The 288,358-nt window shown below is 39.1% G+C and overlaps 1 protein-coding gene across 1 annotated transcript; it reads right to left on the reverse strand.

Moving 5' to 3' along the window:
- Nucleotides 1–75,004: 75,004 nt before the first annotated feature.
- FAM135B (family with sequence similarity 135 member B) lies at nt 75,005–227,619 on the reverse strand (the record flags this gene model as incomplete). The annotated part of the gene is made up of 19 exons (XM_080939778.1): nt 75,005–75,210; nt 78,942–79,055; nt 80,675–80,785; nt 83,978–84,129; nt 85,479–85,576; nt 88,370–88,461; nt 90,892–91,058; nt 93,193–95,206; nt 102,229–102,383; nt 108,251–108,324; nt 109,022–109,177; nt 117,840–117,889; nt 120,841–120,994; nt 147,991–148,117; nt 151,899–152,072; nt 154,990–155,060; nt 160,764–160,903; nt 187,579–187,658; nt 227,543–227,619. 19 exons carry the CDS (start codon nt 227,617–227,619, stop codon nt 75,005–75,007), a joined length of 4,212 nt encoding a protein of 1,403 aa, XP_080795904.1.
- Nucleotides 227,620–288,358: the final 60,739 nt, after the last annotated feature.

Genomic DNA, 288,358 nt, shown 5'->3' on the forward strand with positions numbered 1-288,358 from the left:
CAAGTGCATGGCACATACCTCTTTGCCCCCCGGCTTCTCGGAGCACCTTCTTACCAGGCCTGTGTCCCTGGATCTCTCCTAGACCCTCGTCTAAATATCTTATTTTGAATCTGCTTCTCAAGAGCTAAGTGAAACCAAGAAGCCCAAAGCCATATTGTACAGATCCCCTGAGAATGATTGGACCCTCTACCTACAAATTCAATCTCTTCCAATCCAACTAATTACTTCTGAGGGGAGGGGAAAGGGCACGGCCTCTTTATTCTTTTCTTAAGGCAAAGTGGCATAGATGTGAGGTCTTGTGACTAAATTCTCATCCATCTTAAGTGAAGGAGAGACATAGCTGTGAAAGAGGTCCTAATTCTTCAGCACCTTTAGAAAGTATGTCCCCTTTCCTAATCAGTCTTTGGAGTGCACATAGCTCATTCACATTTTTCAGTTCTTTTTCTTGTTCACATTTTATTGGGGACAGAGACTGAAAAATGCAAAAGTAGTGGTCACATTTCCCACTCAGTACAGAGTAAAGTCTGAATAAATTAAGGATGGGGTTAGTTTGAAGAAAGACTTAATACTTGGTTTAGGTGAGTTGTGAAGGAAATGTGACATAATCTTAAATGTAATTATCACAGTCTCATTATAATGGCAGTGGATAGTTCCACTCCATATTCATCCAATTTTATTTAATTTTTGACACTTTTATATGACCACACAAATACACAAATATATACAGACTTAATTTGCTATGCATATTTAATGTTATTTCTACCTGTTTCTCGGACTGACTCATTGGTATTGGATATAACATCACAGGCTTAAGCCATAAAAAATTCTGTTTCACCTTCTCTCCTCAACCATAGACTAGACCTAGCTCTTTATCTAGAAGTGGCACTTTGAGAATTTCCTCCTCAATATTTATAAGCTAACTGTTGTTATCAGTAAGGACAACTTGTTAGGAGACCATATTGTTGAGATTTCATTGACAGGGTTTCCTTTTCATTCTGGAAAACACTTTCTCATAGCAGGTATCCTGGTCCTTTGACTCTGACAGTCTTTCTTCTCCCTCTCCTGGAATGTCCCCTGAGTTAGATTGTAGCTGTAGCAATTAGGACAGGGAACCCTAGAGATACATAATATTATTTATATCTGACCAGTCGTGGATCTCTGTAATATTTATCAATAGGAAAAAGAAGTGTCTCTGATGAAAAGCAAGAACTTCTCTGTAGGTAGAAGGAAAAGTATTTAAAATGCAATTAAAATTTTATATTGGTTTAGGAAAACATCAGTAGTAGCTTGTCCTCTTGTGTCCGTGAGCTTCCAGGCATAGGGACTTGGATTTCTTGTCTGAAAGTTAATGTTCTCTGCATTTCAATAAATACAAAAAGTATACTAAACTTTAGAATATCAACAAAACAATAAAACACCACTTCTCTTTAGTGTTTTAAAACTTAGAAGGGCATTAAGTTCTCGGAATACATAAGCTGTTTCCTTATCAAGTTATCTGTGGGTACTACTAATTGAATGAAGATTTGATGCCGCAAATCGTACAGTTTTTAAGGTTGTCCATTGCAAAATGAATGAATTCGCTGAAAATTGCCTTTTTTTGGAATCTTTAAACTTGCTTTACAAGCCCTGAGAAGGTAAAAGCAACTGCCATTCTTATTATAGTAGAATCTAATAAATAAGCAGGATTTATATAAAATGACATATAATTAAATAAATAGTAATGAAGGTAAAATGTTCCTGAAAATCCAAATGTGGGTTCCTCCTAGACACCCTGAAAATATATTCATGCATTCTCTGCTCTTTGTAACTTACAGCTGTGAGCTGTGAAAGGAAAAATCTTCTTTTACCATAATGGTGGGAAATGGGAAATATGAAAGTAATAATGAAATCTGGAAAGAACCGTGGCTGTTTCCAAGACAAATCAGTCTATAATAATTCCCCCTTTGTCAACCAAGATTTTTAAAGAAGAAAAGAAAAAAAAATTCCTGGAGAGTTCATATTCTTGTGAGATAGAGTCTTCTTTATGATTTTCACAGATACATTTCTGTTATTTTTCCGTTTACTTTTTGGTATTTCTCAAAAGGATCAGACTGTTGCAAATTTGAGTGAATTCATGCATTTTGCAAGGAACATCCTTGAAAACTGTAGAATCTGGGGACTATCCATTCCTGGATTCAATTAGTAACACCCACAGTTAATACAGTAAGGCAATAGCTTCTTGATTCTGAGAAAGTAATGCCCTTCAAGCTGCTTTTCTGTGTGTTTCAGAGATTTACATGTCTTAAGATTCTTACTGTGCACATTGTAATTCCTGTTGCTATCATGAGCAGAACCCTGTGTATTGTTTCTTCCTTTGTCTTTCTTGGTTTATCCTCTCTCACACCCGACCTGTCCCTCCTCCTTAATGTCTCCTTGTCCTCTTCCCCTCCTCCCTTTTATTTTACAACTTTGTTTTCACAAGAAAATTTTGTTTTCTCATATATGTCTTTGATTGTATGTATGTGTGTACATGTCTTTCTGAGTGTACACATGTGTATGCCCATGTGCCTCTGAAGGGCATGTATTCACTTCATTTATCTTTCTCTAACACTATCCACCTTACTTTTAGGAGAAAAACATTTTCATTCCACCTGGAGCTCACAGATATGCTGGACTGGCTGGCCTGTCGTATTTGGGGAGCCTCCTGTCATTACCTCCCATGCCCTAGTGCTGGGGTTACAGAAATATGCCACCATGCATAGCATTTATTGGTTGATGGTGATTCAAACTCACTTCTTCAGGCTTATAGAGCAAGCACTATACTCAATGAGCTATCCTCCAATTCCTCACTTGAATTTACAAGTGAAGTTTTACTAGAGAACTAAAGTTTTGTTTATTAAACTATATATTTAAAAAACCTACTGAATATTATTATTTTTCATCATCATTGTACACACACACACACACACACACACACACACACACACACACACACATATATATATATATATATATATATATATATATATATATATATATACACTCACACACACATATGTGTGTGTGTTTGTGTTTGCATAGGTCAGGGAGCTATTATGTCACTGCCATGAGAAAAAAGTTCAAAGACAAAAGGTATGTTTAGATAAGCGATTCAAAACTTCAGTCTATGGGTATTGTCTGCCTGTGGCTGTGCAAAAACACCTTAGACAGAAAGGCACAGTAGAGAAAATATGCCCACTCCATGGCAGCTGGGAAGCAGAAACAGTACCACCAAGGGGGTATAGACAACCATGATTTTATGAGTGACTTAATCCAAGGCTGAGGATGCCCCATTATTCATCCAGGCTCACATTAGCCACACCAGATAAAAAACAAGTCTTTTTACCAGAGCCTATGTGGGATATTTCCCATTCAAATCACACACTGCAAGAACAAAAGACCAGGTTTAAGCTGTTTTTCTTTTCTCTAATGATTGTCATTTTCCATTTCAATAGCCTGGACTTCTCAATGGCTTGGAGAAAAGAAAATGGTTAACAGAATTCTTCCAACTTTTTAGGCCTCCTCCTTTCCATCATAGATATGAATTCAACCTTCCCAAACCATGTTTCTGTAGCCTTTCAAATTGTGTTATGCAGATAAAATGAGTTCTATAGGAAGGAGAGTGATAAGCCACTGAGTTATCATAGATAACCTTAGTGCTGATAAAATAACCAGGAACGCAGCTGTTTGAACCAGATTATAAGAATCATGTTCTTTTCACTATGGTGTTTGTCTCAAAGGGAAGAACTTTAAAGAGTGGAAGAGATCTTAGAAGTTATGTGTCCTGGGGTCATCTAGACAGGAAGCAACACTACTAGGATCAGAGTCCAGCTCTCCCTTGAGGTGACTTCAGTGTAGCTGCTGCCCCAACAGAACTTCTCTCCCTGTGGGCACTGAGACTCTTTCAGAACCAAGGTCCCTAGACATGACTCATGCTCCCCTGCAAACTCATTAGAGCACTCAGGATGCTGACAACTCTCTTTGATTCCTGAAACCCAAGAACTACCAAATGAACTGCTTTGAGGTTTGGTTTCCACCTTCTTTTTAAAGACACGATTTAAGTGGAGTGACTTGGATCAAGGAGGTCAGAAGGGGGGCTGAAGCGCATTCTTTAGTGACAAGCATCTGGAGACAGAGAGAAGTGAGATTGCTTCTAATGGGAAAAGATGTGGGATGTGGGCCAGCATTTTCTGGAAGGCACTCACCAAAGAATGCTGCAACTTTAAAAATATTGCCTTTAGAGAAAAATAAAATAGAATTAAATCTCTTCCCTCCTTACCTGTCCAGTCTCCAAACTTTCCAGTGTCCCATCTCTATAATTATTGTTGTTGTTATTATTTGCTATTGTTAAATTATATATTTTAAATAACATTTAAATAAAAATTTATGTATTTTGCCTTATTGAAAAGAAAATACAGGAAAGAATGCCTCTTACTTAGGGAGATCATGGCACTTGAGTTCCAGTGTTGACTTCTTAACCATGAATCCCAGTATTGTTACAATAGAGTTCCGACAGGATGGAACTTAGTCTTGCCTTCCAAGTCTTGCCCCATCTTCACTCCTTCATTCTGCTTAGTCTAGAGCCTCTATGACATCCATTCCTGCTTCCTTAGTCTTCTCATATTTATTCCTTAAATATCTGCTCTTTAAAGCATAATTTTAGTAGACTCTTTCTATGGTTCATAAAATAACTGAAGCTAACAAATAATGAACTTTTGTTGCCCAGGGTGTCACATGTATCAGTTCATTCATGGTTCACACCACATCTAGAGAGGACCACTGTCAGTCATTTTACATGTGTAGAAATGGAGTCTCAGGAAAGCATTGAAAGGAGCTCCACATTAGAGTCGACAAGTAGCATTTCATAGGGAAGAAGACTGAACTCAGAGACATCAACAAGGGCTGTCCCAAATATGTATGATGGACAAATGGTCAAGCCAAGACTCAAGCCATACATGCTTTGCTCCTATGCTCCTGCTCCTTGGGATATTATGGAAACTCAAAAAGACCCAGGTATCCTGTGTTCATCTAGAATAAAATAAATTATAATTGTTTTCATAGGGAAAGTGATAGCCAAGGGGTGAACTACAAGGCAGAAGTGGGTTCATATCTGTGATAAGGAGCCAAAAGTCAGGCTCTGAAAGAAAAGAGATAGTTACAGAAAGCTCCAGGACAATTTTAGTGATTCATTTTGGTATGTTAACAATACCCATTCCCCATGCTTCAGCAGAAAACAGCTAGATCAGAGAATCTAAAGATAGAATATCAGGATAAACATTGTCATTAAGGATTCTTTAAAAACTAGATGGCAGACAAAGGCAGCAGCCTCACACTAGTAAGTGTAAAACAGAACATATTTTAAAACAAGGGTAGCTAATGCTGAACTCTGTGTTCACGTTTTGTGGCTTTCTTTCACTGGACAAGTGCCGCCTTGTTGATCATAATGGAAAGCAACAGAAATGCTTTGTCTGTTAGCTAGACACCAAAGGCTATGTGCTATTCCTGTGGACCTCCAGAGAAGCCCATGAAAGAAATCCCTGCAGGATGAACAATGAAAACCAAGAGGTTTTAGCAAGATGTGAGCAAGCTGGGTGTGAGGCTAGCACAATGGGCGTTGTATAACTCGGCACAGACATGCAGTGGTTTGGCTGGTAATCATAGCTGATGTAGGGCACACACTGTGAGGCAAGAAAGGAATATTCAGGGATTTTTCTTACAAACCTGAAAGAAAGTCGAAAGCAGACCCATTATCTCTCGTTAAAGAGTTGCAGAAGGAAAAAAATAGCAGGGCAAATGTGCCCAGGAATAGGAAGGATTCTATTGGCTGTCAGAGGAAGAGTAATTAGGTTGTCAGGATTGTTTCATATCTGGCAGCATCTGTAAGGAAGTAGAAAGCTGCGTGTCTTGATGACAGCCTCCAGACTGCTTCAAATGGACTCCTGCTCTTAAATGGGTTCCTTGTCTAACAGCTTTCTATGCTCAGTATGAAATACAACTCTTCCCAGGGAGTTGATGACCTGGGTATCAAGACTTTATAACATGTTAAAGTTGTATTCAAAGTTATACATGTATGTGAGTGTGTAGGAACAAACTTAGATGACTTTCTTCATTTCTTATAGGAGACTGAGCTCCTAAGGGTTTACAAACACTACATCTTACCAGGCACCAAGCATCAACAATTATCTTGTCTCCACTTCCCTGCTTGGGTTTTATTTATGCACCACAGCTTGTTAAAATTTACACTCACCCAGCAGTGTGCCAAAGGCTTTCAGCTCACAGCAGAGCCAGCAGGTTTCGCCTTACTGGATACTCTGTAGCACAGAGTTTCATGAATGCCTGAAGTTGGCTCTGTGACCTCTGATGTTCATTTTCCCTTCTCTTCCTGTCCTAAGCCTTTATATAAATAAGACTTCACAAGGGTATGTTCTGTGGAGTCTGGTGAGTTCTTTTAGACATCTAATAGGAAAAAATCTTTGGAGATTTTCTCTTGTAATTCCAAGCCTGGAATTAGCTTTGGACATGGAAAGTTAATAAGCAGGATACTGAGTCATGAAGTATTTAAAGAACAGATGTTGGTCATTTAGGAGTCAGGTATATGGCTTGTGAGGACATGCGTTGAGAGTATTAATAAAATAATGATTGTTCTAGGGTAGAAAAGGGGGTGGATATGATCTAATAATTAATTTAAAATGCCAACCCATATGGAGACTCCTGGGGAAAGTGCATGTGCGACACCATGCCTCAACAATTCTGCAGCAATGAAAAATTAAGTTGTTGAAGTCCCTGGGTAGGCAATGTTTTAATCAGGTTGCTTTGGCTTTTTTCTGAGCTTGCTCTTTTTGTGTGTTTGTTTGCTTGTGTGCTTGCTTGTTTTGTCCTCATTATTTTTTCAAAAAATAATATTTACTTTACATGGCAATCGAATCTCTCCCTCTCTCTTTTTCTCCTTGTCCTCAACCCTATTCCCCCAACCTCCTAGGCTCCTCAGAAAAGGAGAAGCCTCCCATTTATGTCACCCCACCTTGGTATATCAAGTTGCAGTAAGACTAGGTACATTTACTATTGTGGCTAGACAAGGCAGCCTAGTCAGAGGAATGGGATCTAAATGCAGGCAACAGAGTCAGAGACATCCCCTGTTTCTGCTGTTAAGAACTCCACATGAACACCAAAGTGCATAACTGTTACATATGTGCTGTGAGCCAATATCTGTCCACATGCAGGCTCTCTGATAGTTGTTCAATCTCTGTGGGTCTCTATGGGTCCAGGTTTCTCCATTTTCTTGTGTTGTCTTTGACCTCTCTGGCTCCTTCATTTCCTCCTTCCCACAAGCCTCTCCTTATGTTTGATTATGTTTCTATTAATCACTTTGCATCAGTTACTGGCTGAAGACTGTTGGGTAATGATTATGCTAGGTTCCTGTCTGCTAGTATAGCAGAACATGATTAACAGTGTCAGGGGTAGGTTCTCTCTTATGGTATGGGTCTTAGATTGGGCCAGTCACTGGTTGTTTATTCCCTCAGTCTCTTTTCCATCTTACACTTGCACAGTTGTAGGCAGGACAAATTGTGGTTCTAAGGTTTCGTGGCTGGATTGCTACCTCAACCCCTCCATCAGAACTCTATACTGGTTATAGGATATGGACCCTCCAAGTTCCACATGCCTCATTGCTAGGATTCTTATCTATGTGTCACACCCTCATAGATTACAGGGAGTTCTCATTGTTCTATGTTATAGCTTTTCCCAGAGATGCCCCCCATCTACAATGATTGGAGTTCTCTCTCCAAGAAACCTCTCTCTTCATCCTTCCACCTACTTGATTCTTCCTGCTTGTCTCACCCTCTTGTTCCCTGTCCTCCATCAAGTTTCCTCCCTCAATCCTCTTCTCAGAGATTCATCCCATATGACTCCTCTCCTTGTAACTTAGCTTCTTTAGATTTGTGTATTAAAATGCAACTTCCAAAGAATAGAAGTCAGTTTCTGTGGTTAAGGATCTTCTGAGTATATCCCTTGAACAAATAGGATCTATTTGATTATTTTCCAGTGTGTAGTGGTAAAAAACTGTTTAGCATTTGAGGCCTGCCTTTCATCTAGCCCTACTTCCTCCAAACTGCCCAGAAATCAGCCTCCCCAAGGGCTTTAATGTTCTCTCCTGGAAAAAGGTGAATCAATGGCAGAGTGCTTGATCCAACACAAGTTGCCCCTGATGACTGTTAAGGTGCTTTGCCGCAATGCACTCGAACTCCTCCCAACCTCTTCACCAGAATATTTGTGTTTTGGGTTCCTGCCTGAAACATGTCTGTGTATGACAATCTTAGGGTTGTATTTATCATAAGGACAAAAAAATCAGGACTTGTTCCTTATTCTTTTATGTATAGTAGTCTGCAGAGTATCTGGGAAACACTTTAAAATAAAAACTGAGATCTGACATAAATGGTGGATGCTTTGTATTGAGGAATAAGTGGAATTTCCCAAGTCCTTATCCTTGATTGAGACAGACAAAGTCTCTGTTATATTGTAAAGAAGAATCATCAGAAATCTAGAGACAATTTTTCCATTTTGTAACAATTTAAATTATCTATTTTTTATAGCAACAATGATATGAGAGGAAAAATCTGAACTAAAAACCTGCTTGGTCAGAGAGATACCTTTATTTTCTTTACTACATACAAAAGATATCTTTGTAAGTCTGACTCTCCAACTAAACTGCTAGCTCTTTAGAAATCTCTTGCTATCTCTGTCATTCCACCAAGCCTGGAACTTCTTTAAACCCTAGAGGCCTTAGGTCTCTATCCTAAAATAATGTCTCACCTGTGTTCTCCCAGCTGCTTCTTGAGGGCAAGGTAGAGGTCAGTAGGGCTGAAGTATTACACTTTTACCTTGAAGTAGCTGGAGGCTACTGGAATGACGTTTCCTAGGGTCATGGAACAAAGAACAGAAGAACTCTCCCAAGCCACTTTCCATACAATACGCAGGAACTTTCCATTTCTTAGCATTCTTATCTATTAAGGCATTTTGAGGCACACCCAAAATGCATCTCCTCAGGACACACCTCACTGCATTTAAGCTTTTATATTTTGCTAACAATTAGGTTTTCTAAGTCCACTAATCAAATATCCTGTAACACCATTTTATACAATGATATGTGCTGCCGGTTTAGTTATTCATGGAAAATTGTTATAAACATCTTTAGTCTCCACATGTAAACTGGGTTAGCTGAGTAAGAAAGTGTTATTCTTCTCTGGAACAAAAGAGACTTAACAGCTCACTCTCTGGATCTGTGTTATATAAGGCATACATGGCCCTTTATCTATCAACCACATCCCTCACAAATGCTCTCTAAAAACTATCAGCCCTCTCCCTTCAACTAACTTGCAATTTCTGTCTTTCCTTCCTTCCTTCCTTCTTTCCTTCCCTACTCTCCTTTCCTTTCATTTGTAAGGGTCTATGATTCCTTGAAAAACAAAACCTGGGACTCAAATAGTATGCAAAAGCAAAGAGTGTTTTTTTGTTGTTGTTGTTGTTTTTTTTGTTTTGTTTTGTTTTGTTTTGTTTTGTTTTTTTGGTTTTCTGCAGAAGTCCAGTATGCTGGGGTTTACCATTTACCAAGACGAGCTCCAGGTGAGCATGAAGGCTCAATTTAAAGAAATTTAGGGAAATTTCAGAGATGGAGTCAGTGCTTGGGTAAGATACAGAAAAATGATATATTCATTAACTCTAGGTCATATACCTCTCCACTCTCTGACCAATAAATAAGTTTTAATGTCACCTTCCTTTCCTCATGATCATGCAAACATCCTTGTACAGAAAGACATGATACTTTCAACAATGACGTAAATGTGAGCACAGACATGTATTGATACAAGGTGTAAGTTTACCATGGGACATTTATGAATCAGATCATTTGAATCTCATCTTCTTCAGAAGAATTTTGTTTTTAATGACTGTATTGGGTTGACCCAAATTGCTTTATGCTAATGCTCAGTGCAGGTCCCCAAGCGGGGTCTGCACATAGATATAAGTGATCCTACCCCAAATTATATCTGATTTGTAAGTAAATATGCCAGGGGCCTCTATCCTCTGATTCAAAGATGAGTATCCCCGTACAGTCCTCTCACTATCATCAGGATGTATGGGACAGAAGTCAATTAGCAATGATTGTCCATTTAGTTTGATTGGGAATCATCCAGATGTGTGAAGTATATTTCCATTTAAGTTTAACTAAATGAAAAAGACCCATACTGTAGGTGGCTACCAAGTGCATTAGGATAACCTGGTAGTTTGAATGAGAATTCCCTCATAAGCTAAGATGATTTAGTAGTTGGTTGCCAGTTTGTGTTCCTGTTTGTGCAAATTTTGGAGGTATGGTCTTGCTGGATGAAGTATGCTACTAGGGGAGAGCACTGAGGTTTCAAAGTGCTATTCTTTATTAACTGTCTCTCTGCTTGTGTGTTCAAATAACCGAGCACTCAGATGTAGTTCCTTCTTGTTGCCACATTTCCTCTTCTTATCCCCCTAAAACCATAAACCTAAATTAAATAGATTTATTTAATGTTTTCTTAGTCTTGGTGTTTTATCACAGCAGTCAAAAAGTAATTAATACAGATGGAGTCCCAGACTGAATAGAAATATTTTTTTTTTAATTTACCAGAGTGTTGGCATTGCCTTTAATCTGCTCCTTGATCTATTCAGCTGTGAAGCAACCCAGCTGCCATGAACCCCACACAAATTGTCCTACCTAGTGTTGCTTCTATAAGATTGTTGATTGCAGCAACAGAAAAGTGGCTCCTTTTTCACACATAGACATAAAGGGCTTCATTGAGAAGTTACCTAAGACAGGAGAAATGAAACTAACTTAGAATCTGTTTACTGTAGAACGTTGTTCTTCATTAGTGAAAGAAAGAACAAACTGATAATATGAAACAGATTTTAACTTCCAGGTAACATTGAAGCAAATTTTTATCCACCATGATGCACACTCTGGTGACAGTGACCCTGGGTCTCCACATCTGGGTGAGATATGACACCTAATCTTTGACATTCTTGATGTGAAATGTCACAGTCTTGGAATGATGCAGAATTTCTCCCTGACAGGAATAAAATGAATCCCAGAAACGGCTGCATAGGACTTTGGGCATGGAAATCAGTCTGCTTTGACATGAAAGGCATGATTGGCTAAATAAGGAGCACTTGGTGTGACTTCATGTTCTTTTATGTTGCCATTCTTTCTTCACTGATCTACCATTACCCATTCCCAGGTATCATGGCTCAGACTTCTACAGCTCATGCTGGGACACCAGACATGCTAAACCCCAACAAAGTCTACAAAACAAATCTCACAAATTTTCCAGAGCAAAGGAGAGCAGCCCATGAAAGACAACTGACTTTTGAAGTATGGAATACCAACATTGTTCCTTTCTTCTCTTTTTATATATGCTTCTTTAATTCCAGTAATAAACTCCAGATTACATGTGCATTTTTATCATCAAAACACACAGGAAAAGGTTTTTCTTTTTATACACATTTGCTAGACCTCCTAAGTGTATAGAATAAAATGTATACTGTTTTAAATATTTTTTTATCTGTAGCTCTTCACTTTTAACTGAAAGATGCATGTTTTTGAATTGTCTTTATTATTTTCAATTTCTATTGTATCACAAACATTGAAAATGAGAAATCCTTACCTTTCATTTTAAGTATTCTTCTCTGTAGAAACTACTATATTAAATGCATTAACCCTAATGACTTTTGGTAAATATTGATTGAATCTAATTAAAATGAAGTATAACCTTTCTTGCTGTGTGAATTCAGAATTAAAGGCAGTGACCTACACAGTGAAGTCACGGAGCTTAAAGAAATGTCTTGAGAACAGCAAATCCTACCCATAGTGAGATGACAATTGGGTGGTTTCCTTGCCCAGAGTACAAGAAGAGTAGGAATCAAAGGGGAATAACTCAGAATCATTAATCTCTGAGTTTTTGCATTTCCTGACTTTATAACACTACAGCAGTGAAATATTTGGATAAGCTATGCCTATGTTTTCCTGCTGTGTCTATTCCCCAAATGCTATTTCTCTCCTGAGTCTTATACAGGCTCCTAGTTCTTAACTGTTTCTTCTCATTTGCTTCCCTCCTGCATTCTTTATTCACAATGAAACCTAAAATTATTATTGGCATTACAAAAACAAGGTAAAAAACTGTTTTCCTACAGGACTCCCCATAAAGAGCAGCTCATCACCACTCATTTGAATTAATGCAACATGACACTCGGTGCCAGGCATTTCTATGGTTTATGCTGACCTCATATAGCAAAGTATATGTGCATGTTGATTCCACACACTGGGTTCTTTGGTCACGTCAATAAGGGAGAATAGCTTCCCTTCAGTATCCTATCTGCTATTTAAACAGGAAGCTCCAGGGAGGCAGCCTTTGTGAGTTCACCCAAGTTAAGGTGGGTGTTTTTATGACGTGGCTCTTTAAGATGTCTATTCTCCTGTTTGTAATCTCTACAAACTTGGATCACCAATTTAGACTTTAGTGAAATTGTTGCTTTGGTCTTCATCATTGCCTTATATCAGATGAGAAAACACTTGTCAACATGACCTTAATAATGTATTAAGTACCGTAATATTTATTAATCCCTTGTACACTATGTTGGCTTCCTGGCTGTCCTGCCTCCGGCTAACATTCGTACACAGTATTTTTTTTTTCTCATCTTCTCTATTCACCATTTGCCTTCAGAACAATATATTAGGATGGCTGTAAAATAAACACAACCAAAATGTTAGAAAGGACAATGCAAATGTCATAAGTAGAGAGTGTTCAGTAGTAACAGAATGCTTTCTCTTATTCTTTGATTTTAATTTTGCCATGCCAACACATCTTAACAAAGAATAGTTTTGACAAGCAGTACTATATTAGTTGTCATCACTTTCAATGCCAAAGCAAAGGATAAGAAAGTTCTAGCAAAAAAAAAAAAATCAAAGGAAAAATAGCTATAAAGCAAACAATTCTTTCTTCCTTCTCTTTCTTTTACTGGTCGTTGAGAACTGTTCCTTGACCATAGAGCTGTGTATAAAACTAATTGGAGGAAACAAAAGTTTATATGCAAAGATTTGTTGACAGACATTTGGGAAGTGATGGGTATCATGTATCATAATGTAAAGGACCTTTTATGTGAAGAATAGTGAATTGTTTGAATGTCCAGCAACACTCTATTGCTTGTGCAAACATGTGTGTGCTAGTCATGAGTTACATGCCATGCCTTCACCTCCTTCATTGAAGGTTTTGGGAAGCTATGGTAAGTCTTGAAAGAATGAGAGCAAGCTATAGAATGTTTGGAAGTAAATGATTCACGCAATTTGGAGAGCAAAAGGAGTCTAGGATGATTCTGAAGTATCTGTTTTGTGTGGTGGTTGGATAAGAGTGTTGTCATAAAGAATCTATTACACAGAGGAAAAGGTTTAGGAGGAAACAAAGTGAGTGTCTGGGGAGCAATCATATTGAAATATTTTGTTCCACAAACATCAAATGTGACTCCAAATCAGTGCTTCTCAGCTCTGAAGCAGGAGAAATTTCACCCTTGTGCAACACTGAACCATCTGTAATATTTTGATGGGACAGAGTAGTTCCAACATATAGTAGGGGGAAGTTAGAAAACAATGATAAACCAATGATGCTACAAAAAGCCTGGCTGTACTGACTGGTTTTTGTCAGATTCACACATAGCTCTATATAGTAGAGAAGATGGAAACCTTATTAAGAAAATACCTCAATCAGTTTGGCCTTAATACAAGCCTATGTGGTAATTTTTGATTAATAATTGATAACTGAAGGCCCAGCACACATCAGATGGAGTCACTTCTGGGCAAGAAATAATGGTTCCTGTACGGAAAAATTGATCATGCTAAGGCGAGCTGGGCAGTACGTAACATGTCTTCTATGGCTTCTTCATTATTTTCTGTCTCCAGGTTCCTGTCTTGAATTTCTGCACTTCCCTGACTTTTTAGATGATGGGCCAAAGTACAGAACTGTAAGGTGGATAAGTCTTTTCCTCCTCAAGCTGATTTTGGTCATTGTGCTTTATCATAGTAATAGAGACTTTAACTAAATTACTGTGTATGAAATTGAATAGTGAGAGAAGGAGAGTTTCAGCCATAGTTGAGTGAGACACCTGGAAGGATATTGACTTTGGGTAAATTAAACCTTATTCAAATCTCACTTCTCCAACCAATTGTTGTGTCACCATAAGAAAGAAATTTCTCTCATCAGAGACTAAAATTATATATTTGAAAAATTGGAAACAATTCCCATGTTGAAAATTCCCCCATGAAATGCTGCAAATTGCACCGGCAGGTGCAGAATGAACCGTGAACAAATGCCTTCTCTCTTCATCTATATTTATCATATATAATGGCATGAATAAAACGGGGCCACAAGATATAGAAAACAAAACAATTCTCATTATTTTATGTAGTGATGTCTATTTCAATAGCATTTTCTCTAGCATAAGAAATCTGTGAGGCTAGGAACAAATTTCTCCAATATCTGTCAAAACCCAAGCCTGCTTATGATGTTTCTAGGCCTGGTGACTCAAGTCCGTGCTTTTCTTCTTGATCAGACCTTGGGTGTGGTTGTATCTCTCATTTTGTATCTACAGCTCCATCTCACAAATCCTCAGTGTTTAATCATCCTTCACATTTATTTTGTAAGATATTTTAGAAACAGACTCACAGGGAGGTCAACTCCTGCTGCCATCTTCCAAGTCAGAGGCTGCAACAGTACACTACCACACCAAGTTCAAAGCTCATCTTAAGTGAAAAACACCTTTACATTATGCCTTCAATAAAGTAACTATCACTTTCTTTAACTTACAAATTCTTTACATATGTCTTATTAGTAGACTCTGTACTATTTGCTTTCCCACCTCATTGTATGCCTCTTCCTACTTTTCTGTCTTTTGTATCTCTATCTATAACAATGTAGGATTATGTAGGCAAAGTTGATGGACCTTTGCTACAACCTCATCTCCAGGGACAATTTTTGTTCCCCTTTCATAATGTTCTATAAAATACTATTGGATGGTTGAGATTTATTTTATGTTTTCTTATGAGGATGTCATTTAAATGTTCACATTTTTCTGGACTAAATTCATCCACTGTGATCCATTTACAGATTCTACATGTTTTGAGTCTTTACTTCTGGGATGATCATTTTTCTGGGAAGCCCCCTTTCCTTCTTTGCATAAGAGGCTCCATTTCTAGCAAAAGAACAGGGGTAGAAAAAGTAAGGATACTGTTGAACTTAATTTTTTTTCTTTCTTCAGCCATAAGACTCAGAGTGAATTATAATGAGAGTCTATGTTTAAAATAGAAAATGAGTCGTTGTGTTTTCAGAACTGAATTAATCAGTGCCATCTGCACCTGAAAGGGTGTCACCTTTTAGAGAGAGAAGTGGACTCAGGATCCACACTTGGACACACCTTATATATTCAGCACACTTGTTTGAAAAGATGAGGATATGTCCAAGTAATTATGATGAAAATACTAAGTGTGTCAAATGAGTTAGAAATTAAACTAAAGTTATTCTCATGAGCCAGCGTTCTGTGTCTGCCTGCTGAATATCCATTTTTAAGACTTTGAAGATAACCATGCATCTCTGTGTCTCATTACACCTTCCTTATCAACAATGTAACTGAAATTCTATTTTAGAGAATGCTACTAGACTTCTGCCTTCTTTCCAGTCTACACTATAACATCTTCATGATAGAAAAAAAATCTATTCTTCTTTCAGATACATCTATATCTTATGTCAATACTCAACAAGTAACTATATGTTAAAAAATGCATTGATACTTTTAATAGGATGCGCCTATGTAAGTGACTGCATGTATGCATGCATGAGCAGAAGTGTGAGTGTGTGTATGTGTGTGTATGTGTGTGTGTACACATGCATGCTTGTGGAGGCCAAAAGAGGTTATCAGATACCTGGGAGTTACAATTACAGCTGGTTGTGAGTTACTATATATAGGTTGATAATGGTTACCAAACTTGGGTCTTTTTGGAAGTGAAGCATGTGCTCTTAACTGCTGAGTCATCATTCCATTCCCAATAGATCACAATTCTATCTCTCCTTTTCTTCCCTAATCTGTACCTAATATACTTAAATTACGTGTGCTCATAGATTAATATGTGAGAGCCTGTCCTTCTAGACTGGACAAATATCTTCAGGTGTCACCTCATACTTAACTAGACAGTCATTGCCAATACCCATTTCCAGTTTGCCTGAGGACCTGGAACCACAACAATACTGAAAATAAGAAGCCACCTGATAAAATGTCTAATCATCTTAGCAACTTGCCTCCAAATTTACTTTCAATAGGCTCCAGTCCCAGTCATGTGAGATTTGCTCCTGTTTGTGCAAAGCTAGGAAATTAATATATAGTATCATTACCCATAAGCAATGGAGACCGAGGCCATGATAATCTCAGTTTTCCTGTTATGGCTAAAGAGATGGCTTAGCAGTTAATGGCATTGACTGTTCCCCCAGAGGACCTTGGTTCAGTTTCCCACAGGTTGGCCCACAATCATCTTTAACACTCCTGTCTCAGGACCTGATGCAATATTCTGACTTTTGGGGGACACCAGGCACATGTGTACACAGATGTATATGGAGGCTCAATATTCATGCACATGAAAGTATAAATAAAAAACTACTACTAATATTTACTTATTAAAATGAGAGGGGCATGAGTGTTACGCTGATTACTTAGCTACACCAACTGAGAAATCTGTCTTTTTCACTTTACATGAGAAAACGTCAAATTCAAGATGAATTTATTTATGAGGATGCAATTGTTACCACAAAGGTAGCAACTATTGTTTTCCATGGGTATCACTACCTTTTTCTTAGGACATTGTATCTATGTTGTATATACAAAGGTAACTTTGTATATTAGAAGGTATCTAATATTTTTATTATATTTAATCTTTTTTACTTTATCTAATATTTTTATTATATTTAATCTTTAAAATTCCTCATCCCATTCCCCCTCTCCAGTCTCCAAGAGGATGTTCTCACTCCCCACTCCTACCCCACCAGGCCTCTCCATTCCCTTGGACCTCAAGACCTTCGGGGGTTAAGCACAGCTTCTCTCACTGAGGCCAGACCAGGCAGTTCTCTGCTGTATATGTGTCAAGGGCCTCAGTACCATCTAGGGAATGCTACCTGATTGGTGGCGTAGTGTTTGAGATATCTCGGGGGACTAGGTTAGTAGAGACTGCTGATCTTCCCATGGGAACACCTTCCTCCACAACTTCTTCCAACCTTTGCCTTATTCAACCACAGGAGTCCCCAGCTTCTGTCCATTGATTGAGTCTGAGTATCTGCATCTGTCTTGGTAAACTTCTTGTTGGTTCCTACCTATAAGCACACCATAGCATCAGTAATAGTGGCAGACCTTGGAGCTTTCCCTTGAGCTGGATCCCAAGTTGGGCCTGTAACTGTAACTGTTTTCTCCACTTTTTTCCCTGCAGATCTTTAAGACAGGAATAATTTTGGTCAGTGTTTTTACCCCTGTTCTCCCCATCCCAATACCTGATTGCAATCCCCTTCCTGCCCCCCTTCCCCTGTAAGGAACTGAAAATTATAAGAGTGCCTGGAAGTATAAAAAACCATCATAAATATAATCACTGAGAGAGATGCAGGCCTGTTTTCTTTGAAGAGGAGATAGAAAACATGGCCTGGTTATGAAAGATACCTTTATAAGAAAAACCCAATCATCTTGCTTCCTCTAGAGCCTCTAGAAAAGGACTACACTTTGGCTCACACCATGAGTTTAGGTTCAGAAGATCGTGTCACATTTCTGACCTAATAAACATCTAGAAAGTATGCTATATTATTTTATAAACTACTGAGTGTGGCCTGTTGACATCAACAAATATAAACCCACTGTAGATACACAAAGGGCAGTTTAGGGGACTCAGTGGCACGAAGGATGCTTGGAAGAGAAAAAAGTCTTCGTCAGCACTTTTTTTTTAACTAGAAAATGATGGTCCACTTTATGAGAATGCTCACACTAAACAGGCAGAAGAACAGGATCTGAGTACATGGTTCCTATAGCAAACCAAGGAAAGTGACCCCTTGAGGTTCATAGTGAGATAGGAACTGAGCATTTTGTGAGGCTCAGGATCACAGAACGAAATCTACACCTCTTAGGTAAGATGGAAAGTGAGCTCTTGGGCCTCACAGTCATGGAGAGCAGTGACTCAGAGTGCTTAGGTAAGCAGAAAAGTGTGCTAACGTAGGTTGATACCATCTAGAGCAGCCTGTGACGGCAGAAAGAAGGAGCATGAGCTTCTGGGCTTCATTGCCATGGAGATCCAGCTTGTGCTTCCTGGAAAGTCTTGAGACTCAGTGCAATGGGGACAGCAGGCTCATTGGTCACTATATGTCTGCATCTTAGATCAAATCAGTTGACACATAGTAAATACTTTTCCTCATCTGATTTACATATTTGGGGGGGTTATAGTGCATTAATTTAACTTGTTCATGAATTGTTGTATCTCCACCCCTCCCACACACACACAAACACAGAATGCACTGGACCAATTGGTAAGACCATGACCGTTCTATGAGTCCTACTCTGCTACTGACTGTAAAAAGTTTGCACTGTACCAACAGGTCTGGGAGAGAAGTGAAGACATTTCTGTGCATACCACAGGAGAATGTTTAGACAACAAAGCAATGATTTGTATATAAAAGAAGCCATGTGCTCACAACCATACACCCAACTCAGGATGTATGACTCCATCCTCTAATCCCTTAGGAACAAGCCTCATTGCGGTGGATGTGGTACCTACAAACCTCTGTGGGTGATCAACCTATCTAAGGGCCCATTGCCATCCAAGGGAAAGTAGGCCTGGAGTTCAGTTAGTATCATATAGGAGTGAACAAAAATAGAAACTCAGAAGCTGACAAACAAGGTTTCTGTCTAGATTCAACAGAATTAAGGGTGATACCATTTTACAACAAAATGTAACCTCACGGATCTTTCAGATTCTCATTAAAAACCCACAAATAAGGTAGTAAGGGGGTGTTTTGAAAAGTTATTGTAGAGACTTATAAATTAAAGGACCAAATCATATTTCATAAACACAGAGGATTCTATAAAATCTATATCTATTTATTTCTCACCATTGCATAACTTTAAAAAAAATGGATGTTTCCTAAATAATATAAAGAACACTTGATTTTAAAAGTAATGTTTTACCAGAAATCAGTGATGCATTTAGACCCAAAAGAGTAGTTTCTCCTAACCCAAAAACAAGGGCTTCATGAAAACTAGAAGGATGTCTTAATATTCACTCAAACTGTCTCACCAGCAACTTATTTCAGGGTTGTTTTGCTTTATGTAGAGCCTAGTTCCTCAACACAGAACCCTCTTCCCTCGGATTGTGGGCACACAGCGCCACCTTATGGGAATCTGTAAACCTGATTTTTTTTTTTTCTCTGCAACTGGATACTGTATTATCCTTTTCTGCTAGGCACAGCAGTTAACCCACAATTAAAACAACTCCTAAATGGCTCTTCTTTTGTTCAAGCACTAAAACATCCTATTGGGGAGCTGCACACATCCATGATGTTCAAAAAGAGCAGTGTGGGCTCCTGCCTGCCAATTTAGCTCTCAAGACCTCCACTGAAAACACCCGAAATAAGGGAGAGGGGAGATAATCTGGTGAAGGCTTCCTGCAGGAGGAAAACAGCTGTCCTCCAATTCCAGGAAGACTAGATCCAAAATTTTAACTCTCAGCTGCTAGTCCTGAGACCACAATCTCATTTTAGATATATTAAAGCATGCTTGAGAAATGCTAAAATCCTAATCATCAAATGCCCTAGCAAGGAAGCTACTGTCCCTTAGTGAAATCATAGCTAACAGAAAGGATGTTTAAGGCAAGTTTATCCCAATTGGCAGGTAAAGCCCTGAGAATCTCAAGTGTGGTGTGCAACAAGAAAATTAAGGCTGTAAAAGTAAGTTAACAGAAATAGTGGCTATGGGGTTACTGTGTCTGAAGAGTCTACAGATAGAGATGGGGAGGATAGTGAGAAGCATCTTCTACAGAATGAACTTTAGACTACACAGGCAAGAGGAGACTGCCCACCCCAGGGGGATTCAGAAATGAATACTAGCTTTCAAACTTGACAATCTTTGTGACGTGACAGGTCACGTTCATAAATTGAGCATCCCACGTTAACCTCCGATGATGATATTCCGTCTTATTTCCATGGGCATGTTATGACAGATAAAATGTGGTGTAAGAGAGAAGAGGTCTAATCCCTGTGAGAGTCTGGGTGCACTGCCGCACCATAGTGAGGGAGCATGGCTTGACAGAGATAGAAGGTATCTTCAATGAAGTTTGGAGAACTGGGCATGCTTTCTACAGCTGTACATGGGAGGACACTGAAAGTCAGTGTCCCAGAGTGGAGGAGGGGATGAAGAACAGAGAGTAAGACAGAATTCCTGAGATTTCTGTTTAAACTGTTACCTGGTCTCAGAATAACTCACATGTTATTTTTGTGCATGTCAATGGCAAAAAAAGAAATGGTGCTGATAACTTTAGAACTATGGATGTCTTTCTGTCTTATTCACACTGGCGAAAAAAACTGACAGACACCTTAAAGTTAGTTCTGACCACTTTTATCATATTGTCAAGTAGGTGCATGATGGTGAAGCCACAGGAAGAGAAATGATATCTTTGTCCTTTACGAATGATGAGTTCAGAAAGCTGAGTGCCAGGCTAGATGACCGAGTGCTCATGAACCAAGACTAAGTCAGCTGCACACAATAGATGTCCTTTGAATGGCTTGTGCATCATCTGTAAAAGCAGAAGTGCCTAATTAGTCTCGGGCTCTTGACTAACAAAACCTTCTGGTTCTGAAGCCAGCACATTGGCTAATCTGTGACTATTGCAGAAGTATTAAATTAAGCGATGTTGAGCATTGTTATGCCCTGCTCACTGGCATATACTTTTACAGACAGTGGCCATACAGGGGATACTCCTCAATGAAATAAAATGAAGTACGCTGAGGTGATTAGTCAGAGGAGTGAGAAGGATGGCCATGCATTATACACCTGATGGCAGACATGCACTGAAGTAAATAAACATAAAATACCTGTCCAACAGTCTGCTTTAATGTCTTCTTTCAGGGATGCTATGAGCTAGTAAGCATATATATATATATATATATATATATATATATGTATATATATATATGAACCTGTTATGGATGTCTCCTCATAGTATCTGCCACAGGCATACTGATACAGAGGAGGATTCTTGCAGCTAACCATCAGACTGAATATGAGGACCCCAATGAAGGAGCTAGAGAAAGGACTGAAGGAGGTGAAAGGGTCTACAACCCCATGGGAAGAACAAAATGATCAACTAACCAAACCCAACACAGCTCCACCCAGGGACTAAAACACGAACCTGAGATTTTAATCTTAGTCATTCTAGCTGGCCATTGTAACTCAGAGTTGTTTTGACTTGCATTTCCTTGATGACTAGGGATGTTGAGCATTTTTTTAGGTGTTTCTCAGCCATTCAGTTTTCCTCAGCGGAGAATTCTTTGTTTAGCTCTGTACCCCATTTTTAAATGGGATTATTTAATTCTCTATAGTCTAGCTTTTTGAGTTCTTTGTATATATTGGATACTAGCCCTCTATCAAATGTAGAATTGGTAAAGGTCCGTTCTCAGTCTGTAGGCTGCCATTTTGTCTTCTTTACAGTGTCCTTAGCCTTACAAGAGCTTCGCAATCTCGTGAGGTTCCATTTGTCAATTATTGATCTTAGAGCATAAGCCATTGGTGTTCTGTTCAGGAAGTTTTCCCCTGTGCCTATGTGTTCTAAGACCTTCCCCACTTTCTCTTCTTATAGTTTTAGTGTACCTGATTTTATGTGGAGATCTTTGATCCACTTGAGTTGAGCTTGTACAAAGAGATAGGTAAGGATCGATTTGCATTCTTCTGCATGCTGACTGCCAGTTGAACCAACACTATTTGTTGAAGAGGCTATCCTTTTTTCCATTGAATGTTTTTAGCTCCTTTGTCAAAGATCAAGTGACTATAGGTGTGTGGGTTCATATCTGGGTCCTCAATTCTGTTCCATTGATCTACCTGCCTATCTCTGTACCAGTACCATGTAGTTGGTTTTTTTTTTGTTTGTTTGTTTTTGTTTTTTTGTTTTGTTTTTTGTTGTTGTTTTGTTTTGGTTGTTTTTTTGTTTTTTATCACAATTATAATAATTATAATTATAATATATTACTTTGTAATATAGCTTGAGATCAGGGATAGTGATTCCCCCTGAAACATGCAGAGCCATTTTGGCACCTCTGCTCAGCTGGTGGTGGAGAAATATTAATTTTTCAGGACACCTGGAAGGGGACCATAGGCAGGAAACTGGCTTTTGTGCTGTGCCCCAAAAGGGCTAGATTTAAGCACATATGCATCTGAAGTTCAGAACAAAACGCTTAGGACTGAAGCCCAGGGAAGTACATTGGCATTTGAAGCTCCAAGAATGTTGCTCTGGACAGGGAAGATTCAGCCAGGGCAGGTTCAGCAGTTTTTGTCTTTTGAGACCATCTTTTGTCCCTGATCTTCACACCTGGCCTCCAGAAAGATGTTTACAGGACCTTTGACTGATAACTTGCTTGTTTCCCTGTCTTAGAACTGATGTAATCTTTCTGCATGCAATTAAAGTGGTATATAAGACTAATATACAAAGGCTTCTCTTTGTCCATGAGGCTTGTTCCAGTTCTTGGGGAACCCAGGTTGTTTGCCCAAGCTGGTCTTGGACACTGAAGTGTTTTTATTCTTGAGAATAGATTTTGCTATCCTAGGTTTTTTGTTATTCCAGATGAATTTGCAAATTGCTTTTTCCAACTCTATGAAAAATTGATTTGGAATTTTGATGGGGATTTCATTGAATCTGTAGAATACTTTTGGCAAGATGGACATTTTTACAATGTTCATTCTGCCAATCCATAGCATGGGAGATCTTTTCATCTTCTGAGATCTTCTTCAATTTCTTTCTTCAGAGTCCTGAAGTTCTTGTCATACAGATCCTTCACTTGCTAGACCCAGTTATTCCACTTCTGGGCATATACCCCAAAGATGCTCCAACCATGTTCATAGCAGCCTTATTTATATTAAGCCAGATGCTGGGAAGAACCCAGATGTCCATCAACAAATTAATGGATACAGAAATTTTGTACATTTACACAACGGAGTACTACTTAGCTATTAGGAACAAAGACTTCATGAAACTCGTAGGCAAATGGATGGAACTAGAGATTATCATCCTGAGTGAGGTAACCCAGTCACAAAACACACACACACACACACACACACACACACATGGTATGCACTTGCTGATAAGCAGATACTAGCCCCAAAAAGCTCTGAATACCTAATACCCTAGAAACAATTTACAAACATTATGAAGATCCAAAAGAAGAAAGGTCAAATTGGGGATACCTCAGTCCTTCTTAGAAAAGAGAACAAAACTCTCATGGGAGAAAATGCAAGATCAAATAGAGGAACAGGGACTGAAGAAAAGATCATTCAAAAACCACCTCACCTGGGAATCCATCACATATGCAGTCACCAAATCCAAGCACTATAGCTGTTCCCCAAAAGTACTTACTGGCAGGAACCAGACAGATATACCCCCTCAGGGACTATGCTAGAGTCATGTAGATATAGCTGAGCATGCTTGCAGCTAACCATCCATATGAACTCAGAGATCCCAATGAAGTTGCTAAAAAAGGATCTAAGGAGCTGAAAGGGGTTGCAACCTCATGGGAAGATAACAACATTATCAACCAGCCAAACCCTCCAAAACTCCCATGAAGTAAAAAACCAAACTTTGTGTGCACTTTGAGAGACCTATTTATCCAATTGTGTATGTAGCCGAAGATACAGTGTCTGGCATCAATGTAAGAAGAGGCTTTTGTTCCAGGGAGGGCACGTATTCCCAACGTAAAGGAATGACAGGGCAATGGAGTGGAGAGGAGAATGAAAGGGAGTGCATCTTTGTGAAGGCAACTGGAAGGGGAGTAGGAATGGGAGCAGGGAGGGTAAAGTGATAACATCTCAAATGTAAATACAGAGAATCTAATAAAAAAGAGGAAGAAAAAGAAAATAAAGGGCTTTTTAATATACAAAAAAGTGAAAAAAAGAAATAAAAAGAAAAATGTTGCTATATTTTATTGAATCATGAACAAGAAAAAAAACACTTTGTTAAAGCAAATACGCAGAAAATTAAAATCTAATATCATGAACCACATATCTGAAATAAACTTTCATGGTTCTAAGATAATAAAAAAAGGAAAAAAGTAAGCAAATAGCAGACTAAATTCTAAATTATCAGTTTACATTATACATAATAATCAAATAAATAAATTATAAGAAGTACCGTGTAGAACCAATATAGCATTGGATCATTTTTATGCTTATTACATATATACTAAATATACATATACAATAATATATAATATTACATATTTATATCATATTATATTTTTAAAAACTCATTCAAATGTAATAATAGTTAAAAGGCAAATAGGAAAAATACATTGTACACATATAGTAATATAAATAAATAAGCAAGTTAATGTCAGATACAGTATACTTCAGAGCAAACATGATTACCAGGAACAAGGAAAACACATTTCATAAATGATTAAAAGACCAAAACATACTGTAAATAAGCATTTCTGAACACAAACATACCTAGCAAAATACACGAAACAAAAATAGAAGTTATGGAAAAAGAAACAGAAAAAAATCTGCCATGTTCAAAAGCTTTTCAAAATTCTGTTTTGTTCAGTAATTAAACATTTATTATCAATAACAACCACCCACAGTCAAATGGATTCTTTCACTATTTTAACGCTGTTGCTATGTATATTTGACAACCACCAAGACCAGCCTCTAGGTGTGCAATCCAGTGATCTTCAGTGTATGCAAGGCACCATGCAGTTATTATCACACTCTAATTTTAGAACAATAGTGTCATTTGAGACAAAGTATTAAAAAAATTACCAAGATCATTGAGCTACTTTGTGGTTACTACCATCACAACTGTGATTGAAATTCAGCAATTTCAGCTTCTGATTCCCTAGTAGTTTTGGTGATACTGAACACAGTCTAACTGTATCAAAGCACTGAGTCTTTACTATTTTGTTTCCAAGATGTATCACATGCTTGGATTTTACTTCTCTTCATATATAGTTTGCTAGTGTGTGAAGAAGACACATTCCAGTTATCTATCCTTTAGAGAGCAGTCATTTGTCTTTTCCTAAGTGTCTGGACATTAGAATAATGGTGTCATAGGCCTCTGTGTGCACATGATTTTATATCCCTGCCCTATTGTTTTGACTAAATGTCTGAGTAAGAGTTGAACTGATAGGTCATATGGTTATTTCTACACTTTTAAACTTGTTTGTTTGATTTAGTTGTTGATGTAGAGTTTTTCTTCATACATCTGCTCTTGTAACAAGATCAGAGAATCTTCTAAATGCATTCATCCAAATAACATTGACCATCTATACCCTAAAACAGCTATTAATGGAACACAACACAAAGCCATAAACTTATATAGCATTGAAATTTATTTGTTTTTGCATTTTTTCTAGCTGGACTGTGTGGTTGTAAACATGATACTGTAGAAAACATTATCAGGTTATAATTCCAGAAGGTTGAAATCCCTTCAAGACCCTAAAGGGGACCATTAACTCTGTAGTCTGTATAAGCCCCACAATTCTTTCATGAAGACATATCTCTGTACATTATATGAGGATAAAGCTTTCCATTCCTTGGCAACTCCATAAAGGACCAGTGGCAACATGAGAGCCACCAAATAAAACAAAAGAGGCAAAATAAAGTCTCTGAAAATTAAAATATACCATAAAGGAGAGTCCTACTTGTTAAACCTCACATGATAACGAGGTGCTACACACACACACACACACACACACACACACACACACACACACACACACAAAACACACAAATGAAGAGTATGTGGGGAAACACTCCATTTACCCATTCATTTTCAGTGAAACTAAAATAGTTAGGATGCCAATGTTGATAAGCACGTGAGCCAGTCTTTTACCTCCTTTGATTTACTGTCTGCAGATGCACTGGACATCTGATCTGATGTGCTCTAGCAGAGCAAGGAAACAATAGTCCTTGATGTGAACAAAAAGATGTATGTGGAAAATAAGTTAGAGCTAATGTCTACACCGCTGTGAGCAAAGATCAGTTTTGACAGCATTGTATCGGTGGATTCTGATAAAAGAGAAATGGAGAAAAAGTAAATTTAACAAAATTCATTGAGCAAGAAAGAAAAAAAACCTATGATCAGCACACTACATCTCTCACATACCCAAATTCAGTTCACAATCATAGGAAAAGAGATAGTGCACAGAAGCCACCTGCTTAGCTGGAATCAGCTTTACCATCAGATAGACATGACCTCATCAATGATTACCTACTGGTCAGTTGCCATGATTGTTTAAGGCTCGGCAAGTTTGCTAGGTTAGAAGAGCAGTATTTTTCCACTTAAGCTAGGATACAGTTCACTCTGTATCATCCAACTTAATCAAGAGAGTGCAAATATTTTTAGGATAATCTTTCCCTGAAAATGTAATTATTTACCTAATCTTCATCCCACACATTAACCTGAAGAGTAAATAACTTCCAAAGTGGTTACACGGGGTACACAGAATCACATTGTGTAATAACCAAAATGTAATAATCAAAATAAAAATAGCTTTTACACTAACAATCAGAAAAATCAAACTTGAATGAGACTAGCTCATTAGCAGAAGAAACACAGAATTAAATACGATGTTGAAATTATCTGACATATGTTTCAAAGCAGTTATTATAAAAAAATAAGCAGGCAATTCAAAAAAAAAAAAAAAAAAAAAAAAACTCCAGAACCATGGAAAACTGCAGAATCACCACAAAGATACAAAAAAAAATTTTTTTCCAAAGCTTACAATAGAAATTATAGGATTAAAGAACACAATGTACGAAGATAAAAATTTGTAGGCTGGGGTTTAAAATAGATGGAGATAAAGAGATAAACTTGGTGAACTTGGGGACAAATCAATGGATTTTACACACTATCAACAATGCAGAGAAAATAAAGCACAAGTCATTGGACAGAGGCGAAGGGATGCACTGAACAATTACAAAACCTACCATGTGTGTCATTCAAGTGTCAGGCAGAGAAAAAGAGAATAGGACTGAAGAGATATTTAGTAAACAATGACTTCACACTTCATAAACTTGGCAAAAAGTATAAAAAGATTCAGAAAGCTGATAAAAAATGAGATAAACACAAAGAAATCTGTGCCAAAGTATATCATAATTCTACTCCTGAACACTGAAACAAAGGAAAACACCTTAAGCCAAGTCAGAAAGTAATGAGTTTAGAGGGAAATTCAAAGTCAGGCAACATCCACTACAGTGACAAAACACTGAATAAGGACATCCTAAAGGATGGCTCATAGTGAAGGGGTCCTTACTTCCTTGTGGCAGAGGTGTCTTGGTGAGAGGAGCTTGCAGCAGCTGGATCCATTGTATCTGCTGTCAGGAAGCAGAAAACAAACAATACCTACACACAGCTGGATTTCTCTCTTTTATTCAGTGCATGATCCTTGGGGTCTAGTTGGCTTCCTGTATTCAGCAGGGATCTCTCACCTCAATTACACACACACACACACACACACACACACACACACACACCCTCACAGAGCTGCTAAAAGGAACATCTTTTAATTTTTAATTGACTCTTGATCTTTTCAAGTTGAATTCAAATGTTAATGATCACAACATCTTTCTAAACTAAATGATAGACCCTCAACTGTGGATCCTCCAAGCCAATGGCAGGAAGGGAAGACATTCTCAGATGAAAATAAACTGAGAATGAGTCTCTAGCCAGTAAGCCCTTAAGGAATGAGTAATGTGTGAAAGAATGCGTCCAGGAAAAGAATTTCAAACATCAGGAGGAATATATTTCAATGTAATTAGCCATACTTCACTTTATGCTTCCTAAATCTTAGTTCCCAAAGCAAGAAGTCATGCCATCATAAAATTTAATATCTGTGTTAACATAAATTCTTTTTTAAGTAAAAATACTAAAGCTTTTTAAGCAAAGTTTTCTATGCTCAAATGTTGAAATGCCAGCTTATCAGTAGTTTGGGTTAGCCATGGTAACTGTTCGAGACAGCATATTTATTCATTCGTCTACCATAATTTTATATGTGTGTGACAGCTTACTTTATTAAATATGCTGATTTATTATTAATAAACAGTCAGTGTTCTACAGTTCAGAGAAAGAATAGAGAAGGAAAGTATGTAGGAAAAAAGGAAAAACTTAGGAAAATTAAGAAAAAAAGGGTTAACTCCCACAAGTGAGTATGTGGAGCTGGCTCTACCACTTATCTGCCCTGAGGTATTGGGTTCGGGGATAAGTCCTCTACCCCCTTGGCCCTCACCATGTCACTTGCAGTAGTCTGGAGAGCTAGCCCCAAAGCCATGAGAACAGGAGAGTTACCCTGCCCCTCACTTGCTGTAGCACTTAGTAGAACAGCTTTCACACCTTGTCTGGGCAGCACAGTGAAGCTGGTCCTGATGGTATAAAAGCAAGAAAGCTGGCCCAATCTCTCATAGTCCACAGCATTTGGGACAGTGGCCCTGGACCTAAACAGGGTAGTACAGAGGAGCTGATGTGAAGGTGTGAGTGCATGTGAGCCACCAGAAGGCATGAGAATGGGGAAAATGATCTTCTGCCAAAGGCAGCACTGAGTTGCCTAGCATGGCAAGTCTTGGCCATGCAGATGAGGGAGATCCATAAGACTGACCAGATAAAGCACCATTAGACCCAGATCCAGGGCTTGGAGTTAGCCCATCCCCAAAGCTGTATCATCTGAGAACGGTGGAAGCATGTGAACTGGCCCACCCTAATGATCCAAAGTGGCAGGATCTCCCATTACACAAGGCAGCAAGAGGATAATGGGGAAGCATCCTTATGAGGATCCAACTGATGATGTCACAGAAGCCAGTGATCTCCAGATAGACCAATGACTCATTGCAATGAAGATTTAAGACAATGTGTGGACAGAAGGGTAAACTGTGAGATGTACAGAAACTTCCAGGGTGAGATGTTTTCTGTTTTCCGGTTATTTTTTTTTTTTGTCTGTGTTTTTTATTTTATTTTCAAAGAATGTGAATACTATATACTATCCTTCTTTATCCTTCTCTGAACATTTAAACTGTAGAATATTGCCTGCTTATTAATAATAAATCAGCATATTTAATTAGGTGAGCTGTCACACACATATAAAATGATGGTAGAAGAATGAATAGATATGCTGTCTCAGTTACCATGGCTAGCCCAAACTACAGATAAGCTGGCATTTCAACATTTAAGCATAGAATACGTTGTTTAAAAAGCTTTAGTGTCTTCACTTAAAAGAAAATTTATGTGCATAAGGAGTGTGGAGAGGACGGGGAGAAGAGTAGGAATGGGGTGCATGATGGAAAGCTCAAAGAATCAAAAAATTTATGGAGGGGTTAAGAAAGTAATAGGGAAGATAAATTGTAGATCTTGGGTGAAAAGGAATCTGAATCAGGATGGCTCAGAGACCTGAGGTAGAACTAAACATGGCTGATGAAAAAAGCCTATGAGATGATTTTTAATGATACTCTTCTATATGTAAATATCAGCACCTACCTGGCTAACCCAAAGGCCATCAGAGAGGCCTCCTCCAGCAGCTGCTACAGAGAGCTACTGACAAACATTAGGCAGAGATCAAGAAACCCCATGAAGGAAGTGGATAACTGTAGGAACCAGAGAGGTTGAGAACATCAGGAAAACATGGTACACAGAATCAACTAAGCAAGGTTCATAGGGTCTTGCAGAGACTAAAGTGTCTATCACAGAGCCTGTGTGGGTCTATATTAGGTCCTCTATAAATATTGCGGGTTAATTTGATGTATCTGTAGGACTCTTAACAGTGGCAGAGGGGGTGACTTTGACTCTTTCACCTGCTTCTTTGATCTTTTCCTCCTAATGTTTTGTCTCCTTCAGCCTGGATATTGAAAGGATAAAAAATAGAGCCTAACTCCTCCAAGGACCCCCAAGCTACCTAAAGTAGTTAAGGCTACTCTAAAGGAGCCTTAACCCCCGCGCCTAAGTAGCCCTAAATACCTCAAATTCCAGACCCTGCTCTCTGCCAATAAGTAGATATAAGGCCACACTCCTTGCTGTTCTGGAACCCGCTTTCTGTATAAAACTGGGTGAAAGGGCATAGGACAGGCCCTTGGATATGGGAGCCAGGCCTAGTAACTTAACAAGAGATAAGCTGACTTAACCGCTTACCTGGCTTCTGCAAACTGCTTGCACCATAGAAATCTCCCACCCTAGTGACTTCTTCTGACTGCCATTGTCACTCCCACCCAGGAGACCACACAAATACAGACCTCTGAGACTATAGGGAACTGATTGGTCCATGGAGCATAGGCTTAGATAGTTTAACATGACTGGTCCCTGGAGTGCGGGTTTAGATGGTTTACAATGATTGGCTTAGAAAGCATGGGCTTAGATAATTTAAAATTATTGGTTTGTGATTTGCAGGCTTTGCCATGATTGGTTTGTGATTTGCGAGCCTTGTGAACCCTATAAAAGCTATCCTGATCCTGCACTTGGCGTCCACAGTCCTCTACCCTTGCGTGGTGTATGACTGTGGGCCCCAGCATGCTTGGAATAAAAATCCTCTTACAATTTGCATCAAGATCGCTTCTCATGAGTGATTTGGGGTGTCGCCTCTCCTGGGATGAAGCGTAGGGGTCCTTGATTTGAGGATATAACAATATGAAGGTTTGTACCTAATCTTCTAGCTTGCTATGGAGTACTCAATTGATATCACTGAGAAGCCTGATCTTTTCTGAAGGGAGATATAAGAGGAGTGGATCTAAGGAGAGGGTGGCTGGAGAAGGAAACTAGAAAGAGTGGACGGGGAGAGGCTGTGGTTTGGATATACTCTATAAGAGAAGAATGGCTTAAAAAATAAAAGAAAGCAAAAAAAAATTAGGAGGATAAATCTTAGGTCAAAGGTGTTGTAGGTTGGTGTCCCAATCCCACCACTGAAAGTGCTATCTGGGTAGAAAAGATATCTGTATGTTCACACTCCATATCCCCCATTACTAGGAAACATCCTCATAGATTCAAGGCAGTTTGTACTGCACTAAGTTTCCACAAATATACCCCACAAATGAGCCTGAGTTCTAGTCTTCTCTTCCCATACTCTCTCCCTCCATCCCCACCCCACCTGAGCTCTCCTGTTCCCATTCCCACATGCCCAGAGTCCATCCAGAAGATCTATTCTATTTTCCCTTCTATGTACACACACACCCATGACCCTTCTTGTTATTTAGCCTCTCTGGCTCTGTGAATTGTAACCTAATTATCATTAATAGCTAATGTCCACTTATAAGTGAGTACCTATATCACATGTGTCTTTCTGAGACTGGATTACCTCACTCAGAATGACTTTTCTCTGGTCCTATCCATTCACTCGAAAAGTTTATAGTGTCTTTTTTTTAACAGATAAGTAATAGTCCATTGTGTAATTGCACTGCGTTTTGTATATCTATTATTTGGCTGAGGGGCGTCTAGGTTGTTTCCGGTCTCTGACTATTATGAGTAAAGCTGCTATGCCTGCATGAGTATGAACTAGGTTCTCTGCATATCTGTTATGGCTATGTAGTTTGGTGTTCTTGATGGACTTGTAACAGTGTGATTGGGGACATCACTGATTCTTCTGCGTGTTCCTGGGACCTCTTTCCTTATCCTGAGTTGCCTTCTCTAGCCTTGATATGAGAGTTTACACCTAGTCTGCCTCTTCCTATGTCATAGTCTGTTGATATCACTGGGAGGCCTGCTCTTTTCTGAAGGGAAATCAAGGGGAAAAATGGATCTATGGGAAAGGGGAGAGGTGTGTATTTGTGTGTGTGTGTGTGTGTGTGTGTGTGTGTTTTCGAGGACTTGGTGGAGTGGAGGGAGGTGAAACTGTGGTTGATATCTATTGAATAAGAGCAGAACTCATTTTAATAAGAAAGAAGGAAGGAGGATGGAAGAAAAAAAGGAAGCAAGGGAGGGAGGGAAGAAGGGAAGAAGGGAGAAAGAAAGGAGGGAAGGAAGAAGGGAAAGGAAAGTAAGACATGAGGAGGGATAGGAAATGACTGAGATAAAGGCAGAGGACTGGTTTAGTGAAGGATAAAGAGGAGAAAGAACCATGGCTGAAGGGTTGTGTGGGAGGCCAATGTGACTAGAGGACAATGGCGGCCACAGATAAACACTTCTCACCATCAGCCCTCGCTTTCTGAAAAACCAAGACCGTGGTAACTATTTTAACATGTTTAAAAATGGAAAAAGAAAACAAAGAAGTACAGCTTGTGCCTTTCATACTCTGGACAGCACCTCACAGAGGAGACTGACACAGGACTCCCAGTGTGATCTCTCCACCTTCAAAGCTTCTTTCCTCAGCATTCTGCCCCTACCCTGCCTCCGGTCCCATTCACATCAAAATTACCACCGGAATTTCCTGAAGCCAAGTCTCCTATGCAATTAATAGGAAAAAGATACAACAATAACAACCTTCCAGTGGGGAAATAAAGGGCAATAAAAGCAGAATCAGAGCTGCTTTTTTAGAAGAGGGATACAAACGGAGCTCAGGATTTGATAATCACCAGGAAACGTTTGCATAATGAGGAATCTATAAACTGAAACACAGGGGACACTCAGAGACCCAAGCATGCAGATGTATTCATTAAACAATGTTTGTGCTCCATGGGAAAAAATGCTAATTCCAGTATTTTCACTCAAAAAAAAAAAAAAAAAAAATGAGGGCAAAGCACTGCATATTAAGGATCTATACAGTGTGAATGTCTAGACAGGCCATACCTTTCCAGACAAAACTGACACCAACCATTTCCCCCATGGGGAACACGGTCCTGTATGATGCGCCTCATCCTCCAGCTCTTCTGGGCCTCAAATGCAGCTGAACCAGTAGAGTCTATGAGTGCTGAATGTAAGGTGTCGAATAATCAATAAAAGACCTGGCACCGACCTCTGGTCTGCACACATACATGTACATAGATGCACATGCACAAATGGACATGTACACACATATAAAAGGACATATATGATATTCCAGATTTGAGTTGATTTCAGAATTGAAAAGGTGTCTCAGAGGATAATGATGCCTGCCCCTAAACCTGATAGTCTCAGGGGATAAAGATGCCTGCCCCTAAGCTTGATAATCTGTTTCATCTTCAGAACCCAAATAGTAAAAGGAGAGAATCACCTCAGAGTAGTTGTTTTCTGGCCTCCTTATATGTACACTGACATGTTAGTGATTACACATACACAGGCAATAATGAAAATTGTAATATACATAAATTAAAAACATGAATCAATGCAAGCTGCTATTCTATCAAAAAATCCAAATCTTATGATAAATTGATTATGCAAAGAATTTGGTAATATTTTAATGCTGATAATAAAATCTTAAGCAAGTTAGGACTAAAGGTAAATTATCTAAATTTCATATTGGAAATATATAAAAATCTATATTTAACCTGATATGTAATGATTGCACACTGAATGCTTTGAGAATAAAACAATGGTAATTCCCAGATACTACAGTGCATCATGTGGGTAAGCCTGGCCAGTATAATGATCTTTGCAGGCAGGATTCTTGTGTGCAGTTCTACAGGGTATCCAGTGTGCAGTACTTCGTGCAGTTCAGAGTCTTCTGTTCTAGTTTCATCAGGGAGAGATCAAAACAGGAAGGTACTACTGTCTTCTTAAAAGCTTCCCTTGCTTCTCACCAGAAAGAAGAAGATTATTAGAGATGCATAATACCTATATTTATTGAAATTGAGATTTATGCTATTTTAGACATATGCAGATTATTTATTGTTTTAATGTCAAGTAGATGTGGGTTTTGTGGGAAACAAAATTATGACTGGCAGTGTGATCAGAACCTGGCAAATCACTTTATTAAATCTATTTGATTTAGAGGGCCTGCATTTATGTGTTCAATATAATAAGCTGTTACACACTAGAGATTCCAACCCAGCAGTGAAGAGCAGAAACAAAACAGATAATGTGATCTTCTGGGGGCTTCCCATGAAGGCTAAATCCAGGCTATATGTCTGAAGAATGTTGTCTAATTCCAGTTTGTTAACTACAGTCACTATTCTGCCAAATCATTGCATACTTACTTACTATGAATAGATTTACTTCTCTACAGAAGGAAGAAGGAGGCCCACAGAGATCATGACATTATTACAAAATGGTATAAGTCTCCTCTCTGGTTTTAAACTATTTTAGGGGGCAGGAGATTCTAGTGGCGTTGCCTGAAACTTATGCCGAGAGCTTGAGTCACAGGTTTTGAGTCATCACTAATGCTGGAGTAGACATTTTTATGATGCAGCTGTCCAAGTCCTCTAAGCTCAATAAAAATCTCTGGTGCATACAACTGGCAGTAAGTGGAGCTGACATTATGTCTGTTGTTGGACATCTTCTTGTGGTGAATAATATTGGTGACATCATCTTCATGAGCTGACATACAACACTTTCTTACTAATTCAGTAGCCACAACAAGAAGGGATATAAAAGTCTAGCAAGGGACAGTAAGGTAGCCCAGCCTGTAAAGCAGAGGTGACATTCATAAGCTGTCTTTAGACCTTTACCCATACACCATTGTGTATGCACATGTGATTACATGTGCGCACACACAAAATTGATAGATAAATAAATAGAATTAAACAATAATTAGTTTAAAACTTTAGTAAAATGTCTAATTTTAAATAAAGGATGAATTTGAAACTGCTTTGTTCAAGTTTTGAAACGTTTCACCTTATAACTGTGACTACCATAACTCTTGAATAAAGAAGCCCCTTTGTGTGTGGGGAGGGTGTACGTGTGTGCGTGTGTGTGTGTGTGTGTGTGTGTGGTGTTTTGTGTGTGTGTGTGCGTGTGTGTGTGTGTGTGTGTGTGTGTGTGTGTGTGTGTGTGTTAGGCAGAGGAAGGTGACTGTTGGATAAAGACATATTCACAGAGCTAAATGTTGTTTGCTAACGTGAGGCACAATATGCTTTAGAGAGTTTCCACTAATTGACTCTGATTTTGATCTACCAGCATATTTTAAACGAAAACCCAGATCTTACAAATAAGATCTGCCATTTTTGCATGAGTCTTGGTGTTTAAAGAAGAAAGTCCTCTAGTCTTTGCACCAAAGATTATTGACTGTAGACCATGTGATTCTCAACAAGGCATCTATTTCTCAAAAGCTGCCTGCTTTCTATGAAACCAACACCAACATGTACAAGAAAATCTCACTGACAACATGTTTCTGGAGGGAGTGCCACTGTACATCTCAAGAGCACGGTGAGTCACCACCATGCTTACACGGGCATAGAGAGTTCCCCAGCACCCACAGGTCACTGCAACATTTCAGACTCCCCCTCCTCCTTACCATGGAAAAAAAACTAAGCTATGTCTTTTCGATTCATTAACTAGTTTTAAGAAGTTTTCCTATTTCTTTCCTGGATTTATGTCAAGTAAAAGAGGACTCGACAACTGAAGATTGTTTTAGCAAACTATTTGGAGTGGCATGTCAGCAACAGAATCAGCATTTTCTGGGTTTATTCATACTGATCTCAGTGTGTGAACAGTAACCTATGTCCACACTGTTGCTAAGTGAATGGAGAGTCTGGACAGAGTTTATAAGAATGACTTTGAGATGAAAAAAAAAATCATAGATGCTGCCAGTAGGTCTCTAAAGCAGTGTTCTGTTTCAGAGTCATCTTTTCAGAAAATAGAATATCTTTCTGCCAGTTTAACTACAGTATATAAAGCAAAGTACTGGGGTGATGGGTTGTCAAAAAGTATACACTGTGATGACCTTCCAGAAATGACTCAATTTTCACCAGAGAACCAGGTCCTGGGTTTGTGAAGAAACAGGACTACAGAAGCAGACAGCTACTGCCAAATCAATGAAGCCAGCTGCCACCAGTAAGGACTAGACCATGGGAAGGTACATCTGCCTGAGTTCAGCTTTGAATATTGGTGAAACATGACATTGGGCTGATGTCAGTCATATCTGGAAAAGGAATATCAAGCACTGTAGGGGGTTGGTTAGGAGTTTCTGTGTATTCAAATGTCAAATACTGGTCCCTGAGATCTGGTTGTCCCTAGAGTGAAAATTATCACATACATCAGCTTTTGTTGTGGAAACCTTTATCCTCAAGTTAATTGGTCAATAAAAGGTTAACGCCTGTGCTTGGGCTATAGATAGTTGTAGGTGGGTTTTAAGTTACCTAGCTGGGGTGGCAGGTAGAGACAGATTGGGGGAAAAAGGAAGGAAGAAGAAAAAAGAGAGAGGAAGAAGCCGCCATGAGAAGAGACGGACCATGAGCATATGGCCAGGAAAAACAGAAAGTAACACAGAACACGAGGCAAGGATGCAGGTTAAAATAGCTCCAAACCCCGTCCAATCTAGGCTTGCAGCTTGGAAATAAGATGCCTGGATTGTGTGTCTTTTATACAGGCTAACTAGAATGTTTCTTTTTACAAAGCACTTGGTAGACTTGTCCAGAAATCCTGGCTTCTGTTTACCCCAGATACAGAAATGCACACCCAAAACAGTGGGTGGGAAGCAAATCAACAGAGCCAGACTGTACTGTTCACAGCAGACAGCTTCTGCTCTTTCCTCATATAACCCTTCCATTTACAAGGATGTGGAGAATTCACTGCTTCCTTCTCTCCGTTTTCATCCTCTTAACATCTTATTATGTGAAACATAACATGTAATCCCACATAAAGAATATAGAAACAAAAATCCACATCTCTTTCAAGGTACCAATATTTCAAAAATTCCCTCATATTTAATAATGCAAATTCACAAACACCAAATGTAAATTTCAATAACTCCAGTAAAGTTAGGGAATCCCTGTATGGGGTTAAGATGGGAAAGGAAGCATCCAGCTTCTGAATACTTTCCATATGGAAATGAGTACATCAAGGTCCAGTCTCATCCCAGACATCTCCTGGGAATGAAGGAAAGGCTGATGTTTTGAAACAGATGTTCTTTGGCACTCTGAGCTCCCACATCATTTTGAATGTGCTCCAAGATGGCCATTATGCACAAGTTTTAATTATAGTTATAAAGTACAAACTCTTAGAGCTTCTTCCCAAATCCCACACATCCATTATATTTTTCAAAAATGTACTATCAAGTGTCTCATTCATCAATTTTATTTTCCCTGCTATGGAATGATGCAACTCACTTCCCACTGATAGCAACCTGTCTATTTCCTAAGCATCGTGGCTCACATGACAATCATGCTCCTCACGGGGTCATTTGGAGATACTAGGCCCATAAGGGTGAAAGAAAGTATAATATCTAGGGGAAAATTACAATTTGGAACTGGAGTGTCAGAGAAACGAATAGATGTGAGTCACAGTGGAAAAAAATCTGTGCTAGCACACCTTCATTGTAATGTCTCTCGTCTTTGCTAATGAAAAACGTTTTGTCCCCATGCTTATGATTCCGTGTCAGGGACATTATTTATTGCATCACCCCTAATTACTGAGAAAAGTATTTCAATAATTACAGTGAGAACACCTCAGTAGTTAGCCGATAGTTTGAAATCCAAGGAAGGTCTTCAGATCTGGGTTAGCAGATACCTGGGATCTTTCACAAACAGCAGATCTAGGGTTTAGAGCAGTAAAAATATTTGAGACCTCACCCCCACTTCAAAATGTTTTAATAATCTGTAACCAGGGAAAGGGTAGCTCAGAACAAATGTTGATTAACCTTATATTGTGCAGGGCAGGCATTAAAGGGAGCGTGAGCCAGGTCTGGAGTTTGCCCATAGGATACGGTGACATTTTGCACAGTGAATCAATGGAACTCTGAGGGCTTGGGAAGGATAGGACACTTGCTGGCTCAGGTCTTGAGTCTACGTTTGGAGAACAAATATTTTTCTGAGCAGAAAGGGCCAGAGTAGACAGGCACTATGCATGGAAGTATCTTTATAGATGAAACATATACAAGCAGATTTGGGGTTCTTCATGCTGGAAATAGATTTTAATAAAATGTTTGGTAAATTTGATATGTAGAACAGAAAGGTGTGTTTGCTCAGCTTCACTGCTAATAAACCTGTCTTTGCTTCCCAGACTCTTATAAGAAAAGAATGCACCAGCATAATGAGAGTTTTAATTTTTAACAGTACCATTTTAAAAGGTAAAATGAAGTAGTACATTATAATTTACTCATCCTTTTACAACATCTTCAGTGAAGCCTAGTGATGGGTTTCTATCATCCCTGCAACTAGGGAAACTCAGATAGCAGGACCATGAGTTAAAGTATAGCCTGGGTCTATATAGTAAGACCCAACTCACAGAAGCAAGAACCAAAATAAAAGGTTATTTTAACTTATATTATAAATACAACATTATTGGAATATTCTATGTTCTCTTTTTCACACACTTTAAACACAGTAATCTTTTGCACAATAGAGCATCATAATATTAATTCTTCACAAGTACTGACTAACTACACACTCTAATGTATTTGCCAGTTTAGAATAATAGCAGGATATGTGCCACATCATATTATGTAGCCATCTACAGAGTGAGCAAAAAGTAGAAAAACCAAACGGAATCTTTCATGTCCAGAAAAGTATGGACATATTGCTTGAACACTACAGTGTCATTGTGATTTGTCCCACACAAGTTCTCACCACTTTCTTTGGGAGTCAGCTTCCTGGGCAGTCTTCCTGACCTGGACACATGTCCCATTCTGATACATCAACTCTAGACTGTGAAGACCCATCCCCAAACCCCAATCATGATCTTTATTAGCTCCTATTAGTTCCTAACTATCAGTCTAAAGAATCTCCATGTCATTCATTCATTACTTTCTCTCTTATGTATCCTTTGTCCAACCTCTGGAATATTGTCAATGAACTCTGTCTTTTCAGCAATTATTTTTAACGATTTGACACCAAACTATCCAAGTTCTTTCTGCTTTGAGTGGATAGTTTTACCGTTAACCTAAAACAATCCCACATTCCTGTTACCATTTAGCTAATGAGATACTGATGGAGAATTAACATGTTAAATATGTTTTTTCTAAACCATATCTCTGCTGCTGTCATATCTTAAATCCATTCCCATAACCCTAGAAACAGCTACCCCTCCATTATTAGTGGTCTTAACCCACTCTAGCTGTGCATGGGAATTAATTTCTGTGACAACCACTCTAACTATATATCATATATATTCTGCATGACCAATCATGTTCATACCATATAACTCTTCATTTTAGGGAAAATAGTGAGGATAGAAAAATGACCTCTTACTAATTTCTATTACTATTGGCTGATGAGTTTTATGACTTAGAATTTAAAAGTTCAGCAAAATTTTCAAATATGCCAAACTAACAACCTCTGAATGACAAATCAAATCTCAGGACAGTGTTAGTGAGAACTTCAGTGGTACATGTACCAGTGCCTTAGTACGTTCAAGGCTTCGGGTTTGTGTTCTAACATCATCAAAACAAACAAGCCACAAAACAAGCAAATAAAGAAACATTAGTACAAAGGTGGCCTCTTTCTCTTTGCTCTTTGCTTAAACTTGACCACACTGTCTCATTGAAATGTCTAATTAAAAAAAAAACTGAAGCAATAAGAAGTATTGTTTGCTATAGATGTTAATTCAATTTTTATCTACATTCGGGTGTGGGATAAAAGTGACCCTAGAATTTGTGCCTTTTCAAAAGTCTCAGTTGGCAAAAGCTGAGTCTCACTTCGCTGATTCATTTGGTGTTTGTTGAGAGTTGGGCCTCCCCAGTCTATTTAACATTCCTTACCACAATACTAGAATCCACAGTAGCTGCAACAGGGGCTGCTCTCCTTGGTACTTGTACTTCACACAAAATCCCAGCTCACTTTTAGTAGAATAACACAAGAAAATAAGAGACAGCATCTGAACAGAAGTATTTTTGTATTAGAGAATAAGATATTCCCATTTGCACCTTGAGATTCTGTATCCATTTTTTCCCTTCAGTGTTGGGGTTCTTTCTACTTTCAACAAGTATAATATCTACACTTTTAAAAACAATGATGTCCATGCCATGATCATCCATCCATCTATAGTGTGGAAGGCATCATTTTGAAGGGGAGGTAGGGGAAGCCCTCCAAGAGATTTAAGATATCTTTGTACATTATTAAATTCCTTTCCACTTAGTCACCAAGATGGCTGATGTAACTTACAGCACAGCCAGTAACAAAACTCAGATTTTATTGAATGGAAAGAAAAATAAATGTTTTCTTTAATGGATATTTTGAAGGATGCATGTAGGTACAGATACAAAAGAAGAAAATGGGCATTAAACTATGTATGTGTATGTGTGTGTGTGTTTTTATTTTCAACCTTCAACTCTAAAGTTTGGACACATAGATAAATTTAGGAATGTGGGTGATAAATCAAGGTTGCCAGAGATTTTGTGAAATAACAGTGTTATGAGGCAAGTTCTGAGCTTGAAGTTTTGCAAAGAGGACATAGTTTCTAAGGAGCAGTGGAAAAAACTTGCCGGCTTAGTTGTAGGGAGAAGAAGAAGGGCATGAAGCTCTCTGTGGGTTTCTTTGCTACTCATCCTTCTTTAGCAAAGGGAATTGTCCTTGAGCATGGTTTGAGGTCTTGTTCCTTCCCGTGAGATCTGTCCTGAAAGCTAAAAATGATCAGCAATGTAAAAACAAAAACAAAAACAAAAAAAAAGCTTAGTTTCAGCAGGTAAACATTTCTAATTCCTTTAGGATTTCCTAGGTACACGGACTTCAAAAACACTTTCCCAAACAGTTTCAGTCCTTGGTGGTTTTCCATGAATAATTAAATAAATTCTACAAAATTTCCGGGGACAAATTATATTATTCTCCTTAATCACTTTCAGTAGAACAAATTCTAACCTTGTTTCAAAATATGCTCTCCAGTCACCTTTCTCCACACATTCCTTCCCCAGGACCTCCAGGATTCTTAGAGAAAAATTGGCAAATCTTTTGAAGCGCCTGCTCTCAAAGACAAATGAGTACTCAGTTTAGCTTTGTTCTTAATGTCAGGTCCGTTTGCATAAACTTCTGATAGAATTGTTGGGTGAAGTTTAGAGGGCTATAACACCATCAAAACAGTGTGCTATGTCTTCACCTGAGGCTCATTATGAAGTCTGTGTTCTATCTGGAGTATTGGCAGAAAGAGTATATGATATTTCCTGGATTCTTTTCTTTGTTTTTTTTTTATTTAATCATTCATCTTTTTTTACAGTCCATATTTTATTTCCTTCCTGGTCCACCATCAGACTGTTTCACATCCCACTATCCTCCCCCCTTTGATCTCCTGTCTCCGAGAGGATGTCCCCATCTCTCCACCATTACCCTCTCCCAAAACCTCTCAACTCCTGTGAGCCTCAAGTCTCTTTTGGGTTAGGTGCATCTTCTTAGACCTGGCAGTCCTCTGCTGGATAAGTTTTGGGAGCCTCATAACAGCTGGCATATACTGCCTGGATAGTGGCTCAGTGTCTGAAAGACCTTGGGGGTCCAGGTTATTTGAGACTGCTGGTCTTCCTATGGGGTCACCTTCCTCCTCAGCTGTTCCCTAATTCAACCACAGGGATCAGCAGCTTCTGTCTATTGGTTGGGTGTAAATATCTGCCTCTGACTCAGGTGCTTGTTGGTCCTTTCAGAGAAAAGGCATGCTATACCCCTGTTTGTAATCTCATCATAGCACCAGTAATAATGTCAAACCTTCAGGCCTCCCTTGAGCTGAATCCCAATTTGGGCCTATCACCAGACAGCCTTTTCTTCAGGCTCTTCTCCATTTTTGTCCCTATTGGGTGTGAAGATGTGGCCACTGGTAGTTGTTTGTTTATGTTCCTGAGGATGGCTCTACATGTATGCCCATATGGACAGCACTAACTCATCTTAATGAATTATCAAAAAAATTAAAGATGTAAAGCAAGGATTATGTGTTTTGGAGATAATAGAGGGGGTTAAATCGGCTGACATTATACACATGTGTGGAATTGGCAAACATGAAGAAGAAAAAGCTTATAAACCAACTCTTTTAAAGAAGTTTGTTTTAGATATCACCCTGTGAGGACAGCATCTTGTGGCAGGGATGTATGGAAGTAGGGATGGGCTCTGCTGTCACAGGAGCAGGTCACCTGATGGAGCAAGGTGCATTTTCCACATGCCGAAGACAGAGAGTGGTGAATGCCAGGGTTCAGCCTTTGCCCTCATTGTTACATTCCTTTTCAATCCAGGACCCCCTAAACATGGCATGGTATCACTCACATTTAAGGAGAAATTTTCTCCAATAAGGCAAAGCTCCCTTTTTAAGAAAACTTTATCTGAGGGGAAAACACTCCCAAAGGTGTGCCATCTAGAACTTTCCAAATGCAATTCTCTTGACAATGAAACTTTAACAGCACATAGATGAACAGAATCACACACTTGATTTTTCCCCCCACATTTGACGCATGTGCTAACAAACAAGTGTTTATGAAAATGCTTAAACATTATGGCTTTATGGTGGAGGACAGGAAGGGAAAGTTTTGAAAGTTTTTGCTAGAAAGATAGGAAGTAGGGAAGGCTGTGAGACGGTCTGGTGTTACATGGGGGCTGCAAACAACCCCTTCAATTAGCTCTGAAGTACTGGTAAAAATGTCTCCTCCATACCCCGCAGAACAATCCATTTGTTAAGAAAAACCATGCTCTGTGAGTTTTTATTTCAGTACAATTGAAATTTATTGAGCAAACCATAGCCAGTAATTTTCAGTCCATTCAGCTATTTTCCTCTGAGCAATCCTGGTCTGTAGTACTTTATAAATTATCAACCCTGACAAGAGGTGAATCAAAGAAAATACGTTATCTACAGAAAGCCCAACTGGCCCTTTCAGAAAAGCTCTGTTAAAACAAAGGCATTGTATCTGAGCCTCAGTAACCATCCACAGAACACACCTCACGCTATTACATTCTTCTTATTAAAGGCAAGCTGGTACAACAAAAGCACCAAGAGAAGATTTGAAAATGAGTAATTTTACCCAGAGCATTTAAGAAGTGTGTTCCAATACCATCAAGGGTATAATTCCCTCACCCCCAAAAGACCTAAGAGTACATGATCCAAACTAATATTATATATATATAATAAGACAAAAACAAACTTACAATTTTGGTTGAAAGTTTGACACCTCCATTTCAGTCTTTAATGGAGCAAATAAAAGAAAAGTATTAGAAAGTAGAACATATGTTTCCACCATCCTTCTTTATAAGTGGTTCAGGGAACACATAGCCACAAGAATCTTTTTTTGTGGCATAACACAAGCTGGTCAGACAGGATATATTTTTGTAGATGAATTAGTAGATGAATTTAGCAAGGATACTGAATGCAGAACAATGAACAATTCAATTATATGTCAATATTTCATAAAGTTATTTCAATAAAAATCTTTACTTTTTTCTTGTTTACAATTGACCTACTTATTGTACAGAGTACTGTGTGTTGTTATAGCATGCCATAGTTATTTACAGAGGCTTAGATCATGTCTAGCTCCACTACCCACTCCCATCTTGTGTGATTCCTCCCATTAAATATCCTTAATAGCATTTCTTCACCTTCAAGTCTCCTTAATTTACATTTTTCATGTATCAGACAAGAACATGTTGCTTATCTTTTTAAGTCTGTCTTATTTTATCTGCCATCACAATCTCTTTCCCATTTACTTTCTCATGAAAGACCCCCAGACCAAGGAGATCCTCACTGAAGTCTAGGGATAACATAACCCCGAAAGAACTCATGAGAGACTGTAATTACTGCAATTACATGAGGTTTATTAACAGAAACCAGTGCACTGGGGTCGAGACCCATATCCCATGCAGGGGTAGAGAAGTTCTAACCCAAGTAGCTGGGAAGAGGGGTATTTAAAAGGAAAAAAGACACAACCCAAAGGGGGGTATGGAGGGTGTCACCAGTGAAGAATCACAAGGGAAACATCTGGTTTCTCAAGACTGCTGAACAGGCTATAAATTTTATGGTCAGCTAGTTCCTGGAATAGTCACTGAACCAGCTATTGTACATTTTTTGGCTCTACTTTACCTGCTAGGGGTCTTCTACTTTATCTGTTAGGGGATCAGGATTTATCTTTGTCTTTCATGTTCATAGAGCAAAATTCATTTTCTTTAATGCTGATAAAGATACATATATCCCATTGTGTGTTCATGACTTTTCCTTTTGCACTTGTCTGTTAGTGGGACTGAGTCTTTTATATTGTCAATGTGGTGATGACATGCACATGCAAATATTATAATTAGGTCATGATTTTGTAAACCAGTTAACTATAACACAAAAGTGGTATAACTTGGTCATTTGACAAACAGTAATGAGTTTTTTTTAATATTTCCATGCTGACAAAATAAATTTTCACTCCCAATATCAATATATGAATTTCCCTTTCTCCACATTCTATCCAACATTTAGAGTTACTTATTTAATAATAGCCAGTGACAAGAGAGAGATGAAACCTCAACATTATCATGTTGAACATTGTGTTTCATCACAGTAATCTTATAATCTCTTAATTTTGACTGTTGAAGACATTGAATTAACAAATTTATTGACAATTTACATCTCACTTAAGAGTGCCTCTTGATTTTTCCTCAATTAGTAAGATTATTTGCTCTTTGTATATAATTTATTATTTACTGAGCTCTGATTCAATTCTGGAAGCAAATCACATCATATAAAATCCTTGCAAAGATTTCATTTTGTAATCTATTTCTGTTTAATATTTTCTGTTTTCAAAAAGAATTAGTTTTAATTTTCCTTTGTATGTATACATGTGAGTAACTGCAGGCTCTTCTGAGATACTATTCCTACCAGAACTTTGTCCAGTTCCAGGCATTTGTAGCATTTAACCTGTATATCACTTGTAGTAATTTGACCCTTTTAAAAATAGTGCTACAAGTCTACTGACAATGACTTAAAGCTAAGAAGTCTTCCTTTGCACCTTCTCATGGCTTCTTCAATGTCTTTATTGAGATCTTTAGTGTTTTCATTGTTCAGGTACCTGATATAATTGCCTGAAAACATAACCAGCCTTTTCCTCCAACCCCTTTTTATTTTTGAGATACTTTCCTTGACTTTCTAGTGAATTTTTTATTGATATCTGATAGTTTATGCATTTTAATTTTGCACCATCTCTACTTTGATGAGTACTATTTATCATAGAGACCTTATGGCATCTAAACTATAGGATTGTACAATATGGAAACAGAATTTCTTTCCATTCCAGTCTGTATTAATTTTGCACCTTTTTCTTATTACTCTAGCTAATATTTCAAACATTATGTTGAATAAATTCGGCCAGTGTAATTCACCTTATCTCCTTTCTTGTTTGATATATAAAATTAAAGTTTCCTCATCTTTGTAATGTTAGGTAACAATGTGTCAGAATCATACTAACTTTGTAAATGATAATGGAAAATTCTTTTCCTTTCAGGTTTATGTTACAGTTTAAGGACCATGATATGTAATACCCAATATTACAGACTTTTAAAAATAAATCTAAAATTCAATTCTTCTGGAATTCACCTGGGATCTGCATTATGTTTTCTGTTGCACTTCTGGGTCCTTTCATATCACCCTCCTTGACTAGCAAGCACATGTTTTATTTCCAGCTTGTAAATAATTCATGAAAGTTTTATGTGTCTCTAATTTACCATAGTCTTTTTCTTTCAACTTATGATTTAAAAATTATATAAAAATAATTAACAGTGAGTATACTGAATGTCAAGAAATTCCATTGCAAAAAAAGGGGGGGGGGCGAGGGAAGAAGAAACATTTACTACAACCTAGGTGCAGAGCCAGCAGTGGACTTGAGACTCACTTGTGCAAAGGACCTAGTTTTCCCAAGTTGAATCATAGATTTATAGCAACTATGTTCAGGTTACCAAAGTTTGTTTTGCTTACTTTTCAATGTGAATTAATGAATAGATTCTAAACTGTACACTGAAGTGAAAAGTGAACATAAAACCTAGGCTTGTTCAGACAAGAAGAAAGCTAAGTGATTCATTACTGGATGGGAAATATTTATTCCAGAGCAAAGGACACTATGACATTGTAATGAGACCAGGAACTGGAAATTGCATTAAAAAAAGAGGGCTCAGAAAAAAACTAACACGTGTTAGTACTTGCCTCTTGGAGAAGGATACTTGAATTTGGGAAAGATTGAATTTTTCTATGAAATTATGCTGTCATAGAATGTTCTGATGAAGGAAAACTCAATTTAATTTATTTAATCTGACACAAAGTTTAAATTCTCTATAAAAGCAGTAGCATAATTTTGAAAGGAAACAGTGAAATGTCTTAATAATATTGGGGTAAGAAAAAGAATTACGAAATAGGGCATAATTGGTGGGTATGTGGTGATATATCTCTAAAACTACAAGAGTCTCGAAAAGTCTTGAGGCTGAAATAGGATAATGATGAGTTCCTGAGTTACAAAGAAGGACCCACCCAGTATCCAAAAAGACCAAAGAAAAATAAAGAAAGTCAGAGAAGGCTGGAAGGTTTCTCAGTGGTTAAGAACACACAGTGATCATTCAGAGAACCCTGGTTTAATTCCCAGCACCCATGACAGGGTATGAGAAATACAATGGTCCAAGTATAATTACTTATTTACTGTTATCTAAAACCATTCATATAAAACCTCATGCCATATGCAATGACTTGACATTAATAAATTACAAGGGTTTTTTTCCTTTCTTGGAAATTGTATACATGTGTACAATGTGTTGGGATTGCATTCACCTCCATTACTCTCTTTCTCTCCATCCCCTACCACTCCCAACTAGTTCCCATTCTACTTTCAATTCTTCCTTTTGTGTGTAGGCTGTGTGCAGGGGACCTCGACAGCTGAGTGTGCCTGGTTGCAAATGCTCCATCATAAAACAGAATGTCACCGACTCTGTGATAAGAGAGCTTTTTATACATATTTTAAGTATTATTAAAAGTTGCTTTGCGATAGTTCCCGTTAACTGTCATGTTGACACAACCTGGAATAATCCGAGAAAGGAGTCTCAATGTAGGCTTGTACAGAACAGGTTGTTGTTGTCTTGAATGCATAAATTAACATGGTGAGATCCAGCACACCATGAGTGGCATCATTTCCTTGGTTTGGGTGTTGGGATGTAAATGAGTAGAGAAGGTTAGTTGGGAAGGATCTGCTTGCATTTACGCTTTGTCCTTGGTTGTAGATGTGGTGTAACTAGTTGTGTCAAATTCCCACCTTGGTTTTCTGTAATGATGGACTTACACATTGTAAGCCAAATAAACATTTTCCCATTAAGGTTGGATTAGTCAGGGTACTTTATCTTAGCCCTAAAAATTAAAACAGGACATTGCTTCATGGCAGTGTGCAAAGTACAGTTGGCTTTCAACAGCTATTAGATCAAGGCTTAAATTTGAAATAGCAAACACTAAACTTTGATGTTTCAGATTTTCCTCTTCATACTTGTGATTTCGGGAAAGAAGTCACTTACCATCTTCAACCTGGTGTTTTATCTGTACATAGGATCTGAAAATAATGTCCATGTCAAACTATTATTCAAATAATTAAAAAGTAAACATATGCTACAGACTGGTTTTGAGCATCCAACTCGAGCTGGAGTTATCACAGAGAATGGAGCCTCCCTTGAGGAAATGCCTTTATGATATCCAGCTATAAGGCATTTTCTCAATTAGTGATCAAGGGGGGAGGACCCATTGTGAATGGTGTCATCCCTGGGTTTGTGGACCTGGGATCTATAACCAGGCAAGCTGAACAAGCCAGGGGAAACAATCCAATAAGCACAATTCTCCCAGGGCTTTTGCATCCAGTCCTGCCTCCAAGTTCCCACCCTGTATGACTTCCTCTAGTGATGAACAGCAAAGTGGGAGTGTAAGTTGAATAAACTCTTTCCTCCCTCAACTTGCTTCTTGGTCATATAAACCTTGACTTAGACAAATTGGTACAAGCATAGTGGGGAATTTCTGTGACAACCTGACCATGTTTTGGGGAAGACTGTGGAAGGACTTTGGAACATTGGACTAGAAGAGCCACTGGGTGTTAAGAGCTCTGTGGGATGTTCTGTATGAGCTTGGATGAAAATGTTGAGAACAGAGCAAATGATGGAGGCCTGGCACATGAAATTTCAGAGGGACGATTAAAGACTCTTACCAGGGTCATTTCCAGTTTGATTGTGAAGATTCCATGGTTTTGGTTTAGTTAGCTGTGATTAACAAAATAGCAGAACTACTAAATCTAAATCTTTACATTACTGGGACTATTAATGCTGGTTAGATGGAACTAAGAAATTAATGGCAATTAAGAGAAGATCAGCATCATTGAGGTAAAATCTTCTGGGAAGTGTTTTCTGAGAGCACAAAAAGGCTGTATTCCAGAGATGGCCAAAGTTGTACCTCTTGGTGCAGTTGGATTTGGTAATGTATAAGAGTCATTCAGATGTTACTTGTTTTGAAGGTATGGAGGGGTCATAAAGAGCAGCTGAGGCTCAGCACTGTGAGAGAATAGGAGAGGCCACTGGTGGAAGAACAGCTTCAGTAGCAGTTGAAGGTCCAGGATGAAGACGTCATGCAAAGGATTTGAGGCTGGACACCATGAAGAGAGCCTATGAGAGGCTACTGCTGAAGCCTAGTTGCAGAGGAAGACAGTAGATTTTAGAGATGCCAGTATCATGAGATGACCACCAAGAACAGCAGCAGCAGCGGAGAACAGGCAGTAAAATCTAGAAGACAAGGTGTGTGCTACAAAGGACAGAACTGGAGAAGTGACTCAAGCCCTTGGAGCAGCCCAGAGGATTGTGAGTGGATCCTAGACATTGGACAGTAAGAGTTTTATTTTGCTTTTGATTGTGACTGTACTCTTATATTTTTCCCTCTTAAAGTAAGAATTTTAGTGGAGTCCACATTTAAGAGACCTTCAATTATAAAAAGACTTTGATTTTAAAAGATATTAGATATTTGCAAAGGGATTTAAATGTTAATATTTCAAGACTGTGGGACTTTTAAAGTTATTTAGATCTTGGAAATGAATAAGAAAGTAAGGGTTGAGGCTAAATAGTGATGTGTTTGTGTGTCAAGTTGAAAAGAGGTCAATTGTACTGGCTTCTTTTGTGTGTCAACTTGACTCAAGACGAAGTTACCACAGAGAAAGAAGCCTTGAGAAAAATGCCTTCATGAGATCCAGCTTTTCTCAATTAATAATCAAGGGTGGCAGGGGGACTGTAGTGCCAAGGAAATGTTAGTGATCCCCCAAAAACCAGACAGGAGCCAATCTGATGTAACTCACAGCAGGGATTTTATTCTATTAGAGCTAGCTCAGGCCACCCCATCCCCTCAATGCACTGCTGTCACACAGGTCAGTTTCGGTGGTCAGGATGCCTTGAATGTCTATTGGCACAAGGCCTTTGAGTAAGCAGAAAGCAGGAAGTAAAGTGTGCAAGCATCTAATTGGAAAGCTACTGTGACCTTCAACATCATTTGCTGGTGCTAGGGGTCATATCATAAATTCAATTTCTGTTTCCTTCTGCATTGGTAGCTATTAGGCAAGAGGTGGGTTTGTATACTGGGTGTATAGCTTTGTTAGGGGAATAAAGTGGAGAAGCTGGACTTGTTGAGAGTGTAACCTGGAAATGCTGAACTTGTTGGAGAACTAGCATAGAGACTGGAGCTAGGCTCAGGTTTTGTTGGGGGGGGTGGCAACTTGGAAACTAATGCTAGGTACTAGCCTGTTAGTTTACCTGAATTCTAACTTAGGTCAGGTTCTCTAAAATGGAGTCTGAACTTAAAAGATTTGTCATCTCATTCCTCCCAATCTCTTATGATAGATGTTTCAAACATGGGATTTCATAAAGCTTTATGAAAACAGTAATAGGGCTATGTTTTTGTGGTATCCCTTGGGCATGGGTAGGAGTCCATCAGTGGCAGATAGGAGGAAGTCTTGAGGCTGAATTCTCCTCCTGATGGCCAGGGTCTTCTTCAACTGCAAACATATATGCTACGAATCCACACTGCAACTCTGTAGCACAGGGACCCTTTCAGTGAAGCTCTAGTGACCCTGGCAGTATCCCTTGATTAAGACCCAATCTCCGGACTAAAGTTGACGGCACTCTATAGGTGGACCTATTTTATGGAAAGCACAAATTTTAAGTCAAGCATGTTGTGTACCCATGAGACACCCTTAAAATTATGTAACAATTAAAAATCGTCAATTTCTACAATAACTTCTGTAAGTAGATGAACCAAACATAACTTTAAAAGAGGTGAGTCCCATCTTGTATGGGGAAATTTGTACTCTATAAAGGATGAAGGGGAGAAGAGTCACCCAGTCACCTTCAGTCTAAAGGCTCAATTTAATTAAGGTCTCCCTTTTGGTCCTGTTTATTTTCACTACCTGTTCTGAACTCTGGCTTCTATAAGCACAATGACGTTCCCAATCAATCCCCAGAATATTAGCTAACCTCTAACTCACATGGAAGACAAGTGTAGGTCCATTGACTAACCCTATGAATACAGAAAAAGCATACCTTGGAAGAATTTCTTTTAGTACTTTCTTTGTTACCGTCTCCACACTCTCCTGTTTAGTTGGGAAAGACTCAGTCCATCTTGAAAGAATATCTGTAAACTTCAGCAAACATTTATATCTGAATTTTCTTCATTTTATCTCTTTGAAATCTATTAGTCCATTTCCTGATAGAGTCCTGGCTTAGCACTCTTGTCCTGAGTACTGGGGTTCGTCTCATTGGCAATGGCATTTAGTCAATTAACAGGCCTTACAGTTTTTAACAAGAACAATTTTAGCTGTTTTCTAATTGGCATCCCTAATTTTGATGTGGGACTGGCAGACTGAGTCCTGCAGTCTCTGAGATTCCATGTGTGAAAAACAGTAGTTATTTTGCAGTATGCTTATACCCATTTTCTCTGGTACAATTAGTTTGTAGACAGCTGCCCTTAGTCATCTTTTATGACACTCAGACATGGGAAAAATTTTACCCAGATCATATCTTCTGTCTGAACTGAGAATGTGGGGTCTCCTGGGTCTAGGGGAATCAAGGATATGAGGGGCCTAATTTCTAAGGCCACCCAATGGATGTCTTGTTGCCCTCTGGGATGAAGTTTAGTTCTTCCTTCTGCCTTCAGGAGGCCACAATATATAAAAATAGCCCCCACAAAAGAAAATGAGTGGTAGTAAAGGCACACTGGCCATCTGTGTCTCTTGTCTTTTATCACCTCTAATGCCTTGGTCAGAACTGCCATTTCAACTTTCTGGGCTAACATGCCTGCCAGGAGTGTCTCTAACTGTATGATCTTGGTGTTTGAGACCACCACTGCCCCAACATGCCTCGTCCTGAATGAGGCTGTTGTCACTGATGAACCATGTTACCTCTGCATCCATCTGAGCAGTCATACAGAAGCCCATTGATCAAGGGTCAGGGTCAGTCAGCAGCACAGCTGAAAAGTTATCCTGGGAGCATTTAAGAAGAGAGGCTGATAATAAGTCATTCTGGCACCATCTTTAACCAAGAGGCTATTGGTGACACTAGGGTTTTGAGTCTGAGGATGCATCCCCTGAGTATAAGGAGGTCACCTGTAGTTGAAAGAGTAAGGCCTTTTTAGCAGTGGCTTGATAGTTTAAATATTTTAGGGCCTCTAAGAAGTCTTGAGTTTTTATTTTGTTTCTGTTGCCACTGGGAAATTGCCAACAAAAAACCTGGGAGGCTTCCCTTTTGCCTTTAGGGTTGTTACCCTGGGCTTTAAAAGAGGGAACTTTTGATCCTCAGAGGCCCCCTTACCTCCTTCTTCTGAGGGTTTTTTTTTTTTTTTTTTTTTTTTTGGTGTCTCCTAAATATTCTTTTGGTTTGGCCATGGCTGTCAATAGGATCTTTGCCAGGTCTCAAGTCTGTTGTTTTTGTCCTCTCATCTGCTTCTCCTCTGCAGTCTCTCTTCTATTAAATATTCTGTCACTATCACTAAGTCCCTCAGACTCCTTTCTCCTAACTGCTCAACTCTCTGAAGCTTTCTCTTAATATATGGGGCTGTCTGATTAGTAAAACTTAGAGAGACTGTTGCCTTTGCTTTCAGTAATTCAGGGTCCACATAGATGTATCAAAATGCTTCCCTGACCCTCTCTGAAAAATTGCAGGGTTTTGATTTTTCTCTCTGCCTAATGTCATACACTCTGGCCAAATTTGTGGGTCATCTTGTGGCCACTGGCCACCATGAGACCTGCCAGAAGAACTTAACAGTAGACCAAGAGCCTCTCCTTAACTTCAAGGTGTTAAAAGCACAGACTGGGTGAGTTAGGGGGTAGCAAGCTTCAGTGGCTGTTTGGTTATGGGTGGGGTCCCCTGTGGGGCCAGAAACCAGCTTTCTAGCTACTTCTGTGGTGAAGGAAACCTGTAGAATGTGGTAGACATTGCCTTTCTTGTGTTACTAAGATTGTCAAAATCACTTCTCAAAGTCATCTCTTCAAATTTATCTCATCAAAGTCACCTCATCAGAGTCATAACGAGAAACACAAGCACAAATATAGCTTTTTCTGTCTCTCAAGAGGAAACAAGAAACAGCCAGAAAGTGGAACTCATGATAAATACCACCTAAAACACTAGTCCAGTCTTTTTTCTCTATTAGGTAGAAATGAGAATCAACCAAAAAGCAGTGCAAACGCACAAGAACCAGACTGGTGAGCATCTCTTGGCTCTTGTTGCAGATTAACCTAGAGACTGGTTTTGTTGGGGGCAACTTGGAAACTAATGCTAGGAATAAGCCTGTTAGTTTACCTGAAATCAAATTTAGGTCAGAATCTCTAAAATGGAGTCTGAACTTAAAATACTTTGCATCTCATCCCTATTGTAGGGGGTGCCATCTGTAGACTGTAGTCCTAGGTTCTATAACAAAGCAAGTTGGGCAAGTCAGGTGAAGCAAGCTAGTAAGAAATACTCCTCCATGGCTTCTGAATCCAGTACTGCCTCCAAGTTCCTTTTTTATCTTGACTTTCTTTGGTGATGAACAGCAGTGTGGAAGTGTAAGCTGAATAAACCCTTTCCTCCCCACCTTGTTTCTTGGTCATGAAGTTTATGCAGGAATAGAAACCTTGACTAAGAACACATACTATCACTTACCACAGCATATGATGCTAAACACTCATGGGCTTGTTACATGTTATTTAGTTAATATTAGAGAGTGTTGATGATGTCTAGAATTAAGTAAGCAATCAGTGCTACTTGTCATTGATGACTATCAGAACTAAACCTGATGGCAGTTAACCCAAAGCATGGTAAACTTTAATCAACATATAGAATCACATTTATATCAGTATTGAAGAACAACACTGAAATTCTAAAAAAAACGAGGGATTCACTTGATGCTATGGTTACTTGTAGCTCTGAATTTCCTGGCTTCCCAAAGGACCTGGAATGTGTAATGAAAAGTAAGCACAGCCCTTTGGTTATCAGTGAAGTATGACGACCATGTTGATAATAACTAAAAATTGCAATTAGAGATATTTCATTCCAGTGCCTCTGGGTACCATCAGGCTGGCTTCACTGCAAGAGTCTTGAGCCATTTTCAATCTGTGCCTCATTAGATACATGCAGCCTGTATACCCTTCAGAAACATTTGGAAAAATAAGTGTTGGCGAAAGGAGGCATCTTATCCCCCTACATATCGTTTCCACTGTCTAAATGTCTGTTCTGCACAGACAGGGAGATACTGAAGTGTGCTTTGAGATTCTGAGTCATTACACAAAAGTGCCTTTTCCCTCAGATTGTATGTAAGAAAAGACCTAGGTGATATTTGATTTGGTATTACACCTTATTTTTTTCCCTCTTTCTCATGTCCTTAATTTTCTAAAACATGGTGAGGCAATGAGATAATTGAATGACTTCTGTGCTCTGGTCAAATGAGATCCACTTTGTTCCTGAACAGAAAAGATGGAAGGGGCACCTCCCTTGTACTGCCATTAATTATCTGAGCACTCCTGATTAGCCTTCAGTTATTCTGTTTTAATTTTAGAGGAAATGGAAACTAAAAGTTAGTTATGAGGATTAGATGAAATGCAGGAATAGACATTGTGTTTCCTCCTTCACTCTCTAATCATTTTTGACAAACAACACATCCAAAAAGTATATGCTAATTATACATGCACAGAGAAATGACTGTGTATCAAGTCCCAAAAGGCTTTTATAGCACAGTGAGAATTAACTTCATCTGAGTAGGATGGCTCTTAATCCCAGGCTAATGTTACTTGTGAGCATGTCTTTGAGAGGATTTCTAGATTGCATCAATTGATGTAGTAAGATCTATCAGAATTGATATCTATATCTGTTTAATAAATCTGGATTAAAATATTTTAAGAATTAGGAATGTACAAGAGTCCAGTCTATCTGAGGCACCATTAGTACAGGAGTTCTGCTGGTACCATAATCACCCAGCATGCAGCAGGGATAACCAATGGCTAGAGAACAGCATAAGAACCCAATAAACAAGACAGAGGGAAACATGACACACCAGAGCCCAGCAGTACTGCTCCAGCAAGCTGTAGATATTTTAACACAGCATACACACAAGAAGAAGACCTTAAATCCAACCTTATAAAGATGAGAGAGACTTTAAAGAGGAAATGAATAAATCTCTTAAAGAAATACAAGAATGTACAATCAAATGGGTGAAGGAAATGAATTAAACTGTACATGAACTGAAAATGGAAATAGAAGGAATAAAGAAAACCCAAAATGTGGCAAGCCTGGAGATGGAAAACCTAGGAACTGGAACAGGAACTACAGAAGAATGCATCACTAATCAAACAGATGGAAGAGAGGATCTCAGGCATAGAAGATATGAGAGAAGAAATTAATGCACTGGTCAGAGAATATGCCAAATCAAAAAGTCCATGACACAGAAAATTTAGGGCACTATATAAAAAAAACAAGGGTAAGAATAATAGGAGTGGAAGAAGGAAAAGTTTTCCAGCATAAAGTCCCAGAAAATACATTCAACAAAATCATAGAAGAGATTTTTTTCTTAAAGAAAACAAAAGTACAAGAAGCTTCCAGAACACCAAATAGATTGGACTAGAAAAGAAAATATACCCATGACAAAATAATCAAAACACAAAATTACAGAACAAAAGAGACTATTAAAACCTGTAATGAAGAAAGACCAGGTAGCATATAGAGATAGACCTAAACCAGAAACCCTGGGCATACATCTTTCAGACCCTCAAAGACCAGAGATGTCAGCCTAGACTACTATAACCAGAAAACCCTTTAATCACCATAGATGGCTAAAACAAGATATTTCATAACAAAATCAAATTTAAGCAGCTTCTTTCCACTAATCCAGCCCTACAGAGGGCATTAGAAGGAAAACTCCAAACTAATGATTCTAACTACACCTGAGGAAACATAAGACATAAATTTATTCACACTAGTAAAATCACACACACACACACACACAAACACACATACACGCACACACACACACCACCACCACCACCACCACCACCACCACCACCACCACTACCACCACTAACATTAACAGTCATTTGTCACTAATATATCTCTCAACAACAATTCATTCAATTTCCCAATAAAAAGACAAAAGATCAGAGAATACATGCATAAACAGGATCTGTTATTCTGTGGTGTACAAGAGAGAACTTACCTAAGAGTAAAGAAGTGGAAATAGGTTTTCCAAGCAAAAAGACCTAAGAAATAAGCAGAAGTAGCCACTCTAATATCTAATAAAATAAGTTTCAAGCAAAAGTAATTAAAAAAGATGAAAAAAAAACATTTTATATTCATCAAGGGAAAAAATCCACTAAGAGGACATCTTATTTCTGAACATTTATGGTCCAAATGGAAGTGCATACTCATTTGTAAAGGAAACATTATTAAAGATTAAACCTCACAATGACTGGCCCAACTTGAGATCCATCCCATATGCAAAAATTAATCCATGACACTATTAATGATTCTCTGGTGTCCTTGTAGACAGGAGCCTACCATATCATCCCTCTGAAGGAGCTCTAGAAGTCCTAAAAAGAGTTGGCGAAAACCTTAAGGAAGCTGGAAGGAATAAAGACTCTACAAGAAGACCAATAGAGTCAAGAGTCAAGTAACCTGGAACCTTGACTACTCCAAAAGACTGAACCACCAACCAAAGAGCATACAAGGGTTGGACCTAGGTCCCCACACATAAATAGCAAATGTTTAGTGGGTCTTTATGCAGGTCCCTCAGAAAATGGGGGCTTACCCTGACTCTGTTGCCTGGGTATTGATCTTGCTCCCCTAATTAGCCTATCTTGTTAAGCTTCTGATGACATGTAGAGAGTAGGGATGGGTAGGGGATTGAAACTGGGTTGTAAAGTGAATATGTGAATTAATGGAGAAAGGAAAATATACAAATTTGTTTTTTCTTTGGTACTTAAGTAATAAACTAAGCACTGTAGAGTGTGTGTTTTTAGTTATAACTAATGCATGATGCAATTTGTTGTACAGAAGTGTGATTTATTTATTTGCTTGCTTAAATATCAAGACAAATCATGGCCAATATTAGGTTCGACATCCAGTTGTAGACCATGAATGTACAGTGATATGAATATTGACTTAAGAGATAATAGTTGGTAATGGCATCTTCAGGAATGCAGTAGATATGAAAAATATTAGAGAAGAATTGTCAACGACAATGCTCAAGTTCTCAACCAAGAGTTAATGGGTGTTATATTATTTATAAAAAAATCAGTGAATTTAGAACAAGTGAACCTGAAGAAGGATCAAGAGCAATAAGGATATACTGATTCAAGATGTTGAAATTCTCCCCAGTGAGATGCTCAGTGGGTATTTTGCACATAGTCCTTTTTGGGAAGTTAGGGGATCAGGCACCTCTTTCTAAGTTTCTGAGTTTTTGGTAGCAGCAAAGGTTTTTCTTACACTGAGGCTGACTGATTTCTGACTAGATTCATCTGCTGGGTTACAAAGGAGATTAACATGAAATTGGCTCCAGTAGAAAGCTGTGTGAAACTATATTGAACAGTTAATACTGTCTGGCAATAGGATAAAGACAGAGATGAAATAAAGATGGAGATAAAGATGAAGAAAGACTCACACATCCTAGTTATAAGGGAAACTGAAAGCTGTGGGTAATTTTGTATCCTTTTAACCTTCACCTTTTAGTCCTTTGACTGATGCTTTGTTTCTCCTCTTAGTATATACAAGCCCTGGTGAGCAGCAAGTGTTGTAGCCATTATAGACCTTCAAAAGGGTCGTGATGGCGGTAGGCATTTTATAGGTGTATCTGCAAAGTGTTTCTGTTTATCATTTTTCTTACTCTTTCTAATTGAAGTGTGGAGTTCCATTCAAAACACAATGAAAAAAATAACAGTTTCTGAGGCCCAGAGCTTGCATTTTTGTGCCTTTGGTCTTCACAATTCTCAACAAATAGTCTTTTTTTCAAAAGAATAGTGAAACAGTGAACCTGAAGGCAGGGTGTGCTCCTGAAAATGTGAAACAACAAACATTACTTTTCTCCTTCCAGAGAACAGAAGTGAAGCTTGTAAATTGTCAGTACCACACAGAAATACATGGAGCAATTTTTTTTAATCACTTGATGAGCACAAACAGTTAGCTGGTGCATGTCCCATCAAAATTCCTCAGTTATAACATTGCAGTGGTTCTTTGTGGGTTTCTTTTGTCCCCTGGATTTATGCAGGAATGACTGGAAATGTTTTTGTCATTATACCTAGGGGAGACATTACTTTTGGCATCTATTGGGTATAGGGCAGGATTACTGCTAACAGTCCCACAGTGCACAGGGTTTCTCTTTCAGGAAAGAGTCAATGAGCTATATTGACTCACTTTGCCAAGACTGAATCATAGACAATGATCTCCAAAGCAAAATATGCCATCTAAGTGTGTGATTGGCCTTCTGGGATGGCTATATTTAATATCTTCCCTTTGCATATGTTGATTTTCAACCATGTTGTTTGGCTTCTTCTAAAGTCCAGAACATTATGATTGGTAAATTTCATTATATTTGAATATTCCTTCTGGTTTGTTCTCTGCTGTATCCTGAGGATACAGGATATCCTTACATAATTATAGAGTGACTAAGGGCTCGAGTGGATTGCAACCCCTTCTATGGCCCTTCCATTTTCTTCTTTGGATTCAACAAAACTCTTGGCACTTAATACTGGAGATTCATCTTGTGGGGTAGTTTGTCTCTTATGCAGAGGGCTGACCACTAGCAGCACCACTTCCTCTAACTTGTCTCTTCCCTCTATTTGTATCATGCGGCACGGCAATGTATCTTCCCTTCTATCCAACTACATTATATAACCCTAAGCCCCTCTAAGGCAGGGATTAGACATTATGCAATATCCCCAGTGTTGGGATTCTGTAAACCCCCCTCAGTTACCTGGCAGTAGCCAGGTATGCTCTGCCCCAGTGACCTGACACTATAAAGGGGGCTGTTTGCCCCTTCCTCTCTCTCTTGTTCTCTTGCTCTCTTGTTCTCTATCTTGCTTTCCTACCCTTACCCCTCCTTCTGCCCCCCACATGCCCATGGCCAACCTCTACTCCTCTTCTCCTTTATTCCTCTCTTCTTTCTCTGCCTCTACCACCCTCTTAACTCCCCAATGACCTGAATAAATTATTCTGTACTTTATCGTCCGTCGTGTGGCTGGTCCCTCAGGGGAAGAGATTCCCAACATGGGCCCCCCAGAGGCATCTCCCTTGCCCCCAGGCCTCACTGCACCTCCATGGGCCATGCCCTCCCCCCAACTCTCTTTATCCTTTTTCTAACACTGGTGCCAAAACCTGGTACATCATCTTTTAACAACATTGGTGCCATGACTTTTAATCACACCCAGCACTTGTCATAGCACATCCTAGAGGAAAGATTATTAAGAAGGCAAATTTGAATGACCCGATGAATGACTTCATGAATGCGTAACTCATGGCTAAGTAATAAGAGAGCATGGCTCTGTGTATACATTAGTCACTCGCATTTAGTTATTTCATGAACAGAACCCACCACTCAGCATCTGCTTCCCCTGTGTGTACATGTCTCAACTCCTCGCCATCAAGCAGTATGAATGAGCTATTGTGAAGTAGGTAACCTACCCACTAGTGCCTGGTGTGTACATAAGCCAGGCTTTGAAATAATACCAGTGTCATTTAGTGCAGGGTTGTGAGAAATAGAGAAATGGACATCAAGAGCATATTTACAAATGCACTGGAGCAGTTACTAAGTTCCTTACTTTCCTCAGGGTAGATTTCCTTCTTTGGGAGAGGAAGAATTGAGAGTGACATCAACCTAAACACTCATAGAGAAAGGTGTTTATATTTCCTGCTTACACTTGATAGAATTTAACCTGGAGTCCCATACAGGGTCAGCTGGAAGTCAGTAGGAATGGATCTGAGTAAAAGGCAGTCATGTAATGAAGTCAGAGAATTTATCTCATTTGAGACACAAACAGGTTTTTTTTTTTTTTCAATGCTTTTATTGCTGAGCGAACTGAGAGTTTATCTGGAGTCTCTTACTGAAAGTTCTAGTTAGGTTTCTGTTTCTATGATGAGTCTTATGCTAAAAATCTGCTTGAGGAAGAAAGGACTTATTTCATCCTCTCTCCCAGGTATTTTCATCTAAGATGAATCAAGGGAAGAGCCTGTGTCAGATACTATGGAGGGATGCTGTTAGCTGCTTTGCTGCTGTATTCATATTTAGTACCCATTCATATGCAGCCCAGGTCCACCAGCCAAGGGACTGTACCTCACAGGATGGGACAGGCCCTCCTACACCAGGAAAACGTCTCTAAAACATGTCCAAAGGCAGATCTGAAGAAGGCAGTTCTCCAACTAAGATTCCTTTTTCTCGGTCTTATCAAGTTGACAAACAAAATTAGCCTTCTAACTGAAAACAATACACAGCCAGTTTCTGGGAGTGGTCAAGTATGGAATGGCCACCAGCATAGGAAAGTCTTGGTTGACTTAGGTGACTTAAATGATTTAATTTACTTTTGTAATTTCTATTTAGAAATTTCTACTTAGAGATTACAGAAATGGGTCTCTGGTATTATAGGGGTACTTTCACCCATATGGCATTAGGAAAGGAGATGTTCCGGAGATGGTCAGGAGTCCAAATGCTTCCATGAGCCAAAAAGGAAAGAAAGACTCTTCACTGGACATGATGGATAGTGACCCACACTGTTATGATAGTGCTTCCCTCTTTGCTCAGGAATCCAATCTAGGAGTGGTCTAAGGAAATGCTCACTAATCTATCATGTTCTCTGAGGACAGACCACAATGTTTCAAAAATTTACTGGAAACATTTGTTGTACTATTCTTAGCTATCTCGGTCTTCTTGATAGAATTTAAACCTTGCTGTTCAAAGAGTTTATATACTTATAACCTTCTGACCTTATGTTCCTTAAGTGCTCGACTCATGGCACATTTCATCTTAAAAATCTGCACTGGTAGTTGGTAATTAAATATTTTCCATATCTAATGTCCCAGTGACCTCTGTGAACTTTGTACAATCTTGAGTCACCTAAGAGTCTCATTTGAAGGATTGCCCAAATAAGATTGGCCTGTAGGTGTGTCTTTGGAAGGGCTGTATTTTTAGTATTAGTATTAGTATCTGTATCAGAGATAAGAATTCTAAGCTCACTGTGGTTGGCATCAGCTGGTATACCTCTATCTAATCTAACCCAAATAACTGTGGAAGGCATATAGAACCAAATCATCCTTTTTAAAGACAGAAAAATAAAACATTCCTCCAAAAATAGCATGTCCTTAAGTTGGCAACTAGAGTATTTTGTATCTTGTATTCTCTCCCACAGGTTAGCATAGACTGTAAGTGAGCCAGCATGCTAAGTTCTTCCATGGTTTTTGCTTCCAGCTCTTGTTTCAGTTATGGCCATGACTTCACTTCATTACAAAACTGGAAGTATAAACCATAGAACCTTCCACCCAAGTTGCTTTTATTCAGAGTGTTTTATCACCTCCAAAGAAAGGAAACTAGACCACCCACATGGATGCATCCTTAAATCTACTTAAAGATATCCTCACACTGGACTGCCTTTTTCATATGTCAATGTTGATAAGAGCTGTATGCCCCAAGAACCCCTGACACTTAACCTGTGGCCTCTCTTTGAAGTAAGGTGGCATTCTCATTCAGCCCACACTGACCTGGAAATTACTGGGTAGCCAAGAACTACGTTGGACTATGATCTCCTTTTCTCTACTCCCATGAGTTGAATTTATAAGCAAACATCACCACATCTGCTTTGATGCATTTCTGAGGATCAAACCCAGGATCTTGTACTTGTTAAGTAAGCGTTCTGCAAGTTAATAGGAAGACCACTCAAAGGAAGTCTATTTTTTCCTTTTTTTTTTCTCCCAGTATACTGTTCATCTTTTCCTTGTCCTTCCTATATCTTACTGAAAACTCTTTATTAAATAATATATTTTAGCCACTCTGTGTGCTGGTCCCTCTTTCTAGATTCATGGCAGCTCTTTGCTTGGTCTTATTTTTATACACTATCTGAATTAATTCTGAGTTTAATTTTCTTTCAGTAAAGGATGTTTATGTACAAACTAAGATAACGTTTCCTTGCTTTAATCACCATAGACTCATCTTTAAGCTGTTGAACATTTGCACTACTTACTGGATGATAGTTGTATGTATCCTCTTACCAGTTAGTACTTTCTCTCCCCCAGCTGGTGTTGCTATCACAGGATAGTAATGTTGTGAGCTAACATTTATTTGCATTTATCTGGTCCTCCTGAATTAGAAACCCTTTCTCTGATGACTCTAGAAAATAATGCAGGCTAGTAAATACGTATTATTCCACTCCCACTGAAGCTATGGCAACATTACTTCAAACATTTTATTGCTAGGAAAATCTCTCTGATATATCAGATTGTTAAAAAAAAATGCTTGGCCAGAGCTTAAGGCCATTCATAGTCCCTTTATATTGTAACAAAATACTTGAACCAGGTATAGTTTATAAAAGAAAAATTATTTGAGCCCATAGTTTTGAAGTTAAGGTAATAGTTCTAAAGTTAAGATACTCACCTGGTAAGAACATGGTTGGTGGTAGAGTCTCAAAGCTCTACCAGTACATGACATTGCAGAATAAGAGACAAGAAAGAAAATTACATCTCTTGTCCTCCGCCTCTTCTTACATCTGGATTTAGTCATCCTTATAGCTCCACCTAATTCCAATCATCTCACCCTCCCCCTCTCTCACCATAGTTTTCTTAAGTTTTCATCTTCCTAATGCCTCACATGAGATTTTTGAGGTCAACATCTGAAGGCTTGGAAATTTCAAAATCACGTCCTAACCCACAAGACAGATCTTGTTGGAATCTTCCACGGAAACACTTGCACACTTAATTTAGACATCCTTTGACAAGTATTATAAAGTAGGTAGGATAGAAAAAAGGTCAGTGAGTGTTTTTTCATAACTAGCTAGTATCAGACATGGAGTCACTCATGGATTAATGGGTCATTGTGCAAATGGCTTTGTTACAAAGGAACAATAGAGAGCTTATTGAAGAACCATTCTTAAGTAGGAAATGCTACACTGCATTTTTGTCTTTAAAAATATTCATGTTTTATGAAATATGAAATGAACATTTTACAAATGCTAGAATTATATTTTTTCCCCTCTGACATTTTGAGCCCAGCATCTATTTTTAACTATCTGGACTTGTCAATTGTTATCCTTTGCTGAAAAAAAAAAAAAGTCAGATTGAAGAGGGAGTGGTTTGTTGAGGCTACGGAGCAGAGGAAATGGGAAGAATTGGCCAAAGGTGTCTCATCTCTTTTATTGGAAAACACATGACAGCAGGCCTGAGGGTGGTGAAAAGCTGAGCAAACATTCATGCTCAGCCGGTGATCCTGAAACTTAATGACTTGTGATTCTAAGACTACAACAGGGATTCTCACATCCAAAGGGCATAGAAGAACCTGGTGATGAAAACTTGAAGGGGGGGGGGAGAGAAAAGAAAAAAAAACACACTCCTTTTCAGCTAGGTGTAGGTTTATTTATTTATTTATTTATTTATTTATTTATTTATTTATTTATTTATTTATTTGCTTGTTTTTATTCTTAATTTACAAGATAGAAGAAAGAAAAATTGTGTGAAGAAATTCATGAAAACCCTCCCTATTATGTGACTTCCCAGTCATGAAGGAGCAGGAATGTCATCCAGGCGGATACGTAGTCAGTGAGCACCCAGCATAGGCATAGATGTCTACAGCGTTCTAGCATGAGCAAAGTATTTCTGATTTCCACAGAGGTGTAGGCTCTCCCCAACTTCTTTTTTCTTCTACCTGCAGCTCAGACTCTTAGGTAGTGCTGACTTCATTTAAGGCAGGTCTTATTCATTAAAATGTACTCATGAGCTTCCTTAGAATTGTGCTCTACTCATTGAACAGGCATGCTTTCTTCCCACAAAGATTAGTGATCACACCATTCTTTAGGGGTCCATAGGTATAACTGGACTATGGTTGATCTAATAGCAACAACAGGCCAGCCTCTAAAAGGCATGTGATTGATATATGGGTTCCTGCCAGTTCAGATTATGGCTTTCACTAAATATTTCTGAGTCCGTCTGGGAACTGAATTAGTATGTGCTCATTATGTCAGAGACAGCTGCATTCTCAACACTCACTGACGCTCACAAATCTGACTTCCCTGCTCCTAAAATCTAATAGGGAGAAAGAATGTATCTTAATAAATGAAGTCAGCTTCAATGATATTATTAGGACCAATGCTAAACTCTTTGTTTTAAAACTAAGTATTATTTTATACTTTCCTTATAAGATTAAGCAAGACACTGCATTCCTGGGAATGTTTTGCTAGTTTCCAGGCTTGGAGAGCCCTCTGCAGGTGATAGATAGCCACGTCTCTGATACCTGCATGGTGCTAGGCATATGAAATCCAGAGAAACTACTCCTGGTATGCTGTGTGTAACACTCACAAGTATGAGTTTTCTTATTGTGAGAGAGAGTTGGCTTATGAGAGAGCTAGTTACAGATGTCCTGAGTACTTAATAGAAAACAGTGCTTAAGTCTTTCTGATGGGCTTGGGGATTTCTTATTCAGAATGCATTAAGCCTCAGTTATGTAACAGATTCAAACTTAATCAAATGTGATGGCACTATTTTCATTAGGGGCCCATTGTATAGCCAAACACAGGAATTCCAAAGCCAAAGTAGTCCTTAACACAGACCCTGTGCCTTGTTGAAGGTGACAGTCTAGTAAGGAAAACGAATCTGCAAGATGAATGAATGAAATAGCTAATGAACTGTACCATAGTAAGTGGTGAGAAAAAAAATGTAGGAGATGGAAACTGTAGAATTTCCAGAGCAGGCATAAGAAACCATGAAATTTGAGAACAGGTACCCAAGAAAGATCTTGGTATGTTTTGAACTTCGCGAAGATACCCAGGTGAGAGGTAGAAAAGAAGTCCTCAGCTACCCGGACACACAACACTAGGAAGGAAGAATGCATGTTCAGAGACTCCAGGGTTTAGCATACATGTGGACTCTGGTACAGCTACAAAGCAGCCTGCATGAGAAGCAAAAGGACACAAATAAAAGTTGGAGGTATGTGGGGAAGGGGAGTAGATTGGTGAGAGAGCTGAGAAGGCTTCAAAAGCAGCAAAGCATTTCATGTTATCATGAGGTGAGATGAAGAACTCACTCGGTGTGAACTCAAGCAAGCCTCTTGACCACAGTCCAGTGAGCAGTGTCTTTCCTAATTGCATCTACATATACCTCTAGCTACCATGCTTTTAAATTGACTGATTTAGGAAATAATTACTTCCACGGTTCTCACTGTCTGACTCTCTGCAAAAGAAGTGCTATTAATAGAGACACCTGTCATTCCATGTCCCACAGAGACAAAGAAGAGACTGGAGATGAACTGCTGTGCCCGACACGACACGGAGGCTCTATGCTCCTCATTGGCTCACTGGGTCCATCTCTGTGGGAAGCCAGGATGCAGGAGAGGTGAGGGAGGCAGTCACCAATCCCAGGGAAACAGACTGCTGAAAACAGTATTAAGGAGCAGTCTTTTTTGTTTTGGGTTCTTTTGCTTTTGTTTCTTGTTGTTGTTGACGTTGTTGTTGTTTGTAGTTTATTTTTCCTCTCTTGCATTAATGAAGCCTTGGGACCAATAGTGAGTTGAGTTGACAGGAGCTCTGGAGAAGTCAGTTATCCCTTTGTCACTTTGGGGAGGGTCCAGGCTTCCAGCACCCAAGGGAACTTCTCTAAAGATGGGGGAGGTAGTTATGACCCTGTGCTGCTAGTTTTCTAAGATCCTATATCTTGCGCCAAGCAGTATGCCAGGAGAAATGAGCATTCATACTATTAGGGTGGGTTGGCAGCATCCCGCATTGTCCTCCAGGCCCTATCCAGGCTTGCCAGCACCCACACATCTCACAGAATGTGAGTTCCTAGAGGAATGCATTAGATTGTCATTTGTCACCTGGGATTATAAACCAATGGGATTATCACAGAGTTTTGTACAACTTCAGGTTCAAGAGACCCTTAGAATGTTTGGATGAGATTAGAGCTGGATATGTCTTGACTTTGTCCAATGTTGGGGACAGGGAACTGTTTGCTCATTTTTCTAGAATCTCAGCTTCATTCTTTCTAAATAAGAAGGATAATATTTGCATTCTTGTCCGGAGCAATACATATAAAAGATCTTTGGAAGGAAAACCATGAAAGGGTCAGAATGTAAGATTACTCAGATAGTTTATGCCCATAGCTGTCTGTCTCATTACATTTTGAAACATCATTTGAAACCTGACATGAATGCAGATACCCAGCATGACCTCCCCCATGTTTTTATAGAAATATCAGTTAAGAGCCTGGGATGCACTAGGGATGATTCCTCCCCCTGGGCTGTGGTTATTAATTTTAGGTCAGCTGTATCTGAAGTATCTCATGTTTTCATTGCTAACATTGTCTGCCTTAGCTCTCTGTTGACCATGACTCGGTTTCCCCTCTGCAAATAATATGGTTAGAGTCCAACAATCGATGAAGGAGAACCCCAGACTCTAATAGAATGCAAAGGTAAAGAGAGTTTATTCTGCAGAAATTACCAGCACAGGGGTCACCATTCCTCAAATTGTCCACCAACTGAGTCACTCTCACTTCTTCTTTTATGAAGGACCAGGAAGATTTTCCATAAGGGTTAGCTAACCTCTAATATGACTGGTAGGGGGCAAAGCCATGACATTAGTACAATTTTGATGGACTACTAAGTTAGCTTCTCCACATTTGGTGAGACCTTGGAAGATTTCTGAAACCAGCTCTGTTCTGGCCTTGCTGTCTCCTCTGACCAGGAGTTCCAGGAGCTCTGGAGCTATACTTCCTAGTTCAGGATTCTCATGGTCTAAATGTCCACTGCCAGTGGCTCCTTCTAAGAAGCCCAGTCTTCTGGAAATTAAAAAAAAAAAAAAATTCTTTAGGTTTTTAGACTTTTTTAGATATAAGATGCTGTACTCTTTTTGTAATTTCTAATAAATTGTTTTTTCATAAGATAGTTTATGCATGAACCCCTGACCCTTGATTTTATTCTCAGTCATCTACCATTCTCTCTTGCTCATCCTTTGGCACCTCCCCCATTAGAACCCTATCACTAAAGAATAACCTACTGATCCAGGTCATAGAACCTCTGTTTTTATCTCTGTTGTTCAGCCATGTCCTTTGAGCTAAGATGGAGATGTTATAGGTAAGAGGCATAGACAGCATGCCAAGGCTATTGTCATGGGTAATTTCTCCTAGGACTGGAAATGTCCCGCTGGCCTTCAGTAGGGTAAAAAACAGCAGATCTACTTGTTTCTACCACGTGGTGCATTCAACAGTCACCAGCCAGGGACGAGAGGCACTGCTCCAGGGAGTCCTATGAGTATTTCTGAATGTGAAATTTTCTGCAAAATTGAGTTCTTACAACAGACATGTACATACTAGAATCTTCAGTCACTGGATGCCATGACCAGCCACATGCTCCTGGGGCACATCTAGGGGTTTTCTTAACTGTACTACCAGACACACCAGAACACCCCAAGTCCTTTGAATGGAAGGTATCCCCAGTAGTATGCGTTCTGCCCATGTCCTTTGACCAACCATGAAACAAAGTGTTCCAGCTCTAAAATGATGTCCATTGTAAATGGCCATCTGTTAAAGGCTTAGTCACCCATCTTTGGAATTATTTGAGAAGTGATAAAGCTTTCTGCAGATGCAGATTAGTGGAATAAATTTGTTTATGTCATTACATAATATATAATTTTAAAATTTTATGTCTTAAAGTATTAATAATATAATAGTTAGAGTGACTATTAGAGTACCAATTTCCCTTCTTTCTGCTATCACAAGGTGAACAGCTTTGCTCTACCACATAATGTCACTGCAGTTTCAAAATAGTCAGGGGACCAATGACTCAAACATCTGAAACTGCACCATAGTAAAGCTTTTCTTCACACTAAACTCATTATTTCTAGTACTTTGCTAGATCATTGGAATGTTGACCCACACAAAGTCCATCCATACTACCAAAAAGGTGTTATCATATTACGATATCACATACACACAAGTTATGGTAAAGGAATGAAAAGGGTTTATTATTGTTATTTTGTTTATAATTTATGCACATCACATTACACAAAATGGCAACCAAGAAGCAAATGTAGAAAAATAGTCTAACTTATTGGCACAAATGACTGTATTATAACTATGTTTTGTGTGTGTGTGTGTGTGTGTGTGTGTGTGTGTGTGTGTGTGTGTGACAGACAATTTGCAAGGTTGTTTAGGAAATTGTTGTATATATACATATATATATATATATATATATATATATATATATATATATATATATTCAGCAGAGTAAATATGAGTTAGAAATCACAGTGGCATCAGGCTATACATACAAGTCCCCTCTTTGAGACCATGACAAAATATCTTACCTCTCTTCATCAGCGGAAAGTAGGTAATATTTGCAAAAATAAATAAAAGTTAGAATAAGTAATCTCTTAGCCTTATCTTATCAGTAGATGTTAGTCCAAGGCAATTCCTTGTTTAAGCATGGCCATGCTTATGGAACCCATTATGAGCCTCTTATGTGCTTGCACAACTATATCTGAGAAGTGGAAAAAAGAAGAAGCATCCCTTAGAGTCTTTAGTGCATTCAAAGGGTACACATTGCAGCCACCTATTATGCCTCTTGGCAGGAAGAGGTCCCTGGCAAATTGGATGTTTTCATGGATCACTGACTTCTTAAAATCTCATATCTTGACAGTGATGAAGGAAAGGCTGACTATATGCAAGGAAGTATTGCAATTCTACCTGAGATGTAGAGTTGACATCATTGTGACATCTCCTGTATAATCAGTCATCTGTAACCAGACCTTAGACCATGTAAAGCCCAAGATTGGGAGTATGGTCCAATGTTAGAGCCACAAGATTATATTCTCATCCCTCCTCCACTCCCCCAGCACTCATAGTTCAATCTATCCTGGGCTACTCATGTAGCCATCTTTCCCTCCCATCAGATAAAAGGAAGCATTCTAACACTACTTTCTATAGCCAACTAGATTTAGCAAAGAGCCAAGGAGCTATCAAAGAAATGATATTTATAAGAGAAATATATTTGAGAGTGAATTATGGTGAAATAATGGATAAAAGTCATAGACATTTTAGCAAGACATAGAAAATTATTATGACTCCATGAGAAATCCTTTTTAGATGCAAAATAATGTAATTTTTCCTTTGTGCATGTGTGTTTTTGGGGGGTATGAGATGGGAAAATATTGCTTTCTATATGTAATAATTTAGCCTTAAGCTAAAAGACATTTAAAAATATCTCTGCAGTTGGGAGAAGTATAAAGGAATCAGTCTGACATTTACAGATTTCAGTTTCCAAATACCCTTAGATGCAATTCTTTTTTCAGATGTGTGTCAAAGTTGCATACTTTCTTCAACTTTTAGTAATGGCTGATGATATGCCCTGAGTAGAAATATTATAGAAAATCTAATCATTCACATACTGAGTTAACAATCTACATATATGCAGGGTAGAGACACTTGGGAGTCAAGATGGAATATTTCAACTGATAAAAACCTAAGCCTAAAGATTCAGATATGGAACTGTTCCTCAAGCCATTCTATAAATCACTTTTAAGTCACATAGCGTGTTTCTGATTCCAACAAAATTGACCTCCTACTGCCAGGAAACTTTTTGCTACAAAATATTTCCAAGCTTCCCCAGGTCTCCAAATACCTGACCTAGAAATTTCTGTTCCAGATTCATTTCTTCTGTTTAACTCATTTCTGAACTGCCTTTCAATATTCATTTTCAAAGCCTGTTTCATAAGTGAGAAGACAGACTCTTCTCCTGACATGAAACTCTATTGTAATTTATTATTCCATGATGCTACTGTGTCCATGAATTCAGAAGCATGGGGCCTCAACATATCTAGTACTGAATTGTTCCTACATCAATTTTAGCTGTTCTGGCTGAGATTAAAAACTGAAGAAAGAAAGCATAAAAATGGTATTTACAAACCAAACATTCTATAAAATCACCCTTATCCCTTCCATATTCTCTTCCAAGCAAGAGGTTGAGACTCAAGTTTTCATGAATGCATTACAAATGGTCCTTGCCACAAGTTACACAAGGGAATATATTAATGTGATAGAAATTTTAAGAGTGAATAAATTCATAAGTTCATAAAAACAAAGCTAATGGCAATATATTGGAACTTGGATTCATTGTACAGAGGGATATATCTTCTGTGAATAGTTGAGTGGTGTTTCATGCCCCTTTGTATAAGAACTTGTTATGTGGACAAAGACATGTCTGCTAGCCTTGGATGTGAATGACAGAAAGTACAGAGACCATGGTTTCAGGAGTGATATTATAACTAGAAGGAGAAAAGACAACTTGGAGACTCAGAGATGGAGCAACATGGATGATCTTCCAATATTGGTACATTCCAACTATCCCCCAGCTGCATTCACTGATAGTGATTTGTGGTACCTTTGTTAACAAAAAATATTTTATGTCATCTAGCATGTTAGTTAGGTAGGTGTTTTATACAGGATCTTATAATAGAATCTCGCAAGGTTATACATATATACATACATAAACACACACACACACACACACACACACACATATATATATATATAATTTGGTTTTGAATTTTCTGATCTATATCTTTGCCCATTCACTCTGTATTAAAGGCACCATAACAAAAGAATAAAGTGAAGGCTCAATGTTTAAGCCTCAACTCCAGAATAGCTGAATAAATATTTAATATAATTTGAACATAGTGTATGCAACACTGTGTGATCACATCATGATGGGGTTCTAGACATTCTCCATAGAAAAAATTTCGCGTGTAGAAATTCAGTGCTTGTCAAAAGCTGATGTCTGGAGAGGTCACGGACACTAGGATAGAATCCACATGTTTATCTTACTTAAGGTTATATTTTTCAAATTGCCTTCTAAATACATCCTATACCCATAGTCTGGGGTTGCTCTCAACTTCAGTCAGAGAAGCTTCTTTCAGTGGGCAGAAGTCAATGCAGAGATGCATAATTGGTCAGAGTACCAAACTGAAACAGGATGTCTATATCAATATTCCACCCTGACCAGGATTAAGATGCATTCCAGAGCATTCCAGAAATGCAGGGAAACACGAGTATAAGAACCGGGAATACAAAATGTAAAACGGTGTCTTAGGGATATGACAGGGTTATCATGTTCATGTATTCACGTCAATTCTGGTCATTTCCACAAGACCTACACAACATAAAGACAGCTATAGCTCCCACTTAGATGGGGAGATTGATGTCTGCCCCCCCACTTCTTACCAAGGAGCTAATGCCAGTTTTTAACTTCTTGGGGAAAGGAGAATTCTTCTTTAAGTATGTGATTACTCACAGGTTTCTGTTGCTCCAGTGGATGACTAAATATCCAGGCATACATGGGTACTACTATTAACTGTACTTAATGAGGCTAAGAGGGAATGAACTGCAGGATGATCTGAGATAAGTGTGAAGGGGGATTGAGGATGGATATGGTCATATTTCATTGTATGCAGATGTGAAATTCTTAAAGAATTAATAAAAGAATGAATCTAATTTCAAGCAGCTATTCCATGTTTTAAATTATGCTGTCTGATATCATCTTCTCGAGTCACTAATTAGAAAATGCAGCAGATATTTCTGCTATGTACCTACAAAGGAAAAGTTCAATAACAACTGCTGGGAAGAACATGCCTGCGGCAGGGGGTGGGAAACCAAGGTTCTCTAATGCAGGCATAGGAAAGGGGTATAGTAAGATAAAGGGCAGACTTGCCACCTGGGCATCTCATTTCCAAGTACAGTTCCTCCCTCCTGACTTGGAGGTAATGGTGACTTCCTCCTGACATAAGAAAATGTTGCATGAATGGAAAATTCTCATACTTCTTTGTCACTATTGCTCAAATTCTCCATCTGCCCTTTAATGTGCCTGTTCTTCTTTATACCTATCCCTCTACATCCCTTAATTTTTTTGGTTATTCTCTTCCCTTTGTTAGAGGCTACCTCAAACAGATCTTCACCAGATCTGCACTTGGTTCAACCTTCATAGTAAGGTTCAAACATCAAATGTCCTCAGGGAATAATTTCTAAGAGCAGGCAATTTTCTGATATAGACAAGAGTACTGCCTCAGAGCACCAACTCCAACATCTTCAGGGTCCCCAACCTTAATTTTCACTTTCTTTTTTTGATAATCCATGAGCTGTCAGATGTACCAATGTATCTCAGCACAGAAATGACCCTCATACATATGTAGTTAGTTGAGGAATGTCTTTCTGGGAGAGGGCAATTATATCTGTGCATATGGATGTATGTTCTCCTCTTTATAGTCACACTTTTACAGCTATCTGTTTGCTCTTATGGGGACAATGGAGATAAAAATTCTACAACACTCTGCTCTTGGTCAGAGCTCTAGCATAGCTCTTCTTAGAAAGATCAAATGAACAGGTGTGTTCTTCTTGAGTTCTCAAGTGCCATACTTCACATGCTGTCTGTGAGCTTCTGTCTGGCATAGATAGAAGCTCAGAAAGTTATGGAATTTTAGATGTCTGTAAGACATGTTTTTGCTTTCATTCTTTCCCATGTTCCCAAAACTGCATGTGATTTCTGCTGTCACTGAGGTTATAAGTTGACCCCATACTGCTTTAGGTTTCTATATCTTTCTCTGAAGTTATTTGGTTCATGATCAACAAATTCCAAATGATCTCAAGGTTAGTAATGTTTATTTCTAACTAGTTTGTGGAAACTACTAATTGTACAAACAAAACCCAAAAAATGAACTGAGGATGGAAACATACTGGGTCATTACCTTGGCAGGCATTTTGTTCATCATTTTTATAACCAATAATAGAATATCCATGTTTACATTATACATATATTATTTATGTATATTGATATATATTATATTATATATAGTCTTTAATAGAAAGAGACATAAAAAAAGCCTTTTCAAATGAGGCATGACACTTAATACTTGACACTCTTATTTACAATACATGAGTACATTTTTGACAGGATGATAATGAATGCCCAGAGGCCAGATAGGGCTTACAAAGACAGCAGGACACCTAAAAGAGGTGAGCCATGCAGCTGGACAGTTATTGCCTTTAGTTCTCACTATGTCCAGACAGCATATTGAAGTTAAAAATGGCATCTGATTATTGGAAAAGATGATGATCATCAAATTCACTCTGGCTCCATAAATGCTATATGGTCTTCAAAATGACCAGGGGTTGACAAATGCTGCTGATGAAGGTTAGAAACACAACACGAAACAAGCGTATCAGACCAGACAAGCAGGGCTCCACATATAGCCAAAGAATTTGCTACAGTATTGACCATGCCGCTGTAAGCAGCAGCACTTGTCTGAGTAAGAAGATCCTGGGTTGTGTGGCTAGGAAATAACAATGTTCTCCAAGAAACGAAGCCAACATGTCAGTGCCACTGAGTAGGTGGGGTCTGTGCCAAACCCTGACTCAGGATCTCTGGAGAATGCCCAATGATAAATGCATGCAGTAAGACCTGGATATGAAGAAATGCAGAAATGATCCAGGGAGAAGCCCTGAACACACTGTAGGGAGGTCTATCTTTGCAAAGCTGTCAGCTCTCTCTCAGTACCACCTAAAAATTCACTGTCCTGCAAGCTATTAGTCTGGACTCATTTTTCACGGTCTGAATTTACTGAAACTATGGTTGTCACATGCATCCATGCTCCCATGGCTTTTTTCTCATGGGATCAGTGAGCTAGGTTTCCATACAGTGCAGGATACTTTTGCAAAAATTATGGGATTTATCTCCAGTGTGATTATCTGTGCGGACCTGGACCTGGTTCATTCATTGCTTCTATACAGCTAAATTTTCCTTTGTCTGCCTTTTAGCCTACACAGTGTATAGACTTAGAGACCATTTTAAATATCCTGGTTATTTTTAAAAGTTCTGCATCCGTCACTTACCAATAACACTCTAAGTCAGGTCTTCAGTCTGGCTTTTGTTTCCCATTCTATCTTACTTTTTTCTCTGGTCTCTGTTAGTTTCTACAAATGTGGTCTTTCCTAGCCCTTTATTTTCCTAAGGCATAAAGACATCACTATTGAAAGATAACAGCACCCTTCTTAGAGCTCCCCTGAGGTTCTTTATCCAGCATGCCTCTCTAGGATGCTTTTCTCCTTCCAAGGAGAGGAGCAGCAGCTGGCCATGTTAATGGTTTTGATTTTTTTTTTTTTTTTTGCTCTTGCATTCAAGGCTAATAATCCAACATTTCTTTGGAAGTGCATCAGCAGGAGTTTCACACATAAATACATTCATCTGACAGCCTTCTCTCTGTCTTCCCCAATTCAGAAAGTAACTTAAGCATTCAAAATTTAAATAAAACAATTTGCAGACCAAACTATTCATAGAAAAAGTTTAAGGAAGTAGGTGGAGCAATTAGTTCAGTATGCTCCCTACAACTCTTTCTGTTTACACCAAACCTGTATTTATCAACAGTACTACCTTTAGCTCTCTTTTCCCTAAGTCACCCTACCTACTGCTGCTAGAAGATAATAAGATGTGGATTTATCACACTTGCCTTTGTCTTTAGAAAACACAAAGATAATGGGAACATAAGTAGAATAATTTTTTGAACAAATGGTATGTTTGATCTATTATGGGTTCTATTTACAGGAAGATGTCTCACTTCCACAAAGAAGTTAACCTGAGTTCTGAAATGTGTGTGTGCACTTAATTGAATCAACACATGATAAAGCTATGACCTAGTGACAAATTGGGAAACTCTAGTTAAGTTGCAACAATTCCCTTGAGCCAGAGTAGTTATAAAGCTGGGCTCACCATTGGCAAGTGTCTGTTTCTTATTTTCTTATATAGTCCCTAGAAGCATCTTGAATGAGACTGTAGGAAGCTAGACAAATTCAAGACAACACTGTTATCTTTTGTACTGTTTGTTTAGCTTCCCCAATGTCTCCAATACAAGCATCTCTGGTGTCCAGTCCCACTCCAGCTTCATCCTTCCACATGCTCCACTCTCCTTCTACTTCACTCTGGAATACAGAGGTGTGTGAAAGCATGGCCTAGCTAAGAACTCAACTGATCTCTAGATAGCTAGACACCCAGGCTGCTCCCTGGAGGCTACTACTTGAAATAGTTGAGTCCTGCAACCAAGAAAAACTTCTCAAGGAAGAGTTCCGAGTCCAGCACAGCTATATGAGCTGCACGGCCAATCAGGGTGTTGGCAGTGTTGGGTAGAGCATGGAACACATTGTGTCTGATCAGAGTGCAGTCCTTGGCTTCTACCAGAGGGCCCAAGAGGTTGTTGATCATTTCTGCATACACTGGCCCTGGAGAGAGAGAAATAAATAAGAGTGGAATTTAGTACTACAGTCTAAAGAACAGCACTGCATGTGTATGGGGCAGAACACACAATAGACTGGGTTCCAACCTCAGACTAATGGATGAAAATATGCAAATAAATGAAGAGATTGCAATTGGTAGGATAGTATGCCTTTCTGGAGGCTGGAGTGGGGTGGGTGGGACAATGACATATAGTGGACTGGTGTCAGAAGCTACAACACAAAGGAGAAGATTCCTAAAGAAACGCTTTCTCTCAACAAGGTACTAAGAGAAAGAAGATTCAAGAAATAGTCCACAGAAATTCAGTTTCTTCTTTTGAAAACTATGGGGGCTAGATCCATATGTATATAAATCATGGAAGCAGATATTTCCTAATATCACCAGTTGTTCAAGCCAAGCAGCATTTGATGACCCCCAGTTCTGACAGAAATGAGCGGACAATGCAGTTATGTTGCTATTGAGTTGCTTTATTTTTTAAAAATAAAAGACCATAGTTGATGGTGCTTCTGTGTAAAAAGTTGCTCAATTGCACTTGCCTTAAATAGTGGGGCCATAGAGGCATACAGTAACAGAAATCATGGAGCAACAAGTGATGGGCACGCCAGAGTCTACAGTTCACATCTCCTTCATCTGCTTCTTTCTAAAGCATCTTCATGACAAACTTATGTCAAAAAGAATTGATTCTCAACCTGTGTGTCATGACCCTCGTGGGAGGACTGAAGCACCTTTCTCAGGGCCATATAAGACCATCTACATATCAAATATTTACATTATAATTTACAACAGTAGCAAAATTAAAATTATAAAGTAGCCATGAAAATCATTTTATGGTTGGGGTTATCAGAAACACAAGGAACTGTATTAAGGGGATCCAGCATGAGGAAGGCTGAGAAACACAGCCATTCAGGCACAATTGCTCTGATAATCTTGCTGGCCAAAGTGGCTTCTTGACTCAGTGGTGAAGTTGGCAACCACAAGCTATGACATTATCATATATTCCTACCATTAGGTATTCAAGATTTTGCAAGAAGCATTTTAGCCAGAAAACTACCATCGAAGCACTGGAATCTACCACTTGTCAGTTGACACATGGTTATAAAGAGAACAGAAGTACTCTCTGTACCTAAGCCTCGCTAGAAGAAAGCTGCTCTCCCAGGGATGCTGAAACCTCTGATAGCACAGGTGAGACTGCATCTACTGCTCAAACTCCTGGCCCAAGAGGAACCCACCTGGAGGACTCAGGACACAAAAACCAAGGAGCAGTCTGGGACAGGATCCTTCAAGTTTCTATCTAACCCTGCCACAGCTCTCTGTACCCAGACCCTGCTGGGAGAGAGCTGAACTCCCAGAAGTCAGAAGCTGGAAAGAACCCAGATATCCTTCAACAGAGAAATGGACACAGAATATGTGGTACATTTACACAATGGAGAACTACTCAGTTATTAAAAACAACGACTTCGTGAAATTCTTAGGCAAATGGATGGAACTAGAACATATCCTGAGTGAGGTAACCCAATAACAAAAAAAAAAAAAAAAAAAAAAAAAAAAAAAAAAAAAACGATCTATGGTATGCACTCACTGATAAGTGGATATTAGCCCAAAAAACTCTGATTTTCCAAGATACAATTCACAGACTACATGAAGCTCAAAATAAAGGAAGACCAACGTGCAGATGCCTCAGTTTTTCTTAGAAGGGGAAACAAAAATATTCACAGGAGGGAACATGGAGACAATGTTTGAGCAGACACTGAAGCAAAGGTCATCCAGAGACTGCCTCAACTGGAGATCAAGCCCAAATACAGCCACCAAACCCAGACATATTGTTGATGCCAAGAAATGCATGCTGACAGGAGGCTGGTATAGCTGTCTCCTGAGAGGCTCTGCCAGAGAATGACAAATACAGAGGTGGATGCTCATAGCCAAGCTCTGAACTGAGAACAGGGTCCACAATGGAGGAGTTAAAGAAAAGACAGAAGGAGCTGAAGGGGTTTGCATCCTCATAAGAGCAACAATACCAACCAACCAGAGCTCCCAGGGACTAAACCACTATCCAAGTTATAGACACGGACAGATACATGGCTCCAGATACATATGTAGCAGAGAATGGCCTTGTTGGGCTCCAGTGGGAGAAGTCCTTGGTCCTGCCAAGGCTTGATGCTGCATTGTAGGGGAATGTCAGGGCAAGAAGGTGGGAGTGGGTGGGTGGGTAGGTGGGTGGTTGAGGGAGTACCCTCATAGAAGCAGGGGGAGGTAGGATGAGATAGGGTGTTTATGGAGGTGAAACTAGAAAGGGGATAACATTTGAAATGTAAATAAAATATATCAAATAAAAGTAGAAAAGAAGAGGATGGAAGAATATGAAGAGGGGATAAGGGGGAGTAGATGAATTGTTATATTCATAATTGGAAAAAGTAGGTTTGACTTTTCTAAATATTCTATGAATTGATACTTATATATTGTTTGTTCAAGTGTGTGTGTGTGTGTGTGTGTGTGTGTGTGTGTGTGTTTATAACATCTGTGTTTGAGTGTCTTTGAGAGTAGAAGGGGGAATTAGATTCCTTAAAGCTAGGATTATAGGTAGTCAGTAGCTACCTACCAGATATATGTTCTGTGATAGAACTCAGGTCCTCTGCAAGAGCAGTACATGCTTTTAATTACTTAGCTATCTCTCCAAATTTTTGGAAAGGTTTGTTTTTAATAGTTTTCTATTTTTAAGAATATTTTCTGGCTACATGTGGTAGAAGAGGTAGGAAATCTATGAATTCAAAGCCAGCCTTGTCTACAAATTGACTTCAGGCCATCATCCATGGCCACATCGTGAGAATACTTTTAGAAACAAACAAGCAAACAACATTAAAAAACTTTCTGTTTTTTAGACATGCTTAGACAACCTTCCAGAATACTACTAAAATGGAAATACCACAGTCCTATTTTCTGCACTAAATCATTAGGTAATTTTCCATCCATGTTCTTGTTCAGTTTGTGTTAGTTTCAGTAGAAAAGTTGAATGTTTATATGAGTATCTAGACCTTTGACAGACTAAATTAAAAAAAAAAAAACTAAAACAAACAAAAACCCCACTATATTTGATACAACAAAGTATATGTATCAACCAATCAACAAAAGGAAACAAGAAATTTTAGCCCATGTCCTGGTCCTGGTTGCTTATGCAGCTGGACACCCTAGTCGGTTGACATCTCCATGAAACACCAATAGACTCCATCCCATTCCTTATTTACCTCCCATGACACCTGAATGCATTACACAGTATTTACTTCCTTTCTCCATTGTTCTTTGCTCTCAGCGATCCTGCTTCTCTGGTGCTCTACTTGGAAAATAAGCCTGTATAGGCCATAGAGGGTGTAGAGGGCAGAGCCCATTTCCCAAGTCTGTATCCATTCTATTTTTCGTAGACGACACTGATGGAGCTTACCATCTCCAGGTGTCTGACAAGCAAAAGGCTACTCACATCACATGAAGAAAATAATCTGTACTGTTAACAGGTCTCTCTGTGTGTATGTGTGTGTGTGTGTGTGTGTGTGTGTGTGTGTGTACCCAGAGTGTGTGCTCACACCACTATTCCATCCTAGAACCAGTGAAGCAGTATGCTAATCTGAGCACGAGCCCAGCTGTTGCTAATAAAAAATACTCAGGGTTTCATAAATCTGCTTTCACTTTGAAAATTAGAAAGTCCCTTTCCAGAGGAACTGTGGCTTACCTGTGTGTCTGTCCTTGAGGGCAGTTTTACACATTTCGATCCTGGCTGAATGAAATGGCACATAGCGGTCTTGGGGAGAAGCAACCAGAACAACGTTTTTAAAATACTGCAGCCCTGTAACAGAAAGGAAGGTGAACATTTTCTCCCTCAGCCCTTCACACTGACACATATTGAGGTCTTTCCCAGAGAGTGGCATGAAGAGAAACCCAACAGAGAGTTTTGGGCCTTTGATCAGCCTGTTGATCTGAGTGTCACCACATACAGTTTGGAAGGCTGTGAATGAAACTCAGTATATTAGGCTTTCGTGGTTTGGACATAAGATAAATTTCTTGACCTCAAGAGTAACAAAAGTCAAGGAGGCTCATGGGAATTTCACTGTGGACTGGAAAGAAAGCAAGGAAAAGTGGCTAGCAATAAGAGCAAACCATGCTTCCATGGGCTAGGAATTCATAAAGCCCATGGGAACAATGTTTTCTATTTCTCCCTCTTCCTGGATTCCTAATTTTACTGTCACATGCAGCAGCAAAACAACTTCCAGCCTCGCCACCTCCAGCCTTGCCTCCTCCAGCTTCAACCCCTTTAGTCTTGTTTCCTCCCAGATTTCCTTCCTACATTGTTCCCCACAGGGAGAATACAGATCTTTCAGACCAAATGTCAGCTTGGCACAGAGATGTAGCCTTCAGGGTTCATCATGGACATCTGGGAACAGAGCATAGCACACGGCACTCAGCCCTCACCTTCAGATGGAGCTCTTCCTCTTGTCCTACATTTACCTATCCTCCTAACTTTTCTCTTCCTAACATACCTTTTAGTGAACAAGATATTGTCTGAAGGCTCTCAGCTGATCCTCTCTATGTAGGTCCCCAGTCCATATCCAAGATCACAGCTCAGCATCTCATAATGGGGCAGGCAGAATCTAGGGCAATGGCTGTCTGATATGGGCCCAGGTAGGAACAAGATAACCCCATAATCAACTTCAGTATGACATTGTTACAGCACCCTAGCTCTTCACCTCCCCATGGCTCAAACAAGCTGAGACATCATTGTTGAAATTATTGTCACACACCACATGTGTATGCCCAGTTTCACCTCTCTTTCTTCCCAAGGGAAATAACTAAGTATTCCCTTTTGGCCCGGCAAGACAGAAATAAAAAAGTACAGGCATGAGCCTGTAAATGAATTGGATCCAGGGGTATCAATATGTGCTTATATACTGCGTCTGAGCAGGCTTGCTCCTGCAGCAGTACTGGGTAGGCCAATCAGTTGGTGGCTCTTCTCCCTTCCCAGACAGAGACAACTGATCCATGAATGATGCTTTTCTCAGCTGTGGTCTCTATGATCTAGGCTGAGTTTTTACACTACTCTTTTCATTTTCATCACAGGGTGAGGGAAAATATTATCGAGGAACACATGCAATGTGTTCATATGGAAACACATACAATGCTCAACTCTTTTTGAAATAAATCTATAGAGGTGAGAGGAAAACACAGAACTGGGACAGCCAACATAGTAGAATGTATGATTGACAGAAAATAAAAGCCACAGCTTCTGGGCATTGCTGAGATCCAACACTTGGTGGCTCCTGTGCTACACAGGGTATGGTTGAGACATGCTGACATGCTTGCCCTTCAGCAGGTTAAAGGGACACTGGTAGACAATGTGCAAATGAACACACAGCATCAGGGCTATACTGTTTACAAGTCTCAAACTCAGGTGCAAAGCAAATCACAGACCTGTCTTTTGGCTAAGTTGGTAAAGGAAACATTTGCGCAGGTCAGCATTATCCCTGAAGGTCAGCTGCAAAAGGGAGCCGGATTTCTTCAGTTTCTGCATGAGCCACAAGCCTAGGAAAAGGGAAAATGAAGATTTAAAAAGCAGGGCAAAACAAAGCCAGAGAAGGCATTTTTCAGCTAGCTTTAAATGAAGAGAGATATTGAAATTTTATTAGAAAATTAAGAGTTAGATTTGTATAGTTTGTTTTAATTATGGTTGTATGGTGTTATATCTGAGTGTGCATATAGACAAGAATATCAGGTGTCTAATGCATATCAGGTACTTATCTCATTGAACACTGAGGGAAGCTGGGGGAAGCAGACCCTAGAAACCTCACCATCTGCATATGCTCTCCCCTAAGCATTGAGGTTACAGCTGTGAGGGGCACATACAGATTTCTTTGAGAGTTCTAGAAAGTTGAATCCACATCTTTAAAATTATGCAGCCAAGGTTCTTATCTACTGATTAGTGTCCCCAGTCCCCAAATTTACATTCATAGTGTTGGTAACAGAAGTATAAAATTACCCTAAAAAATGCTATAGGCTTCTAGTCCATGAAACCAGGCATTCGGTAATCTGCTTGTGCTTTTGCAATTAAAAAAGCCAAATAAATAGTACCCAAGAAAGGTCCAGAGACTGGAAAACTAGAACAGTTATTTCCAACAGAGCCCATGCAATACTTAAGTAGATGCTTACAAGAGTATACTATGTATGACAACCAAAGAATAAATGCCAGAAAAACATGAACACTATATGGTGGTATCTATAATGTATATTATATTATTGTATATAATATATATTTATAATTACAATTTAATTTCATGTAATATATTTCTATAATAACTGTAACCATGTAAGGTTTATAATATCAATGTATTTATAACTAGATATGCTTATAAATTCTATCTAATTTATATATAAAATATATAACATGATGAAACATAAATTATATAAATTACAAATTATATATTAATAATATATTAATGAATTATGAAGTAGAACATAATTTATAAAATAATACAATGAAATATATATGATATATAACATGTAAAAAATATAACAATGTACTGTGTATAATAATTTATACATTATATTACATTATATTAGTATATCATATAAAAAGAAATAGTGTGAACCATGTGGAATTACTTTAAGTATTACAGGTTGGATGAGTTGGGTAATATATCTTTTAAAAAAACTTTTATATTTTAAGTTTATAATTATGAGGTGAAGACCCTAAATTAATTTACTTTTGTTCAAATATGGCTTTGGGTTTGTGCCAAAAAGACTTTATATTTGTTACATATAAAAGTACCAAATAATGTCATGAGCATCTGGATCATCCTTAAGATACTTGAGAGGATGGTCATGAATCTGAATCACATCTGGAAGAAAATTCCAGAGTTCTTGGGCAATACAGGGAGGACTGAAGAATGAGAGGGGAGAGAGAACTCTTAAAAGATGGCCCCAATGCCACAGAATGGATCTTGATAAGCAATAAATGCATAGTCCTGATTCATCTTTTGAGAACTATTTGTGCAGTTCTAGAGCCTGTCTTTATTTTTAACTTGGGTTGTTTAGTTTCTTGGTGTTCATTGCTTTTATTTCTTTGTATGCTTTAGCTATCAATCCAGAAGTATAGCTAAGAAATATATTCTTCCCCCTCTATAAGATGTGACAGGGTAGATCTTGGGGAGTAGGAGATGTATAGGATCAAAATACATTGTATGTATGTATAAATTTTTCAAATAATCAAAGAGAACCTGCATTAAAAGAGGTATGTTCTGACATACTAACCATTATTGTAGATGAGCACATACTGCCTATGCAGTGTGCATGCTTTTCTAGCATCTTGCTGCATTATGTAAGGTCAGTTACTATCTGGCTGTCGTCAGTCGCTGCATCCACCTTACACTGTGGAGTACTGTGGTCCTATCCCTGCGAGTGTCTATCAGGCTGCTGATTAAACCAGCCTCCTAGGCCATTATAAACCAGACGTTCTACACAGCAAACCTTCCTGCCATCAACTGCCTTAGAAGCCCTGCTTGTGTTCCAAAACACATCAAGTCCCTCTCTTCCTCCTCTCTGGTTCCTGTCCCTTTCTCTGCTTCCCCTTCTCCTCCTTCCTTCTTTTCCATTTAGATATTTGCCCCCTCTCCATCCTTCCTGTGGTACTGGGGATCAAACCCAGGGTCTTCTGAATACTAGGCAAGCACTGTACCCTAAAATACAGCCCTAGGCTTGTTCCGTTTCCCTCTATAACTCCAACCTCTCATACAATACAGTTGAAGTTGTGGGGCCCTCAAAAGAGAAGGGAAAGCAAGCTGTATAGAATTTCCTTCAATTGAATATGACCTGAAATAAGGGTTGGTGAGTTTGCCTTGTAATTTTCCTTTTGAATCCTCAACATGTGTTCATGCACTTATATGACCATGAATGCATACAGCATGTGTACACCCACATGAGTGAGTCACTCTGTGCAGGTAAATTCCCCATCTGCAGGGTCAACAAGTTTTTTTCAATAGTTATGTCCACTGAACACATGCGGATTTTTTTTACCCATAGATAACATTGTATTTCAATTTTTTGTATCACATTTGTAATTTATTAGGAACTAAAAGCAGCCTGAAGATGATATAAAGTATGAAATTTTTTTGTCTAGGTTACATATAAAAACTATGGGAGATTACATGACAAACTTAAGAATTTAAAACATTTGGTATCTGTGAAGGTCATAGAAGCAATCAGCAATAGTTACTGAAATATAAATATAAATATACACATATATTCTATGCATGATTACACATATATACAAAACATAAATACCATGTTTATTTATATATATACATATAACATACATACTGTAAACACATACACATATGAAAACATGCATGTAGACAAACATAGTCTTGATTTCAGAGAAAGTTAATGAATATTATAAGTAAGAAGCCTTAGTCAAATGCAACAAAAAGACTGCACATATGAGAGAAAACATACAGTATTTTTTCTGTCTAGCCTTGAATATTAGCTTAACATGTCATTTTTCAGATGTGTGTTTTTATTTGCAAATTTCATAAGTTAACTGTATTTTGTAGTAATAAAAACTCCATTGTGTATCTGTACCATGTTTTCATACCAAAATTCATCCCTCATCCTCCATTTGTGAGAGTTATATAACATTCCATCAGTAATTTCTGTCTCCAGTTCCAAATTATTGATGCCTCTGCTAACTTTTGGAGAGTGATGAGGGTAGAGAAGACTTACCTGTACTAACCAGGGTGCTGTTGTTGTAAAGAGTCCCCAGGTGAGGCCCAGACAATGACAGGAATGTGTGGAGTTTGTTGAGGTAATACCGGAACCGGGGCCTCGTGAGGACCGATCTGATAATAATGTTGCCAAGAGAATGGCCAATGAAGCTGTTTAGAAGCAGGAATGACACATGTCAACGACAGCAGAGGACTGTTGCTCAGGGATGGGTTGTGATGAGACACACCAAGGTCTTAGCACTATCCACCCACACTCCCCAATACAGAAGCCCTAACACAATACACAATGACTGATGACTATGGGGTCAATATTTTCTGGCACATGAGAGTAGGAATTATATGCCAATATTGGGAGGTGTGGAAGAAGTGGGGTGTTTACATCAGATCTCTATTAGTAAAGCAGCCCCCCCTGATTTCTGATCCCCAGGCTTCCTCTCAGCCCATCTGGGGACAGCATAGCATCCTTACTCAAGTCCATATATCTAAATATTGTGATATCCTGGTCATTGCCTAACTGAAATCCCAGTCCCATACACTTTCCCAGGAGGCTATTAATTCAGTTCCAACAATTGTTCTGACACCACTCACCCCTTCATTTCTCTGCCCATGTATAGAGCTGCCTGCTCTCACTTATACGGACTGGCTATCCTTCTGCATGCTCTGTTCAAGCTCCCTGCTTCCTTCTGATCCATACATTCAATATGCCATTCAGATTTCAATTAATTATCAAAACCCTATAGTCTGACAGGTATGCTGACTTATCTCCTCTTACAGTAAATATAAAACCAGCAAGGTAAGAAGATACAGGTGTCAGCCTACACAATTGGACGGCCTAGACTGTCCCATCATTAAAAGCAAACCTCTAAAGAGAGATTCCTTACTTATGGAATAAATATATCCTACTCTGAAGACTAAAAACAATAATTGGTCCTCTGACCTCCATCCTATGTTGGTTCATCTATATGCTAAAAAAAGTACAAGCTGCTCCTTTTATCCCGAGTTTCTACATATGTTTATTTCCTACTGTGAGGATATGAAGTAAAGGTGGCACTGGCTGGAACCTCTAATTGGACAGGAAATTCATTTAGGGTTCTAGTACAGCCATTTCCTGACAATCCAATTAAGAGAAGACAAAGTGCATTTTCAAATATTTGAAACGCTTTAAAAAAAGTTATACACTCAGTACATGGCAAATCCTAAACCTGTGAGAATTTCAACATGAACTCAAACCTAGAGACTGTTATATTAGTTTCAAGACGCTACTGATGAGTAGCGACATATTTATTCTTATCACCCATATTATGAAAGATATATAGGTGATGACCCAGACTTGGTACACATTTGCTCCTTCCAGAAAGTATCCAGATTCATTAAGAGCCAAAAGGTTAGTTATTGCAGTGGCTTACAGGAGTCGCTCAAGGTTCATATAAAAAAAAAAAACACTCAAAACTGGGTCACCTGCCTTCCCTCAGCATTAGCTACCTGTGGTTTCCTTTTACCTAATTCGGGATATGGAGAGGTTGTACAACTGGATGTGTTGAATAATCTCATCCAACAATCGATCTGTCATGGTATCAAAATCTGCAAATGTGTCCATCTGGAAGAAGAAAAGGGAGAAGGTATTGGAAGAAGTTACAGATTCTACATCAAGAATCCTCTTGAATTCAAAACAGCATGATATTTTCTGCAAAGGCGATTAAGCCTCTTGTACGTGTTATACTTTGAGATTTAACTTCAAGGAAAAGATCCACTGGGGTTCTAATGAAGAAACTGGCTGTGTGCTAAGAAGGATTTTGTGAAGGAAATGCGGTGGAATATCTGAGTGCATGTTCTTGGCATGTGGTGTCTGCCGTTAAGCTTGGGCTTACTGTATCTGCTGGCATTACTTCCCAGAGGAGGAAGCAGGTCCTGCTAGGGGAGAGAACTTGCTCACTATGTATGAGCTAGGAATCACACCAAGATATGCTTGACCATTGTGTCGTATGGTTACTTTTTTGTTGTTATTGTTACTGTTGCTGTTGTTATGTTGTCTGTTTGCTTGCTTGATTTTTTTTTTCTTTTTTGATTTTTGTTTTGTTGTTTTTGTCGTCTTGGTACAAGCTAAGGATACCTGGAAAGAAGGAATCCCATTTGAAAAAATGCTCCTACTAGGTTGATCTGTTTGTAAACCTATAGTGTATTTTCATGACTGGTTATTTATTGGGAAGGCACAGTTGGCTCTCAGCTATGCTATCCCAATGCATGCACGCTAAGCAAGCCATGAAAAATAAGCCAATAAGCACTGTTCGAAGACTTCAGATCCTGCCTCCAAGTCCCTGCCTTGAGTTTCTACTCTCATTTCCCGCAGTGATGGGCTGTGATGTGGAAATCTATGTGAAATAAACCATTTGCTCCACAAATTACATTTTGATCATGGTGTTTATCATAGCAATAGAAAGAAAAATTGGCAGACTTTAAAGCTCTTGCTTTTAAAACTAGCACAGCCTTCAGGTTATTATATAAGTTAATGCCTAGACATCTGCTTTGGGAAAGATTTGAAAGCCATTTATGTCTTATGAAGAATGGCCAAATGACAGAAGACGGGGAAGTCCCATACATGTCTAAGTACTTGAAGACATAAAATATTGGTCTATATAACAAACTTTAGGAATGTGACTGGGAGCAACACAGAAGTCTATTTAAGTTCAACATCTTCAAGCAAAACTGTCCTTCATGAACAGTGTAGGAGCAACAGCACCGTGGAACACCTGAGCTTCCAGCCAACATCTCTCAAGAACATTCATTTTGGTGGTGAAGAGTTGAGTATACTTAAGGAAGGGGCTGAAAAGAGAATGCAGCATATTCTTCACCATCTTCTAAAGACTCTTGGAAACATTAACACACCTCAAACTGGTACTACAATTATCAAGACCTTCTAGTCTCAAAGAGCCTCTTTGCTCCTTTTGAAATTACTACCATATTCATTATTTTACAATTGTATGATAGTGAAGCCTGTACTCACTATGATGAGAAATTCTCTGAAAACCACACTAAGGTACAAAAGCATCCTAGGAACTTCACAGTCAGAGTGCTTAGAAAGGACCTTCGCATTCTGATTTTTTTTTTTTTTTTTGTAAAACTTTCAGTGAAATAGCACAGTAGGACTGAATTAGTACTGAGAAGAGACCTCTCCACTTTAGTGATTTGCACAGAGACCTTGTTCAAACCAGCTTGCAAGACCCATGTGGATGCCAGATGTCCTGGTACATATCACAGAGTACATGAAGGGATCTCTCATAAAAGCTGGATTCCTGGCAGGACCTCTGCTATTAACCACATCCATCTTCCCTGAAAAGTCAACTTCACTAGGATAAAGCCAACACAAGGTCAAGGAACACTGGTCATTCATTCTTCGCCCTTCTCTGAATCTCTCTGAGACATCTACCTCAAGACATAGCCACATAAGTGATCTTAAAATTTGTATGACATCCTGTTCTTTGGATCAAAGGGGGATTCTCTGCAGAGCTCCTGGGATCGATGCCCTGTGCTGTACCAGTAATTAGTAGTTAAACTGCTTTGAAGGTTGAATGGGGAAACTACAACAGTTACCCTGAAAACAAAAAGCCCCTGAATGACAGTTCTCCTACCTTTTTCCCTTATGTTTTAGTGCACGTCACAGGCCTAGAACAAGGCCAAATGCAGGCATTAGCTGTTGATGGATGAGTTAGGTCTTTTCAGGTCCTATACATTTATTAATGTATGTTGGCAAGGTCATTGAACAACTTGAGAGTGTTGGTTCTTACTTTCTAGTATGTAGGACTCAGGGATTGACTAAAGCTATTCGACTTGGCAAAATTATGCTTTCTCAGGTTTTGATGGTTCAGTGTATAATTATCACTTTCATTAATCATGAGATCTCTGAAATTATTATTAACAAATGCATTCTTCTGAAGCATCTTTATGACTCATTTGTCTTACTCTCTGCCCATCCTCATCTCTTGCTCTTAGATTCACTAATGTCTCTTTGACTCTTAACATTTCTTTAGAGTCACAGTATCAGTCTGCCACATCAGATTATAAAGCAATCATAATCTGGCTCCTTATTGGTATGTGACAATGCCCTGTCCCCATTGTAACTATATGGATGCCCACATAGTTGGTACTCTAAGCAGCCATACTTGCAATACTCGGTGAAGCCAGAAGCTTCCAGTTAATGGATACATACCAACTTTTATCCATTTCATACTTTTCCTCAAACTTCCAAAGTAACACATTAAAGGATTTTCCTCCCTCCAAACCAACCAAGCACTTGGATATTCTTCAATGGGCCCCTTTATTCATGTGTCTTGGAACCTTTAAGCAGTTCCTTCAAATCCAATGTTCTCTCAGCCCAACATTTCTGTCCTCATACCTGATTCTTTTCTGACATTAAGAAGTCCAGTTTTCCCCCAGGGAGCCCCAGTTCTATGAATGTCTTCACCAGCCGGAGGTCTGCACTGTTCCCTGAAAATGACAGATAACAGCAGTCATATAATTAATCAAAATACATCACAAGGGATTACTTTGTATCCCTCTCTTAGATTACAATTCAATTTTCCTTTTGTTAAACAGATATTAAAAATAACTGAAGTAATTCTACATCTTCTTCTCTTGTTATCACAATCAATGTACACACACAGGGGTGCTCTTTTAAATGGCCCCTCTTCAGTAGAATTATTCCTTGATCTGCCATACCAGTTTTCTTTCTGTCCCAGAAAACTATTCTCTCACTAGCTTTTTGGAAGAGGCTACCTATTGTCACAGTGTACAATTCCCCTCAATAAATTATTTTCTTATCACTTATAGGTAAGTAGGAAGAGATAAAAAGTCTACCATGTTGACTAAACAAAGAAAGATATATTCATGGATCAAGAGGTAATCAATAAGCTTACAAATGTTCAAGCATATTATTGTGGGCCAAGGAATTAAAAGTTGGCAGTTCCAGGAAGGTGCTAGGATGAGAGGCACATTGTTGACATAAAAAGTAACACAAGAAAGTAAATTTATAACACAATAAGTTAGGCACATAGTTTACAGGGGCCATGGGGATTCCATTGTACCTACATTACTTAATGTATGCTTATTTCACTCCTGGATCCCTGTAGAGTTAAATAGGAGTTGCAGGCTATTTGATATTTTGATGGTGTGTTTTTCTATGCTTTCCCTATAGGTCATGGTTTCAGAGAACTTATACACTGTAAGTGAAATTACAACTAATTTTATATTATTTATTATATATTTTCCCAATGATTCAAAGGTGTATAAAAGAATCACATAAAATTTGGAAGAACTAAAAATTTGAGACCAACCTTATGTGAATATTCCCAGAGACTAGATCTTTCTAGTACATAATCAAACCTGTAGGTTCTAGGTTATCTTCTTTTAGGAGAGATACATTTTCTCAGAAGTTAAATCTCTCTACTCTATTTTTGTCAATAAATATGCTTTTTGTAGTCACTTACATTATGGCTTAAATGTCCTGAAAGATATTTTAGTAGTGGTCATTTAAAAAGTTGGTGATGTTCACATTTAACATGAAACATTTGCGAATAAGAAGACATCCTTCTCTACTCAAGATACTGAGAATAAAAGACGTTGCTGAGCCTAATCTTTCTAAAACAATTTTATTTAATAACATGTTAGACTGAAAACATTGACAAGAAGATAGATTTTAGGCTTTCAGCACAACAAAGAGACTATATAAATATTCATAACTTATCTCAGTATATCCAGTTCTTGATATAAATATGCTATTGACAGATTTAAACAATAGGCCTTGTAATATTCTGAAGAGGTTATACACTGAAGTAATAGTGTGAAAGCCCTCTTTGTTAATACTTGTTACTTCTTTTGACCTGTGTTCTGAATGATGCTATGGGCATCCCAGCTCTATGAATTAATACAATACTCGTAAATCACCTCTACCTTTGTTGGACAACTCTATTTCAATATGCATGAGGTTAAAAAAATCACAGGTCTATTGCCTAACCAGTGTTCTTGCTTTAAAGATTTCTTTTTATCATTGCCAGTCATATGTATGTCTATGGGAGTGATTTCCACAGGTATCCAAGTAGTCTCAGAGATCAGAGAACAACATTAGATTACTTTGATGCTGGAGTTACAGGCTGCTGTCTCCAACTCATTTATTCATTACAGCCACTGAGAAGCAAAATCAGGTTTTCTGGGGAGCACCAAGTGTTCTCAACCATTGTGCCTTTTTCTGGGTTCCCTGATTTCTTACTCACAAAACATTTTAGAGTTTTCAAAATAATAGGTGAAAATCTCTCTTTAGTGACATTGGGCTGATGAATGAAAAGGTAATTTTTATCTCTACAAATCCTAGAGCATGGTAGTATCTAGTAAACAAAAGGTGACACATAAGTGAGAGATGGAAACAATAGCCAAGTCCTTACAAACACTCACCCCAGGGTGCTTAAAATGCATCCTTTAATCCTCTCTCTCAAATTCTCCTTCTAGAACCACTCTATAGACCTCAAAATGTCACCAATTCCTGCATCCCAGTGAGATATTTATGCATCCATCTCCTCATTCACTACAGGTTCATTCCATAAATTATACAATTATTAGTTCATTCTATCAATAAAATCCTCAGCACTGATTTAAATTGTGAATTAACTCAAATACATAGTATTCATACAAATGCAGACACAGACACACAGACACACAGACACATAGACACACACACACACACACACACACACACACACACACACACACACACACACACATATACTTGTGCCATGCTCTTTCCTTAGATGTTAAGTTTTTTTTTTTTTTATATTTAGTTGATTGTAGATTGAGTGTCTGTCTAAATCACTTCATAAAACTAAACTGAATGAAGGAGTAATCTGAGGAGTAAACTTTAGAACTTACCATCCAGGCCATGAACACAGACCACCAGGTGAATGCCATCTTCCAAGTTTTCCTCCTCTTCCTCTGGTGGAAAATATGGTATGTCAGAAGCTAGTACAGATAAGTCACTGTACAGAAATCCTTCAATCTTCAGTTCTTTTTTAAACTTTTCTTTGGCCTGATAAAAACTGGAGAATATACCAATTAATCACAAGCCATACTGTTGATTCCATGTTGAGCAGGGAATGAGTTGAATGGGTATGTAGGACCGATGATTGTTCACAACCAAACTGTCTTCTTAACATCACAAACTAAATCTAGCTTAAGGAAGATGCTGTTCTTAATAAAAGGGCAGGAAAATATCCTCAAGTAAACAAACAAAAACACAAGAGTTTTGATTCTGCAGATTTATATTTTAATTCTGAACTGGAAACTGAGTAAAGAGACAAGAACCTGTGAGTTACAGGATGTGAATACCATTAAAATTCTCTCCTGATAAAAGTCCCTTTCCTACAGGCCTACCATGGCTTAGCTTCTGCCTGCTATTCAAGTACTAACTGCCAGCATTCCGAAGAGCATCACCGGTTTGGGGGTTCAGGGTTTCTTGTTTTGTTTTGTTTTCTAGTTCATGCCATAAACTGATCTGGCATAGTTTGCTTTCTTGGTGCCTATGTATGTTATAGAATTCTACATGATTTTTATACTGAGCTAAGATGTTGTCTGTGTGCTTGCTTGAGAAGACAGTTTAACAATATTGAGATTCCCGAGGTTAGAATCTTGGTTTTAACACTTCTGATAACTGCTGGCTATCTAAAATGCTTGGGACTAGAAGAGTTTTATGTGCAAATGAATATAATGCAGGCCAATGATCAAACAATTTCAAGTTTCAGTGTTTTAAGATTTAGGGCTATATACATGTACATAGTGAGATAACTTGAGGCTGATATACTATAACTTGATAACTTGAGTCTATATACTGAATTAGGTTTCGTTTTCTGTATGGCTTAAGCCCATTACATAAAGGTAAAACAATTTAATGTAATAGTTTTATTATAGCTGAACATAAGAAAATTTCATGGTGCAAAATTCTCCATAGGTTTTGTCACACTGTATTTCAAAAATATTTTATATTTCAATAGTATGTTATTATAGTTTAATTGTAGATTTCTTGCCCAATATTAGCAAGATCCTAATTTTGATCTAGAACAATAAAAAAACATGTAAACTTTTGGATCTTATATAACGTATAAGTGTGGATTTTCAAGTTAATGATGTTCTAGTGTTATGTATCCTTATCTCTTTCCCCTCGGTGAAAAAATTCTCTCCTCTAAATTGTTTCTATTTCCCTGTTTAGCCAATGCATAGTCATTGCTTCGAGATAAAACCTTTGGCTCCACTGAGCATGCAGGAATTATCACATTTGTCCAACACTGTCCTAAATTGCTACTTTGTTAACAACTGCCAGATTTTCTGTAAGACTATGAGTATAGTTAGAGCTGGAAAAAGTCTGACCCCATTTTGTACAGTGTCTATCTGGACTTCTTGAACTGGTGAACAGTTTAATATGACAGGTATTCAACTATTAGCTATTTGCAAGAGAAGAATGCTTATGAGGTACTCTAACAAAATACTTCTATTATGTGTCCAATGAAAGATGTATCTGATAGTTGAAGGTGCAAATTAATGAATTGCAAGCCAATGATAAAGTTATATATTCTGCTACTGCAAAAAAAAAAAAATAGTTGCTTTGAGAAGTGCACAATCTTAGGGAGAACATAGGAGGGAAATCTGATGAAGTTCAGTTCCCTCAAAGGTCCTAAAATCTCCTTTGCAAAATATGAAAAGATTGAGTCTCAATGATATTCATAAAATAATATATCACAATTAAAACCAAGCAGAGTTTTCATATATGCCCATTCAAATTTGTTTAATAAGCCGTGTTACATCCATAAAATGGACTACTATGGAAGCATTAAAATAGAGAGTGAAAATGGACTTATATACAAAGATATTCTATTATCTTAAAATGGAAAAAATAATCAACAAGTGTCAAAATAGTCATATTTTTATTAAAAGATAAATATATTTAGGGCACAAACTTCAGTATAGAATGTTTTTGTTGTGCTGTTATGTTGGGAGATGAGCTCATCTGTAATTCTTTGAATTATTTAGACATTGTGAAGTGTATGATAAGTATATTATTGCTTTGTTTAAGTGAAAATAACAAACACCTCCATATCCAAATAGGATGCACGAAGCTGAGAAAACCTTGGGAATACTTATGTGACTCCTTGAGGACCTATAAAGCACCTGAAAGCTTACCTAAACATCCTTTCACTGACTTCTTCTTCCACCTGGCTGGAGTAGGTAGAAACAACGCCAAAGGAACCCAAAGGTTGATGCGTGATAGGAGCCAGGCTTTGTCTGGAAGAGAGTCCAGCCCTAGCAGGGGTCTCCTTGGGTACAGATGAGAAAGGGAGACACGTGGCAGTGCAAGACACAGACAAGTTAACAACTTCCACTGCCTTCAGGCTATCCAGAGACAAGGCCTCTGTGGAGTTCAAGTGGGACCCAGAGATGGAAGTTCCCGTCTTCAGTTCTTGGTTTCGTGATGCTTGGGAGGCAATAGTGTGAGTCACAGTGGGGCACACAGTGCCTGCTTCATGTTTGGCCTCCAGAGAGGCATTATGTCTTCTGTTCAATGTCATGGTATCATTGACACTTAATGAACCATTTTGTACACCTGTAGAATTCAGGTTGACAGCTTCAACAGCTGGGGCACAACTGATTTCAGGCACCCTGTGGTGAGATGCAGCCCTGACTTCTGAGATACTGTTGTTGGAGAGTATGTGTTTGCTCATGCTCAGTTCTTTCGGTTTACCTTTTGCAGTTTCCACTGCTGCTCTATGAAAAGACCTGGCCTTAGAATTCTCAAGCGCTAAAGTACATGGCATTTTTAAATTAAGACCTTTGGTTTCAACATGTGGTGTGTTCTCAGCCATGGAATCCAAACCACAGGGTCCTCGAAGATCAGGATGATTCTCTTTGCCTTTAGGGATGTCCATGTACCCAGGACCCTGGGGTCTGTCCGAATCTAAAGCTATGTCTGCAAGGGAATGCCCTGCCCTAACATCCTGGACCCTAGACCCACCATGAGAAGGAGAACTGTGTCTGGGTGAACTGTTGTCCTTGTTAGAAAGGTCCAGGTCTTCAGAGAATACTGCTGTGTTCTTTATGGTGTCTGACCCTTCAGCAGTATCCTCGGGGCTGCTGATCTGTGGTGCAGACACAGACTTGGTGAGCTTGGTAAGTGCCAACTCACGCTCCTCATCTTCAAAGGGCAAGGAACTGATGGAGGAAAGAGAGGCCTGAATGCCACTGGGCAGGCTAGTGTTACTCTCTGTGTGACCACCCTCCAAAGAGTTCCTGTGGTGGGCATGTCTTCGAGCCACCTGATGGAAGACGTCCCGATCACTGGGTAACTCCAAGGCTCTGCTTCGGGCCTCAGACCAGGCAACAGAGCTTGGCTCACTTTCAATGCCTGAGTCAGAGATTATGGAGGCTGACCTTTTGATAATGCCAGAGAGCACTAAAAGGTCTTCCGGCTCTTCAGCATGTTCTAGCAGGGAAGGCTTGGTGTCCAAAGCTTCCCTCAGAGCAGTGCTCTGTGGGTCCCAGGGCTCAGCAGGGGTGAGCTTCAAGCTTAGCATTACAGGCTTTCCCTCCTGGTCGACTCCCCTCCCTAGAGTCCTCAACTCAAGAGCAGCTGTTTGGTTTAAAGAGACAGAATTATTCTTACTTATACCTGCTACAACTTTGCTTGGCATAGTCTTAACAATCCCATAGCTGTCCCTAGGGCTCCTGTGTTCATGTTGAACATTAAAGCCCTGCACAGGTTCAGCTCTAGGGTACTTCTTATTGCTAGATTGCACATCAATGTAGGTCAGTGCTGGGGTCTGCCCTTCCTCTGGGCCTGGACTTCTCCTACATATGTTTACATCTGCTAGTGAATCTTTTACAGCATCAGTCCTTGGGCCAGTCCAGCAATCATCTTCAGGCATGTCTGCTCTGTTTTGAAATTCACCAATGGTCAGGTACACCTGAGATTCTGAGCACACATCCACAGGATTCTGTGTGGAGACATTCTCCTCCGCCTCTGGACACCTAATAACATCTTCATCAGAGCCCAGCTGGGGTGCTTCTGTAGTAGATAACGGAAGGTCCTTCCTTGAAGATGACTTTTGATTTACAAGATTCTTTTCTTTTCCTTTTAGATTCATTATCGCTGGGCTTGTCACTGGGACATCAAAATTAGGATAAACACTCAAGTTATGCCCTATAACAAAAGAATAAAATTGTATTATAGCTTACAAATCAAAAATATAAAGTAGTCAAATGTCTCCCTGTAAAAAAAATAATTCAACTAGCCTTTATGAGTATCTTTTGGAAGTGATATGACCTTCAGACTTGTGAAAGTTCTTTTGTTATAGAAATACCTTTTTTACTTGGGGATGTAGAGATATTTCATGTTAAGCATGTGATTCATGTCAAAGTGTCAAATAATTTATGTTGATGAGACAAATAAGAACAAAAACATGACACAGCATGTATTAGAGGGTTGGGCGAAGGAAAAAGAAATGTCCATTAAACCTCTTTGAAAACATTTCATCTCAGTGTTAGACCAGTGACTCCCTCAATCTTGTCCACATAAGAAAACACCAATTCACACTCAGGACTGAATGGCCCAGGAAACGCCTCAGATTGACAGGTTGACAGCATACATGGAAGCTCCAAGAGAGGAAAAAAACCTGAGAACACAGAAACTTCTAGCTAAGTTTCAACATATAGATCCCACCTCCTCTATTTCTCATCTGTATCGCTGTCTCTCATCTATTTTGTTGCCTTTCTTTGTTTCTGTGTGTCTCTGTCTAATGCCTCCACGTCTTTCTCCCCATCCTTCACCTCAAGTTCTTATTGTGAGTAGATGGCCACTGTTTATTTCACACAACAAAACTTCAATTATGAACACAGTTTTTCTTGAGTTCTATGAGTCATCTGGACAAATTCTTAGACACTGAAAATTTAACATAAGCCAAGAATTTGTATCCAGTGGCCATAATCGCAGACTGTCAGTTTGCCTGTAGAAACTGAAACAAAGCTTCGGTGGAGAAATGTTAGTGCCTGACTTGCATTGTATAAAACAAATGAGGAGAAAAAGTGCCATAGAAAAAGTAGCTATTTATCTTATCATATGACTTATGGTTTATTTATCAGAATATAATTGGTATCTCTTCTTTGTCAGTGTGACAAGCAAGATCAATCATAAACCCCATGATTACAAAGTAAAGAAAAGAGGGCGACTTTCTGCTGCGAAGGTCTGATTGTGAACTGCAACATTGCCACTCACGAGCACTCTAGTGAACTGCAGACTTCAGTAATATCTTTGCAACTTCCTAAACTGTGGAATGGGCAGATCTTTATGAACCCACAAGCCTTTTGCTCTTCCCTAAGTCATTAAGTGAGTTGAGGTCATGCGTGGGGTAAAAAGTGCTACTTTCTGCAGAATAAACACAGAACTCCATTGTCAAGTACACTGTCCATGTGATAGGAACACCAGACTGAAGCTCCCAGGATCATAGCCATCTTCAGAGGCTAATAGCAAGGAACTAAAGCATGACCTTTCATCTTTTCTTTTTTCCTTAGCTGTTTTCTATAAGCCATTTTCTTCCATTTTTTTCTCTCTGACTTTAAATCCTCTCTTTCTCCTTCTGCCCCTGATGACTGGACAGTAACAACCATTCTCCATGTATAACCATCATAACCCAAGATCTGAGATACAGCAGGTGACGTCCCCCTCCACACACACCATATAAATAAGAGGCTCTTTTGTTTGTGTTTTCTTTTACAGGTATAAGCCTCCCATTGACAGATATCTAAACTGGTCTCATTCCCTGACTATTATGAACAATGCATCAATAAACACACATCTATGTGGTAGGATCTAAAATTCTTTGGGTGCATGTCCATGATTAGGACTATATAAATCATATAGTTCTGGTTTCAGCTTCATAAGATTCTTTCATTTTAATTCCTGTAGTGACTGTACCAGTTTATATACCTAGGAACAATGGAGGTAAACAAAAAGGTGGAGGATATCCATAGAGGAGCAGGGGTACAAGGGAGGGCGAAAGAGGCAAAGGAGGTTAGCTACACTCCCAGATAGGCTCCACATTTTCCCAAGAGCATTTGAGCAACACAAATAGGACTTGATGAATGTGTATTATTGTTTTTAACAGAACAGAAAATGAGGTGGATATTAGGGAGATGTTGGGGGAAAGCAAATATGATGGAAAAAAACTCTGAAATCTCCAAAGAATTTATAAAATAATAGACACTAAGTGTAATAAACACCTCAATTTATATGTTCATATGTTTTCAAAATCAAACTAAGATTTAAAAGGCTTCATGTGGTTTTTAAAGAGCTATATCAATACAACTTATCTTAAACATTTTCATGAATTTAAGCCATACATACATGACTTACAAACCACATAAAGCTTTGATACATGATTATCAAATAATTTTCAGTGTAATTTGTAACCAGATTGAGGGAGGAATGAACTGCTCTTTTACCTGTGTGCATTCAGTGAACCTGGAGATATGGGAGATATTTGCTTTCTTCTGAAGATCTGTCCTCTGTCTTCAGCAAGAATAGCATGCACTTTCCTGAGGATTTCACAACATCCCTCCCACATACATGCAGTGTGATACATCCTACCACCATGTTATGGCCCACTTGTAGGCACTAGTCTCCCTGGAGAAGCCAGTTTGTGTTTTACTTCTATAGCCCACAGGCTGACATCTTGTCAAGTTTCAATTTGATGAACTATGTTCCTGAAAGGAACTAAGCCAAGAATAAAAATCTAGCAAAACTAAGATTATTATCTTCATTGATTGCTTGTATTGGCTTAAATATAATTATGGCAATGATGTTTAGTACAATAAAAACTAGACTGGAATTAACTTGGTGAAAAATATCTCCATACTAGGCAGTGGACTGGTAAAATGAAGAGTAGGCATTTGTGATTAGAATCAATAAGGTGGGCAGTCATTATAAGTACCAAGGAGCTTTTGACTTGGTGGACTTTTTAAAATATTGAGAACTCAAGGTAAGCAACTCCTTTGCCAAATAGTGTGTCTGCTGTGGCCAAGCTATAATGAATGGTTTCCAGGGATCAGACCAGCAAGAACAGGAAATATGAGCAAAGCACGGAGTGGATTTAAGGTGGTGAAAACTATCTATATGCCATAATATGCTATAATAGTTAAGGCATATGACAAAAGGAATTCAGAATAGTGCTAGTACTAAATCACCTATGCTAGTAAAAATCAGATGATAATTACTGACCTAATACAGAGGCATGGACTATAACACAAGTTCTCCTCAGTAGAAGATATTGATGGTGCAGGGATGAGGATCATGCATGTGCAGGGCCAAGGAGTACATGCGCTACTTCTGAGCCTTACTCTTTATATTTTCATTGCTGGGAATCTAAAAAACACTTTACAAAGAATAACTTACAAAAGTAAACACAAGTAAATAAAGCATAGCACAGGCAGTATTCTGGGAGAGGTGTATGAATCTTCCTGAAAATAGGAGACAGAAAGTTGTGGTAGACACAGGGACATTGAAAGCAAAGCCTAGAATTCTGAGGTATGCAGTTTGTCCAGACCTAGTTCATCCCTAAGTGCATGAAGTGAGAGTAAACAGAAGGGCATAACTGTGAACAGGTAGAGATAATCTGGAAGGTGAATCATATTCCAGATTCATGGGAGAGTATTCCTGACTGTTATAGGCAACAAACTGTCAATTCTTAGAACACAAAACATTTATCGGACCCAATCTCAACCATGAGACAGGGACCAAGAAGAATGTGACAAAACTATTACCAACATTACAGTTTGGGTTTGTCATTAAAGCTGTGAGGGAGTGAGCAAAACAAAGCTTCCTCAGAGAGTGAGTGTATAGTCTCTTATTCGGAGAGACAGAGAGTCAGACACTGGTGACAGCTGTTGTTCGTACCCACTGCCTCCTACCTGTTAGTCCTTCCAAGTTTTACAAACTTGTCTGCCCCACCCTCTGTAATAACCCTGTAGAAGAGCGTGTTTTTTCAACTTTACACACTGAGTTTGGGGAAAATAATTAAAACTAGACAATATGACCAACTCAGTGGTCATGCAACAGGGTAGAGCCTCCTAGGAAAGCAATTAGGATTTCTGACACAGCACATGTCCCTGCCTTGGCACTCACTGCAAGTGCAGACAAACAGTGTAGATGGAAACAAAAGTCATGTACATCCAGTTGATGCTACACTGAGAGAATGTACTAAGAATATGTTTGATAACCTGTTGGCAACACACAACTATTGAGGACACCATGCTGTGGCACCAAGAGCAACTAGTTCATTGTTGTAATAAGATATTTTATCTTGGATTAATGAGCCATCAAAAAGACTTTGTAAAAGAACAAACCAGACAAGAAAAGGTTTAAGTGGGCAGGCCAGTAATGCTTACGAGACAGTAATAACATAACAGGTCAGGGCTTTATTGGGGACAATGTGAGAGACATTTAAGAGTTAATGATTCCTGTTCTAAAAAAAAAAAAAAAAGACAGTGCAAATTTGGCACTCATCTTATGAGCTTCGGTCTTTTTTTATCTGTTGTAATGCTAAGTGCAGGCCAGCAGGACATGTTGTCCCGGAGATGAGTCTGCACCCGTGTCCCCAAGTTAGTTTTTATTGGTAAATAAGAATGTCAACAGTCAATAGCTGGACAGAGGAGATGTAGGTAGGGCAGAATTTTCTCCAGCTGGGGGTCAGAGGAGAACCACAAAGAGAAGTAGGTGCAGGAGGAAGAAAGAGAGATGTCATTGGTTAGGAGTCAAGTGAACATGGCCCTGAGGGCTGGGCAATTAGAGTTTAAAGTGCCCGGGATGAAACTTGGGAAGTAATATCTTGGGGTTATCTATAGGAGAGTAGATTCTTATAGCATAGAGGCTAGGTACCTACCTAGCTTTTGCATTGTTTAATGCAATGTGCACTATAAAAGACTATATAAGGGTTGTGTGTGTGTTTTATCCTGGAACCAAATGATCTAAGGTAGGGCAGAAACCCCAGGTCAGAATAAAATAATTTCTACAACACTGGGCCCACAGCATATGACCAACAATACACAGAGAAGATATACCAAAATATTACTTATGTGTGACAAGTAGCATTAATTGTCAGCTTGATACAACCTAGAGTCACTTGGGAAGAGAGTCTTAATGATAGATTTTCTACATTGGGTTGGTCTATGGCTGCATCTGTGGAGGGTTGTTTTAATTAACTGGTGTAGAAACCCAGCCCATTATTTCCTAGGCGGGTTTTCTGGAGTATGTGAGTGGAGAAGTGGAGACAGAACTGAGCAGGAAGTACAGCATGCAGTCATTTTCTTGGCTGTGGGTACGATATGACTGGCTCCTTAAAGTTCCTACTTTGACTTTTTCACAATGATGCACTTTAGTTTAGAATTGTAAACCGAAGCAACCCCTTCCCTGCTCCAGTTGCTTTTGTCAGGATATATTACGGCAGTGCCAGAAATGAAATTTGAGCAATAGATGACTTACAAGAGCCTGGATGAGCAAATCTCCCCAGAAGAAGAGAACTCTGCCATATCTCATCATGTTAAGACTCAAGGTCCAGATGAATCACATGGGTAGCATGCAGTATAGACAGGGAAACCCTGGAGGTGGGGGGGGGGGGACTATGTTTTCCAGATGATGCTATGGGCTAAAAATATGTGAAGGTGATTTATAAAACAAAAAAGTAAAAGAGCATGATACATAAAGACTGAAATGTATGCTCCAAGGAATATTTATCAATATCTGAAGTTTAAAAGACCGGGAAACAATCTACATCTTATTCTTAAGTGATAATATCAAAGGTTATTATAATTAGTGTTTAATTTCTTTAACTGTTCAATTTTACTGAAAATTATGCAAGAGGCATGTGTTAATCAAAACATAAGTATCTAAACACACATACACACAACTGCACACACACACACATACACACAGCTCAAATTACCAGTTGGGCTGAAGATTGAGTATAATTGAGTACACAATGTGCTTGTTATGCACTTACTCGACACTAGATGTCAGAGCAGAACTGGAAACCAAACTCCTGTGTGCCAACTCACTCTGTCCCTATGAGTCACCTAGATTCCAGACTACAAGTTCCCGATTGCAGAGTCTCTGAAATGTAGTTATTTTAATCCATGATATACAGCAACAAGAAAATGATATGCCTGGTTTAAACCACCCCCGGGAGATCATAGAGCAGAGCCTGGGATCTAGAGTCGAGGAGTTAGATTTGGTTGCTTATTGACACATGGTCTTTCACATATACTTCTATCTATGCCTCAGTTTCCCTCTCTAAAGCTACATATGTTATATAAAGATAAAAGAAATAAACCATTTGATTAAACCACCAACTTGGGGCTTGACATTTCCTTGTCATGACTGTTGGGTTCCTAAGGTCAAATTGCATGAGCAAACAGAAAGGGGACAAACCTTTCTTCTTGTCTGGTCATTCTGCAGTTGACCTGTGTGTTCCCTAACTCTATAGCCATATTGAACACTGGTGCACAAACAAATAGGTACACGCATGTGTTCTTTTACTCCCTCATGCAGTTTATTTGTTCATGAGCTACACAGCTCATTTTCTCAAGTCCTTGACCTGCCTTGTGGCATTAAACAGGCTCTTGGATTATACAGTGAGTGGCCAGCTAGAATGATATAGCAAAGCCCCAACCCAAGAGACTGACCATACTTACCACCACACAGAGAGGGGCTAACACAGTAGCGTTAATGCTTTTAAAAAAAAAGAATGACTGTAGTTAAAACTATATACCTGAAATAACAAAAGAACATTGCTACTTTTGATTGTTCTAGGGTGTGTGTGTGTGTGTGTGTGTGTGTCTGTCTGTCTGTCTGTCTGTCTGTCTGTCTGTGTCTATCTGTACTGTGTCTTATTCTATAGGTAAAAGCACAAGCCCCAGGGAAAACAGTGTCTGTATATGCCTGTGTCTGTATCTTATCCTGTAGGTAAAAACTCTAGTACCAGGAACATTTTGACCCAGAAGAGGCCAGATAATTATGAATGCTAACTCTTCCCATTAAAAAAACAAAAAACAATCAAACAGACTGTTCCTATTGTTGTGAAGAGTGAGCCCCAGGGTTCTAGTGCCACAATCTGTTAGTACATGAATACTTACATGGAAAGTCTAATTCTTTCAAAATAGCAGAGAATGACAAACCTGAGACAGGGCAGTCCACATATCTGTCCTCAAAGATAACAGGCAGGGTGTTCCAGTCACCATCAATGTCCAGGCACTCTGCGGGCAATGGGGGCATGCTGGTGAGGTACTCTGAGTTCCGGATGTCCAGGGACAGCTGGCTGTGAGTCTGTATCCTGTGGAACACACAGAAAGGTAATCAGCCAAACAAGACTGGAAGTTTTCAATAGAATCTTGCCATTCTAACCCCAAGAAAACATTAACAGTGCTTTGAGCAGACGCAGGCCACGACCATCTCCCAACAAAGATATCCCCCAGTGGGGTAGCCTGCTTTGCTGAGGAACTGATCTGGGTACTGGTGCTGATGCAGTGGATTGTGGATTAGGTTACATTTGCCAGTTAGTGGAAGATAATAAATGCTGTGTGAGCAAAAGACTGGCTAAGACATGGCCTCAGATCTAAATTTAGTGCATTGGAGGAGAAACTTAAATTTATTCATTGATTACTCTGGCATCTTTAACTTTTAAAGTACTTGGAGTCTGAGTCACATTTTGATACCACTGAATTAAAAGCCACCTGAAGTAGCTTTTACAAAATATTATGTCATTACTGACAATGCTTATTAGCAAGTAAGCTAATATAATTCAGGAAGGATGATATGCCTTTTGTTTCTCTGTAGGACAATATCAAAAGCTAATATTCATTCTCCATAACCTAAACATCATTCTGCCAATAAGAATGTGATTCCAGAATAGCGATTACCCTTTACAATCTAAATGTTGGGAGGGGCATGCAACTCTAATATCTTACTAAGAGAGTAAATTCTTATTAGCTTATGAAAACCTAATTCATATTTTGTGTTTTTATATATAATGACTCAGTCACTCTTCCAAAGGTAACAGAAGAACTTATAGGACTGTAAGTTTGAGAGAATGTTGAACATGTGTCTGTCTTGCCTGCCTGCCTGCCTGTGGGTCTTTATATCCTAGCCTATAAATGCTTGATACTCTCTCTTCATTTCCCAGCCATGTGGACCCTTTACCTCTCTAAAACAACTGTATCTGTATAACCCTCCCTATATTCAAAACAAACTTTCTAAGTATCATGTCATCACCATTACCAGAAGTACCATAAGATTAACACATACACATTTGTGATTTATAGCAAATATGTACATATATACATATATAATATTAATTATGATAAGACCTATTAATTTTATAGACTAAATGTTTACCTTATTTTTTTCTACTTTTCAGTTTCCTCATAAAAGTAAAGTGAATATTATTTCCTGTCATCCAAAGCCCTACAGAGGTTTTGAAACCTCACACCTCTTTGAATATTTAATTATTTGGACATTATATCTGGATATTTATATATAATGGTTTCAGTCAGTCCTGAACATCATAGCATCTTTGGTCTCCTAAGTATGTAAGGGTGTAGCCAGAAGACACTGGCAGGTGAGCTGGTGATAATTCTGCCAGATTCACCTTCTGTGTGGCCTGGCACCATCTGATAGGCTGAACATAATTTTTTCTATAACCAGAGTACCTTTGTTTTCTCTTGTTATTTGGAATCACAATTCCAGGCTCCCCAATTTTTAGACCAGGAGGTTCATAGCAGCACCTCTAACTTCAGGGTTTCAGGCCTTTAGACATGAAACTAAAGATCTTCAGATGTAGCTGAGTTATACCCCTAGCCTCTCTGGCTTCCATACAGAGTACTGGAGCTTGTCAGCCTGAGCATGAGGCTCACTAGTTCAACTAAATTGGCCACTCAATAAGCCCCAAGGATCCTACTGTTGCTTCTTCTGCAATGCTAGCATTACAGGGCATGCTGGGACACCTTGCTTTTTATGTGGGGGCTAGATATCTGAACTCAGATCGCCTTGTTTTATGGGCACCATTTTCCTAACTGGGCCATCTCCCCAACCCCAGAAGGAATGGCCTTTTAGCTATTAAACCGTGTTGCACATGTTACATAAAAATAATGAATGCTAAAAGAGGGAGAATTAGTCTCCCCCAGAAATGAGCTTTTTAATTGGTTGTCCCATAAACATAGTTAGGCCTGAAATCACAGACGTACATGTATCACTAAACAGACTTGGGATTGTACTTAGATATTGCCGTGGCTGAAATGAATTTGTGTGTGTGTAAAAATTGAGAGAGAGCAAAAGGAAAAGGGAGGAAAGAAAAGAGAAAAGGTGATAAAATGGTATTGTTATTAAGACTATTTTTAAGTTAAATGGTGTTATAATTATTAGCATAGAAATGGTAAATTTGAGGGGAGACCTCAACTTCCCACTGTAGCACATGGCACAGTACTCTGAATCTCTGCATCATCGTCTTTATCCACAGCTATGTATCCTCTTTATCATGTAAAGGGCATCACTGAGATATTGAAACAACACAGAAGAGGGCCAGCCACACCCAGTCTTGCCACAAGGACAGACTAAACCTCAGGTTAACATGTTTCACAAATTACTCCTAATGGCTGGCTAGTCATTTTCATGACAGACATTTTCAGACCAATGTACACTGACAAAAGCCTAAGTAATCACATTCCTCCCATCAAACATTTCATCTTTTTCTGCACTGTCCCAGACACTCTCACCCATAAAGATCTTTCCAAAATACATCCACTGATTTCACAGGCTACTTAAAGGTGGTTAAAACTCACCTATGATGCAAAACCTCTTCCAGGCCAGACTATGATGGATTGTTACAGAGGAACTCATCCATGCCTTTGCATGCTAGCATCTTCAGTCCTAATGTTGGGGTTTACTTCTGCCTCTCATGTGAACAGGTGATTGTCTATAGTGACTGATCTGCCTAGCTAGAATGTCCACACCAGCACCTGTGTCTCACAGCATCGCTGCTAGCCTTACATAGTCTCTGTTCAATATGTTAGCACAAGACTCATCCTGCTGGCAACAATTATGACCTTTCCTCTAGTTTTCTCATTCTGAAATAAAATTTCTTTGTGTTCTTGACGAGCTGGACAACAGCTTACTTCCTCTTAAACAGAATCTCTCTGTAATTTGTTTTCTACTTGAGGCTTTGTGTTGATATTGTTTGTCAATTGAATGTTAAAACTGGTGTCCAATCTATTTACTGTGTAAGACATGTCTCCTTGAGAACTTCAACCTGATTCAGACCTCGACTCTTATGTACGGTGCCCAGGGAGACCATCTTTGACAAACATATCACTGCCAACTCCTCTTAAGCAGATGCTTCTCATCACTGTTTGGTCAATATGTCTATTCATTTGTACAGAGAGATGTTGTCTGTTTCATTCACTGCGAAATGGCCCACAACTGAAATAGAACACACAATTTTGCCTGAAGGACAGTTGATGTTTCTGCTTGCTGATGCAAACTGTATGTGTCTCTTTATTCGTAACTCATGTTAACTCATAAAGAACCTGAAATACCATCTGGGGGAAATTCACAGAACTAAAACCAATAACTATTTGTTTTGGGGAGTCTGGAAACTAGTGGTTAATCATTTATGAGAACACTAGTCAGAGCCCTTCTTCATTTCGTATGCCTTTATCTTGCCTATTTTTTGACTCTTGTAACCGGTGGAATAGTGAATTTATGCCCTCTATTTGTCAGGTAGAATAAAACACCTACAAAACACAATTATTCTTTACCACATCTACAGTACACCAGGACAATTAATGGCCATCAATCACCATCCCCGGTTTACATAACTATTTACACAAGAGGGTCTGTGGCTTGCACTGTTTCTACCGTGTGTGGTTGTTCCCACTTTATCCTTTCACTTGTGACTTTTGACCATTTTATGGTAAAGGAAACCAATATTGATATATTTATTGATTTCCTTTCTTGCTGCTGTGATTTTTAAAATCTCCACAAAAGGTGCTTCCAGAAGAAATGATTTATTTGGGCCTCATTTTTAGGTTCTTGTCTATTGTTGCAGAGAAGTCCCAGCAGCAAATGAAAGCAACTGTTCACTCACAGACAAGATCAGAGTGCAGCTTACTTTCTCCACTCATCTATAATGCCGGATGCCCTGTGCAGGGAGTGGTGGGTGGTCAGGTCTTCCCACATGGATCATTGTGATCAAGATAATCCCCATAGATATCCTCTTAGGCCAATTAAATCTAGCCCATATGTTATCAGTACTCCCTTTCAAGGTGACTCTGAATTTGATAAAAATTTGACCCCCCCCCAAAAAAAACCCCACAACATACAAACAAACAACCATCACAACTAGCTATAGTTGAGATAATTTTTTCAAGTACTCAGTCTTTATATATCTCTACATACCCTGTGATATGAGCATTTTGCATTGGTGGCATTCCAACCAAATTGTGCACTAGGAATGTGAAGCTTAGTGCTCATTGTCAACTAAACTGGATTTAGAATCACCTAGGAAACACACCTCTGGACATATCTATCAGCAATTTTCCAGACAAAACTGATGAGGGGAGATCCTCTCTGAATGTGGCCCCCTCAATAAGGTGAGTTCCGAGACTAAATAAGATGGGCCATAAAGAGGAAGTGAGCTGAGTACAAGCATTTCTTTTTCTACTTGACTTAGATGCTACGGGACCAGCTGCCTCATTCTCTTGTAGCCATGACTTTCTGCCAGCATGACCCTTGAAAGTGTGGGCCACACTTCTGTAAGTAGTTGTTCTTTGGTACTTTAATAGCAGTGATGAGAAAATTAATTAATGTGGAGATCAATGACCTCTGTGGCTTTCTTCTCCTCATGTCTTTTCTTCCTTTCTTTCTTTCTTTTTTGAAATCGAGCAATGGTTTTTATTTGAGATTTTTTTTTTAATGTATGTATAGACTGCAGCTGTTTTCAGACATACCAGAAGAGGGCATCAGGTCCCATTACAAATGTTTGTGAGCCAGTATGTGGCTGCTGAAAATTGAACTTAGGACTGTTAGAAGACAAGTCAGTGGCTCTTAACTGCTGAGCCATCTCCCTAGCCCTCCACGCGTGTTTATTAACTTGAGAAACATGGTTCACACATAACACAAACTCCAAGTTTTCCTTGTTTTGTTGAGACATGCAAGAATGCTTTCTCCCCTATAGTTCTGAGTCTCTGTATTTTGCTCAGAGGCCCTCAGAAATATTTTTAATGTTGACAGATTTCTTTTTCTAGTGCTAGTTTTAGAATTAGCCAGTTCTAGCCTGAAGTTGAAATGAATGAATGAATGAATGAATGGTTTGATATTCCTATAGGAGACTACAGTAATGTCAGAACAAGCCATTTTCACAAGCAGATACATTTTTCTTGCTGTCCTACTCACTTTCAGACCCCAAGAGCAAACATTTAAATGTTACTGTCTGCATATGGAATGAAACCTGTGAAACTTCCAGTGTTAGTTATATGGTAAAGATGAAAAAAATTTCAGGTCTGTCCTATACAACACAAATATTCTATGAGCCTCTACTGACTGATACAATATGGCCTCTGAAACATAAATTAACATATTACTCAAACATAAAATATTGGTGTCCAAAAGATCTCAGTGAGGTCTCTGTCCACCTTCCTCGGGGTACCTAAGTAACCTCCCCTCACATCACTCCTCTAACTTTCTGGAGTACTTCTCAGTTCTTTCTGGAAGAAGGATGCTTTAGACAGGCATCAGTCCTGGTTAGAAATTATGGGCTTTTTGTTAAATATATGTTTTAGCTACTGCACCATAGTAATTTTCTGACATAGTCTGTGGCCATACCACCTGCTTCCATTCATTTTGCAGAAGACTCAGCACAGATGTGTGCAGAGACTTAGAAAATCTTATTTTCTTTCTCAATAGAACCGGAATGTCATGGAGGAAAAGAAACATTTGGCTATTGACCTTCCCTGCATCCTGCGGCTCCCACCTCCCTAGTGTGAATACTTTCTTTGCCTATACAGGATTGTAGTCTGCAGAGGGAAGCAGAGTATCTGTTTCACAGCAAGAGACGAAAAGAAAGGGAAGTTGGAACAAAGAAAGAGAGCTAAATGCCTTAGGTGGCCATTTTCACAGGATGAAGTAGGTGGGCAATTTATTACTCACAGGTTTTCCTGAAAGGTCAAGACTGCAAGCTTTTGGTGTTCCATATAAAAGAAAGCTTCAGAAAACCTTCGGACCTGAGGGATGACAATATAAACAGCTTAATTTTTCAAGTGTATATGACCTCAATTTTCTAAACTTGAGAGTCTGAAGGAAAAGCTGTTCCCACCCACAGAGGTTTGAAACAAGAGGCTTTCCACCCCCCACGGCTGCCCACACAGCTCAGAGCCCAAACAGTATAGTGCGTGTTTATAAACTCAGTAGTTCCGTTCTGCTTTATTTTTATAGTTAAACTTTATTCTAAGAGAATATGAGATCTCTCCAAGCTGGCATAATAAATAAATGTATTGTGGAGAATTCCTAAAGTCATTGGAATTTGCTATGTAGACTTTGATCCTCAGACCCTTATTTCTCTTGTCCAAAGTGAGAAGATTCACATTGAGATATATATATTTCTCCAGGATGAGGGCAACACTTTGCATTTGAAAATATTTTTTTCTTAAGTATTTTGAGACACTTGTAATTGTCAATTTTATAAGTTCAGCTATCACCAGACACAGACAAGAGAGATGTTTTACAAATGACAGAATAGGGCTGAATAGCTAATTGGGTTGTTTGATGTCACAATGCTCATTCACTGGGTGGGGCCTGTGCTGAAATCTACAAATCAGCATCATGCCCAATTCTGTTCCTATCAATGAACCATCTTTTGCAAAGCTTCTCCTTAAGTATAAAAGCACGCAGTCCAAGAGTTGAGACCATTTTACAATTTACCCTTAAGGTGTGATGCTCCTGGGTAAGATAAGTAGTCACTTGGGAGTGCAGGGTTACTGTGTCCAGGAATTGGGTCCACAGAGCCATCAGATGGGAAGCCAGCCAAGCAAGATCCTTACTGATCTGCTCTGCTATCTTCTCTGGGTTGTTCAGCATCTGGAGGAGTAAAAAGATGTCATCCAAGGACCCAGCTCTATTGAGATGCTCCAGTCCTCCTCATGGGATCTTTACTAAGTGGTTTGCATTTACCCATTCCACACATGCTATAATACCAAATTATTATATAACATGTAATATTGAAGCACGTCTCATGCTATATAATATATTCCTGTGTACTACTGTCCCTTTGAATGGAGGAGCTAAGAGAGGCAGTAATGAGGAGAATCATCTGTTTGGCAGCTTCTGTGCACAGATTAACAGTCAGATCCCATGGTCCCATGCAAGGTTAACCTGTATCTATTCCCAGGCTATGTCTTTCCTCTTCAAGTCTGTTTCAAGTGAGACTTATTTCTATATTTCCACAAATGCTTTGTCTAATGGATCTTCTCTTGTTTTATATGCAGTTGCTACCCATTTTCTCCTTTCTACCTCAACTTCTAATCTCATCACCTTAGAAGAAATAATAATTTTCTCAAATCGCCTCCAAGTCTGGGATCCCTTCTTCATGGTCTTTGCACTGTTCCAGTGGAGGGGAATCAGCCATAGCATTGTCCCTCAGACACATACAGTTAGCAGAGATCTTGGTGCTAGAATCTACTCTGTACTGGAGTAAACTCTGAACTTAGTTCTGTATAAGCACAGTGTGTCCCCTTACCAATGCTTACCATTTGGCAAGTGAAGGACTAGAAATTTTACACATGCTTCACATTCAATCCATATGATCCTCTTTTAGGTAGAATATTAGAACCACCCTTTCACAGAAAGGAAACTGACAGTGAATTAATAGAGCATCCAAAAATCTCACCCAGCCAGGATTTAACCGAAGTACTACCTAACCATGAAAACACAGACTGTACCTCCAGAGATAATACAGGTCTCATGACCCCAGAATACTTAACTAGCAGCATCACTAGGCAGGCTTTCAGTGGCTTTGACCCATTATTATCTTCTTAACCATCACTTCCCACTTCTTAAGGAGGATTCCCGGATGCCCTAATTACAGTGTGAGCCAGTCAGACTACAGTGGGCCAGGACACTTTGAGAAAGAGCATGACAGATAGATAACTGTGGTTTAAAATGAATAAAATCACATTCTAAGTGTATAATTTCACTTTTGGAAAAATCAGATGATAGAATGCTCCACTAAAGAGTAACAAGAAGCCCACCCACTGAGCCCCAGTTCTTAATACACAGCAAGCAATGAGAGAGCCTCTTCCTTGTCCCAAAAACATGTTCAACAAAAGAAGAACGTGTGTTAAGTTAGAATGGCAGAAAGGCACAAGTGGTATACAAAGCCAAAGCCACTCAAACCCAGTCTCTTTCCCTCCTTAATCCCGTGCCTCAGTTTATTCATTAAATACACAAAGGAAACTGAGTCTAGACACAGTCATGGTTCTTATTGTACTGGATAAAGGCAGAGCAGGTAAAGGGATGTGTCTGAGAGTAAGAGTGAAGGAGATGTTTGCTGTACAATGAAGCTCTTAGAACTCAGAGAATCCCGCTTCATTATTGTGAATGGCTTCCAGATGCAAGGCTCCATTTAAATGTAACATCTTCTAAGAGGTGTGTGTATCCTTTGATGACCACTTACTGCTCAGTCCCATATAGCATCATGAGCACTCAGAGACAGAGAAGGAATGGTGCAGGGGAATTTACCTGGGGAACAGGATGTATTGCTAGGGAAACTCCAGACTGGAAAGAGGAGCTTTTCAATGCAATCCAAGTAGCTCACATTTAAATCTACGGCCAGAATCTTTACTAATGACAACAGCTAACCTGCTATATCAACACTCAGCACCGTTTTGCCCCTGGAAATCATTCCCCTTTTACCTAATGTACAATCATTTTCTCAGCTTGGCTGAACTCCTTTAAGCAGCATGTATAGGCCTGTCTGTTTGAAACACTAGACCATTTCTCAGACAGCATCTTCTCTTTGGAATGCCCTGTCCACCCCTCTAATCTTCCTTTGGCATGCTCTATCATCAACTAGGCAATGGGAGTCAGTTCTATTTCTGCTTATCAATGGCAACAAAACTCTATGCTATCAATCTAAGGTTCATCCCCCTCTTTTGACTTCTTGAAAAGATTCCCTCGACCATCACAGAAGTTACTCCTGCTCCTTCTAACAACTGTGGCTCCCTTTACTGCCGCTGTCCCAATTTGTCTGCATTCTGAGTTTAACCTCTCAGCATCTTTACTTCCGGCACAGTAGGTAACTGAGAATGTGAACTCAAAAACTCTATAGTACAGAAATAGGTGGAATCGCATCCGTGAGAGATGCCGCATGTCTAAGTCATGTAGCCCTGACATTCTGGGCTTCTGATCCTGCCCTCCAAGCACCTCCTCCCTCAGAGTGGCACTGGCAGGGACAGCATGAATTCTAAGCTCAACTTCCAGAAGAGAAGAGGGGAAAGTGAAAGATATTCATTAAGTAAGTCTTTGGGAAAATTATTTCCTCCCTAGTTGATTATAGAAACAGCTTCATTTGAGGTTACAGAGGTGTCTAATTAAGCCGCAGGAGGACTTTCCTATCATTGCAGACACGTGGACCTGTATAATTACACATGACAGGTGTGGATGGCTTTTCCCCACAGGTGAGGGGTGGGCCTTACCTGCTAGTAAGCCAGCAAGCGATCTTGGCCCTCGGCTTTCACAGGTATATTCTCCGAAGCAAAGCAGCTACCTCCCTTGACCATTGCTGAGACCCTTGACTAACTGGCCTCAAACCACAATCACACCTCTGCTCACTTTGGTTTTTCCTTGCTCATTTTGTGCTCCAGGGTATGTTACATTGTGTGAAGCAAGAAAGTGAGTGTAATGGTATGAGTGTGTGTGTGTGTGTGTGTGTGTGTGTGTGTGTGCGCACACTCTCGAGTGTTCATGAGTTCATGCATATTTGTGAATGAAGGGGTGTCCCGGGGCATTACTGTTGTCTCTGTCTCACTGAACTCAATGTTGGTTTCTCACCTGTCTCATCTTGCCCATCTGGATCAGGGCATCCATTCAGGCCAGCAACCATCACAGGTTGCTTCCTGGCATGAAGCAAGATAATTTTCCAAACCTTCTATCATGGTTAATGTCAACTGGCAACTTGGTGAAAGCTAGAATCACCTGGGATACTGGCCTCTGGATATACTTGTCTTGAATTATCTTGATTCTGTCAATCCAGGTGGAAACACAACGCACCTAGTGTGGGCAGCGTCATTCTGTGGGCTTAGGATCCTGGATTGTACAAAAGGAGGCAAAAATGCATAACCAGCAATCATCACCCTTTGCTCCTTGACCTCAAGGTTTTATTGTTGTGACTTTCCACAGTAATGACTAACCTGAAGACGTGGGCCAAAATAAACACTCTTTTCTTGAAGTTGCTCTTGATGGGAGTGCCTTATTAGGGTAACGGGAAAAGCAGATAAGACTGCCCTCTAACAAGAAAGTTGGCCAAGACAAAACAAAGCCCAACATCCACATTCTTGCTAAGTCCTGAATTTGGGTCTGTCTCAATACAAAAGGACAGTTCCAGGAACAAGGACTAAATGGTTGAATAATTCCCACAAGTTCAGGGAGATAAAGACAAGGGAAACATCTTAAATTGCTCTACTCAGAAACGGAGCTAACACTAACAAGGAAGCTACAGTCCCAGTGCAGTTCAGCGGTGTCAGGAGACTTGTCAGTGCCTTGGTAAAGGGCACAGTATTCTGTTTGATTAATTGATTCTGGGAAGTCCCTCAGCATCCCGCCACCCAGACTCCCAGTCTAGCATTTATATTTGGGCCTCATCATCGCATGCCTCAGGAAGTTAATACATATGCACATGCGTGACCTGTGCTTCTCACATGCCTGTGCCTGGAGGAGCACCCTTCCCTCCCATGTACCTGACACCCTCCTCCCTGTTCCTGGATGACACTTTGATTTCCCAGACAGAGCCAGGATCTCCACTCCTCCATGCTCTGCTTCCCTTCCTTTCTCCTCCCCACCTCTTGCACTGGCCATGTGGGCAGAGTCTGATTTATCTGTGAACACAACAGTTTCTCATTAGGCTGCAAGTGGTCTCTTCCCTGATGGTATAGCATCCTTTTTAACTTGTAAGTTTCTCACACTAAGTAAAGATACCCTGGAAGCACTCTGTTGCTAGAAACCTCTGCGTTTTCCATTGTCATAATCACTTAGAACCATCCAGCCCTTCATCCACATTAGCAATGCTTAAGATGAACACATTCTCCACTGCTTGCCACTTGCCAGAAGGTGGCGCTGTGTCATCTCTAACCAGATCCCACTGCTGAGAGTTGGAGCCTTTACCGAGTATCCAGCAATATTCACTCAGGCCAGTCCATTCATTAGGAGCAAGAGAAAGAAGCAGAAGGACCACTCTTTTCACCCTTAATACTTGGAACACCATTACCTATCATAGTTTCTTATACAATAAAATTCTGCAGGAAAATGTAGTTAAACATTTTTTGTAGCATCAGGAGAACTATAGAATTCAATGGGGCACACATGCACATAGATAAAAACACAAACACACATATACACACGGGAAATGAAAGGAGAAGAGGAACTTGGAAAGAAAAGTTTCAGCCAGGGAAGGAAGGGACATGAAAGAGGGTAGATAGTACAGGGTTAACAAAGACATAATTAATTATATACACATATGAGATTGTCAGAGAATCAAACAGTAAACTCTAAGAAAGACTTCCCACAGTCTGGGATTCTACCACAAGGGCTGGAGGCGAACAGTAGGTCTCTTGAGAAATATGCCTGATGAAGTTATTGAAAGCTCTGTCCTTCAAATCTCTCACATAAATCACTGCAGTCACCAGAGCTGACAAATTGTCAAAGATGAACGTGTCCCAGGGGCCAGGGCCACAGTGTTACCACTATCAAGTGGAGGATGCCACTGGCCCTAGTCCAGTTTGATAATCTCATCCAATGGCTGCAAGTGGCTCAGGAACTTTAAGGGGGCACCACTGCTTTGTATCCACTTGCAACTGTGCATGTGTGTGAGCACTTCCTTCAGTGTCCCCTGGATGCTGGGAGGAGGTTGCCCTGGGAACCTCACTGTTATAATGGGATAAAACCACTGTCCCACTTTCTATCTCTTTTGCCCCAGAGGTCACAGGCACATTTCAGTCTTGAGTTCCTGGTGAGGAACACCTCAACCCCCATCAAACTCATAGCCTGTGTGACTTTTGTTATTAAATCTTTTCTAACTAACACATAAGCTGGATCTTACTGGCCCCTAGCCAGCTACGGGCTACAGACTGCTGCCAGGCAAATCAGCTAATGGTTGGGAAGTGGATACTGTTCCTAGATATCAAGAGCCAAAGAAGCGTTGGGGGTAGAGTGAATTACCAATGCCCAGGAACCCATCAATCACATTTCTTTCCTGGCATTTCCGTGTGTGGGAAATTAGTACTGTCTTTTCTATCAAGGAGTTATATAAAACAAATTTCATTTAAAATTGTGAAGAAGTGATTTGGCAGAAATTCAAATTCCTCCAGGGCCAGCACTTCTTGGAATATATATATATATATATATATATGGTTTCATGATCTCTCCAGAATGGCACTTAGCCTGCCAGCACTCTTGTGTGACTTATGCAGCCCTGTTAAAGTGAGGTCAAGCTCTGACTACGCAGTGAGATAAAGGATCCTTTACATTAGGAAAAACAGGAAGGCCCCACTGTGTATGCTTGCCCGCTTGATGTGTTGTAAAAATGAACCCTTCCTCAGAAGTGGAATGTCTTTGCCTTGCTGATATAAGTTGGACTGTGTGACAATGTTCTGGGGATTGGAGAGCTCCCAGCATAGTGACTGCACCCAGTCGCCTGAAGTTGGCCTAGCTCAACCCATGGAAAAGAAGCTCCACTCTCAGCCTCCTTTCCCAACTTTGACCTATATCTAGCGATTTGATCATGCCCTCTGTACTATTGTTATAATAGACTGGTGACGATTAGAAATTTGTTTCCTGAATTTGAGAAGACAATGTGATCATCTAACCTTAAAATGTATGATTGACAAACCTCTATCTTATAGCTGTTGGTCAAATGAGGATAGTTCCAGAAGCTGCTTCTGAAGGAGAGAAAAGGTTGTAAGGCTGAGCATTTAACCCATGGGAGCTGATGCTGACTATAAGGAGACACTGTGAGAAACAGTGTGGCTGGGCATGAAGTTAGATGTCCTTTGTGTGCATCCATTCTCCGTATCAGAGAATGGATGGAGATGAGAAGATTCCTCGTGGATCTATGTTGGAGGTTCTTTCTTCTTCACATGCTCCAAAGGATGCATCCTCCTCCCACTTTATGACTCCTAGCGATGTGGAGAACTCATCCGGGCAACATGTTGAGTAGAACATTTCTTGATTAGGAGGCTCAGCTCGCTCCCTGGTGCATCAGACAACCTTGTACTTACAAAGCTCAGCCTTCTGCGCCCTCCAGAAACCCTGTACTAAGGAATTTCCCAGTTTAGATCTCTATCACTGCCCTAGTGCAAAATTACAAGGCTATGGTCTTCTCTTAATCCTTGATTTCAAAGTAGTCTCCTTTAAACCTGCTAAAATCTCACTTTCTGTTGGAAAGAATTATTAACACACTACCTGGGGTCCTGACACTGAAGTATCCCTGTCCAAACACTGGTTCATTTGTGTGCAACTCAGCAGTGAAGGCCCAAAAGTAACTAGACTCCATGCCTAACCTTGTGCTCCAGGGAAAGGCATCGCCACTAAGTCCCCAGAACTGACCTGGATGCTCACAGATCATGGGAACCTTAAACTGCTGACTTAAATGAATCAAATTTCACCTGCTCAAGAGGTACCATAGCTCCTCAGGAGACATTCATGAAGACATCCAAGAGAAAAGGGGTGATTGGCTCTTCTTATACCAATCCACCTGCCAAGGAGCCCAACAATACTAGAAATTAGCCAGTGAAGAAGAGATCCTTATGGTATTTGTGGCAAAATAATATGGTTGGAATTGTTTGCAGCCACTGACTGCACCAGAACCCATGTGCATAGCTCAAAATTGTACTATTTCTTTTGTCACCAGTTTTTTTTTTTTTTTTTTTTTTTTTTTTTTTTTTTTTTTTTTTTTTAGGATAGCTTCTGTGCTGGGGAGTTAAAGATTCTGCCACATGGAGACTGGCTGGTTGTTCCACTAGTCCTGCATCCCTGATAAAATCACTCATTCTGTGACTGATCCCTAGTCCCTCCTTCACAGAACACAGTAAGACCTGTCTTCTAGGAAATTCTGTTGATTAAATGGTGAAGCTTTAGGCACTGCGCACTAAATAGCAGCCAGTAACTGGCAGACCCACCCACCATGTGTTTGTAGCTGTATGGAAGAGGGGCCAGAGAAAGCCAGATGTTCGTTTTCTGTCTGTGTCTGTGCTGTTTCCATGTCTTCGCGTGGATAGGTGCACATGTGCATAGGCATCTATGCATGTTTCTGCTTATGTAAACCCAAAGTTGACACTGAGTACCTTTCTTACTGGCTCTCCACTTTATGTATTGAGGCAGAATCTCATGCTGGTCCATGATCATGGGAATCCTGACTCATCTAACAGTCACCTTTCCTCCAGGATCCTACTTATCACCGGGTCTGGCCTTCCCATCCTATCAAATGAGGTCTAAAGACCTGAAGTGCCTTCTTCATACTTAGGCATCAAGCAGCTTATTCACTGAGCCACCTTCCCGGGCTGTTCCTTCTTCACAGACGATAAAGCCAAGAATCATAAAGATTTATTAACTTGTCAGCACTGGTGCACAGGTCTGTTCTGAGTGCGGCTTCTGACAGTGAAGAGCCCCATCACTCTCCAAGCTAAGCAACTTCCTTGCAATACTAAACTCTTCTCCTTTTTAACAGACAGTGCTCCTCACTTCATTTCTGGAGAGTGGATGTCCCACTCTACCAAGGAAAGTGACCCAGGGGTTGTAACTCACAGCAGGTGACCCAACAGACTTACACTCGTTCCGCAACACATTCCAATTATTCTTTGCTTTACAAAAGCTTGAGACAAGTTCCCAATACAAAGTTAGCTTTGTCCTGTTTCAAGTTTCTTGAGTCCTTGTCTATCCTTAGCTAATGTTAGACCTCCAATAACAGAATGTTAAGAGTAAACAGTGAGCTAACACACTCATCACCAGGTTCACTCCCCACAATGCCCTGACCTATGGTCCATTTGGGACGATTAGGCTTTGGGGAATCTGAAGACAGCTTTGTCTTGCTTAAATGGATTGAAGCCATGAACCCCTTCCCTTGAGTATGCACAGTGTTGGCTGCATGACCTTTTGACATCTGTAGACTCCACCCACATACAATGATAAGGCTGCCATTTCTCAGCCTGCTGCCTGGGAACAAGCCAGGAACCTTCTTGCACATGTTCAAAACATGATTCATTTTTCTTGTTGTCAATCATGTTCCTAGCTTGGCCTCAGACACCCTCTGTGTTTGTACCACAGAAGCTTCTCCACCTTTTTCTCCGATAGGCAGATTTGTGGCCAGGCCCATCCCTTATCCTCACATATTAGTACCTGTGAATTCACTTTATTCTCTTTGGGGAAAATTGTGGCTTCAATGACTAACATACTGTGTGGCCAGCAAAACCAGCTTGGTCCAGCACTGTAAGTACATCTGTCTGTTTAGACTCGGGATCTGCACTGTAATTACCTGTAACTCTGAGCACAGCTGAGAAAGTGTTTCTTCAACAGCAAGAGCCTCTGGGAAGGAAGAAAAAAAACACACAATTAAACAGACCCTACATATATGCTGTCCTTGCTAACTTTAGGAAAAGGCCTGGATTTCATGCTCTAAATGGGAAAGTCAGAGAAAGAGAGACAAAGGCAACTCCAGAGACTTTGAAGAGAATCAGCCTCACCTGGAACCATAGATTAGATGCAAGATGAAACCCATAGTGAATGTCTAGCTGGAACTATAATATAATTGATTCCTTAGTGTCTCTAATACTTTGAATGCCAAAAATGAGTCTATATTTATTTGTTTCCAGATGCACATGCTCATGCATTTCTGCACATGCACAAGCACACACAAGCATACATACACACACACACACACACACACACACACAGAGAGAGAGAGAGAGAGAGAGAGAGAGAGACTCACAATGTAATTTCTAACAGAGAATGCAGACTTGTGTCTCCATCTTGGAGCTGAAAGGCAGAAGCTCAAGAAAAAGGAGTGCCAGAGTTGAGTAGACCATTGATTGGCTCCAGGGAAAAATGGCACAAATGGGCAACATAACCACCCAGGCTACCCATGGTACAGCTTGCTTCTGCACCAGCTTGTCAGCCTGAACCAGCGATCTCCAGCTATTTGTGATTTTATGGTCAGAATATTGATATTTTTTGAACTCTCTTCTAGCTCCCCAGTGTCAAAGTGAGTCATTTACATGCCGCTATGCTGCATAGGAAATGTGAACAATCTCTTGGCATCTCTGCATCCTGGTGACCTTCCATCTGACGAATGAACTAAGGTCCATGACTCACGAGTATAATAGACTTTATTCCCCTTGAATAGAACTATATCTTATGTGTTTAGCCCTATGGCAAAGTATAGAAGTTTAACCAAAAAAAAAAATGTTCATTTCAGTAAATAAACTCTGGTTTTTTATGAAACAAAAGGTTCTGTTGCTAAATGCTTTTGAATAAAATTTGTTCTCTTTTGGGCAATATAACTGGTCTCTGATTCCATACTGTCTTTTATTTTGTTTTGTGAAGCTTTAGGTCAAATCTGGAATTTGATGTATGCACAGAGAGTGCTGTCTTAAAGGGTCATAGCCTGAGTCCCCAGTATGTCTTTACAACCTGTGTAAGATTAACTTTGGAAGAAAAAATCTAACTCAGAGAATGCTTAATAATTCCAGACACTTGCTTGACCAGCTGTCACAGCTGATGAAACTAAACATTAGCTCTGAAATCCAACATAAGCATCACAAATACTCCTCTGCTCTGTTGACTAGAGACAGATGATAAAGAATCTTAAAGGTAAGCAGCTCTCACAGACCCTATAGTCTGATGGTGAAAAGCAACTTGTAAATATAGCATTGTCATGGGACCTGCTTATAATGCACTGTCACAAGCACTACCAATGATACGGCTCTCACAGAAGTACTCCAAAGGAGCAGAGAGAGAATTAGCATGCAGTTGAATTCAGACACTGAAATATGCATTTTCCTTGAATCCTGAGCTCTGGGTTGAGCCTCTGGTCCAAAGTACTTTGAGAGGAACCTCAACATATGGTATGGTTTGATGTGTGTTTGGAGATTAAAGGTCCCTACTCCAGGGTGTCAGTGTAGGATCTCTATACTTCTCTCATGGCTACCTATTGCTATATGTAGTAATTTTACTTCTATTTTTCATTTCTCTTATTTATCACTTAAGAGGAATTTTGAATCATTAATCTCCATGATACATAGTTTTCAAAAACATTTATTTGTCCTCATAAACAAATTTGGCATGTCATTACATGTTTTGCCCTTTATAAACTAGGAAAAAATTAGATACATACTAATATAATAGATATAAATGACCATATGTGTGCATATATGTATATGTGTGATTCCTTTCTGTGAATAGAGTACTCTTTTGTAAAGCTGTTATACATGTTTATTAGTTGCATTTCTATAATCATATTAATTACAAAGGACATTAAACTTGAAAATTATTCTAGAAAATGAGGGAGAAAAGTGTGTGTGTGTGTGTGTGTGTGTGTGTGTGTGTGTGTGTGTGTGTTATAATCAATGGTAGTTGATAGCCTGGAAAAGATTGAAAGACTCAAGTACCCTCCCCTTTACTTGATTGGACAATCATTTTTAGGTTATGAAGTTGAACTCACACCAATAATGCAAGATTCAATCTCTACCTATTTTAGTGATGAATTGCAGAAGCCACGGTGGCCCTGGTGTACTGCTAGCCCAGTTTGGGTCCTGAAACAACCCTTTTGCAAAACTAATTGACATTTGGAGATACCTTTGTCTTTGTCTGTGTGTTCCTTTGCGTAAGACCAAGATTATTTCTAACGAAAGCAGTTGAATATTATTTCGTAGATTCCAAGTATGCACTAGGTGTTTTAAGAAACATTAATTTGATACATAAATAGGTGGGTGTCTTGGAATACCCATATATATTCTCACTCCATTTGTCTGTCCAAAGAGTATCTCTTTTTTTATTGGATATTTAATTTATTTACATTTCAAATGTTATCCCCTTTCTCATTTCTCCTCTTGAAACTCCCTATCCCATCCTCCCCCCCCCCTGCTTCTGTGAGAATAGAATGCTCATCTATCCACTAACCCACTCTTGCCTCCCATCAGGGCATTTTCCTACACTATGGCATCAAGCTTTCCCAGGACCAAGGGCCTCTCTTCCCATTGATGTCCAACAAAGTCATCCTCTGCTACGTATGTGGCTGGAGCCATGAGTACCTCCATGTGTACTCTTTGGTTGGTGGTTTAGTCCCTGGGAGCTCTGGAAGGTCTGGTTGGTTGACATTGTTGTTCTGGCTATAATACAATGGGGTAAATCCCAGAACAGCTTCAGTGACCAACCACATTTTCACCATGAACTTTGCAAAAGCATACCACCTTTTCTCCATTCACACTCTGAGGAATGTCAGTTCCTGGAAGGAGACTTTTCTGCTACTATCCCCTTACCCAGCTCCATGGTGGGCAGCTCAGGAATGTCTCTCATGATGACCAGGAAGTAGAGTCGGAGACCCCGATAGGCATGAAGAAGCAGTAGACAGAGATCCCGGTGCCACTTGTGAGCATGTTGTATGCAGTTCTCTGAAGGAACATAGAAGCTTCCCTGAAGAGACAGAAGAAAGCTGAGGAATTTATGTCTTGACCTCGGATCACAAAACTTCTCTCCTCCAGCTGACATTCACAGAATATTTTGAGCTTCAGGTCTAATTCATAGAAAATAAGAATACTTCCCCAAGAAGAAAGCTGATCCAGTTACTTCTGTATCCCTTCACATAGGAAAAACGATAGGTATGCATGCCACTCCTGTACAACGTTCAAGTTAAGATATCAACAGTTACAGTATTAAAAACAACTGTAGAAAATAATGAATCAGAAGCAGATGAACCTGACAAAGCCCCCACCAAGAAGGTTTGTCATCAGCAGCTGCTGTCCATTTAGAAGTCACTTTCCCTGGTTCCCATGTAATGGAATATAGAAGAGGTAAAGAAACAAAAGACGTAGAATCTCCTATGTGCAAGTGGGGAAGATGAGAAAGACTATTGTGTGAGCAGCAGATTGTGCTACAAAGAGAAGATAAAGCTATTATATAAAATGTTAAGGAAGCATACAGTTTGGTGCTGAGTCTTGATGTGTCCAGTGTGAACTCATCTATGAGCACAGTTTCAGAAAGCTGTACATAGAAAAAATTGGTTGAGGCTACAGAACTGGAAGAAAGGAAATGAGGTTTGTCCAAGCAAAAGAAAACTGCTTAAATACATGGTGGCCTCAGTGGAGTAAAAGTCTAAATAAGACAGTTTTGTTTATCTTTAATAAGACAATTTGTCTCTCCAACCTAAAAGATAAAGATATTCCAGAGCAAATTAAAAGAGTAATGTCTTCTAAAAGCTGAGAAAGGAAACATGAGGTAGGTTGTGGGGAATGAAAATTAAGAGATATGGAGGACTGGTAGGGAAATTTAGTGGTGTTACACACCTGCACATTTATTTACTTACCCTTTGGTCACATGGGAGCAAGCACTGGCACTTCACAGTTCCCTGTGTTGCCCTGCCAAATCTGAAGGAAGATTCAGCTGGGATGGGTGACACTTCAGTATGTGGGTCTACATGGTAGATGATTATGGCAGTATCCTATCCCATGTAACCTTTGGTTTTATTTCAACATAATATTTTTATTACTTCTTTGGGAATTTCATTTCATACATACAAATAACTCTCACTTCTCCAACATTCCATGTCTTCACATCTCAATCCTCTCCCCTTGTGACCTCTTCTCCAACCAAAAGAAAAGGGAAAAGCTCAATGTGTAGTATCTATATAATCACTGGATAAATTTGAGAACTCTTTTAAATGTATGTAGTCTCTGTTCTTGTTGCTAACTAAGGAGCTGAATTGAACTTGTAAGGGTATAACATATTTAATGGGATGAACTCTTGTGAGTATGAGACATCCTAGGGAAAAAGAGGAAACCTTGAGCAACCAAGTCTTTCCAGAAAAGCCATCAATAGTTGGCTACAAAATCCCAACATAGGAGGATTAGCTTAGGATTAAGGTAACACCTGAACAACATATGTAATTGGCATGTTCACTACAAACACCTTCTGTTACAGCATCTACTTCTCAATGCCTTTACTTACTGAGCTCTATAACCTTGCCTTATACCACTATATCTCAAACTGTGGGTGGAAAACTTTTTCTGGGATGGAGTTGGGGCTCAAACAATCCACTCACAGAGATCCAATAGCATATATCCTGCTATCATATATTTATCATTACAAGTCAGAATAGTAGCAAATTACTGTTACAAAATAGCAGTGAAATACTTTTATGGCTGAGGAATCACTGCACCATGAAGAACTGTACTAAAGGGTCACAACACTAGGAAGACTAGACGCTTGTGTTGTTATGATGTTGTCTGGTCTTTCCAACTTGAACTTAACAGAAACAGCACATTATCCTTGAGAGTAGTTTATAGACATGTTGCAATATGGAGTAGGAAAGGGTAGATGAAATGAAGGAGATAGCATAATGAAATCATTCTAAGAATAAGAAGATTTTTAAAGTAATTTAATTTGTCAAATGTTTGCAACAAGGGAATAAAATGCTTTGATTGATGTTCTTCAAAAAGGTAAAAATACCACATGGACAATATATTTTCTAAATTCTTTAATGGAAAAAAAGAATCAAATGGAAGGGTGTCTTCATTTCTCAGTGCAAAATAGCTTAGACAATGGGATGACACAGAGCGAAGAAAGACAGAATTGACTGAACTGGCTCAGCATGGGTAGTCCCTTCCAACATGTCTGTATTCAGCCATTACATCACCCCTGCCTTCCTCAGTTGAGCATCTCTCCTCACTGTAATGGTTGAGCTCTGACATACACTTGTGAAAAGTAACTCATCTTGGAAAAAACTTACAGAAAGCTACATAGATTGTTATAAATACCATAGAAATTAAAAGTGTTCTAGTTATTGCTTGCCAAGTATAAATGTTGTATATCCATAATTATGCTTGTAGTAATAGAATATCAGTATAATAAATGACTTCATTAAAGAATAATTTAAAATGGAATCAAAGGGTTTACCATAAAATTCAGACAAGTAGAATGTGTCCATTTGCCTAGCTGTCAGAATCACTCATTTGTTTCCTCTGTTCTATTAAGATAAAGTAAAGACTGGAAGAGCTTGTATATAGCAGAGATATTCCAGAATCCCCAGGCCCATGGAGCATTAGGAAATCCTGTTTGTTTAACCTAAAGACATCTCCACTATATTGATTTAATTTGACTTCCTACAGGCACTTTGGAAAGCAGGTCTTCCCATTTCTCTTTTCAAAATTGAATACAAATACAGAAAGAGGAAAAATAAAATTTAGTATAACCAAATATAATGTGAAATTCTCCAGAGTTCAGCAAATTAATGTAGATATTTGTAGAAATCACATATGTAGAGGTACGTGCACTTACTACATTAATGTATATTTTACAACATATGGAAAAATGACCATAAGATAGAGAATGATCTCAAATATTTCTGGGATTTCTTTTATAACAATGTCACTTGGATATACTTTGCATTAGACCAAGACTAAGTCACAAGAGCACTTATGTCCATTTCATGGATCAAAAAACTGGGGCTCAAAGATTTAAAGTTACTCTGCTTTCTAGTGGCAGAAATGGCACTTTGAGTCATTGAAACAAGGGCTTGCTGCAAAGTCACATACTCAGGGGGGGGGAGAGACAGCCAGCCAGACAGACAGACAGAGAAAGGGAGAGAGACAGACAAACAGACAGACGGACAGAAAGAGAAAGGGAGGCATTCAGACAACAGATTATGGACAGAGGTCTGCTTGCTTTGACAGAGGAATTAACAATAATTCTTGCAGTGTCTCCATTTACTGTGACTAAGCAGCAATAAAAGCTGAAAGAGGATTATAAAAGCATCAACTCAAGTAGTCACAATGCTCTGGAAATCATGAAAAACCTGTCTTTCTTCCTTCCTCCTTCTCAAAGTTCTATATTCTTTCTGCCATGGCCTTCTTTTCAAAAGTAATCCAGAAACTAGTGAGGTGGGTAAAGAATCCTTAATATTTGTTAAACTTGACTTCTATTTTATATTTTTAATTCTTAATAGTGCCAATACTTAAATGGAATATGCTATTATCACACTCATACACCCACCCTGATTCTCTTCATATCTCTTCATCCCTACCAATCCCTTCCCAGTTAATCTTCCTCTGACCCTCAAGTCCCTGCCCCCCCCCACTGCATTCCTCCCTCCCTAGTGGGAATGGTATTTTGGTTTGCTTTGCTTTGGTTATTGTTGCAAACCCCACACAGGTAGTCACAACTACTAGAGTGACTACATGACCACAAATATGACGTCTGTGTTACATGTTATTTCAGAAGAGGGAGCAGAAGGGATATTGAAAGATGAAGGATGGGAAAGAGTGCAGCAGTAGCTTTTTCCTAGATATGAGAATTGTAATGAAATTGAATTTTAAAAATAGGCCTTGATGTCATCTGGACATTTGAAGATAGACATAAACATTTTTTGGTGAATCTGATTCATTCTCATTACAGAGGTGGGAAAGGAGATTAAATGTTATCCTAAGCTTATATCCTTAAAAGTGACTGGAGAGCATTATTTAAAAATAAATCATTGTCCCTAACTTACATATGGGTGTAACTTTTTGAAAAATGGTCAAAGTAACATAGAAAATCATATTAACCAGCACTGCAAGCCCACAGAACCCATGTGTATGTTCAAAAGCCAATATGTCTTCATCAGAGCTTCACGAAGTACTCAGAAGTATAAGGAAAAGCACTTAGAAGCCAACTTTTCAAGTTTGGGATGAAATCTTTAATAGTGGAAGAGAAATCAAACAGGACAGGTACATTGTCAGTGAGAACATGAACTCATACATGGTGACATCCTCTGGACTGGACTCAGTCCACAAGTAGGGACACAACAAGAGATGAACTAACTTCCGTGTGAGTAGAAAATATTCGTACAGGTGGATAGAAGTGAAATGGACCCGTTGGTCAAGTCAATGATGAAGACAGGTTTGTTGTCTGGGTTTTCCATTCTATTCAGTGCCACTGTCACATTGGACAGAGTACTGCAGGCACTTCATTTACATTTAAAAGGGGGTCACATACAAGACAGGCACCACAGGATTGCTATTAGAGAGCAAGGCAGGGCATTCAGGTAACATGTTTGTAACAGTGCCTGTTGAAATGATACTTGCACACACTCAGAACCACAGTCCCTGATGGATTCATGAACATGCCTACCTATAGTGAAGCCTAACAATTAACCCACTAAAAACTGAATAACTATAGCCTAGTTAATAGGTATTTATTGGTAACTTGCAGCTATACTATAGTTTAGACAGAGATCCTGGATGCAAATGGGTCTCTTCTCCTGAATTAGTCCCTCATTAACCACGCAGAGTTTTCCCATTAGTATCAGAGAGGCAATGTCCTAGTGTAAGAAGTAGGATTTGCAACAGGATGTTGCAAATAGTTAACTGATTTGATGTTAAGTTTTAATTGTTTCACATTTACTACTTGCCAGAAGAGACAAAAGTCAAACGATTCTGTGTGCTTTGAATCCCACCTCTATGTGTATACATACCTCTCAAATATATACTGTTCCATCTAAGTAAAGGGCTGGGATCCAGATTTTTGATTGGGCACCTTGCCAGGTTCACAGAGACATTTGAATCCAGCTGACTATGTCTTCCTTATATAACCCCTGCTTCTTTCCATCTGGCATTTTCTACTGGATCCCACTTTACCCAACACCCAGGAAAGCCAGGAAGTTCTAGGATGCAAGCAAATGTCTTTATGACTTCAAGAATCTGCTACTCTAGGCTTTTATATTTGGTATTCCTGGCTCTATGCTCTAGTTTCAGTTGTCTCAACCAAATTGCTAAGAGAAGGTCTCTTAGAATGGCTCATTGTTCACCATTGTCTGCACCATAGACTACACACTAGTTTCCTTCATCACACATTTACAAGTCAAACTACAAATTCTCTGGTGTAAGACCCAAGGTAACCTGCACTGCAAGCCTTCTGCAGTCCCTCATATATACCTTGATTGACCAGACCACCTTGCCCTCTCTACATTGACTCAACATCTCCAGGGTAAAAACACTGTGCTAGCTGTCTCTGAACCAGAATATCCAACCCACTGGTAGCCATTGAATACAAAGAATAGTCAAGTTAAAGAGAGAACACAGCATCCTCGGGGCACTGAAGCTCAAGATACCATGGAGTGGTTAGCACACACCTATGGCTTAAGTTCCAACTTACTCTAACCATGTCCTTCTTCATAATTGTGGGACTCTATGAATTCAGAGATGTGAACTAGAATTTCCCACAGCAAAGAAAATACTATGTATACTTGTTCAGACTTAATATGAGTTGCATGTATACTTTGATAAGTTACCATTTAGAAGTGTATTTTGTATCACTTTTATTTTCTTTTAAAAGTTAACTGTCTTATATGAAATACTATCAATTTATGAAATAAGCATTTCCACATCAGTAAGGTCTCTGTCAAGATGTATGAACAAATTTGCTGCTACAATTATGTTAAAATAGATACATAGAATGGTCTTAATGTTTTAGGTATTTATTTAAAACATATATGTGTGTTCAATCAGACTTTAGTCTAGAATGTTGTGATAGTTGACCTTGATTGTCAAATTGACAGGACTGAGAACACCTAGGGGATTAGGAGAGCATGCTCCTGAGTGTTGTGTAAGGCATCCCAATTAGGAGTGCCTTAACCAAATCAGTGGTCCACTCACTGATGAATTGAAAACTTGATGAACAGTTGAGAAGGGGTATAGTCATGGAAGCTGGGCTCTGGATGGAGGCAATTGTACAGGAGGCATGTGGTGAGGGTTGTATTTTACTCTGGCCCTTTTTATACTGTGTTTTCTACTACTGTGACCTGAGCACCTGTGATCTCCCAGGCTCTTTCACTCTGAAGTTCTGTTTCATATATCCTGGGATAGAAAAGGACTCAGGTGATAACAGACACCTATAAAACCATGAGCCAAAAATAAGTTCTTCATTGTGTGCGGAATCTTGAGTTGTGCCATGAAAACTTAAGTTTGGTTAGCACAAAAGATATGAACCATTCCTTTCCCAACTGTAGTGTAGGTGATAAGACTTTTAAAACCCATGTTCCCTTTCTGACAATTCGGGACTTTTATACTGTTATTCAATCTGGACTGATAAAAACACCATTAACAATGTATAAAACATTACTAAGCAGTACTTATTGTTAGACCATTATCAAATGGCCTGTATTATTTGATAGCTTTATCTGAAAAAAGGGTTTCAGTTCTCATGGTAATGGGAACAAAGGACTATACTGGAAAACTTGGTGCTACTAAGAATATCAAGCATGGGCCAACATGGCTAGTTCTGGACAGTAAGGGGCTGTGAGTCAGCATTAAATGGACAGCACTGGATGTCTGAGAAACTCCAAAATAAACAGTGATGTTATCCATTGTGTAACTATTTTTGGAGTAATTCCACATTTGTGTGATGTTTGCAAAAATATAGCCTTAAGTTTAGAGTTGACTGTTCTTGTTATAACCAGCCAACTCCATATGTGTGTGTGGGTGTGTGTGTGCGTTTTTGTGTGTGTAAAGTTTGTGTGTCTCCATGAGGCTTCATGCTGGTCTCACCATGATTCACCTGTCTTAATCATGGAAAAGAGAAGCAGCAGTACTGGTAGAAAACCAGTCACAGAGCAAAAAAAAAAAAAAAAAAAAAAAAAAAATACTGGCAATGTTAAGCTAACATTGTCATACGGATGTAGTTGAGGATGCTTGCAGCTAACCATCAGACTGAACATATAGGGTCCCCAATGAAAGAGATAAAGGACTGATGGAGCTGAAAGTGTCTGCAAACCCATAGGAAGAATAACATTATCAACAACCAAACCCTTCAGAACTCCCAGGGACTAAAACACCAACCAGTGAGCACACATGGAGAGACCCATGGTTCTAGCTATATATGTAGCAGAGGATAGCATTGTCTGGCATTGACAGGAGAAGAAGCCTTTGGTCCAGTGGAGGTGCATTTTCCCAGTGTAAGGAGAATGCCAAGGCGCTAATGTGGAGAGGGTGGTTGGGAGAGGAAGCACCTTTATGAAAGCAATGGGAGGGGGAGAGTGTGTATTGGATTGGGGGAAAGGGGATAACATTTGAAATGTAAAAACAGAGATTATCCAATGAAAAAATATTTTAAAAATAAAGAAAATACCTGTTCCACCAGTGACAAAGAGAATAAAGCTTCCTCTTGCTACCTTGGTCATTGTTACTAACCAGCTGTAATTTGGGAAAATCACCCTCCCTTTCCAGATTCCAATGCCCTCTCTGTCAGACACACATGGCTGAGGTCTCTCTAATTATTCCTGTTAATTGATTTTCCCAGAATCACCTGGGAGAAGGGCCTCTGGACATGTCTGTGTGGGCATTGATCACAGTAACAGATGAGGAACATCCATCTGAAATATGAGCAAGGCCATAACCATGTGTGGTATCTTAGATTGTATAAAATGAAGAAAGTGTGCTGTATACTAAAGTACATTCATTGCTCTCTGTGCACTAACTATATGTGATTCAGCAGCTGCTTTACACTCCTGTTCCCATGACTTCCCCACCATGATAAACTGTGCCATAAACTGTTAGTTAAAATAACTGTCATGTTGGTTGTTTTTTTAAATCAGTAACAGAAAACAAATTAAGACAACTCATTTAGTACTTCCTCACTCTTATGATTATCATCACTAGCCATGATTAGCTATTCATGACTTAAAAAGCTCTCTATTTATTAACCCAAAGTTAATATGTATTCCTGCTGTCTTTCTACTCAATGATCTTTCCTTTTGTGAATCATCATATGAATGACTGCTAAGCAGTCACCATGGATAGAGATGGCTCTGGCCAAAGCAGTAGCAAAGCTGGTTCTCTGTCCTTTTTATTCTATATATGGATTACACATTGTAAGACCCTGTGTTTATGTGTGGTTGATTAAAACAGACTTTAAAAGAATGAGTTTTCAGTGGACTATGCGTGATGTCTTCAGCTTTCTACTGGTTCTTATGTACTTATAGCCTACAACCCTGGTTGAGTGGAATTGCCACCAGGGCAAAAAAGTAGAGGAGGAAATATCATGTACATCATGTGGGTGGGCACACCAGTTTTCCATTATTAATACGTTTCCAAAAAGGACATAGCATCAGAATAACAATCCTAGCCTCTTCTGTTTATTAAATAAAGGATGAGCATTGAAAAAGAAGCTGGATAATGCCCTAACTTTCAGGTAAGAGCCTTCTTTAGTGGAGACCATATTGGTCACTATCAAGGCATCTCTCTAGTAAAATACAGGGTTTAATATCCATGTGTTCCCTTAACCAACACTGTTAGCTAAACATCTCCAGGTTTTTTCCTCTGTGACTGGTTTTCTACCAGTACTGCTGCTTCTCTTTTCAATGCTTAAGACAGGTGTAATTATGCAGTATATTTACAGACGTATTAAAGGTCTGGAGACGCCAAGTAAAAGACCTCTAGTTTCATAATTTTAAGAGACACATCTGGACTTTCAAACCATATCCTAGCTTAAAGCCAAAGGTTTGCCCACAAGATAGTGATCTATATTCCCCAGAAGTCACAGTTCTGAAGTTGACTGAGAAGTAAGACAGTGTGAGCAGAGATAATTAAAGTAGCAGCAACAAGAAGAAATAGCCACCAGAACAGCAGGATTAGTTAAGTACCATATAAAAGGCCCAAAAGAGACCACTCCATGTGCCAGTGGCTCCTTTCAATATCGTAATTCCAGATAGCTCTACACAACAGAAGGCCACCCCTAAACACACTGTGGCCATTGTATGTCTTCATACTGGCCAATGCTCAATTCAGTAACATAATGAGTCAACATTATACACTTTTGTGATTTTATATGCCCTACACAAGGAAACAATTATCATCTACAATTGCTGTCTACTGAGGAGCTCTGTGGCCTATTGTATGAATCCTTGACACCCTTGATGGACTTTGGACATGTGACCCATTCTTCAGGGAATCTGAAAAGAATATCAGAGCTGACTAGCATTGAAAACATAATATTTATTTTGATACCCCACAAACACACACTTAGGTGGATTCTTAGGTCTCTCGACTTAAGACACATAGATTATGGAGAGTTTATCTGACTGTGGGACAGGGAAGCAGAAGGAAATGTTTATCTTCAAACTGGTTCCCAGTGAATATGATGTGCTAGTACTAGAGACCAGATTTGTCCTCTCCCCAACCCCACAGGAGGAAAAACAGTAAAGAGGAATTAGAACCAAGGTTTTACAGTCTTGTAAATGCTCTCTGCCTTCTACCTAGTTAACTTCATTGTTGAAGATAGAGCCCTTGTCAGGCAGAATCTAAAATAAATAAATAAATAAATAAATAAATAAATAAATAAATAAATAAATAAATAAATTCAAATGATATGTATAGACCATTTTACAAATAGAATTATCAATGGTGACCCTGAGGATAGTAAATGACTTCATTAAGGAGGCTGATGACATTACAAAATTGCAGTGTAGAAAATAATTAACAATCTATGCCTGAAAGAACTGAACCTACCTATCAAAACATTTATAGCCACCTCTCTTTGATTCTCTGGTATTTTTCATTTGTTCATCAGTAGCAATTCCCAAAACTACACACCATTCAGTTGTTATTAACTGTTGAAAATGGAATTCTTAATATTCAATCTAAGTGAGAACGACTATTAACTCAAACAAGTAATTTAGTTGTCAGATCATCCTAAGACCACAAACATCATTTTGATTAATGGCTTTTTATTTACACTCTTGCTTGAAGGAAGGTTCTAATTTTATGGAAAAATATTATAACTCTCAGATTAAATCTAAAACACACACACACACACACACACACACACACACACACACACACACACATATAATCAAACAGTTACCACAAAGGATGTGCAAGAGATCCAAGAACTGAGTGTTCAGTGCAATAAGCCAGGCCTCCACCTAGATTAATAAACTCTTTGAAAATTCATAAAATTGAGATCAAGGGCAACGGAAAGAGAAACGATTCCTCCCATATAAATTCTTATGTGGAAACACTGGCTCTATGGAATCACATGCCATCTGTACGTAAGAAAACTGAAACATTATACAGTTATACAATCTGTCAGAGGCCTTGTGTGTACCTATTAAATCTAACACAATATAACCAAAATGAATAGAATAACAAAAATGATGACTGTCATAATCTACTGTATTCTTTATAATAATTTTAGTCATACACAGTCTCATATTCCCTCACATTAAGATTATATTTATAAGTTAGAGGAGGAAGGCACAAGTTGGAATAGGAGAGAATGACACCTGTCATTTTCAATTTGTCCAACTGCTCTTCTCCTTACTCCTCTTTTAAGCCTTCTTCCTCTCCTGCCTTGATAACCTTCCTTCTCTCTCCCTCCTCTTCCTTATTATATTTGTATTCCTCACTTTCTTCTCCCTTTCTCCTTCTTTATCCCTCCGCCTCTTCTCATATTTCTCTTCTTCCTACTACACCTCTTTATTTACAATGAGTTGCAGCATCAAACTTATTAAATGTCTTTTAGTGCTTTAGGCATTAGCTCTCATATCCAACAGAAAAACCCGAGAACTGTATTTTAGCTTACTAATTATCAAAACTGAAGGAACTTCACTTTCCTTACAAATTTCCATTTATAGATTTAAGTCTAAGAATGATCAGCTTAAGGTAGAGAAATAGACAATATATAAATATAATGGAAGTCCATAAATCATGGAAGTCTAATTAACTAAGTACCATAGCAGCAGGGAAGAGGCTACTACAAGTAGGAGGAGGAGGGAGTAGGTAGTAGATATCTCACTATCTACTTTAGGATAGGAGGGAGTCATAGAACCTCTGTACCTTCCGTAGCCCTGGAGATCAGAGGTTTAGGTCTGGTCTCAACCTGCCTTGATGTGACCTTCCTGTACACTACAGTGGATTTGTTTAGAGGTCTTTCTACCAAAGAACAAAAATCCACATCTGGACATCTCTCCTGTTTCTTTTTTTTTTTTCTTCCTTTCTATGCCCTTACCATTGTCCAAATAAGCATGTTCTGTTCTATAATAAGTGTGTTTTCCTTACTGGGGACCAATACTCTGAACTTTTGCCCCATCTCATTAGATTCCAGGTGGCTAGGTGTCAGGGCCACAGTGTTTCTCCATAGAGACAGACCCCAGTACATGTGAGTTTATCTCTTCCAGAATGGCTCTGCTGTTTTCCTCCCTCAAAGGCTGCACTCACTAATAACTTGATTTAGGACATGAGTCATTCTAGCTAAAGCAGTCATATTTCAGAATTAAATAGAATATATATGTCTCATCTGTGTCGGTGCAAGAATAAATTATCCAATATCACTTCTATTAAGGTACTGGTGAGAAAAAGAAATAGAAAAATAATTTTTCCATGATTTCTGCATTCTAGCCCATTTAGTTTATCTAGGCAGCACATACCTTTTAGCACGGTTTGGCAAGTTCTATAACAATGTGACACACAATATTTACTGTAGCTCAGATAGACACAGTTATAACACATTGGTGATGTCAAGAAAAGTTCTAAGAAGCAGTTTAGAAGAAATAGGTCACACTGACAATTGTAATCACATGGGCTGTTACAATTACTTATGATGGGATGGAAGCCTTTGTGGGAGTGAAAGACCACTCCAGTGTTGGGGTAGGATGAAGCATGTCTTGAATATATGGAAGATAAATTGAGGTTAGCTTTAGAGGTATAAGACATTCTCCATTGTTTGGTGGGATGAAAACTCCAAGAGGTTTCACCACAAGTTAGCCATCATGGGAATGAAACAGAGTACAAGTACAGAGGCAGGAGCAAAGAGGTAAGCCAAGAGACTGCTGAGTAATCCTATAGGTAAAAATTAGGTTGGAGCCCAGGCTGCAGGGGACAGAGAGGATGAGGTTGGAAAACAAATATGTATGTTAATAGGAATCAATTTCTCAGAGGTGAGAGAAAATGGCTTAGTGATGGCTCTGAGGTTCCGGGTGAAGCAGTTAATACCTAAGGGAATATTCAGAACCTGAGATTTCCCCAGCTACACAGATCTCTCGTCTAGCAGTCGCCATCCATATCCACATATAATAGGTCTTTTATCAAGGACATTTTTTTTTCCTATCTGTAAAATAGAAAAATAAATACTAATAGCCTCCTGGTGGAGTGCTAGAACAAGATAAATCAGAATATGTCTAAATATGCTTAACATCGTAGAAGTCAAAAGACAGTTAAAATTTCATACTATGTTTTAGCTAATTCTATTCTTTAGTATAAAGGACAATTCTTAGCAACTTATCCCACTGTTCTTTCAGGTTCTCAATGTGTAGGGAGGGCTATGACAGTTAAATAAAGCAAGAGGATGTAAACACTTTGGGACTAAGAGCACACTCTAGAACCCAAGTCACATGTCATCTTCACTGGAAGCATCAAGGTTAATTTGCAGAAAGTTCAACTGATGCCCTTTGGTAAGCTACCTGGATTCCTTACTTTCTCACCTAGCCTCCTTTCTAAAACTGGCTCAGGTTTGAATAATCCATACTGAGAGAAGTCTAGAGTAATTCTTTAGAGACCCAAACTACTTCTCATAGCTTGGAGCAAACACTGATTTGTGTGCAAGTTCTCTTGGGAATGAAAGTGATCTCCATATGGAACATGATTCTCCAATCTACCCTGATATGCAATTCAAGGAGGCAGGATTAATTCTTAACAGTAAGTAATTAGACCATTCTCTAGTGATAAATGTTGGAGCGGACTGTGCAACTGAATAGCACAGCTGACATGCTCCAGTGTCTGCAGTGGGAATGATCTAAATGCATGGATCCAATAGGGTCACACTTCAAGCCTATTCTAGAAATAGGAGGTCTTGGGGGAAAATAGGTAACTTGTTGTCAATTAAACTAGATGACTCAGAAGGGGTTATTTATGAGCAAATCATAACTGTGCATAGATGCTCAAGTGTCATAGTGAAATATAATTTTATATGCTAATTATCGTGGTTTGAGTAGGAGTGGCCCACATATGCTCTTATATGTGAATGCCTAGTCATCGGGGAGTGGTAATATTTGAGAAGGATCAAATGGTGTGGCCTTGTTGGAGTAACTGTGGCCTTGTTGGAAGAAGTGCATTACTGGGAGGTGAGCTTTGAGATTTTTTTTCAAAAGCCTATTCTAGGCCCAATTTCTTGGTCCCTCTCTATTTACAGACCAGGATATAACTCACTACCATTCTATCACCATTCATGTTCTCAGTGAAGATCATGAACTGGCCCTCTGAAACAGTAAACAAACCCCCAGTTAAATACTTGTATAGGACTTGCCATGATTATGGTGACTCTATGCAGTAATAGAACAGTGACTAAGACACTAAATAAAGACTAATAATAAATACAAATTTTAAGATTCAACTTAATTAAACCTAACTAGAAACAAAATCTTTTGAGAAGTAGGAGACTGTCTACAGGGGCAACCACAAAATGACAAAGATTTGAATATAATAAATGTATATTATATAAATATATAAAAATATCATAATATATTCCTATATAAGTAACATACATCAATAAAAACATATTTTCCATGTGATAAGTACAATATGGATACAACCAAAATCTCTATATAAAGTTAAAACAATTAGATTTATGGTCATTAGAGGACAAGAGAAATTTAAGTAAGAGATGATGTATCTTCTGAATTTAGGGGTAGGAACTTTCAGAGAACCAGTGTCATTTGATTACTGAGTATTTGTTGATTGATAAAACATTTTCAAGTAGACAATGATGAATATAGTGGAAGAGTCCTTTAGTTTGCATTAAAGTATACAACATTTGCTGGGAGAAGATCTCTGCACTAGCTAGAAAGGAAAGGGATGGGAAGAAGCAATAGTAAGAAGAAGGAATTATCTCATGGGTTACAAAGCAAACAGTGACTACTAACATTCATGCTGAGTGGGGAGGTGGCAGCATGGCTGTTTCTGGTTTAAGCTAAACAGTAGGTGATGCTGTGGATGTTCAGAAGTGAGCATCCACCTTCCAGATTCTGATTCTTCCACAGGGACTTTGACATGGTGGTCTTCACAATAGAATATTCAAATGACATAAAACTACCCTTTCAGAAGAGAGTTACAGTCCTAACTACAGTCAAGGGTGAAGCTGAGGTATATGCCACATAACTTAGTAGCTTCCTTGGGTTCTTGGACTGTGGTATCTATAAATGCAATTTTCTGATGCCTGTGAAGCTGGAACCAAAATACAGCTATGAAGTTTAAACTATTCAGAAAACTCACAGCCCCTTCCTTTATAAAGCATGAAAACAATCTAGATAAAGTGTGAGACAAAAGGATGGATGCTGTCAAACACCCATGAGAGAAACTCACAGTGTTTGGGAGTTCCCTCTTAGTGTAGCCTTTTAAATGTAAGTAATTCAAATCCTATTCCCAAGTATTACTGCTCCACTTCAAACCATGAGGGTGGTAATGAAGGCGCATCTAACCTCCATATTAGCATAATCATATTTTAATAGAGGAATATTTAGTGTTCATGGTGATATAATAACTTAATTATTTCCAAATACATGAGAAAAGAGACTTTGGGGGAAAATAAAACTGAATTCATGTAAGTGTAGTTCTTGAGTTAATATCATTTATGTGAAAAAATTTAGTAGGATTTTTTATTTCTAGGGCTTCTAATTATAACTAACTAAAATGAATAAGAAAATTTAAAACATCAGAAGAAGAAACAGGAGAAAAAAAGCTGTGATTTCTGCAATATTTACTGTGTCAGTCACCATAACTGCATTAACTATTAGGACAATCATGAAAATCTCACATCTGGCAATGTGTCTGTTCACTATCACAGACCAATGTGTTCACATACAAAAGGGGCAAGCATTTGAGCTTTGTGCTCAGCAAGCATCTGACCTCAACTCATGGTCCTTAGACAGAATCACACTTATTGTTCAGAGCCATACTTTCTTATGTGTAGACAGATATTCATGGAAGCCCCTGGACCCAGAAGAGCCAAGTTTAATGTTCTTGTAATGTCAGAACTCAGGACGTTTAGGAAAAGTGATTGCTGTGAATTCAAAGCCAGCATGTACTACAATAAAAAACATGGTCTATTCCTTCCCTACACAGTGAAAAAATAAACTAATTAAAGCATCCCAAACATGCAATCAAAAAGTAAAACCTTAGAAGAGATACTGTTTGTAAACCCTGAGCATGGGGTAAGACATGCAACTTGATTAATACCTTAATACACACACACACACACTACAACCAACAATACAACACACACAACAAGCAACTCATCTTAAATTTTAAAAAAAGTACTTACTGTCTGGGCTAACCCAGTATGTGTGGACTCAGCAGCTGCCAATAAAAATTACAGAGAGAACACTAGCAATTTTGTCTCCATAGAAACAGAAGGTAATGTCCCATCCCTGTTCCTAGATGGATCTTTTATTATTTCAGTCTTTGAAAGAGGATTTTTCAAAGTGATGGAAACTATCAAATATATTCAATTATTCATAAAAATGGTGATAGAAAGCAGAGGTCTTCAATGTTTCTTTGGCCCTGCTGATTTTTTTCAGTGAAAAGGGGGGACACTGATGAGGGGAATGGCTGAAACTTGAAGACTGTATATTGTAATTTCAGTTTTGCTAGAACTGTTCAGCTGGAAACCTGACCCTCACAGCTTTCATCACAGAATTTATATTCTGACCTCAGTCATTGAAGACAAGTTCAGTTGGTACCAGTGCCCAACTTATGAATTCAGCCATCACTCAGTGCAAACTATAAATATTATAAATATTGTAGACCAAAAATGCTGGAATGGTTCTTCAAATGAACCAAGCACATGAAGTTTAAGACAAGAGATCAAGAAAATAACTAACAACAAATGGCTGGGAAGCATGTGGAGCAAAGGGGGACCCGCATCACTGTTGGTAGGGTCATCATCCTGTCAGTGGTGCATCCAGTCTGAAAATTGGTGTATAGAATTCTTCAAAAGGCTGAAAGTGAAGTGGTGGTGTGAGATTCTTTTCTAAGGTATATGACCTCACTGCCTCTGAGATGCTGACTATATTTCTAGGACCAGGCATGATTTTCTTTTTGCTGAGCAAACTTTAAGTCCAATTAGGAGTTATTGGTCGCACAAGCCTGTGAGAGCCACTTCTTCCAACTGTGTGCACACATTTCTTGCTCATCATTGTTGTGACTGAGAAGTGATACAGTCATGCATTGTCTGGGTGTGTTGTCATCAACAATAAGGCCCCACCCTCAGCCCCTATAAGTATTTATTCAGTAGTATTTATTCTTTGAGGAGTCATTTGGAATATCCTAATCAGTCATCAAAAAGGAAATTTCTTATGCCTGGCACTGGTTTTTGTTTTTGTTTGGTTTGGTTTTGTCTATGCTTCTTGTGAGGAGCATTATATTTTTAATGCAAAATTGTTTCATTACACCCACAAGTGAGTGTACTACCACCCTTCATCAAAGAATCCCCTCATCAAAGCAAGTGGAAAGCATCACAGAAGACTGTTGGGCACAATTCAGAGCAAACATGTATGGGATAGCCCAGCATCAATCGATGCTCCTGCATCACAGTTCCTGTCTCTGTCTCAGGGACTGCTGCAGAAGAGAGTGGGGAGATTCTAAGAATAATAACACCAAAAGTTAGCTGTGGAACAGTCGTTCTAGAAAAGCCTGCATTAACAGACTGGAATAATGGTAGTGTCAATAAATATGCTAATGTGAAAGGGAAAGTTTTTTTTTTTTCCCCAGGGTCCCACATTTAGACAAAGAACTATAGACAACTAAGGATCCTGGGAGAAGAAAAATTCGACTCTTTCAGGGATGTACCCCCTTGTGAGTTGATCAGTGCAGAATGGCCAGCCCTGAAACCACATCCATAAAAATAATAAAACAGACTCACTGGGTTGTATTTATGTGTTTGTTCACAAATCATCATCATCATCATAATCACTATCATCAAAGAAAAAGAGGCTATCAACTAGAAAGAGGAGGGGGGACATGGAGGAAGGGTACCTAAGGGCCTGTGGGGAGGAAAGGTGGAGTGAGATGAATTGTAATTCTATATCAATTAAAACCAATTTTTAAAAGTTAACAGCATATATAACAGCTATACCACTTCTTGGCTTGTGCCCAAAGGACTCAACATCCTACTCTACAGGTACCTACTTAGGCATTTTCCTTGCCACTTTATTCATAATGGCTGGGAAATGGGGGGGGGATTTATACTTCTCTCAGCTGTTAAATAGATAATGAAAAGTTATATCTATAAACAACATAACACTACTAACCTGCAAATAAAAATGAAATTTGTAGGTAAGTGGATGAAATTTAAAAGTGTCATATGGAGGGAGGGGACCATGATCCAGAAACCAAATATCACATGTTTTTTTTTTTTTATGTTTAGGGATACTAGATTTCTACATGAAAGTATATAAGCTGGAGTAAACATACACACCAGGAAATTATAATGGGAACACGGGAGGTGAGAAGGAGCATCAGAGAATGAGGGAGTAGGCACAGGTGCTACTCTACCAAAATTATCGGGAAGGCGTGCTTTATTGGGGAGCTGGGAGGAAAAGCTATGGGGGAGGATAAAAGAACATTAAAGATGGCTGAAAAGATACAGGAAAAGATTATCTTACAGTTAGGTGGGTGAGTGATCAAAAGAGGGTGCCCGGGTTGGGGAGCACCCCTAAAAGGAAAGAAGGGAGTGATGAAATCTTGGAGGGAGCACTGGGAAGGGTCAACATTTGGAACATAAATAAATAAAACAATTTTTAAAATATATTCTGAATAATCATGAATATATATATGCATATATGTACATATATATACATATATATATATACATATGTGTGTGTGTGTATATATATATATAGAGAGAGAGAGAGACAGACAGACAGACAGACAGACACAGACAAAGACAGAGAGACAGAGATAAAATAAGTAAATTATAGGAATTCAAAAGGAATAGTTTAAGCCATTCACACATCAGTGGAAATCAAGCTTGCTTAATCAAGCTCCTTCAGTAAGGAGTCAGCACATGATCAAAACCTTGTGACCTATGAGAGCTCTCTGTGTGTGCATCTCTGTGTATGCAAGTACTACGGAAAATTTTCACGGCAACCTCACTGCAGCTTTCCCCCCTCTACTGTAGTCATACCTCTGCGACCCATGTTCACCCTCACCTCTCTGCCCTAAACTGTAGTTACCACCAATCAGTGTTCTGCAGCACAAATACGAAAGAGGATCTCGTGAGCCCCAATTATAGCCTATTTATGATCAAACCATCAGACTCTGGCAAGAGAACAGAGGCTGGAAAAACTACATAAAGTATAAAATATGAAAGAAACCAATAGATAGACAAAGTCTGGAAGCCCATTCCCACCTGGGCTTCATACAACAGAGCATGCTCAAGAAAAGCCCAAATATACAAATCCAGATAGCAGGTAAATGCTCTGTAAAGTACCATGCCTTCCCAACTTGGTGTGGTGTTTCCGCCACCCGCTTTTCCCCCAGCCCACTACTCTACTGCATTCTCTTGGGAATTTTATTTTTATTAATAAATTGCCCGTGTTTCAATTTCCAGCAGGCATGTGTTCCTGATCCAATTATATACCTCGAGGCACTAGAGACTGGGCATATCAGCAGGTTCAGGTACATGTTCAGTCCTAGGACTTGCCACACTTACCTCCTCAGAGTTTCCAAATGAAACATTAAACATGAACACTTTCCAGCTGACTGCACACCATGTGACTGTTGGGATAAAATGCAGGTTCATCAATAGCAAAAAGGATTATGCACTCACATGGTTACTTATTGAGAAGGTGCCTGTGACTGACCAATCAGTCTTGGATGGAGAATGTGATAACATGGTCTGAACTGCAGACCCAGGATGTGAGCAGGGAAAGATGAGTCTAAATGCAGAGAATACAAGAGCTCTGCATAGTTCAACTACATCCTCACTCTGGCTGGTTTGCTTCAGTTATTAGATTGCTAGTCTCCCCAGTCCAGGTGATGTGAATAATTGCACTTACCAAAAAGACTTCTGTGAACAGGATTCGTGGGATTACTATAAACACACTTGTCTTGTAATAGTCACCAAAAAATGCATATGGTAGAGGTTGGGGAGAGATGGGAAATGCTTTACCATCATGAGTTGCAGACAAACCTCACATAGCAAGCAGATTCCACCCTCCCCAGAGAGAACCAGAGACTTAAAGCAGTGGCAGAACTGAGGCAAACACATATGGTAGTCTCAGAGGAAATGCAGCATTCATGCCAAACCTGGAGCTCACTCGAATCCTACTGCTCTTGCCTGTATCCTTGCTGAGCTTTTGCCTTGCCTCCATTTGGCAATATTTTGCTAAGTACCTGACATGTGTGTCAGGAGATAGGCTGGGCGCCAGTGGGGTGATGGGCAACACGGTGGTCAGGAAAAGATGCAGTTTCCTCTCTGTGTTCTGTGATATGTACTAGCCAGGAACAAGGCGTCCTGGGGCAGCCTTACGAAATGAGGGTTGCCTCTGATAACAAGAGTATTACACTTAAGAAGCAATACCTTAAGCAAATAAACCTATTTAAAAATGGGATACAGATCTAAACAAAAAATTCTCAGCTGAGGAAGACAGATAGACTGAGAAGCACCTAAAGAGATGATCAACATCCCTAGTCATCAGGGAAATGAAAATCAAAACAACCCTGAGATGCCACCTCACACAGTCAGCATGGCCAAGATCAAAATCTCAGGTAACAGAAGATGCTGGTGAGGATATGAAGAAAGAGGAACACTCCCTCACTGTTGGTGAGATTGCAAGCTGATACAACCACTCTGGAAATTAGTCTGGTTTCTCAGAAAACTGGTCATAGTACTGAGTACCTAGCTATATCACTCCTGGGAATATACCCAAAAGATACTCCAATATCTAACAAGGTCACATGTTCTACTATGTTTGTAGACAACCTTATTTATAATAGCTAGAAGCTGGAAAGAACACAGATATCCTTCAACAAAAGAATGGATATAGAAAATGTGGTGCATTTACACAATGGAGTACTACTCAGCTATTAAAAACAATAACATTTTGAAATTCTTAGGCAAATGGATGGATCTAGAAAACATCCTGAGTGAGGCAACCCAGTCACAAAAGAACACAAATGGTATGTACTCACTAATAAGTGGATATTATCCCAGAAGCTCAAAATATCCAAGATACAACTTACAGACCACATGAAGCTCAAGAAGAAGGAAGGCCAAAGCATGGATGATTCAATCCTACTTAGAACAGGGAACAAAATATTTAAGGGAGAAAATACGGAGACAACGTATAGAGCAGAGACTTAAGGAAGGCTACCCAGAGACTATCCTGCCTTTGAATCCATCCCATATGCCAAGAAGTGCTTGCTGACAAGAGCCTGATAAGGCTGTCTCCTGAGAGGTTCTGCCAGAGGCTGACAAATACAGAGGTGGATGCTAATAGCCAACCACTGGACTGAGCACAGGGTCCAAATGTATGAGTTAGAGAAAGGACTGAAGGAACTGAAGGTGTTTGCAACCCATAGGAAGAACAACAGTATCAACCAACTAGACCCTCAAAGCTTCCAGGAATAAACCACCAACAAAAGACTACACACGGATGGACCCATGTTTCCAGCTTCATATATAGCAGAGAATGGCCTTGTGGGACATCAATGGGAGGAAAGGACCTTAGTCCTGTGGAGGCTTGATGCTCCAGTATAGAGAAATGCCAGGGCAGGGATGTGGGAGTGGATGGGTGGGGAGGGGAGCACAATCGTAGAAGCAGGGGGAAGGAAGATTGGACAGAGGGTTTCCAGAGGGAAAACCAGGAAAGGGAATAACATTTGAAATGTACATAAACAAAATATCCAATAAAAATGAAGCAATACCTTACAGTTTAGATGCAAAGTCTGCTATCACAGATGCATATTCTCTTTCAGAGGTGAATTATGAATCCTATTGAATTAAGTCAGCTGCAGACACACAGCCCATACAACAACTTGAAACTTTTTCTGTATGGTTTTAATAACCCATACAGCCATGTAAATAAGAAAAATGCCAACCTTTTCATATCACTACGGAAAAACATAGCAATGGTTATCATTTTAGTTCTCAAAATATTAAAATTTGTTACCCTTTAAACAGTCATTTTAAAAATAACTGTGTTTTGATGGTTTCTGTCCTGATCTCTTCAATTGTGACATTATTTTTCTATAGTTGTAATAATTCAAGGAAACACACAGGACAGAATGCAGGGCAGAACAGGGCTGTGCAACAGCTCTCCAGAGACCTCTCTCATCACATAAGACCGGCCTTGCCGCTTCTTCTCTCTCCCCACAAGCCCTTGCGACCACCACTCTACCATTCTTTTCTATGTGTTGGTGTATGGGTAATGTGCCTAGTACTTTTATCCATGTGACTGTCATAGAACATAATATTAAAAGACACTAAGGAGTATGAGCACCCAAACTGTGAGAAGAGGATCAATCAGGAAAGGTCATGGCCATTGACTTTAAAATGGAAAATGGAATTACAGTGATGACAATGCTGAGTCACAGTCACACACACTGGCATATAAACTAAGGAGAAGGGCAAGCCCACGAAGATCATTAAACATAGTAAGCATGCTCTATGATTTTCAAAGAACTCACATCGCCATAATATGCCATTTTTAAAAAGAGAGAAGTCTCATCAATAAATCCACGACATGGTGCCAAAGCTGTGTAATAGGGCAGGATAATATTCACATGGTATTAGAAGATGGTACATCGTTATGTAAAAGAACAATGAACTCATCCCTTACCCCATACACTGTAATCACCTTGAATGTACTGAAGAATGTAATGTCAGATCTGAAATGATAAAAGCCTTGGAGAACATGTAAAGAAAGACTTGAAGACATTTATATTAATGATGCTGCACAATAGCCAGAAGGGAAGAGGCAACAGGGCTGCATCAACCAAGTCCACTGCCCTGCAAAGGGACACTGGAAGAAACTGAGGAAAACAGTCTTGGGTGTGATTTGACAAAGAGCAAATATCCAACATGTAAAGGGAATTCCTAAAACTAACAACAACCAAAGCTGAATCCTGAACATAAGCAAATTTACGAATAGGCAAATTGTGTGAATGGACATTTCTCCAGAGGGGATGTAGGAAGAGCCAATGTGCACATGAAAAGTGTTCGGTGCTAGTAATCTTCGGTGAGATGTGGAATAAATGCACAACAAAATAGCAACTCAACAAATGCTGTCTGAAAACACTTTAAGAGCCAGACACACACAAGTATATTATGAGCCTTTCGTAGGGGAACTGAGTCAATGGAACACCTACAGATATATGTTATCTGGGGATCAGTTCAGCTGGAGTCAGGGGGCAGCTGGGAAAGAATAAGATGCTCATTCATTAAAACTTCAGTCTACCTACTGCCTAATTGTACGATGCTAGGAGGGACAGTGCAGGGTGTGTATTTTACCTTCTCTCAGTCTTAATGTCTTTATCTCTAATGAGAACTATAAGCTGGTCATTTCATATATTACATCATTTGGAGGTTCCTGTGCCTTTGCTGGATACTGTAAGGGAGAGCAGATGACCAAAGGTGTAAACTAAAATGGCCAGCACCACACTTCTAGTGAAAGAGAAGGCTTTGTGGTGATAGTGTCAGTGATGGTGTGTGTGTGTGGGGGGCGGGGTACGGTTGTCTGTCTCAGGGTTTATTTTCACATGTAGAGGCCAGGAATCAACATCAGATTTTTTTTCTATAGACTCAAGTATGTCTCAACTGTTTCAATGACAGTTGTGGTAGTGACAGAGATATAATAGTAAACACAGCAGAAAAGCCCTGAGGGGTTCTCCTGAAAGATTCAGTATTCTTCCCACTTGCTAGAAAATAGATCTAGAGAGGTCAAATGACAGGATCAAAGTCACACAGGAGTTTCATACTGCAGCCATGAGCAAAACTCTTTAATATTTCACAGATGGCACAGTAACAATTGTTATACTACACTGATTTAATCATACAAAAATCATATACACATATGAATATAGGTGTATATGTATGTGTATATATGATTTTAGTATGATATATGTGATATACATGTATGTATATGTCAACAGAGGCTTTTCTTAGGAATTTTTCTTCTCTGGAGCACTATAGGGTTGTGCCGTTTTATCTATTTAGAAGCCAGTAAGGCTGTACTAGTAGTAATCATGCCCAGGATAAGTGTCACCTTAAAAAGGTTGAATAACTTTTCTAGTGTTCCTATGATTTGGAGCAGGAAGACACACAAAACCTCAGGCCACAGCTCCAAATGCAAAGGCCCAATTTCGACGTTGTCACAGGAGGAAATTGAGCCACAGGACATGGGGATCTGAGAAATAGGGACAGACTCAATTGATTCATCCACTCTCTCCTTTTTGGAATGCTCAATGTTCCACAAAGATTTTTGCACCAGTCTCTGTCTTTTCACAGGCCTCTGACAGGACGGGCTTACTGGGAGGAGCATGTGCTTTCTGATGCGTCAAGCTGATGCACAGACCATGAGGATTCAATTTTGTGTGCTAATGCTCTGGGCTTCTTGAGATTTGCATGCAAAGCCCCCAAGGGGATGTAGAACTAAGATTGGATTCTTGGCTTGGCAGCCTTGCCTGGTGGGAAAGTGCAGGGTGGGCACACAGCTCTGACTCCACATAATTGGATGGGACCCAAGTGGAAAACATACAGAAAAAGAACCAAACCCTGAAAACAACTTATCGTGCCAAGTTCTGGGAACAAGCTCGATGCCAAGACTCACAAATCCGCCTGTCTCTGTGAACATATGAAAGACAGTCACATGTAATTTGACACAGAGCCCCAGAAACAGCCAAGAAAAAGGAAAACAAACAAACAAACAAGCCCCCACTATACTCCATGATCTAAGTTCCAAGGCCTTCTCTATAAAGTATGCATAAGAAATCTCTGAAATCTTCCTAAGAGACATTACCCATTTAACAACTGTGCAGACTGAGTTTCTATAAGCACCAATTTTCCTACTTTGTAAGGAGCCACAGAGGGTGATACATTGCAATAGGCAGTATGCTAGATCATGTATAAAAGACCAGTGGACCAGAATGTTCTACAGTGTTTATAGTCCTGCCTTGTGCAATCTCCCAACATGGCCCATCACACTATTGCTCTCTTCCTTACTTTCTATCTCCTGCAGTAGCTAACCTCTTTCTGGAATCTCTAGCTGTTCAATCTGCACCAGCATGTGTACACAGTTTTGTCAACTATCCGTTCAACACATCATTTGAACATTGGTTTTATAGGGTAGGTAACTTGTTAGATCCTAGGTGAAAAAGCTAAATACGATGCTCCCTACTTTGAACTAATCACAGCCCCTGCTTAGGAGAGTCTAAGATACTTAGAACATTTCAGAAATCCAAGAGGACACCTCAGCACTGCTAGTGCAAATAATCTTGGCTGATGAGAATGATCTGAGCACCAGAGCATCTCACAAATCGGTGGAGCATCACGGCCCTTTCATGCTCCTCAGTGGTATCGGCTAAGGACCTCAGCGTGTAAGGTACCAGCTGTAGATGTTTGAGTTGGGCAGTGAATGGTACCAATTACCAATGTCTTTGGCCATATTCCCTAAGGAGGAGTCTGAGCTAAAGTTTTTTGTAGGTGGTAGGTCTATCAGAGAAACCCTTAAAGCTACCACACAATGGTGTAAGACAGGCAAATCTTGGCACAACAAAGCTATACAGTGATAGAAAGATGGACAGAGTAAAATTTCTGTGTAGGAATCAGCTGTCAATGTCTCAGTCGCAAAGAAATTATCAGATGATTTAGGGACACACCACACATCTACTGTAGGAGAGGAGAGTCTTTTATCCTGGCCATTTCCATGCTAAAACATGAACTTAGTGATGCATAGGGAATACGTGAGACACCCACACTATGCTGGCAGATTCTTAGCTTTCTCTACCTTACTCATTTGAGGTTCTTCTGTGGGAGGAAAGCACACTGGCTTCCTGGAAGCTTGGTAAGTGTCAGAGGTATTGAGGGTGTGCATTCATTCTGCTCTTACTGTTCTCTAAAGCCAACAGTTCATGCATGAGTCTAAGCCTGACCATGGACTCAATTTCCAATCCTTTCAGGAAAAATGTGGTTATTCCCCTTCGATGTCGCCAGGAACCATGTGACACGGCAGCTTAGCCCATAAACAGATGTAACATTTGCAGCCAAATCTCCTGGCTAGATTTCAAATGTCCAGAGAAGGAAGGCAAATGTTTTACTTTGTATTTTAAACAGTCTGGCCAAAGAGTCTGCTTTAGCAGAGGTGGACAGTGCTGGCTAGGCACACTCTTACACATTCACTTAATTGACTTTACTATAATAAATTTCTTATGTTTCTTTGTCTGGGCCATGGGTCATGCAGATGTTTGGTTAATCATTGAGATGACTGTCAATATGGATATTTCTAATTGAAAATTTCTGGAACTGAACAAAAGACCTGCCATAATCAAAGAGATCTCCCTCCTCATTGTGAGAAAACTATTCCAATAGACTCAGTTTCTGACTACACATAGGCAAACAGTTGTTTCTCATAAGTGACAGAATCATCCACAGTCTGGACTTAGATTTGGTCTAGAACTCTGCTCTCAGCTCTCCTGGGTCTCCAGCTCGATGAATCAATATTTGTAGTTTCTTCAACCTCCAGAATCATGTGACTTAATTCCTTAAAACAAGGAAGGGATCATCTTTGTTGGTTCTGTGTCTCTGAGCAACCCTGAGAAATACTGGCTAGTCATTTCTGAACATGTCTAAAATGTCTCATGTATTAAAGAACAATACAGGCAGTGATGAGAGACCAGAAACTTCAGGCACCTCCTGGGAAGAAGAAAATAGAATGAAAAGATACACATTTACTTATTAAGGAGCTACTAAGCCCTAGGTACTTGGATAAAACTTCACACCTGAGATACTATCTAGGGCACATAATTACACATGAGATTAGTGGTTCTTAGTGATACCACCCTAGGTATGAGGATACAGAAAGTGAGTAAACAGAAGGTGGAACCATGTTTTGAAAGCAGGCATGACTCAATGCCAACAGATACTGGTTATCATCACATACTATGAAGGAAACATCTTCACAACAGTACCACCTTCTAGAGAGGTATTATCTCCCAAACAACCACATGTTTGAGGAACCGTAAGATAAAACACTCTTACAACTACCCCAGGGGTTGTCACACACAGTTCATCTGAGAGATGATTAGTTAGAAGTGAAAGGTTAGATGGTCCTTGAAGGAAGTAGCCAAACAGTTCCCTAAGGAAACATTTGAATGAAGAAGGAACATCACAGGTACACAATTGGCAAGGTGAGAATTGCGAGTCATGGGGACATGGCCCCATACAGACTTTACCTCTGAGGAGGTCGGCTTGCAGTATCCAGCTCCAAAGACCAAGTTTTCGAAAGAAATGGTGGGCTGCTCTGGTCCTGTGTCCAGGCCACCTTTGCCTAGCCAGGAGCCTCTTCCTGGGCGAGTGAAACTAGAAAGAAGTAGAAGGGACAAACAGAAGGTAAGTGGTCATTTGTTAACGCTGCCCCCTGTGAGGAGGCTGCAACTGAGCAGGGGGAAAACTGCACAAGGTTTAGCTGAAGAGCTACAGGCAGCTAATGGCTGCTGAGAGAGGAAAACAATCACTCTTCTGCAGGAACAGGCTACTTGATAGGTTATGCAGTACCAAGTGGTCAGTCCCATACTTATGAACAATACTAAATGAACTTAGCAGTTGTATGTATATATGTACAGGTGTGTATATAAATATAAAAATGCACACACATTACATATGTGTATATGTAATTCATATATACACTTATATACATATATGTATATATGTATTGGTCATGGTTATTAATGTACAGGTATTTCTTTATTCTACAATGCTCCCACTAGTTCTGCCTGGCTGAATGGTAAGTTTACTTTAACTCTTGGTCCAATACAAATCCAAAGGCAGATGTGGTCGTACACACCTGTAACCTCAGCCCTCTGGAAGTAGGGGCAAGGGGACCAGGAACTTGATCAAGCTGGCATATATAAATAAAACCCGGTCTCAAAAAAAAATCCAAACCAAAGAAAAGTCACATAGTATTCATTCTATTTAATGCAATTGTCCTTCACTAAGGTAGGGCACCCTCAAGTACCCAGGAGCTCAAGGTAAAATAAATAAATAAATAAATAAAATAATATTTTTTTTCTGTAGCCTAAGTATATACTATCCCTACATGTTTTAAAGTATCCTCAAATTATTTATGCTAACACAATTAAAACTAGGGGATTAAATTACGATTGTCATCCAACATGCTAATACATGATGATAGTGTGTGCACTGTAGAATAAAGAAATACTTGTACATAAATAATTGTGACCCCTTCTCTGAAATATCTGCCAACACAAAACTAAAATACTTGTCATTTAATTGTGGCTTTTATACTGAAAGGAACCCCTGTGAAGGACTCGGTTCTATCTATTTGAAGAATAAAAATTATATTTTCTTTGGTCTTTCTTGGCGAAAGTTAACAGTCTTCTGAGGTTAAATTTTGGTGCCACACCTGCTGCATTATTATTGGATCTCACTGATGCTATGAGAATTTCTTTTTCTAGAAAAGCTGGTGCTTGCCCTATTTGACAGGTATTTCCCACAAGCTAAAAGGGTTCCCTTTGTTCTAGCTACCTTGTGCCAAGACAGAAATTCTTTTTGCAAAACCTAGAGATGGGAAGGCGGTTCTATTTTTACCCCATCTGTGAAGTTTAACTCTCCAGCAACTGTATACACTCCCATCTGGAAGGCTTCTGCTGAAAAACTTGCAAAGTGTGCTCTAATCAAAAGGTTAAACTTTCTGCTTAGATATCCTGGCTCCAAGCCCGAAGTTAGACAATATCAAAGCTCTTAGCAACACTTGAGCCAGAAGGTGATGTTGGGTGCTGGGGACCCACTATTTTGTACAGAACTGTTTGGAAGCTGAGCACCTGGATGGCTTACAGATTTAAGTCTCCTAAAGCCAGAGGCAAAATACATGTATCTCAGAACTGCTAGTTTCCCTATTACTAAATTTGTCTCAAGAACTTTTATTTATAAATATATATTCATCATATGAGATGGGCTACATGGTTTTACTATATAGAGCCATAAACTCTGTTGGTTCGTTATTACAAAATTCTTGGTTTTACATGTAAATGTATGTGTCTATGTGGTGAAACATTTATTTAGAGATGTGAAATAAGTTATTCAAAGATCTCCCAGTAAATAAGTGACTGAATTAAGCAAGCAGATGCTCCTGACTCTGGGACCCAGACCCCTTAAGATCACTTCCTTTCCTATCTAGACTGTTGCCTGTTCTCCAGAGGAGCAGTCTCTGCTGATCTCAGGGCACAGCTGCCATGCCTCACCCTTGGCACACACATCCATTCCTGAGACATTCACAGAAGCACTTACCCAGCTGGGAACTTGCCTTGCAGGAGACCAGTACTCTTCTTGCTATAGTGGCAGCGTCCCAAGGCCAGGGTTGGTTTTCCCATATTCCTGTGTTATAACATTTCTCTAGCATTCTGTTATAATGCCGTATCTAATGCAGCATACCCGCATTAGAGCTCTAGACTCTCTGAAGCAAAGGTCTGTTCTGAGGACCCTGCGTGTCCTTTGCAGACTCACTGTATGTGTCCTGATGCCTAGCTCGTCCATACACACTCATTAGAAGTGAATGAAAACCATGGACCCCTGATCCATGCATGACCCTCCTCAATCTAGGATCTTGAATCTAGGATCTAGCAAAGGTCTGGGCATAAAAATTCTAGACTCAGTTTGCCATGACCCTCTTGACCTTGGATTTCAGCTCCATGCTCACCATGCTGTTCACTAGCTGTCTGCTCCTCTGAATCCCCTTCATTCTGCTCTTTGCTGTGTGCTCAGATTTAATTCCTCTGCAGACTTTCCCAACTGCTCAGTGCTAGAATTTCCCCCAACTTTCCTCCCTGAAATCCAGGTTTGCCTTTTCAGAATCATTTTATCTCGCCTGTCAGCTTTTGGGTGATACTTTTTATCCTAGATACTCAACGTACATCATCTCTGTCAGGTTCACTGAGATTCTGAACCGACTCTGTTGGTCAGGAGAAGCAATAATAAGCAGATGCATAAAAATGGATCACGGGGTTCAGCCACATCTCATGGCTAAAAGCAAATAACTCATTTTCTATTTTCAGATCCTAACATGGACCAGAGCGTTTTGGCCATGTACATTGAAATCACCAAGGACCCTGCTTTTCTCTCACACAGGAAAACTCTTAGAATCTTTTAGAACAGAGAACTGGACAAATGTCCTTCCTTTGTGTTAAAAGAATTTAACCCAAATATTTCACTGAATACATAGTTAGCTCTAGACGTGTTCTCTGTGTTTTAAAATTATATAAATAAGCAAATCCAGCCATTCAGGGACAGTGCTGAATGGCCCTGCACAGCTTGCTACAATAGCTCATATGAGCTCTGTCCCTCCACTTGTACAGTGAAGTAAAACTAAGTTCTCTTTGGCACCTTAGGGATGCTTTAGAGTAAGTCGATGAAGGGCAAAGGAAAATATATCCCAAGCAAATGTTCATTTGAGAAAACAGCAACTAGAGAAAAGCATAGATGTGTGCCTCTCTAATGTATGAGTCCTGTCCTCCAGTGTGATTCACTAAACCTTCACATGAAAGGCCCTCATTAAACTCAGTGTGTCACCAAATAATGAAAGACGTGAATGTGTTAAAAGGACTTGTAGGGAAGAAAGGAAATTGGCAGGAGTGAAATGGAGAGAAAAAAGAGGGTCTAAGAATAAACAGAATGCAAAATTATATTTGATGGTATCAAAATATAAATAATTTAGACTTAAATTGAATATTGAATAAAAAGAGCTGGAAACATGGAATATCCTAAAAAATGTCAAATGAATTTAAAAAACAAAGCAACTTTAGATACATGTTGATGTTCCCAATTTTACAGAGACTATGTAGCTCAGATACACAAGGAGCTACTCAAGTCACAGCTAGGCAAACCTGAGGCCAGGAGAAGAATCCAAGTCACTGAGGTGTGGGTTACAGTTTATAAGTCACCCATCCCTGGGATCCCAAAATGTCCTGTGGGATCCTGAAGCTCTTTCCAACTTTCTCCCACCTCTTCTGTGGGACACAGTGAAACCCAAGCCTAAGCCGGCAACCAGAGTTTGTTCTGATCATTTCAACAAAGTGTCTCTCAGGGATGTATGTTATGAATGGTAGGGCTACTTCTAACTCCATACCTGATCAGGGGCTGATGCAGAGCCACCAGCGCAGCATGGATGGCCACTGAGATTACTGACAGGTGGAAGTAGTCAAACATGACAGGGACCTGGTGATGCAGACCCCTCCGGGGATGGAAGTGCAGGCCAAGTGTGCGACTGCTGATCATCGGTGTCCCAGTCACATCTCGCAGTCTGAAAGGCAAGTGAATGAGCTCACATGAGAATAGTATGGTTAGCCCTATTGTCATCCCAGCAGCCTCAGTTCTGCAATATTGCTGTCTGCTTGAAAGAATTTGTCCTTTGATTGGCAAATGTAGGATGAAGAAGACCTCATAGCAGCTCTGGGCTTCAGCTCCTTTGTCAGCAGCACCACTCAACCTGACATCTGAGATTGTGGAGGTGACCAGATCTTTCCCAGGCTCCTCTCAAAAGCCAAACTCTCTTGGACCCTTTCCCAATCTTTTCTTGCTCATAGGAGGGTCATTGTTCTTAAAACACTGAATGGATTTTGTGACGTTGTACTTGCTGTTAGATTTCTAACCCACAGGGCAGGAGCTGAAACTAACTCATCTTTATGGCTCTAGCATTTCATTGGTACAGGGCACAACAGAGAAGATGATCAAGCCTGTGCTTGTGGGAATAACCAATGACTGACTGAATGGCCAGAGACTAAAGGGTTCCCAGAACACACTGCTGAAATAGTCTGACCAGTGTTAGGAAGTCACCAGTTACATGTAGTCTAGCACTCTGTAATCAGTGTATATCTAATCCCAAGGGACAGGTCACAAACAGCCAAACCCAAAAGTGCCTTTTTTATAGAAAAGGAAGATTTTTTTAAAAAGTGAGGAAAAAAAGTCTCTGTGACTCTGGAAGTTGCATTATGCCAGAGCTTGATTGAGGAATGACCACTTTGAGCATCTTCCAGGAATGTAACATAGACTATATCTTCTTCCTCCAGAGATGATGAGAATATAGAAAACAAAGATGGGGAGGTAGAGGGAGCAGGTGTTCACTGCCAACCAAGAGACTGTCCTTTCTTGTGATCCTTGCTGCTTGTGTGCAAAGGAGCACCAGCTAGTTAGCCCTGAGTGGCAAATGTAACTACATACAACACACACATTTTGTTTTGATCATAAATAAACCTGATAAAGAGAGAGAGACATTCCCGCCATGGGTGTCAGCAACTGTTGGTTTCAGGCTCACATTTATGTATATGACAATGATCTAAGGACTTGACACTCATATAATGTGGTTGCTAATCATATTCTATCCTTCAATGAATATATGAAACGAATGTGATTTGTTTACCTTGTTCACAGTCACAAGAAAAACTGCCATACCAAACCAGGACTTTCTCACTCTCTTCTGTGCTGAATTACAGCACAGCATTGCTTTAAGGCCATTTGGACATCACCTCCTCACAGTGAGAACAAGAAGTTAAGCATAACAAGAGCCTCCTTCATAAGGAAGAATACAAGAGAAGCATAATGGTTGTTCTGTGCTGTGCAATGAACAGCACCAATTCATGGAGAAGAAGCATACTTCCTAGGGAACCTCAGTGGAGAGAAGATGCAGGTAAACTTTAATATTAGAGAGAGGAAAACATCTGAAGCTCTCATAAAGAACCTACAAACAAAATAATTAAGCAACAGCAAAGGGTAATAGCTCACAGGAAGAACAGCCCTCCCAACAGAATTATCCTGCATACTTTGCAATAAACATAAGAATTTGCCCATGTCCTAGTTGAAGAGTGCTGGGTTTAAGTTGTGATGTTTCATATGCTTTACATGACCAGGTTTTTGTATCTTGCTCTCCATTAATTGCTCTTCTGCTGGCAGCAGAAACTCATTAATAGCATCCACTGATAAATGTCATGAAAATTATTAGACGGTCTTGTCATTCAATAATTTCTGGCATAAGCTAATGATTGACAGTATGGTTCTACAGGAAACTGGACCCATGGTGAAATGAATGGAATTTATGAAGTTGAGAGGTGTAGGAGCCTCAAACTGGTTATCTGCTGGAGGGGTAAATACAGAGATCTCAGATCATGGTGCGGGGCATGAGAAGAAGAAACTGGGCTTTGATGCTGAGGGGTAAATGAATGGACTTCCACCATTACAGGGAAATCCCATCTCAAACATTCTAGTCAAGAAAGAAACTGCTCTCTCTGTCTCTCTCTGTCTCTCTGTCTCTCTGTCTCTCTCTGTCTCTGTCTCTCTCTCTCTCTTTCTCTCTCTCTCTCTCTCTCTCTGTGTGTGTGTGTGTGTGTGTGCATGTGTGTTGAGAACATCTACACAAAAAAGGCCTTATTTTTAAAAAAATGCCTTATATGAGAGAAGAGCTTAAAAATTCTTTGTGTGTGTATGTGTGTGTGTGTGTGTGTGTGTGTCACATGCTTTAATATGCTGCAGAAATATTGTTTGTTTAATTCCTGAAAGAATACAGGAAAGCTAAGAAGTAAATAGTGCAGTCCAGGGTAGAGGGTGGAGGTCATCCCAGGGTAGATGGTAGAAGTCTTAGAACACACTCGGAAGATGCAGTTATAAAAAGGAGAACTGCCCCTGCTTATTTTCTCTGCAAGTTTTACATAAATAGATTTTCAGTTCTCAGAGAGTTGAAGAACAATAGCAGATGTTCAGTATGAACACATGGTAATGCAGCAAGAATGATTTAAAAGGGATTTTCTTTGTCTAGCCTCACAGAGACATAGCTCTAAATCCCCCAAATCCATGCCACATGGGGGGGAAGTGTTTCTAGTAGAAGATACCTGTTAGTAAGGCAAGTCGGCAGCTTTTTATGTGCAGTACCTGAGCAACCTGGCTCCAAATGAGTGACCTTGTCCCTGCTCTGGCAGACAAGTAGCAATAGCTAATCTTGGCTGTGAACTTGACAGCATCAAGAATCATCTGATACCCAAGCACACCTGTGAAGGCTTTTCTTGATCAGTTTACTTATAGCAAGAAGACTTGGACAACTGAGGGACATCCCAGATTACTAGTAACTAGTTATTGTAGAGAAACTGTGAGGACTCTGTCTTTGAGGAAGACCCATGTGTGAGTTAGTGGTGGAAGAAGGAAGACCGTCCAAGGATGTTTGTGACACTCACTGCTGCTCACTATCCGTAAAGTGCAGGTCCACCTTGAGCTGAAATTCCACCTCACTCAGTGCATCTTCTACCTGAAAGAGAAAGACCAAGCGGTCAACTAGTAATCTTATTGGGACTCTTTTGTTAAACAGAAAAACAGAACCGTGGTAGAAAATGCCACAGATGTGTAGAATCTTTTTGCATATCATGGTGAAGTTCCAGCTAATCAGGGTATGTAGGGACAGTAGATGAAAAATGGAAGCAATAGATTCATATAGCCATCTTGGTAAAAGTATATTTTCAACAACAATTAAACAAGCATCTCTATTATCAAGTTGAAATATAGAATCAACTAAGAAGTAAAACTCTAGGCATATCTATGAGGGTGTATTTAACCTCTGCCAAATAAATGAGATCATCCTGGTTATATTAATTAATATGGAAAGACCTATCATAAGTGTGAAATGGTGCTTTCCCTGGACAAGTATCCTGAGCTATATGAAATGGAGAGGCAGGCTGCACATTTGCATGTACTGATTGCTCCCTGATTTCTGTTTGTGGTTGCAATGTAACCAACTCCTTCAAGTTCCCAGTGACCTTAATTTCCCTGCTGTGATGGGCTATACTTGAACTGTGAGCTGGGATAAATCCTTTGTCCCTTAAGTTGTTTGTGTCAGCTTATTTTTATCACAGAAACAGAAAAACGAATTAACACAGTCTGTCTTGCAAGAATGTTGAGTCTCATCTTTAAATGGGTTTAACATGGATTCCAGACTTGAGTAAGAAACTGAGTGGTCCCTGCTATGGGAAGAATGGTGACCTTTCAGGGAAACAAACCTTGTTCAGTGATGCATGACATTACCACATGCACTCAAATGTCCCCACCCATGGCTGACAGCACCATCCACAGGTCACAGGCTAGCATTCGCTCTGCTTAAGTAATTTCCAAGGTGACTCAAGATCCTCCAACTTTATGAACCTTTTCCCTTAATTTTTGTTTTATCCATGTGTTTATTTTCACATTAAAAAAAAGGAAAACAAGGGAAAAAATTTATGTACCCCCAAAATGCAGTATTTCAGTCTTCTTTTCTCCCGATTATAAGGAAATTGTATGCTATGCACCAGTCTTTGTGATCTGTACTCTGGATTTCCTCGGTACTGGCACTGCCCCCATGCCATCGGGTTTAGATTGCTGTCTTCCTCCTGGCTGGCTGGAGCCTCCCTCTGTAACTCACAGTGAGCCGCTTCCTTTCTGTCTTCACATTCAGCACTTCTGAGTACAATAGCTAATTCTGAGCTCATAAACTGGAAGCCCAAGAGCTAAATCTGTGAGTCAGGCATGTTTTGTTTGGTCCCCAAGGTATTTTAAAAAAATGTTTTGAACAAGTTGCAAATGTTGAAAATTCAGGTAATTTCACATTCGCATTCACATTGTGGGTTTATATCTGCTGGGGAAAAACGTTGTTGATTTGGCAAGGCAAGGCTGACATTTGTTAGCTCTGTTTGGATCAGGCAAATCCTTCAAATACCATTGGTTTATACACTCCCTGAAGGTGCTTCTCTACTTGAGGCAAAACACCCTGACGATTTTCTTGCCATATGCCCCCCTAATCTCCTCATCATTAAGGAATACATTAGTTCTGATTCATTGTAGACTCCAACTTCCAGGAAGAATGTCCTGAAGTAGAAGTTGTGTGTCAATGCATCTTTGAGGAATAAAACTGTTCTTTCACACCCACATATTTTGATTTTTCTTTCTTTACAAGAACACCCTCATCCCACAGGAACAAATATCGCCCATCCAAAGGCTTCTTTGTAAATGTCTTCTTGGATAAGCATAATTCAAGCAGAGACATACAGATAGCATTTATCTTTGGGCCTTTGTAGTTTAAAAAATTTTGTTATTTTAAAAAATTATTTAAAAGTTAACATTTTCCTAAATCCAAAGGCTATAAATAACTTCTGCTTATTTTGCATAACCACAAATCCTGCTTCATACACAACCAAAGGGACTCAAGCGCTCACCACAGATTCCATGGATATAAAATGAGAGAAGTAAATCCCTTAACCTTCTGAGCAAGCACTGAGTGCCCAGAGCTTCCTGTGAATACTGGATTTTACAGGCTGCCATTCTGTGAGAACTGAGACTACACGGAGCCTGATTATGACTTTCACTGGTTTCTCCATAAACCTTAGTTGCAAGATACCTACACATATATATTTATGGAAGCCTACATATTATAATGCAAGATTTCTACCTATGTATGTTTATCACAGTAACTTTTGCCCATATCCCCCAGATCTGGTGTAGCCTGAAGGCTGAGGGAACAGAGTCTGAAGTCAGAATGCAAGAGAACAAATCTTGAATCTACTATTTATTGAATCTCTCTCTCTCTCTCTCTCTCTCTCTCTCTCTCTCTCTCTCTCTCTCTCTCTCTCTCTCTCTCTCTCTCTCCTTAATACTCACTGAACTAAATAAGAAAGTATACAAAATGGGTTGACCAAGTTTTAAATAATACAATTTGTTACAGTTCTTGTTATTTCTAAGTTACTACTGAGTTTGAAATACGGAGGATTGGTTCTTCCAACACATCTACATGGTGGTCCAGAATGTTCTTTGGAAATTTCTTGATTACAGCATGGCATTACCACTTCTCTTGTGGTGTGATGGAGACAAGTCACAGCTCTAAGTGTCTGCATGCTCATATATCAAATGCAGTTGAGAAAGCCCCTCATCGCACCGTAAGAACTCGGTGAGAAATTAGATTCAGCAAAAATCTCAATGGAATTGATCTAGCAAATATGAGATGATCCTGGTGATAAGATCTGTGGACAGCCTTTACAGCTAGACCCAGTTCCTCTCACTTTTCCAAAGGAGTTGAACTTCCCTCAAATATCCTGGACTCTCACTATTATCTTCAGGAGTACGACACACCCCAATCGTCTATCTCTACTGACTCTTTCATACATGGAGTCTTCCATCTTCGAGGCATAACTGAACTGAGCTCTCTGGGCTACCTCTGGCTGTCATGTGGATCAACATTGACTTCCTCTGCTTCTACTCAGCTGTTGCTATCTTTGTCTGCAGTCCCAAAGCCAGCAGAAGAAACTGCCTTCATGTCCCAGGTCTCATTTACAATACTTGTACCTTGGTCAATCTTATTCCTTTCCTTTGAATTAAATCTCCAAGGTTGTTGTCGCTAGAACAAGGTAAACAGCTGCATTCAGCGAGATAACTCTGGTACAGCACAGCATATCCTGAACTATCTCTTTGATGTTCACATTTGTGGCTTTTCTGTGCCACTTGATAAAAAACTTTTGCAACCAGTCCCTGTCACCGTAAATTTACCATTGACTCATCTATCATTTTTCTAGTGTAAGCTGTCCCAAGTCCTAAAACTTCCAAGTGTCTACTGTGGGAAGACTATCAAAGCCTACTTGGCAGAATCAGTTTAGCTCCTACCCTTCTAGTCTCTGAAGCACTCACTAGGTCAGCAATGAGTTTGGGAACCAGCATTTTATATAAGCATTACCTAGCTTCTGTCCTATGGGTGAACAAAGGAATCTCCCTCTATAGATTTTCTATGCCCATGAAACAGTAGTTTTCAACCTTCCTAATGTTGTGTCTTTAACACAGTTACTCATATCATGGTGACCACCAAGAATAAAATTGCTTTTGTTGCCACTTTATAATTGTAATTTTGCTACTGCTATGAATCATGTAATTATCTGTGTTTTCTGATGGCCTTAGGTCATCCCTGTGAATAGGTCATTTAACCTCTAAGCGGTCACAATCCACAGGATAAGAACTCTGCTATATAATATAATTTTGCTCGCTATCTGTTTTGGTTTTAATTCTTTCCTTGGGACTAAGCATCTCCTTTCATAATCTATACATCTTCATTTACTTGGCTGATGAGAACATAGCTCTCCACATGTGAACTACCATTAGACAATGTCCAGGAGATGCTTATGCATATTTTTCTGGCAGATTAACCCTGACAGTGGCTTCCTTTCTGTTTCTGGGTCTGTTTTCTCTGGCTCATTCTACCAAAATTCTGTCTTATTATTTTGTAATCTTCCTTATATCTTCTACATCATTACAACATATAACAATAAAATATCCTAGTGCTACCACAGTTACAGTAAAACATCCTATTAGATTCTTTGGTTTCTTGTTAATTCTCTTTATACTCCATACTTGGTCCTGGCTCTCATCTGTGACCTCACTAGAAAGACTGGATCTTATCTTCTACAATATGCTTGTTGGATAAACACCCATATTCAAATGAGTGTTGTCCAGTATTTTGCCTCGGGCACCTGACAGTACATTTTCTGGCCACTGGCTATAAGCAGCACTTTAGTTTCCATAAATGAATAGACACACGTTTGAATAGAACTTATATGTTCATATGTCCACCTCAAATGCAGTATTTCAGATTTGTCCTGTCCACTTGAGTCACTACTACTTCAGATATAGTGATTGACTGAAACATTTCTTCATAACATATGAATTATCCTTAAGACAATAATAAATAGCAGTTAATAGAGAAAAGTAAGTTGGCATGCAGAAGAAAACATCATGTCCTGAGAAACAAGCTCTGTATTCAGTGTCAGTGTGCTGTAGCTCACAAGGTTGAAGCTGAGGGGCTCTAAACTGTTAAGGATGGGAGCAGACTATGATGCAACAGAAATGAAATGATGCTTAGATAATGCACGTGTTTATCTCCTAGGTAAAGACCAACACCAAAGCACCAGGCACATGCTCCCTTCCTCTCCAGCATATAGTACAGACATTATGAGTGCTCAGAAACCTTCCCTGGAGAGCTACATGAGTTAATTTGTAGCAGCTGTAAATCAGGACCTATATCATTACGTAGATCATAAAAGATAGGTACAGGAAGCCAAGGGTTTGAGTACAGGCAGTTTCAGCGGTACTCAATAGGTGTCTACTACATAGCAGGTACGGGGAACGGGGTTGCTAGCCAGAGTGCTCCTAATTTACTTAAAGTAATGTCCTCCTTTACAGCATAAATTCTTTCTCTGTAAAATAATCAGCCAGAATGTGGCAACAATATTTCACATTGTTGCCGCAAGGAATAAGAAAAATGAATTCTAAAGACCTTCAAATTATGTTAATTTAAGAAAGGTAAACAATTTAGTCAAGTTCCCCTCAAAAGAACAGTGTGCTAAGGTCTCTAAGCTCAGGGCTGCATCTCCCCCTCTGCTGTGTCCTTTCCCTTTCTCTGTCTGGTGGACTCCACTAGTACCTCTGAAAGGAAGTGCCTCTGTGAATGATTTCCAGCACCAGCTTGATCATCCCAGAGTTCTTTCTCCTTTAATGGGCCCTTGATTTTTCTACCAGCTATGGCCAGTCTTGCTAAGCAAGACAATGCTTCTAAGTTTGCTTGCTAACTGAGATATCAGCCCCTTGAAGACAGGGGTCCTTGTAGCCTTCTTCAACTTCTGTTTCTTATCCAATGACCTAACCCAGAGCTTGAAAAGAGCAGTTAATCAAAGACATCTTTTGAGGAATCCCTGGGCACTATGCTTGAGTAGGGGTACCTATAAGCAAGAGAGGAGTGACTTCATGCAACTGAGGTTTTATGGAATTAGTGGGCATCTGAATAAGAAGGAAAACAAATACATTAGTAGGTAAATATCTGAACCATTATTTCTTATCAGATTTCAGAATTGGTCTGTAGCCTCTCCTTCATTCACATGAAATCTAGCAATGAGAAGGAACAGTTTAGTCAAGAAAGAAAATCTGTTATGATTGCCAGATCAAGACTTACCCTCTCACCATCCAAGAGCAAATGAACTCGGAAGAGCATGGCATCATTTATGGAAACTTCTTCATTTCTATATAAGATCTGGAAGATACGACTGTGCACAGCACTCTCATGGACACAGGCTGAATGCAGGCTGCTGCTCTCTGCAAAACAGGAAAAACAGTAGGAAGCCATGAACTCTATAAACGTGCTGAAACCACAGTGCCATCAGGTGTCTTTCTAGCCATGGGGACACTGTGATTTAAAGCTTAAGACTGCAAATGAGTGAGATCCCATTATGGAAAAAAATCTGTGCTTATTGGAGTACACCGTCTCTCAGAAGAGCCTTGATCAGTGCCTTATAAGCCACAACTCTGGTAAAGTCACTCTTGCTGTGAGAAGTATCCCTGTCTGGAAATTAGTGTCTTCACAATCTCTCACCTTATCACATGAATGCTTGCACCTCCATCCAGGACACAAGGAGTGTGGTTTATGAAGTAGAAGATGTGTCCTGTCTAGACAGACTCCCTAGTGCTTACAGAACCCATCCCCCACCCCCACAAATGCTGCCATAGCCTGTGTGACTTGAGAAATTCAGACAAATGTCAGATTCTAATCACACTTCTTATAAAGCACATGAATGAAGCAAATTATGTTGGAGTTTCAGTGTGTTCTGTTTTCTATATCATAATCTCTAAATAATATCTCAATGCTAAACTTAATTCAAGTGAACAGCAAAATTAAAAGACTTTTCTGTAGCCATTGCCCAGGACCATGATGTGCAAGAAATAGGTACATGCCTATACTTACCACATATATTTCAGAGAAGAAAGGTATGTAATAATTTAAAATAAATAATGTTAATATTTATGCAAGGCAATGATGACTCACTTGTACTAGCATACATCTATAAAGCTATAAAGCAATCTTAATAATTTCCAAGGAATCTTAAATATGTTCTTTTGTAATCCTCAGAGAAAAGAATCTTATAATATGCTAACAAATTAGTGACCAGTGCCTCCCCATTTCCTTATTGAGCATTTCAACGCTCATGGTTATTCCAGATTCATGGAGTCAAACATAAACTTCAAATTATATCACTCGAAAATAGTGGTCTGTGGAACATAGAGTTGTGAGCTCTCTGATTCCTGCTCTACCTACCATGATCAGAGCTTGCTGCCAAACTATACCCCATCTAACCCTCTGGGACTGTAAGCCAAAATAAATTTATTCTTCTCTGTTTTCTAAGTTCCACAGAGACCAAATTGCTTTCACATTGATAACACTTTTACACAGAATCTCCTTTGTGTATAGATTTCTCTGTTTTTATTTCTTGTCTTACCACTTTCCTTTATTTCCGCTGTCAGAGCCTGGTTGATCTAAAAGTCAAACTAACAACTTGAAAGTTGGGTAGATGGAGTAACTACCCTGAACGTCAGAGCAGCATGAGCAGCCTTCTGCCAAGGGGGACAGCTGGAAAAGGAGCACTGTCTGCTTCTGGGGAAGTGACATCATCTCTCAAAACAGCGGCTTTTCCTATGAAAAATTGCTATAACCACACTGATGGGGGTGTGGATACTGTGGGTATCATAATGACCAGCCATACCAGGATCCTATGATCTGGAACATCAAGGGACAGGTAGGTTCACGGTGTTTGAATTTTAGTAAGGTTGTATATTGACTTTCAGAATTGTTTCAGTTGAATTCAATGACATTACACAGGTCTTTAAGGACAAACGTCACCTGCCATAGAGATATGATTGGCAAATGAGGTTATAGGATACCATTTGTCATCACTGAAGATCCCAAAGCCCCACAACACCCTCTTCATCACAGGACAGGCATTTAGCAGGCTTCATGAGGCTCTCTGTGTTCATTTCCATCATCACTCAACAAGGGATTGTATATTCATTTATAAGGGAAGTTACACTGATCACAAGACATCCTCCTTAGTCGTGAACACCATTGAGACAATACCTATATAGTAGTCCATTGGGATCCTTTCCCCTTCAGTGATGACAATCCATTTATGGATACTCCAACCCTTCTTGCTCTCTTGAAATATGAAGGGAAAGCAATTCTCTTCTCAGAAAAAGTACTTCCTAAAATATTTTACCCTTGATCCTCTGCTCTTTTTGTGATTGTTTCCTTATAAGACTGGAGAGCTCCATTCACATGATCTGTGCATCTTCTTACTTTCAAACAGAACACAGAAATGGGTAAAGTATACCGTCTATATCATTCAGAAACCTAATACACAGTGACCTGATTTGGTGACAAAGGTCTATAACTCCAGCTATTCAAGAGGCAGCATCAGGATAATTGTACACCTGACTGAGCTACAGAGTAAGTTCAAGACCACATTGGGTAACTTGTTAATACTTATGTCAAAGCAAAAATTTAAAAAGAACCAGAAACATCCTAAATTGTAGAAAAGTTACTTGGACTATATAAAGCCATGATACATACCACCAGACCAAAGAAAGAAAGAAAGAAAGAAAGAAAGAAAGAAAGAAAGAAAGAAAGAAAGAAAGAAAGAAAGAAAGAGAAAAGAAAGAAAGAAAAAGGTAGAAAGGAAGGAAGTAAAGAAGAAGAGAAGAAAGAAAAATGAAGGAAAAGGAAGAAAGGAAGGAAGGAAGGAAGAAGAGAAGAAAGAAAAATAATGCACATATTAGAGAGCTGTCCTCTATTATCACTTTAGATGCATTTATGAAAACTAAAATTTCATCACTCAAGGGACCTACTTTGAGTATACTACAAGAGAATGAACACTCAAGTCTTCCCAAATATTTCTTTCCTACTCAATGTCAGGAATTAGCACCATGTATGAGAAGCATAAAGGCTTTAATTAATAAAAGGACAAGTTGAAAGAAGTACTTAAAGAAGAAGGAAGATGAGGGTGAAGAAGATAAAGAGAGAGAAGGATCATAGAATGAGAAGAAGAAAGAAAAGGAGGAAGAGGGGAGGAGAGAAAGAAGGGGAGGTGAAGAAGAAGAAGAAAAAGAAGAACAAGAAGAGAAGCAGTAGTGACTATTTCCAGGTTACATCTTGTTTTACATGTACTTTATGCTCATTGTAACTAGTAAGATTTTATTGCACATGATCAGACCTTAAAAAAAATCAAGTACTGAAAAAAATATATTTCTATACTTTTATGCAAAAATGCTTAACTTCTGTACATTTATCTTTGTTTTTTTAAAATAAAGTTGTTCGATTTATAAAAAAAGAAAAAAAGAAATGAAAAGAATAAAAAAATGATCAAAAAAAGAAGAGGAGCAGGAGGAGGAGAAAGAAGACAATGATATTTGGGAAAAGAAAGTGGCATTTATCAAAGTAAACAGGGCATAGTAATACCTTCATTCAGATCAAAGAACAAGAGAAAAAGTTTTATGACTTAATTTTTTTCTTCCCCTCTATTATGAATGAAATGAATACTTATTATTTCTGTAGACACTTTAATGTTTAAAATTCAGATTATGGTCTTCCTCTGCTAAGACAGCCTATACACACATCATACACACACATTTGGGGGAGGGGGAAGCTCTGTGAGCATGGATGACAAGGTGGAACTTCCATTTATCTAGCAGAACTCAAGCCACAAAATACATACTAATCATTTACTCATGGGCTGTGAGCCCCAATGCCATTTCAGAATATGGCCTTGGCTCTGCTTGAACCTAGTACCTTCATAAAAATTAAGTTGTGAAAAATGATCAAAAAGTCAAAGACACCCACCAGATCCCCAGGCTCAAATCCAGCTAAGTGGGCACTATGACATGCACTAAATAAAATACGGAGACTCCATCTCTCAATTTTCTTGAATTCAACCCATACCCTATGGGAGAGTGCAGCTTACCACCATTAGAAAACACAGCACTGGGAAATTCCCCACTGGGTGTGAGTCCTTCTAGAATTGCAGAAGAAGAAACACTGCTCAGAACAGGGTTTTATTTAGTTATTTCTATACCCACACCGACTACTCTTCTGAATGTTTAGACAGGGGTAGGGAACTGAATCTGAGCTCAAACAACACAAGAAACTGTCCTTCCTAGTTTCCAGGAAATTGTGAATAAGGAAAAAAAAAGTTTTCAACAGTAAAATTTCCAAAACTCTGATTTCCAAGTCGGGACAGGGTAAACACAATGGTGACTGTGGGCTGCTCGTTTTTAGCCTGCTTCCCAGGAACATGCAAAGCTACTTTGAAACCAGATGATTACGTTTTTCTCAAACATTTCAAGGAAGACACGATGCAAAATCACATTGAAAAGTAAATTTGAAATGTGATTCACATGCTGCTGACTAGCATTAGGGCACATACTCCCTCCACCGCTGTAAATGAGACAGGTGCCCATTTGACTATTGAACTAGCAACATGGGTGGAAAAGCAGGAACTCATGAGGATCATGGATTGGCTTGGGTTTTGTAGGTGTTTTGTTTTATTGGTGGTGTGGTTTTTTTTTTTATTTATTTGTTTATTAGTTTGTTAGATTGGTTGTCTTGGTTTTTTTTTTTTGTTTGTTTGTTTGTTTTTGTCTTTTTTCCTGTGCCTTTATTTCTCCTTCTCTGTGTATGTAAACTGTGGAAACATTAGGAAGGGCAAATGTTCCCAAACGATATCCACATACTTTGTGGACCAGGGAGGGGCTACTGGTTCCCAGAAGTACAAGTAAGCAGAAAGGTTAAAGGCCAGCATGAAAAACTCCCAATAATCTATGGCCCAGGTCCTCCAGGGTAAAAGGCTGGTGTCACTGCACTAGGACCTGTCCTCGTGTGATAGAAAGTTTGCATTGTGTAGAGCCACAGCTTAATATATGAAGGTGTTTCAGCAGGTTTTATGATACAATTACAAATCACCACAAATTGGGAGGTTTAGAGTGCACAGGAATTTGTTGGCTTGGAGTTCATGGCACATGGTACACTGGGCCCTTCTGTAGTGGTAGCTGTCATTCCCGTAGAGCCTTAGCTCTGCTGTCTTCTAAATCCCAGGGTACAAAACTGTTATAATAACTAAAGTTTGTTGTCAGTTTGGAGAAGATAAACATTCAGATCACAGTGATATCTAAAGTGCCTAGAGCAGGGTCTCCAGAGACCTAAACAGCTGCTTGGACCAGCAAGGAGTTCACTGCTAAGTCATGAGCATCCTCACGAGTTCTGATGATACTCACCTCTGTAGATTTGGTTTCCAGAGCAATGTATAGCAATGACAAGCTGATCAAATCCAGTATATGGAGAGTGGTTACTTTAACTTTGTAAACTCGGGGCTTTCTGCACAATGCAGGGTGGGGGGAAGTATTTCTGTTAACAAGGCATTTATAGCAAGCTGTTATCTGAAATACTGAATCCATGTCGTTCTATGGGTGCTTGCAGTTTGGGAAACACACCTCATTAGTAACATATCAATAATAGATTGCCATTTTAGTATACTTCCATGGCTATACTTTGTGACATATGCTTTACTATACCTCAATGAGTAGTGAACATTTGTTTTGTTTTCTATTTAAAGTATTCCCCTGTGGACATGATGCTGAGTATTTTATACCTATAGGTATGAGTGTAAGTTTATGCCTCTCATATGTCCCCCGATTAATGTATTTTATGACTTTTAATAAGCTAGATCCATTCATGCATATACTTTATTTAGTACTGACCCAAACACACCAGGTCTAAGCAGAACATTGGGATTCCTTATAGGGTTCCTGTGGTGTATGTTGGTTTCACACTACTTAAAGTCTGTGAATGGGATCTTTGATTCAATGCTGTGCATGATTTCCAACTAAAGAATGCACTATTGTCTATGACGGTACATTATTTGCAACATTTCATGATGTATAATTGAAAATACTTAATAAAAGTGACATTTTATGTACACAAAATTAAGTTGGAAAACAGACATTTTAAATAACTATATGGTTACGAAACTATTACTACAATATGTTATAAAGAGAAAACGATTTTTTTTTCTCCCAATGTCTGTTTTTCTTCCTTTCTTTGTTGTCAGATAGCTTGTTTTAAGTAATGTCTACAATTTGTTCAACTTGGTTGGTAGGGGCAAACCTGATACTCACCCTATTTATGACTGAGTTTTTACAGGTTCTAGCACACAGCTAGGAGCTAGTTTTAGATTAGTCACCCACAGTCTAGGTTTTTACATGCTCTGTGTGTATCACTTCTGTATAACCTTAAGTTTGATGGTTTGAATAGAATTTACCCTCATAGACGGATGTGTTTGAATATGCTTGACCCAAGGGAGTGGCACTATTAGGATGCATAACCTTGTTGGGATAGGTTTGGTCTTGTTATAGAAGGTGAGTCACTGTGGGGACAGGCTTTGAGATCTCCTATACTCAACCCACACCCAGTGTGACACAGTCTCCTTTTACTTCCTGTGAATCATGATATAAAACTCCCAGATCCTTCTCCAGCACCATGTCTGCCTACCTGCTGCCATAGTTCTTGCCATCATAGTAGTGACTAAACCTCTGAAACTGTAAACAAGCCCCAATTAAATGTTTTCTTTTTTAAGAGGTGGCCTTGTAATGTTGTCTATTCATAGCAACAAAACCCTAAGATTTCTGATTATATGAGTTTTCACATTTTTCATAAAGAAATTCATGAACATGTATTTTATTATGAGTTCAATGTCAAATGTTAATAGCTAGTTTGCTCACTTGTGCTAGTGGTGTTGCTTCAAGTTCTCCTACTTCTTGACATACTTACTTGATCTTTCACAATTCAGCTACATAACCATATTGGCAAAATGCTAGAGCCTTTTCCCTTGTTGGTGAGAATATATGGTAGGGGATAATCTCCAATACTATGTATGATGACTCCTAACTGCATTTAGTCATATCCCTTTATTTATCTCTTACATTTCACTTCTCGTGGTCTTATGCATCTCTTCTGTTTTATCAAAATTCTAGACCTGTGTATAAGTAGCCTCTAGGTGTCAGAGCCACACAGCTCTATACATTCTCAGTTAATAACTATGCTAGTTATTAATGAGCACAATACAGGAGGAGAACAAACTGACAGAGCCTTCCCAAACCAGAGCCATGGTTCCAAGTCTCTCACTCCTAACTTACTCTGCAAGGAAACTCCAAGTTAGAACGCAGACACAAATTCATTCTTACAAGAGGGCAACTAAAACCAAGGGTCGAATTAAGACACGGTCTAAGCATCTGGCAACAAGCAAGAGCTGGTGCAGCAGTTTGCTAGGGGGTGTTCTCCCATCAACACTGAGTGGGTTTAGTTACTTAATTATAAGCCACAATGACCTGCCTATTAGATGGAACCCAGTCTTTCCAGCACTGGATAACACTTCATTGGACAGTAATATGCACTTAGCATTCACCAAGGTGAAAGGACAGCAGGAAGCCTGCAGCACACTCTAACCCCCCTACAGCCCACTAGCCATCCTTTCCAAAGTGGTTCCCACTGCTGAGCAGTCTCAAGTATTCCAATTTGCATTTCAGCAGCAGAGTCCAGGGAATACTTTCATCCCTTAAAAAAAAAAAAACAAAAAAGCACAAATTTGAGTTGGAAAATGTGGGTTTGCTCTTGGCACTGGGATCTATAGTGTGTGTACATGTGCATGAAGCCTCTTCCACTCTGAGCCTCAGTTTTTCTCAGGTGTGAACCGTGACTGGCAGAGTGCCACTGTGGCAGGAAGGGATGGTGACTGTTGGTGTGGGGTGTAACATATGATGGGTAGCCAGAATGGTTGAGCAGACATGCTATTTGATGAAATTAGCTCATGGTGTGGTTTAAAAATGGACAATAGAATTACCATGGGAGAATGGGGACGGTATGTTAGAGAACTTTGTTCGTTCATTTGCCCATTTGTTTATATTGTAAAGAAAGAAGACCAAATGCACAGTGGACTTTGCTCAGACGGAGCAGAGAAAAGCTCTCTAGTTACACCTGGAGGGAGGACTCTGGGGAAAACTTTTATATGTCACATCTGTAGTTCCTTCACAGCCACAACCATCACTAGGGTTATGTCAGCTCTGCACTGCAGTTCCCACTCCTACTTTCTTTCCCTCTGTCTCTCTGTCTCCCGAGCTTACATGCACACACACACACACACACACACACACACACACACACACACACACACCTGCACACATTCTTTATCATTCTGGAACAGAAAACATTTATATTCACATTGCCTGCCCCCTTCCATTCAGGCTCCCTTGGCTTCCTCAATAACCCCTTACCTCATTGTGCCAGACCACAGTTCCTTAATCCATTTATTTCTATTGTGTGAACTATACTCTCCTCTCCGGAGAATCTGAGTTGACTCCAGGAGTTAGTGTTTATTTTATTTATGAGATAAGAATTGTAGTCCCACCTCTTTCTGAACAGGATGGTGCTTCATGTGCTTGACCTTATGTCAAAGACAGCATAAGCCTACTGTGCCTAAGGCCGACCCTCCCATTGTTCTACCACATCTGTGGGAGTGTCAAATGGAGAAGCTAACTTGATGATGCATTCTATTTCCAACTAAGTTGTCATGCTGACCTACACTCCACATCAATATATGCTCCTTTGTAAACAATCCAATGGGTATGCAGTCTGCCTACAACCACAGCGTGGGACCCTTTGAGGATGGTATAACTAAAATTCCAACTTCTAAATCTGAATACACACATGTACAAACATGCACACACATACATGTATATACAGGCATCCACATACAAATGCATGCATGCATATACACAAGTGCATGCACACATACACACACACACACACACACACGAGAGAGAGAGAGAAAGAGAGAGAGAGAGAGAGAGAGAGAGAGAGAGAGAGGCACATTCTTGTTAATAAGTGATCAGAAAACTCAGCAAATGTGAAACAAAGAGCCTGCTTATGTGATTTGGGCCTTCCTAGACCATCTGTCACAGCCATATGCTTCCCAAGGAGAACTAAGTTTAGCTGCAATTGCAGCTAATCAAACATTTGTAAATGCTGCAGTGTCCCTGCTTGATCATGATTGTTGTAAGGAACACAGTGTTGCTCTCTAGCTCATGGTGACTCTGCCCTAGGTCACAGAATCCAATAAAGAATCATGGATTATTAGACAAATAGGCAGGGTTCCCACAGCTACTGCTGAGCAGGCAGAATCATGTAGCTGTCATTAGCCCAAAGGTTTTCTGTAGTGGCTGAGCATAATCTGGCCCAACCTAAGCCTTGGATGAGCTGTCCCATCACTATATTCTCCTGGCATCTTCTGCAGTGCCTCATTTTTCCTCAGTTGCTCCTCCCACCTTGAGGAATAGTTGTATATTACATAGTAAAAAAGGATAATCAAAAGATATGGCATTAGATATACTATTGTTCATCATAATCCATGCTAGGCATGGTGAAAAACAGAGTCCTATATCCTATCAATCAGCTAGACACAAATCCTTTATGAGTTCGAAGAAACCTTGAGGCCCTGAGAAGTGGGAGGGAGGGAAGGAGGGAGGGGGGAGGGGGAGAGAAAGAGATTTGGCTAACAAGAAAGAGATACAGAAAGTGATGAGCAAAAATTGTTACAATTGTCTATACCTCCTGCTACTGCTGAACATTGCTCCTTGTTAAAAATAAGAAAGGCCTTGTCCAAGCCAAGGTCATTTAATCTTACTGTTCCATGCCTGCAATATAGCTTCATCTCGACTTTTTATGTTGTTCTAAATTACAAGGTGTCCTTAGCCACTTGACCTTCAGGACAGTGGAGGGAGGCTACCAGGGTTTATTCCCACTACTTACATGAGATGCTAAATGGCAGTTTTGATATGTTGTTGCTCTGAATGTAGAATTTAGAGCTCCTCTAGGGCCAGACCATTCTGATTTTTTGATGCCCTCAGCCTTTCTTGTCAGCTTACATGTCTTAGGGAACTGGTACTGTATGCAACCTAGATTCTGAAGTCACTTTCCTCAGCCTTGTCATTGGCTAGGCCAAACCATTATTTTTTATAGGACACAGTGGGCAGAGAATGGAAGAGTTTCTACTACCCATGCTGTCCACTCTGGAACCCTTCTTGTTCTCAACTCTTGTACTTCCTGCCTTACCCCCAAGAAGCTATAATTGTCTTTGGGAACAGTGGAATGTTTGACAATGTCCACTCACTATGTCCCCACTTCAATGGCAGAAATTAGAGAGATAAGTGCAGGACTTGGTGCCTTCCTATTTCTCTAACCTATTTCAAGGTTATCGGGAACAGAGCTTCTAAACATGCTTCTCCAACATGGTGGACTCAAAGCATCTGAAACCATGAGCCAACACAAAACAGCCCCCACCTAAAGTATTCCTGTTATATATCAAAGTTTCAATGACTCAAAGAGAATTATTTATTTTATTACACACCATATCCATTGTCCATCTTTGTAAGCTATTGAGGGCAAGGATCAGGGTATCACCTACTCTTGCTAATATAGCTCATCACATGTTCACGGGTTGAGTGCTTAGTTCTTAGCTGCTTGTGGTGCTTTAGGATGTAGAACCCATCAAGGGGAGGCAGGTTGCTGGGTATAGGTTTCTAGAATTGATTTACATTGGGTTACATACTGTTACCGATTTTCTGTTTTCTAGTATGTTATGATGTAAATAACATGTACCACCATGTTCCAAGCTGTTTCACCATGCATTATCTGAAATGGTGCACTAAAACTCTCTGGAACCATAAACCCAAATAAGTATTTTTTCTCTCATGCAATTTCTCTGAGGTCTTTGGTCATGCTGATCAGATTAACTAAGCACTTGGCTTAAATGTCCATATGCATCTCCAGGGGTCAACCCTGCCCAATACTGAGCTGACAAACATATTTTCTCATGACCTCCAGCATCTTGTAATTATCTCACATGTCTGCATGGGCCATGTTGCTCATCATACCTGCCCCCAAGCCTGAGAAAATGCACATGCTTAATGATTAAAATGTCCTATCTATTTTTAATGTCTAATTTTACATATAAATTCCCCTTCCCCCCAGGTAAGGTATTTTTCAGTGGTTTTTTTAAATGCACTCTCTCTGTAGTCTCTCATCAGAAAGAAAACAGCAAAACCAAGGTGGACCATCTCCACTTCCTCCTTCAGGAAATAGTACTTGGCTACAAGGATGTCTCTACTGGCTTCTCTTTCCTTCAGTGTGCCGTACACTCTACAGCACCCCCTAATCTAACTTCTGCCCCCTTTATTGCCTAAATACATGTCTATCCAAGTGGCTACTACCCTACAACTTTCTAAATCATCAAGGCATCATCCAGTTCATACTGAACAGCTAGGTTATCAAGTCTTTCTTTGAGATACCCTCTAATCCTGGCATTGAACTGTACTGATTTTTCAGGTCTCTTATAGCATTCCCCTGCCTCACTGTCAGTCACACATCAGTAAGTTCAGGTGCTTGACCCCATAACAGCTGTGCATAAAGTATGATACCACTTGGCTTGTACTGACTGACTTCTCCTTAGAACAGAAATAAATTTTGAGAGAAGAAAACATGTCTTCCTTATATGTTCTCCAAATCTTACCTACACGGTGAAATTTGGTACAAGTTAAATGTGACATGATAGTACAGGAGGATTCAAACATGAAACCAATTTCCGGATTCCAGATCTTCTTTGGACAAAGCAGAACAGGCTTTTCTTCAAGATGGTTATGTGTAAAATAGCATTTACAATACACCTAGTCTTGGTATACATAGTTGTAGAGTCAATAGAAATTTATTAGTGCTACCAATCCCCAAAAGTGTGGGTCAGCTGTTGGCACATATATCAGATGGCTGATGTGAACTATATAGATTTCAAGAGAGATAAACTAGAACATTCATTTCCAGGGCTTCTGGCTTTTACTGCACCCTAAACTTTAACAGTGTAGACCTGAACTGTTTCAAACAAATGCCAATGATAGTGGAAGACACATTCTGGGGTTATCAGCAGGGCTGATTTAAAAGAAAAGGGGTAACTCAATGAAGTCTGGAAACCATCCTTATAACCTACTTGCATATTGTAATTATTCAGACTCTATGTATTCACTGAAATATAAGTATGGTGTGGTGTTGAATTTCCCAAGCACTCAGTCCTGGCAACAAGGAGGATAATTTCGGTTCCCATAGGCCACATTACATACAAGGCAAACACTTTCTGAAAAGAACATAGTGAGAATTTTCTCAGTTATAAGGCTATAACTGTTACAAAATTAAAACTTAGAGGAAATACAGACACGTAGTTGAGGACAGAAAAATTTACTGTCTAGAAAGGAAAGTGAGTATATTTCTGCATTGTTTTGATGGAGACTTGACAGAAAGAAGCCAGAATATCTTACAAACTCATAAGCAAACAGAAGACTAAAGCTGAGGTATGGACCAATCGGATAGCGTGAGGACTCCTGGGGAGCCTCTAGGGTGTAACAGTGAAGCCACATGGAAGTGCCTCAACAAACATCACATTGATAGAGCCAAATAAGTGTGGCCACAAATCAGCACATCCTACATCTCTGCATCTCAAGTACTCCAGCCAACAAAGGAAACACTGAGTTTCCAGCATCATGCTGTTTGCCAGTCTCATTGTAGAAATATGAAACCCAGTCTTAGCCTGAAGAGCAAAGCTCTAGCAAACTGAACTTAAAACTTTAAAACGCATCTGATAAAAAATTTACCTTAAAAAGTTAAAAGAAAAAAATACAAACATATTCTATGTAATATGCTTAAAAAATGACTTTCAAAAGTATGCTTGGCAGTAGGTAAGGGAGGGAAATCTCATAATTTCCTAAAAAAAAAAAAAAAAAAAAAAAAAAGGAAGCAACAGTGGAAGTGAGCAACCTTGTCCATTGTCGGTTCCCGTAGCTCCTACAAGCTAACTGTATTTACAACTTATGCAAGCTGCTTATTTTAGAGAAAGGGACAATGTGACCGCTCCATAGATAAATCACAAGACACACAGGGAATACAAGCCAGCAAGCTAGCTATGGCTTCTTTATTCAGATTTGAGTAAAAGTCTAAGACAGCTCTAGTCTTTTTAATATAATGAAGCAACATTCTAATGAAGGAGCTTACCTGGCAGAATGAATGAGTTGGCAGAGGAACACGGCTGAGTGATGACATTCAGAAAGCCCTCAGTCTCTTGGATATATTGGAATTAGCCTGGTTATATACATACACAGCCCTCAAGCCCACATCCTCTTTGATAGGTCTCCTTTGGGGACCTATTACCATGTCCAAATTATTTCACTTAACCATTAGATGAGTTACATCTCAGCCAGGAAGCTAAGCCATCCACAGCAGTATGGCATGGTTCTGCTAGTTTAGCTGAATTCCAGGCATCCTGTGTGTGGGTCAGATGCTTTTCCTAAGGGACAGAACAAGTTGGCTTATTAAATTCTTACAAAACCGCCTCTTCTTATTATCTGTAGGGACTGAAACATAGCTCAGTGGTTAAGAACAGTTGCTGCACATCAAGAGGACCTGAGCTCAGTTCTCACTACTCATGTTGTTGACTCAAAACAGCAATTATCAATGGAATATAGAAATTATACAGCTTAACCTAGAATAGTCTGTGTGTCTTAAGCCCACCATTAGTTGAAGTAAGTGGTAAGAAAACAAAAGCATTTCTTCTCCTGTCAGGAACAGAATAAGAGTGTCCAATCTTACCAGTTCAGCTGAACACAGTTATAAAAGTGTGAGGCATACCAACTAGGAAAAGGAGGAACGAAAGAAATATTCAAAAATTTGTTGTTTTGTAGTGGATTATTGCAAAGAAATGTATTTGATGCTAAAAATGCAAGATCCATTTGAAGCTCCACTATGGATGACTACTTTAATTTATAGAAGTTCCTGGTCTGCTTAGTTTCAGGGTGTGATAATTTTTAGATTTGCAAATTCTTCATAAGAGATTTGCCAAAAAAAGAATCAGAAAGATAAAGTTAGTAGTTTTTCTTTGTAGATACTATGATTTTATGTAAATAATCTCTAATGGCTTCCACCAAATATTGTTAAACTAACAATACAAAACCTCATTTTTAAAAAAGCAATATTCATAAATCAATAGTGCTTCAGCCAAAATGACAAAATGTTGAAGAAGACATAAAGAAAACAATGTAATTAATAATTCCTACCAACATACACACCCATACACACACACACACACACACACACAGAGAGAGAGAGAGAGAGAGAGAGAGAGAGAGAGAGAGAGAGAGAGAGAAGCAAATGCAACATTAATTTAACCAAAGAGGTAAATAGTCTATTTTTTGTAAGAAATGGAAGAAAGGTATCAAAAATGACAAACATAAAAGCAAACATACTACAGGTTCATGAGTTGGAGGAATTAATAATCATTAAAATACACACATAACACTGCAAAACATAATCCAAAGCCACAGTGCAATGCTGATCCAAATTACAAATTCCATTTTCACCTTAAGTGTCTTAAAATTCATATACAGCTACAAGTAATTTTCACATAAGAAACTCTTTAATAAAATAATACTAGAGCCATTACAATATCTAAGTTTAAAATATACACAAAGCTATAGACTTCTATATAGTCTATGACACATAACTGAAAAAAGTTGGAAACCCAGAAATAAAGCTGTGTGCTTTTCAATTAGTTGACTTCCTACAGAGATGTGAAAAGTAAACTAGGAGAAAGGATAGTCTCTTTATTAAATGGCTTGGAAAACACAATATTCATATACATAATAAAATTATTTTCATGTTCATTTTAAAATATATAAATATTTTAAAATGGAACAGCTGAATGATCTAAAAGTACACAATGATTAGAAGAAAAAAATAAAGCAAATATTCACCAAATTGGTTGTTAAGCGACAGGGCTTGAATTCAATAGACACTAGTTGTCCTTTACAAAAATTATCCATGTACAAATTCATACTCTAATAATAGCAGGAACCTCCTAGTTCTTTTATTCTTGCACATTTTAAAATGTAAAATTACAATGTTACAGTGTTTGCAGTATGTTCATTGCTCAGGAAGCTCATACACAAAACTATTAAGGAATTTTTCAGGTCAATTTGATATCTGGTAAGGGATGTGGCTATTACTTCCCTGACAAGCTGAGCACAGGAAATCAGAGCCTTACACCAGAGCCTTGCCCCTGGACGTGCTGGTAGGCAAGTGATTCAAGAAAGTAGAGAAAAGGCCCATTGATAAGACCTGAAATTCTGCTCTATATGGACTTGGGGCTTTTGGGAATCTCAGCGTGTGGTACAGGTTTACAGTGTGGTGTTTGTCAGGTAACCAGACCACAGATTCATAAGTTGGCTGGCTCCTTCATCTCACATGTATTGTACTGTGGGTCCTTTTACTGCCCCAGAGGTAGTATGAGGCTTAAATAAGTTGGGCACATACCTTCCTTACTACATCGAGGCAGATCTCTACAGTAAGACAAAAGGTGAATAGTCATTGAGCCCTTACTCTGTTACCCATTCTAGCATGTACCTATTCTGTGTTCTCTCATCAAATTTGTCATAAAGTCCCACCTCATGGCCACAAGGACAGAATTATTACAGCTGCTCTTGACTAAAACAGACAAACTTCAGTGAGCTTTGAGGGAGCTATACAAGTGACAACGAGAAACAAGAGTGAATATTGTTATGGATTTATTTGCTTTTTGTTGACTTAAGGATCTCCATTTTGAGGTCACAAAGCTAAACCATACAGTATAAGCATCCTTTCATCCTTGATAACAATTCTGACATATGCACTCTGACAGCATTTGCTTAGGCTCTTTGGCAGACTTTTGCTAAAGACATCGAGTCAGTTATCACCTGCAGAAATCTGATCGGTGATTCAGACAAGATCAGAGGCTTGGCATGTCTGCATTCATATTGTTCCATTAGATATCTAATCTCTTGAGTCAGAATGTGCTCATTTCTAAGTATAGGTAAATTGATCTTCTGAGAAATTATTTGTCCATAACTAACACAAGGTTACCTTGACCTATTCTGCCTGTTGGGGTATATGGGTGTTCTACCCAGCCCCACTCCTTTGTCAGTAGCTAAAAAACCAGGACATTTATGTAAGTTGATGACAGCAACAGGAGAGACTCAACATTTCCTGGACGATGGCATGACTCAATTGTGTACCAAACACAAAGCCAAGATGTTTGTGCACACAGTTAAAACATCTTTGGATGCTGTGTCTATGACTAATTGACAATCACCAAACAATTCTCTGTCTCCAAAAATAAGCCAACAAAGCCAAGTGATTTCTTTGTATTACTGCTGGGTAGGGCTAGCTTTCTTTAGCTTCAATTGGCAGGGTGAATTGATGTTCACAATGCAGGAAGTTTGCCTTATCTATGATAATAGTCTTGGTCTTATGACTTCTAATTGCATAGTGTCCTATTCTCTGGACACATCATGGGAAAAGTACAAAGGTTTATATTTACTTGGATATAAAATGCTAAAACTGCTTTCCCTACATTGAAAATGGTCATGATTTACTGAAAGCAGCATTATTATTAAATTTAAGAGGAAAGGTAGACGTTAAGTAAATAAAGGGATATATATAGTAATGTTAGCTACAATGGTCTGAAGAACAGAACAAAGAATCATGTGACAATGGGTAAGCCGGAATCAATTTTTAAAATAGTTCATGCAAAAGTGCCTCTCTGATGGAGGAACATTTGAACCAAACCAGTATTAATAGATGGGACACTAAACAAACATTGTTAAGGGAGTCATGTCCCAGCTCAAAAGTTCTGACCTAGGAGTGAACCCAACAAAGAGGGTTTAGACATGACTCTAAGAAACTGTTAAAGCTGATGGTGCAGAGAACACTGCAGCCCAATAAAGGAAACACACATGCACACACACACACACACACACACACACACACACACACACACACACACACACACTGCTCTAGAGTGAACAAAAAGCAACAGTTGTACTACTCTGGTTGGATCAAGAATTCCTAGGTTAGAATATTGGCTCTCAATTCCTGTGAGTACATCTGTATTTTTACTTCATAATGAAGATAGAAATAGGACTCATCCCAAATGCTGTGATATATCATCTAAAGACATTTCAGTCAAGGATATATTTCATATGTGATAACAATCCCCTGAGATGATAGAACATGATACTTTGATGTTTACATAAGACAAAAATCACATAGTAATTCATTTCTCACAAAATTTCCTACTATTAATCAATGCATAATAAGTGCAAAGAACATAGAATAGAGTCTGGATGAGAGATCATGGTTCAGGCATTAGCTATTGCTGTCACTGTCCTAACAGTTTGGAAGTACAGGAGAGGAAAATAGGAAGAAAAAAATGAAAGAAGACAAAAGGAAATTAAAGGAAAGAAGAATAGTAGGGAGGAAGAGGAGGAGAAGGAATAGAAGAGGAGAAGCAGGAAAGGAATCATAGATTTAGCAGGGACTCAAGATAATTGATACTGTCCATCCAAATGCCAGCCTGGTTTCACGGTGGGACTTTTTTCATCTGTAACCCCATAAGAATTAGTGGCTTCAAGTTCTTCTACCTCTACGCAGTAAGAACATATGAGTGCCTTAAAAAGGAGCTGATGTCATAGGCAGGATGGTTTAGGCATGGAGATTTCATTTCTACATTTCAACTTCGCTAAGATTCAATTTCCTCAAGAATGTATATGCCCTGTTTGGAAATAAGTAAAACCTTCAAGAAAAGTTAATGGACTATTCTAAGACAACAAAAAGGAAAACAAATGTATTATCTTACTTCAAGAGCATCCCATGCAAAAGCAGTAGCTTTAAAGACATAATTTCACTACGCTTTTGAAATATTTCCAATTAGCTGAAACCCACCCTCAAGAAAAGCATAATTCTGGAACTTCAGACTGTCCTGAAAACTAGGTTTGTTAGCCTAGTTTTCATTCCTGAGTTTTGACATCAGCCACATTCTTTCTTTTACTCACATCCACAGGAAGGAGTATGTACAGTTGGATGAAAGACAGGTTATGAGAACTCTAGGCTACCAACTGCATTCTATAATGCAACCCATTCAAAATGCATCCTGCTCACGTGACTGTGTCTCAGTGATAAAAGAGATGGGTTCATTTGATTTCCTGAAGTCATATGGACCTAATTTGTACTAGGTACTGATAAATAAGACAACGAATCAAAGGGCTTCAATTTTAAAAAGTGCCCTTTTTGCTTGATAATTCTGGAAACAGAAATCCCCAGAAGGATAATGTAATGTGCCTGCTTAGTGAGCATATATTTATATCTATAAAGATGTTGAACAGGCACACAATCCCTCTAACCATCATGTAGTTTCATAGGGTGTACTTAATGGAATCTTCCCAAGTGGAATGTTCCTCCACTGTCAATGGCACCTGCAGCTGAGCACCTGTGTATTTAGGGAGCTTCAGCATTCAGAATTTGGTCCATAGGAGACTTTAAACACACACACACACACACACACACACACACACACACACACACACACACACACACTCACACACACAATGTGCACTAATACTTCGGTGCCTGGGAAACTTTTTCTTTGATTGCTTGCTTGCTTTCTTGCTTGCCATGAAAAAAAAATCAATTTCTAAAAGAAAGTTATCAGTAGCCAGTGCTAATTGAGGGCTTAGGATAGCAATGCTGTGTGTCCTTCTACCCTCACAGAGTACTGTTGATGACATTGCACAGAGATAGAAACTGAGGCCCAGAGAAGGTAATGAGGACTTCAAGATCACTTAGGTATGTCGAACAGAACCAAGTCCTTGTTTCTGGAGACATTCTTCTTAATTTTTCTCACCTGTCATTAAAAAAAGCTCTTTGAAGCCCCGTGCTGAAATCTCCCGACATGTGTGCCAATTTCTTCAATGTCTTTCTAGGTTTTTTTTGCTAAATGCAATTTAGCTTATGTAGGCTTTTCTCCTATAAGTCAAGATGACATTTTTCAGGAGAGGATCAGGTATTGTCCCGGGCATTAGGAAGCTCCAAATGTGACTACATAAACAGAGCAGGCATATTTAATATCATTGAGACCCACTGAGGGACCTTCCTCATTTCCCAAAAAGTTGGAGTTTGCACTGCTGACACTGGGCACCAGCACAAGCTGTCCCTCACAAAAACTTTCCCAGATGGTCTTTCCTTGACGGCAGAACACTGGGTTTCTCCTCCTGAATCTCTGTCCACTACAATGATCACCACTTTCCTTCCCATTCACAGCAAATGTCCAAGTGTCGCTGTATTTTGTGTTAACAGTGCTCCATACACATCCAATTTTGAGGAGCTAGAAATTTGAGACCTTCACATTACCTTTAAAAAAATTGACAACAACTGTGTCAGGGAGAGAGAGAAAACCCATTCCTGTTTGGTAATGTATGGTGGTGATATACAGATGTGGTATCTTAGTACATTTTTATGAATATTTGGATTCCCATGAAATCTACCACCTACATACACCAACTTAATGGATCTTTGGCTATGTAGGTTCTTTCCTATGTATTATTCTACATAGGGAGGTATATAAAAGTCACAGGGTTGAAATGAGTCAGTTTAAAATTTGGCAACTCCCAGCTCTCTGTACTTAGCAGTTTTGAGAAACTGTTGATAACATGGTGGGCAAAGCTGTGGGTATCAGGAATTTATTAAGGGTTTACCATCAGTGAGGTTACAAGGGCAATGAGAAGCTGGGTGGAACAAAAATCAGGACTGGCATATTCTCTAAGCTTCCAGTATGTGCTTCATGTCACATTTGTGTCTTCTTCTAGAAGATGGGGAACTGAGCCTCTGAGCTTCTACATTAATAACCACTGAGCCAGGACAGAGCTTGCATTAGAGAAGCAATGGAGTGAGATTCAAATTTCTTGGAAAAATCAGTTCTTAGAAGAAAGTGCGTGCTCTGCATAAGGTCCTCCATAGTAAAGACATGGCTTCTAGTTAGAGAAAAGAAGCTTCAGTAGGATAGATGTGGTGAAGAAGGAGCAGTCACATGTGAGAGGGATCAAGGCTGTGTTTACAGATTGTGTGAAGGACACTGAAGTGAGGGCCATTCATGCTAACAGGATGCTTGCTCACTCTTGTGCAATCTGTACATGACAACCACAGGCAATACGTCTGCCTCTCTAGTGCAGCAAAGATGGAACACAGGAAAGGCAGAGACAGGCATCCAAAATGAGCAGGGACCACTGTCAACCAAAGCAGGTGACATGACAGATGAAGTAATTTAACTCTTGAAGCAAGCCCTGAACCCAGGCAGCTTTAAGATGCTATCTCAAGAGCAAAGCGATGCTAACTTGACACAAAAGCTGAGACCCTGGGCAGCTGGCAGAGCAGGCTTTCCCAGTGAGTGGGGGCAGAGGTAAGGAAACCCTGGCCATTGTTAGTCCCAAGCTGTGCTTGGACTTGGCTGCAGCTGAATAGATTGAGTGGTGATGGATTGCAATGCCTCTTTCAGTTTCCAAGGATGAAAGCAGGCAGCCACTTTGTCAACCTTGAGCTGGCTGTCCTCAGACCCTAGCTGGATCGGAGCCTAAGTGTTTTACCTGCTTAGCATTCTCCAGGAAAACAGGCATATTTGATATTTAGGTGCACTTTAATGGACCATGAAAAGAAATTAGATTGATTCATTTGAGAAATAAATGTCTCTCCCCGCCCCTACACAGTGAAGCTCTTAAGTGCTTCCACTTTGTGGAAATGGAAATTACCTCTCAAAACATTACAAAAACTAATCATTGCAGATTTTGTACATTTCCACAATTTACTCTGCTATCTTTTCCTTTGCTTTGATGAGCAGACACAAGCAGATGCCTGTTCTTAACCTAATCATTTTCTACAGCCTCGGTTCACTTTGATGGGCTCCTCCTTACCATGTCTGCTCTAATTGATCAGTACCCAGGGAAATGACATTTTGCTTTTCTTTACCATCTCAGGAGGAGGAAGAAATGAGAGATTTTATTAAACAGAACCTTTAATGGAGGTAAATACACAAGTTTAAGTATTTTTAATGTCTTTCCTTTGTCGTGGGCATGCTGAAGCCCTGAACTCAAAAGAGGGAGAAAAATGCTTTGAAGGAAATAATTTGATTTTTGAAATGCCTTACATCTAGCGTTCCTTGATGGAATACCTTAATTCCCACAATTCAATTAATTTCCATTTGGGTCTCTCCTTATTATTTAGGTTTCCTGGTTTCTAAAAGGCATCTGAACAGTTCATTGGATGCAGAAAAAATGTTTTGACATTGTAGATTCCAATAGTATTTTTAGACAGATAATGTATTAGTCTTTCTACACATACAAACCCAGGCATTTACAGTATGTAAATTTTTATGTATGGATGTGATGGTTCATTTAACTGTATATAGGATCAAGTAAGTAAAGTGTCTCTGGGTGGAGCATTGAGGCACTTCCAAGAAGGGGAAGATCAATCTTGGTGTCAGAACAGTCCTGAGAGGAAAACCAGTTGTTTTTGCCTAGGGCCTTTGCTCCCAGACAGTAACTACGTTCATTGCATGGCTAACTCTTTGGTTGCAGCTGCCACTGTTTTGGCCTAACAAAGTGACCTCTAGACCTATGGCTCTCCAGAGATCCTCCTGGCCTTTAGTGCCATACACATATATTAGAATTGGTGATACATATTCCAGCCTAGTGGATTGAGCACCTAACAAGTTTTCAGGTTCTCTAGTGTACACACAGCCATTGTTGAACTATGCAATATGCATTTATGCAAACCAATCTAGTAAATCTCTTCTGCAATACATATTGCTCTATTCCTCTAAAGGCCATGACTAATACAATAGGCACTTATAAGTATACAAATGCAACCTAAACTCAAATTAGCATGACAAGCCTGTAAGTGCCATGTCTTACATACCAATAATACAGAAATCAGTATTCCTTTAGAGTAGTGAGGAAAGCGATGGGAATTATAAGAGTCCCTATTTCATGACAAAAAAGAAGAAAAGAAGAAAGAAAAGAAAAAAAAAAGCTTCCATGGTGTATTCCACTGCCTTTCTGCTTAGCTAGCTAGCCAAAGGCAAGTCACACCCTGCTATTAAGCCATATTATGGAGGGGATGAAACAAAATTGGACAACCTTGGCCTATGGATGGTTAAACATCTTAAGAAATTCATGGCAACACAACTTCCAGAAGAGATGTTCACATCACAATTTCCGCCGTCAAAGCTTTGCCTCTCTTAATCCACATTGCAGTTCTTTCTGTCTCACACTTAATTCGGCTCTGCCTTAGGAACACGTGTGTTGGCTTCATTTATGAGTTTTCATGGATAATGGACAAAAAAATCTGCTTGGCCTTTTTAGATCACATATCCATCATAGTAGGGGAGCCCCACATGCCCTTCTAGCTCATGAATCCTTATGCCTTAGAAATTGAGGACTTTGAGTTGGGTGAGTGGAATCTTAACCCAAATGAATCCAGAGGACAGATGACCTGCCTCTCAAATAGCTATAGTCCTTCAACTCATGATTTTCCAGTTATAGCTACATCAAAATTAGACCAGAAATATAGCATGAGGAGTCTATTATCTTTTAGGTTGTCAAACACCTAAGGGAGACACTAGACAATCCCCTGCTTTGGTCCTATTTTGATTTTATTCTGGTGATAATAGAGACCATAATGTTAGAGCCAAACTTTGATTGTCCCTGCATTCACACAGAAGTGTCCCACATTGTATCCTACATCCATGCCTGTGAGCATGTCTAATATAGCTATAGGTCTCACCTAATAAAGTACCTGTTACTTCTCTGACACTGGGATTTATCAATATGCCCAAGGGAAGGATTGTTCCTAACCAGCAAAAGCTCAGAGCTTGTCACAATCCACTCAAGGAGATGCTCGGCTAATTCATATGAGAATAAATCATCAGTTTCCAGAGAAATAACTCCTAAAATTATTTTTTAAAACTATTATGACAGGTGACAAGGGGACACATGGGTGATACCCATGCAATACAGGATCTAACCATGAAAAATCTCTCTTGCAAAACTCGATGTGGCATTGTTCTGTGCCTAAAGTGTCTGCATTGAAGCCCTCTCAACCATGGGAACATGCTTCTGTATGATACTAAAAGCCAGAATGTTGGAAGGAGAGAGAAAGCATACCCATTACTTAATTGCTGAATGAAGACTGTGTATTTGAACAGCACTGGGTTGGTGTGGTTGAGGCATCTCCCTTCATTTCTCTGTGCTCTTTAGAAAAAACTTTTCATCTTATGATACAAATTCAGCAGGTCTGACATTTTGTTTTGTCCCAGTTCTCAATACACTATATCTATCTAAGAATCCAAGTCCCATTCAGGTTGCAGTGGTTGGGGTCATACTATGACCTATGCCTGATCATCCATCCATACCTTCATCTTTGGCCAGGTTCTTGACCTTCCTGTCCTCACTGTCAGTTCCTTCCCCTTTCATGCTGCTCTATTCCTACTTAAGTATTTGTTACATCTGGAATCTGCAAACTATCACCCTACTGCATTACTCCCATGACTTTTATTTCACAGGTTGTCTGTAAGACCACCTGATATGAACCCCTGTATCCACAGTGGTGACACCAGGATTCCACACAGAGCAAAATATTATTCCACACTATGCATCATATCCACGCTTAGCTGTGAACAATTATTCTACACTTTCTCTGAGACCAGCTACTTTCTAACTATCTTCCTCACACAATTTTGGTCCATGCTACAAACCTGTAAGGTAAGTACATCCACTGAACCCAACATATAGATAAAAACCTAGAAATAAAATTGTTTAAATAACTCCAGAGTACATAAGGGCTTGAAAGTAGGGAGGAAGGATTGAAATATGAGCCTCTCCATGCCCATGATACTCTCTCCCAATGAATCCTGCTTCCTTAGACTCACTAAGCTTTGTTTATGACCATAGTAAAGGCAACTGAAACAAACGAACAAGCAAACAAAGCACATTGAATATACTACATTGACAGGTTAATAATGGAGCGTTGAAGACATTATTGGCCCTGTTTTGTAGTTCCTGAATTTTTTTAGTTCTCTCATACTTTGCTTCCAAACCATCTATATTCATTATTTTCTATTCAAAAATACCTTTAAGTGATAGTATGTTTGGACAATTGTTTGAAAACATAGCTGTCAGGGTTCTCTCAACACATGGATAGAAGGGAGTGTATTACAGGAAGGAAAGGCTTGGGTTCTCTTTCCAGGTAAAAATGGACAGCCTTGTCCTAGACTTGACCAATGTGATACAGAAGAAAAACCCTTTACCTGTTCCACACAGAGCAAGGAAGTAATGTAGAATCCTATTTGTTATGTCTCTGAGCAGCAGAACTACCATGTAATGTAGTTTGGTACACCAGCTAGATGCAAAACTTAGCTATACTTTAAGCAGTGAGCTGAGGGATCAGAACTGTGGCTGAAGAAGTCTTGAGTGCTCTGTTCTAGCTGAGAGCTCAGGTAACACTAGCACATCACCAAGGGTGGCAAGCTCAGCTCACTTGAAAACTCAAGCAGGTTAGGCCATTGTTTTTAGTATCAAGTTTTGGCATCATTTGCAATATAGACACACAGAGGAATGTGTTATAATTAGAAAATTTTCCTTGAAGGGTAAATAAATCTTCCCTGTATCTACCACCCATGAAACCAGCTAATTACAAGTTCTTGCTAGCATATTTGGCATTTTGGTCTACACAGCATTTAAGTACAGAGCTCAAGGGCATGAGAACTGTATCAGTCATTGCTCTGCCAAACTATAGACCGAGAAGGAAAAGAGCTATAATCTAATATTGTATATCTTGCTAATTTCCTTTGTCTTTGCAGCTCCATCTCACTTGCTTTCTTCTCTGTGAGCTCCAAAAGATCCTGCATACTCATCAGCCTCTGGCTCTCACAGGCAGGACTGCCCACTCCAGAGAAGGCACATCAACGAAAGGAGCTGAGTTCATGCTCCCAAGAACATCAGAGAGGAAAGGGACCAAGTCCACACTGGCCTACAGATGCCTCTCATCAATCAGTCAACTTTCCCTCCCCAACCCACTCCAGAATTTTGCTTTGATTTTAAGAACAAGACCTTGGTTCATAACTCTTGACTTATGACCTCTCACAGAGAAGACGCATGGGCCCTTACTTTATGGCTATTCCCATCACAAACACGCTTGTATTTATTGTCTCTATAAAACATATTTGTTGTGTATCATCTCTGCAAACAGAGAAAGACATTGTAGAGGTGAATTTCTGCCTTCATATTTCAAGTGAAGAAATAAAGGCAACGTACTGATCATTTACCTCAGTTCGTATAGTCAGTTTATTCAAAGCAGACCCAAGTATCCTCCTATTCTAGTGGATGTTGTGGGCTGAAGCAGGGAAGGAAGAAAGACTAGAGGATGAGAAAGGAGGAAATGGTTCCTAAATTACACTGAGTCTCTACTGAACGGAGTATAATGGTGGTAGAGTGGGAAGCCTCCTTTGCTCCTGTAAACTGCATAATTGGCTCCCAATAGAGGGGAAGGGACAAAAGAAATGTCTTGGGGCCATAGTGATTCACTGATAAACTAACACCAGCTCAGCTCAGACTTGAGAAAGAGGCAGGTGGCCAACTGAGTCTCTCTTTAGGCCTTGAACTACAGGAAGAATTGCCAACTCTACTTGATGTCTATGCACCTCACTTGTAAGGTCTCAACTGCACATGCTCTGACTTGCCCCAATGCTGCCACCCATCCCAATGGGTTGTATGAAGTGCGGAGGTCCAGCACTATTCCAACTCTCATTTCTGACAATAGGGGTCACTCTTACTTCTAATGGTCAATGGGTGCTTTGAGGTTTGCTTTTCCTCCACTTCTTTCCTATTTCTCTGCACTGAAGGCAGAATCATTTTCTTTATGACTTGCTAGAAGATGTGGTTCTGCCAGATTTGCTTCTGCATTACCCTTTACTTCGTTAGCGAGTTCGACTTTCACATGGTTTTCTCGTTTACAGAAAACCGTCTTTCCCACTCAGCCCTAACAAACTGTTCCTAAAGCCTTTGGCTCCCCATTTAGTTCTCCATCATCATTATTAGGTTCTGGGCTTTTCTTGGTAGTCTTTTTACACTGGGTGTGAAAAACATGGCAACGACAGGTATTGCCCTTTCTCCACCCTTTCCTCTCCCTTGCTAAAAATCATTAGATTAAATTTCTAAAGCTGTCCCCTAAAGTCCATTCCCTTATTTGGCTACCTACTCATTGCTATGATGGAAAACCAAGGTCTAACGGTCAAAGTTCATTATTTCACTATTCTAGCTAACCTTTCCATCTGATCAACACTTACCAGTTCACTCTAGCACAGACTTCCCCCTTTTTCTCATTAAAAACCCACTTCTGTTGCTGCTGCTACTGATGCTGCTTCTTGCTCTCTGCCTCTGCCCAATCCAGAGGCTGCCTCTCAACCAGAGATTACTGGTCCAGGTAATACATTTCCTTTGTGCTGTTAACTTGGTGCTTGCATTGGTCCTGTACAGACTTTGAGGGGCTGGTGTCCCTTACAGAATGATGACATTCAGACCCACTATTGTACCTAGAAAGTTCCAGCACAACTGCTTACTTACTTGGTCCCCTGAAGCAACAGGCTTCTTCTTACCTATCTGCTGGATAATGTTTCTCATCCATTTCATCCAGGATGTAATGCTATCCAACCTGCCGCAGACAGTTTCTGCCAACTACCATTCACTCCTTAGAATGATTTTTTTTCAGCCAAGTGTCCTTAACAAATGATGCTGTTCACATGGAGCCACTTCCAATACTGTGTCTGCCTTTCCAGAACCCACTTGTCTAAGGGTTGACAGTGACTATTTCACTGCATTCTACCAGACTATGACACACAAGGACACATTGGTTGTTTACCCCTGAGGCAGGAGTCCTGCTTTCCACTTACCTGACTGCCCAACGATGGAAGCACTCAGTCTGTGAGGGATCCTTGAGGACACCTTCAAGTTCACTCTGATCTGGTAATACCTACAAAGAGAACAGAGACCAGGCCATGATGATATGACTGCTTAACATGGCTCCTAAAACTATCTAGACTTAACTATGGAAAACCATGGAGAGAAACTGAAGGTCCTAGATGTCTAACAGATATCTGGAAGGAAAAAAAGATTACATTTCACTGGAGCAGTTGGAGGAGAAGGGACAGGACCTAGAGGGAGGCAGGAAACTATGTTACTTCAGATTGCATTAGACTGAGCAAGGTTTGAGTTGATTGGGTTGATGCAAATACAGAAAAGGCACAAACAGGTCACATGAAAATCAGTGCATAAACACGTTGTTGTTTTTGTGTTTGTTTTTTGTCACAAGAAGATAGCACAATGTAGAGCTGGAAATCCCTGAGTGAACTGACTTACTGACTTGTAAACTACGCTTATGTGCTTGTGTGTGCGCCCTCTTCTACACATCTTGCTGCCCGTGGAACATGGGTTGTCACGTGCTGTATATTGCTCACCACTTTTCCCAGTGTAGCCATGTCCTTATTTTACCATACTTTTTGTTCCATCACATCCACATTTGGTACACCTAGGCAGGCTCCCAGACTTTTGGTAACCTCTCCTGTGTTCCCCTTGTTGCTTTGCTATTAATGATCTTTGCACTTGTAAGCACTTGGGAAATATACCTGGCTTAGCTTTCCCCTCCTTTCACATATCTCAAACCCACAGTGAAGTGAAATGTAGATCACAAGGTGAACCTTAAGTAAATGGACCATGAACCAGATCAGTACCCCTGTAGCTCACTGTGCCCTTAGCTGGGGATTCTTGCACAACTATGTCAGGGGCATCATGAGTATTGACAATATATTGCTAGTGAGGCTGTGATTTTGATGTATACACTATGAACAAAGGACATGTGTCCTCAGAGCACTGGCCATGGCCATATGACTAGAGTCTGGGTGATAACTTAAAGCTGGCCAACTTGAGTTTATCATGTAATTTATGAAACTTCTCTTAAGTGTATGAGCTGAGTGATTTTCAATCTATGGTGTAATTTTGTGAACCTATTGTGATTCTATAAAATGAGAATTAAGATGCCATAATAGTCCCCTAATTGAGGAGAAATATAACAATGGGGGGGGGGGAGGTCACTATCTGGCATGACTTCTGCCTCTAAAGAGTGAAATACTCCATGTTTGTTTTCCTATTCTTTTTCTCAAAAAAAAAAAAAAAAAAGAAAAAGAAAATAAAAAGAAATAAAGAAAAACTCCAAGGGTACAAAAAAAAAAAAATCACAAAAAGACAAAGATGGGGAGACACACAAGCTACGGACTTTTGGAGAAGGAAAGCCACAGTGGTAACTTTCCAGCCTTCCACTTTTACCTCCTGTATCCTAAACTGGGTATTGGGAAGTTTCTTATCTGTCAAGCCAGAAACACTAATGACAAGGGGCACACACACACACACACACACACACACACACACACACACACACACATAGGACATAACAAAATAGAATCCCTTAGATAAGAGCTGTCTGCCTCCCATGAGTGATACAGAAAAACAGCAGCACCTTTACACACACATTTGATGGTACAGATTTCAGGTTGAAACAAAGCTCTACCTTGATCCTTCACTAAGATCAGAATTCCATCTCCACTGAGATCCAGACTTACATCCACCTTTCAGCCCACACTAGTTGGAATATAAATGTATCAGCAACATTTGTTTATTTGTTTGTTTAAGAATTTCGTGCACGGATAATGTACTTGCATGATTTATCCCCCCTTCCATTTCTTCAGAGCTCCCCAACTCCTTCATAATTGCTTTACACATACACACACACACACACACACACACACACACACACACACACACACACACCTTGTACAGAACAGAAATAAAGCACTTTCTCAGCATGTTTTCTTGAGGCATTTGAATACCCGCAGGCAAAGCAATAATTACAAACAAACCTCAAATTAAATCTACCACCTCATGTAAAATCTGTATCCAACCTGGTCTTTCACTTAACTGAAAATTTTAAGTCTATGAAGACAACAACATCTACACAACTAATTTAACATGGAGAAGTCTAGCTGGTACCTATATGGTACCTTACTAACTACTGATGTTGGTACTGGAAGGTATGTTGCATACTACCAGAGGAGAAATGTAAACAACCCTGCTACAAACCTTTCTCTCTATAATGATATACTACTTGCACGATTCTCTAGTGCAATGGTGGTACAAAACCGGTAGAAGCAACCAACCAACATCTGATTCAATTTAAGTGATTTAAGACCTAGTCCCTGAAATGGTACCCATATATGACACTGCATTAGTGACCAAGAACATGAGGTTAGATAGCTCAGGGACAAAGGGAAAAGCATATACTACTGCTATACAAAGTGAATATAGCACTAAAATGAATTCTAATGACATTCTGTTATGCCCATAGATAAGGACTTTGCTCAACTACCAATAGAGAGTCTTCCTTCTGTAATGTAAATGGAAACAATGCAGAGAACCACAGCAAGACATGGAGTGACAGATTTTGAAATACTCAGCCCTTCATGGAGTGTCATTAGCAAACCCTCCCCTCAGTGCTCAGAAAAATCTAAGGAAAAAGAAGCAGGAGACAAAATATTGAAAGGGCCAGATGAAACAAATAAAACCAAGTAAACAAGACCTAAATCCAACAGGACCACTACACATATGAACTCACAAGTGTTATGGCAGCATGCAGTGCACCAGGTGCATACACAGCACCTGTGTGGGTCTGTACAAGATGGGCTCCTAGAGCTAAAGGAAGAAGTAGACACAGCTTTCCATTCCTAACCCAGAAGCCATTTGGTTAAACACCTGCAAATGAAAAGTTAGTTTTATCCAAGATAGTCCTACTGGGAAAACAAACTACTCTAAAGGGTAGTGTGAGTGCTCAGCAGTAGTTGGCCAACAGAGAACAAACTCAATGGCAGTTTTGAGGTTCCTTTTCCTGTAATGTCTTGTCAAGGCTTTGTTTGTAATTTTAATATTAATGTTTATCATGTATATATTTATTTATTTACCTATTTATTACCGTATAGATTTTGCATATATATTTTTTCAATTTTCCAGTTTTTATGGGATTTTTGAGTATGCAAAAAAAGTGGGTATTTACATCTCTATCTTCATCTTTGTCTCTTAGGCTCTTTTGTTTCTGCTAGTTTTGTCCTATTCTGTGATGTTTTTGTTTGCTTGTTTCATTTTATCCTATTATATTTTATTACTTTCCCTTTGAAGTCTGTTTTCTAAACAGAGAAGAAACAGAATGGATCTGTATCAAAGGATGGGAAGAAGGAACTGGGAAGATAGGTGAGAAAGAAAATCATAATCAAAGTATGTCCTATGAAAAAATAGTGGTTTTAATTAAAAAATAATATACCAGTTTTTAATGCATTTAGAAAAAACCGAAAACATTTTACATATATTCTAAATATAGTACTAAGCAAAGTTCTTAGATTCTGAATCCAGGGCATGGTCTATAAAAGCAAATAAGGGTGAATCCAATTTCATTAAAATTAAACACTTTTGTAACATAGAAGATGAAGTGGAGGATCACAGTTGAAGCCTTGGGAGAAAACATCTGCAAATCTCATGCAGATTGCATTTGTTATCTGTGAATGCCATCCTTGTAGGCTTCCCTATATGTTGACATTTATTAACTTTGGATTCAAAACTATTTCCTTTGTGCTAATTCACAGACATGGATCTGGCTACAATCAATAGTCCTATCTAACATTTAGACTGCATTGAAGACAGAGGAAATGATCGTGTGCACACACTTGCATTTGGTGCTGTTGTGCTATTTTTTTGGTTGATATTTTGCTGTTAAACATGCCCACGCCTGGGTGGTGATGTGTGGCTGATCAGTGCTCCAAAATCACATCCCTAATATTAAGAGGAAGCATATAAACAGACCAGGAGCTCCTGTCTCTATCTTCTCAGTTCTAAGGTTAGGTTTTAGCATGAATTCTGGAGATTAAACTCAGGTCCTTGCAAGGCAAGCATTTCCCTGACTGAGCCATCTCCTTGGCCCAGGGTTAGTTATTGAACTGTTGAAGAAAATGTAAGGAGAGGTTTATAAGAAACATTTCCATTTGGAAGAATTATTTAGTATTTGCTATTTTGTCATAAATTTGTAGAAGTCAGCTTTAATAATACTTTATCTTGACTAACTAAAAAGGTTTATTACCTAGGTTAAGGTATTCTCACAAATGAAGAGTTAAAAACAATGGTAGAAATCAAATATATAAACCAACATTTTACCAAAGGAAGAAAATCTACTAGGTAGAGAGTAAAAACCTAGAAATATGCTTGGATTTCTGTTCAGTCTTACTCAAAACAACATATAGATTCAAAACAATCCAGGGATGAATGCACTACCCTCTTCATCGAGATAAAGAAAACAAAACTAAATAGACAAAAAAGTCTCATACATACCAAAGGGTTAAAATAGGTTTTATAGGTGCAGACATGAGATTTCTTGTTTTCAAATTACATCATACATTTATAGTAATAAACACTGAATGGTACTCACATAAAAAAGGCGTTGACCAGTAGAATGTGTTCAAGAGGGGAAAACAACAATACTGAGTGAATTCAGCTCGTTCTTGACCAAGGACATGAGGAACTCACAATATATATATATATATATATATATATATATATATATATATATTTCTACATATATATATATATGTAGAAAGACATCAGAAAATAATGTGTTGAGACTAAGACTGAATGTACTCCTGAGGAGTAATGAAGTCAGAAATCCATCCAATACCATTCACAGAAGTAACTTGGAGTATAGTAAAGAATTAAACACAATACCTTAAAACTTGGAAACTCTAAATCAAAACAAATTTGGTATGGACAATTATTTGGCTGTTACTCTGCCATCAAAGGCACAGGTGACACATAAACGAGAGGAAGGAAGCACACCAGACAAAGAGGCTGCTGCACAGTGGGAGAAACAATAGTCAAAATGTACAGCATCCTTCATATGGAATAAAACATTTGAAAATCATATACCTGTATGTCCGGTAATTGGCCCATAGGAGCAGTATATACAGAGCTTATAAAACTCAATAGCAATAACAAAACAAAATTCTCCAATTAAGTGTGGGCAAAGTACAGTGATTCCTATGTAAGAAAATGTCATAGCAAACCCATTATTCTGTCTACTTAATAAAAATGTAAAAATGTAAGGCATATCAACAAGATGCAGGCAAAAGACATGAAGAGACATTTTCCCAAAGGAAACAAAAAGACAAGTTTACCAAAGTAGGAATTTGTCATGGAAATTTAAATAGAGACCATAGCAAGAAGGTATCTCACATCCCTGGCTGTCTAATGCAGAAAACACAGTTAACTGTAAGAGGATTTGAAAAGAGAACCCTGTATACTGTTGGTGAAAAATCAAATTGTAAAAGCCAATATGAAATGCAGGGAAAGTGGTCAAAATATAAGTATTAAATAATCAGCAATTGCTTTAGAATCTGTACATAATAACCCGTTTAACAGAGTGTGTGTGCTGGTAATACTGACGACTTGTGATTATAATCCTATCACCCTGGGTATGGAAGCCAGAGAGAAGGGGAAGGAGGGAACAAGAACAAGGAGACAATTCAAGCAGAGCTTTGGCTACATGGAAAATCTCAAGTGTCAAAAATCAAATCAAAGCCAAGAAAAATCTAGATGGATCTCTAGACGATTAGGCTGAGCTAAAAAAGCTCATTCCAAGATGGTTTTATTGGCAAAATATTCTTGAAGAAAACAAAATAATAGGAAATAACTATAGATCAGTTGTAGCCAGATGTAGGGGAAAAATGGCGGCTGGGTGTGGCTCTCCTGTACTAACATAATGATGATGATCATGATGACAATGATGATGACGATGACGACGACGACGATGATGATGATGATAAAGGAAACTAGATGTAAGTGAAACTTTCTATATCTTGACTACCCCTTTAACATCCTGGTTGTGAAAAGAACTACATTTTTGCAGGCTTCCACTCTTAAGAAAAGGTGAATGAAGAGTTACAGGACCTTTGTATTATTTCTTAAAACAGCACAAATGTCATTATTTATTATTATTATTATTATTATTATTATTATTATTATTATTATTATTATTATTATTTACAAAATTGAAAATAACTTAAAAGCACTTGTTCTGGGTTGGGAAAATGAATCATTAGTGAAGAATTTACTATGCAAACAGGAGGACTGGATTCCAGATCTCCATAATCAAACTGAAATGTCTGTGGACATAACAGCCTGCCTATGATCAGAACCCCCAAAAGGCTAAGCCATGGGACGCTGGAGGACAAGCTGGGTGGCCAGACTAGCCACATCTGTAACCTCTAGGTTTGCAAAAGCTGTCACTCCTCAAGGATAACTTAGAAAGACAATTGAAGATGACTCCTGACTTTAACCATGGCCCTCTACATGAAAGCAAACTACATAAATGGGCTTATACATATGCAAACATGCAGGTCACACACACACACACACACACACACACACACACACACACACACACACACACACACACAATGGGTAAAAGAAAAGCATTTATCCTGTTCAATACAACAACTACAGTGACTGAATGCATTTGAAATCACAGGGAGCCACATCAAGTGGTGTAAGTCAGGACCCACGTGGGACAGGTAGTTGATTCAAACAAATTTAGAAAACTAATTTCTCTGAAGGTAGATTTTTTTTCCACTTTTGACAGAGATGTTCATAGAAACAGCATACCTGCTTGCCACTCTTCTGAGTCGTGCTGATATTGAATCCTGATCATTATCTATGAAGAAGTGATAAGGGAAGCAGAAGGGGTGGGGTAGGTACCTGTACATCCCAGCACTTGGAGGGGTGAGACTGGAGGACTGCTAACTTCGAGGCTAGCCTGGGCCCTGTCTTATGAAGTCAACAGCAATAAAATAAAAATAGGTGATTCGGACAAGAAATCTCAGTTACCATGAATGAGCTGACCTATTTGTAGATTTGTAGGTTTAGATATGGGTAGATTGAAATTGGTTCTGCTAAAAAGGAAAAAGAAAAGAAAAAGGAAAAGGAAAGAGTCCAGATTGGTTCTCCCTCTTTTACATCTTGTCTTGCAAAGTGATTGGTGCCTTGCATGACCCAGAACTCAGCAGAGTCCTCACATCACATAAAGTCGCTCACTAAATGTGGCCCAATAATGGTGGGCTTGCCAGCCTCTACAGCTCTAAAGCTGTTAAGAAATAACTGTATTGCTTAAAAATGCTCAACAATCAGTAATTCTGTTACACATCAAAAAACAAACCAAAACAGCTGTTAAGAAATGTAAATGAAGGAAAAATAACAAATTACCATCACAGGAAGATGCCTCTCTCATCCAATGTCCTAGGTCCATTTCTGTTGCTATGACAAATAGCCTAACGGAAAGCAATATAGGGCCAGAAAGAGTTTGTTTGGTTTCCATTTCCAGGCTACCATCCATCATTGAGGGTAAGCTAGGACAGAAACTGAAGTACTAGTCATACAGTGAAGAGGAGAGAGACTATAAACATTCTTGGATCCTTCCTCAATGTTCCTGATGCACAGCTAGCTTTTTCATTCTTATACCAGTCATGGCTCAGCCCCCAGAAATAGTTCAAGGGTAGATCTTTCCACTTCAATTAACAATCGAAGCAATCCTCCACAGACAGGCCATGGAGGCCCGCTTAATCTAGATAACTATTTACTCAAACGCTCTTCCTTGGTGATTCTGGTTGTGTCAAGTTGACAGATAAAAGGTATCCCATCTACGAGGTATGTGAGATGTCACAGCAGCCTATCACCACAATGTGGAAACATCACTCTATTTCCAGATCTTCCTGCTTGTCAGAGAAGGACGTATAATTTCTTCAAGATCCATCTTTAAAATGCTAGAAGCTTGTTTATAAATCAGTTACAGCAGGTGCAGCATCAATATCAAAGTGGTAGCAGCAGCATCTGTAGCCCTACCACTAACAGTAAAGCACTGACAACATGCAGAACATATTTGCAAGGTAACTCCCTAGAGGCCACTCATTGCAGCCTCTCCTTGACACAAGTGCCTTTACCCATATTTCAGCAATTCCATCATCACTGGAGGTGGCATCAATCCCGTCAGCACCATAACCAACCGTTATATTCTAATGACCTCTTGTCTGAGCACATAACACCTCAGTCATCACCAGGCGCTATGCATCAATTTCCTATCACACTGTACTTGGAGGAAGACAGCAAACTCAAGCTTTACTTATGACTGCCATTCTAGGATTGATTGGTACTAAGAACTTGTACCTATGCAGTTCTGTTTGAGTTCCCACAAATTCTCTGTGGAAAATGGCACCATCCCCAGTGCTGAGCAGGAAAATCTGAGTAGTTAGAAACATGTGACCCCTTGTCAAAACCAGTGAACTAGAGGAAGGCACCAGGACATACTACTCAAGAACCCCCAGTTTTCTATATCTTAGAGCAGCGCCATTTGTTGTATAAATTGGGCTTCTTTTATAACTGGTTTTAAATCACTCTGAGTTACAGTTTTTTTTTAAACATTTGACCTCAGTGAATTTTCCAACCATTATTTTTCATGTCAAATGCCTTGAAGATATGAGTAGATGAAAAAGTTTTAGTTAGGTTTCCTTGTTTGTCTCTGTACTAATGAAGCAAAATGTTTAAAAAACATACGTTTTGTTTTCTTTTGGCAATTCTCTTGTTTTATTTGAACTTTCTGCCACATGACAAGCCCATGAATGATCACTCCATGCATAACACAGGAGATGGCCTTTCATATTTTAAGGGGTATATTTGATGATTTCTATCCTGTGTATGAGAAAATTAACATAGAGAAATGAATAAACCCACCCATGTTCACATGGTCAATGATGTATGCAAACCTTTAAGAAGGACATTATGTTGTGTGCTAATAATCAAATGACCTCAGAGACAAATTTTCTAAAGAGAATAATTTAAAGATGTTGTGAAGGACTAAGTCAAACCCTTGGATAACAAAGGAGTAGGAGGCTCAAATGAGCATAAACAAAGGTGTGAAGACATAATAAGGTGTAAAATCAGACATTATGCTGTTGTTTAAGCAGTTGTTTAAGCAGCCTAATTCACAGAGCTCTTTTTAGAAACAATGACATTAGCAGTTATTTTCACTACTGTCTATCAGTAAGAGTGGGGCTACGCTCTGCTCCTTTCCTTAGTTTGATCTTTATTTTCAGAACCTGAAAATACACTAGTCAAAAAAGAATTAAGGCTTCTGATGAAAATCAAGCTGGTAAAAAGAAAGATGGCTTTGAAGTCTGGAGATCATTTTGAATAACCAGGCTATAGTCTGTCCGTTAAAGATATGAGACGGAGGAGAGAGACAGACAAACAGAGAGACACAGACACAGAGTCATACAGAGAGACAATGAGACAGACAGAGAGAGAGAGAGAGAGAGAGAGAGAGAGAGAGAGAGAGAGAGAGAGAGAGAGATAGAAAGCAAAAGAGACAGAGACAGAAAGAAACACAGGGAGAGAAAGGTTCTACCTTGCATTGATACCATTGAAAGACCTACTTTCCAAGGGATGCTGAAGTTTCTAAACTCCGCAAAGATCTATGAGATTTTCTTAGACACTCCAAAGAAAAATGCAGGCGGCCTTATTGGCATTCTGTATTAACTCAGTGAAAAGCATTTCAGATCTCCAGCCTTCAGAATCTTCATATAAGTTTTATATATATATATATATATATATATATATATATATATATATATATATATATATATATATATTTCTTTAACAACTAGGGTTATAGAAATGTGTTGCAACAATGATTATCTAGGTGACATATGCAAACTTTCAGATTTTTTAGTCATAACAAAAACCAATAAAAATAATGAAATTACCATATATAAGCGTGGTTCACAGAAGTTGTGTGATCTGTTCATAAATATAGAAATATGTGTTCTGGTTTTGATCCTTAATGTTCACTATAAATCTATATGTTGAAGACTTGGCTATCACTTTACAGCTCTACTAGGATGTAGAAAAGTTTGAGTAGGTGGGGTCTAATGGAGGAAAGTTAAGTCATTTAGGGCATGAGATTGAAGGGATATTGGGACCTCAGCCCTTCCTTCTTGTCTATGCCTTCTAGCTAACATAAGATAAACAGATCTTTTCTGGCATATATATCAGTCACAGTAGACTGTGCCACTGTGGCCAGGATTCCATGGATTAATATGATTAATACACTAAACCACAATGAAACGTTTCTCTTTATAAGGTTGTAGTAGTTTGAGAATGAACTCCATTGGCTCATATATCCTAAAACTTTTAATATCATCTACCACAATGAATCTTTTGTCTGTGTAAGTTTGTGGTCATTTGAATAAGAGTAGCACTGATTGTACATCCAATCCTTAGGCAGGAGAGAGTGACGGTGTTTGATAGAAGGTTTTTTCTTGTTGGAATATGTATGGCCTTGTGGTCAGAAGTGTTTCACCAGGGTTTTTTTTTTTTTCTCTCTCTCTCTCTCAGATTGGGGACCAGGATCATCTCTCAGCTAATGCTCCAGAGTCATGCATTCTGCCATGATTCCTCTTATAACTATGAACTAAACCTCTGAAACTGTAGCTAACCCTTCAATGAGATGCTTTGTTTCATAAGTGTTGACTTGGTCATGATGTCTTTTCACAGAAATAGAACAGTGACTAAAACAAAGTTGACTTAACCCAAATATCAACTACATATAGCAACAGAAAGTGAACAACCTAGTAGTCAATGCAAGCTTTCAGTGTTAAAATTCTAGATGATTTAAGTATGTGGGATCTTACTTTAAGGAAAACAAAGCATGAAGTGTTAAGCATCAAAAATTGTCTTGAATTTTTCATTACTAGGAATCCAACACAAACTCTTTCTCTGATGACTAATTTTCTAATGTCATCTTCCATGTATTCTGCTTTCTCAGAAGTAAAAAGAATAGGATTGGTTTGTGTTGCTTTCTTGGAGCTCTAACAAATGCACCAAGGAGGGAGGGATATATAAAACCCATCACTCATCAGCTTATTGAGAATTCCCATTACTACCAGTTATTAGAGAAGACAAATCATGTTCTATCCTTCTCCAAACCCCCCAAAACTAACATGGTTAAATAGCAATGAATGTCATAGCAATAAATAGACATGGATGGGTCAGGGATAGATGACTCTATGGCGAATGTATGATTAGATGAAAGAAGGAATAAACGAATAGAAAAAAATTTCAGAGATACTGAGTTTTCTGGTAAACAACGGAGTTATACAACCCAACCACAGTATATTTAGTTCTGTAAGTGACCTAGAACCCACAAATTCTTTTTTATAAATTCAGAAGTATAGCATGTGATTGAAATGCAGAAATGTAAAACATTTTGCAATAATCATTTTCATTTTTTATATTATGAAATAACCCTCTCACCCTATGGTTTGATCTGAAACAAAATCATTGTAATAAAAAGAACAATGGTTATAATGGAACTATTAGTTCCAAAAGTCAAATAGACTTCAACATCTAGCTTTTTAAAATTTTTATTTTATTTATTTTATTGGATATTCTCTGTATTTACATGTCAAATCTTATTCTCCTTTCCCCCACTCCTATCCCCCCCTGCCCCTCCACTTACTTTCATGAAGGTGCTTCCTCTCCCAATCACCCTCTCCACCTTAGTGCCTTGGCATTCCTCTACACTGGGAAAATGCACCTTCACTGGACCAAAGGTCTCTTCTCCCATTGATGCCAGACAATGCTGTCCTCTGCTACATATGCAACTGGAGTTATGGCTCTCTCCATGTGTACTCAATGGTTGGTATTTTGTCACTGGGAGCTCTGGAGGGTTTGGTTGGTTGATAATGTTGTTCTTCCCATGGGGTTGCACTTTCAGCTCCTTCAGTCCTTTCTCTAACTCTTTTATTGGGGTCCCCATGTTCAGTCTGATGGTTAGCTGCAAGCATCCTCATCTGTATCTGTATGACTCTGGCAGAACCTCTAAGTATCCATTTGATCATAGTTAAAGATGCTCACATGAACCAGCATCACATAATCACAGAACATTTCAAGTCCGGAACAGTTAGCCCATGTGTCGTGTCTGACCCCATATTTCAACAATGATATGGTGTCTTTGCTAAAGTGGTAAAACAGATACTTACCTCCATGTGTATTCTTTGGTAGGTGGTTTAGTCACTGGGAGCTCTGGGTGTTCTGGTTGATTGGTGTTGTTCTTCTTATGGGGTTGTAAACCACTTCAGCACCTTCAGTCCTTTTTCTAACTCTTCCACTTGGGACCCTATTCTCAATCCAATGGTTAGTTAAAAGCATCCAATTCTTTATTTCTCAGGCTCTGAATGAACCTCTCAGAAGATAGCAATATCAGGGACCTGTCAGCATGCACTTCTTGGCATCCAAATTACTGTCTTGGTTTGTTGACAGTATATAGGATGGATCTCCCCAGTCTCTGGACGGCCCTTTCTTCAGTCTCTGCTCCAAATTTTATCTCTGTATTTCTTCCTGTGGATATTTTGTTTCCCTTTTAAGAAGGACTGAAGCATCCCCTCTTTGGTTTTCCAACTTCTTTAGCTTCATGGGGTCTGTGAATTGTATCTTGGGTAATCCAGCCTTTGGGCTAATATCCACTTATCCATGAGTACACAGCATGTTCTTTTGTGATTGGGTTACCTCACTCAGGATGACATTTTCTAGTTCCATCCATTTGCCTAATAATTTCATAAAGTTATTGGTTTTACATGGAGGCACCCATGGTTTCAGCAACATATGTAGCAGAGGATGGACTTATCAGTCATCAAGAAGAGATGAGGTCCTTGGCCCTATGAAGGCTCAATATTCCACTGTAGGGGAATGCCAGGGTGGGGAGATGGGAGGGTGTGTGTGGGTTGGGGAACACTCTCATAGAGGCAAGAACAGGGGGCATTTGATAGGGGATTCCAGAGGGGAACCGGGAAAGGCGATTACATTTGAAATATAAATAAAGAAAATATCCAATAAAAATTAAAAAAATAGATATTTCCCACATCAATAATCATAATCCGACCTCCAGTTGCACATCTAGGGTAAATCTAAGAGAGAAAGGTTGATGTTGTGGGTATGAGGAGACTAAGAGTTGCTCATGGCATTTAGTTCTTATTAATAGAGATGGTTATATTCAAGATGGAGATTATTTACTATGATCTGACTGATGAGGTGTCTAGAACTCTCTTTTGTGCAGACCTGCAATGGTAGAGCATTGTTTCAAGTACAGGGACTCTGACGCTAGCCTTACTACTGTCTTTATGACCTCAGGTAAATTATCTAATGCCCTGCCTGACTTTCTCACCTGTAAAATGGACGAACACAGTAGTAGTCACCTTCAGAGCTTTGGTTAGTGGCCAAAATAGAAAGTGATTCAGGTGTCAAATTTTAACCATATAGGAGTGGATCTGTGGTTCTTTATGATGAGACGCTTCTATGGGTGTGCTTAGATACTTAGCTATATACTTTCCCTGTGCTAGCAGACAGAACAGATACCTTTTCCTCTCTGTCTGTTCCTGCTGATAACAAGATTCCTGTTGAACAGCTTTCATGATGGTTTTGTGGGTATCTCACTAACAATAAGAGAACCAAATATATTGTGTCAACTTACTGTCCACCCGGTAACTGGAAAGCATGACAACATATGCCTCATAGCTTGGGCTGTTAAACATGAGCCCCCAAAATGAGGACTAGATAGATCAATTGGTAAGAGATATACTCGTTTCAAATCTCCAATGACTCCAAATTTACAGAGACTTAATCTTTAATTTGAAATAATGAAAGATATGAATGTGTTTTTCATTCACAATTTTATAGGATTGTACATGTCCATCCTGTAAGGAGGATAGCACTATCACATCCTATAAAGAGATCCCATATTGCGTCTTAGCCTTTTGACTAAGATCAAGTGTAGTATAAAGATGTCCTATAAAGATACCCCTAAATGAGTATGTTTGCATGAGACTCATGATAACCTGTATCCCTCATTCTTAACAACTGAGAAAATTTCTTAAGAACACATGGAAAATGGACGGACAACTTAGAATCTGAGTTGTTTCCTCTGGGTAGGGGCAGGGCACTCTGCTGTTTCCCCAAAAAGACCTTTGGTTTAAACCCCAATTCCCCCTTCCCCAAAAAGCAATTCTAAATATAGGATATATTTCAAATAAGGTGGAGGTGAAGCTGATCTTAAATGACATGACTATATATATGTTTCAAGGTAAACTATCAGAGATAAAAGATACAAAGATTAATGTTTTTTACTTACATGGCATTAATATCAACAAATCACATACTGTAGAGAACAGATATTTGTATATAGATATTTTTCTAATGAAAGCTAAGAAAAATGAAGGAAGAATGAAGTGAGGGAAATATTGAGAGAACGAAAGAGAGAAAATGGAAGAGAAGGGGAAAGAGGGAGAGGAGAAAGATGAAATGTGAAATATGGCAGTACATCCACAAATGGAGTTTCAGAGCAGAGATAGAAAAGTGGATATGAGCTCCCATCCATAACCAAAAAGCAATCTTGCACTGACAGCTACAGGCAAGACAAAAATTAGTTTCTTCAATGGACTCTCAGTGGGTACACAAGCCACTCTTAAGGGAAGCCCTAAGTCCATCAGTAGATGGGCCAACATGGAACAAACTCAAAGATATTTCTAGAGGGGTTTTTCCTCTCAAATCTTTTTGTTTTAGATATCTTTAACATTACTGGTCTTGTGTTTGTATATTATGGTTTCCAGTTTTTTTTTAAAATGGGCTTTGTGTGTGTGTGTGTGTGTGTGTGTGTGTGTGTGCGTGTGCGTGTGCATTTGCGTGTGCGTGTGTGTGTGTGTGTGTGTGTGTGTGTGTGTGTTTTGGAGGGGTTCCACTCTAAGTATGTATGTTTCTTATGCTTTTGTTGTTGTTGTTTGCCTCATTTGTTTTACTCTTACTTGGCTGTTTGTTTTTCTGCTGTGTTTCTTGAGAGAGGAAGAGAAAAGATGTGAAGTTAGATGAGGAGGAAGGTAGGGAGGACCTGAGAGAAGATGAGGACTGGAAACTATGACCAGAATAGTTGGACCAGTGTGTGAAAAAAAAATTAATCAAAAGAGAAATAAAGATCAGACATTGCAAAATTATATTAATACATAGCAATCAAACATAATTTCAAATTGGATGATTTTAATAACCTCGTGAATTCTAGACCCTTATATACCTCAAGCAAAAGGAATGAAGAGACTAAGTGTCATAATGTAGCACGGCCGACAATGACATCTACTTCACTTTAGCTTCGAGGAAATACCAGAAATAGAAGTAAAAAGAATTTACTGTCACCCCTTTCCTAGACCAGTGTAACTCCATACGTGTTGTGAATCTCATCCTTACACCCACAGGTCAGTGTAGAGACTAGGCTTCGTTAAAGAAGCCACTTTTTGTAGCAAATGGAGATCATCAGAGAGAACCACAGACAGATATAATGCTGAGATTAACAGATCATGTGGAGACTACTCAAATACATCTACATCACAGCTTCTGAATCTATGACTCAGAAAACACTGTAGACAAGTGGGCTGAAAAAATTATACGAGTGAGCCAGCATACCGGGACAAAAGCTGTGTGCAAAACAGTCTCTTCCAGAAATGGCTGCATAAACAAGACTGGAACAATAGTAATACTGCTAGGCATGTTCACGACACGGGGGGGGGGGGGTTTCATGGGTTCTAATTCCTTGATAAACTACTACACAGGCAGCTAATGATAGCTAGAAGAAGGAAAATAGCCTCTCACAGGGATGAGCCGTTATATAGATTGTTAAATGCAACATGGTGGGCTCTGAAACCATATATGCACAAACAACAAAAATATAGTTTATAAATGTTTTTTATGTATTCATGCACACATATGTAACAGTAATAAATAAAAGAAGACAATTAACTTGAGAATATCAGGGCATGGGAGCAGGTAAAAAGAAGGTACCCAAGAGGAAGTGAAAAGAGGAAAGGGTGGGAGAAAATGATGTAATTCTATAACCATTAAAAATATTATAAATAAATAAAAGAAGAAGAGAGGATCTTGGGAAACAAGGATGCTCACTGAGTGAGAAGGCATGCTGGGCAAACATTGAAGGCTCAAGGTGGAGTACCAGAATCCACATAAAATCTGGGGGTGGCCATGTACATCTGAGAGGCAGAGACAGGATAACAGAGGCTGTGGACCAGCCAGACAAGCCCACAAGATGTGAACTTCAGTTTTAAGAGAATAAGACAGAAAATGATAGAGCATGATACTTGTCTGTCCTCTACGCATACATGCACCGGTGTGTCCACACAGATACATGTAATACACAAAAGCATACACATAATCACCACACACACAAGAACAAAAATGGAAGAAATAAAATAGCCAAAAAAATTAAGTTTAGAGCTAGTAATGGGAAATCTAAGTTGTTGGCAATAAATAAACATTTGCTCAGTTCAGTTGGTTTTTTTTTAATTGGATGTCTACAGAAGCTCATTAGAAGTTATTGCATTTTTAAGTGCTTTTCCCCTCACCAGGCAGCAGTGTATTGATTTTACACAACTTCATGCTCTTTGACTTCAAGTCGATATGTTGAAATTGACCACGGTGGGAGGAGGATCCACAACATGGAAACTGACACATTATATGATCTTTTAACAGACAGATTTTAAACATTTATCTGCACAATACTGCTTCTCTCCCCCATCAGTGCTACCACTACATCCTTTTATAATAAAAATAAATTTAAACTCACATAAAGTAAATAACTAGAATAGTTCTAAAAAAAACAACTTTTGAGAATTTACTGAAAATATTTCATTACTCAGGAAAACAAATCATGAAGTACAATGATAAAAATTGGGCCCTTGAGATAATTCTCCTATAAGCTAGAAAGAAGAATGGTTGCACCAATGTGTGTCTTTTGATTGTATACTTAAAGTGTGATGTCACCTTTGCCTCCCTTCCTCATTCATGATAATATAAATCAACCACAGCAATGGCAGTCATTGCGTGTCTTGTTTTCTTTTCCTGTCAACTTGAGATTATCTGAATTATGAACTCTGATTCTTTTGCAAATAAGCATGAGTTACTTTTTAGAGCTGATACAGAAGTTAAAATAAATGTGTAAACCAAAACTGAGTTTCAGCAAATGTTGGCTATTATTGTGGTGATTGTTAGCCTTGCTTTCAAATCCAGTATGAAGTGAAACAAATGTGTGAACTTGTAAAAGTAGATCCTTCAAGGAACTCGCATCAGCCAGCAACTGGAGTTGATATGCTTGTGTATATGTGTATGTGTATATATGTATGTATACATATTATGTGTATAGCATGCATAGATATACATGTATAGACATATATAATAATAGAGAAAAGCAGGCTATCAACTTGAGAGTGGGGGAACATGGGAGCAGTTAGAAAGAACGAACCTGGGAAGGTCTAGAAGGGAGAAATGGGGGAGTGATATATTTCCATTTCAATTAAAAGTGTATTTAAAAATAAATAAAAGAAGGCAATAGGGTCTGGGGAGGAAGATAGTCATTACGTGACCATCGTTGCATTTTTAAGTGGCTTTCCCCTTTAAAAAAATTAGGAGCGACTGTATATAAAAGTTGCTGAGTGCTGGGAAATTGAGGAGCTTCCCACCACACATCTCCCTCTGCTGTTTTTATTCCTGTTGCCTGGGGGACCTGTTGTTCCTATCTAATGAGTCAGCCAGATGTGAGTTCTGAATTGAGCGAGTGGGCATTTGTTGATGTAGCTCTGGGACAGTGGCTGATCCCTTTCACGTCCTATCAGAGAGGCAATATTTACAGATGTGACCTTCTCCCCTTCAAGGTGCTGGCACATGGCATATGCTTAAAAGCTCCTCCTTGCTTATCCTCACAAAGGAGGCTTAGGATTTCCTCTGAGTGTGTGATGACAGACTCGAGGATCCTCCAGGAAGAGAAGGCAGAAAATTTGTAAAGGAGAAACTAGACATCTGAATTGTAACAGGGTTTTCTGGACCTGACAGCACAGGGAGTTGTATATATGAACTCAGGGCTCACAGCACCTACAACTGCATACATGGGACTTGCACAAAACAAAACCAGCTCAAATGCTAGCACGAGGGAAGACACTCAGGAACTCTCGCATTTGTCTGAGGAACTACTGTCAACTGATGGATGCTGAAGGAGAGGGAGAAAATTTTCTCCAGTAATGTGGCCCCAGAGAAGCTAAGTGTGGTCTAGTAGATGCTTTCACACACATGCACACAGGGATCACTGACTGCCTATTTAACCAAAATCAAAAGTTTAAAAGTGAGGACAAAAAGTTGAGCAGCCAATCGATAGATGTGAGTATGAAAGAAGCTGGGGGTGGATATAATCAAAATACATGAAACATTTAATTAAGTAAGAGAATAGCTTCTAAAAGAAAGAAAAATGCCAAAAAAAAAAAAGAAAGAAAGAAAAGAAAAGAAAAAACACAACCTCCAACCTTGGGGAGAAAAGTGGAGGGAGGTAGGTCAGGAATTAAAGAGAGAATGGAGAATTGGATTTTATCAATGTACGTGTGAAATTCTCCATAAAACATTTCCCTGTGAAAACAAAATGAGCTGCAGGAGAAGCAGCCCTTCAAGGAACTTGCACAGCTTGAGAGGACACGGGTAATTTAAAACCTCAGACCAGAAAATCTGCCCTGCAATCTCATACTGTGATGGTGGTCTCTGCAGGGAAAATTTTTTTAATTGACAAATCTGGAATGCACAACCAGTTCTAAGCAGAAAATGCACTGAGGGTAAACACAGCTCACACATATTTAATGGAAAGTGGGTTCCAAAGGATGAAATGGAAGCACATGACAGAACCCGTGGCTCCAGCATTGACCCGCACAGATTCGTGTTAAATGCTACATTTGTCAGTGACTAATGCTACGTGACCTCAGGCGATTCACTTTGTGTCTCACAGCATTGGTTTTTCTCACATTAAAAATCAATTGCTCCAAGAAACAAATGAAGTAATATAGATGGGACACCTGGCACTGTGTGTGAGACACCATCTGTATCAATTTCTGCAGAACCTATAATTACACTTATTCTTCTATGACACAGGACACATTTGTGTGTTTGCTCATGAGATAGACAAGAAAGGGGAAAGAATGCCTTAAAGATTTGCAAGGTTTGTGTGAGAACTCAATGCTGCTATTGCTGCCCGACCATCCTACCCATCACCCTCCTGTATCTGGATACAACATAGGTTTAGAATATACACAGAATATCAACTCCTATCAGTTTGCAGGTCAGTGAGCTTGCTGCTTTCCTTTAAGATACCCCACAAATAACAAGAACAGCTACAGTATCAAAATCAGCCTGCCACAGGGACCATTCCAGACATTTTAAGTACATGGTTCAAATGATAGCTGAGTAATATCCATCATTGTATTCAGTCCTGTTATGATTGTAGGAGACAGGAAGTCCAAAGCAGAAAGCACCTTACTCACAGATATGCACCCCACAAGAAGAAGAAGCAGAATGCAAACAGTGGCTAGAAACTTCAGTGATGAAGGGATTCCGAAAATTGGCTTTGCCTTTAATCAGAGCATCACGAAAACCAGCTGAATGGCATTGGAATACCATAGTGACTTCACACTGAATGAAGAACCCAAACACTAAAAATCATGATAAAGAAACGGGAGAGGCCATTCCAAGTTCAATATCGAACTCAGCCATCGTTCTAGTCAGTCGTTTGTACAGTGACCAGTGCCGGAGACATAGCAATAGGGCCGCGGATGAGAACATAAAGGTGTATGGTGAGGTGACTGTCGGAAGGAGCCCAGTGCGAGTTAGACAGACTGAACTGCTGGCACACGAAGGCCCCAGGATCCCACCAAGATGAGAACACGAGCTGTGTTAACAGAGCGGTAGAGTGGGATGATTGGCCCAATTTCAAATTGATTATAAGGTTAAATGTCACTAAATAGTCATGGGAAATAAGGGCGAACCTCACAGTACATGAAGTAGCAACATTCCCAAATCCTCAAGGGCAATGGGAAAAAAAAAACAAAAAAAAAACAAAAACAAAAAAAAAAAAAAAAAAAAAAAAAAAAAAAAACAAACAGGGGCTCTGGAGCAAATAACATTCTCTTTAAAGTCAAGTTTTCATCAGCTACTTACTGCATGCTATTTCAGGGGAGAAGGATCTGCGTGTGTTCAGTATTTTTATATCCCCCAGTGGGCCATGGTGCTAAAATGCAGACTTTGAGCCACAGACACTGAGATCTGGTTCAATAAGGCTCTATAATAAAATTGTACCCAAGTTGCAAATCTTTAGGCATGAGTTCCCCTGTCTCACTGGTGGAAGGATGTCACAGATGCAAATTAATATGGGCAGAGCTCACATGCCATCTTGACTAACTCACAAAGTGAAAAAAACTGGAGAAATGCAGACAAGTTGGGTATAGAGAACAGAATGGGAAATGAAGATGGACCAATGGTTAGTCTTTAGATATGACTTGGTGTGCTTTGAAAATACAGGGTGGCCTAAACTTCCTTTTGGGTGATGGCATCTACTCTGCCTCTTTCCTATAGGGCATTTATCCAGTCTCTTTCTCTCTCTCTCTCTGTCTCTGTCTCTCTCTCTCTCTCTCTCTCTCTCTCTCTCTCTCTCTCTCTCTCTCTCTCACACACACACACACACACACACACACACACATATACACACACATACACACACAAGTTCACACATATGCACACATACACACTCTTGCATACACTCATACTTATACAAACATTCAGACAAAGTTGCCTACTAAATACCTAGTCATCATTCACATATAAGTTACAACTAAAATCTATTTAAAATAATAATAAGATGGATCATGGATGGAGGAGAAGATGCATACAGTAGGTGTGGGTAAATGGATAGACCTGTGGTGTGATTGCTTCAAGGAAAAGTGAGTGAGCAGATAATAGAGAAATGCATGCTCTTGTCACTGTTCCCTTCCACTAGAACATTTCTCTTCTGAAGAGAAAGTGAACTGCCACATGTTTACCTTCCCCATGTCCACCCCCAAGTCTCTTATTAATTTCCTATGAATATAAAATCTCTCAGAATGCCCTGAAGCCATTCTATAAATTTCAATGGCTATTCTAGTAGGTGTAAAAGTTTCCATTACCTCATCAAATTTTTATTTCCAAAAATTTGTTCACACAAAATAACAAAATTCCATTAGCTGTATGTGACTGACAGATACACTCTTTCATTACAATTAGAAAGGGTCTTTTAACCAAAATAGCATGCACTATGAGACAAATGATCCAGCAGAGTAACGCTCCGATGCTGAAGTGATGGGCAGGTAGAGAAGACATTCTGGGGCCACTCAGCTATGGGAAGTTGCAGGAAACTCATGGTTTCACTGTGAGGATTAATAAGGTGACATTTGTGTGAGCACAGCTCCATGCCCAGCCATGCATCTGAACTTCAGTCACACTTAGACAAATAAGATCATTATGACTGTGCCAAAAACGCCGGGGATTGGTGTGAAAAGACCTCGGTCAGGAATTTTAACTGATGGATTCCCTACAGATACTGTGAGAATCATGAGACAAATGCCATTATATAAAGCTAAGAAGGAACACACAGACACACAGACACACACACACACACACACACACACACACACATACACACACACACACACACATTCTCTTCCAGTGAGGTTATGACTCTCAGTTTTACACCAGATACAAGTGACCAATTCTTATCATTAGTCAATTGTCTTTCATTGCATTTCTCCCTTAACCAAAAGTTGAGGTCTCATGAGTTCAAGATTCTGGCTGGAAAGATAATGGATCAGTCTCTGGTAGTGATAACCCACATCTGTACCTTCCCTGATCTTGATTTGTAAGAAGAGTGAATTCCAAATCCTATAAAAGCAGAGTCTGAGAAGTTCCTAACCTTCTGGGCTTTTGACAATCCATGAGCACACTGCAACATGACACCATTTGAGACACTACGATTCATTAATTTAGGCTCTAGGAACCCCTGAACATGGTCAGGCTGGTGTTTATGTGAAACTCAGAGAACTACATAGCATATGTGACTCCCTAGGCTCTGGTCTGATGATTAATGCAGCCCATATAAAATGGAGTTCTTTCATCCTCACTAACTATGAGTTCTTTATGATCCCTGAGCAAGACTTGGATACTATAGTCTGCCAAGTTCTAAAGAAGACTCTTAAAAGAAAGCACTGCTCTTTTATCAGGTCAGCCCATGTAACACAGAGCAGGTGACAAAAAATACGACCTGACATAACAGAACCCCAGGGCCTGCAGTGGTGGGCAGGAATGGCTTATTATAAAAAGGTATACTTAGGGCACACATTTGTCATCTCACTCATACATACAAGGTATTGGGAGTCTGGAGGGTTTTTACTCAATAATATATAAGCCTCAAGTTTATAGTTTTCAGTAAATAAAATAGTTCTCCAGAATTCAGTATGTCATTTATTTCCTTAAGAATTTTTATTTACTCTCCAAGAATCTCATTCCTGTATATAAAGTATATTGCTTTTATTTACCCCTACTACTCCCTCCTGTCCAACTCTACCAAGACCTTTATCATTGCTTTTCTTTTGTTTTTCTCTCTGTGTGTGTTTGTGTGTGTGCATGTGTATACACATGTGTACATATGTGTTGATATTTATATGTGTGTACAGGTGTACATGCATATGTGACTGTGTGTAGATGTGTATGTAAATATGCATGTATGCACATGTGTGTTTGTGTGTGTGTGTGTGTGTGTGTGTGTGTGTGTGTGTGTACATCAGGTGTGTATGTGTGTGATTTGGGTCAAGGTTTATCCATACCTTGCATTAACACCTATCCAGATATCTTTCAGTCTACTGGGGTCATTGATCTCTAGGCTTTTATAAAATTGTAAAACATTGAGTATATCATGTTCTTGCTCTTAAAAGCAGCCAGCATTGTGAATGTGGTGTTATCAGGTAAAAGGCTAGAGAAGGTAGCAAACACCATGGAGTTCAATTAGCATTTCCTATACACACATCAACTAGAGCACAGAAAACCTATGAGGGACACATATCAAAGAACAAAGGGTTGTACTACTCTCAGCAGCCATCAGGAACCAATCGTCCCCCAGCTAGGAGCAGGGCCCATGCCCCTCCCCATTCCACACAGGTACATTGGCTGATGTCATCTTATGAAATTCTTATGCAGGCAGTGTATATCAGCTGTGAGATCATGGATCATAGCCAGAAGAGTTACTGCTTCACACAGATCATTCCCACACTCATTCTGATTATCCCAGATTGTAGATGAGGAAAGAGGCACAGTGACATCAAAAGTTTCCCCCAAGTTTGCACAGCAAAGATCATGGAGGCAAAAACTGAACAGAGACAAAGTGAAAGTAGCAGAGGTTATGAACCAACTGGAATTAACAGACATTTACAGTACATTTCATCCTGAAACAATATATATATATACTTTCTTTTCAGCATGTCATGGTACCTTCTCCAAAACTGACCATAAACTTGGTCACAAAACAGGCCTCAACAGATAAAAGAAGATTGAAATATTCCCACACATCCTATCAGATAACTATGGACTAAGGCTTGTCTTCAATAACTACAAAAACAACAAAAAGGCTATATTCACGTGGAAGCTGAACAATGCTCTCTGTTCAATGATAACATGGCCAAGGAAGAAATAAAGAAATTAAGGATTTTTAAGAATTTAATAAAAATGACAGCACAACATACCCAAACTTATGGGATGCAATGAAAGCAGTACTGAAAGGAAAACTCATAGCTCTGAGTGCCTCCAAAAAGAAGCTGGAGAGAGCATACACTAGCAGCATTACTGCACAGCTGAAAGCTTTAGAACAAAAAGAAGCAGATACAGCCAAGAGAGTTAAACCACAGGAAATAATCGAACTCCAAGCAGAAATCAACCAAGTAGAAACAAAAAGAACCATACAAAGAATCAACAGAACCAAGAACTGATTCTTTGAGAAAATCAACAAGATAGATAAACTCTTAGCCAGACTAACTAGAGAGCATAGAGAAACTATCTAAATCAACAAAATCAGAAATGAAAGAGAAGACATGACAACAGAAACTGAGGAAATTCAAGAAATGACCAGATCCTACTACAAAAGCCTATACTCAACAAAACTGAAAAGTCTGGAGGAAATGGATAAATTTCTAGACAGATACCAGGTACCAAAGTTAAACCAAGATCAGATAAACCATCTAAACAGTCCCATAACACCTAAAGAAATAGAAGCAGTCATCCAAAGCCTCCCAAACAAACAAACAAACAAAGAAAAAAAAACCCAGAACCAGATGGGTTTAGTGGAGAATTAGTGGAAGGGGAAAGAAATAACATCCCAACTGTAAATGCAGAGTATCTAATGAAAAAATTATGACAAAAAAGAAGGAAGTACTGTCAGGAGTAGACATGTCTTTGATTAAAGGATCCTTAATAATGAATTAATATGAAAAAACAAAAAGCTTCTCCAAGGTTGCACAGCAAAGAAATTGTGTCTTGATTTAACAGCAAAGCATTTCAGACTTTGAGCATCATACCTTTCATGGAAGAATGGTCTTCCAAAATCAAGAACACACAATAGAGCCACAACCACCCCAGGGCAATGGAAAAATGAATTATGTTTTTAATCTTAAGTGATCTGTAGTAGCATCAGCCCTTTATGTTTTGTTTGTTTTCTTGCTTTTGGTTTTATTTCCACTTCTTCTTCAAAAGGCTAATAGAAGCTAAAGTAAAAGAAACCTAACAGAACACAGGCAAGGGCTCTTTACACTTACAGAAGGGCACTATCACAGGTAGACACCCCTGGTATAACATGAGGAGATAGTCCTGAGAGAAAAGATAGCTATATTATGGTATGATTAAAATCACCTTTGCCACACACTCACATATGACATTAGGCAAGTCACTAAGTATCTCAGGGCTTCTCTGTGTAGATTCTAAAATGAAGAGACTGACTATATAAATTGACCAACTCAGCACAAAATACTATTCCAAGAGGCACTAGAGAGCACTCTCTGGCTATTGTAAACCCCAGTGAGACCTGCGCTCCACCCAGACTCAAGTGTGTACTTGGAGAGCTGTTTCTAAGTACAAGGCTTAGGACTTTATTCCTGGAAGTCCATAAGATGCTGTAGTCTTAGTCGAAGACTGGGTATGTAGGTTGAAGAGAAGGGCATATAAGTGTTGTAAATGATTCTGGGTGGTGTTGGATGTGTGTCTGCTGTTCAATGGAACAATTTATGCTGCCCACATTTCTATTTACTGTATAACTGTAATGTTGTGCCACCTTCAGAAGCCCAGTAAGGCTTTCGTCTCTGAGAAAAACAATGTTTACACTTGATATGATCATATTATTAGCTTGATGGATATGGTCACATAAAACAGCATTATTGTAGTCCTTCAAGAAATGTCATTAAACAGATGTATCCTAATCTACAAATGATTAATATTAAAACAAAATAAAGTAAGGCTCCTCTTGACACGGTAGATCTAAAACTCAGAACTAGATCTGATTTCAGAGAACATAATTTTCCTCTTTATCCTTCTTGTTGCACTCAAGTGACAGAAAAGAGGGGTGAGGTAGACCTGGAGAAGTGGGTGTGTACAGTATATGGAAGACAAAGAAGAGAGGAGAGTGTAACCTTAATGAGGTGACCCAATAACCTTTGAACTCTAGTGAATATTGGAGAGCAATAATAAAAAACTGACAGCAATGCTCTTCAGCTAACTAGAGTTGTTTTTCATGGATATGGCATGGTGTAATGACATTTAATGAGAAAGGGATGTACACCTTGTGACATATAAATGGGAGCTGAACAGAATCTTCCCTACCACAGCTTTAAGCTGAAAGTAGGGAAGCAATGGCATGCAGAGAGGGGGGTAGTGATTTTATATTTTAGGAAAGTATTCATTCACCAAAATTTGAAACAAGTGATAGAAGCACAATCAGATCTTTCTTTCTTATACAGGACACATCTTTCTTTTGACATTGGCATGAAAGTTTACCCCACCACCACCTAGTAGTGGTATGCTCTTCTGTATTGCAATGTGGACTTTTGCTAAGACTTCCTATTGTATATTTTTACCTGTGTGCCTTCCACTCACCACGAAGGCTCCTATCTTGACCTCTTAAGAAAGCTTCCCTTCCCTGACTTTCAATTGAGTGTAGATCATCTGACCTCTGTTGTCTAAATCCCTGGTACTCACCTTTGTTCACATCATTTTTCCCTTGCTTTCTTGAAAGCTCTGTCCAGACATGGTGCAAAACATGTTTGTCCCTTCCTTCCTGTTTCTGTCCTAAAGTATAACAAAATGTCTAATGCTCAGCTACCTCCTCAGGTCACAGATTAGGAAAAGAGTGATACGATATTAAAAGTCAGTATCTTCTTGCTGTGATATCCTGAGCCAGAATGTGCTGTCCTTTTGGGGAGAACTTGATTACCTGATTGATATCTGCAGATCCCTCTTTTTTTGTGGACTGAGTAGGTGGCTCAGATATAAGCCAAGTTCTGTGGTCAGAATTTGTTCACTTTGATTGTAATATCCATTTCTCTGTTATTGACCCATCATATGAGGTAGAATCTAGATATTATTGTTTTGGAAGTATATTTATGCTTGCATGTCATTCACAGTTTGTCCTACCATAAGTGCCTATAAAACTCCTTGACAAATTTCAATTAATTCATAAACTAGTAACGAATCCGAAGAAAAGGCTCAGTATATACAATTCAATCTAATTATGCCTTACATGCTCACATTGGTGTGTATAAAGTCCACTCATGCAGTAGACATACATTTTTCTAAAAGATTAGCAATGTTTTTGAACAATTCATTTTTTTGCTTCTATGCTTTTTAAAATTCATTTAAATGGATATACATTTTTATTCAATAGAATAAATGTCTTTTTGTCAAGTGGTCCATGTGCAATATTAAATATAACCTAGAGTGTAGGGTTGTGAAAAGGGATTTGTTCCTCTGTTTGTAAAGCCCAGCTCTTCTTGGTTGCCCTCATTTTGGATCTGTATTATGGTTCACAAATGAGACTGTGATGAGAAGGAAATGTCCCCTGTAGGTATTTGCTAGCATTCAATGAGCCAAGAGGGCATTCTTGCTACTGTCTCTAACAATGATAGGACATAAAAAGAAATGCAAACTCCTTCAACATGCTCATGTAGACTTCTATGGCTTAAAGTCCAGCATCTACTCAACATCTTTTACTGTCTCCTTCATGTAAATCAAATGTTTCATGTCTAATTAGTTAGGTACATGTTAGCTAACTGGGGACATGATAAACCAAATTATCACATATTAGAAACAAGAGGCACAGTACACAGAACCAGCAATGAAGACCGCCTAGTTAAATTGATTCCTCTCTTCTCCTGCTCTCCACTAAAGTTATCTCTCTAACCGAAAGCCAGACGGCATCAACACCAAACACTTCCATGCTTCTGGACACTAGAAATGAAAAAGGAAGGAAGTAAAGTGAATGGCACTTTAGATATACCTGCAGTGAATATTAATCCTAAACTGGTCCAGAAGTTGGAGGCAGCCTCCTTTTAAACCACATTAGAGAGGTTTAACTGAGCTTGAATTAAGGCCCTTCAAGTCATTCCCTTGGTGTCTGGATGCTCAGACAGTACTAAAGATGCAGAATTACAGAACTTCAAAGAGATGAAGATGTCTGTTACTATGGTAGAGACAAATAGAGGCTCCTTGCCTCACAGAGAGACTCACTCTTAACAAGTTGAACTCTGTCCTCTACCTGTGTTCTCTGACTCCTGCACATACATTATACATACAGGATTAATAAATAAAAATAAAATGTTAGAAAGAGAGAAGTGGGTGACACTCCTGGAGCGCCAGAGAGGCTTTCGGCTTTTCTTTGATTCCACCAGGGGGTAACTGCACCAGCTGAGTGGCTCTGAGCTTTCTCCACCCCTGCAGTTCAACACTTCCTCCCCTGAGAAACACTTTGCTTTACACACATGCTGAGTATGTCCTCACCAGGGGTTAAGAGGATAAAAGGCTCAAAGCAGCAGGCTCATGATGTCACAGATTAAAGGACAAATAAGGTAAAAAAAAAAAAAAAAAAAAAAAAAAAAAAAAGAAAGAAAGAAAAGTCAGGGGCATTATTATTATTATCCATGTGCATTTGCTGTAAAAAAATAATCTACAAAGCAGATGTGCAAAAAGACTCTAGTGATTGAATTCAGGTCAGTCCTCACAGGGATAATAATGACATTGCATAGAGGGTGACCAAACTTTATTAAAATAATAATTATACCATTTAAGAAAAAAAAATCAGAAATTTTGACATTTACTCCTTATGCCTAACCAAGAGTAATACACTCCCTAAATCAAATTGGTTTAAACCAAATCGAGGAAATGTATTTTAAAAATAAACAAATTCATAGACCCGACTAGAATGAAGTATTGAGGTCTTCACTTCTGCACAGCGTCTGAGCATGTGCAGGGACCACCGAGCTTCTGCAGTGCCCTACTGCAAGAAGCCCTGGGAACTTTACTCTAGTGTGCCCCCACTATGCTTCTGGCACTACCCCTTTTTCCAAATAGACATGGGTGTTCAATGTTTTTCTCAAACCTAAATTATCCTCACACCCCCTCAAAAGTGTCAGACAGAATGAAAAGAATCCCAACACAAATTAATAAAGGAAGTTAAAACAAGATTGTTTCAGGCAGAACCAGACAAATCAATTAGATGATCTTTGGCAAGCCAAGATAATTGTATTTCAAAGTCTATTAAAGCACATCAGGGTTAGTTACCTAATTTCACAGGAACTGGCTGTCACTGGGCATTAGGCAGCAATGGGAAACATCTGGCAGAAACACAAGATGGCATTCTCTTCCTAAGACCACTAGACCTATAAACTCAGCATTTGAGCTCAGCATAAAAGTGGCAGTTGAATTGTTCAAAGGGGATTTCTATCCTAACAGGGCTATGAGCAATTGAACATCTATGCCTGATCTGACAAAACTGATTGTACATCCTTTGTGTGAAGTTATTCATCTAAAACCTCTGAAGAGACATCTTTAAAACAAGATAAAGGAACGGGGTGGGGGAAAGACATGGGATGAATCTGAACATCAAATGGTGAAAAACATCACTCAGAAGGAAAACCAGACTGGCTTAAAACCTTTGAGAAATAAGGCTTAGTTGAAATTTCTTTTAAATAACAAATGTTAGTTCCATCTCCATGGTCAATATTTAAAATGAGTGTTTGCATTTGTTGCAACTGTTACCTGCAAGTTTATCTTGCATTAGGGAAACTAAATAAGGAGACTTTTCACTAATTACTACTAGTTTTGAAAATGTTTTTGTTAGAATAAAGTTGGCACAAAAGTGACCATGTGGAAGACCAGAAAATATCTATCATGTATATCTGTGTTTCTATAGAAACTCTGAATATTTGTTTCATAAGCATTTTCTTCACCTTTTTGTTTAAGTGTGCCCTAAAATGCTGAGCACTCATTCAACAAGTGTACCAAAGCTTAAGTGTTATGATCTGTTTTAAAATTAAGTTTCTTGAAACATTAAAATAAAAAAATAGTGAATGTTTTTGCTCTCTTTCATGTACAAATGGGCTAAAAATGCACATAAAGGATAGACAGATATGAACAGGAGGGGTCTTGTAATTAACCATTCCTCTATTATAATCTATATAAATTATTTCCTTAGGAGAACATTGCAGCTCTAGAAAATGAGAGCTTGCCTCCTGCCTTCTTGTGCCCAGCATCATTCTGAAAGCAAGCTGAAGGGTCTCTGCAGTTTCTCCAGCTAAATGATGTGCAAAGACATTTGGAAGATGAAACCTCAGTCTATAGGTCAAAGAGGATAGCAAAAAAAGCAAGTAGACTCTTCGTACAAATCCAATCAATCATCTGAAGATTTATCTGGGGAACTTTAAAAACTGCAAACTGTTCAGTGCTACTGTGGAAATATTGGGTTGAGTTAGCGTAGGGAGGGTGTAGTTTACACTCTCTAGGCATCTCTAGTCCTGGGTCAATATCCAGGGATAAGATTTCCATAAATAGACCATTCACAGTGCTCCTACTTATTCCAAGCATAAAACTTCAGAGAACAGGTTAAATTGTGGTTTTCTGTGATTCAGGCTCAGAAGGTCTAATAAAGCACATATGAATTACATTTTAACACATATGGTATGTAATCACTGATAAGTGGATACTGGTCCCAAAAAGCTCAGAATACCTAAAAAACAATTCACAGACATTATGAAGCTCAAAAAGAAGGAAGGCTAAAATGGAGATGCCTCAGTCCTTCTTAGAAGAGAGAACAAAACACTCATGGGAGGAAATGAATGATCAGATAGAGGAACAGGTATTGAAGAAAAGATCATTCAGAAACTGCCTTACCTGGGTATTCACCCCATTTGTAGCCACCAAATCCAAGCACTAATGCTGATGCCAAGAAATACTTACTGGCAAGAACCAGATAGAGATGACTCCTTAGGGACAATGTTAGAGCCATATAGATACAGCTGAGCATGCCTGCAGCTAACCATCAGACTGAACACAGGGACTCCAATGAAGGTGCAAAACAAAGAACTGAAGGGGCTGAAAGTGGTTGCAACCTCATGGGAAGAACAACATTATCAACCAACCAAACCCTCCAAATCTCCCAAAGACTAAAACACCAAACTTTGAGCACATATTGAGAGACCTATTGGTCCAGTTGCACATGTAGCTGAAAATATCAGTGTCTGGCATCAATATGAAAAAAGGCCTTTGGTTCAGAGAGAGCATGTTTTTCCAATCTAGAGGAATGCCAAGGCAATAGGGTGGAGAGGGTGATTAGCAGGGAGTTCACCTTCTTGATGGCAAATAGACAGGGAAGGGAGATGGAAGTGGGAGAAGGAATAACATCTCAAATGTAAATACAGAGAAGAAGGAGGAAAAGTAAGAAGAAGAAGAAGAAAAAGAAGAAGGAGGAGGAGGAGGAGGAGGAGGAGGGGGAGGAGGAGAAGAAGGAGAAGAAGAAGAAGAAGAAGAAGAAGAAGAAGAAGAAGAAGAAGAAGAAGAAGAAGAAGAAGAAGAAGAAGAAGAAGAAGAAGAAGAAGAAGAAGAAGAAGAAGAAGAAGAAGAAGAAGAAGAAGAAGAAGAAGAAGAAGAAGAAGAAGAAGAAGAAGAAGAAGAAGAAGAAGAAGAAGAAGAAGAAGAAGAAGAAGAAGAAGAAGAAGAAGAAGAATAATTCAGGGGTTGGTGGCAGGGCTGCCAACAAGTCACACTTTGGGCACCAGTCATTCAAACAACATGAGAGGAATGTGATTTGTCCTCCTTGTATTAGTGCTATTTAATGAAGATTCAGAAGGCTCCATCTGTAATTGAAGGAGAAAAAAAAGCAGCCATAGGAAGTTAAAACCCATTAAGCATAAGCCAGAACTTCACTCCTACTGTGCACCAGGCATTACTGGAAACTGAGATACTTAAGGATGGCAAAGAAGACACTCACTCTTTAAAACTTTACATTTCTCAAAGAGCAGCTCTTTATGCCCCATAATATTACCTGTACCCTATAGCCTAAGTTGAAGAAGAGGAAGAGGAAGAGGATGAAGATGCGGAGGAAGAGAAGGAGGAAGAGGAGGTGGAGACTCCTTTCATCTCCATAGCACCCATTCTCAGTTTTTCTTTCCTAAGTTGTCATCATTTCTCTTGGGCTGGCTCATTTTCCTGACATCAGAGCCACTCTGCTCTTGCCTTGTTGGACCCTCTTAGATACTAACCCCAGTCATGCTTCAAGTCTGATATAATATTACTTCATGATAGCTTCTCTCACTCTTGCCTACAGATTGGATTATCACTTCTGCACTCCTTCCTAGTACCCTACCTGTCTGTTTTGGTGATAATTTATCACTTATCATGTATGTATTTCTCTCTTTCTTAAGATGGTAAGAATCCTAAAGTCAATCATACAGTTTTTTTTATTATAATGTTTCCACATATGTCATAATAAATATAACAATGACTGTCTGAATCTAGGTCCTCAAAAAATATCTTATGAATGAATTAAGGGGTAAGAATGTAGGGATGATAATATGTTATTAAAACATAACTAAATACTGTAGTGTAGTATTGATCTACCAAAATGGTTTGAGAAATTGAGGCCCCCACCAAATTCAAGTCTGGTCCTGAAAATAGAGCCAAAACTCATAAGTAAAAGATCATGCTGGCAAGCTGCCTTATAAATATTTATATTCAAACCAATAGATTTATTTTTCTAATGTTGGTCAGAAATGCTTTTTATCATAGTGGGTAGGGCTTAATGTATAGAGGCACAGTTGTTCAAATTTCTGAGAATAAACAACTATGAGTGCCCAACAATAATAGATGGGACATCAGTATCAGCCTTCTGCCAGCACTAAACGAAACATTTAGGAAAAGATAAGGGAAGAATATAAGGGCTGACTTACTATAGGAAGCACTGTGAAATGCTATATTCTGGAAATGATATAAAATGGCAATTGCTTATAGGAATTCAAAGCAGCTATGTTATCTGCACAAGATCTTCTGAAGATCAAGCCAGTTAAAATTCGGCATTTAGGGGCAGGAATGTCTTGATTCCTCACTGCCTGCTGAAAAGCTATTGTTAACTGATGGCTCCTGTTGAGAGCACATCATTCTTTGATTGGGCAGTTGGTTTTTCATACTCCCAAAAATAACTCCACACTCATGTTATTGGGAGCAACTCAAGTGGGACTTGGTGGGTTAAAAACAGATATCCAACATATATATATATACATATACATATACATATATATATATATATACATATATAGATATAGATATAGATAGATAGATAGATAGATGATAGATAGATAGATGATAGATAGATAGATAGATAGATAGATAGATAGATAGATAGATAAGAAAGACATAAAGTTTCAACAAAAATTTGGCAAGGTCCATGGGTTGTTTGAAGGGGAATAAAGTCTGAATCCATAGGATCAAGATACATTGTATTCATATATGAAAATTTCAAAGACTAAAAAATGAAAAGGAACCATTTATATATTATTAGTTAAAACACCAGCTTTAAGAGAAAATTATAATCTTTATCAGACATTCAAAATAGTGTGAGGAAAATGTTTGAGCTAGAACTTGTCCAGGGTAGAATTTTTAAGGCAGTACTAGGCACCAGAGTAACAAAGACACTGTAAGAACCGAGATATTTAAGATCCAATTATGCAAGATTTGACAACTAGAGCATAAAAGGAAAAGGAACAGAGACTTCTCAACAGAAAGCAAAGTGGTTATGATAACCCTGTGGTTTCTTAATTCCTGAATGTTTTTAGAAAGAGCCTGAAAACAAATGTGTCAACCACATCTTAGAGACACTGGCTGCCATGTTGGCTCATTGCATGTTTTATTTGTTTGTTTGTCTTGCTGTAATTTTTAGCTTACCATACTCAGAAGGTTAGCTATTACAGATTTTAAGACATTGGCTCCATATAATCTAATCTATATTGATCATTTTTGCTTTTGATTAGCACAGTTATAGGTTTTATTATGAAATTTTCATGTGCTCATATACTCATATCAATATACTTTGTTCTTATCCAGCTTCTACTTCCCTCCCCCACCACCTCCCTATTCCTCCCTGACATAACCTTCCTCCCCAGAGATGGTCCTTTTGCTGCTTTATTTCTCATGTGTTTCATTATCATCTGTTTATCCCTTTCAACTCTAACTCTTTCTCTTATAGGCTTTGTTTTTGATGTGCAGTAATGTCTTGTCTACATGAATGTCTATTAACTGCAAGTGAGTCTAGTACCCACTAAGTGCATTGGCATACATTTGATCGCCTGAATCTGGTCTTACAGACACTTGTACAGCCACCATGCTGTTACTAGAAATCAAAATGGAATCACCATGGAGCCATCTCTCCAGTCCCCTCCATGTGATTTTTTATGTGTTTTTATTCTTTGAAAATTCATACATTTAAAAAACATATGTTGATCATTTTCATACCCTTCCTCCTCTTCTTTTTAATTTTCTTTTCACTCTTAACAAACCTGTTCACATCAGCAAGTCCTTTTTCTGTTTCATGTGTTTTTATCTGCCTTGTTTTATTTGCCTAACAAGGCAGAGGCATCCAAAACCCTCTCTGCTCATAGGTGGCAGAACATGACTTCAAATCCATCTCTAGCTTCCAAGTACCAGTCCCAGTAGATTGTGTCTGCCTTCTGTTACATGAGTCTTAGTGCTGAATGTAGGTATGACATTTTGTGGTATTTATTGACTGTGGTGAAGGTGAAGACATGTTCCCCTTTGAGAACTTGCCTCAGTCAATATAGACTTTGAATAAATGCAAGTTGACTGTTTGCTCAAAGCAAACATCATCAGAAGACATCCTGCCTCCTGAAACTGGAAAAGCCAGGAATGTGCTAAAAAGCAAGTAACTGTTAGTAGGGGCAATCCTCAAGCAACATTCTGCATTTCTATGTTTTCTCCGCCATCTTCCAGCTTTTACACTGTCTCTGCCTCTATTCCTTGAGAGTCCTTGAGTCTTGGGAGAGGAGAATTGATATAGATGTCTCATACATAGCTGAGCACTCACTGTTACTTATTTTTGTACCTCAAACAGTAATGAGTATTTGTATTAACCACTACCTGCTTAAAAAAATCTCTGATCAAAGTTGGGAGCTGCATGATTCTATGGATATAAATGTAAGCCTTTAGAAGGCAGCTTGACAATGTGATAATATATTAAAAGAACAATAAGCCCTCCCTGATCACTTCCCTATCATCTCCCACTTGTCACTTTCAACAATTTTTACAGTACAGGGTGATCCCTTCCTCCCGTGGAACAGCCTGAAATCCAATCAAGAAAGTTATTGGTTCCTCCCATACAGTCTTGTCATGATCACATCATTTGGGACACTTTCCCAGGATAACTGGTATAATAACATGCAGAGCCCCACTTGGGTTAAGACCATGAATGCTTTTTCTTATCTAGCAACCTAGATAGCATCTTCCAGCACGATGAAAAGTAACCAGTGAGAAGAATTTCCTAGTCAGTTCAAGAGAGAGCAGTCTGTGTGCTGTAACCAAAGCATGTGGTATATTTAGAAGCAGGACTTTACCAATTCATTACGATAGGACTAGAATCCCAAAAGCCTATGTTGCTCATTTCCTCATTTGTCTACTTTTAAATAGGAATGTTTGCTGTGCTTCCCCTTTAATTCCATCTATTTCACAAATCTGAAACTGTCAGGCTGACACAACTGGAGAATGCTTTCTTCTGAATCTCAGGAATGCTTTACAACAAGACTTCTTAACAAGAAAAAGGAATTATTAAAACTTTGGGACTTTAGTGGTATAGTGATTGCACACACACACACACACACACACACACACACACACACACACACACACTTCGCCTTTTATGGTCTGAAGAGGATTTAGATCTAGTATAGCTACTTAATAACTACATGTTAATTCTTGGGTATTTGTCATGGAGATATGGTTGCAACATAAAAACTCTTTGGCAATCTTTAGATTATTGGAAGCATAATTGAGGAGATTCTTAAAACTGTCTATCTGATCTGCTCTCCATCACTCTTTCTTCATTTCTCCCTCTCCCTTTTTTCCCTCTTTCTCCATCACCCTTTCCCCTCTATATCTATCTGTCTGTCTGTCTGTCTGTCTATCTGTTTGTCTGTCTGTCTGTCTATCTATCTACTTATCTATGTATCTATGTATCTAATCTCTATCCTTATTCTATATTTGTTCCTCTTTCTTTTCCATCTGAGAATGTATTATTTTGCTCCACACATACTTTTGTGATGTGCCACTTTGTCCTAGATCCAAGATATTGGAGCTCACATATTTTGGGCTGAATCTTCCAAACAGGTTAACCAATATTGACCTTTTCTAAGAATTTTGTAAGTTGCTTAAGAGATGGGGCTCTATCTGGCAGTCCTTCCTAGTGACCATATGTGGAGTGTTTTCTGATTCATTTACTCATCAATCTTCGCATTCCACTAGTCCACCACATTTGGGAAATAGTTTTTTTCTCCTCGCTGACAGCAAAAATCCATTAACTTTTTTTTTTTGGTCAGAGGGTACACAAAGGAATCATCTTGCCCACTAGGTTTGAGAAGCAGCATTCAACTTTCATAAGTTACTGGAATTGTGGCTCCTTTGAGAATCATATTGAAAGCATCTTCAACTATTGAGCCTCTAGGGATTGTGCACATCAGAAGCTCTCTTGACAAATGCAGAATTCTGGTTGGCATCCTCCACAATCCATCTGTAACTTACTGAGGGCAAATTCAGGGGCTTTGGGATTATTATTTTAGAGTGCTACTGCTGATACAAAGGTACAGATTCTAAAACTCATTTTTGTAAGAAGTATAATTCCTTTCCTTAAAAATTTACTGAACTTGCCTATGGATATAGTTACTATGAATTCTGCCCTTATAGTTTTAATCATCAGCTCCTGACACTATCCATAGATGAAGACTTCGGCTAAATGTTAACCAAAATATTTTTGCAGTAAGAGGTGGAAGCTTTATGTTCAGTTCTGGTAGGTAACTAAGAACACAGCAATGGCCTACATGGTTTGGGAGCCTCTGTCTTCCCTAAGACCCACAACTCAGAGATGTATCCCATACTTGGCACTAGAATTTTTATTTTGGAAGGTATGGCTTCTGGGAGCCACTTATCCATCACTTCAGAATATTTCGTCTCATACTCTGTTGCTACTTAAATAAGAGACTGATGACAGGTGAAAAAACTGAGATTAACTGACTAGTCGGTGACCTATATGGGACATCTATATCACACCACCCAAGACTGAGACAACACTGTTGAAGAAACTGCAGAAAAAAAACTTTAAGATACAAAGAATAGGTATAAATATTGTGAAATTTTGCCTCACCATGAATGTGGGGCTGGAGCTTCCGGGGCCCTATGTCTCACTGAAACTGACAGAAAAGGCGGATTACTTTTCTTCATTGGTGTAGGCACTGGTTAATTGCTCACCTCCCAGTAAATATGCCTCACCAGTGCTTATAAAAGCAACCCTAATTAAACTTCATGTTTGTAATGGCTATTCTTGGTTATTACCCTAACTGACCTAGAATTAACTAAAATCCATGCTTCTGGAAAAAACTGTGAAAGATTTTTTTTCTTGATTGGATCATTTGGAAAGATTCATCCAAATCTGGCACCTATATGGAGAGCAGGCCTTGCCTGAATGTTCTCACTCTAATTGGCCAGTTCATTTCTTCCCTAATATTAGACACTACTGCTTCAGGATTCAAGAATATACTGAAGATCAGCTAGGACAGTCAGCCTGCTAGACTGAACATCTATTGGATCTTAGAAAATTGCTCCAAGACACAATCATTGTTGGAATAGTTGGACCACAGGCTATAAGCTACTCTGATAATTTTATAGATTGGCTCAGATAAATATAATTATATTTATAATATAACTATATAGATTAATTATAGATAATATAATTATAAATATATAAATAATATGATTCTATTATATAAATAATATAATTATGTATATTAATTATATAAGATAATTATATAGATTGGTTCAAATAAATATAATTATATAGATAATTATATACAGATTGGCTCAGATAGATACATAAAAGTGACAGATATGTGAAAGACAGATGTAAATATCTCTATCAATCCTATTTCTCTAGAAAATGCCAGGGAATACAGAATGTCATTCAAAGAATGAAGACACAAAATTAACAAGTCAATATTTTGTGAGAATAAAACCGTTCATCAAGACTGAGAAAGAGAAATGGGTGGTATATGCAAGCAAAACCCATTATACATCCATAAAAAAGTTCAAAGGATACATTTCTATTAACAGAATTGAAAGTCTGTAAAAGTAAATGCTCTTCTTGGGCATTAGTGATCTCTATGTTTTAATAATTTGTATATCAATAAGTAAGCATATCTTTGACCAAGCATGTGTGTGTATGTGTGTGTATTGTGTAAATCTTACATAAGTATTACTATACAACATAGATGATGAACCAGAATGTAGAAAAAAATATTTAAATATAAAATGAGGTTGCCATAGCCGACCATTTAAAATAGATAATTGTTTTATTCTAATATTAATTTTTTTCTTACTGATCATGTAAGTTCCGTCCCCTACAGGTTTTGGTTCTAATTTAGCCTCATTTTATGCTACCCTTTATTGATGAGTTGGGCTACACAATGCCTCCCAAACATTCAAATATAAAAGGAACATTCCAAACAAGCTAAAACAGTTATGATTTTTCACATTGACTTTCAACCCTTTTTACAACTTCACAAAGATCTGTTCATACTTGAGACGCGTTATTTTACAAGGTTTTGTTAACATTGACTATTTTATATAAAACTCTCAAATACCTCAGCCAAATTTACTGTTAGGATGGGCTGTGTGATGAATATTCTTCATGGGTCTATATATCAAATCATATTTATAATAAACTCATCTCAGCTTATTTACTTATGGACCTGATTAAACTGTCATTTTAAATTCCACTGCATACATCAAATAACTTTCAGTACAAGGAGGGTAAGTAATGTGCAGGCGCTTCTAGGAGGAGCTATTATTCAACTATCATCCTACATTCATAATTCTAGAGTTCTGTAAGAGTTTAGGTAGTTAAAGCCTAAACGATGATTATGGCTGTATCCAAGCATAATCTGGAGTGTCATGTGCCATGAGCCTTGCTATTCTGTAGAGCCTCCTTGTTCCTGACATCTGAACTGCTGAACAAAACTCGGGACTGTTAGATATAGGAACAAAGCAAGTGCTTCATAGTTCAACTAAATCTTACTTATTAGAGTGTTTTAATTTATTTATATCCCTTAGCTAAAATCACTGTAACTTGAACATGTAATATCATTTTTCTTGTGCACTTTGGAAAGGATGTAGACCACTTAGACAACAGGCTTAATTAATAAAAAAGAATTCAGGATTGGGAGTCTTAAGTTCCCCAATCCACTTGGCAAAGCTGACTATGATATTTCTACTCTCAGCTCCAAAGAGGCCTATTATTTATCTTTATACAATTAATTTAATCTAATGCAATATCCTCCCACCGCACTTATGACTATGGTTAAAAAAGATATATTACATGCACACACACAAATATATATAATATATGTGTACATATATACATATATGTGTGTGTACATTGTCTTCAATCATTTTTGATGGACATATAGCTTATTAAAAACAATGAGTAATACCATTATCAGCAACATACTGATTAAGTTTTTTGTAAGAGTGAAAATTATGGTTGTATAGAAAGAGGAAAAAGCATTAGCTTAGTGAGGATTACTATTGCTATGGCAAAACACCATGACCAAAAACAACTGGCATAGAAGATTATTTGGGTTACTCTTCCACATCACAATTCATAGTAAACGGAAGTTAGGGCAGAAATTAGACATGGCAGGAACCCGGAAACAGGAACTGAGAACATTTGCATACACCTTAAATCCCCAAACTCACTTCCTTTAAAATGCAAGGAAAAGATGGACAGAGAAGAGCAAATGCAGAAGAAAATGTGGAAGCGATTAAGTAAATTAGCTCTTAATCAATGCATATTTTACTCTCAGATGAATTAACCGTTTATATTGTCCATTGGACAGAAAAATAATGAAATGTCTTCATTAATCCAAAATGTTTTATTACCTGACCACACACACACACATTTTCATTCACAATGTGGGTTATACTCACCCTCTCTGAAAGAGATCCACATTATAAAATTTATGTAGCTCCACAGAAAACTCAACTGTTCCTTGTACTTCAGACATGATCTTTTTGGGTCATTACCTGAAAAACAAAGAAGTAAGTTAATTGCTTAAGATGACTTTTGCAAAACATATACAGCCTGATTTCAATAGCGAGCAAATCAGGAATGCTTAGATAGACAAGACCATGTTGCTGACAGAACAAAGAAGAGAGAAAGAAAGACAGATGAACAGACACAGTGGTTAGTACCTGTTATGGCTGGAATTAAGTCCTGATCTGTGGTCCTTTCATCTACCTGTGCATGGAGGCCATATACCCCCAATTACTATCAGGAGCTTACTTGCTTTCTGACAGGAGACCTTAGGCAACTCATTTAACTACCTGTTTCTTGGTGTTGTTTCATCTGTGAGTATAGACTGCATTTGGTTTGGCTACATTATGAAAGGATAAATTGAACGCACCCCATTGATCCTCTTGCACACACCTGATAAGTAGCAAATTCTCAATAAATGCTAGCCAGCACTGATATCAATGCATAATAATCACAGAATGATACTCTATCATCAATATTGAAGAGTCAGGTGGCTGAAGTGGCAACAGTACACATGGGTGTTGTGACAGGCAGATGCTATCTATCCTGACAGATGGATGCAAAAGCTGATAAGAAGGTTGGGTGAGCCACATGGGAAGAAATAGAATCACAATCTCATATTGCAAACAAATTAAGAACAGGACCCCAGGCAGACTGAATTTGTTGAGTACGTGAAATCAACTAGATGTGAGACATTTGAATAAAGAAGGGAAAACAAAGTAAAAGAACATCTGCTGTACTCATAGTCCTGGATATCATATTATACATACTACCTAGGTTTTGACAACAATAATTTGTGATAAAGATTCTTGTCCTTTTTTTTTTTTTTTAGATGAACAAAAAGGATGAAGAACGTTCTTACTTGCATCCTAGAACTTAATGCACTCTTTGGAAAGGCTCATTTTCCCAAGGCCCAGTTTACTACTACATGTCATGATGACAATGCCAGCTACTCAGTAGGATTCTGGGTGATATCAAACATAATTCTTGCAATGCACCTGTGGCCCAGATGTTCTTGGAGCTGGTATTACATGTGAGAGACAACGAGAGCAGAATAAATAAAATCAGAGGACACATAGACTTTCATAGCTGGCAAAGGTGATGTACTTGTGGGTATTCTCCAAAGCCCTCCCCCTGACTCCCTAGTCCCCAGCCAAATATCCAGGGTAATGTTAAGCCATCTCCCAAAAACAGCAGTACACCGCATAGAATTAAGAAAGCTTTCATCCTGTGTTTCAGTACTGAGAAGGGCTCCCTTCCAAGAAATACTTTTGAAAATATAGAAGACTGTCTATCAAGTGAGAATGCTGCACATCCTTTTAACCAATATACATACATACATACATACATATATATATATGTATATATATATAAAGACTGAAACTCAGAATTCTCATACAAAAACAAAACAAAACTGAACCATCTAGACTATTCATTATGCTGGGGACTACAGAGTGAGCTATGGTCTTGACCAACACAATAGAAGCAACTGGGGTCAGAACCTGCCCTCATAACACCAAACGTAATAAGTGTCCAGCAAAGGCCAAATATCTCTCTTGGTGATTAGCTTATAACTCTGAAAGATGCACTGCATGCTCCCTATTTTTGTGTCATCCCACAGATGCAATGATCACAAATATGCAGTGCTGGCTCAGTCATTTGACTCTGTGTGGGTACCAGCCTTTAATTACTCTGGTCCCTGGTGTCTTCTGACCTATTAGTCCTGGAATATGTACAGAGGAAGAGAGGGAGGGAGGGAGAGAGAGAGAGAGAGAGAGCAAGAGAGGGGCACAGACAGAGAGACACAGACACACAGACACAGACAGAGATATAGGAGACAGAAATAAAGACAGACTGAGAGAGAAAAAGGAGAGGAGGGAGAAGAAGGAAGGAGGGAAAGGGAGGGAAAGGGAGAAGAGGGGGGAAATGCCAGTATTGACTAGAACATGCTAAATGCAGCCAAGGGATTTAAACATTTTGATTTACACAAGACACTGCTATTACTTGGGGAAGAGTAGTAACCCAGGATCCCAAAGACCTTGCTTTTCCAGGTCCAGTACTTATGTGCATGTTTTCTGGGGCAGTAAAGCAGTATGAAACAAATATTGAGAAAAAATGTTTGCTAAATGTAAAAGATGATGCTATCATTTTCTCTGTGGAAATGTTAACATCCTGTGATTCAAAACATATTAATATAGTTAGAGTTTTGGAATTTGAAAACACAGACACAGGAGCCTTTTTCCTTAATATTATGTGATGAATTATAACCTGTACATGCCACTAAATGAAGAAGCTAAGTTCAAATTTTACAATATCCATTTTAAATGTCTACTTTGGTCACGATATGAAATTTATGCTCAATAATTGAAAACTATCTACATTGATCCCAACCTTCTCCCTAGATCTTTCTATTTGAAAATTAATGAAGATCTTAGACTGGGGGCTTTTGAATATGGTCCTTAGACTACCAGCTTCAGTGATGAAAGCAACAATTTTAAGTCTTAGCCTCTATCCTCTGGGAATTCTGATGTTCACACTCATTTCAGAACCACTGACTCAGATACTGTGTTTGAAGTTGAATAGACTTGAGTTGATCCAACACATTATGAGCCATGTAATTCTGTATCATGGTTGAACTTCATGTTCACTGTTTTCCCTGTAACTTACATTTACCCTATAAAACATCCTTAATGACTTAAGTTATTTAATGGATTAAATAATATTAACGGTTTAATGCATTATTAGGTATACTGTAAAATATATACATAAATTATATATTCACATAGCAGTTACAAGGCATATGCCCAACACAACCTATTTCACCTACATTCAATACTTACCAATCACAAAAATATATGACATAGCTACATGTAAACAATCCATGGCACTAACATGATACCTACAACAACTAGTACACACATTAACAACCACACACCCACTCACATTCAACATACACATAAAAGATGCCCATAGCAAAACACCAAAATCACCATGAATGTCTAAACAACACACATACACACAAACTCACTTTGTATACAACACACAATCTTTATGCTGCCTGCACAACCAATTGCCTTCTATAATTGGTAGCTGCAAACATCCTTTTGGGTTTGATTTTGCCACATTCATCTCTGAAAACCACATTTCCTGGAAGCTAAATCCTTGAGTTCTAAAATTACTGAGCTTAAGGTAATTTGGTTCCCCCAAAATGTTCAGACTGAGCAAGAATAATCTAGTGACCCTTGCACTTTGACTCAGGGAGCTCAAAGGGAAGAAAAATATTTTACTATTAAACCCAGAGTTTCTCTAAAGAACTAACCTTTGAGTGAGAAGGCTTTTGCTAAGCTTTTGTCTGAGGTAATCAATGGCAATCTCTTCTTAAAGTGCAAAGGATCAGTGGGTATTTGCCATCTGAGTTCACTTGGAGTAAGCACACTTGTCCTTGATACATACACTTCTACTGCATGGTCACTAAAGCTTTTACCTGAATGAGGTCAGTTTGGCCTTACACAAGAGTCTACTAGGAGAGGGAAAGGCCTGAGGATGTAATATGAGTTTATAGACAGGTTTCATTGTTCAGGAGAACCTAAGATCTGGTCTCTCTAATTCATTTTTTTTTCCCTTAGCATTGGTGCCATATCCTCCCACAAAAGAGCCATCTATAAATTTAAAGATTAAAAACATCACACATTATTAGGTCAAACATCCAGATTTCTTCAACACTACAAGAGACCTAGTAACATTTTCATGGTACAGTTTACAGCTACTAAACCTGCTTCTAAAGCAAAATGGGGCAAGGAAGCACTGGAGCTAAGAAAGGAGCTACATGATAAATAACAGCATCAGTTTCCTATTTGTACAACCAAAGAAAGAATAAAAAAGTAACAGCAGGAAAGAGTACTAACATATTCTCTTTCCAAGCTCAAGTCAAGCTCCTTCCTTTAGAGATATGTAGAGGGTCTAGATTTATGCACTGTTGTGTAGAAAGCAGACAGTTTGGGTAGTAATCATGGGACTTTGTTGTTGAAATGCATGTAAGGCATGTGAGTTTACATAGGTGAGCATTGTGAGTGTGCATAGTTATATGTGTGTGTGCATGTGTATGTATATGCATACATGTATGTTTAAGGTTTGTAAATAAATGACCAGGATTTACATACCTATTCTTAACATTTGATTCAACTTGCAAGCCTTGGTCTCCCTCTCTGTATAAACAAGATAGTTTGCCTAACAGGAAGGAGAAGTTTGATAACACATGTTAATCTAAGCCTCCTCATGGTAAGTACTTTACCTGAGCTTTCTTTTCATGCTAGACTTCATATTTCATGATCCCTTTTGTGCCTTTAAGTTTCCTTAGATTTTTTGTTCATTTTTTTGTTTGTTTGTTTGTTTGGTTGGTTGGTTGGTTGGTTGTTTGGTTGTTTGGTTGGTTGGTTGGTTGGTTGGTTGGTTGGATTGTTGGTTGGTTTTGTCCAGGAGGGTATAGTCAAAGGTACTGAAAACTGAGCAACATGAAGAGGGTAGGGAATGAGCACATTTCCTTCCACAATGTAGTCAACAACTCCCTCCTCTAAGATAGGGCCAAGAGAATATCCCATCTTTGGATCAGAAGTACCTGAAGGATTCCTAAATTATGTAAGATTGTCATTCCCTACATAGGTGTCCAGGAATCTACTGGACATTGCTCTTTCATCTTCTCAAACTTTGTTTTCAATTCTTACCACCTTCAGTTCTTCAAATCCAGTCTCCTCTCTTCATTTCTACAGCACTACCCTGGGAGTGTGGTCACTATCTGCCTGCATTATCCCTGCCTCCTGGGTACAGGTACATGCCACAGTCCATGCTTCTGTGAAGATACCCTCACACTCTCACCAAAGTGAGGGTCTTTCTAGAACATACATCAGTTTCCAAAACCCGAAGTGACTCCTACTTACCCTCAGTGTGAGACAAGAGGTATTTTATACCAGTGGAATTTTTATTCTTAAAACACAGTGATTCTTACCTTTATTCACACGCTGTGTCTGACTTTAATCTCTCTCCCTAAGTTCTACAAGTTGAGTTCTCCTGAGCATGGTATCTTCACACAGTTTTAGGAAAGAAACGTCTGCCTAGAAGGGTAGTGCTCATGACTAATTATTTCTTTCATTCAAGGCTTTCAGCTACTGCCACCAGATTGCTTGTACTCAGCCATGGAAATTACTGGTTTTGTTTCTTCAACACAGTTTATCAGGATTCCCTTTTTAACAAGATTTCAAAAGTCTGTTTGGCAAACCATTTCAAAATAACCAGGTTGCCTCATCACAGAGGCTCTAGAGCCCCTGAGGTACAGAGGTCCATGACAATTAAATGTTCGTGATTGTTTGGACTTTTACAATACGTCTAAACTGCATAACTAGTCAATTACATTTTCCAAAAAGTTTTAAACAAGCTTGATTTCCATTAAAGTATGTTTTTTACTAAATTTTCAATATTACAGTTGTGCATTCTTTGGTATTTCAAACTAACACGAAAAGTATGTTGACCTTTATATACATTTACTTTATGAAAAGGGCACAGTGCAACAGTGTGCTAAAAAGACAGTAGCTAAAAAAAAGAAAGGTGGGCAAACATCACAAAAGGGTGAGGACAGGGAGAGTCACCTGAGGACAATGTAACAACTGCAATGGAGCCACATACTAAGACTCAGAACACAGTGTCAGTACAAGCTGACTTCTCAACTATGAGATAAAAACATGATTGTTCCCTGATACCTGCCTCTGTATGACATGTGCAAATGCCTCTCTGAAATCTGCTCATGTACCACATGCAGAGATGGATCTGTGACATATATAAAGAAAAATTTTAATCCAGAAACATGGCTGCTCTGGCAAGGAATCACATTCAAAGATGTTCTGGGTCTATTAGATCTGGCTGTGATACAAACACATCCTTAGTACACACCTTTAATACCCAAAAATGAAGGTAAGGTTTTGTTTGTAGAAAAAAAACCATCCATGTTTGAAAGTAAAATCTATTTAAGGGGCATACAAAGTGATGAATCAGAGAAAGATTTGTCAGGAAGATCTAGGATACACCCATTTCACATGAGAACAGCTCAGGGAAGAGGCTACTTAAGAACAGTAAGAGAGAGAAAATAGTGGTGTGTGTTCAGTGTGTATGGGAGGTTTAATGAGACAAGCTAGACACAGGTGAGGACAGAACATGCTAAAGAATGAGAAGGTGGAAGAAGATTAGAACATATTGCCAAAGTTAATATGAAGTCAGGCATAGCAATTCATTCAGAAACCAAAGAAAGTTGGTTTGAATCAGTCATCTTAGAAGTTTAAATTGTAAAAAGGTAAGAAGCTTCTAGTCCTAGGCTTGGGGATAATTGGAACAGGTAAAGAAACACTCTGGGCTCAGCTCAAGCCACGTATTCACACAGTGTGGGTATGGCTCACATCGCATCTCATTATCTGAGAAAATAAAAACATCATTTATACATATGCACCTGCACTTCATGAAAAGATGGTCCTAAAAAAGTGTGCACCTGCATTCCATGGAGAATTGCTTTGCAGACATCTACACTTATATTTCATGAAAAGATTGTTCTGTGCAATCAGCATCTGCACACAATGCAGAGTTGGTTGGTTATTAGACACTTGTACCTGCACTTCATGAAGAAATGATTTCCTGACACTTGACTCTGTACTCCATACAAACATGGGTGCTATCCACCTGCCCCTATACTCTATGCAGAGATGGTTGGCAGCTACCCACCTCTGACATCTATGCTTTTCTATTTACCCCAGAGAATTACTCCAAGTAATTACTGTAATGAAGTGTGCTATGACAACTTGCCAGATGCCATTGCTGCAGGGAGAGAATCTGCTTAATTCCTCAGCAAATGATCTCATTGAGAATGAAAATGATGAGCACCATTTGTTGAAGATGCCGAATTTTCTCCAGAATTTATTTTTTTACTTGTTTAAAAAAGCAGGTGTCTAGAGATATGTGCAATTATGTCTTCAAAGATATTCCATTGATCAATGTGTCTACTATTATGCTGGTATCATATTGTTTTTGTTACTAAAACTCTGTAATACACCCTAAAATCTGGAAGGTAATACTTCCAACAGTTCTTTTATTATTCAGGCTTATCCACTATCATGATTGTGTTTCTTGGTGTGTGTTTGTGTGTGAGTAAGTGAGCATGTGTGTGTGTGTGTGTGTGTGTGTGTGTGTGTGTGTGTGTGTGTGTGTGTGTCTATATGAAGGTTAAGATTGTTATTTAAATTGATCTGAAAATTTGTGTTTTAATGTTGATGGGGATTGAACTGAATCTGTACCTTCCTTTTTGGTAGGATTATAAATATAATTTCACATTATTAATTCTACAAATCCATGAGCACGGGGAGTCTTACCATCTTCTGGTGTCTTCACAAGTTTCTTGCTTCAATATCTTTAAGTTCTGAATGCAACTGACTTTTTTACTCTTCAAAGTTTTACCAAAATATTTTTGAAGTTATTGTGAAATATACTGTTTCTATGACATTTCTATACATACGACCAGCGGACAAAAATCAATCAATCTCACTCAACTACTAATATTTAGAGCTACAGTAGAGACATGAAAGATGTGAGATATAGCCTCTGCTGCAGTAGTGGCACAAATATGAGTAACCAACCACTTTTTAATAGGATGTAAGGCCCACACCCTGATATGGAACCCAGACTGACACATCCATGCAGCTTCTTCTCAGTTAATGCTAGATAGTTCAGAGGCACTTCCAAGTTTGAAATGCAGTAGGTACAAGTTTATTGCACCTAATACCGAAAAAAACACCAAGGCACCTAAGTATCGATTCACACATAGCCAATACTCCCCATGAGTGGGGAATCTGGGTTCATAAAAATGGCAGTGGTTCTACATTTGCCAAATCTGATGATCATATTCTGCCTCACAGGCTACCAAATTATGCTTCAGATCTCCCATAGTTCCTCATTCAAAATCATGCAAATAATAACCTGTATATGACAATGACTTACCTTTAAAATTAATATTAGTGCATATTTTAGCAAGAGTATATAATAGCTATTAATAATGATACTAGAGGAATTAGTTATGCATGCATTATGCAATAACATAACAATAATGAAAGATAAGCTTCCATCTTTAAATTGATCTGGCTGGAAAGTTGTCTGAAGTACCAGTAGTGCTGGGCAGAGCGGAGGTGCTTGGAGAAGATCTGAATAGCCATCCAAAGACTAGGTTGAACCACAGAGAGGCATACTGAGAGTACAAGGACAAATAGGAACTCAGTCTGACCTGATTTTTGGTCTCTCCGAGTCTTAAAGACAGAAGTTTCTTTCTTCCTTCTGAAGAACCCCAGGGCAGTGAGGTGGTAAGGCCCATGTCATTATGGTTAATGGATATGTGTGTGTGGAGGGGGGTCTTAAAGCAGTGACAAACATGACCCACGTTGAAGAGAGCGGTGACAGACACACCTGCTCAGAAGGCACAGATTTGCAGTCTCCAGAAGAATATCAGCAGATGTTGTCTGCCCAAAAGCTAAAGACGGGATTCCTGCTTTAGGATAGAGTTTCAAGTCAACGTCCTCTCTGCTTCCTGACAGCTTTGAGAGTCTATGAATATCACACCGTCTAATTTTAAGGTTTTTGCATTCATTAATGGCTATAAATGTTTCAGAAGTGTTTCCTTTGCATAACCGCAGCACACCCAATTCAAGTTGAATCACAGGAAGACGTCATTGGCTTAGAATTGTTACTTCATTTAACCCTTTGAGTTCACCTTCACTATCCAGGCACCAGTTTCTCATACACCAAACATGGGGATTCAGTGAACTGCATGCCCATGTTTCCATCCTGCCTTCTACAAAAATGCATGCACTATATTCAGGGTCCCTTGGGAAACCTGACTCTTAATTTTCATTTCAGATCATTATCATTCTTGGTAGGCAAACATTTCAGATCCATGACTTCATTTGATCAAAGAAAGAACTCCAAAAATCAAATCAAGAAAAAAAACTTGCCCAAAATCCCCACTGCTAACAAACAGGACAAGAATCAGATGAAGAGGGATTTATCAGAAACTAAAAACTTCAGAGACTCTTGAAAATTCAGGGAGATAGGAAATCAGCCTCTTCTTGCTAAGTACCATGAGAATCTGTCACACAGACTGGCTGAAGAAAAATCATGACAGGAACTTTAATATCTTAGTCTTCAGAGTCTGATGCCATATGAGACTGCACAGACAAACACACCTATGCCACTGGGCATCTATTCCAAGAAACACAGAATTATTCTCTCACTACCTTCAAGTCAACACTTCAACCATTCCTCTTCAACCCCTTTCACTTGAGCACTCTACCTCCTCAAAACATTTCTGCCCAAGCCATCACTGACAGCAAGGTAGTGCTAATTCTCACCTCTCTGATAGGCTACCTATCCTTGGGAGCCCTGTTCCTGCTTCCTAGATTGCCTATGCACCACCTTCCTGAACAAAAATTTCTGCCTATCATATTAAATGAAGGCACATCCACTTGGAAGCAATAGAACTATGAAAATGGGACTACTACCAAATTTACCAGGAATGATGGGAGAATATGGGAATAGAATAGTACTTAGGATAGGCAAGGAAAGCATGTGCCTGTGAATGAATGAGCCAGTTTGTTGTTATTCTTGGCAACTACATATATCTTATCCCTCTTACCTTTGAACCTGCATATAAACAGGTTTTAGAGAGACCATAAGAACTTAGCCATGTGCTTATTTTGTCCAGCGGATATGTCTATGAGTAGAGGGAAAAAAAATAGAACATGAACTTTGCTGATGAGATGAGGTTGATGTTTCAGTTGTGCTATGGTTGTGCCCTGGATTTAATAATTTGTGATCACATTTTATTTAGCATCTGCCATTAGCCTTGTAAATGCATCATGACTCAGCATGCATCATTTCCTTCCCACACTGACCACTCACAATATTTCTGGGCCTCAATTCCAGCCTTCTCACACATGTTTGGGCAGGCTCTGGTCAAGAAGAAACTGAAGCAAAGGTGTTTCTCATCGATGTTTTCTGGAGGTTTGTAGAATCCAAACAGAACATAGGACCAGTCTTTGTTGGACTCACTGTAGTTGGTATCAAGCATGGCCCAGGTACCCCATTTCTGGGACACACATTCTATTTGTCCAGATGCCCAGGCCTCTCTTATAGCTTCAGTTTTTGGCTTACAAGGTAACAACATTAGAGGGACTTTGAGCAGAAGCAAACCCAACTCTCTGTTTCTCAGAATAAAAACATTAGCAACTGTTGGTTTGAAGAGCAGTTTGGGATAAAGGGAGTACCAGTTTGGAGTCAGACTGACATAGCCACAAATCCTACTTTTTACTAGCTAGTGAGTCTGCAAGGGCAGATGTACTTCTCAATTTTCTCATCTGTGAGTAGCTGATAACACTGTCTACCCATGACTGTTAAAAAAGCCAAAATGTTTTTATCTAAACAGTTTGGGATCTTACAGACAGAAATCACTTGAGGTAGTGATTGTTAGCCTTATATCTGTAACCAAAGACAATAGTTATTTTAAAGTAATGAACTGTAGAGTCAGGATTGGAAATACTGGCTTCTTAAAGTAAATGGAGGGGTTTCACTTTATTCTTTAAAAATTACAATTTATTTATTTTTAATTTAATTATATAAGTGTTTTGTCCTCATGCATGTGTGTACCACATATGTGCCTGATGCCTACAGAAGCCAGAGAGGGGCTCATATCTCCTGAAACTGAAGTTACAGATGGCTTAAAAACAGCATGTGTGCATGCTGAAAATTGAACCTACACGTCCAAAAGGACCTTGAGTCAACTTTTCATTTGGACTTTATTTTAGAGTGATTACTGAACAGACATCTATGAAGTTTGACCACTCCAGTTTACTTATTCAGTGACTAATGTTAAATGTCAAGGCACTAGAGAAAAGTTAACTCTGTAGGCACAGTCTCAGTCCTTACCCAGAGAACTTTCATATCAGCTATGGAACGAAAGAGTAGGATCCTAAAATTCCATCTGAGTTTTCATTTCCTCAGTGAAATTACATCATTGAGGAACATTACTAATTTCTTTAAATATGTTATGGTATTAGAATCATGGGCAAATAGAGAGAGTGGAGACAAAAGTTTTTCAAACACCATAATCCCTAGAGCTGGGGCGAAGGCTCAGGGATTATGAGCCTTGGGTAAGAACACTGGCTACCAGTACTGAAGACCTATGCTTGGTTCCCAGCACCTACATGCCAGGTAGGTTACTATGCTCTGTAACTCCTGTAAGTTCCAGGGGATCTAATGCTGTCTTCTGGCCTCTTTAAACACCAGACAGACCTCTGATGCACAGACATATATTCAGAAAAATCCTCATACCACATAAATATTTAAAAACTTCTATTTAAAGACAGCCACCTGATCAACCCCTTCCCCACTATCATTTTAAGTTTTATGTAAAGTGTATTGATCATCTGATTTTCTAAACTCTCAATCTATAGTCTGTTCTTTACTAAGCAATACCATGTCACTGGCACTTTCTATGAAATGACTCTAGGCACTTTACCTCTAAAAACTTAGGGCAAGTCCTTACTGGCTTCCTACTACCTTATTCATGATCTATACCCTTACCTTGGCCAGAATGAGCCAAATGATCGTCTCTTAGCTCTACTGCAGATAATACCTTCCAAGAAAGATGACCCTGTTCTCAGATTGTTCCTAGTCAAGAACTGTGCCTGTATCAGATATTTCTGAGGTTTTTAAATAAACTTTTCTTATCCCTCTGAGGTTTTCTACAAGATGGCTCTCAAGTGTCTTCTGGTCTTAATCCAGGGCCAGTTTTCTCCAACTTCTGTCTGATACCAGTTCTTCTCCTCTAGTAAGTCACCTTGAATGATTATTTTATGGAGCAACAATCCTTCTATAGAATTAACTATTTACTTGGTTTCTATGTCATGCCAGGAAATTTCATTTCTGGAAAGGAACAACTCCCTTTGCTTCTGAGCTGCTGTATCCCAAGAGGATAGCATAAGGCTCAGGACAGAGACTCTATTCTATAAGCACTGGGTGCAGTAAAGAAAGAATAGACTAAGTTCTAAACACACAGATAACTCGGATGCTAGGAAGGGCCAAGATTTTAGCAAAAGAAACCACAAATCCCTGTGATGCTGTATATCTTGCTTCTGTCCAGCTCAAAATACAGCCTAACAGATCACCATAAACACATTCATGTCTTTATGAAATGATAGTTAAGTAGAGGCAGACAGCCACAGCACTGAAGACAACCCATCGAAGAAATTGCTTCATGGTATTCAAATCAATTGACTGAGTCACATTTTCTTAACCAGAGAAGAAAGAAGATCATGAACATCCCACAAGACAGGAGTCAGAAGTTTTCAGGGGACCTATGGATAAAGAAAGCCACATTCAGAGAAAACAAAGAGATAAGGCCAGTATTTTAAAAATGCCAACTTTAAAGATCTTGGTAGCTTCTTTCAACTGTGAATCAGATGAACTTAAAGTTAAAAACTTCATACTGACGTAGCTATTAATCATTATATGACAATGATCAACCTATTTTTGTCATGAATAAATTATGAACTTATGCCTTTTACTTCTTAAAAACAATCTTCTTTAATATATGTCCCTACAAATACTGTGTAGACCTCTTTCGTAGGCATGAATAGATGATAGATTTGACATTTAGCAAACATTCATATTAACTAAAAGTCCATGTTGTATCAGCAACTAAGGTATAGGAGATATAAGGGAACCAACAGATATTTCAAAATATGGAGAAATTGCATCAGAGAATCATGAGCCAGTAAGGTGGATGAAAGGTATGAGAGGAGTAAACAGGATATTCAGGAACCTTGTATCAAGATTACAGATGTCCCCCAGTCATTTCCTTGAGCCTTAAGAGGTTAACATGATCATCTCTCTGTATCCTATAAGATCAAGTGAATGGTGAAAGAAATGAAGATTGCCCTCCAAGACTTGTTCCAAAGCTGAGTACATATCGATATCCTCACCTACTTAACCTAACATACACACACACACACACACACACACACACACAATCACACACACACACAATATATATATATATATATATATATATATATATATATATATATATATATATATATATATATATATAGTGTAATTTACACTTTGAGGATTAAAAAGTGGTAAATAGTTAAATGATACTAATTAGTATTACAGATACATACGTCTATGGAGCTACTTAAATGGGTAGAGAAATGTGAAAGTAGTCCTCAGTCAGAAATGTCACACCTGAACTTGACTTAATACCCACCAGGGAGAAGTACTTCTTGCTTCTCCTGCATGCACCCCTATTTACAGACCTGTGCACATCCCAGAAGCTATAGTTTCATCTCTGGTAAGCCTATTTCTCTCCACCCATCTTTCTCTTAGCTTACTGTTTATCACCTTACTTACAGAAACTCAGCAGTAATAAAATACTACAAAATCAAACAAGAAACCAACATTTCAGACTTCTATTTTAGACTTGTCAGTCTTGGTAGTCAAGGTGGATGCTCCTGGGAAGTTTTTCACTTCTCAGGGCTCCTTGTACACAGTCATGCCAGGGTGAGTTCTCAAGACTCAGCTTTCCTCTGAGTCTCTATCGATTCCTGAGAGAATGGCACTGCTGCTAGCAGTGGTAATTTAGACCCAGTGATGCAATGTGACTGCAGAGCAGTACCAGAAAGAAACTGAAACAGTCTCACAAAGCCCAACGCCAAGCCACCTTCCCTGACTCCGAAAATAAATTGGAAGTTCTCCCTGATTTTTTGCATTCTTCACAAAAAAGTCAGAGAGTCTTTTTTTTTTTTTTTTTTTTTTTTTTTTTTTAATAGCTTCTCCATTGCTGAAAGTGATCACTTTATTGATTAGAAAGGAAAAAGATACTTTGGTGGGACCAGAAAGAAATGCAAAAGCCATAGAGAAAGGAGGCCACAGAATGACACAGATGCACGGTCCAGCAGAAGAAACCTTTCTCCATTCCTCAGGCTGCCAGTGGCGGAAGCTCAGAATAGGGGTGTGGTGCAGCCCATCTTCCCACAGCCGTTTTGGCAGCATCTCGTGTTGCCAGAACACTGGCTGTCCACCTGGCACTGGCCCCCGCAGAGACCGAGCTTGGGGAAGTCCACGCTGGGACAGGTGCCCTGCTTTTATCTGTCACCTCCTGCCCTGGTCACAACCTTTGTGGAAGCATGACCTCCCGATAGTGGAGTAATGTGGGCACCGCGGGCTGATTGAGCAGTACTGCTGCTCCGTGAGAGTTCTCTGCTCAGTCCGTTAAGCTTGGAGCAAACAGGGCTGCAGCCCATCGGGAAGCACTTGTGATTGTCCGGGAAGTCCTTGTCCAAGCGCAATTCTTCATACAGTCCCTAATCGGTCCGAGCTGGGGGCACACCAGGGTTTCCCTGCTCCTGTGCCTTTCTAAGGCTTGAGGGCAAGGCAGGGCAGCTGGAGCAGAAATGCGCAGATCCAGGGACCCTGAGCTCAGTTTTAAATGCATCTGTTGTCCTCCCTGGAATGACTAGAGTCCAGGAAATGGCAAGGAGGTTCAGAGGTTCAGTCCATTATCATCAAGGAGAGAGCAAGGTAGTATATAGGCAGGCATGGTGCAAGAGGAGCTGAGGGTTCTACATCTTCATCTGAAGGCTACTAGAATTCCACAGCTACCAAATCCTGTTGGTTTTCTATCACACTTTGAATATATTAGAAACCCTCCAAAGAGGAAACACAGATGGCCAACACATCCATTAAAATAAGCCCAACATCTTTACTCATTAGGGAGATGCCAACTCAAACCAAAGTAAACCACATCAATTAAATATGGGCCAACGACTTCAACAGACATTTCAACAAAGAAGACATACAGAAAAGAAAGACACAGAGGAGAACATACACCTCACCGTGTGTCATCAGGGAAATGCAAAGTAAGGCAAAGACATACCACTGCACACCTGCCACAGTGGTTTAAAGCCACAACACAAAAGCGCCACATGCTAGAAGGAGGTGGAGAGAAGAGAACTTTCATTCATTCCTGGTAGGAATGCAAAAAGTGGGGTCACTTTGGAAAAAGGTTTGAGTTTTGACACAAAATTAAACATATTCTTAACACAAGATACAACAATTATCTTTCTTGGTAGATATACAAAAAGGTCTAGAACTACTGTCCTCACAAAAATCTGCACACAGATGGTCAAAGCAAGCTGATCATAATTATGCAAAATATGGAAGCAAGCAAGATATACTTCAGCCAGGGAAAAGCTAAGTGAGCATTTGTGCATTCAGATAATGGGATGGTATTTAAAGCCAAGGAGAAACCAGATTCACATCCTATGAAAGTTTGTCAAAGAAACTTACATGTTGAAAGGTGTGAATGACACTGAGATGCATTGGGTACATACTATGAGAATATAACTACTGCATTCCATACAAGATGAAATTTTGGAAGCTGACAAAAACTGTGGTTGATATGGGTTTGGGAATAGTAAGCCATGAGCATATGGGATGTGGTGGATATTTTCTACAGTAGTAATATACTAGTGGTAGGTGGGTGTCATTAGACATCTGTCAAGATCCATTTGGTATACAGCATCAAAGATGAAACCTAATGTTAACCCTGGAATTTATATTATAATGGCAAAAATATACACCCATAGTTTTAAAATGACATTCTAATATCTGAGGAGTTATTAATGGTGAGGGAAATTAGGCATGTGTTGAGTCAAAGCAGAAATAGAAAATCTCTATCCCTTCCACTATGTCTTTATATGAACCAAACACTTTCCTGAAAAATAGCCTGTCAACATACACACATAAAAATGATATAGTAACATGACTTTATAACAATAAGAATACCTATGTATTTTAGAAAATATGAAAACTAATAATTTCTAACAAGGAAGTAGAGAAACAGTTTCTTATCCATTGATCATGGAAATGTAAACTAATGCAGAGCAATTGAATGATTCAATGACTTAGACATAGGATTGTCCTGTGACCCAGAAATTCTAAACCTGGTAATTACTGAAGAGAAATAAAAACAGGCACTCAAACAAAACTTCATATGTCAATGTTCAGAAACACATTATATACAACACACAAAGGAGCAAAGAAACTGATATTCATTCATCAACTGACCAATTGCTAGAACATTCACAGCAGGTACACACATGGGAGTATTATTTTTTCCCTTTGTTTCCCTAATCTCTTAATGTTTTATTGTTTGAGAATTTTGAATTTCATAGATAGATAAAATATGTTTTGATTAAATATACTCCTATTACCTCGCACCTCTCCAATTCATCCCGTACCCTCACACAACCTTTTTTTCCCAAATTCATGTAGTCTTTCTCTGTCTCTCTTTCTGTTTCTGTCTCCGTCTCCCCTCAAACTTATTTAGTTCTACTTTATGCTGCAAGTATGTGTATAGGTAGGTATAGGGTCTTCTAAAGCATTACTGGGACGACAACTCTGCAGAAAACTAACTCTCCTTCCCCTAGAAGTCACCAGTCACCAAAAGATCCCGAACTATAAATGAGACATCATTAATAACTGCATCTTCCATATGTGGATTTTGTCTAGCTTGACTTATGAAGGGCTTGGTCAGAAAGCCGTGGTTACATAATTGGTGTCTTAATTAGGGTTTTTAGTGCTGTGATAAGACACCAAAAGCAAGATCAATTTCGGGAGAAAGGGGTTTATTTTTTTTTTTTTTTTATAGCTTATGAGTTCATCATTTGGGGATGTCAGGTTGAGAACTCAAGGCAAGAGATGACGCAGGGTCTATACAGGAATGCTGTTTACTGACTTGCTTCCCATGATTTACTCATCCAGCTTTTTTATAACTCTCAGGCCAATCAACCCAGGGGTGGCCTTGCACACAGAGAAATGGGCAATCTCACATCAATCATCAGTCAAGAAAATTGCTCACAGGCCAGTCCAGTAGGGACATTTTCTCAACTGAAGTTCCTTCTTCCTAAATGACTCTAGCTTGTGTCAAGTCGATGTACAATTAACAATTACAGTTTCCTTGGCTTCCTGTCCATAATATTAACTACAGAAAAAAATGAAGTTTTAAAATGCAGCTAGATCTTACCACATAATAAATGATAGAAACCATACCCATTTGTAATAAAAATGTAGATTGGGACAAATCTGTACAGAAAAAAAAAAAAAAGAAAGAAAGAAAACACATGGTAGAAGCCAGAGTCTGGGGAAACAAGGATTGACAGTGACTTCCAATGATATTAGCTATCCTTCTGAGGTTCCAGAAGTTTCTTTGAGCTAGAGAATTGTGGCCACTGCCATGATTATGAAAATATCTGACCCTGTTGAACCATGTGAATTTTGTCACATACATAATTACTCTTAAAGAAAAATAGGAGCCCTTTCTTCTGTACTAATCTGAAAGTTCTCTTCTTTGACAAGTCAACAACTAGAACCCCTGAAAACCCAGAAAGCAGCTCCTGGTATGATATTGTGTGTAATTACTTTCATTGCTCCTGTCAGCTGTGTGTTGCCATTCGCCCCACTCATTGCTACAGATGTATACAGCTACATTGACTCTTAATTCATTTGTTGACCAGTAACATTACATGACCCAACAAAAATAAATATAATACTGCAAATTCAGCGGCATATTTGTAGCAAAGTATATTCAATATTCCTGCATGAAACTCAAATTTAAGTGGACATCGTGCCATTTATATATCCACCCATCATAACCTTATTCTACAAGCAGAGAGTGGGTGCAGAATAAATATTTGTGGACAATTTTATGGATAAATAACAACCAGTTGCAATGTCTTAGCACTCACTAATGAGTAATCAGTCACTCCGTAAACATTTCAGAATGGCTCTATGCTTTTCTACCATGTGCACAGACCATGAAGAAGACAGAAGATACGAAGCAGCATATGGCAGTAATGCATGTACTGTGTTTCCTTTTGTGTTCCAAGTTGAAAAGGACACATGTGGAGTAAGAGTTCAGTAGCAGCGTAGACTCTTAAACCTAAGAGTAACCCTATTCCCAACTGCTGGTCTACGTTCTCTCTAGAACCCAAGTCCCATCCTTCTTTTCTGTGCTGGGATCTTTATTTTTTGATCTTGGACCCTCAAGGGTTGGTGAAATGTCAGATTATCTCACAAGTAGTGTCGTTGTTTATGCACACTATGATTTTTACTCTGAATATAAGGATTTGAAAACCTTAAGACAAGTTCTCCTCTACCTCCTGTAGCAATATGTATTCTGTATTTCTTCCAAGTGTCATCTTCTAGCCACAGGCCCGCTCACAAAGAGTCTACTTGTCCCAGCACACTGGAGTTATTTCATAACCCAGATATAACTCTTGTCTTCTCAACTTTGGATACACTATCTGATGTTTGGACCTAACATCACTATCATGAAAAGTTTCTACTTTTTCCTCTAGATTCTTTGGTCAGTCAGTCTGTTCCTTCAGACTAAGCAAATGAGTTGATAGGCCATCAATATCAAGACTGCCAACCATCGGTTTACTTGATCCCATTGAAAAAAAAAAAAAAAACATTGTCTGAAGTATATTAAGCAGTATTACCTGAAAAGACCAAGTCTAAAGATGTTTCTATAATAATGTTACCCTCCAAAAGTCTGGAAGCAGCAGATTTTGGAATTACACCTTTTACTGGTATATAGAAGTTGAGCCATTTCCTTGCGTGCCACTCACTAAATCAGAAAAAAAGCTAAATTGGAGCCATTGTGTAGTGATCTTCTCATCTGCATAGAAACATTCTTTCATGATGGGAGGAATAAATTAGGCCCGGGAAGCCAGCAAACTTTTCAAATACTGAAAGCAGAAGCTAACAAGATTCATTTAGGCTTCTCTGCAAGGTTATGGAAACAGTAAACAGATTCTGGGGCAAAGACTAATTCTCTGGCCAGCTAAGCTTCCTGAAAGACCAGTTCTGGCTTGTGAAAAGCTCTGGGGATGGAGTTTTTCTGAGTCATCACCAGTGCAGACATGATTTTGTCACTGATGCAGCTTCCTGCACATTGCTCCTGCTCCTATAAGCTAACACTCATCAAGTCATTGCTACCCAAGGCTAGACACTGGTAGACTTGATACTTATGTCAGATCACTATGTGGATTGAATAGACTTTGCTCCATGTTCCCCAGATATAAATCACAGATCCAGGACAGCCTGACTATGACCTTGACTCCTTACAAAGCCAGGAGACATCTCCCAGTTAGCATTTCTACTTCATGCTTACACACTGGCACCAATCCTGGAAGGGCATGACCAAAGGAAATCAATGGAATTCAACCTTAAATCCTTAACGGTCTAAACATAATAACAGGAATATACCTAGCATGTTGAAAGTCACACATTTAAATCGGTCTTGGAATTGATCCATCTCATTTGAATAAAGACTGCCTTTATAGAACTGATCATCAATCTCCTGGCCCATGGCCCAGGAGCCCCTCCCGTGAAGTTAAGAGTTCTCTTCCTCCCTGCTTCTCCGGGCCTGCATTAAGGAACTCTGCAGGCTGTAAGCATAAGTGGCACTTGCTACCTGTGAAGATATTAGCTAATTAGAGTAATTCACACTAAAGTGAAAATGAAGACAATAATTGGACAGGAAGAAGGAAGGCACAGATTCTGAGCAGTTGCTGAATAAATTACATGTATTCAGTAGCACTGGAGTTCTCTTTGGACCATGAGATGAGCGCTGCCAGGCCCACGGCCTTTTCCCCCCACACCCCCTGAAGTTCTCCTGTATATCACAAAGCCGAGCTACTCCTGCGGGGTATTTCTGAATGGACACGAATCAAATAACACTTCAGAAATAGACCCACTTCTCTCCACGTTCAGCTCTGTGACCTTGGACAAGTAACCACTGTTTGATGAACATTTAAGTCCGCATCTGGGAACCATCTGACTGTTTGGCTTGATATGGGTATATCAAAGTTCTGGAGAGAATAAAGGACAGAAAGATACAGGCTTAGAGTAGCCCTGATGTCCTAAAGCTCATTGCTACTGGCCACGGTAGATAAACTTCAACTTACATCTGTCTAGGAAAGTAGCAGTGCTAGAAGCCAGGACTCCTATTTATACATACAAGGAAGCAGTCACATCAGGATATACCTTGAAACATTAAAAGGAAAGAGGGGGGGCACATAGTCAATCAAGGCCATTCTTTTACAGATACGATTAGGCCACTTGCTTCCTGCTTCTTGACCTCTGTTTCTACCCCTTGCCACATGGCTCTTTTTAAGATACGCCCTGACTAGCCCAGTGGCATGTTGCCAATGCACCGAGTTAATGTTTCACCTTCCTTCTTCTCACTTTAACCTATATGAAAAAGTATGTCCTGAACCCAAGAGTGATTTACCTAATGAGATGGCAGTTACATTAATTATATTTAATGTTTCCACTAACACAATAAATTTGCCTTCACAGCCCTGCCATTATCTCTGCTCTCTAGCCCCTTTCACAGCATGTGCATCTCTGAGAAATTTCTAGCAGATGTGCCAACCCCAAAATAGAAGGAACACAGATCAGAGATGCACCTGCCTGGGTAGCCCAAAAGTCTTCTCCTATTTTGCATTGCAAATGCCCTCATCTCTGAGCCAACATAGTATGTTGGAAAGCCAAAAGAACTCTTGGAGAGGGGGAAAATGAGGGCCAGGAATACTTGCCTGACTGTATTGCTACTGACTACCTAGGTACCTTCATCCAAATGCTCAGAGCTATAGAGTTTAGACCCAATTTGGAGGGATTTGATTGTTTCAAGTCCCAGATGAGCATCTCTATGAGTTTGTCCCATGTAGCTACTGTTTTACGAACACATGCTATGAACTAAATGAAATGCTTGGCTCTGGGTCTTTACATAGGAGGGAAAGAGTTCTACCTACAGGATGGGCAGAGAAAGCAGAAAAGTCTGTACTCCTAAAGTCTCTCCTAAAGCACTTCAGTGTTGCTTAACAGATATGCTGTCAGGCAGAATATCAACCACCATGGCCCTTTGTTTTGATTACCTGAAAAATGAAACAGTTGCTTTTTCTATATCTGGTAACTACCATAGTGTAAAAAAATTTCTAGCACAGTCAAGGATTATAGTCCTTTGTAACAGTTAGCTTTGTCAGTTTGACAATCTATAATCACTTGGGAAGAGAGTTTCAATGAGAGGTTGTCTGGATTAGGTTGGCATTGGAGCTTGTCCGTGGGGATTGTTTGATTTTGTTAATTCATATGAAAGGACCCAAGCCTAAAGCAGACAGAATCCTTCTTTGGTTCTTGAACTGTATAAAGAGAAAAAGTCAGGTGTGAGCACACATGCATATTCACTTTCCACTCTCAACAATACATGAGACTGGTTACTTTTAATCAGGCTGTGATTTCCCTGAAATGACAGATTCTAAATTGGAGCTGTGAGCCAAGTAAAATTAAAGTTCCTGCATTAAAGTTGCTTTTGTCAGGACATTTTTATCACACAGACAGGAAAGGAAACTGGGACATTCGTGTTCAACAAATTCAGGCAATAATTTGTTGATGCCTTTCAAAAGATAATGGAGATGTAATCCTAAACTTAGGATTTCTTGCAATGAATTATACCATGTTTTATGTATGGGTGCCTCAGTCTACCAGTTTGCACAAGGAAAGAGTTTAGGCTTACTCTGCTTCCTAGCCATGGAATTAGACTTGGGCACAGTTCTTGCCCTGTTGAGTCCCTGCCTTGGATTTCTTCAGTAACTGTGACCTGGGCGATATAAGATAAACCCTTTCCTTTCCAAGTTGCTTTTGGTCAGCATTTGATCACAGAAATAGTAAAGCAAACAAAGACATCCCTTCACAAGTGTGAGATTCTATATGAAACAATGAAAATGTCTGGGAGCTAGAGGACATCAATGCCAAACCACGAAGCTATCCTCAGTGTAGTACATTGTGCATTTAGAAATGGTTCGTATTAGTTTGTGATCTTTTTCTCAATTTAAAATGTAGCCTGCATCACCATGTTTGTGTAGTACATGCTATAGTGATTAGCAGAACCTAGATTGGCATGGGCATATATGTGGGGAACTGCCTTGATCTGTTATTTGAGATGAAAAGACCCATCCACTGTAAATTGGCCCTTTTTTCTGGCTGGAACCCTGCACTGTGAGTGAACCAACAGAGCTGAGCAGGAGCCTGAATTCATCAGTTTCCACCTTCTGGATGTGGATAGGATCTGATCAGATGCTTTAAGCTCCTGCTGCTTCGACTTTCCCACCGTGACTGAAATGAAGCAGGTAAACCTTTTTCAGTGAGTTGCTTTTGCCTGACTGCTTTATTACAGCAGAAGAAACAAAAGAAAGGAAAACTGATAAGTACTCGTGCCTCAAAACCTAGTAAAAAATGAGTCTCTTGCTTTTAATTCTTCAGAGAACTAATTACCATCATTTCATATGATTTCTAGGTTCTGAATTCAGGATTGCCTGGTGTTGTGTTCTTTGACCTGGCTAAGACTCTCCACAAATCAAACATCTTTCCCACTGACAGAACCCCAATGGTTTGACATTCAAAGTTAATGGTCATGCATTTTTTTCTATGCAGACCAGAAATGCATCTTCCAACCTCAAAAAATAAGATTCTCTGATTCCTTACCTTTTCCAACTTGTTATGATTAACGGAAAAGATCCCTTAGCCCTTCATGGGTTCTTCTTTTTAGCAGTGGGGGCAACCACACTCTTAGAAAACTAGATCTATCCTTATCACCTGAAAAAGTGACAGCAGTTCCTGAGCTCTCCTCGAGGGCACTAGAGTTCACCCAGATGTGAACTTCAGCTGACTTCTCTCCCTCATCCCCAGGAAATGCAAACTCAGAGGGGAGCAGTCTTTCTATATCTTTATTTTTCTCTTCATGGTCCACTGACCCTGTGACAGCTTGTTTCATGCCTTCTGTGAAATGGGAGGTTGTACTACAGTGAGCTCATCAGAGGCCAGAGGATCATGGTCCGATGTATGAGCTTCAGGCATGGCATCTAGCACTTGGCAGGTCTCCTTCTGACCCCACTGGAGAAACAACCCAGCTGAGAAAGCAATGACTAAATGGATTTTCAAGGATATTTATGTGTGTCTATAGTCAAAGGGATGTTGTTAAAAATAGCAGGGTTTCTATGGATGAATTTATATAAATCTCCCTTCTCTGCTCTGCAGGCTCCAGAAAACTGAAAGCAGATGCACTGTTCTCATATGGGTGAGGCACAGATATTCACCAAGATCATCCAACCTCAGTAACCCCAGGGAAAGAGGTTAGTCTTATCCACCTCAACTCAGCCTGAGAGTGGAACACAAATTTTGTCTGTGTCATTCTGTTGCTGAGATAAACACGATTAAAAGTATCCAGAAAGGCTAGTGAGAAGGTTTTGCAGTTAAGAGCACTGGCTGCCCTTCCAGAGGTCCTAAGTTCAATTCCAAGCAACTACATGGTGGCTTATGACAATCTTTAAGGAAATCTTGATGCTCTGTTCTGACAAGTGCTTGTATAATCTGTGCAGCACTCAAACATTAAATAAATAAATAACGTAAAGTGGCCTGGAGAAAGGGTTTATTGCCTCCTACACTTCCAGGTCACAATCTATCACTGAGCTCTGAGGATAAGAACTCAAGACCTGGAAGAGATGTCATGGAGGGAAGATGATGGTGCAATCACTGGCTTACTCACAAAGCTTTTGTATGTCCCCACAGTGAGCTAGACCTTCCCACATCAGGCACCAGTCAAGATAATCTCCTACCAGACAATCAAATCAAAACAATTCTTCAATGGTGGTTCCTTTATCCCAAATGAGTTTAGGTAGTGCCAACTTGTCAATAAATTCTAACCAGGACAGATCTGGTATGAGAACAATGTATCCAGAAGATCCTGAAGGCAAAGGAGGGGGCTGGGCTGATAGGGAGCAGAGAATGTGTAAAATACATTCGCCACACTGAAGGGCATTCGTTTCTTTTAAGGCAGCATGTTGACACCATGGTTTTAAACCTCTGATGAAAATATGCTTGTAGCATCCAATAACACAGGCATGGCCAGATCATTAGAGAAAATAATGGATCACCTTGCTTTAATTTTTAGTGATTGTTTTAAGGTGTTTAGCACCCAAACTTACATATCTACAATCTGAGCCTCTCTTTGGTACTGCTGACAGCTTGAAGATCAAAGATTAACTGGAAGAGTTGAACTTGGATAACAGATGTTCAGGATTCCAGAACAAAATGTCTTCCATAATCATAGGTTGCTTGCGAATATCAACTCCAGGCTCCCAACTAATATAACAACAGAAGTTCTTGTTGCAGAGCAACATTTAAATTGGAATATATGTCCTTATGTCCCTATCATAGTGTCAGTCAAGGTCTAGGTTCCCACAGATTTGTGCATCTCATCCCCCTTCTGTTTTAGAAGCTTTTGGGCACAACTAACACGCATGATCCTCTTATACTCTGCCCTATGAGGCGTACACTATTGGTGAACTCCTTTGACAAACAAAACAATAAAAGCTGTGACAGGAGATTTAGTTATTAGAGCAATAGGGTAGTGCTCAGATCCAATCCATATAAAGTAGGACTAAGCTTCCATCACTCACTAACCACTCCTTGCAAAACAGGATTCCTAAATCACCCCTTAAGCTCAGACCACACGGATCAGCGGCTTTCCGAAGGGCAGTATGTCTCAACCTTCCTAATGCTGAAACCCTTTAATACTGTCCCTCATGTTACAGTGACCCTCCCAACCATAAAATTATTTTCACCTCTACTTCATAACTGTAATGTTGCCACTGCTATGAATCATATTGAAACTATTTGGGTTTTTTTTTTTTTTGATGAGTTTAGGTAACCCCTGCGAAAAGGTCCTTCGACTACCAAAGGGGCCGGGACCTACAGGTTGAGAAACTTGAACTTATGAAAAAGCTGCATTTTGGTATGCTTCGTTAGAAGCATGGAGTCTTATGATTTCACCACCACATCCTCTCTGTAGATTCCATAGATGACAGGCAGGGACCTCTGCAACAGTTCCTTTGGGAAAAAAAAACACTGATGTCTGAAATCCTGAACAAAAATATTTTCCTTCTGTAACAGAAACGTCTAGAACATTGATAGCACAGAGTCTACAGTGAACGACTGTTGGACAAAAGACTCATCTCTCATCACTACTTACTAGCTCCGTAGGATGACAAATAATTTGCAATTGACTGACACCAGTTCTCGGTATGCAATTTCATTCATGTCAGCATTCTCCACCATAATATCCATGTCAGATTAAACCAAGGCCAACTCCAGGATGTACCCATGGAAACAAAAAGAAAATCCATTGTCTCACAAGGAGTCTTTGGTCTCCTCGGAAGCAAAGACATCATCTTGGAAAGTTATAAATAGATGCCAAGACATATAGGCATCGTCTGAAATTGCCTAGGTAAACACACTCTTGTTATTTCCCCTTAAAGTGAATCAGTCATTCACAAGGACAGTTTGCACTGCTTCCCCAAAGCTGAAGGCTTTTATTAGCACTGCTCTGAGCAAAGCCGTCCCTCAGAAGCTAGTTTGCATTCACATCTGTTCTCTAGAGCTCCTGCAGCATGTTTAACACTGTCTAACAATCCAGCACAGGTCAAGTGGATGCACAGGTGATGGGGGTGTGGGGATACCAGTGCTGGACTTTGTACAGCAGTATTTGACTAGGATCGTTCCTGGAATCCCAGGGAATCGGCAGCTTGAATGTGTCCCCCAAAATTCACATTAGGATTGCTTATAGGGGGCAGTTAGAAGTGGAGCCTTTGACATCTTTAGGATTGGATGTGCTAGTGGAAACGGAGTCTAAAATAAAACTAGAGGGCTTTTGGAAGACAGGGAATGCAAGTTTCTAGTCTTTCTGTTTCACCATGTGAGGTCCTTTACCATACTATATATAACCCAGCAGGAAGACTATTAAAAACAAGGCACCTCAGTACTGGCTTTTACAAGCTCCAGAACTGTGAACTGAATAGAGCCCGTTTGTTCATTATTCCTGGGGTTTGTATATTCAGTTATAGCCAAACTAATGGACTACAGCAAACTGGGTGGAGAAAGTAAGTGTCCAGGGATAGGTTCCACAGAACAGACACTTCTGCGCTGACCTGGAGCCTCACTGAGACAGAGTACTAGAGACTTCTATGTGGGGTCCGCGGGAGAGTGACCCCAAGTCAGCTTAGGAAGAGAGATTGAGTGCTATTCTCATGGGCCGTGCCTCAGTACCTGCCTAGTTTATCCCAACCTCACCCCCACCCACCTGCACTGGAAGCAAGTGGGAGGACTGGAAGAACGGGAGGAAAGGGGGGGATGAATGAAGAGCAAGTAGGTCAGACACCCACTCCCAATATCTGGGGAAAGGGAGCTGCCTGTGTGGGATCCCCTTTAGTTTCTGCATGCATGCTGCCCAGTCTTTGTATGCCTGCCTAAGTCAGGGAGCTCCCTGCCACCTGGGAGGCTGGCAAAGCTTTTTGTCCTTGGGCTATCCTAAGACTTATTCCAGTCTCGAAGGAAGTGACCTACTCCCCTAATTTTAAACAAACAATCCTCACAGCCCTGTGTCTTGTTCCAAACATTCACAGTGTGTGAGAAGTGTTAGCATAAGCGCCAACTTTCTAGTTTCAGTTTATTTTCTATTGATGGTGACTTTACAAGAGTTTAACCAATGACTGCTGATAGAATTCCACAGACACATTAATGAACGACTTGGAAGTTCATAAAATGGGCCCAAGCAGAGCCCCAAGGTTCCCTAACTGAGTACTTATTTATGACGTAAATCTGATATATTATAGACTAAAATATAATTTAGCATTTGAAAATAAAAGGATTGCTGTGCTCAGCTAGATTTTGGGGATATTTGATTAAACTGATTTCTGGATTGCAGGTCATCTCAAAACTTTAGACATATTTTCCTAAAAGATACTACAAAGCAGACTTGGAACAGAATTCATTATTGCCTTCTTGGATAGTGGAACTCTTACAATGCATAGCACTGTCTGTCCAAAGTACATACTGAGAAAGATTGTGACAGCTCTGTCACTCTGAGGAAAATCATTAACATGTTCTAAGGCTTAGCTGCCTTCACCACAAACTCATGCCATAGCTAATAACTGTAGAAATGCAACTACATAACAAAAGAGGTGCACAGTACTTTATTCATATCCAGACTGATACAAACAAGCTTACAGGGACCCCATTGCTGACTGGCTCAGGCACTGAGCCAAATGTCAGTGTCAGGTGTGTTTCCCATTTGTTTGGTTTTCGTTGCTGTTGTTGTGTTTGTTTTTTGTTTGTTTTGTTTTTGATTTGCTCTTTAACAATGGAGAGAAAAATAGCAGTTTAATGCAGAGTTTCCTGTAGAGACGGAAGGAGCTGTATGTATGTCCTTTCTCTGGGTCCAGGTGATGGATATAACTGACAAGTAAAAGGTGTCACTTATGGATAATGTATCTCAGGGCAGAACCACCATGGTAAGCTTACCCCATCAGTTCTGAGAATCAGGGGGCGTAAGTGGTGGGTTTCCTCAAGGCAAGCCCGAATTCTGGGAATTTCTGCTGGGTTGACTTGGAGAAATGCCCCTCCCCACAACACATACTCACACACACACACACACACACACACACACACACACACACACACCTGCATAATGTATCCAGGATACCCAGTCACTAACAGTTGCCAGCTATATCCAGGAATGAGGAGGGGAATGTAGCATTCTTCCAGCAGCAGCATTCTTATGCACAGAAAAGAGAAAATGAGAGAAAAGAGAAAGCGCTAAGACTCCACAGCTAAACTGCTAGGGTCTTAGATACCTACTGCCTGAGATACTTGAGACATCCAGATAGAACCAAGCTTCTGTTCCTTGGAACAAAGAGTTGTGGTACTCAACTAGGTCTTACAAATTGATGGTACCTAGCAATAAGTAATGGCTTTTTTATAAAGGACTGAAGGAGCTGAAAGGGTCTGAAACCCCATGGGAAGAAGAAAATGATCAAATAATCAAACCCACCACAGCTCTCAGGGACAAAAACACCAACCAATGAGTTGTTACGGAGAGACCGTGACCCCAGGTGCATATGCAGCAGAGGATAGAATTGTCTGGCATCAGTGAGAGGAGAGAACTTTGAACCAGCAAAGGCTCATTTTCCAAGTGTAGGGGAATGTCAATGTGCTGAGGTGGGAGAGAGAGTTTGGGAGAAGGAGCACCTTTATGGATGCAATGAGAGGGGGAGGGATGATGGAACTGTTGAAAAGGGTTAACACCTGAATTGTAAATACAGAGAAAATCCAATAAAATATTATATATATATATATATATATATATATATACACACATCTATCTATATATGAAATATTTATATATAGATAGATGTATATATATATGATATGACATATATACATATATATACATACATATATATATATATGTATGTATATGTGTATATATATATATATATATATATATATATATATATATATATATATATATATATATATATATATATATATATATATAGGCTTCTTTTACTTGGAAGATGAAATATCTTCAAGTCAGGCACCATGGATCAAATAAGGTCCTTCCACAAAGGAAAAATGATGTTCTTTATCAAAGATGAAGAAACCAAGACACAGTGAATCTCAGACACTTGTCCTAGACCCTGTATCAGCAAAAGACAGGGCTAAACCTCCACACTTAAAGCCTAATGAACCAAGAAGCTGCTCCCAAGTGATTGCTCCTCTCTCAGTGAAACCCTCAACAGTGCAGAGTTCACATAAGCCTGGAAGCATAAGTGTCAAAGCCCAGCTGACATTAAAGTCTTCCCTCAACAGCCTAGTTGTGCTGTGTGGTATTTTATGCTGCTCGTGGGCATGGCCGTCTCTGCGGTACAAGGACCATGGTCAGAAGCTCGTGGGTACTACACAGCGCTATCTCAATGGGCATGGCAGATGGAGAAAGCAAGCACCATGCCTTCTCTGTGTGGGGGGCTCAGATACTATCTGGAAGTGCTCAAGGGAAAAAGGAAAGTTTAAAAGAGCTGATGTTAGTGGCATAGGAGGATCCTGCAGAGGACATCAGTGATTACTGAAAGCAAAGCGAACTGTGATAACCCAGCTGCCCCTGAGACGGTTCCAATGACCCTGACCCTGTAGAAGCACTTGTGTAATCCGCTCCTGAGATAAGACACCACACAAGCCTTCTGCTTCGGCTCTTCTTCTTGCTTCTTACCGGTCCTGGTTTTAAAAGGAAAGAAATCAGGTTCCACTTTGTAAACTGTGCTATAGAAAGGAGACAAGGGGAGGTTTGGGATAACAGCCTGCTTTAACTGAATCCTGACAATTGAGCAAACCTGGATGTGGAGCTTCCTCAAGAAGATCATAGCCCAAGCAATTCCTTAATGTCAAATTGGGCCAGATCATGACTTAACCTCACCAAAAACCAGAGTCCACAAGCAAAGAGGCCGCTGCTCTGAAGCTGCTGTTTGCTCAAGAGCAGAAATAACCAGCACTCAGTGGACCAGATGTCTCTGAGGCACAACTGTATACATGATTCTCCTGGTTCTGATCCTAGTTTTCTCTCTGAGCTGCTTTTGGGCGCCACTCACCTCATATAGGTGGATCCAGATCCCCCTTGCCTCTGTCTCAGCCCACAGGTCCCTCCACCATCCCGCTTCCCCAGGCCCATCCTCACTTTCCCCCCACCCCCAGGGCATCCAAAGCAGTCAAGTTATTATAAAGAAAAATCTCTGGCCATAAGGACATAAGAGGAATAGACACGTTCATTTCCATGCTACCTGGAAACAATGCCCTGAGATTCTTCTCCTTCCACTCACCAGGAGCTGCTCCACATTCAGAGGGGTGTGTCCAAAAGCCTTTGAGGTGGCCCCCACCTGTCAGATGTCTGCATTAACATTTTCCCATTTGCTTCATGTCTTTGTCCCTGGATTTCTTACAGACGAGGCACATTTTGGGTAGAAAGTTATGTGGATGGGTTCGTGTCCTTATCTCTCCACTGGGAGGGGGTGGGGAGTCTTGCCTTGCTACAGGGGTGGCTTCTTCTGGATTTATGTCCCCATCTTTGGGCTCCATTCTCCAAGAGGGCTTTTTTGTCTGCTTTCAGTAGGAGATGTGCCTAATCTGGACACACTAAAGTGGGGCATTTCTGGGGTGGAGCACCCTCTCAGAAGAGGAGGAGAGAGAAGGAGAAAGGGGTTCTGTGATGGGAGCACCAGAAGAGGGTCAGCATCTGGGATGTAAATAAATAAATAAATAAAACTTAAAAACAACAAAAAGTATTTTTTTTTCTTTTGGATCTTTGTTCCCTGACCCGGGCTCCCATAGGAGCCTTTAACTTATTTATTTCTCTTGAAAGAATTGAACACACCTAGGACAGGGCCCATACCATGTTCATCCTTCTTCCAGAGAGCTGAACTAGTCTCTTTGATTGAATGAGTAAATCCAATAAAGGAAGAGAAGTAAAATGATTTTCTTGTGAACATAATGCTAACAACGTCTACCTAAATAATACACTTCAGTGTTGGAAGAGGAGGTGGCCAGAACAAAGTCACATGCTCTTTCTACTGGGTCCCCAATGAGCCCCGAGTTTGGTGTCACTGTGGCAGCACAGCGAGCCATCTGGCCAACCTCATAAAGCTTTCAAAGAGCTTATGAGAGTGGCAAAGTAAATCTCACAGAACAAACTTGGGAAGACCAGCTTGCAATTCTGTGCCACCTCCCTCTCACAGTTCACCTGCCAATCCCCATTCATAATGCTGACTCTTCATGGAGCAAGAACACAATGAACTAAATGTTCTACAATTTTAGAAAAGTGTAGTGATCCAAGACCTCAATAGAGTGAAGGATATCTAGGATATATGATAACGCAAGGCACTGACAAACATTGGTTATACATACATATATATATATATATATATATACACAACACACACATCTACACACACATATACACCCAATGTACCCACATATACATGTGCGTACAAACACAGTCCATATAAAACATATATGAAATCTACATTACTATATGAGATGGCTTAGTGATTTTCCAGCTACATAAAAAACAGAGAGAATATCTGATGCTCATTCCTAGGGTAAGTAATCTTTGACAAGCCTCTGACTCCAAGTATTCTCATATGCAAAACTGAAACCTCAGCAGGGTCTCCAGCCTCATGGGAAAGGTGGTAGGAACAATGGTAGAAAATAATATGCAATAGAAATTCCTGAGAAAGAGGTGATTGGTTTTTCCAATGCAGACTTTTATTGCTATACTCTAGTTCAAGAGATAAAAAGGCACTTTATTTCCTATGTCACCAAGACATCAGGCTTCAAACTTCTAAATGAACTTTTTTGAATTGGATGAAAACTACTCAATGCCAAATCAGTTTAGAGCCTCACAGTGAGCAGATGTATGAAGGCCAAGTTCAGCATCTCTCTAAACAACTAGTGAATTACCTTGACACGTCTGTTCTAATTTCACTCCATGGCTGTGATAAATGTCCTGGCCAAAGGTAACTGCAGGCAGTGTAACTTTATTTGGCTTACAATTTCAAGGTACAGTTTATCCTTCAAGGGAGGTCAAGGCAGAAACTCAAGCAGTTGCTCATGTCACATTTCACAGTTAAGAGCAAGAAAAGAAAATAACATCATCCTTCTGTATTTTCCTGCATGGTACCTATGATCAGCTAACTCTCCATGATCCTATACAGTTCAGTTCACACCTCAGTTAATATGGTGATCACTGCAGTCATGTTCACTGGCCCAGCTCACTTAGCTATTCTTCATTAAGACTTTCTTCACCAATGAGTTTAATTTGTGTCAAGCTGACAGTTAAAATTGACCACCATTCTAACCTTAAAATGAGGAAATTTTTGATTACATTAGAGCAATTTTATGAAAATAAGCCAAGAAGAGAGAAGGGGAATATTTATTTATTTATTTATTTATTTATTTATTTATTTATTTATTTACCTATCTATCTATCTATTTATTTATTGTTTATCTATTTATTTATTTATTTATTTATTTATTAACATTGAGGTTCTTAGCTCTCTTACAACCCCCCACTCTTCCTGTATGAAACATTCTAATGAGTGAAATGTCTTAAAGGATTGGCTGTACAGACAATATTGAATCTTCCTCCCTGAATCAAGTTTGGGGAACAGAAGGTCTTCAGACTTCCACCAACACCAACTGGTGTCCTAGCAAAGGATCTTCAAGGTTTCATGGAACTGGAAACAGAAACCACAGGATAAGGACTAAGAAACCAATAGCCAAGGCTCCATGAGAAAATGTAAAATGGGGCAGAGCATTGTTCCATGATAGAAGAACGTTTCTCTAACATATACAAGGCACAGGGCTCAATCTTTATTGGTCCTTGCAAAAACAGTGAAGGAAGTTAAGTATGCTTCTCAAGCTATAGATGGTTAAGGACGGGCCACACCCACTCATTCTTTATCCTCATCTTTACTATAAACTCAAAAGAAGGAGGAGGAGGAGGAGGAGGAGACGAAGAAGAAGAAGAAGAGGAGGAGGAGGAGGAGGAGAAGGAGGAGGAGGAGGAGAAGGAGGAGGAGGAGGAGGAGGAGGAGGAGGAGGAGGAGGAGGAGGAGGAGGAGGAGGAGGAGGAGGAGGAGGAGAAGAAGAAGAAGAAGAAGAAGAAGAAGAAGAAGAAGAAGAAGAAGAAGAAGAAGAAGAAGAAGAAGAAGAAGAAGAAGAAGAAGAAGAAGAAACTGGATTTTGCTGTTTTCATCTTTCATCCCGGGTTGGGTGGTTAGAATGGAAGTGAGGTTTCCTTACAAATAAGGAGCTACATTTTTCTAATTCTAGATTCCTGAGCTGTGTCACCATGAAAAAAAGAAAACTCCTCTGTATCCAGCCTACTACAGGTGTTCCATGAGTAAACTCGCCCTCTCTGAGGTGGAGCTGACGTTGGCTGTCACAAAGTGCTCCTTTAGATCCCAATTTACCTTCTCCTAGTGACAGAGATGAAAGGTTTAATTATGGAAACATTGCCAAAGAGGGAATTTTGCAAGGCCACTCTCCTAATTTATAGTTTGGGATCTGAGACCCAGGGAGTGAAATTTCAGCCCTGCTCATGTCAGAGTCTATGTAAATCCTACTGGATACATAGCATCCCAGTCATCCTCCTAAAAAAAAAAAAGCATGAATTGCTTTCTTATCTTAAGTGATGAAAGTAGCTGAAGACGGAGGGTCAAAAGATAGTTGATTAACATGGAGTACCTTTCCATCTGCTATGGTCCCAGGGTTATAACTGAATCTCTCTTTTGTGTCTTCTCTTGTCTGTCTTTCCCCTTTATCTTCACAACGCTATAGGTTTCATACATAAGTCTTGTTTCATACAAAAGTGAAGGTAGTGAAAATAATAACTTTATTTGCTCTGATCATAAATACCTTAATAGAGTTCTCTTCTGAAATATGACTCCCTGCATCTTTATCGCTTATCAGACATCTCCACTGGCTTCCTCGTGTTTAGAAATTGAAGTCCGGTTCCTGAGTATGACATTCGAGGTCCCTCCATATGGTTTCACTGAACTTCCCACCCTCCTCTCCTTTCCCCTGAGCCACCTATGTCTAAGCTTCAACCTTTGGCCCAGGCTGCAATGTTTTCCTGCCATCACTTCTCGAGTTCATCTTAGCTTGTAAGACACAGAACAGCCAATACACAGCCCTTCCTCATTCTTTCTAATGCAGGTGTACATCACTAAAAAGCATGTAACAGAAAAGTAAAGAGGTGAAAACCTCTGAACTTAGGTCAAACAGACATGACATATGAGATCATCCTGCCTGATCCTGTGCATCATGTGTGATCCTGGACAAGTTCCTCAGACACCCTGGATGTTTGATTTTGAAAACAAGACATTCATGCAGTTACCTTCTAAGGACAAGTGACTACATAGCACACAATGCCTGTAATATGATCTCACCATGGCTTGTCCTTGTTATTCCATGCCAATTAATACAACAGTCAGCATGGCTATACTTGAATCTCCATTTGTCTTTATTTAATGTCTTTCCCCTTTCTCTTCACAAAGTAAGCTATATGTTTTATACATAAGTCTTGTTCACTCACACATTTATAAATTATTAAACACAACTTATGGCAGATATTGCCTTCGGCACTAGAGATAGTGAACTGCCAAACATGATTTCTACTCTCAGAAATCACACTTCATTCCTATCTGCAGAGACAGTCATATACGCACCGTTATTTTCAATTCTGTTGCCAATTCTCCCTCATTGGTCTACACGAATAGCTATTCTTACAAAATCTACCTTTAAGAAATAATTTCTTACGTTTCAACATCAGACTAAACAATTTCTATGCACTCTTTAAAAGTATTTATAATTTCTATATTGGAAAATTGTGGCTCTGGTGGATTAGATGTGTGCAGAGACTCTCAGATAAGAATCAAGGCACCAAAATTCACATTTATGTTTGTGGATTTCAAAAGCCTCCCCTTCACTTTGGTGCTTTGACTTGTTGGATACTTAGTGACCAAAGAAATAAACAATGATAAGGAAAATATGAAATATGGAAATAGCATTCCATTTCAAAAGTTTTTTTTCTTATTAGACCCTCCAATAACCTATAAGACATGCATCACACTGAACCACTTTGTCACACTGAAACCACTGCTTTCATAATGAACTTAGAGTGTATAGATACAATAAGTCCCCTGCAGTGTTCAGATACCATCTTCTACTTTGTTGATTTGTCTCTCATCAAACTCTGGTATCATTAAAGCATCCCAAAGTCATACAGGGAGAATAATATTGTATTCATTAGTATTTTTCTAATTTCAAAACTCTACCCTTCAAGAACTGATATAGAAACTAAGAGCCAGCACAGAGTCGCTGCTCTAGTAGTATCCAAGAGCATGCCAAAGAATTTTATCTGTGTACATTCAATCCTTATGATAGCCTTGAAGGTGGATGATATTTCTCTAGCAAGAAAGTACTCACATGCTAAACAATCTGACCAAGATTCAAACATGATTAATGAGAGATAGGACTTGAGCCCAAAGCCCTTATTTTGGGTACTGTATTTCAGATAATGAGTACTTACTTGGAAACATTAATTACCACTAACCAGGTTAACATCTGAGGAGAGTGTCTCATCCATAAGTGGGGGGTAGGGAGCAGGCAGGGGTAGAGCATCTTCAGGTATCCATAAAGATATTCAGAGGGAGTACAGATCTAGTCCCTGTTGGTGTGTTCTCCAGAGAGGCCTTATTAGAATGTTCATAGTTCACAATACTCTCACTCATTGGCTGCATCAGACATTCTGTTGGGAATTGTTTGTGCACAATGAAGACTGAAGTGTGAGATCAGCCTAAGCCAACTTCCAAAGTAAAAAGAAAAAAGAAGAGCCCTATCTCCCGGTGCTCCATCCCATTCTTCCTCAGTATGGACTCTGAACCTGAGTTCTGACAGCTGATTTTCATGAGTACTGGAGAATATTAGAAGATGAACGAGGTGAGAGAAACATTGAAAGCTCAGGTCCTACACCAAGTTATGGTGTCAAATCCTGACAAATATATAAAGAAAAATGTTTAGATATACTTGTTATCCCCTAAATGCAATTTAAAATCATAACAGATGATGTCACAATGACTAGAATTCCAAGAGAAGATGCAGACAATACCAAAGGAAAGCAAAGGATATAAATATACTGGAGCATGTATGCATCTCAGTCTAAACTGATGTGGTCACTTTGGAAAAGTACCACAGCTGATTCCTTCATACACATATGGACTGGGTGCCACCATCATTTCTTGCTGTAAGCCACTGATGGAAGATCTCATCCAAAGGTATAAATGAATTGTGGCTTTGGACACAATATGGAAGACTATGAAGTGTTACCCTATGTTCTCTCCAAATAGCAATAGGCACAATTTTCAAAATTATGATTAGGTAAAATTAAAAGTCAGCCATGAAAGAATCCATAATTCCTGGTCACATTTGCATAAGTCTATTCCAAACCAAGTAAAAGTAATTTATGCTGTTCAGTTTCAAGAGTGTAACTGTTAATGTGTGAAAATGACTGGCAAGGAGCATGATCCATTCCTGGGATGTGGATGATTTTCTGCATCTGGATCCAGGAACTGGTTAAACTAGTCTACATGTTTGGGAAACTTTTTCAAGATCATATATATATACCTTTTGGTTTTGTTTGTTTGTTTCATTTTGAGACAAGATATCACTCTGTAGCCAAGACTAGCCTGGAACTTGTTATTTAGCTCAGACTTACTTCAAATTTGTGTCGGTCTTCCTTAATCAACCTACTAAGTGCTGAAATTACAGAAAAAAAGCCATCATGCCCAGGTCATGAATATTCATTTATAATGATCATTATAATAAAACATTAACTTATTCCATGGTATTGATGACATGTTGAGTGATGTATGTCCTTCAGTTTAATCTTTACAAAATTATTATTTTATCTTAATACAAACTGAATTTGAATGATGACATTTAAAATATATTAATATAAGATATTTAACTCTACGTCAATAAACGGAAAAACCTTAGGTACTTTCTGAATGGGACTCCAGATACTCAGAAAACAGGGCCAATAGTTGACTAACAAGATTTTTATAAAACTGAAAGCCTTCTTTGTATCAAGGAAAAAGAATAAAAGGGAGAGACAGCCTAAGAATTGGGAGAAAAATCTTTCTAGCTACATATATGACAGAGGACAATTATCTAGCACACACAAATCACTTGAAACCTACACAACAGCAACAACAAGCAAACAAATAACAAACTCAGTAAATGGGCTAATGGAACGAGGAGATAGTTCTTAATTGATGGCACACAGGTGTCCAATAAACATGATAACCCTCAACATCAGGAGACATTAGAGACATGCAATGAAAAATTACATTGAATTTGCATTTCACCCTAGTCAGAATGATAGCTATCAATGGGGAAAAAAAAAAACAAATACTGGTAAGAACTTTGACAAACAGACCCTTTTTACACATCTGGTAGAAATTAGCCCAGTCATTATAAATCTCAGTACAGGGGATCCTCAAGATGGTGGTGATGATGATGATGATGATGATGATGATGATGATGATGATGATGATGGAGAAAAAATATTCTGCCTATGACCTAAGTGATATAGTTTTGCTATACTACCTCTGGATGTTTACCTGAATAACTCTAAGTGAGCACATCACAGAGAAGATTTTATGTCATAGGTTATACCAATATTCGTCATGATCAATAAGTTATGGAACCAACCTAGGTGTCTACCAATAAAGTAAGGAGTATAGAAAAGACTTTATATAAGCACAGCAGCATAGTTCTCAGTCCTAAAGAAGATACCATCATATCATTTGAAGGAAAATACATGCCACTGGACATGATCATATTGTGTAAATAGTTTCAAAAGGGGGTCTTATTTTCTCTCATTTTAGAATTCCAGCCTTAATAGCTTCATCAAAGCATATATGTACAAGATGCAAACATAAAAACAAAGCTCTCTAGGTATTCAAAGGAAATGATGGGGTAAGAGGGACAAGGCAAATGTTGGTGAGGAATGAGGATACATATTCTATTTTCAGTGGTCATTGTACACTCGCCTGTAACTCAGTATAATATAATTTAAAATCTAATGCATAATAAATATTTACTCCTCTATTTGTGAAGTGAGAGGTCTGAGGTTCACTTTGACAGAAGAGTTATGGAAATAACAGTGGGAAACTTAGCCCTCAATGTGTTGAATGATAATTGAGAGTGGATGAGTTTGTGAATGAGTGACAGTGAGTTTTGTGAATGAGTTAGTGTGTGTGACAGTGAGTGAGTGAGTGAGTAGTGAGTAGTGAGTGAGTGAAAGTTAATAAATTTAATAAGTAAATAAGTCAGATCAATGTTTTTACTTTAAGACATCATCAATCTACCATCCATTAAATAGAGTGGCAATATCCAGTAAACCCAGACTTTTCCATATGTATCCTTTAATACAGTGATGGTCATTTAGAACTAGAAATAATTGCATCAGAATAGATATTGTGTCCTGATCTTACAATTTCCCACATCTCCCTTAATATCTCATTGTATTCATGGTGTCCATTTTCTCCCTACCAGAAGAAGGTCAACTCACCTGAAACACTCCAAACATTTCCAAGTATAACCAAGGTTTTCTCATATGCCTAATATTTCCTCCCTAAAGATCTATCCAAAATACCTATTTTCTCAAGGCCTATAACTCATGCAATCTCCTTAGAATCTTTAGATTTCTTTATGTTTTGTCACCTTCTCCAAGAGCTTTAACTGCACCACCATAAGACCCTTCCATTAAGTAGGTGTCAATTATGTGCAAAGCTCTGAGATAAAAGTTTTATAAAAACCTGAAACTGAGATCCCATACTTTCTGAAATAATATGGATGATCTCTTGATTCTGTAATATCCAAGTAAGGAAATAAATGAGTAAGAGCCATGAAAGGTTCACAATAATATCATATTTTCAAATCAAGCCAAGTAAACAACTTCTGTTCACCCATAGAATTGGAAATTAAATGGCTTAGGGTCAAACCAGGCATTCAAAATCATGGACTTTGCAGCAGGGTACATGGTTGACATAGTGAGCATTTACAGTGGTGTATAGGGAACCAAGACAGAGATGTCTATGTCATTACTTGGTTAGATTCTGTGTATGCTGGTATAATAATCATAAAAGAGGAATGTAACTCAGGATGACATCTGCAGCTGCTATCTAATGTACCCAGAGCATTCAAGCAAGATACTCAAAGAAATATCAGAGAGTAATAGGAACTGCACTGCTATTAAAATCCACAGACCCTTCATGCTTTGATGACAGGCACTTTATACAGAAAAATGTAGCTCCTTAAAGGTCCAGGTGCATGAACTTGAGCAGGGAATATGACCAATTCATAACCAATGTTAAATGAAACCATTCTTTCCTTTTAAGTTATTATTACTGTTGTTGTTATTATCATTTTTGTTTCATAGATCAGTTTTTAATTTTATTATTTTTATTGGACACTTTATTTATTTCCATTTCAAATGTTCTACCCTTTCCTGTTTTCCCCTCTGCAAACGTCCTATCCTCTGCTTATATGAGGGTGCTCCCCCACCCACTCCCAACTTTTTTTTTTTGCTATTTAGAATGCAGTTTTCCATTTTTCTTTCAAAACCAAATTCCAATATTCTCTTTTATGGGAAGATTTCCTAAACCTTTTATCCACTGTTTCATTCAACCAACCAAGGACCCACTGCTATGCAGGAGGCAGATAGAAAGGCCCCGGGACTCAAATTCACCCTTTGCTCTTCTAAAGATTACATTGTGGGAAAATATGTGCATCACTTGCAAATGCAAATTCCAGTTGCAGCAAATGCTACAAATGAAAAACCTTGGGCTTTCAAAAGTATATCAGGGCATTAGAACTAGTTACCGAGGCCAGGGAAGGCTGCCCAGTGCTCAGACAGTGGTAGTTAGCTTGGCCTTGCCTGTGCTCTGTGCTAGAACTTATTGCATTGTGTGGAGTTTCTATTTCTCTAGTCATGTAAGACATGTTTTATCAAACCTTGATCTTCTGCCCTAGAAAACTGCCAAGGTGGCAAATTCTAGGAAGCTGCTAGATCTCCCCCAAAGTAGATTTCATTAGCATAGCATTTATTCCTGCCATTCCTGTAGACTAGAAGGAGTATGCCATTAGAACTAGGGAAAAATAGCAGAGATGTCTGCACAAAGGCAAGACCCACATGATAACCTCGGCCCTTGGTGCAACCTGGTACTTCAAGGACAAAAACAACCATTTGATGATGACAAAAGAGATAAGTAATCTGAGGACCCCTATACTCTGCAATACCACTCTGTTCACAGTCTCTCTCTGGTTCTTTGATGGCAGTTACATAAGCTGTGGCTTATGCTAATAAGTGCCTGCAAATCCAATTTGATAATTATGTTTTCTATTAAGCCTGGTTAAAACAGCATCTTGCAAATAAGGGCAGAGATGAGGGTGTTACTTGCCAGTCCAGATCTGAGATCAAATAAGCTGTCTTGGCCTAAGAAATCCATCTTTAGGAGTTTATGTCTTAGATCCATTTCTCCCACCCCCCCCCCCGTGTGTGTGTGTGTGTGTGTGTGTGTGTGTGTGTGTGTGTGCGTGTTCAGCTCTGTCTCTGTGTCTCTGTGTCTGTCTCTCTGTCTCTGTCTGTATCTGTATGTCTCTCAAGACTCCTTGAAACATCCTCAGTGATTTTGATAGGACATAGGCATCAAGAATTTCAAGCCAAGGTAAAATGCTCATCATTAGAAGTTCCCCTGAGTTAGTGTGAATTCAGTGTGGACTGATGAATGTGGATTTTCCTCCTAGCATGGCACTTGATGCTTGCACTCCTTCCAGTCCACACCTCTCTAGGTCACTGACTCTGCAATGAGCTGATGCTCTTCAGCTGCTTCACAGCCACCTTCCTGAACTTTAGCTACTTTTCCATCTGATAACACATGTCCCTACTTATTTATCATTTACTATGAGCTACACTCACAATGGTCCTTGGCTTACAATTCTTCCAAAAGTCTGAAGAAGATGGCATGGTTATTTAAGATATTTAGCATGCACCTGGAATATTAAATAATGCACACATTTACCCAGAGACTGGTAGGAAGTAGGAACTGATTGATTCTTCCCACATTTGTGAAATAAATGGATTTCACTGGATGAAATTCTCAAAGGATGAATAAAGCTATTGCTAACTAAAAAACAAACAAAAGACAAAATTTTCAAAAACTCATCTGTTACTCAAGGTCAGCTTGAGAATGTGAATGAACGAGTAAAATTTCAACAATATGACCCCACCCCAGCCCATCTCTCACTGATGTCAGAGTTCCTGTTCTCCCTGGCCTCCACAAGAACGAAACCCAGGAGGAAGAAAAGAAGCTATGGCTCTTTTAAGCCTCGGCTTTTAAAAGTAAATATCATCCCTCTGGCCATGTTCTGCTCATGAAACCATATGACAGAGCTGCCTCAACTTCCAGGAAATGGAGAAAGGCTCTGCCCCTCAGTGGAAGGTCACACCACTATCACGTGGGACAATACTGCAAATACTGTTTCCAATGTCTTTAGAAGCAACATCTACTAGATTCCATTAGTGAGGGCTGTGTTTTCATAACTCTGACATGTCTGTTTTGTCATCAAACATGTGTCCATGGACAGGATGATTTATTTCTCTGAGCCTTTTTCCTTCTAAAAAGGATATAACAGCAGCTACTTCATAGAATCCACTAAGGGGCAACCTGCCATACAAAGAGCTGCTGTCATTGCGGTGCTCTCGCAAATCTGGATAGCAGCAAAAGAGAAAGAATAGAAGACATTGTGTTATGGTATAAATTAATGACGAGAATGCAATTATATAGGGATTTGTGTTCCCCTCCTGATGATACTTATGTCAGACCTTGAAAACTAAATGGAAACTCAAAGACTCACTCAGTTACTCAGGCACTTAAACAGACACCACCTTTGGGCTGCCACTTTGGTGTCCTGGTTCTTTCCAGTCTAAGAAGTTCCCCCGAATAAGTACTTTTCCTGGTTCATGAAACCTTTCTTTCCTGACTGGTCTTTGCACTTTTCTAATTCTGCAGAGTATGTATTTGTAGGTGAATTAGGACATGAACTTTACTAGTTCAGTGAGAGGAGAGGTCACACTCACATTTACCATGGCATTATCAAGCATTGTGCACACACAGTGCAAAACCGCTCTGCACCCACTGAAGCAATGTGCAGAACGCATACACCCACTGAACTCAGCATGGTAGCCAGAGCTATAGTTCTTGAATTTATTCAGGGTGAATAAATTCCTAGAAAACCTTCATATTTCCTGCAATAATTAAGCTATCCAGCAGAACTATACTTGACAAAGAGTGATACTGAACTATCTATGCAATAACTGGTTCATAGAAGCTTCTTATGGGCCAAGGATGGAGCCAGAGAAAAAAGGAAACATGAAGCAGGATGACTCTAGCCATGCATTTCAACAAAAGATGAATAATAAATACATAGAGGGCACAGCAGGTGCCAACAAAATTAGGTCTGATTTTCCAACAATAAAAAGCAAACTAAGAAACATAACCACCACTTTTCTTATTTTAGAGTATCAATGGCAATATTTATTTCACGAAATGTGTACTGTGTGTATGTGTGTATAATCCTCATAAAATATAACGAAATGGTTGTAAATTATTTTTTTGTGAGTGAATGTATGTTGAGATGGACCAAGTGTAGATGATGAGTCTGTGAGAAGATGACAATTCCAGGACTCAGCCTGCATCCCCTTGATACTCTAACCGATGACTGTATTATCAGTTACGGTGTATGTATTACAGCGGACCTCTGACCAGTAAATAAGTTCATTCCAGGGAGAAGAGGAAGGAAGGGTTCTTGAAAAGGGAGATGGACACACCAATGAGAAGCTGTTATGCCGGTTCTGCAAAAGTACCAGATGTCAGTACAGAGGAGAACTAAGCGGGTGGAAAAGAGAGATGCTGCAGCTGCTGTAGAGGGACCCATCTTTGGGAAGGATGCTATGGGGGAAATCACAATCTTTTCTGCTGGTATCGCTGTGGCTAAATCAAGACAGTGCCATACTTGTCCTGGAGATGACAGCCCTGACTCTGGGTACACATTCTAAGCTTAGGCAAGCTGTAGTCACAAGGGTGGAATATTATTAGTGTCGCTGTGCTTCAGCTCCAGATTTCTCCGTGAATCATGTGTGCATGAATCACAGACACCATTCTTCACATTTTAGAACAGATGTATAATTTTCCTTATCCAAGGGGGAAAAAATCAATTGCTGCCTAAATATGACTCTTCTGTTGTCTCAGAATCTCTCTGATTTATTCAATTCTGAACCCTCGTTTAGGGAAAGAGTGGAAATAATTAGCAAAGTTTTAAAAAGAAGGTGACTTTTCTGTGTATTCCAGCCATGAGTCTATATCTATAACTACTCTGTTATAGAATTTGAAAACTATATATATTTTCAATGATATCATCACTGATACTCAAAACATTTTTTAAAATATGTCACAAATAAGCTTTTTAAAGGGTGAGGCCATGCTTGTACACACTTTTAATCCCAGCACTTGGGAGACAGAGGCAGGGAGATCTCTGTGAGTTCCAGACTAGTGTGGTCTGCAGAAAAAAATCCAGGACAAAGCAACCCTGTTTGTAATTTTTTTAAAAATCTTTTCAAAAAAATTACAAATATACAAATAGCCTTCTGCTAGGTTCTTAATGTGATGTTTCTGAAGTCTAGCTATTTTTTGTTACATGCTCATTTTGTAATTTTGTGAAGATTTCACATCCAATTGCTCAACAGAACTGAAGAAATAGTCTGAGATACTGAGCTAAAGATTAGGGATCTAGATTTAGCATACACTGAGAAACTGCCTTGCTCTCCTCTCCCTGCTGATCAGGGATATTCTAGTTTTCCACAGTCTTGCATTCCCTGACTTTCACCATCTGTAATGGCCTGTGTGCCCTGTTGTGCTGAGCGTTCAATACACTCACTTAACAATAGTGTCATTAAAAACAGGGAGCCTAATAGACAGTATTTATCTTTTGTGGCAGAGGGCAAGCAGAGAAATAGGCAACATGTGTGGTAAACCAGTAATAAGAGAACCTGAACTTAGAAAAAAAGGCAGTGATTAAAAAACAACTTAGTAGCCCCAAGGCTCATAAACGAGTGCAAAGATCATACTTACATGCCCATATAGCCCATTTCACTAGAAAACTCTCCCAAATCACTTGACTATGAAGTGTGCTACCACAGGAGGATTCCTTCATAGTGTAGAAGTGCCCAATTCTGTAGGAATATTTGTAAAATTGTATTTATTCTACAGGAACAGCTTCAGTTAACATGCCTGCTTACTTTGCCAGTGGACAGTCACTATGTTTCAGGCACAGCCTGCTGATGACACAGTAATAGCCCACATCTTGCAGACCTCAAAATCAATCCTACTCAAGGGAAATCCGAGCATCATAAACAATTCTGTGAACACAACACAAATCACAACATCGATGGAGTGCCTCTGCCTGGGCTTAAATCTGAGCAAGCCTGTCTGTAACAAAAGTTACAGATATCCAATACTGGTTATTTCCTTTAATGCTCTTCTATGCTGGGGGTCCAACCATTTAGAAAATCACAATTGTCTCTGAATGCAGATTTGCCAATAGCATGCTCTTTATGAACAGGAATCCTACACTGGACATTCTATTAGGTGCAATCTAATGAGACCATCAAATCTGAGTGGTGAAAGGCTGCCAAACATTGTGAGAGTAATCAGACAAACCGTTGAGGTTTAATGAACTGATGGTATTTTTATGGACTATATAAGCGTATACATATCCTTTAACCCTCCTGAATCTGGATTTCAAGGTCTGTGAAAAGAACATGAGAATTTACTTCAGAGTGTTGCTATGAGGATACAATTTGATAATGTCTTTACTGTAGTAACAGTCACATTATATCCTTAGAGAGCAAAATTTCCTTCCCTTGCTAATTGGATCTCTGAGTGCTGCATGAATATTGATAAGCAGGATGACATATGGAGGAAGAGTCCAAATGCCTTGGCTTGTTTGGCAAGCCCCCACCCCCACTCCATGTTCTGACTTCCACCAGCAGTCTGACTTCATCTCCTCTTCCTGCCATTGTATAACTTCAATTCTAAACCCTTGAGTTTGCAATGCACTTCTGTTTCTGACGGGGATATGTTATGTTGTCCCGTAATATAGAAACAGAGAAGGAACCCACAAGGCAGTTGGCAGAAAATAATATAAACAGCAAGCTCACACACCCAGACTACCATCTCAGCTCTGGTACTCCCTAGATCCATGAAGGTGATAAACTATTCAACTTCCTTAAACCTCGGTTTCCTGGGCTGTCAAGTATAGATAAAACCTACAGTGCTTTAGCATAAGGAGAGGATAAAATCTGCATTGCAGTGACCTTATAAGCAAATAATGCATAGTAGTGAGTAGGGTGCCAAGCATGGCATAGGACTGCCTGTAATCAATGAATATATAGTAACGCAAATAAGCCTATGAACACCTCTACTTATGAACCATGAAATTATTATCATTATTATTCTGAAGAGCAATGAGATGTGGCAATTTGTTTGCATGGTAATGCCGAATTCACTAGTTCTTAAAAATGTCTCTGATTAGTCAAAGGACTTATTTGTACTTAAATTTGCTCACATGGAGAAACATCCCCAAGTATAAAAGCAGTCACCTTCTGTGTCTAGGAAACCTGTTCATTTTAATTAACCTAAAAGGTTTCTAGCAATTCATGTTGATAAAGCACTTTGACACCCTAAGAATAAGAGTCAATTTGAATATGAAGTTTTATTATAACAGCATTTTTACAGTTATTCCTGAAGGAGCTCTTGAGCAGCGCAAAGTCTCTGGAGTTTCTTGCCTCTCATCAGGAGGCTGCCCTACGCTGCCCACTTAAGGATGAGGTGCCACTTCTTCACAGAAAGAGGAGGCAGTGTTAGACATTTTAATGAAACAGTGAAGATTGAGTGGAGATAGAATTTTTGCCCTTCCAATATCAGCTAAATGATGGCTTCTTCAAATTTACAGATCACATTTGGGTACATTTCTAAGAGTTATTAAGGGAAAAAACAGAAAGAGATAGTAAAGTGTTTTTAGAAATATTTCCTGAACCATTGCTGACAGGAGAAAGAAAACTACAACATAAAATAAACTGAGTACAACAGGAACAAACAAGGGCCTATGGTCTAGGAGCAGAGGCAGGAATAAGGGAGCTATTTACTGAAAACGACTATCAGGAATAGGTTTCATCAGATAAACAGATGGAGGAGACTTCTGCTGAATGCAAGTTATGGAGAAGAGAAATAGCTGAGAGAAGACAGAAGATGAAAAGCCAGATCTCAAGGGTAAAGCTTTCAGATCATATCTATCTTTGGCCCTTTGGGTCCTGTATCTGGGATGAATTAGTTCTTCAGCAACAGAGATTTACCTTCCACCTCTCTTGGGTAAGCAGGGGTAACACATAGATTAGAAAGTCTGAGGTGTCCTTCAAATCCAAATATGTGCTTATCATGCCTGAAGTTGAGGCTTTGTTAGATATTCTATGACTATTAGGGACAACACAGGCAGTCAAGTTGTGAAAATATATATATTCTACAAAAAAGAGGCTATAAACTTGAGAGAGCAAGGGGAGGTATGTGGGGCTGTTAAACAGAGAAAAGGGAAAAGTATATAATTATATTTTAAGTTTAAAAATTAAAAATTTAGAATAAATAAATTATATCCAGGGTGCTAAACCAGAGGTGGGGGCATTAAAAAAACTATAATTTATAAGAGACAATACTCAAGGGCCAGGAGAAAATTCTAGAATTGACTATAGCTTAGCCAAGGAAAGAAATTTGATAGCTTCACAAACACAAAATAAATCTGAATATAATTTATACTTGAAGTAAAGTCCTACTGTGATGAGACATTTCTATGGTCTTTGGTAGCATGATTGGCTTCCCAGCTCTTTCTTCTCACTCTCATCTTAGCACCACACCGATCCCTCCCTCAACACCAGTCCTCTTGCTTCCTACACTAAAAATCAATGAAGCACTGGAGAAAGACCACAAGACTTAAGTGGCTGAATTTTTCATTCATATATCCTTCTGGGTTCAAGTCTTTATCTCCACAGAATTACCCATTAATCTATACCTCATTGACTAAGTATCCATTTTATTGGCAATAAATCAGATCTCAGAGGGGGCAGTTATTAATATTAGCATATCCACAATTGGTTGCCATTAGTAAAAAAAGAAAGTTTCAAAACAGTAACACAATAGCTGCAGGTATTTATGACTGTATTCTTGAGTCTAGACTGTTTCCAATATGTTTACAGATCACAAAGGGAAAGATTGACCCTTATTGGGTTCATGGATGTCTAGCACTGTTCTATTGAAATTAACTTCCAGTGTGACTAGATGAGCCAATCCCCGGCTCTTCTTCCAGTGCAAAGAGTAAATTACTCAAAGTTCTTCTTTGAAGGGGAAGCAGTATAGCTGAGAGCAGACAGGTTCTCAAGGAGAACCAAGTTTTCAAACTCAGAGAAGTAATAGAGTAAGTTACTGTTTGTGTGGGTTTATCACAAGGCCAGAGACAACTGCTAGAAAAGGCAAAAATCTCAAACACTAGAGGGAAGAGTTCAGGATGATTTCAAAAGGATGGGGAACATAGCAAAGACTCCAAAAAGAGAAAGCATGTTCTTTGTACAAATTCTAAATACATCTCTTTAATCCAAAACATGCGCATGAGAACAATTTCCAGTTACAAGGCCTAAAGATGAAAGCTGAGCTCAGTAGAATCTTGGGAGAGCTGGAAAAAAAAAGCCTCCTGAAAGCATAGAGAAGAAGAGATGTTGAAGATGTTGGAAGACAATTAGGATTGAACTAGGTGGATATGAGGGTAAAGGTGATTCAATGCTTAAGCCCATGGACTACAAAACCCTTCCCATATATTTACTAAAATACACTCACCTATCATGACAAACAGTCCCAAGATTTTAGTGACTTCATGATTCATGCAAGGAACTTTCATGACTTATGCAAAAGACAAACAAGAGAAAATTCTTGTACAGCTGGCAGACTTTGACTTCAACTATATTAATTGTCCACTACAACAAAAGGCTAAAAGTAACACACTGAGCAACAACAATAAATTATAGCTCTAATTAGAGGAGAAAAATAAAATAATCTCAATGTATGATACTCACCAAATCTAGGATACAATTCAAAATGAGAACAGTTTGATCTTGTAAAAAGTGTCAATGCAACATAAGACTACCCTGATCTAGATTTAGAATATATGCAATGGTATTCAGTCCCATAATGAAACATATTCTCATAATAAATGTATGATAAATAAAAATCAGCTATACTGCCTTGGTTTCCCTCAATATCAAAGTGGAAATAAGTAAAGAAACAAAGTTCTGAAAAGTTTTTTTTTTATTCACAACATGATACTACTGTTTAAAATGTTGAATTTATCTGTGCATGAACCAGCTACTAGGAGCCAATAAAATGATTCATTGTAGTTATTAAAAACTAGCAGGTAAGTATCAACTGCACGTCTTCCATGTATTGTGCTAATTGCAGGAACATAGGCTCAAATAAATCACTGGTTTGTTCTACATTCAACTTCAATTATAATTGCCTGGGTAACAAAATTAGATTATATTATATAGTGACAATAAAGATATTTTATTGAAATGTTTTTAAAATATTTATTGTATGTATATGAGTGCAGTAGCTGTCTTCAGACACACCAGAAGACAGCATCTGATTCCATGACAGATGGTTGCAAACCACCATGTGGTTCGAGGATTGAACTCGGGACCTCTGGAAGAGCAGTCAGTGCTCTTAACCACTGAGCCACCTCTCCAGCCCTGTATGAAATATTTTAATGCTTGATTTATTATTTTCTTTCCTCACATATTTCCAAAACAGATTGGGAATTTCCTCCGTAGTTATAATTTATTGATAATGATATTAAGAAGTTGTTACTTCATATAAAACATGTATCTGTCACAAAATCTCTGCTATTTATCATCACACACATGTTGCACACTTTTAATGTTCTGTCCTAGATACCAAGATTATACAAATAGAAATATTTATACTTTCATTTGTGGAATTCGGGGTCGGAGACATGAGAAAGAAAGTCAAGCATATCATTGTATAACATGTAAAACTGGTAAGTGACGTGACGGGAACAGGCCAGGCCACATTCTCTCTACAGTAGGTCAGAAAATGCTGCTGAAGCAAGCAACATGTGATACATGCCATGAAGGAAATACTAGAACTCCACTGTGTGAACTAACTGGGTATAGCATTTAAGATCAGTATAGCGGCAACATGAAAGCTAGCAGAAGCTCTGCACATTTAATACACATGCATGGGGCTTCAACCATGCAATAGCACCATCTTTAAACATAGACTGAACCAGACATACTTCCAGCCCTCAAAGTTTCCTGTCTAGTGAAATAAAGTAACACCATTGCAAACTGTGTTAGGCATTTTATTACACTTGCATACACATGTATCATTGTACCTAGCCCATATTTCACTCATGTAATTTGACCTGCAAAACACAATACACACATATACACACACATTCACACAAACACACACACTCATAAACACTCACATACATACACTCACACACACATACACACACTCACAAACACACTCAAACACACTCACATACACAGACTCACATACGTATACATACTCACACACACATACACACACACTCACACACACACACTCACACACACATACACACACACTCACACACACACACACACACACACACACACACACTCAGCCCTTCTTCCTCCCTACTACAAAGTTCTAAGGAAACAAGTAGGACACAGGATAATGGGAGTAAGATGTGAGGGAGAGGGGGAAATTTTAGAGAAAAGGTCAGGAAGAACTAACACATTGAAGAGGTTTTTGAGTAGAAAATAGAACCAATAAGAATAGGTTTTTCTGTCACCTAAGGAGGTTGACAGGGAGAAAAAAAAAAGAGCAAAGCCCTAGAGTATCAGAACATTAAAAAACGAAGAAGAAAAAAAAAAAAAAAAAAAAACTACTCATAAGGCAAGAATGGCTAGACTCACCAGAATGAAGGTAACAGAGGCAGAAAGGGGGGTCTGAGAGACAGAGTCCAAATGATTTAGACCTTGTAGAGTACAAGGGATTTGCCAAGGAACTAAACCTAGTGTGTTCAAGTGTGGGCCCTGGAAGGTTCTGAGCAGAGAAACAGCATGACTTCACTTACACTGTGAGCAGAGATGAAGTGAAGAGAAAAAAACTCACTGAAAGGCTATTACAACAAAGAAATGAGAGGGTGCTGGTGGCTGGGACGGTGGGTGCGGTGAGTGTGGGTTGGGGGAGGACACTTTATAAAGTGACACATGTAGAGTATCTGTTGCTCTGAAAGCCAAGCCATCACACTCCATGGGGGTTCAGATGAGGAAGGCAAATGGAGAATATTTCTAAATCTCTTGGCCATCGTCATTCACTAAGATTGGGAAAGTGATCAGGGGTGAGATTGGGAGAAAGCGAGCAGGAAGCGTGGGATATGCTATTGTGAGGTGATGCTAGACCTTGAAGCAAAAGGATAGTCAGACACAGGTCTGAAGGAAAGGGTCAAAACTGGAAAAAGGAGTAAGAGATGATACACACACATATATAGACATCTCCAAAGACGTGATGGCCAGAGGTGTGGCTTAGAGAACAAGAGTCAACAGTGGACAAGAAATGTGTCTCATCCTTGGAGCAGAAAAGAGAAGAGCCACATGCATTTAAGGCAAAAAGAATCATGTAGAAAGTATCGAGCTTAAGAGAGGGCATGGGAGGGGTAAAAGGGAGCTGGGCTGTGAGAGCATCAGCATGTTTTCTATAATATGCTTCTATACAGAACAAAGGTTTTTTTAATTAAAAAGAATGCCATATTGCTCAAAAACCATAAATTCATTAATTATTGTTGTGATAGTTACATATGGTATGCGATACGTAGAGTTCTGCATTGGTGAGAAACAGGAAAAGAAGCAGGAGGTAAGATTCTTCTACCACTACCAAGAGCTATCACCAACTCAGCCTTATTGTTATGTGCTGCTCAGTGTTTGAACATTTTGTCCAGTGGAGAAGCCTGTTGCACAAGCTATGACAGGTTTCTTGTAAAAGCTGTCTTCTGAGCCAAAGCTCCATAGCTGCTTTCCCTCTAACCTGTGTCTAGGTTGCTGCTGCTCACAAAACCACCTTGAACAAACCCTCTCCAGCTGCTAGTACAGGGCTCGGTGTTTAAAGCTGGACTTCTCTGGCTGCAATTCACTCCCGTTCCTTGTCTTTTCATGGCATAGTTTTTTTTGGCCCTGCAATTACAATGGCAGCTTTGTGGGTAGGGAGAGGTGGGCTGTTCTCCAAACAGGTTGACAGTGACAGATGTTACTTCTGTTCATAATTGGTACCTGAACAAATGCCTGGGTCATCACATTAGCATGGCTCAGGACATCTCTCCCCAGGCCATTAGCCCCCCAGGAAACACATATTGCAGTTAACGTCCATGGAAATTGCATCCTTCCCTGCCCAGTTGAAGCCTCCATTTATCCATGGGGAAGTTTATATGACACAGGCTCTACTATGCACATACCTGAAAACCTTTGCTAAGGTTCCAATAGAAAGACAATGTTTTTCCAAGTTATGGAAGCCTTGTACAAGTTTTCTATCATCATCTGTGAGCCAACATGGTTGGTATAAAGGGAGATCACAATGTGTTTAGCAATGACTGAACCCTGAGGGTTAAATAACTAATCATGCAGAAGCCCTGACATGCTGAGTTCCAAATCCCATGCTTAAGATAAAAAAATAAATCCTCCATATCCCAAATCCACAAAACACAACCAACAAAGGGTCTCAAAAAACAAAGGACAAATAACAATAAACCTACAAAAACAAAAACAAAACAAAACAAAACCTGTTCAACTTCAGTAATCAAAGAAAGGGAAAATAAAACTAGATTAAGATTCTATTTTACCCTAGTCAAAATGACAACCATCAAAAAAACAGTGCACATATCTGCAGCTTCAATACTATTCAGACCCAGTGGGTTCTGTATACATACATACATACATACATACATACATACATACATACATACATATATATATATATATATATATATATATATATGGAAAGAAGGTTAGGGAGATATTGAGTGGGAATTAGAAGGTGTTGGAGAATTGTGGGGTGTATTTAGTAATCAAGACATATTTTATACATTTATAAAATTTTCAAAAAGGAAATAAAATATGTAAAAGCAAAAAAAAAAAGCAAAAGAAAAAGAAAAGAACAATAAATACTTAAGAGAATACAGAGAAAGAAAACATTTATGCACTGCTGTTAGGGGCAGAAACCAGTCAAACCATTATAGAAATCAGTGTACAAGTTCATCAACAAACTAAAACTATAATTACCATGTGAGCCAACTATTCCACTGCTGATAAGCCTTAAGATGTTACTAGAAACAACCACAGAGATATCTGCGCATCATGTTCATTGCAGCTCTGTTCAGAGTCAGGTCTTAGGATTGATTTAGGTGTCCAACAACAGATGAACTGTTGAAGAGAATGTATAAATATTAGAGTACTAGTTAGCTACCAAAACAAGGAATAATGGTCTGGGAAAATAAATCTAGAACTGGAGGTCATCATAGTAATAGAGATATATCAGACTCAGAATGATAAATATCAAGTTTCTTCTCTTTTGTGAATCCTACAGTGTATATAGATACATAGAGACACATGTGTGTGCACATACATGACATGGAAGCATGGGCGGGCTCAGGAAGAAAATATTCTGGTGGGGAGGGGAAAGGAACAGGTAAGGAAGGTGAGAGAAGGGAGTCAAGAGGATGGAGATAGAGAAAATAAAATACATGCGCGGCACCATGAATAACGAGTACAAGGTACTAACTTCTAAATTCTGCCAAGTGGCCCGTTGTCTGTGAATCACAAGCAAGGTTCTCTCTGAATTGGAAGAACATACTAACTCACATAACATGGCAAGAGGGGGCATGCCAGAATAATCAAAGGATCCCTGGCTTTTGCAAATGGTAATGTCTCATAATAACCAAGGGGTAGAGAAGTTTCTGCTTGAGTCAAATATTCTTCTGAGGTGCTTCACAGCCTGACTCAAATGCAATCCTAGGAATGCTATGGTGTGCCTCACATGGCAAATAAGGAAACAAGACCTCAGAAGATAAGACTGTTTATCATCAAACTGTAAGTTAAAATGGCAGAGCTGAGCTTTGAACTCAGTTTTTCTTGACACTAGCTATCCAGCATTTTTGATTACTCCAGGTGCTACATGACTGAATTGGCCCCGGAGATACAGAACAATGATGTTTCCCAACAATACAGAAGGGCAGTGAGAGAAAACAGGAGATATGAGCATCTCTGAAAAAACAGGAGGAGACAGGCTCAGGATGAAGAATCAGGAAATGTTCCTGATAATTTTAGGATTCCTAACACACTCCTGTGGGAAGTAATACACACACACACACACACACACACACACACACACACACACACACACACACACACACCGGGGGAGCGATGTCTATTCCTCTTCTGACCTAAGTATTTCTTCTAAAACTTTCTGTACTGCTAGCTTATTCGTCATAAATTCCCTTAATCTGTATTTAACCTTTATCTCTCTATCACTTTAATAGATTCTCTGGGTATAATAGGAGGGGTTGAACAATTGTACTCTTTCAGAATTTAGAATACATATTTCCAGGGAAATGAAAATCAGTTTTCTTTGGGAATACAAACACTCAGAGGCTACCCATGTTTGAATAGATGGTCCTACAGCTAGCAATAAGTGGACTCAGTATGTTTTTAAAAATGGTGTATTAATTTAGAAGTAGAAAGAGTGGAGGAATTTGAGGTGATTGAGAAGTATATTTGATCAGAATACATTATATGCTTGTATGAAATTCTTAAGCAATAGAGGTTTTAAATATGTGTATATAAATATGCATATATGTAAACACTGAACCAGATGTATTAAAGTTTTTATAACCTAAAGCTGATAAGCTGTTAGGTTACAGAAAAAGATTATAAAAGTTCATTCAGGGTGATCCGTATTCTACATATCCTCCAGGTGGCAGAGAGTAATTATTTTACTTCTCCAAAACTCATCTACCTATTATACCCCTCTGTCAATTTCACACACACACACACACACACACACACACACACACACACACACGTACACACACACAAAGATCTTAAGATGTTGCCTTACTTCTGTAAGAATTATGAATAGAGGATGAGAATTAAGATTTTTCCTAGGATAGTGGCATCATCTCAGAAATATAGTTATCACTCAGTAACTGGAAAGTTCATTATAGGCCTTGCTTGGGTACCAATATATGAGATGTTTGAGTCTCATGTAACATTATACAGTATTTGAGTATAACATACACTCTTCTTGAATATTTCAAAACATTTCTGCATTATGTATTGCATGCAGTACACTATAAATTTGGTTTGCTTTTGTTACAGTATACTATTTAAGACAATTAAAAAAATCTTACCATGCTCATACAGACCAATATTTTTATATACATGTCATCTAATTTGTTAAAGCAATAAATTAAGAAACTGTGAAAACAGAGATCCAATGATAACTAAACAACGAGAAGAATCCCTTGACTGAATATGAGAGTTCATATCTGTCTTCTTAGCACCTCGGGTTTTACCTCAAGAAGAATATGAAGAAGAAAAACAGAAGGAAAGGAGAGGGGAAGAAGAGGAGAAAGAGGAAGGTGGCAAGGAATGGGAGGAGGAGAGAGGAGCAGGAAACAGTAGTTGATCATCTATTATCACAATGTATTTACATGACTGTGTGTTTAATTTTTTTCTCAGTGCATATTTATTAAACACTTAGGCTTTGCCAAACAGAATAAAACATCCTTTTAAGTAGATGCTATTTACCATTTAAGATCCACTGTCAATATATTTAAAGTGCCAAGTCACTGGATGTAACTGATTTAAGTTCTATCTTTCCAATTCTAAAATTCTTATTTTTCCACCCTATTGTATCTCGCTAGTCTCCACCCCCAAACACAAAGCAAAATAAAACAAAGAGGAGAGACGGGCAGAACTATAAAAGCAATCAAAGATTCTGGAGAGTAGCCAGCACATTATGCCAGGCACTCGACGGCAAGTGGAATGTAAAAAGTAATAGATCTTCAGTTCGACAAGTCCCCAGGGTAATAAATTCCAAGCACATAATACTGCATCAAAAAGCCTTGCTGTGCTAGGAGTCCCCACTCCCAGAGGGAGAGGCTGGTGTACACTGCCTGAGTCTATAATTCAGCAAGACATGAACAGCAACCAAGTTTGGGAAATACATTGGCTTTAATGCAGTACACTGACCAGTCTAAAAGAATTATATAGTGTTATTGGGGAAGGATGGGGCTAAGTCACCTTGTTCCCAGTTAAGGGGGCTTCTGGTACTGCTTGCATCCCATTATGTTTGTGGATTATAGCCCATTGCAGCTTTACCTGCTGAGGAGTCTGGGCTTACACAAAAACTGGAATTAAATAGCAGGTAAGGGCCCCATGAGGTCCCATCTCCAGCCAGGGCAGTGTATGGAATCTTGTGTGGGGAGTTGATATGGCCCATTATCTACGCTAATGCCAAGCAGTAATGGCTTCATTTCTCATCACATCTGGGTGAAGGAGATTTTGTCAAACACCAAAAATAGAATGGGAAACTAATGTCCCAGAAATAAGTGATTGAGAAAGAAATTGAAATCGTGTCCATCCAGTTCAAAAGCCCCTTTTCTTTCATGGTTCCAAATAAAGTCTCTGGAAAGGAGGCACAAAACATGAGTTCACTGCCTTTCCTTAGTCTTGAACATATTATGCTTAGATATCTCGGTCTTAAACTCTGAGAAACAAAAGCAGAAAATAGAAGAGCTAACCAAGAAAGACAGTATGTGGTCTTTCGAAATCTTTTATCAAACCTGAAAGCCAGCATTCACAAATAGAATTGCTAATTAGGCTTTCCAGGGCATGCTTTACTTCCATAATTATCATTAATTAATTACTTAATTCAGCTAGTATTTACTAAACACTGCTCAAGAAACTGGGGGCAGGAGGATAGAGAGAGAATGCCAGTAACACAGGAGGCCTAAATGGCCTTCTGTTGGAGGGACACAAAGAAACCAAAAAAATATATATATTGAACATAATGTTCAGGTCTTAAGTAGGAGCCAGAAGTAGCAATCAGACACAGAGCTGAAGATGCAGCTCTGGTTGTTATTATCTAGAGAACACAAGAGACAGCCTTTGAAACTTAAATTATCTATCTTCACACCCAAGGGGAAAGGGTTTCTTCCAGTGTTCCAGTTCAGTGAGCCGAACCAAGGTAGTAATCCAAGATAAAAATGAGAAAGCAGAAAAGATGCTTTGTGGCCTACTTTTCCTTTGCTGTGATAAACAGTGTCATCAAAATCAATGTGAGGAAGAGTTATTTCAGCCGACACCCTCAACTAGGAGGTTATCCCTGTGACACCCTCACTGATAGAAGGCAGGAACTCAAGGCAGGAACCTGGAGATGGAACTGAAGCAGAGACTTTGTTTACTGCCAGGCTCACACAAAACTGACTGTCTTATACAGCCCTAGCCCACCTATCTAAGGTTGGGAGTGCATACCTTTCTAGGAAGGCTGAGACCTCCCATTCATATCAAGTAACAATCAAGAGACTGCCCCACAGACAACCTGACAAATGAATCTGATGGAAACAATTTTGAACTGAGAGTTTCTTCTTCTGAGTGTGTCAGGTTGATCACCAATGTGAATATCACAGTAACACAGCACAGACCAGGGTGAGGGAAGGGGAACCAGAAATGCGTGGAAAAATACATAGGATAGGTGCCAAAACAGGTTTTTGTTGAATAGTTTTCTGAATTATCTTGACTGGGTTGTTTGGTTTCAGACCTGGGACAAGGGACTGAGGTACATATTTTACATACCAGAGCAGACCTTGCTTCCAGGTTCTTCCAGTGTCCCTCAGTCTCTACCTTGCATACTCTGCCCACAACCCTGAACCTTCCAACCCAGAGACTGGTATGCCCTGCCCCAGAGAAGAGGCCCCTTCCTATATAATCCAGACATTTTGCATTTTCTGTATCTCTCTGTCTCTCTGTCTCTGTCTGTCTCTGTCTCTCTCTCTCTCTCTCTCTTTCCTCCTCCTCTATTCTCCTCTCCTCTTCTCTTCTCCTTTTCTCTTTCTGTGTGCACATGTCCCCTCTCCCCTCCCCCCTCTCTCTCACTCTCTACCTATTCCCTTTCCCCATGGTTTCACTGGCCTTAGTCCTTGGGGCCAGTGAACTTGCCCATCCATGTGCAACTTCCCAATAAACCTGCCTTTAATATAATCTAACCATGTTTAAATTGGCTCATTTTATAAAGGTAGAGAACTAACCTATCATGAGTCATAGGGTATCTGGATAGGCCATCAAATACATTGTCAATATTTCTCTGAAGTCATTTCTGAAGAGATTAACATTTCAGTTTGATAGACTTTGAATTGAATTCCCTAATGTGGGTTATTACCATTATAGAACGAAAGACCATTCCTTACCAGAGTAAGGATGAGCCACTCCTTTCTGAATTTCAACCTGGAATGTTGGATACTCCATATTCCTATTTGGCCTGAAGCACTGATCTTTCCAGATACCATGGCTGCCAGCCTTTGTTCGGTAGGGACATAGTGTTTATGTTTTATTTGCAATTTCCTAGTAACATGAATTATCTTCTCATTCATTCTCCAGATAAGCTCCACTTTGGCGCAGTGTCTACTAAGTCAGTGGTACTTTTTAATTCAGTTACTTATCGATGTTATTATTCTGTAAGAAATCTAGATATAATTTGGGTACTGGTCATTTGGTAAATGTGTCACTTCAAATATTTCCTTCATGTTTGTGGCTGTCTTTCCATTGTTTTTATAGTGTTGAGTGCTTTTGGTTGAATCCCAGTTTGTAAGTTTAGTCAACGTCAGCTTATTAGATTTTTCTCTGTTAGTATCAAACTAAATATGTTATCTAGATACAAGATCATACCAATTTTATCCCCTTACTTTATTAAAGTACAACTTCTGTTCATATAATGTTTAACATTTTGAGTTCATTTTTATTAGCATGTAAGCTCTCTGTTCTGGCTTTATCTCTACTTCCATGATGAAATAGCATGACAAGAGCCAAGGGCTAAATAGTTCATTGGTCTTCTAAATTTCCAGTGCCAGTTATCATTGTGGACAAGTCAAGGCAGGACCTGAAGGCAGTTAGTCACATTATATGTTTACATACAGTCAAGAGCAAATAAAATGCATGCATGTACATTATTGCTTAAATCTCCTTTCTACTCATATTCAGAACCCAAACTCATGGGGTGAAGCTCCTCACAGGGGGCTGGGCCTTCCCACTTCAATTAATATAACACAATCACTCACAAACACATACACAGGCCAACCTGACCTAGACAATCTTGCATTAAAACTCTCTTCCTAGATGATTGTAGATTGGGTCATGCTGATAGAAGTGCTCTGCATAGTTTATTTCTATTTGCATTTTTTGCGTGTGATTGTTCAGTTGTTGGAGAACCACTTGTTATTGACTATCTTTCCTACATTGTGTTACCTTTGGTCTTATGTCAGATATTAATTAACTATACTATGTATTCTATGACATTAATCAATTTGTCTATTCTTTACCCAACACAATCATGTAATAATCATTACAGTTTTTTAACCAGTCTTAAAACTTGTTCATGTTAATCCTCCACCTTTGGTATTTTGTTGATTATACTAGGTTAATTGACTTTCTATATAAACGTCAGGATCTGCTTGTAAATATTCACTAAACAGATTGTGACATTTTATCAGCAATGTGATAAGTCAGTGTGAGAAAGTAGTGTTATAGTAACAATGCTGAATCCTCTTGCTCATAAATATGTCATAATTCTTCATTAATCAGTTATTTCATTGAATTCATTTTATTTTGAAATGTGATACTATAAATGCTATTGTATATCTTATTTTCAGTTCTATTTGTTCATGACTAGTGTATAGGAAAGAAAATGACCTTCCTCTATGAATCACATATGTTCCAACCCTATTCTACAATACCGCATCAAGAAAGGTTACCTCTGGGTATAGTATGCCATGGGTACTGGTTGATAGCAGAAATGGGTGTACAAAGGCCTGTTTGTAAGATTTCTTTGCAATTTAGGAGGTAAATCACTGAGGTTTACCCTACAACAGGCAGTAACTGGAAGATGTGGTAATAGATATTAGTAGCAGCAAATGGACATGAATTGGAATGAAAATTTTATGGACCATTTGACAGGATCTAGTGATTCAAAGTAATATGAAGGAGAGAAAAGGTGATACATGGGCACTGAGTATGAGAACGGGACAGTCAAGGCCTTGAAAGGCAGACAACATTAACAACAGTAGCTCCTCCCTTGCCAATTCCCCAATAAGTGTCTTTCATGCCCAGGACCCAGACTCTTCAAAATTTCATTCTCTTCTCTAATACTCTGGAAGGACAGTATAAGTCATGTTCTCACTTTAAAGAAGAAAAGAGGAAAGATTCAAGCAGTCACAGTACTCAACACTATATCCTATAAAGGCAGGAGCAGTATGATTCAAATGCACATGTGTTTAAAATAAGCTAAAATAGAAGGAAAACCCAAGTGAAGATGCTGAATTTCACTTAGAAGTGGGAATAAAATAGTCATAGGAGGCAGAGGGAGGCAGGGAAGTTGGTGGGAGAGAGGATGAGGAGATGAATAGAGGAGGGTCAGGGTCCAGGTGTAGGGAGGACAAGAGAGATGGACAAGTAACCATGAGAGTGAATGGAAATCTGCAACTGGTAGGGGTGGAGAATGTGCTAGAGGCCTGGGATAGGATAGGTGCCCAAGAATCAATGGGGGTGACCTTAGCTGTGACTCACAGCATTGGGGATATGGAACCTGAAGAGGCTAACCCCTATGATTAGACAAAAACCCTAGTGGAGATATATGAACACCCATTCAAATAATTTTCACCCCAAATCCTCCTGTCTCCAAGAAATACAGGGATGGGGAACAGAGTGGAGACTGAGGAGACAAACAAGCAATAACTGGCCCAATTAGAGACTCATCCCATGGGCAAGCACCAATCCCTGACACTATTAAAGATACTCTGTTATGTCTGTAGACAGGACTAGCAAGACTGTCCTCTGGGAGTCTCCACCCAGCAGCTAACTCAGATGTGGCAGAGACCACAGCCAAACAGTGCAGGAGCTTCACATGGAAGAGTTGGAGGAAGGACTGAGTGCCCTGAAGGGAATAGAAACTCCACAGAAAAACCAACATAGTCAACTAGCCTGGACCCTTGTGACTCTCAAAGACTGTACCACCAACCAAACTGCATACATGGACTGAACCTACTCTCCCCCACCCTCGACTTCCATGCTTACATTAAAAATGTGCAGCGTGGTCTTCATATGTGTCCCAAACAACAAGAGCAGGAGCTATCCCAAAAACTATTGTCTGTCTGTTGGATATGTTCTGCCTAGTCTGGCCTCAGTGGGAGAGGGTGTACCAAGTGGAGAGGTTACTGAGATACCCAGTGGTGGCCTCTACCCTCTCAGAGGATAAGGGGAGGGGGAAGTGTTGTAGGACAAGTGACCAGGAGTAGGATCAGCAATCAGGAATAAAGTGATCATAAACAAACAAACAAACAAATAAATCGTTTGCAAGGTTAAAGCCATGTCTTAAGACCCTACATTCGCTCTGATTACATATATATCATATGCAACAAACTACTAAACTTCACTTACTTTTGTCTCCAGAATATTTAAAAACTCACTTATCTCCATCCCTCAACGCCCCTAAATTCCACTTAATCTCTGGCCTGGGTGGTGGCTGCTGGTGGCTGACTATAATCTTTGTCTTTCCTTCAAATGC

This window comes from Micromys minutus (assembly GCF_963924665.1).
Source record: "Micromys minutus genome assembly, chromosome: 27".
NCBI classification, from domain to species: Eukaryota; Metazoa; Chordata; class Mammalia; order Rodentia; family Muridae; genus Micromys; species Micromys minutus.